Raw genomic sequence first — 286,614 nt, forward strand, 5'->3', positions numbered from 1 at the left:
CTTAATTAACTTAAAACTGAAAATAAATCATTTTTAGAATCAAATTAGAACCACAAATTATTAGGGTTGGGCATTAGAGCCAAAGACCACACTGAGAGAGAGATGCATACCTTTTAAAGAAAGGGAAAAATTTATATAAGGTTGCAATCCTAAAATGTAGAATTAAATATGAACCTCAAAATGTAGAATTAAATATGAATCTCAAAAATCTATTGAAAAAGGTTGTTTTAATGTTGTAAAACCCTCGAATTGATCATCTAGACATTGAGATGTACGAATATCAAAAAATAATATTTTTGAGTCCCATAAATGGCGTGTCTTGCAACACATTATCTAGACCATCCATTTTAAAGATTTGCATATGGTTATTGATCTACTTGATTATAACCATTTTTTAGTTTAAAATTTTATAATTAGATATGAGAATAGATTTTCAGATATTTCTAAGAATTTTTTACACCAAAGTTATATGTTATAATAAAATTTGGAGGTGCGCCTTGATTGGATTGTTTAAGGATGTAACCTTATATAAACCACACCCATTAGAAAAAGGTATGCTCAATGGGCCGAGTTTTATTTGGGCAGGGCCATACATTTTCCCGATTGCAGGGCCAACTTGGCCCGCTAAGCAAAATTCATGCTTTTATGGACTGGCGCAGTTAAAGCCCGACACGATCCAATAAACACCGTTGTCCATACTGGACCGGCCCAGGGCCTGTTAGAGGCCTGGAAACAAGCCCAGCCTAGAGGCCCGAGGTCCAACCTGGTCCATTAACAGCCCTAGTGATGCTTATACTAGTGTTATGGACACGATCTGATTTAGCTATAATTGAATAAACTTTCATTTTGAAATAACATTTTCGAAAAGGCATCATTGGATTATTAAGTTGCTTTTAATTGAATAAGAAATATTAAATATATTTATGTTAACTATTTTTAACAAATACTATTAGTTGATATAAAATATAAGATATAAAATATAAAAGTTTCATTATTTATCACTAAATTTATATATTTATCATTATACGATCAAAATAGAATAAGTAATATTTAATTCAAATACTGATAATTAATTGATAATACTATGTAATTATTTACTTGATGCTTCCCCTGCAAATCACATTAGCAAATAATAGATATATTGTAATAAATCAAACGAAAACCCTTTATTCTTCACTACAATAATTCAAAGCAAAACCCTAAAAATTTTATGCTAAATCTAATACCCTAGTCTATAAGGATCTAAAATTGCTAAAAAGTCTAAATATATAAAAAAAAATTGATTCTCTATTGATTATTAACCATATTTACCCAATTGTTCATGCCGTCCAAAAAATAATGAGCGCCTTTTTCTAAATAAAAGGTCAATGTCACAAATTATTCAAGCCAAACAATATAATATATCAAAGTAAATCTTCTAAATCAGATGTTTAAAATCCCTATTAAAATAATGTATACAAAAGAATTAAAATTCATATAAAAGAATCAAAGGCAACTATAAAAATCTAATTTCTTAAGCAATAATAGAAATCATGCCTTGTATGACAACACATGGCATCGTGAATATCATAGCAATACATGATACCTATTGTGCTGAAGTTGGTCATGGCCCTAAACTTTAGATGGAAAAAATTGCATTTGCACATAAATCTCAACTATTTTTTATATCAATAGAATATGAAACATATCAAACGCGTTCTACTAAAGAAAATTATTCACAACATTATTTTAGTAATCAAAATTTTGGAAGAACTAATCGTAATTAGTTTTAGTTGTAAAATGACAAAGTGCTTCACCTTAATTGAAAGCACAAAGGCCTGAATTTACTTTACTTTCGGGTAAGAAACAAAGTCATCAATGCTGAATAATGTGATAAAATAACATAGGTCAAGCACCAATGCAAGGAAATGAGAGATTTGTCTTCAATAGAGTTTGTTTTTTTTGGATACTATAAACTTAACCTTTTTTGGGGCATGATAGCAAGCCTAGTATACATCCTTTCTATGAATTTATGCCTCTTGAGATCTCCAGGCCTCAAAAGATTACCTACGATTATTACAATTTATTACTTCTCATAGCTCATGAAAATATCGGCTTTTCTTTAAAAGCATATGGAAAAAGAGGAGTTTGTGAGATGCAAATGTAAAAAAGGAAGCAAGTATTTTAGAGAGAGAGGGAGAGAAGGAGATCTTCTAATGATGGTGTATAAAAATATTTTTATCGTTGTTTCTTCTTTCTAACTTAATTTATTTAAAAAAGCTCTCTTAATTACCTATTAGGAACTTATTTAGAGAGGGAGAGATGAGAGAGAGTGAGGGAGAGAGTGGGTGAGATATTTTAAAAAAGAAGGAGTGAGAAAGAAAAACAGTATAGAAGGAGAGAATGGGAGAGATATTTTAAGAAAGTAAAATATACTATCTATTAAGAAACTTATTTAGAAAAGGAAAAAGTGGGAGAGAGGAGATAGATTGAGGGAGAGAGTGGGAGAAAGATTTTAGAGAAGAGGGAGGGAGAGAGAAAGAGAAACCATAGAGAATGAGAGAATGGAAGAGATACTTTAGGAAAGCAAAATATATGGAATGCTCCTATTTCTATTTCTAACACGAATTTCTTGATTTTCTTTATATGATCAAATATATTAGTGTAAATAATATCTTCATTTTCTGTCTCTTTATAAACATCTTCTGGCAATGAACCAAGTTGTTCGAGGTTAATTGCATTACAATTACGTTTTTTATTTTCACAAGATGCAATCATCATCTTCAAGTTCACTTTTATGTAAACCAAGTCGGTTAATATAATTGGTGTTAATTTATTTTATTTTTTTATATGTGTTGCCTCAAAAACACGTCAATTTCTTTCACATATTGATGAGCTACATGATTGGCTTAAAATCCAAATGGCAACCATCCTTTGTATTAGTGAGATGCTTTCTCCATATACTTCCCACCAAACTCCAACATAATGAGAAATTTTTAGCCACATATTCAATATGCATTTAAAAATGAAATAAAATTTATTTTCTTAAAATACTGAAAAATAAATAATACAATAAGATACAAATAACTAACAATACGGGCCTATTTGATAACAGGAAGCTAAACATTCTTTTGAAATTGGAAGTTCTTTGATCGAAAGAAAGAAGATCTCAAAGAAAGTTTTGGATGTCTGTGTTTGATAGCCTGCTGGAATGATAAAGAAGTTCTAGGTACATATGTTTGACAACCTGTTGGAATAGTGTATATATATATATATATATATATATATATATATATATATATATATATATATATATATATATAGCGTAGGTCAGTGGGCATATAGCTAAATATGAGCTCAATCTGAGTCACAATTACATTTTGTATTTGAATTTTAATGTTTTTCTGAAAATGCAAATCACTTGAAATTTTGGCCGTGTTATTTAAAAATAGGAGAATCCAATAAAAATATCAAAAAACTATTTCATGATAAATAAATTGACTAAAATACCCCCAAAATATTTCAAGGGTATTTTGGTCAATTTATATTTATTTTTTAAAATATTTTTATTAGGTGCGCTTTGATGAGAATAATAGACGTATAGAGTTTCACATGATTTAGATTTGTAGAAAAAAATTCAAATTCAAATATAAAATGAGGTCGTGTCCATCAGATAAGCTCAGATTGAATATGGGCCGTTGGGCTCATATGTAGCTATAGGTCCACTGGTCTACGCTAGTATTTTTCATTAAATAAAATATATATAATATAAATAATTTATATATATACTAATAATTTATATATATATATATATATATATATATATATATATATATATATATATATATATATATATATATATATATATATATATATATATGAAAGTATATTATGAGACCATTTACATTTAGTATAAGGTGGTCACAAATAACATTGATCATTGGATGTAAAATTAGGTGGTTGCATTTATTTCATTGACCAAACTCAATATTTAAAAGAAATTTTCTCGAACTTTGTGACACACCCAAGCTATCAGATTTCATATTTGATGGTTATATGTAATAGTAACCTCCATGTTAGCAAAGGTAAATTTTGTCATTGTATACCATCCTTTTATATATATATACATATATATATATATATATATATATATATATATATATATATATATATATATATATATATATATATATATATATATATATATATATATATATATAACATAATAAAATAATGTATTTTATATTTATTTTATCAATATATATTTGTATTATATATAATATATAATATATGATATTTATATATTATATATAATATAATAAATATATATTATATATAATATACATAATATATGATATAATGTAAATATATTGTAAATATCTATTACATAAATAAAATATATTATATACTAAAATATACATTATATATTTATTATTTGAGTGTTGGAATCATTGTTATAAGGTGCTCACCACATCAAGTAGGGATTTGAGATATCTCGATTCGCCTATAGAGGGTAAACGAGATCGCCTCGATTGTTCAACAGATTTGAAGGTTTTTCGGCATAAGAACAACCTTCTCTAGCGGGTTTTTTAGGTGCACTTTACTTGTATACTATAAGGTTAATACCTTATATGAACTTTTTTCATATTTAAAATTCGAGATTAAACATATCCCGTAGAACCCAATCTAATACCATATTCTGCTTCCTAAAATACACATTTGTATTTACTGTAGAGTATTATCAGGGTATTCATACATACGAGTATTCAACATTTTTTTGACACTCATTGCCCGTTCATTTGTAAGGCTGAGTAAGGGCATTTTTTGTTATTAGGGTGTATTAGATAGATATTCTTATATGTCGCTTTACTAGAAGTTAGGAAGTAATAAATGCTAGATATAGTTGATGTCTCACCTCGTGTGGAAGATGTGATCATCTACTATAGTTAATAAAATATATTTTTTTTTATCAAGAATTTCTACTCTACCCTTAATTAATTATCTAAAATACCCTTAGACAATAAAATTACAGCTTATTACATAGTGGGGTTAGGGTATCAAGGGTCAAAAATAGTGAGTACCTTAAAAAAATACTCATACATTTGAGTACCCTGACCCTATCTCTCCTAAAAAATTCCTAAAAAATTCCATTTTCTAAGGTCTTCTCAATATTTTGTAATCACGATCTTCTTCAGTAGGACTGAAATGATGTGTGACAATTTCTAGTGAAAACAAAACGCCCTTTGGCACCCCAAATGGTAGATACTCTTCCTGTCCGACCAAGGGTGTCCTAAAAAGACATTCAATAGGAAAAATAAACTCTATACACATCGCATGCACCAGCATTACCAGCTTACCTGATAAATGGACAGTAGTTACTGCATGGCTTAGAAGTATCTTAATGCAACATAGTTCATCTCTATGAGAACATAAGTTGGATCGCCTCCTAAGCATACCCTAAATTGTATAAGTATGCATGCCCTAAACCACATCTCTGTATAATGTTGAGAAGCGGAGCCTTCCCGTTTATATGCGAATCGGAAGGAACAAAATTAATATTTACAGGAAATTAAAAAGTTAATAAACGCATTAAGATTTACATGAAAAACCAGTCAATGAAGGGAAAAGTCATAGACCACCATATTGTCAAAAAAAAGTCATAGAGCACCACTCATGAAATCTATTAAGCAATCAACGAATTACAATAGTTCTTCTCAAGCTAATTAAGCATAGCTTGATGATTAGGCAATAAAATAAATAAATCAATACAATGCAACCTTTGCAAGAGCAACATACCTATCTTCTTCTCCTTCTCCAAAAGAGTAGAAAACACATTTTTCCTACCTCGTTAGTGTTGGGTTTATGTAGTCTTTAAAGGCCTTATGAGTGCTTGTAAAATGAAATAATATAGTGGAACATGAACTCAATGGGAGTGTGGTCCCTCGTTGACCATACTAAGCAAACGATAGTTTGCTGATACTAATCTGTGCTTAACGATCTAGGCCAGTCGGTTGGAGAAAACCCAAGTTACCTGGGCATGAAGAACAAATCGATGAGGACTTATGGGTTAGCCCTTGAAGAGGTCGGAGAACATGCCTGGATGAGTGAGCCGAAGGACTGTGTGACCCTTGTGTATGAGGGTGGCCAACTGAGAGGGGGCCAAAATCTCATCCATGTTCCATCACACAGCATATTGAAAGATCGTTTGGGAAAACCAGATATCCACCTTTGGGTGAAGCGTATGCATGTGCTAGAGATACTCCTATGCGTCATAGAGCTGCGCTCGCATCAGATCGTGATGACCTTGACTCATCTCTAGGGGACGACCTATAATCCACAGACTAGGATTGTGAGCCCTTGATTCATCGACTGGACTTTGATGACCCGCTAATGAGCCCCTGCTTGGACTGTGGGTCATGGGAAACACTGAGTCGGTTCGATAAAGCTAGTGTGGTCTGTAGTCCACAGTTGAAGGTGGAGTACCCCGTTATTACAGATTGGATTCCTAAAACCATATAGATTATTTTCCCATTATATTAATTTAATTGTGTTTATTTTATTATTGAAATGATTTTAATTTTATTATTCCAATTTTTATTAATCTCTCAATATTTTTTTTGTGATTTTTTAAACTTAAAAAAATATTGTTATTGTTCTTACAAAGCTATAAAAAAAATTCAAATATATATTAAACTGTTAAAATAAATTTTTTTTCATGGGGGCCCATAGTGCACATGGGCCCACCATGTGGCATGTGGGTGGGGGCCCACATGTGCCACAAAAGGGTAGCACGCCACACCCTATTTGGATTCTCTTGTTTGCTTTTAAGATAATGTTAGTTTGATTTGGGGCATGTGGTTAAATCTTGGAAGGGATATATTGACCATGGCTTTATCTATTTTGTAGCAAGTTTGTTCTAAAGAGATATGGTCAATTTGAATTGATATGGATCTTATCTTATTTATATTTGGTTGTATTTATGTACTTGATATTATTTAACATATCCTTGTGGAATATGTGACATCGATGGTGCAATTTTATAGAATGCATGATATTTATTTTATTTAAATATATTGATGGGAAAATAGTTTAGGAAAGGGGGATAATGGTTCATGTATCTTCCATAATATTGATGGCTCATCTATGAAATTGATGGCTCAGATCTCTCACTCCACAAGTCACCCTTGATAGACGGTCTATGTTCAATCTCACAAGAAGAGGCAAGCCGAAGAAAACCCTAAGAAACCCTAATTTTATTCAAAGCATATAAAAAGAGATTGTCTCTACCCAAAAATCTCTACACCTTATCTCTTGTACCTAATTCTCATATTTTTCTCCCATATCCCAAAAAGAGGGCATGCACCTCTCTCTCGTGTTTGATCTCTCTCTCACATTGTGAATGAACCTAAGAGTTTAGGTTATGGATTTCTTCTCTCCTATCTCTCAAATATGGATTTACCGCTAAGGGTTTTAGGGATTACCAAAAAGAGAATCCATCTCACTCAAATTAGGTTGCTAAGAGAATTCACCTAGGGTTTGAGTTTGTGATCAAAGGGGTTCATGTTCCATTGATGTGGCTTGGCCGAAATTTTCTTTCTCCGTTCGAGATTGAAGCTTGACCGTTGATCTCGCGCCATCAAATGGTGGTGACTCGGTGTAAGGTGTAATAAGCCCAATTGAAGTAATCTCCGGCACTGTTCTTTTTTGTTTCGTGCAATCTTGTCTTTTATTCTCAAGCATAGTGCATAGTTGTTTCAATGGCATCAAGTTGTTAAGATATTAATTTTATTGTTATGTTAATTTTATTTTGAAATTTATCTTATTATAATAAAGACCACCTGTAAGTGATCTTTTGCCAAAAGAAATGGGTGAAAAAAAAAAAAAAATGTATTCCCCGGGTAAAAGATCATATAGGTATTTCTTTCATTATTATCAGAGCTATTGATACTTGATGTCATTAGTTATCTTTTCTCTTTATTGAGTTTATATGAAGCTTGGGAATGAGATATAAGAAAGCTAATGACTTTTATGGTCAAGAAATACACCCACGGTTAAGAATTATTGAAATACTCCAACACCAAAAAGCCACTCTGCAGAATAAGTATTCTGGACTATTTTGGAGTAGTGAAAGGAATAAGATAATGAGGTATTTTTCTATTACATACTTCACTGATACTTTGTGTCTTTAAGAGTAGGATCCACCTGAAAAATTTCAGTGGGAGATCCTAAGGGAATATAGAGTTATGGAATCATCAATAAAGGGTGTCAGTTCTGACCCTACAAAATTCAAGAACTGTCCATTGAGTTCCATAATTGTTTTCACCAATCATATGATTTTATTTTTTACTGAAATTTTATGATAAACTCACAAAATTGAGTCTACTTTCAAGCAAAAAATGTTTCATCAAGAAATTCCTTGTGGTTTGAAATAAATGATTAATTTATTGAAGGGTGCTCAAGTGTTGTTTTCTGCAACGAAAACTATTTCCATGACTTGGAAGTCATTATTTTATTTCTATACTTAACAAAATGTTTTATGGTCCACGCTAAATTTTTAGACTTCCATTCTGAGTATATTTTTTTAATAAAATTTATTTGAAAGAGAAATATCTACAGGAAGAGAGGAATAAAAATTTTGGATTAAAGCTAGGTCATCCTGAATTTTCTACAATTTGGTATGTTATTCATTGAAGATATAAATATCTATATTTATCAAGCCTACTTAACAGAGTGATATAAAGCTTGTGAAAATATATGTGTTGTTATTATGTGTCTAATTTCAAACAAAATTAGTTTGAAAGAGAAACTCCATGATGGTAGAGAGAAAAGACAATTTTACTAGATAGTATTTATCCTAAAATTATGCTGTATGATTTATTTTGTGACGTGAATGTCACTTATTTATTTTTCTGAAGAAAGGTATTATTTGGGATTCAAACTATGATGTTATAATTTAGTTTTGAGTCTAGTTTTCAACACGAAAGATTTCAAGAAGAAATTCTTTGAGAATTGAGAGAAACAATTTTTTATTGAGAGGTGCTCAATCTGATTTTCTATTGAGAAATTGCATTGTGACATAAATGTCACTGAAACGAAGACCCACTATATGGTATGATTTAGGAATGAAACTGATCATTATTTATATTTATTAGTCTATTTCAATACTCAAAAGGATTCAGAGATAAACCTTTTATGAGTTGACATATATCATATTTTTATCATGTGATGCTCATATTCTATGCTGCAGTAAATTAAAAGATGTGGCATGTTAAGGTACATCCTTGAATTCCCAATTATGGATACCTTTAAGACCCATTTTAAAAGACTTTATAGTGTGCCATGAGTATGGTTTATTATAGTACAACTTCAGAAAGATGTAATGCAGAGTTAGCAAGATAAGAGACTTTATGTGAAGATTATTCAATCTGAAAATAGCAGAAAGAAGAAGAAATACAATACCTATAAAAACATCTTGGTTTCTTCGAAATGAAGGGGAATATCGAGAGACTTGGTGGTGCCATAGAATCGTTAAAGATCAATGGGAGAATTGAAATTGTGATATTTGAAATAATGGGATGAATAAGATATTTTTTTCATGGTGTAAGACAGGAGAATCCAAGTGCCGAAGACATGGACACTTCGTGACATGTAAAACCAATGACCAGTATATTCTCCATCAGTTGCGTGCACTTCTAATATCACAAAAGCTTGTCAAACAAGTAAAAGCGATGAATCAAAACATCCCAGGTACCACACTACATGGTTTTGAGCTATGAAATCTATCCCACATTGTATGGTAAGGTCATATAGGGAAAGAAGATTCAATAACTTTGTTTAATGTGCTTTGGTTATATTTTGGCTAATTGTTTTATGAATATATATGGAGTGTATGGACATTAAGTGATAAGTGCTAACAAATTTGAAAGTATCGGTTCTGAATACCTTGTGTTTTTGTTCCTACTTGTGCTTAAGTATGAACTACTTAAGGTAGTGATACATATGGAGATGTGATTTGATCAAGAGCTTTGAACCCTAAGGATGAAACACGAGAGATGTATGTGGCTCATTCAAATAAGTAAGCATAAACGGAGTGTTCTAATGGAACTTGGCCTTGATGACCATCCTCTCAATAATGTCTATAATATGATGTGTTGCATGTGATGTTGATCTCTTGATAAATTCTCCATAATTACCAAAAAGGAAGTTTTTTGTCAAAGCTTTAATAGATATTATTTAGTCATGCTTTATTTTGGATAAAATTATAAGATACTATATATGATTTGTTTTTTTGGCCATAAACTTGACTTGGTAGGAAATTAAAGGCGAATGCGGTAAAATGATTTATGAACGCTAAGCATGTATTTTAAAATTAAATTGGATGATTTGAAAAAAGCCTAAGTCTATGAATATGGTTTTGAGAAAACCACATAAGCTTGCAAGATCCATTAAGTCTTTATGAAAATCATTTTAAATTGTCATACTGTTATATAACTATTGTTTGTGGATGTATATATATATATATATATATATATATATATATATATATATATATACCAAGTCCTTTTTTTTTTAATTAAAAAGAAAAACATTATGTCTTGAAAGTATATATAAAAGTGGGAGAAAAACTATCATGTATTTGTTTTTAAATGCCTATATGCTTTGACCCATATTTCTAGTTATTTAGAATCCTCGATTACCTAAGACTTTGAACCATGGGGATTGTTGCAGGAATGCCATCATGATGAGCTTCCCTAACACATATTATGTTGATTAGATAACTTGGTTTGTATGAATTTACTACCAAGATGTCTAGTATGGTTAAACATTTGTGGTTCATGAAGGTTTTGGCATATTGTGAAACCAACGGGTATTAAATTACATATTGCATGAGACTTGATATGCTACCTCATGATATATGCATAAGAATGTTGAGAATGTATATGTTGTATGTACAATAATTGAGTGAGAGCTACTACAATCCCACGTTTTTTTAGCTGCTTGGATATTCAAATATACAGGTGCAAGCTATCTCACAGATCTAGCTGATGCGAAATCTACATCTAGATATATGTTCATGCTTGGAAGGGGTGTAGTTTCTTGAAAATCAAAGAAACAGGATGTGACAAAATTGTCCACCATAAAAGCCGAGTACGTGACGTGTTGTTTGGTGATCGAGAAGGCCGTATGGATTAAGAATTTCTTAATCGACTTGACTTTTACCTCGTGCGTTGTGAGGCAGTAAGAATTTTCTATGACAGCAAGGTGACGATATGCGTATCAAAGGAGTCACGATTCCATAAGAACTCCAAACATATAAAACCAGGTTTTTATCACCTAAAGAATGAGGTGATATTGAGAAAGATCGAGATCTAGATAAATTAAATATGCCAATGGGAGCACCTGCTAGTATTTGACATGTCAAATGGAACAACAGACTATAATGTTGTTCACCCATGGACCAAATGTTTGGTACTGATTTATGGCTACAAAAGGGAGCAGCTTATTTTAAGAACTCTTTTGAGCCTATGAATATACGATTCCATGCGATGAGGGTACGCGATGGTCTTTTGTGACAATAGATCCATGATTCGCGATGCAATGGGAAAGATGAGCTATGACCATTTTTGGGATGAGATCCGAGCAGCAAAGAGAAAAATGTATTGCCTTATAAATCATTTTGTGAAAAGATTGATGGCAAAAGCCATGATTAATGTATTGAGAGAATAAGTAAAAATGTTTGAGAGAGAGTGTAATTGGGAGAGAGAGAAGGGAATGAGAGAAAGAGTGAAAAATAGAGTATAAGGTCTTCAAAGACCAAGTGGGAGATGTTGAGTTTAAGTAGCCGTTAAAGGCCTTATGAGTGCTTGTAAAATGAAATGATATAGTGGAACATGAACTCAGTGGGAGTGTGGTCCCTCGTTGACCATACTAAGCAAACGATGGTTTGCTGATACCAATTAGTGCTTAACGATCTAGGCCAGTCGGTTGGAAAAAACCGATATTACCTGGGTATGAAGAACAAACCGATATTACCTGGGTATGAGGATCTATGGGTTAGCCCTTGATGAGGTCGGAGAATATGCACGGATGAGTGAGCCGAGGGACTGTGTGACCCTTGTGTGTGACGGTGGCCTACTGAGACGGCGGCCAAAATCTCATCCATGTTCCATCACACGGTATGCATATTGATAGATCGTACGGGAAAGTCAGATATCTACCTTTGGGTGAAGTGTATGCATGTGCAAAAGATACCCCTATGCGTCATAGAGTTGTGTCACATCAGGTCGTGGTGACCTTGCCTCGTCTCTAGGGGAGGACCTATAATCCACATACTAGGATTGCGACCCCTTGATTCATCGACCGGACTTTGATGACCTGCTAATGAGGCCCTGCTTGGACTGTGGATCATGAGAAACACTGAGTCGGTTCGATAAAGCTAGTCTGGTCTGTAGTCCACAGTTGAAGGTGGAGTACCCCGTTATTTTAGATTGAATTCCTAAAACTATATAGATCTTTTTTCATCTTTTTTCCTTCATATTAATTTAATTGTGTTTATTTTATTATTGAAATGATTTTAATTTTATTATTCCAATTTTTATGAATCTCTCAATATTTTATTTGTGATTTTTGGACTTATAAAAATACTATTATTGTTCTTACAAAGTTATGAAAAAAATTCAAATATATATTAAATTGTTAAAATAATATTTTTTTCATGGGTGCCCATAGTGCACATGGACCCACCATGTGGCATGTGGGTGGGGGCCCACATGTGCCACAAAAGGGTGGCACGCCACACCCTCTTTGGATTCTCTTGTTTGCTTTTAAGATAACGTTAGTTTGATTTGTGGCATGTGGTTAAATCTTGGAAGGGATATATTGACCATGGCTTTATCTATTTTGTAGCAAGTTTGTTCTAAAGAGATATGGTCAATTTGAATTGATATGGATCTTATCTTATTTATATTTGGTTGTATTTATCTACTTGATATTATTTAACATATCCTTGTGGAATATGTGACATCGGTTGTGCAATTTTATAGAATGCATGATATTTATTTTATTTAAATATATTGATGGGAAAATAGTTTAGGAAAGGGAGATAATGGTTCATGTACCTTCCATAATATTGATGGCTCATCTATGGAATTGATAGCTCAGATCTCTCACTCCACAAGTCACCCTTGATCGACGGTCTATGTTCAATCTCACAAGAAGAGGCAAGCCAAAGAAAACCCTAAGAAACCCTAATTTTATTCAAAGCCTATAAAAAGAGATTGTCTCTACCCAAAAATCTCTCCTTATCTCTTGTACCTAATTCTCATCTTTCTCTCTCATATCCCAAAAAGAGGGCACGCACCTCTCTCTCATGTTTGATCTCTCTCTCACATTGTTTAGGCTATAGAGTTCTTCTCTCCTATCTCTCAAATATGGATTTACCGCTAAGGGTTTTAGGGTTTAGCAAAAAGAGAATCCATATCTCTCAAACTAAGCCGCTAAGAGAATTCACATAGGGTTTGAGTTTGTGATCGAAAGGGTTCATGTTCCATTGGTGCGGCTTGGCCGAAATTTGATTTTTCGGTTCGAGATTGAAACTAGACCGTTGATCCCATGCCATCGGATCGTGGTGATTCGGTGTGAGGTGTAATAAGCCCGGTTGAGGTAATCTCCAGCACTCTTCCTTTTTGTTTCTTGCAATCTTGTCTTTTATTCTCAAGCACAGTGCATAGTTGTTTCAATGGCATCAAGGTGTTAAGATCTTAGTTTTATTGTTATGTTGATTTTATTTTGAAATTTATCTTATTATAATAAAGACCACCTGTAAGTGATCTTTTGCCAAAAGAAAGAGGCGAAAAAAAAAAAAAAGTATTCCCCGATAAAAGATCACATAAGTTTTTCTTTCAGTTAGAATATATGGATCTTCAATCATGTACAAAGAAGCACTAGAATCCCTTAGGGTGTGTTTGTTTTTCTAAAAGAATTCTTTCAGATTTTGAAAAAGTGAGTTTGTTTTACACTTTTCATGAAAAGTTCAGAAACTAATCTTTCAACAAAATTCCAATTCTTTTATTAAAAAGTGAAAGATTAAGTTTCTCGAGGCTAGGAACTTAATATTTTAGAACTTTTTTGTAGATCACTATTCACTATACATAATATATATATATATATATATATATATATATATATATATATATATATATATATATATATATATATATGGTACACTTTGTATAGAGCCTAGGCTCTAAACAATCAAATTAGAGCCTACCTTTAAATAGTATCGAGAAATGTGGTTTCAACACTAGAAATCTTTGTAATAGCCTTAAAATATATTTTCATCTTCATTTATAAATTTGAAGTGTCAAAAATGATGTAGATCGATAGATCTATGAAAATCTTGAAAAATTGATAGTCAAAAAATGTATTACAAAATACGTTATTTCCAAAACTTAAAATCAATTTTTTTCTCATGTCCATTCATCTTGATGTCGAGATGATCAATTTGAGGACTTTTGGGCATCAAAACAATCTCGTCTAGCAAACGTTTTGAGGTAGGCTCTCGAATGTGATTGTTTAGAGCCTCGGCTCTCTCTCTCTCTCTCTCTCTCTCTCTCTCTCTCTCTCTCTCTCTCTCTCTCTCTCTCTCTCTCTCTATATATATATATATATATATATATATATATATATATATATATATATATATATATATATATATATATATATATATATATATATATATATATATATATATATATATATACATATATATATATATGTGTGTGTGTGTGTGTGTGTGTGTGTGTGGAAAAATCTTGGGTAAGCCCACTGGTTCACAGGAAAAAACAAGCCCAACGGCCCATATTGAATATGGGCCGATCTGACGATCACGGATGTTTGGTAGTATTTGAATTTTAATTTTTTTTTATAAATCCAAATCACTTGAAATTTTATGTGTGTGTTCTTCTCATCAAGACGCACTTAATAAAAATAAAAATAAAAATTAATTCTTAAAAAATAAATTTACCAAAATACCCCTGAAACTTTTCAGGGGTATTTTGATCAATTTATTTCATGTAAAATATTTTTTTGATATTTTTAAAATATTCACCTATGTTTATGTATACAAGCTCTAAATTTCAATTGATTTGGATTAGTTGAAAAAAAATTAAAATTCAAACACTGCCGGATATCTGTGATAGTCAGATCGGCTTAGACTCAATTTGAGCCGTTGGGCTCATTTTTTCCTATGAGCTAGTGGGCTCACCCTAGCATCATCCATATATATATATCGAAATGACCTTGTGAGACCCTCCCACACCAATGAGTGTAGGACCCCAAGGGATCAGCATTAAATTTGACACAGATCTTTAGAAAAGTCAAGTCCCACACCCATGTGATAACTTTTCTAGATATCTATGCCAAATTTAATGGTGATCCTTTGGGGTCCTACACACATGAGTGTGGGAGGGTCTCATAAGATCATTACTCATATATATATATATATATATATATATATATATATATATATATATATATATATATATATATATATATATATATATATATATATATATTAATACTATGCATATGATATAATATATTTATTTTATTAATACAATTTATATTATATAGTATATATTGATTATATATTAAATTTATTATATTAAATATAAATTGTACATAATATTTATATTATTATATTATATATTATATAAATATCTTATATTATATTATATTATGTGCTATATATGATACAAATATACATATATAACATAATATAATATATAAAATATATTATATTATATATTATATTTTGTTATATATTTATATTTATATAGTTAGTATATATATGTTATCAAATATAGTACTCATAACTTATTTAAACCTTTTAAAGGATTCAACTTTCTAAAAGATATCTTTCACAAAAAGAAACGTGCCCTTATGGAGGGGTGGTTGAAGAAGAACAATCACCCCATGTAAATTTCAGCCACCTCAAAATACCTTATGATACAAAAGAAAGCCATCTCTCTCTCCTCTCTCTCTCTCTATATATATCCAGGGGTTGGATATAGGCAGTTCTTCACACTAGAAAGCTCTCTAGGTTAGGCCCTAAGATTACTAGATTAAGCTCTCACTCAAGTTCAAAAGGGAGTAAACCCAATGCTTAATTCAAGTCCCCACTCCTCAAATGGTCAAGAGATGGGGTATTTATGGCAAAGGATGAAAGTTTAGGTTTTGCCCTATATTTGAATCTTAAGAGGACAGCCCCTACTTATTTTTTCAAATAGTTTAGAAATTAATTTTTTTGAAGGTGTTAGTGGGATGGTATTAGTGAGAATGAAAACCACAACGTTATCACCAAGGTGTGGGGGTACTACCACCACGACCCCAGCCCCATTCCCATTTTATTGGTGGAATTATAAACTAAGAATTATCCGTTCATCATACTGCAATAAACCCTATTTTTAGCCCACATTGGGCTTGCTGGCAAGGGCTCAATCAATTAATTTTACAATGCATAAGCTGAAACTTGTCTAATGCAACTCTTCTTCAAAATCTAAAGTTAGAATTGTCATATTTCTTATTTTTTTAGGTAACAAGTAATTTTACAATCTAACTTCATTTTAGTATATAAACCCAAATGATTATTAGCTAAACTATCATTTTGTGTAACAATAATTTTTTAGTTTTCCGTTGCCATTATTAAAAATTAATGAATTGCTTTAAAAAGGTTGAAAAAAGATAAATTGTTACTTCTCTTATTCTTTTAAATAAAAAGCCTAAGAAAATCCAAAGTAGAAAGTAGTCATAATCCAATATTAATTTGCCAGGTGACCTCATCGATTAAGAATCCTACCCTCCAGGCACAAACTGATGGAAGAGAAAATCTTATTTATATAACGAAGAACCATGATTGATTGGCACGATAATTTGGGGACATACATCTAAAGAAATTGGGATTGTCATCATTTATCTTTGGCAAAAGTTAATATAAGTATGAGGCTCTAAACAATCAAATTAAGGCGCATCTCAAAATTTCATTAGAAAATGTTGTTTTGATGTTAAAAAACCCTCAATTCGATTATCTCAACCTCAAAATGTATGGACATGAGAAAAAAAAGTTTTCAAGTGTTGAAAATAGTGAATCTTATAATATATTATCCAGACCATTAATTACCACAATTTTCAAGTGTTTATAGATCTGCTTGATCTACACTATTTTTTTAACTTTAAACTTTATTATTAGAGATGAACATAAGTTTTCAGGCCATCATAAAGATTTTTAATATTAAAACAATATATTTCGATACTATTTAAAGGTGCACCCCATTTTGAATGTTTAGAGCATCGGCATTATACAAACCACACCTTTTATCTTTTGTACATGGAGGTCATAATCATTTCTACTCATTAAAATCAATAAATATAAATAAAATAAACTATTTTATCGAGTAAAATTAATTTCCTTTCAAAAAATATCTTATGTTTGTATCAATAAATGATTTCAAATTCATTTTGAAATTTAAGAGACAAGAATGATTGTTACCTCCATGTACAAAAGAAAATTCTCTCTTTACAAACAATCTCAAAGAAATTTATTATAATTAGAATGTAGCATAGGTATTTAAAGGGGTAGTGTGTAGTTATCTTTACAAATCTTATCTTGATCCGCTTAATTAATAAAAAATTGTGAAATAATACTTAAAAATTCATATGTTATTTATCTCTTGTAAAATCAAAAAATAAAAATAAAAAAAACTATTTTATTGAGTAAAACTAATTTCCTTTCAAAAAATATCTTATGTTTGTGTCAATAAATGGTTTCAAACTCTAAAAAAAAAAAGTTATAAAAAAAATCAGAGGACATTGTTCCTTTAAACATAGAAAATTATGTAATACTAAAAACTTAAAATCAAATAAGAAATTAAGAGATCACTATCATTCTTAGTGCCAAATGCGATAAATTATTCTTTTCAAAATTTATTTCTAATTGATGAATCAATTGTTACATAAAATCTTAATTACAAATCAAGTAAAGAAGGAAAGTATCATGTTCCATTTTTATGGAAGATGAACATTTAACAAATGCTAGAAAATGAGAAGTTAATGTTAAACCGTAATATGCGAGAAAATCTTAATAAAGAATAAAATAAATCCAAAAAATAAAGATATTTCTTATCCTAGTCTTATTAATTACTACCCTGCTCAAAACTCAATTCAGTTAAATAAAAATCTATTGTGCGTGGAAGCTCTAAACTCAATGGGTTGATTTTTGACAAATAAAGTACGAGAAATAAAATATGAAACACATACTACAAGAATACAAAGATTTACGTGGTTCACCCCATAAGGGCTACAGGCACGGCGAACAGAAATCCACTATACCAATGAAAGTTACATAAAAAATTTTGGAACAAACATCGATAAAAACCTAGCCGAGAAAATCCTTTTAAACCAGAAGAAGCTACTACTATTCCCATATGGTGACCCAAATAAGACACAAATTTTCTGTGCTTTCATCTAATATATATAATATTAGGAACCATATTAAATAAAAAACTTCCATATTAAAAATATCTCAAAAGATAAGAGATATATCCAAAAATCTTAATCTTATTGGATTTTTATTTCCTTCATGAAACTTATCAATATCAATCTCAACTACATAAAAAATAAGTAATTTTGGATAACACTAAATCCAACAAAACCCCTATCGGGATTAGGAGAAAGAGAGGTAGAAAGACTAGTATTACCTTTTTAGAGAGAAGAGGCCAGAGAGAGCAATAGTTTGCATTTGCAAAGAAGAGAGTTTTGCGGGGAGAGAAAAGATTCAAATGCGTGTGTAAAGAGAGATACTAGTGAGATTAGCTTGAAAGCGCGTTCTTAATAGAGAGAGAGAGAGAGAGGTAGGTTTATAGGTTAGGGGTTAATGAGAGAGAGAGAGTTAAAAGTTTATAGGTTAGGGGAGAGAGAGAGTTAGGCTTATAGATTGGGGGGAGAGAAAGCTAGGCTTATAGGTTAGAGAGAGAGAGCTAATCTCTCTATTAGCTTTTATTTGTGAGATCGATTCAGTTTTGTGTGTACTGGTGTACGTATGAGAGAGATGTATTTATCAATTTTACATGTAACGTGATAGTGTGAGAATTTTAGTTACCATAACTCAAGTTCAAATCTTAGTCACACTTTTTGTTTAAAAAAAATTATACCTTTTTAATACCTTAAAAGAGTTCCAGAGCCTACAAAGTTGGGCCCTGGTGCGGAACTAATAGGGCCAGACCTAGGTCACTTAATCCCGAACAAGGTTGGGCCTTGGCCCAAACCTAGTAGGGCCAGACGTAGGTCATTTAATCACTAGCAGACCAAGTCAGGACCTAGCCTCTAAGTGAGGCTCAGACCGGTCTGAGCTCTGAGCTTGGCCTAGCCCACTATGGTTCCATGCTAGGGCTGGGCCTACCCCAAACTTGCCCATTGCCAAGCTTAGAGAAGGAAAATGTGACTTGGAATTGTTTCATTGGTCCAAGGGTATAAAGCATCCATCTTAAAGATAGATGCAAATAGGTAATCTATCTAAAAATAATTGCAATTAAACGTCCAAATGTTTTTCAATATAATTATCATTTTTTAAAAAAAAAAATTTATTTATTTTTATATTCATGATCTTCATGTTAAATATTATATATTTTTTAAAAATTATGATTAAATTATATTTTAAAATATATTTATTGTCGAGCCTGCATTTGTAAACGTGAGCGCTTAACCGCATGGTAACGGCGTCCTAAACAAATTTGGAACCTACTTGTCCACCCAATGCTGAACACGTGGCTGTAAAGGCCTAAGTTTTTTAACCTAAATTTATAGCAGGCATCCTCGGTCTCAACAAAGAAATCTTGGTCCCAGTAATAAAAAATCCAAAAAATAATTAGTTATAAGAAAGAATACACTATGAATACAAGGTGTTATTTTTGAAAAGTAAAAATAGTATTAAATTGAAGCTTTCTTCGAACCGAATATTTTTAGGGGAAAATGACTTTTATTCCCCTCCCCGAAACTTCCAACCCTATTATTAGGGTCTTTCGTTCAATAAAATCCCTTGTATTCCCTCAATTTAAAATTTGGAACTGTTAACCCCCTAATTGTGTTATTTTTTTATTTTTTTTACGATTTGATTTTTTTATTTTACAAAAATTTTTCTTTCCTTTCTCTTCCGTTGCCTAGAACCAATCTTACGTCCGTGGATCCCACTCTATAAATTTAGACACGAAAAAAAAGAATTGAATTTTTCTTTAACATTATGACCTATTTTACAATTATATAAATATCGTTTGAACTTGAAAAATGATTAATCAATATATTTGTTACTATTTTTAATGGTTTTTATTATCTATTTATTAAAAAACTTTATCAAAATACATATAAGAGATGAACTATTTAATAATTAATATATTATTATCATTGTTATTATTATAATTATTAATTAATTATAACAATTATAAATTATTATCATCAATAAAATTTATATATCAAGTCACAAAAAAAATATGGATGACAAATGTATGGATTTTGCATTTTGTAAAACAAAAAGATCAAATTTGTAAAAAAAACAAAGAAAAATATAATTAAGAAGTTAACGGTCCCAAAGTTTAAAACTTGAAGGGGTGCTAAGGATTTTGGTTAACCCAGGGTCAATAGGAATGGAAATTTCAGCGAGGAGTTAGAGGTCAATTTTTTTTATTTTTTTGTTTTTTTTTTATTTTTTTGTTTTTTTTTTATTTTTTTGTTTTTTTTATTTTTTTTATTTCTTTTTTAAAGAATGATGCAAAAGGACCGTTTAGTTTTGATACAAAGAAATCATAACCACCTTTATCTACCAGATTTAAAATTGAGTATTATGAATGCATTATTGACTAACGTCTCAAAGGAAAATTTCTCGAAATTCATAATATTCCTAAATTGCCTAATCTAAAATCATGTGGCTAGAAGTTTTTGTGACCTCTTGGTAACAAAGACAAATACACAAATTCCCTTTCTAAATTGCCAATATATGTCTAAACAAGATCTGATTATGAGCAGATATTGCAAACTGTACATCTACTCCCGCATAAAACATACTTGAGAGAACTATTTCAATATAAAAAATTTTAGTCCAGCTTAGAATCTCGAGTATTTCATAAAAGGAAAATTGCCTAGATACTTTGATGACCATACAATTTTTTCAAGCACACATACAAAGCCTTTGATTTTTTGTTTTAAAGTTGGTGAAAATTTTGGGGTTCACACAATGTAGTGCTTTACCCAGGGGAGGGAAGGGCACGCCTCCGCAACATCATATACCCCTAGACTTTCCTTTTTGAGCAAATTATGTATGGATATTATTGAGAGGGGTCAATCTGGTTGAGCACTCATTTGTCCAAAATTACAAGTAACCCTGCTCCCCTCTCTTCGAAAGGTTTTTTTTTTTTTTTTTTTCTGAAGTTGTCTTTTTGTCCGACAATGCAAAGTACCAAATATGAAAAAGACTACTTTTTTTTCAAAGTAAAAGAATTATCCAGTGTTTGAATTACCGGACAGCTCTTTGGAGATTTCTTCATATAGAGCAAAACCGAAGAAGCTTTCCATTGGCTAGAAAAATTATCGCAAACAATGGTTGAGATTTGGGGAAAAGAGACTTGCCGGAAAGAAAGGTACCCGCTGGAAAATGGCCCCTCCAAATCGGATGAAGAAGAGAGAGAAAAGATCGCAAGTTGCTATGCTCCTACTGTGAATCTCCATCTCTCCAAAGGAGTCGTAACCAAAGGAGACAGCTTACAAGAAATGTGGAAGATTAATGGCGCTTCTTTCACTCCCAGTCAGCAAAGCCTCTTGCCAAGGTTAGGGGGCATGCCAAGGTTAGGGGCATGGCATAAATCACAAGACATAGCCTTGAAGCCCTGGTTCTCTATTGAGTGCCATTTCCAGAGAGCCCCATTTACCCAAGAGTTACAAGCGCCAAACCTCTTTGGAAAACCAGTCCTAGAATACGATCTGGTGTGCAAACTTCAGAGCTCCACTCTCTAAAGAGAAGCCCTCTCGATCCTCACCTCACCAAATCCCTCTCTCTAAAATACTTATAAGTACCTTATTCAAAATATTATTCTTAAAACCTATTTTGTCGTTTTTTTCCCTTCAAATTTTCAATTGTTAGTGGTCTTGCATAAAGAAAAGAGTTGCATGAAATCAATCCTTAAAAAGTTTTCATCATCAAATAAAAACCCCTTTTTTATCTCTCTAACATTAGATCCATTCATCAATAACCCCTTATCTCTCTAACATTGGATCCATTCATCAATAACCCCTTATCTCTCTAACATTGGATCCATTCATCTCTGTAACATTGGATCCATTCATCAATCGGTTTTTCAATTTTTCCTTTTTTTCGTTTCTTTGCATACCATCGGCCAGAGCACTGAGCCATCCCCTCACCTCCCTAGAAAAGAGCAAGAGAAGCAAATGAAGCAGGAAATAGGGCTAGCAAAAAATGGGACTCACAAGAAATAGGACCCACAGGTTTTGAAAAGTCAAATAGCTATTCGGTTTTTCAAGCATCGGACAACAAATTCACCTAAGTTTAAACGTACGCTCCATATCCGATATTTGCATTGCCGAACAGAGTGGCAAATTGCCACGAGGCAAAAAAAAAAAAAAAAGTGCTGTGCAGGAAAAAGGGGGGAAAAGGGGGAGGGGAGGAAGGGTGTTGATGCTTGTAATTTCGGACAAATGAATGCCCTTATATCCAGGTTTAGTGTATATATTTGAACAATTGTCTACCGTTATCAAAGACATGGCTGATTGTATTGGTGCCCTTATACAAAAATCAGTTTTTGCATGTCCAGGATATGTGCATGAAAAGCTGTTTGGCTCTTTTTTGGGCATCATATCCAGGTTTAGTGTAACCTCAAATGGCCCAAAAGAAGGTTTTGCTCGTTGCTAAAAATAGATGGAATAAGCATATACTAGTTCTCATTTTTTGTCACACGGGCACGCACCACCGAGTTAACCCTCTTACAGTATTTAGGACATGCAAAAGCCATTCCTTTCCCAGCAATTCATCTCTATTACACCTATATACAAAATATATTTTTGCAACAACACAAAATTGCATTTGATTCATATCTATATCAGCAACTCACATATAGTACTGAGTACATGCACAAGCAACAATGTTTTCCAACTATCCAAAATTGGACTCAGAAAGGAAGGATAAGAAACAACCAATGTTCACTCAAGCAGAACTACGTGATCCAAAATGAATCAAAAAGAAAAGCAAGCTCGGCGTTTAGAAAGAATCAAGTAATAATTCAAAAATGAAGTTTTATATATAATATAATAATACCATGTTATTAGTTCAGATGCGGCTAGAGTCCCTTCCGAAAGCGAATCGTTTTGTCCAGTCAAACATGACCAGCACTCTTGTGCGCCAGCTGACTTGTTTGCTTCAAGATCAAAAATTAAGCATGGGTCAGAATATAAAACCCCAACACTTCAATCAAACAAAAAATTTAAAACCATAACTGAATAGAACTAACTGAAAAACTATTGAAAAACTTCATAAAAGCTTTGTATAATTCAGATGCCAGATCACTGCAACTGAACAAACTTGTGAAGAATCTAAAAAGACTCAACTGAATTTCAAGCAAATGCATGAGTTCTGAAAATTTACTTTAGAAGGAAAAAGTTCATGAAAGATGGAACATGACAGAAACTAGGGAGGAAGCATATACAAGGAAGCTTTAGCTGCATATCAGATGCATTATTTTAGAGTGGTCTAGTTCGATGAAAAAAATGGTATTGGCATAATTCACAGTAAAACAAGATATAAACATTTATATACTGCAAGTACAATCCATTTTGAAAAATGTCATCTGTTAATCTATAAGTTGTATAAATAGAGCAGATCCATATTTGTTTAGTTTGCTTGTTAAGAAACTGGGAGGATCAAGCAAAACGCAATGTTTGAAACATCTGACAGGTAGCATCAGTTACCACCTCCAAAAGCCCATAATAAAGCAGATCCATATTTGTTTAGTTTGCTTGTTAAGAAACTGGAGGAACAAGCCAAACGCAATGTTTGAAACATCTTACAGGTAGCATCAGCTATCTCCTCCAAAAGCCCATTCATAATTTTTTGCAAAAGCAACATGGAAGACTCCAATACCAGGGAAAAGTGAAGCACAGGTTACCTTGCTTAGCAGGGAGGAGGAGGAGGAGGAGAAGAAGAAGAAGTAGCACGGATCACCTTGCATATACAGAGTACCAAAGCCATTGACTGCTGCGGCCTATGGAGACCCAATCACCAGGAAGTTGTGCAGCAGCTTGCTCTCCTCCTAGCGGAGCAAATTGCCCAAGATGCTTATACCTGATCCATTCATCAGTATCAGAAGGTTATGAGAGAAGGTGAGGTTTCTAATCTACAATGGTGGGGCCACAAAATTTAAAATACAATATCTAGTAGTATTTTGCACAAATTTTTTGGAACATGAGTCACATGGTATCTCCAGGTTAGGAGCCTTTTGAGCATACTGTTACTCAAATTTACATCAAAATGGCGTGTTACTAATTAAACAAAAAGGCTGGAATATCCTGTGAAATATAAACACCAAGGAAGCCCTCTATCAATGAGATATTACACACAGATCCTCAACTTCTGATTCATAATATCATGCAAGGCCAATGTGCAACTAAAATCCCTCTAGGCAAAACCATCTTACAAAGTAGAAATATTCTACGCATAATGTCAAGGCCATTATAGAAAAAAAGGGATTAAATGCCCCTATAAAAAGTACAAGGTGTAGAGCATCAACAAAGAGATATAAATAAGAAAAAAGTCTCCATAACTAGAATATTGTCCAATCCCAATTAGAATGGGTTGCTACAAATACAACTTACATATCCAACTTAACTCTAGTGAATGTTAATGGGGTAGATTTACTAAACAAGCAGGTCCAAGTAAAGAAACTGGTTTCAAATTGTCTATGGAAATACAAGGACACTAACTTGTCCACTATTAAGCTTCTCCTCCACAATATGTCAAACCAGTCCAAATGTACTCAGAATAGTCTAAACTTACCAAAAGAAAAATTAGAATCCATGAGGACCCAACAAGAAAGAACAAAACACAATAACCAATCAAAACAATTACTAGAAAAAAAATCACATAAACTATGTACTTAATCTTTAAGGAACAACTCATAGAATACAATTGCAAAATTTGTTTTCTATCACCTGGCTGTTTTGTCTTATATATCTTTTTTTAAACAAACAACCTTATGGCATTTTTGTTCATAAGCTAAGGATAGGAAAGCTGGCATGAAAATTCACCATAGGAAAAACATGCTACTATGCCAGCTTCTATTGTATTATCTTTCGTATATTTTTTATCTGCCATGCTCTCATAGTGTTACATTGGGGTGTCATTTAAGTGTTCAATAGACACATTCTATATCACAATACATTGGGATCTCATTTAAGTGTTCAATAGACACATTCTGTATCACAACTTTATAAGGAAAGAAATTCCCTAATCATGGGAGCAAAACAAACTGATCATAAATACAAGGGACAGAAAACTAAGCACAGGTGTGCTCAACTGAAATAGAACTACCATGCAGCTATAAAATGTTAATCTCTTGCATATTCAAAAATTTCATCTCGTAAGTACATATTTTGTCATGTTTTCTTTTTTCAGTACCTATTTGTGAACTTTCAGCACTAAGGATTTTGTGAACATAAGCCATACAGCCAACGGATAGAGCCAGACGACCGGCCGGATCAATACCAAACAACAGAACCAGTTGTTTGCCCAAAAGGTTACACGGCCTTGCTTGGCATTTAGTAGTGCAATAGGATGTCCATCATATAGATCTAAAAAAATATGTCCGGTGTGGGATCGTCCTTCCCCTAAGCTATTTTGATCTGAGCTCAATCCCATAAACGAGGCTGGGGAGCCTGCAAACTACGGCTTTCAAGTCCAGCAATCTCCAGAAGATTCAGCAAGGTCAGTATTGGATGAGAAAGAAATGATTCCCATTGCAGACAGCAATAAAGATATCCAGGCTTTCTGTAAATTGCATCTAACCACCATCCTCCAGAAGCATGTATGCCAACAAATATGCTAAGCCTGTACAAGGGGAACAAGGTCCCTTATACAGGGCAACATTGTGGATTAGCTCACCAGGTGAATATATAGTTCCGCCTAACATTCCTATGTCTTGCAATAGGTTAATGCATATATCCGTTTTGGATTATCCAGAATTGAGCCACTTCAATACCCAAGAAGCAATTCAGTGGAACAGAATATTTAATGAACACCTTACTAGATGTCCTTTTAAGGCCCTGGATACTTATTATCATCTCCAGTAAGCATCTAGTGCATGATTTCCAAAAAGCTAGAAACTTGCCCAGAAGCACAACAAGAACAACCATGAGACATACTTGGATATTAAAAAAACTAACTGAAGTCTTGCAAGCTTTATATAGCACAAAAATTTATAAGACTATTTTTTTGTATTTTCAAGAGCTAAACACTAGCAGCAACATCTCCGACTTTTCGTGGACCATCTTCTGGTCATAAACCCTCATCACCACATTCAATTCGTTGGAATTTATAGAATAAAAAGAAACATACTGGAAGGGGGGGAACCGATGACGACCAGTTCCCCTAATTCGAAGGGGACCTTCAGGCTCTTCCTCACACTTGTGCATACGGTTAAAGCATCTGGCAAGATATGCACCTTGTTGAGCAGCAACCTATAAAACACAGAAACAGAGTGGTGAAACAATATCCCAAAGAAAATCCCTATGAGATGTCTCCAGGATCAATAATTAAAATCTTATCAGAATTTATAGGGCAAAATAGACAAAAATTGACCCTTATAAACTGCATTGGAAAATTAGAACATAGATTCACCTGTGCCGTTGCTGGCAGATTCTTCATTTGTGAATCAACATTTGCGAAAGCTGTCTTGAATTGTTCTATGTCCAATTCCTTAGATTCTCCTTGACCACTTTCTATGAAACCTCGCAACATATCCATAACATCCTCAAGTTTTTCCTTCTTCAGGTAGATTTCCAGTTGAGGATACCTTATACGGATATCATCTATGACATTTTTTATTTCTTGGACTGTTAAAGTGCCAGAGTTGTCCTTATCTGTAATTCTAAAGATATCTGATATATCTTCCTAAAAGAGTAACACTGGTGAAAATTAATTAGTCTGAACATTGGCCTTCGACAAAGTCAATGAAAAAGAATATATCAACATTAAGAAAATTTGATACAAACGAATACATCAAACACCCCATTTCATACTTGAAGTGTATAATTGTCACCCGGAAATTCATAAATTCAAATTCAAGTGGAAAATTCAAATTTATATGTAATTCTCGTCATTTAAATAAGTAGGTATCATATGCCCACACACATGTTGGTATTAAATATATGTCGGAGTATCTAGTATGTGAGGCTAAAAATGTATTTCCTGACTCATCCATACAACCAATATTTTGAATAACATAAGCGTATATATATTATAACATCGTTAACCTTACGCCTAACACATAGCAACATGGCAGTAGAGTTGGCGCCTTCCTTAATTTGCCTTCCTCAAGAGGTCACATGATCAAACACCAACGACCTCCTTTCTTTGTTATCTTTCCATGTTAAATAAAATAAGTTAGGCCTATATTATAAATAATAATGCCTACTTAAATCAGTAACATCAAAGAGGCATCAAAGAGGCCTTTAGGGTAGTACAGTGGTTTCATGTACAAGATGTCCAAGGTTCAATCATGCAGCGGTCAAGTTTTTTTGCATCTTTAGAATATAAAAGCTCAAGAAAATGAGAAAGGATTACATTGCATTTTTCTAATATAAAAGCTCAAAAAGAAATAAAAAGGGTTTCATTGATAGGATTTGAACATGCAACCTGACTGCCTCCAACAGCCACTCTACTGCCAAAACCATGGAGTATATGTGTTAAAAATGCCCGACACTTATATATAATGAGTCGATACATACTCAATTATTCATCACGTCATCAAACACTTATGGTCAAGTGTGGACTACATGTCCGTGGATGTCACGACACATATCTAAGTGTCACTAGGTGTCAACACGACACCAAACAAATTTCAAGTGTCCATGTAACAGTGCAAATAACTATGCATAAATTCATAAGAAACAAGTGTAATATTCACCTCCACATTATTGTTAGTGTAATAACCTATCTGACAAAAGGAAACAGCGCACAAGAACTTTATCTTTACACTATTATTATGTACTTTCCTTAATGGGTGTTTGACATTGTCTTTAGTAAATTGTCAAAAAAAAATTCTACCATGCAATTTTTCTTCAATGATGAGAAACCTGTCTTAGTTTCATGCCCATTTTCAAGAGTGCAGGGATATAAATTCATTAGCACAGTAATCACTCAAAATAGAAACATACCATGATTTTTCGCTGATTTATTGTGGCACAGTCACCAAGTGCATAAACATTATCACATTTTTCAACTCTCAGCCATTCATCGGTGGCCAAGACACGTCTATTAGTCTGCATATAGAACACAAGAAACAACACAAGAAGAAAAATAATAACATTCAATTACTATTGAAAACACAAACTATAAATATTACAATGGTAGTATTTATCCACAATAAGGAATATTTAAAGGAAAAAGTTTATATAAGTGCGAAGCTCTAAACAATCAAATTAGAGTGCACCTCAAAAATTTCACTTGATGAGGTTGTTTTGATGCCCAAATATTCTCAAATTGATCATCTCAACCTCAAGATGCATGGACATGAGAAAAAAAGGATTTCAAAATTTGAAAATAGTGCAACTTTTAATGCATTTTTGGACCGTCAATTTTAAAGTTTTCATAGATGTGCTCGATATACACTATTTTTTAAGCTTTAAATTTTATAATTAGAAATCAAAATATATATTAAGACTATCACAAAGATTTCCAATATTGAAACCACATTTCTCGACCCTATTTGAAGGTGCACTTTACTTTGATTGTTTAGAGCCTCGGCTCTATATAAACCACACCCATATATAAATAGAATAACCACACAATCCAATATGCTGAACAAACTGAAGGAAGCAGGTATAAAGTTATGCAATGAACCTGACCAATTTGTTTCATGAAATCCATAATAACAGGTCGAGTTCCAATCCCAGTAGACCAAACAATCATTCCATATGGTACTGACAATATTTCTCCAGGCGCTTTACCCTTCATGGTAATGCACTTATCTGATACATTCGTTACTTGGTACCTTTTTTTCACGTCAACACCATCTCTTTGGAACTTCTGTTCGGCAAATGAGCTGATTCTACTATCAAACCTACAAAACAATCCTTCATGCATTAGCTTTCACCCTACAAACTCAAGTTAACATTTTGTTGAATAAAAACCCGGAAGCAACAATAAAGATATGATATGGCATGAAATCAAGTTGGAAAATAGCTGTGAAGGGCAAATGGTGTTAGATTGTAAAAAGGATACCTATAATGAAATTAACTATTCTAAACTCCACATACACAAATATTATAATAACGTTCTACTTTACTAAGTGAAAATCATAATTGTAGCAGCTATACCCAGATGCGTTGACATACAATCAATTAAGGAAAAATAAGACCAAGTTTGTGGAAGCATTTGATATTTGATGAATGACAGTTCAATAATGCTTTCCAATTTTATCTTTCTATTCTTGTTTGCAAAAGAAATTCCTCCAAGCATAATAGTAGACAAAGATTTAAAAGATAAAATAGTTAATGTCAAAAGAATAAGTGATAGGCTCCTATTAATTAAACTTGTATTAAGGCAAGAGATAATTAAGATTAGTGCTTATGCACCACAAGTAGGGTTTGATGATAGAATTAAGAGACAATTTTGGGAGGACATAGATGGAATAGTCCAAGATATACCAAATGGAGAGAGGATCTTTTTAGGAAGAGACTTAAATGGCCACGTAGGGAGGACAGTAGAGGATATAAAAGGGTACATGAGGGATATGGGTTGGGGAAAGAAATGAGATGGGTGAGACTATTCTAGATCTTGTTATGCCTATGACCTAGCAATAGCAAACACTTACTTAAAAAACCGAGATGAACATTTAATAATTAATAAAAGTGGATCACATAAAATCCAAATAGACTTCTTCTTGGTTAAGAAGGCAGATCGACCATCGTGTAACGACTGCAAGGTTATCCCAGGAGAGAGGTCGACTACTCAACATAGGCTCGTGATTATGGACATCTGCATAAAGACATGGAAGAGAAAGAGTGAAAGTAATGAGTGTCCATGAACTAGGTAGTGGAATTTAAAAAATGAAAAATAGACTCATTTAAAAATAAATTAGTCGAAAACTTTGAACATGATGTCAATGTAATTTGGAATGGGATGGCTGACTGTATCAAGAAAGTGGCAAAAGAAGTTCTAAGAGAATCTAGAGGAAAAAGAAATTCTGATAAGGAAACTTGGTGGTGGAGTAATGAGGTCCAGAAGGCCATTAGCGAAAAACGATCAAGTCATAAAACTTGGCAGTGTAATAGAAACGATAAAAACTTAGAAGAATATAAAAATGCTAAAAAAACACTAAACAAATAGTAAATAAAATGAAAATTAAGGCATAAGATAAACTTTACAATAAACAAGAACAAGAGAAGGTGAAAAAAATGTCTTCAAATTAGCAAAAATAAGAGAAAAAAATTTAGGGATCTAAACCATATTAAATGCATTAAGAATGGAGATCAAAGGGCCTTGGTGGATGATGACGAGGTCAACGAAAGGTGGAGAGTTTATTTTAAAAAAATATTCAATGACGAACACAATGAGAACATAGCAATAGATGGAACTGTTGTATAAATGAGGGCGAAAGTCATAGATACATTAGTAGGATTAGGATCTTAGAAGTGAAAGAAGCTTTGAAAGGAATGAAGACTAAAAAGGCTTTACAGCTTTAGGACTACATGATATCCCGATAGAGGTTTGGAAGTACATGGGGGAGATTGGTATTGACTGACTGACGAAGTTGTTCAACAAGGTACTGAGAACACAAAAAATGTTAGATGAATGAAGGAAAAGTATTGTACTACTTATTTACAAGAACAAATGAGATATACAGAATTGTGCGAACTATCGAGGGATTAAGCTCATAAGCCATACTATGAAGTTCTAGGAGACAGTGATTGAGCAACAACTAAAGTATGAAATGAGTGTATCTGAAAACCAATTTGGTTACCGAAGCTATTTTCCTACTTAGGCAACTGATTAAGAAGTTTAGGTCGAAGGGAAAAGGCCTCCACATGGTTTTTATTGACCTAGAAAAAGCTTATGATAAGAGTACCTCGAGATTTGATTTGGAGGGTGTTGGAAAAGAAAAGAGTCTCCAGACACTACATCGACTTGGTGAGATACATGCACGATGAGCGTTAATTAGTGTGGCGAACAACTGGTGGAGAGACGAGTGAGTTTTAAGTGACAATAAGTCTACATCAAGCGTCAGCATTGAGACCGTACGTCTTTGTCTTAGTTATGAACAACTTAACTAGGCACCTGCAGGATGAGGTACTATGGTGCATGTTGTTCACAGGCGATATAATTTTCATCAATGAGACCCAAAACGACATCAACACAAAGTTAGAACTTTGGTGGGATGTTCTAGAATCCAAAGCTTTTAAAATTATCCGGATTAAGACAGAGTATATGAAATGCATGTTTAGTAATAATAGGAGTAGAGACGAGGAAGTAGTTAAGATTAACGACCAAGAAGTACAAAACAAACCGCACTTTCGATACCTTGGGTCGATCATCCAAGAAAATGGAGAGATTGAGGAAGATGTTGCGCATAGAATTAGAATTGGGTGGGCGAAATAGAGATGTGCAATTGGAATGTTATGTGAACGATGCATACCAATGAAGCTGAAGGTTTCTACAGGACAACTGTGAGACCACATTTGCTTTATGGGGCAGAATGTTGGGCGGACAAAAAACAATATACTCATAAAATGAGCGTAGCAAAGATGAAGATGTTGAGATGGATAAGCGGCAAGACAAGAAGGGATAGAATTTAAAATGAATCCATTTGGAAAAGTTTAGGTGTGGCACCAATTGGCGATACGATGAGAGAGTAGACTTAGATGGGCTGGCCATATGTGGCGTCGACCTAGTATAACACCTGTTAAAAGGTGCGAGTTAGTTCAAATTGAAGGATTGAGAAGGGAAAAGGGCAAGCCCAAAAGGATGTGGTTGGAAGTAGTCCAAAAAGACATGGCGACTTATGGCCTCACTGAGGGTATGGCCTTAAATAGAACAGAATGGCAGATCAAGATTTGTATAGCCAATCCTAATTAATTGGGAAAAAGCTATGATGATGATGATGATGATGAATCCTTATTGAACACTTCTCTAAATCAAACTCAAATACTCAAAAATAAAAAATAAAATAAAATAAAATAAAAAACCCTTCACTAAAGGGATTGTGAAGTAACTTAAAACTCATCAAGTCTTACTCATACTTGACCAAGTTACTCAGATTTGGCAGCTCACCAAGTCAAGATGGAAAAACCTTGGGAATTGACCAAGCCTTGCCATGTCCCAATTTTTTGTGAATTTATTTAAGACTTGCAGAAGCTCACTAAGACTTAGCTGAGTCTAGTTGCCTGACTTGAGCTTCCAACCCTAGTGAACACAAGGATTAGGTAATCATTGAAAACTCTTGCCACATCAAATATGAGGAGAGTAATTGTCTTAAAAAATTCAAATTGAACACCTGGTAGAGCAAGCCAACACGCCACTGAAGAGCCCAAGGTTGACTTGTGACAAGTCATGTTACCTAAGTGTTATCATCCTTTTTTGAGAAGAACTGAAATGTATCATGCTAGCATTTTATATAAGTAATGTGGCTAACACTTAACATTCTTGCCTTCTCTTCTATATGAAGGTAGTCATGCCTTCGTATATTCATTATTACGGCATTGTGAGCAACAAATGAATAGATATGACCCTGTACTTTCACTCATATCCTCTCTGTTATGAAAGGTAAGTCCCGAGGGTTATAAATGCAATGAAAGGAACCTGGAACCTCCCTCACTACCTTATTGATACCCCATAAGTAGTTGTTGATGAAGATCCCCTCCATGGACTACAAGGCAGACCCATCTCATGCAGACCCTCTAATCAGGGCAACTGTTGCCTCATTTTGCACGTTTTCACATCACACCTCCATTACCACTAAGGCCATCATTAGCATCCAAACCCAAGTGAACATCGAGGACAAACCAACTGTTGATTGTGAATGTCGGTGACACTCACATGTTGCTATAATCCACCTTTCTCCAACTTAGCAAAAAAATAAACAATCTACAATTTAAGGGTCCGAAGCACCTCCTGATCGTGTGACTGTAAACCAGTCCATTATCCACATAGGGAAAAGTATAATTAGTTAAATTAAGCCAAAACCTTCTCTCTAGGTAATGCAAATGCATGTTCCTGAAAGAGAAAACTCAGCACCCATTTATGTTTAGAGAGCTAAGCCTATTTATGTTGACATAGGGGGAAAAGTCAAAAATACCGCCATGAGTGTATAGCAGTGTCAGAAAGTTAGGGCAGTCAACTCGCACTCACCCAAGTCTTTCACATGGGAACCAGCCGCCTTTGACAGGTTCCCATGATTATTTGTTTGCATTTTTGGACAGACACGGCCAAGTCTGTCAGATCAACTTGGACTCGGCACCCTGCAGAGTCCGGAGTTTATGCTTTGTTTTCATTGGAACATCGCATTAAATCCCAGCACTGTTTATATGTCCACTATGCAGCTCACACATCCTCCTTACTACCCAAGTGTATCACTGGAACAATTGCATTAAAGATACATTCAAGGTGGGGCCTGAATCCACTTCAAATAGGAAATAACTTCATATCCCTATCAACAAGCCATCTCCTTCCATGCTTGTGGAAGTACAGACATATCAGCATTGCCTAAAGACATCCCCTTTAATGCCATGGATACCAGTGCCCGCTTACATCTCCTACTGGAGCATGCAGCATCATATGGAAGTACATGTGACTACGTGACAATCGAACAAGAAGAGAATCTTGTAGAAAGAATCCTATGTTATTACATAGATTATCATTCTTTGATGTTCAAAACCCAACAATACTAATTACCCAAAAAAAAACCCAACAATACTCATAGCAAAGTGTTATAGGGGGAGAGTATGTCAGGAAGATTGGATCTTTCAGTTAGTTGCATGACTGGAAGATCTTAATACAACTGCATACAGAATTTATGTTGCCTGATTGCATCCTGTTTACATTGGCCACACAACTAGGCACTAGTTCACCTTCCAAATCAGAAAACTTAACCATGATAATCAACACCGCTCTTGACACAATCATGAACATCGGCAAAATAAGTTAGAAACTTGACCTGTCATGCTTCTCAAAAAAGTATTGGATAGGATTTAATCACCTTAAGAGAAATTCAAGAAAGTCGCATGGTTCTATATAAGTACCAATTAAGAATAAAGGATATAATTAAACCAAAATCTATTTGCTACCTTGTAAATATAGTTACCAGATATGCTTTAAAACAAGAACGTGAGCTCGGACTTGTCAGGGTCCCAAGTCTGAGTCATCCACTGACTGACCAAGTCCGACTTGGCTGAGTCACCGGATAAAATACAAAGGGGGACAAGGACTAAAAGAAACCTGCCAGAGTTTTGGTATTTTTCATCTTGACCCAGCACCCTACTAGTTCCGAGTGACTTGGGCGAGTCCAAGCCCGAGACACCAGTTTCTTAAACATTGGTTAGTCAGTAGAGTTAAAAATAATGATAAAAAGGGACAAATTTCCAACACACTGCCATCAAGGCTAATCAGCCAAAATTACAGTCAGCAAAAATAACAAAGCGTTAGATATCACCCAAAAAGAAAAGGAATAATAAACCACAAGAAGACTGTTTCTTACATGTTCAAAATATGGTCTCCTGCTTCAACAAGTGTAATTTTTACAAGGTTCTGCACAGAAGGATATAACTTGGCTAGATCTTCACAGACAAAATCGTGCAAAGCAGCTGAAAATTCAACACCTGTTGGACCTCCACCTACAACTACAAAATGAAGGATCTTTTCCCTCTCATCTTCACCTAGATTTGGAATGCTTGCTCTCTCAAAGCAATCAATGATGCCCCTACGAATTTTTCTTGCATCCTCTAATTCCTGTATCAAATTTGCATTCATAAGCAATCTGTCATGTTTATGAAGGAAACCAGGGTGCTACTCTTATCCTTAAACCAAATCCTAAACAGTATTTGTAGCATATAGTCCCTCGAGTTAAAAATTGTTATTCCGGCCAGATACATACCTTAAGGAAATGACAGTGTTCCCTCACACCTGGAATATTAAAAGTATTTACTTGGGCTCCTACTGCTATTACCAAGTAGTCATAATCCACTGAAAATTGTTCCTTCCCTTCCACAGTCACGTCATGATTGGATTGACAATGGACTTTCTGGTTTTCAGAATCAATTTTATAAACCTCTGCTTCAAGAAACTGGATATCTCCCTTTTTCTGCAAGCAGTACAGAGTCAAGTTACTATCATTGATAACCATTGGTCAATCGAAACTGCTTGGAGAACCAGTGAGATGTCCAAAACAATTTTGCAATATTCTGTTACTCTAGTGCAATAAATGAGAACCGGATATCACCAACAAGAAAATAAGTCAAGATCATGATATAGAGAAATAAGAAGCTAGAATGCAGAAAATAGGTGAAATAAAACATTAGAGTAAGATATCAATACCAATGTGAACCAATGCAGATAAGACACATTAACAAAAATAAATAAATAAATAGATCAGGACCATTACATAAACAAATAACAACTCAGAAAGCACACAGTAAATACTGCATAGAAGTCATTATACACATATATCAGGACCATCACATATTCAAGCAATAGTTTTCTACCAGCATGGCTAACCCCACAACTCACAATCTACAGAAAAGACAAAAACACTACGAAAACAGAATCAGAAGAGACAAAATCCAGTGGTGCTGCGGAAGAATGCATCTGACCATAAAAAGAAAATATGAATGAATAAAACCACTAATATCATGCAAGTAATGTAACAGAATATAGAAACTGCTAAAATATGTACCTAGCCATCAATTCAAGAACATCACTAAAGACTGCAAAATGTGGGTAAAAAGCCACAACACTCATCATAATCAATGTAAACCCTCACATTCTGGTAATCAAATACAGAAAAGCCTCATAGACACAAGAATAACGAACTAAAAAATCCTCCCACAGGGCGCTGCACAATATGCACATTTTCCATATGAACAATGCCTTCACACTTGAGGAAGATACACACAAGGATGTCAGGGGTCCAAGACAAAAAGCAAGTACAGATTCCATATATGAAATCAAGTAGCAGACTACAACAATCTAATTCAAACCAACCATCCAGACCAAAACCCCGAAATCTTTAATTATATCAAAAAATGTTACCTTCCTACAACTCTTGATTGATCTAGGAATTGGGAAATGACAAAGGCCCATCCTGTGTCCATTGTGCCCAACATTTCCAGGATTGCAGTTTGAAAATGTAGCTCGTCTGTTGCCCATTAATAAACTATGTACGCATGACGCATGATAGTACATGTAATGCAGAACAAAGAGCTGGCATCATAAGGAAAAATTCATCTTTCAAATCAGAAAGCTCCTCAAGTGAGCACAATGATCTTGACACGAACACTATATACATTTCTGACAGCAAGAATCTGACAGATCAGAGTCCTACTTTCTCCATGACAATGATATGGTCTCGACTTCTCCCATAAAGGGCCACATGATGTAAAACTCAACTAAAGTGGATTGCCTGTACATGCAAGGGAATGCATAGTACCATTCCCACATTTGAATTAAACAACGTAAAACAAAAGTGTAATCAACCAGAGACTGGATCAAGCTATTTTGGCAATGCATCTCAGCTCTGCGCTATCAGTAAGACTTGAACAAGCAAAGAAATATGCATTCTTCCTATCAAAGGACAATATATTTCATTTACATGAAGAAAAGGACAAATGATAAGAAGTGCACACTAAGAGGATGTACGACTAACAAAAAAATCAGAATGCTTTTGAAGAATAATAATTGGTGCATCTGAAGGTAGAAGTTTTTACAGATGAACTCCTTACAGTATCAAAGCAACTAAGAAATGTCATACTGTGTCATGCAGTTTTGGTCTAATGGAAATACACAACTGATCCCCATGTACAAATGATTTCAAAATAGACAATCCGAAAATAATATAGACGAAGTGTGACATTAGTACCTCAGTAAAGTTACTGCTGGAAAATGTGAATCATGGAACAGAGTTATATCCTTACTGTTCTGTCAAAATTTGAATAGTCCTTTTCTACTTCAAGAAGGTACTAAATCAAAATTCCAAAAAGAGATTATAATTGTGGATTTCGTCCAAGAAAAATAATATGATGGGTCCATTTCTTTCTAAAAGAAAAGAGAAGGTGTTGGTAATGAAACAAATGCAATTGTCAAGCCCCAACAATAACATTATCTACTTTGCCCCCACAATATCTGCCCTCATGAGAAAATTCAAGACTCCTTTATAGACCTCTTTCCAACCCCAATGTTATAAAACCCCCACCCACTCTACAGAGTCCAAACAACACCGTTGACTTCCCTAGACAGCACCATTACATAAAAAATAACCATACTTAAAAAAAAAAAATTCCTTGGCAAATCCTCCAAAACTCAACCAAAGAAAACATTCCATGAAATCATAACCCATAAGAAATAAAACTATAATATAGTTTAAAGAGACCCTACCAGTATTGAGAATCTGAGATATTAAGTGTGAATCCAGGACACATATAAAGCAAAAAAGGTTCAAATATTACTGTAATCAAAACAGATAGGCCAAATTTATCTAGGTCTAAGCGATAGGTCAATACTTACTCACCTTTTTGACAATGCTACGGACTGGCTCAACAATGCTCCTTGGTTCAACTGTACCACACGTCACACTTGGAAGCAATGGAGTGAATGCAAAATAATTGTGAGCTGACACCACTTGAACATCATACAAGGAACTATCTAAATTCTTCAGGAAACTTGTTCCAGCCCATCCAGATCCAAGAACTACCACTTTCTTTTTCTCCTGAGAAGTTTCTGTGACACCAGAACCACTATTTGGCTTCGTCTCAGCATATACCAGAAGGCCTCCACTACTGTTATAAAATGGATCCTATTTTGTCAACTTCGCTACAAAACCATGCTAAAAAGAATTTGATGGCAAAAAGGGAAAATACTATCACCCACAGATACAATGCATGCAAGATAATGTCAATCTAAAATTAATATAACAAACCACAAATTGCACTTTATTCGCCTTAAGCATTGATGCAGCAACAATCGGAAAAAGCGAGAAAATCTCAAAAGAGGGAGTGCGCAACAACCATTACTCGAGCATCACAACTCTAGAACTCAAAAGTTCCATTAGAATATCAATAACATTTCATACCACCTCCTCAAAATGCACATAATAGTCTATTTATAAGCATATGAAACCCTAAATTAACATGAGATCCAACTAAACGATTAAGACTCTTAAATACCCCTAAACAATATTAAAAGTTGCAGAAATACCCTTATCAACAGTACCCATGAACAAGCTCCTGAACAGTACCCATGAGTAGTAACTCGTGAGTAGTACATAAATAAATAAAATAAAAGTAACGTGCTAGAGAAGTCATCAATAAGACTGCATCAATTCCCCCTGATTAGAAGAAGAACTCGCCCTCGAGTTCTTTATTAGATCTCCATGTAATAATATACTGAATATAGGGTTGAATAGAATCCTTCATGAATAATAGTTGAAATTCATTCGAAAATCCTTCTAAAATAAGGTCCGCTGCTGAACTTAGAAACTTTAATATCTTTAAAATCCTTCTGACAATAAAAAATCAGATTGTCATCATATACCTCTTTGAACACATGTTCTTCATCTAGGTACTTATCATATATAGGCTTACCGGTTACGTCAATTAAGTGGTAATTCACTCTTGCTTCTGAAAAGACACCAGTAAACAGATTCTCTTTAGAAGCTTCTAGAAAATATTCATGAAGTGTCAAGTAGTTGGTGTGAATCTCATGCAGCTCATACTCACCCAACTTGCCTTCAGGGTTGCAGCTTGATGGATCACCAGATCCATCAGTTAATCCAACCTTAAAGTCAAACCCCTCATCGATTGTGCATCCTAGGTCTCGAGGACAGCTACCAAATCTCTAATCTGGTGCAATCAAGCCTTCTCTGATACTACTTAATGGAGCAAGAATTAAAAAAACCAAGAAAATCTCAAAAGAGGAGAGCACAAAAAACAATTATCGAGCGTACAGCTCTAGAACTCAAAAAGTTCCATTAGAATATCAACAAAATTTCACACCACCTCCTTACAATAGACACATAAAGGTCTAGTTATAAGCATATGCAACCCCAAAATTAACTTGAGATCAAAGAAAACAATTTAAGACTCTAAAATACCGCTAAACAAATATTAAAAAATTTCAGAAATACCCCTATAAATAAAATCCCATGAACAGTACTCATGAATAGTAAAAATAAATAAATATAAAAATCATGCACTAGAGATGTCATCAATAGGATTGTGTCTGGCACTAACTATACAAATAGCTACTTTAAATTCTCACTAGGCTCCCATGGTAGTTCCAAGTTAAGCATATGACCTCATAAAAGAAGAAGAATAAGCACTACCCAATAAGCACATTTAAAACTGAGCAATGATCCAACCAAAGGTTGTATCACAGTATAACGCAACGACACTTCTAGAAAATCATGTTTGTGGTATTTGTATGACCTCAAATTTTGCACACACACTCTCTTCATCTCAATAATCAATCCCCCCAAAAAAAAAGTCCAATTTGAACCCAATATATGGCCAAAATGAGTCCCCTTCAAAAACGAATCTAGACCATTCATTTTGTGAATTTCAAGATCTTAACCTTTATAAACTCAAAATCATTATTTTCTTTTTTAACATTGTTCATCTAATGATAATAAAACCATCCAAAAAAATTGGAAATGAAAAAATCCTTCTAAGGCCTAGATCTAAGCATCTCACCAAAATGAACGGTCTATGTTAATTGGGCTAAAAAAGTACTTCCTAGGTTGTGTTTTCAATTTTTTCTTTTTTTGTGATTGTTCATTAGAATGAAAAGAGTGTATATTTCAAATTTGGATCAAACAAATGGCCATAAGATGGTTTTTTAAGGTTGTTGCATCATATTACTATACAACGGTTGCATGAAAACATTGCTCTTTAAAACTCATCTACATTTTTTGCAAAGCCAATCAATGCATGCAACAGATTTATGTATTCCACTATTCCACACTTTAGGAGATGGTTGGAGATGGTTGTGAATTCACTCTACAACTATTTTCATAAAGTATTGTTAAAATCTTAATGACCTAGAGTTCATTTCTCAACTCCTTTAAGTGTCATTTTATCCCCAGCCTTATCCGACAAAGAAAAAGTTAGCCAAGAAAACAAATAAACAAAGCAAGTAATAGGAAAGAATCACTTAACCAGCAAGCCCTTTGGCACAAACACTTCAACACTCATCTGTCTGCATGCCCAGATTCAAATGTTTCAGCCAGACTGAGTCACTCAGTCAAGCTTCTAAATTTCTCATACCATTTTCCAGATGTAACAACGACGTTCGCAGGGTCATTGAACTTGTGACATTAATCTGAGTCTCTAAGTCTACGACGGCTAGTGATTTGACTAGGAGTATGAACCCACATTGGCCAATAAATGTCGCGCAATTGCTACCGAGGTCATTCAGCAAGAAGACAAAAGGACAAGACTTGCAATTATACAATATGTTATTATGAAACAATTTAATGTGAGTACCTAATGAAAAGAATTTTGAATAGAGAAATTAGTGAAAAATTTATGATAAACAAAGGACATGAAAAGGAGAGGAAATATTTATATAATTGAAGATACAATGGAAGCTAAAACACACCTATGCTTTAAAATAAAGGAAGACAAGGTCTGGGTAAAGAGGTGTTGATGATGCGCAAAGTGCATCAAGTGGACAAAGTGACAAGTATCTTCTATGGAAGCAGCAGATTCCTCCTGATTATTGCATATATTTGGAGGATGTGAACCATAGGAGGCCTACCAAGAAGAATAAGCATTGTTTAGGATAATTTTCTAGTTATTTCAGGGCTATTTTCAGTCTTTTTTAATTGCTGGACCATTTGGGACTTTTTACTCATTTTATTTATAGTTAGTGTATGGGTCGTCTTATGATTTGTACGGACAACTACTATCTTTGGAACATTAAAAGGGATATAAAAGTGGTGCATGAGGGGCTGGAGGCTCATTCAAGTGACTCTATTTCAGAAAAATGGAAGGAAAAGCCCAAGGTTTTGAAACCTTAGCTGAATAATGGAAGAATCCCTTGGTTTCGCCTGGTTATTGCTTGAGTCTGGCCTGAATTACAGTTGTTTTTCGGTTCTCTTTTAATTTTGCTACATCGATTTGGTATCCAAGCTCAGGTGTTTTTCAACAACAAAGCCAAGAGGCTACAGCCAAGTTCGGGGTTTTGGGCCAAGTTTTGCAAATAGCCTAGATCTTACTGATTTCGACGAGGTTTTATTTATTCTCTACCTACAGTTTGTGATTTCAACGAACCTATGGTAGCGAGAAGGGGAGGGGGTTTTCGCAAACCCACTTCGTGATCCTAGAGATGAAGAAATTGAGGACTTTAAAAGGCAAGTTCAACAGCTAATGCAGCAGCTCACTATAGCGCCCCGAGAAAGCCGAGAGGTTCGTGACCACCCCAGCGCCTTTTGAACACTCTACAAACTGGTATAAGATAAAAATGGTACTGGAAATGCGATCGCCCCTTGGAAGAGACCAAGGGACTTATGATGATGCTTATGCAAGTCAATAACCTCGCAAGCATTATACAAATCAGAAGTGAGCACGGATTATGGAATTCGCTCAAAACTGCAAGTATTAGACTAACCTTAAGATAAATTCTTAAGGGCCCTAACAGTTGTAGCACCTAAACAGTGATTCTATACTCACTACAATGAGCTCCAAGTTTCCTTTACGAAAATTCTGAATTTTTTACATCAAAAAAAATTGTAAAAATACTTAAGGAATACAAACACAATAATGAAAATTGACCTTTGCACGATGGAGAGAGAGATAAAGATAATTTACATAAAGCAATAATGGGTTACCTTCTATAAGCCCCAAATCAGCAACTCTTTGAAGCTTTTGAAGATGCATAAACTGATCATAAAGCAAGCAAGGAAGCCTTGTAAAATTCTCTCACTTCTCAAAATTTTAGCAAAATTTTAACATAATCTCCAAAAAGGTACTTAAATTTTGTGAGTAGGGCTATTATTAGAGTTTTGAGAATCCTAGAGAAAAGGACACAACTTCAAATAGCACCATGGGGCGCAATTCCGAGTTGCGCCTTGAAGCTAAGCCCATGCAAAAAGTGCACCCCCAAGGCTTCGACAAGCGTGCAAAAGACTTGGAAATGATGCCAAGTGTCCAAATGGCTAGTTGACTGGTCGAGACGCTAATTCAAATTGCACCATCATTTGGCTAAAAATAGGGTGGGATTTGAAGTTGCGCCCTGGTGTGCAACTTCAAGTGGCACCCTATTTTGGACGTGTTGGCTTCCATGTAGAACGTGGGCCCCAAAGTGGCTCCACATGTGTTGCAACCGATGGAAATGAAGACACGAGTCCCAACGATCAATTATTCCAACATGGCGCAATTTGAAGTCACGCCTCATCTGCAATAGAGAGGGGCGTGACTTGAAGTGTGCCTCAAGGTGCTATTCGACCTTGCGCACAAAATTTTGTCATCATCATCAGCATAGCCTTTTCCCATTTAATTGGGGTTGGCTACATGAATCCTGGTCTACCATTCTGCTCTATTTAAGGTCATACCTTCAATGAAGTCATAAGTCCCCATATCTTTTCGACCTACGTCCAACCTCATCCTTTTGGGTCTACCTCTTGCCTTTTTCAACCATTCCACTTGAACTAACTCCCACCTCCTAACAGGTATTGTACTGGGTCAATGCTACACATGGCCAGCCCACCTAAGTCTACTCTCTCTCATCTTATCGCCTATTGGTGCCACACCTAAATTTTCTTGAATGGATTCATTTTGGATTTTATCCCTTCTTGTCTTGCCACTTATCCATCTCAACATCCGTATCTCCACTACACTCATTTTATGGGTATATTGTTTTTGTCCTGTGCACAAAATTGTGTTTATTAAAAATATAAGACATGAGCCCTACATGTGACACACGTATCACGAATGGTATTCGAATGATGCAACGTGCATCAACGGTCGCAAATAAAGCGCAATTTGAAGTTGCACCCTGATCTTTGAAAGCCCGAAAACATAGGGCACAACTTCAAGTGGCGGCCTAAAATGGGGCGCAACTTCAAGTTGTGCCCTAGGTTTTGGAAGCCATAAAAAATAAGGTGCAACTTCAAGTTGTGCCCTGAGTTTTGAAAGCCATAAAAAATAGGGCATAACTTCAAGTCGCGCCTTGAAATGGGGCAAAGCATAAAAAATAAGGCACAACTTCAAAGGCGCCCTGAAGTTGCGCCCTAATCTTTAAAAGCCAAAAAAAATAGGGCGCAACTTTAAGTGGCACCCTGAATTAAAGCACAACTCGCGCCTCGCATTTTCGCAAGCCAGGCAAACTACGGCGCAACTTCAAGTGGCACCCAGAGCTAGAGTGTCATTCAAGTGGCGCCATGCCTCTATAGGGTACAAATACATGTCAATTGAAGATGCAAGTGCGATTCATGTTCTTAACACATATCTTCAAAAGTCAGGTATCTACATATTAGGGGGCAACTTGAAGTTGCGCACCAGCTCAGGACGCCACTTGAAGTTGCACCCTATTTTTTTTTTTTGGTTTTCAAAAACCGGCACGCCACTTGAAGTTGCGCATCAAATCACGGTGCCACTTCAAGTTGCGCTTTATTTGCCTCCTACAGGACCGTTGATGCACGTGGCATCACTCGAATGCCATTCGCGATACGTGTCTCACATGTAGGGCCCACGTCCTATATATTTTGTGCACAAGTTCGAATAGCGCCCTGGGGCGCAACTTCAAGTCGCGCCCTTTTCTCCTGCAGATGAGGTGCGACTTCAAATTGTGCCCTGTTGAAAGAACTGATCGTTGGACACGTGTCTTCGTGTCCATCATTGCAACACACATGGAGCCACTATGGGGCCCACGTCCTGCATGGAAGCCAACACATACAAAATAGGGCACCACTTGAAGTTGCGCACCAGAGCACAACTTCAAATAGCACCCTATTTTTGGCCAAACAATGGTGCAATTTCCGGGTCTTTTTCACACTTGTCGAAGCCCTAGGGGCCACTTTTTGCATGAGCTTAGCTTCAAGGCACAACTTGGAATCGCGCCCAATTTGAAGTTGTGCCCTTTTTCCTAGGATTCTCTTATCACTCAAATTTTCAAGGGCTACCCTTCCAACACTCTATAAATAGCCCTACCCACAAAATTTCAAGTACCTTTTTGGAGATTATATTAAAATTATGCTAAAATTTTGAGAAGAAGGAGAATTCACAAGGCTTGCTTGCTTGCTTGCTTGCTTTATGATCGGTTTATGCATCTTCAAAACCTTCAAAGAGTTGCTAATTTGAGGCATATACAAGGTAGCCCATTCTTTATTTAGCATTTCATGTTGCTTTAAGTAAATCATCTTCATCTCTCTCTCTCCTTCCTTCAAAGGTCAATTTTCATTATTATGTTTACATTCCTTTAGTATTTTTACAATCCTTTTTTTATGTTAAAAATCAGAATTTTCATAAAAGAAACTTGGAACTCATTATTGCGAGTATAGAATCACCGTCTAGGTGCTACAACTATTAAGGCCCTTAAGAATTCATCTCAATGGTGGTCTAATACTTGTAGTTTTGAGCGAATTCCATAATCCCCGCTTCCTTCTAATCCGTATTATGCATATTCAAGGTTATTGACCTGCATAAGCATAATCATAGGTCCCTTTGCCTCTTCCAAGGACGGTGATCGCATTTCCAGTACCATTTTTCTCTTATACCAGCTTGTAGAGTGTTCGAAAGGCGTCGGGGTAGTCACAAACCTCTCGCCTCTCTCTCAAGGCGCTATATTCGCGAGTATCAATTATGGGCAAGACTGTGATTGTTCGGCCCAAGAAGATCTCGTATACAACCCTTTTCTCCATCATGCTCCACACGTGGAGTCGAGAGATGAGGATAATGACAGGAGTCCCAAACGTGGGGTGCATCACTATACAGATGTCTATTTGAAGATGGATATACATGATTTTGACGGTAATTCTCAACCCGAGGAGCTTAGATTGGTTAAATATTGTAGAAAATGTTTTTGAATATAAGAAGGTTTCGGAAAATGAAAAACAAAAATATTGCCATAAAATTGAAAAAAGGTGTCTCAACATGGTAGGAACAACTTAGAGCTAGAAGTGAGAGAATGGAAAAACCCAAAATTAATACATAGGGGAAGATGGAAAAGAAACTAAAAGAAAAATCTTACCTAAAAATTATTTACAATCCCTTATTATAAGGTGAACAATATTCCTCTAGGAGAAAAAAAAGTGTGAATGAGTACATGAATGAATTTCATCACTTGATGGCACAAAGCGATGTGGTTGAAAGAGAAGAATAGTGCCACTACCACGCTATGTGGGTGGGCCGAGAACATCTCTACAAGATATGGTGGTTTTACAGTACTACTAGACCTTAACTGAAGCTTACAACCTCGCAGTTAATGTTGAAGCACAGCAGAGGCGTCCATCATTAAGGTGTGTCAGAGCCCAAGGTCATACAAGCAGGGCCGTGGACGCGATTTGAAAGGAAAAAGTGGGAATTTGGTGGCGAGACAATTACGACCTACTGGTTTGTTCAAATAGTAGGATACTGTGGGTGTTAGGGGCAGTTTTAGCCGCCTGAATCGCTCAAACAGCAACATTATTAAGTGCTTTAAGTGTTCAGGAATTGGACCCATCTCTTTTCAGTGCCCCAAAGGAAATTTATGAACCTTCTTTAGGAAGTTTTTGAAGGGGACAACAAGCTATAATTTGATGGAGACCTTGTTTGTGATGAGTTACTTGGAGAAGATGAGCCTAAAGTGACTTTTTGTAACGATGGGGGTAGCTTTGGAGATCTGACGCATCATGATTACACCCCGAGTAGTAGACGAGGAACTGGAAAGGGACTTTCGTACTTTAATCCTCGATGATCGGTGTGATTCTAAGGGTGATCCAATCTTTTACAAGGAACCTATTGATGGAGATGGTGATCTTGTGTTCGACAGTGATCCCATCTTCCATGAGGGCCCTATCTTTGATGATAATTTGGTGGGTGAATTATTTATGGAGAAGAAGAGGTGAAGGCAAGAGGATTAAAGAGATGATGGTGGTAGCGGGGATGTTGATTCTCTTGATGTCTTTTACGAAATTGGGGTACCATGGAGCACCCCAAGTGTTTGGTGATATTTCCTTGTGAGCTTTTTGCTAGTAAGTTCATTATAGAAGGTGCCCAACTAATGGTTGATTATGTGATTCTAGATGTTGGAGCATCGATTTGTTTTGAGTGGAGAACCCCTATATCTAATCACTATGTACGAGCTAAAGGAAATCACGGGGGTAACGTTGTATTAATCTTGGGCCGCTTCAAAGTTCATGGTTGAGTATCCTCCAATGTGTTTAGGACCAAGTATGTAGTGCTCATGTACCACAAGTTTGGCAGATCCCAATGGGCCCAAAAAGTGGTTGATCCAAAGTCTATAAGGGGTTTAGTAGCATGGCATGCCTTGATCTCATCTTGTAATGTGGGAGATTGGGTGATGGTGTACCTTAAGAAGGAAAGGCATCCAGCAAACAAATACAAGAAGTTAAATGATTGCAATGCAAAACCACTTTAAGATTTTGAAGAAGATGGGCGGCAATGCTCACAATGTCACTTTGCCATCAAATATGTGGACTTTTGATATCTTCAACATTGTTCATTCGTCAGAAGTTTCATGGACCAAAGATGGATGAAGGTTCTACCTCGAGGGTGAGTTCACATCAAACTAGGGAGAATGATGACACACAAAGTGCATCAAATGGACAGAGTAACAAGTATCTTCTATGGGAGCAGCAGATTCCTCCTAATTCTTGTGGATATTACGAGGATTGAACCGAAGAGGGCTAGCAAGAAGAACAAGAAGATTCAAGCATTGTTTGAGATATTTTCTCGTTACTTTGGGGTTATTTTCAATCATTTTAATTACTGGACCAATTGGGACTTTTTAGTTATTTTATTTATAGTTAGTGTCATTTACTTTAAAAGTTAACTTAAGTTAGGACATATGGGCCAATTTATTTCCTGTATAGAAAACTTTTGTCTTTTGAACATTAAAAAGGTTATAAAACTGGTGCATGGTGGACTGGAGGCTCATTAACATGTCTCCATTTCAAAAAATAAATCAAAAAGAAAGGAAAAACCCCAGGCTTTTGAAAGCCCAGCTGGGTTGGGGAAGAAACGCTAGATTTCTTCTCATTATTGCTTGTGTTTGGCTTGAATTACTACTGTTTCTCCAATTTTCCTACATCAGGTGTCTTTCTGCATGTGTGTGCATCAGTATGCATACATGTATGTGTTTGAATTTGTATGAGAGTAACTGTGTTGTGTGTGAGAGAGAGAAAGAGATTGTTGGAAAACATAATTGTGATCTTCCCTTGAACTTGGAGAAATTTTAATATAATAATAAAATGTGAAATCATACTATCAATATATTTATATATATGGGTGTGTATTGTACTGTTAAAAAAGAAAATATATTTGTTACATACCTATAATATGCTTTGACCCATTACAAAGTGGTAACGAAGATTTGAGGTTGAGGCAGGCAGCTCCTGTGCTACATTTATGAAGAGTATGGAGGTAGGATCAGTGAAGCGGTCCAGACAGGGCTATGGTCATGCAGGTACAATGTCCCCGAGAGAGTATCTAGTGTGCAAACTACGTCTCTTGGTGTGATTGAGGGTATTTGGAAGGAAAAATTGCTATCCTTGTTCAGTTATAGTAGACCATAAATCTTCAAACACCAGATTAAGGATGCAATGATTTTTTTAACCATACCCCTGGAGGAATTTGGAGGGCTTATGCTTAGAAACTAACTCACAAGTGACAGTAGCTGGTGCACACTGCACAATTATATGTGGAAATCAAAGTTTAGCATTCATCATATGCACTTATAAGTGAGCTTTTTAAAGCTCATATTTGATAGCAGGTCTCTAGAAACACTAGTCTCCCAGGGTCAAGTAGGGCCTTTTGTGATGGTTCTAGAATAATGAGGGAGGTTATCACTGGACCTGTTTAGTGCGAAGCCAACAAAGAAATAAATTGATCAAATACATAGGGAATCAGTTGAGTGAAGAAATTCTCATGTTGAGGGATTCTATCCATATCCCCATGCTTACATTCACCTCTAACAAATAGTTCCTGGTCATTACTTTTGTGTGCAGCCCCAAGAGAAACTTGAGATTCCTCTTACAATATTTAACAGAATAAATGGTTGCCTACCAAAAAAAGGAGCTGACAGCACTATTGTGTAAAAAATTCCTATAATGCAAGAATTCAAAAAGGAACATCAAGTCATATTCATTTTCAAATATGCAATATTTAATATAAATAATGCCTCGTCTATTGCTTGCCAAAGTAAGTAATATGAAGGTAACATCATTAGTTGGAATGTTATTGTTGACTCTCCTTCATCAAACACATATTGCAACCAAAGGCACCCATTCTCCTAGTTTTCAGAATTTTCGTCCTTGTAAAGCATATTTGGTGCGCTCTTTCCAATTCCAGATGCTTCTCTGCCTACTCTTTAATACTCTGTTCGAAAGTGTTACATGAACGCCCCTTAATGATATATAAGTTTTCTTCATGTGATAGTTTTGCTTGTGAGTGTGATGCTTTATTACCTCAAATACATAAATTTAACTATTGCAATTCTTATTTTAAAGCAATCAAAGTTCAATGATGGATAAACTCAACACATCAAGAAATTGAGTTTACATAAAAGTGACACATGGGAATTCATCCTTCCTCCTCCAATTAAAAAATAGCATAGGTTCAATATCCAGGGTGAAGTTCGAGTCAAATAATTCATTGGAGAGGTCCAATCCTCCCATGGTAGCAAAGGACTACAATCAAGAAGGCATTGACAATGAATACAAATATAGCATAGTAGTCAAGTCAATCACCATTCAAACTATTTAAATTTTTTGTTGCAATGAATTGGTTTCTAGGACAATCACATATAAAGATCTAGCCCTCTTTGGAGACTTGACGAAATGTGCTTTTCAGGTGCAATCAGAAGTTCCAAATATGTCATTGCAACATACTGTGTTGACCAACAGAGGAAAGCAATCTCATTCATCAAAGTAAATATTTTGAAGAAAACCATTTAAGCCTGAAGCAAGGCCCTCTACCTTGATAGGATAGAAAAAACATATTGATAGTATTCACTTTCTACAAGGTGATAGCTACAAGTATTTCCAATTCAGTGAACAAACACTCCACAAGTCTGAACCAAACTCACCCAGGTTACTCAGACTCAGCAGGCTGAGAGTGCAGAATCAAACACATGGGCACCTGCGGAGTCTAGTTGACTCCCAATATTATTTTACTTGGACTCCATTAAGTCTATCAGACCTGATGCAGACTCGGGACCCTAACAAGTCTCGACCAAATCCTTGTGTTTTAGCACTGATTTCCATCAGAGTTGTAGGTGGTAAGCATTATCACCTAAAAACCATCTAGAGATATGTCTCACTGCTAAGATTATCTTATTCATTTCTTTACTATTTAAGCTCCTATGTCAATAAATCAATAAATACTCAGCTCCCTCTTAATGGTTTTGTAACTTTTGTTATTTCTTGAACATTATTGATGTAGGGAGAAAATAATAAACTAAAAAATAAAAAATAAATAAAATAAGGGTTTGAGAGATTATACCCTCTCGCTAGGTCCGTAAGGGAATCCACCCCAAGATACTCCACAAGATCAAACTTTTTACTCAATTACCAATCGCCCTCTTTCCAAAGAAGGGACATCTTCCCTTTAAATACATTTAAAAGAAATAATGAATAACAAAATAAAATAAAAACCCACAAAAAACCTTTCTCTCCCCCTCCCCCTACAACGTTGTCTCTCTACCTTCCTATGGATATCCTCCTTTCACGTTGTAGATAAGGATCTTATCTAAAAGCAAAAACTTCCCATAACATTTTTCAAAAACAAATCTATTCATGTAAAAGGATTATATCTAAATGGACTCTATCTAACTTACCATATCCCTTTCTAAAAAAGGACAAAAACGTAAACCATAAGATTAATTATTTTTTTTCTTTTTCTCTGCATTAATTATGCTCAAGGATATTAATACTTTTCATGTTGCTCAGAAACAGATTTTAGATATCATTGCTTGAACCAATAGATCTGATTCACCACAAGCACAGACTATTTATGCAATATACCTCCTCCCCAGAGGTATTTCTCGCTCACTATTATATATGACCATTTCGTGAATCTTACAGCACTTATAACCCCTGGAGTGAGTTTAAATTGTCAAAAGTAAACAATGCGAATTTCAAATCAGATTCGTGCATTAGTTAATTAATCATCAGATCCCTTTCTAGGTTAATTAAGTCATATGTATAACATGTATCCTCAACATTCTTTCCAGTCCAATAAAATCCGCACTCTCTAAAAATCAGTCCGACACAATTCCAATTCAAGAACTTCAGATTTGTTTATTTGACTAGCATTAGCAATCTCTGAATTATATGTACTAATGAACCCTGCACAATCAATATAAAGGATATTAATGCAATCAGTAAAGCACATAAATTAAGCTAAAACCTAAAAAGGAAATCCAAACAGCCAATTTAATCAGATCAACAGCTATTAGTAACAATCGCTAGCCAATTATAACCAATCGATAACACATCAGTCATACAATTCAACTCAAAAAAATAATAAATAAATAAACCAACAAATTCCTGAAATCAGTAACAATCCAACAAAATTTCTCTGAAAACAAATCATAACAAACTATACGTTCACAAAAAACAGAGTAACTCACACTTACAAAGAATGACGAAAGTACAAAAGCTCGTCATAGATAGATCCAAAAGAGAAATACTTTAAAGAACATGGAAAAGAAAGGATTCTTCATAACATGAAAGAGAGAAAGTAAAGAGAAAGAGAGCGCACCTCACTGCACCAAGAGCAAGAAGCCCAGAAAGAGAAGAGCTCTCCTTGAAAACCCTAGCAAAATTCCTGAAAGCCGTCATGTTGAAACGAGAAACTGAAGAAACGTCTGGCGTTCTTTCTGTTTTTGCTTAATTCATTCACGCATTTGTTTTGGTTTTATACAGATGGTTAGGGTTATATGCATCTGTGACGCCTTTAGAATTGGAAACACGACCTGTTCAAGCATGGTTTCATATAACTCAGCCACGTAGAGAGAGAATGTAGGATCTCCCACCTTTCTTGGACGAAAAGTAAGAACTTTCTCTCTCTTCTTTTCTGAAATCTCTCACTAGAATGAGCCAAAATTTCGATTCACTGGGCTCCACCGACAGAGCAACGAACTTCATGTTCGGTCTGTTCCGCTGTTTTATTAAATGTAAATGTACTTTCCACGTATCCTAATTTCCAGACCTTTTTGGCCCTTTCACATCATATGGTTAGAAGCATAGTTTTAAAAAACGTCGGGTCCAACTCGAAAATCGTAAAAAGTGGATCGTATCGACTAAAAAATCGAAAATCGGATTGTATCGGCTAAAAAATCGAAAATCGTTCGGTTTTAGAGAGAAACGGACGATTCTGCACAGTGACTCGCCGAGTCACTGTGTGAAATCGGCGAGTCAGTGAAGAATACCGTGTTCTTCACGGGATTATTTGAAATTTGTCATTTTTTTATCATTTTTCTTATTTTTTTTGGCATATGATCTAATTTGCAGGCTGTAAACAGCTTTATTCAATTAAATGGTTGAAAATTTTGGTGTTTTTGGATCACGAAACTTGCTTTTTTAGGGTTTCCGCCTTTTCTGAAAGTTTCATGCCAAATAGGGCATGAATCTTTCAAAATTTATAGGCATTTTGATCGTAAAGCTGTGAATCAAAACCTTTTGTTACTAATTTGTGATAATCGTTGAGAAAAACAGAGTTTTTTGGAGATTGAAGGCTTCGGTTCACAAAATCAGGTAAGAAGTTTAGGTTTTTTTTTTTTTCCGCCATTTGATTTATTTCACCGCATATTTTGAACATAATGAGTTCAATAATTAGGGTTTTTAATCTTTATTGTGTCTAGTATGATTTAAAATTTTCAATTTTACGTAATCTGGTCAATTACAGCATGAAATTTGAGATAAACACTGAGATGTCTGCGGAACCAAAATTGCGCTGTTTTTTTTTTTTTTCCGCCTTTTGATTTTGTTTTCATGATATATTAGAAATAATGTGTTAAAAATTTAGGGTTTTGATTCCTTATATTGCTGTTTATCAGAAAATATACTCAGTTGGATGTAATTTATTCACTTAGACGTGGATTTTTTAGTTAAAATCGCTTATGTAAAATGGCTCTGTATAGAACAGAATTTTCCCTTTTTTTTTTATTTTTTTTATTTTTTTTGTAATCCATGATCGAATGTTTTGTAATACTTGATCGATTTTTTGTAATCCATGATCGAATTGTTTTTTTTTTTTTTTTGTAATCCATGATCGAAATTTTTGTTTTTTTTTTTTTTTTGTAACCCATGATAGAATTTTTTGTAATCCATGATCGAATTTTTTGTAATCCATGATCGAAATGTTTGTTTTTTTTTCTTGTAATCCATGATCGAATTTTATTTTTTATTTTTTATTTTTTATTTTTTATTTTTGTAACCCATGATAGAATTTTTTGTAATCCATCATCGAATGTTTTGTAATCCATGATCGAAATGTTTGTTTTTTTTTTTTGTAATCCATGATTGAAATGTTTGTTTTTTTTTTTGTAATCCATGATCGAATTTTTTGTTTTTTGTTTTTTATGCAACCCATGATAGAGTTTTTTGTAATCCATGATTGAATTTTTTGTAATCCATGATCTAATTGTTTTTTTCTTTTTTTGTAATCCACGATCGAATTTTTTGTTTTTTTTTGTTTTTTTTTGTTTTTTTTTTTGTAATCCATGATCGAATTTTATGTAATCCATGATCGAATTTTTTGTAGTCCATGATAGAATTTTCTGTAATCCACGATCGACTTTTTTGTAAACCATGATCGAAATGTTTGTTTTTTTTTCTTGTAATCCATGATCGAATTTTTTGTTTTTTTTTTTTTTTTTGCAACCCATGATTGAATTTTTTGCAATCCATGATCGAATTGTTTTTTTCTGTTCTTGTAATCCACGATCGAATTTTTTGTTTTTTTATGTTTTTTTTTTTTTTGTAATCCATGATCGAATTTTATGTAATCCATGATCGAATTTTATGTAATCCATGATCGAATTTTTTGTAATCCATGATCGAATTTTTTGTATTCCATGATCGAATTTTTTGTAATCCATGATTGAATTTATTGAAAATTTGTGATTTTTTTTTTTAATCCATGATCGAATTTTTTTTTGTAATCCATGATCGAATTTTTTGAAAATTTGTGATTTTTTTTTTTAATCCATGTTCGAACTTTTTGAAAATTTGTTAATTTTTTTTTGTAATCCATGATCGAATTTTTTGAAAATTTACTGTACTTTTTTTTTTATTTCTTTTTATCCATGATCGAATTTTTTGAAAAATGATGATTTTCCAAAAAGATGCGAAAATCGTGATAGAGTTTTGATTATCATGATGTATTAAACCCAATTTTTAATTTTTATTGTTTGAGTTTGCTGTAATTTTTTTTTTTTTTTTCCATGATCCAATTTTTTGAAAAATGATGATTTTCCGAAAAGATCTGAAAATTGTGACAAGGTTTTAATTATCATGAGGTATTAAACCATATTTTAAATTTTTATTGTTAAAGTTTTTGTTGAAAAAATTGTTTGTTGATGGATTATTTATGCAAAAAAATGCATGTTATTATATTTTTAATGCAAAACTGTATTTTTTTTATCTGTTGTTCATGGATTTTTTAGTTGGAATGACTGATGTTAGCTGGCTCTTTGAAGAATTGTTTTTATTATTAATTTTTTAATGCAAAAAATATATGTTCTTGATAATTGAGTTGTAGCCATGTTTGGAGCTTGCATTTTGTATTATATTATTCTGAATGTTTGTAATTGATATGTACGAAAATATTATTGTCAAAAAAGGTATTTTGCAATAACAAATAACAACGAATATGACTACATGAACTACCGCAACATATTATCACTACACATGGTGATTATTTTTCTTTTTGAACTGTCAGGTTAATTTTATACTTTTTACATCTTAAAACAGTTGAATCATGTCAAGATGTGCAGAAGACCATGCATGGCAACATGGGGTCAGACTTGATCCCAACAAGAAAGACAAAATTATTTGTAATTACTGTCAAAAAGTGATAAGTAGTGGGGTACATAGGTTCAAGCAACACTTTGCAGGGGTTAAGGAAGAAGTTTCTGCATGCATTAGTGTCCCTAGTAATGTAAAAAAATAGATGGTGGCAATTCTTAATGCTAACATAGGTAAAAAAATTGCCAAACATAGGATAAATGAGGAGATAGCTAGTTTATATACACCATCAAGCAGGAATGATACAGAAGAGCAATATAATAATGACCTAGAAGAGCAATATAATAATGAGCTGGACATGGCCACAAGATTGAGTTTACATGAACAATATCAGAGGGAACGTGGGTTTAGAATGCCCGGTGGGCCTAGCTCCGATATGCATGGTGGGCCTAGTTCAGATATGCATGGTGGGCCCAGCTCGAGCATGTATGGCAGGGCCAGCTCAAATATGTATGAAGGGGTTGGTGGCAATATGTATCAAGGAGAATCAGTTGTTGAAGAAATTGTTTCTAGGTTACCTAGGAGTGCCAGTATTGCAGGTCATGGTCGTAAAGACCCATTTCTCTCAAAGCCTAAGTCACAACAGATGACCCTAAAAGGCATGGTTAAAGGTACAAGAATCATGTTAAGGAGATATGTTATTAAATGGTTCTACGATAAAGGGATTCCCTTTGATGCAGCCAATAGCCCATATTTTCCACCTATGATTAGTGCAATCCAGAGAGTCGGGCCCGGGGTAAAACCCCGGACGGCATATGAGCTCAGTGGGCCAATATTAGATGAAGAGGTAGAGGAAGTTAAAAAGTGGATTGAAGAATATAAACGGAGTTGACCAAGGATAGGAATTACTCTCATGAGTGATGGTTGGTTGAATAAAGTTAGCAAAAAGGAGTTTTTAAACTTCTTGGCCTATTTCCCAAAAGGTACAGCTTTTTTGTCTAGCAAAGACGTATCAGGGACGAAGAAAGATGCAAACTTCTACGTACGACTATATGATCAGATAGTGGAGGAGGTGGGAGATAAGCATGTAGTCCAGTTTATTACGGACAATGCGCGTGCATGTGTTTCTGCGGGCAGCAAGTTGATGGATAAGAGGAAGCATCTAGTATAGACCCCGTGTGCTGCACACAGCATCGATCTTATGTTAGAGGAGATCGGTGAGATCAAAATTGTGAAGGAGACTCTAGATGAAGCAAGGTTGGTGTCGAGATTTATATACAATCACTCTAAATTTTATGTCTGTTTAGAGAACCCTCTAAGAAAAAAGAGATAATCAGGCCTGCCATAACCCGCTTTGCGACCGATTACTTAGCTATGGACTCCATTCGAGAATCTGAAGGTGCATTAAAGAGATTGTTTACTTGTGAAGAGTGGTTAAATGACAGCCTCCAGTACCGGTATAAAAGTGGACAACATAATCTCAAATAGGCTGTTCTGGTCTCGATGTTCCAGTGTTGTAGAGGCCACTGCCCCTTTGGTCACGGTGTTAAGAATGGTGGATGCTGGCAAGAAAGCTACCATGGGTATCCTTTATGAAGGTATTGAGAGGGCGAAATCAGCTATTAGGGAGAAGTGTAATTTTGCTAGCAAAGTGATCGAGATTATAGAAAAGAGGTGGAACACCAAATTTGGACGTCCAATTCATTATGCTGGTAAATATATATTTATATCATTACAATGTTTCAGTTTAAATCATTTTTTTATGAAATTGTAAATGACATTTTTCTACCTATATATTTTTTAGGTTACTACTTCAACCCAAAATTTTTCTATTTGACACCTGAACAACCCCACAAGATCATGGAAGGGGTTAGATACATTATTGCAAGGTTGGAGAGAAGCCATCGAAACCAAGTAGCAGCAATACAAGAGGTATTATTTAATGTTTGGGTAAGAACTTCATTGAGTTGTTATATTTGTGAGGAATAATGCACTAAAACGTAATATATTTGTTTTAGCTTGCTATGTATAGGGATGCTATAGGATCCTTCGGAATTAGACTTGCCAGAAATTCTCGAACTATGATGGATCCAGGTTATCCCCTCGCTAATATTTTGTTCATTCATATATTTAATCTTATGAATTGTTCTTGCCCTTACAATGTTTTTTACATTTTAATCTAGCTGAATGGTGGGAGATACATGGTACTGATGCACCTCACCTAAAGAGGATAGCAATCAAGGTGCTCTCCCAAACATGTTCTGCTACTGGCTGTGAGCGCAACTAGAGTACGTTCCAATGGTTGCACACTACTAGGAGGAATCGACTCGCTTCTGAGAAGCTTCATAAACTAGTCTACGTTCATTATAATTTAAACCTCAGAGAGCGACAAATAAGAAGGAAGCTTGAAGACTATGGGCCGATAGACTTAAACACAATATTTGTCACAGACACAACAGACCAATGGGTAGTAGAAGAGGAGGAGCCAGTGTTGCACAAGAGAGTATTCCTTGAGGCTATCGGTGATGAAGATATTGAAGAAAGTGATAAGCAGCATGAAAGAGGAAGCAGTCAGCCAATGTATCCACAATATGTCGGTGAGATTGCACTTAATGAGAGAGAGTTGGAAGGGGGTCTAAGAGAAAATGAGAGAGATGATGATTCTGAGGCCACCCTATCCCAGCCATATTATTCACATATCGAGTCCCAATAGCAACAGTGTAGGGATGAGCACGACAGTGCAGGTGAGCATGAAGGATGGACAAGCTTCGGAGATTTTGGATTGGGAACACAACAAAACACTAACACTCAGGGATTTGGGAATAGTCAGACGCCCGCTAATATCGATGATTCGTTTTTAGATCGAATCAATAAATTGTCAAACGAATTCAATCAATGGCACCAGCGTGACCAAGAAGAACAACAACGTCGTATATCATATTATTTTTAGATCGTATGTTACTAATTTTATGCTTTATTGTAGTCCATGTATGTTGATATACTTATTTCATGATAATTCTATGCTTATCCTTTTGTGTGATGTAAATTAAATGCTGAATGGCGATTCATGCAAGGAAAGAACATATCAATATTCGCATATTCATTCAAAAACATGAAAATTCTTAATGGAGTACCCTCATTTCTTATTGAATTCCTAAAAAAAAATATTTATAATGAATTTTAATAATTTTTTCAGATTTTTTTGAAGCTTTATTCTGACCGATTCACCCGATTCCCGATTCGGATCGCCGATTCGTCGATCCATATCGATTTTTGGGGAGCCCGATCCGAGTCACCGATCCGTTTTTTAAACCATTGGTTAGAAGAATATTTCTTCATTTTATTGAGACTTGGGAGGAATAGGCTTATATGAGGGCGCAACCTTATACTATAGAAGTAGGGTTCACCTCAAAAATAATAGAAAAGAGTATTATGAAGTTCATCCAAATATATATGTATATAAAGAAGAAAATAATTAAAATCCTAAAAATAGTGTATCTTGTAAGAATTGATTTGGACCATCTATTTTTAAGATTTATACTTTTTTAAAATTTTGAATTTCATATTTTGAGTTCAACATAAATTTTCAAGTCATTGAGATATTACGATACCAAGATAGCATCTTTTGATAAACTTTAGAGCTGCATTGTACTTGTATAGTATAAAGTGTGCATCTTCTACAAACCTCACCCTATAAGAAATGGGCAAGCTTTCTATGCTTCTTTACAACATAGAACTTATATACTTTTTCCCTTATGCAACCTTCCATTCTGAATTGAGGGTTAAGATTGCCCTAATCACAATGTCACATCTTTACATTATTTTATTTTTAATTTTTTTTCTATAAACTATTTTGATACCAAATTTTGTACGTCCAATCCTCTATTAAGCTCGCACTAGCGAAAAATATATAAAAAAAAAAAATTTCCAATAAAATAAAGAATGACTAAAATACCCCTGAAAGTTTCAAGGTGTATTTTTTGTCATTATATTTTATCGAAAAAAAATTTAATATTTTTATAGGTGCTCTCCAATGAGAAGATAACACATACGAAATTTCATATTCATACAATTTGTATAAAAAAACTTAAAATAAAATATTTTGATATATCAGATCTAAGATAAAAAGGTGAGTGGCTCTTTTGATCAAAATTGGACAGCTTGATGGTAAGGAAAGGATAGATCTTCTATGTTGTAAGAAAAGTATAGAAACGTTTCCTTTAAAAAAAACCTTCTCCAATCTTTTCACACGTGATACACATGATATGCCCATATTGAGGTCACAAGAATTCAATGAACCAGCGGTTATCACATGCCCATTTTTGTTGAATGGAGACGAAAGAAATGGGTCCCATTCTGCATTTGGAAAAAAAAAGTTTATTAAATCAGTGAAACCTCCCTGATTGGGTTTGTTATTTTAAACACCGACGCAATTTTTATAAGGAAATTGCTTTATGCGGACTGGACAACATTTCTATATATGTGGTCCAGAAGTGTAGATCATCCACCTTAAAATTGGATGCAAGTAGGTGGTTCATCTAAAACCAAAGGAAACTAATGATCCAAATGTTTTTTTAATAAAATTATTATTTTTTATTTTTAAAACTTATTTATTTTTTCATATTTATAATCTCCATGTTAGAGATTACATGTCCTTAAAATTTAAGTCCAAAAATCCATCTCAAAAATAGATTTTTAAGAGGCATCACATTTCTATAAGTGCGGGCTTGGCCCGCATGCTAACCACGTCCATGAAAAAAAGTCAAGTTGAAACCTCGTACAGAAAACCATTAAAATTCTTTATTAAAAAATGTCTATAATTCTAAATCAATTTCCACAATTGATTATAAAATTTGAAGCTCTAAAGATGGCAGAGATCTTGCAGCAAATCTTTGACCACTAAATGGGTGAAAATAGATAGTGTAGATATTGCAATATACACTATTTTTAGGGCATAAAATCTTAATTTTTTTAACAAATCAAGGTTGAGATGACCAATTCAACACCAAAACTCCAATTTTCAACAAGTTTTGAGCTGAGGATTTTCTTTTTCCCTTAAAAAAGCACTGGGATTTCATCAATTGACCCCTTTAAGTGCCTTGAGCGAATTAATTTAAATAACCTTGCTTGTGTGTTTTAGGTTTCAATAGAAAAATGGTTGAAATCTATTAAAGTATCACTAAAGGGATCAAAAGATTACTAATTATATTTAAAGGTAGGCTTTTAAATTTCTACATCAATCATATGCATCCTTAAAAAATATTTTCAAATCGCCTACTTGATGTTGGGAAGCTAGAATAATGAGGGATAATTTAATAATTTTTCCCTCAATTATCATTCGGTTGAGGCTTCTTTGGGTGTAAAATTATTAAAATACCGTTAATTATTCAAGCTTCCCATTTTAATAGTGATAATTTGAAAAAATTTAACTATTTTTATTTCAAAAGGACAAGATATAAAAATTGAAAAAATTAGAAAAACCCCTTAGACTCAACTTTCTTTACAACCTCCCCTCAACCAACTGTTTTATCGCAACTTTCACTTCAAAAACAAACTTTTATAGCAAATACCCATAAGAAAATCAAAACATTAAGATTAAGAACTGTTGAAGTTGTCTTATAGGTCATTCCAATTACTTTACTACAAAAATTGTGATTTTTCTTATAAACTATGCTATATGGAAATTTGTCATGGAGGATGCAGTGTTGCGTGGCTGCAGAGAGCGGAAGGATGAGATATTTTTGGTACCATATAATAAGAACTATGCGACTAGCGTAGAAATTTGAGTTCAAGAGAGAGAGATTTGTATTTTGGTGGGTTGTGTTAACGTTTAGTGAGAGAGATAAGTATTTTTTTTTAAAAAAAAAGTTAACTACGAATTTCATTGCCTCAAAAGGAAATGCAAAGAAAAGTTACAGGGAAGCAGAGATCGGTGCACTCCCCTTTTAGCTAACACATAAACTTTAGTGTTACCCTCCCTCTTTATAGCAATGCACAATATCAAAGAAAAAAGAAGCAAAAAATAATGAATTTTGTCGAACAGACCACTAAGTCACCAGGGTGGCTTCAACTCTCCCCTTACCAATGCAATAACATTGGAAGAAACTCCTTCAATCGTCTTATGCCCATCTAATTCCATTAGGATTTTAGACCATCTAAAAGTTCTCTCAATTCAGCCTCATATTCCTATACAGTCTTGAGAAGGTCTTTATAATACGCCCATTGTGATTTCAAATGATTACTCCAAAACCAGCTGGTCCTGGGTTGCCAAAACAACTACCAACAAAATTAAGTTTTCGACCATTCAAAGAGGATGAGGTTTCTAAATAGTTTGAACCACATTGAAATGTTAATATAATTTTACCACCTCCAATGGATTCTGGAAAACCTGACTTTTGGGTATACCACTACAATCCTTATGCACCGCGAGAACCAATCCACTGCCATTGCAAAAGCATTTGATTTAAGAACATTCTAGTCTAGGCACATACCTTCAAAAACTCTCCTATTGTGTTCTATCCATATATTCTACATTATACTAGTCCATAAAGATCGTCATAGTATTCTATCGATCTTCGGAAGACCCGGCTGCATCTATTGTTGAAGGAACATCATTCATTGATTTAGGAATTTGGATATGAAGGTGAATCATTTGTCGGCCCCAATTCCAAAGATTATTGGAAAAAGGGTAACGCAGTAGAAGGTGGTCTATTGTTTATTCATCTTGCAAACATAGTAAGCAGCCATTTGTTGAAATGAATCCCCTCCTCCGAAGATTGTGGGAATCTTCTTTTGGCACGCAATCCACAATAACAATTTAACTTTCAGCGGAATATGACTCTAAATATTTTCAGATTTGGATCTATATCTTGAAACCTATCATCATAAAGTAGACGATAGATTGACTTCACCGAGAAGTCACCATGAGGATTTAGATCTCAAACAAGAGTATCTTCTCTATTTGGAGCATAGAAATTTTTTTGTAAGAGCTCCATCAAGCTTTGAAATTCATCAACAAAAAGCATCATACATCCTTCTGCACATGCATACAATAGACCACGAAAGATTAGAAGCATCGCCCCCTCTCAACTCCTTTACTAAAGCTAGTAGATTTAACACTTTAGAGAAGACCTTAGGAACAAGTATCAAAGGGGAAAGTTTCTCAGCCACTTATCAAACCAAAAGAGAGTTTAATCTCCCTTTCCCACCAACTTTCTATTGTGGCGTAGATAGAGAGATCTATAATAGTCGATCCCTCTCCAAACACTAGAGATCGATATCTCAGGCTTTTAATAATTCCAAAGCTAGCTTCCATTCCATATTTTTCTTTGAGCACATTACCCCACAAAGAGTTCTGCTGCAAATGGAAACGCCACCACCAATTTGTAAGAAGACTTGTATTCATCAACTTTAGTTTTTTTATACTGAACACATCATCTTTAATGGGTGTGCATACTTTATCCCATCTTACCGACTTTAGTTTTTTCTATCTCCCATTTCACCCCGCAAAAAAGTTCGCATAATATCTTCTAAACATTTCACCATTGCCCTAGGCTTGCGAAAGATGGACATAAGGTAGATAGGCAAATTACATAAGGTTGATTTTACCAAAATGGTTCTTCCCCCAAAAGATACTAATTTGGATTTCCAAAGATCCATCTTCTTATCAAATCTTTCAACAATAGGATCTCATATCGATCTAGAAGGATTTCCTGAAATCAAGGGAATCCCAAGATATTTACAAGGTAGTGCACTCACATCACAACCAATTATATTTGCCTACTGTCCCAACCTATTCTCTTCACAACCAATACCAATCAAGGAAAGAGAGAGAGAGAGAGAGAGAGAGAGAGAGAGAGAGATTTGTATTTTGGTGGCATATGACAATAAAGATGACGGATGACGTCAAAACATAAAAGGATAAAATGAAGAGGTTACTAAATGCAAAGAGAACTAACTCACTGAATAATGGATGTATAATACAATAGCATCTATTAAAGTGAATCGATCGATCTCAATTTTCCCCCGAAAGACAATGTTCTGGTGGGAGATGGAGGAGAATTTTCTGCAAGCTCATCGAGCTCCAGACTTATCCCTCAGTGGGACATTGATCTAAATATCCTTGCTTGTTGGTGCTGGGGAGGAGGCTCTTCCTGCAGGGGGCAAAATGCCGAGCTGCCTTGGCATAACGACTTGCGGCAACCAAGACTCAAAGACTGGGAAGCCGAAACCTTTCACGATATCGTTAGGCGGCTCAATTCCTTGAAGAAGCAGCTCTGAAGGAAAAATATCTTGTATCCTATACATGTACATAATTAGGTACTCATATCTAACATCTGCCATCCACACTCTTCTAAGGATGATGGTAGCGGAGTTGTTGACCCTAATTATAATAGGCAGTTCTTTTGACTGATGCACAAGGAAGTATAAATGAGGTGGATGTTAAGTAAAAATATTATACGCGTACTATATTTATATTATGTCCCTAATACAAATGTATAACAATGGTACTTGGACCCAACATCCACCTAACATATCATCCTCACTTTTCATTTTTTTTTGAAATCAGTTACTACGAATTCATTCACTCAAGAACGATTACAAGGAGGTTCAAGAAGAAAAGGATGTAACCACCAATGAATGTTGGTGCACACCACCCTTTGCTAAAGCATCAGCTTCTATATTAGCCTCCCTAAAACATTGAGATAACTCAAAAGAACCACTACTTAAAATGAAAAGAATTCATCGAAAATATTGTTTAAACTCAAAGGTAGCTTCATTTTTCCTTTTGCTCAAGAAATGACATTGCTTGAATCACCTTCAATAATCTTTTGGCTCTCGAGATTCTTTATTATCTTTAAACCCATAGAAAAAGCTCTTATCTCAGCTTCATTCACTGTTGTATGTCAACATGGTCCCAAGTAGGTGAATTTGTAATTAATGGTACCACCATAACCTGCTAGGCCTTAAATTTCTATTCAAACTTCTATCAAAGTTGATTTTTAATCAATTTTCATGAGGAGGCATCCAAATAGCATTCCGCATTTGTCTGTCATTATTAGGCTTAGCAACTTCAGATGGGTTCTAAAAAATCTGCGATTTTGGGATAAACTTACAACGCTTGTTTGGTCGTTGTTGCAAGGGTGTTGGACTTCAAAACTTCAATCTCATATTGTATCCTTTCAAATGTTCTTCTATTTCTCTCTCTCCAAATATTCCAAACAGTGTTCACCCACAAAGTTGTCACGACCCTGCCCCCTGTCTGAAGGGCGTCAGCGTGCGGGATCGCGACCGGAGGTCGCAAACGTCACTCAGGTGGAAGTGGCTCAACGTATGAAAACGCGGAATCAAGAGAAAACCATGAAAGAAAGCTAGTATAAAACCATACATCCAAACATCTAACAATTCAACACTACAACCAACTCATTCATATCAGTGTTAAAAAGTCTTTACAATACCCTCAAGGTACTACTGGCTCAAAATACACAAAATGAGGTACACCACACATTACTGAGACATCCAAAACATACAATGAAAGTCTTCAAATGGCGGCTTTTGAACCTCTCGGCTTCTAGCTTCAAATCCACAATGGTAACCCACCTTAAGCACATTTATCAACACTCTTCACTCTACAGTTATGAAAATAAAATGGAATGAGCTAACAGCCCAGTAAACAAATCTACACTATTGCATTCCAACTAGCATGATAGTGATTAAAAAAATATGCCACACACACATACGTACATATACACATGTATCAAATAAAGTCCCTCAACATGCCCCTCACACTCCAACAAAAATGTGAGAAAGGCAATTCAATATATATATAAGGCCTAAGTCACAATCACCTTTCTCAAAGTAGAGTAATAGAGGCAACAAATCACAATTACAGTTAAAAGCTTTTGCAGAAAGCGTAAATAAGTCAGGCAAACAGATCTATCTACTCCTGAAGTAGAAGCCACATAGGTCAGGCTAAGCCAATCCTGAACTTGGGACTTCTACCCTCACTCAGGTGGGTGGGCCATGACAAGCGGAAGATGCACTTTGTAAGGCCTTCATATATGCACACATCCCCAACACGCTTTGGGGTTTTCGATAGGCAAGGGTATTGCAAGACATTACCCTCTCCTTGCGCCCTTTTTGGCGAGAGGGTGTTACACTATCATTTGGTGACCCAATGTATAGTGCCTACATATATCTGGGGGGCGTGACCCTTCCAACTACTCACATCCTGAGTCTCGTCCTATCATGAGGAGTTAGGGAAAAATCGCAGCTGCCAGCACCATCCTTCACGCAGTAGGTGCCCCTTTCACAAAACGTAAGCATCATGATACCATCATTCACATAGTAGGTATCCATTCACATATAGCATAAGTATTATGATACCATCATTCACACAGTAGGTATCCATTCACACATAGGATAAGCATAATTAAAATCATGCAATTTGTATCGCAATAGGACATTCGTCATAAGCATGCTTCCATGTCATGACAAAGCATAACTTTATTATCATGCACGCGTACGTACCCTCACAATTGGGGTCCTAACTTTTAGACCATTTAGAGTTTGAAGATGATTCCAAAATCAATTTCGTACCAAACACACCCATCCCTCACTTGGGAGTGGTTTAAAGACAACAGGATTCTATTGGCCTCTTAAAAGTTCAAGGAAAATGAGGGTTAACTAACTGCCCCCCCCTGCTGTGTACAACGGACATCAACGTGCCCTGCTTCAATTCATTATAACATTCAAACCATAATGCAACTTGTAACGATTTCAAAATCAAAGTTACGCCAAGACGTATATCTTTCTAACAAACCAAACTTGAAAGTATTTGGATTCTATTTGGTGGTTCGAAAATTCATGGTAAACAAGGCGATAGTTCTGAGTTTTATTGATACTGCCACAATGACATACCTTCATAAAACAAAGCATAACTTTCAATCTAGGAAGCTTTTCAAAATAGTTTCTCATGCAAATTTTAGCCTATTAAAATATCTTTCAAATGGCTATGGTTTGCCAAAAATAAACTTTGTTTGGTTAGCTGAAATCAGTGGCCACAATGGTATTAATGAAAAATTCAGGAAAACAATCAATAATGATATACCTTTCTATTTTGAAATATAACTTCACTTTTGTAAAGAAATTTAACAATGAGTATTCCAATGGGGTGGTTTGAGGTCAATCGGACCCCATTTGACTGTTCAAAAGCCTCGTACAAGAACATGCAAACTTCTGGAATTTCACAGTGGCATACAACATGTCTCAAGGATAGATTCCATGATCTTCATTTCATGGTGAGGCACATGATAACAACCATTCTCTCACAATGTGAACACACACATAATCATGCATAGCATGCATTTCTTGCATAATCTAAGAATCATGCATTCATTCTTGACATTCACCATTATCACAAAACAAGAACCTCAATTTCTACATAAAAAGGCGTAAGGATTTTCTTACATCACATACACTTTCATTCACATTTTACATGCATAAATTTCATACATCCTTACGACTATCATGCAATGGTGATGGATCCACTTACCTAAACAACAATGATGTCTTCTCTACTCCCCTTCTCACAACTCTCACCTACCCAACAATGGCTGCCCACTAAAAGCCACTTCTTCCTACCTTATGTCTTAAAGAGAGATAAATGGGGTAGGAATGAGTGGCACGGGTAAGGAAGGGGGCTTAAATGCTCTTAGGTTGAGGTAGCTTGCCAAGTGTCATCAAAAGACTGTAAAATCTGGACATATGGCACTCAATCAGCATGCATATAACAAGTGACTTACACAACTTATGCAAGTCAGAGACACAGTCGGTGTTGCACACAAATCCACCAGACGTTGGCCTCTTCACCAGGCGCTGGCTCTTCACCTGGCACTGGCCCTTTCAACCGGCGCTGGCCTCTTCTCCAACTCACCCGACGCTAGCTCTTCCAACCAACGCTGGACTCTTCTCCAACTCACCCGGCGCTGGCACTTCCAACTGGCGCTGGCCTCTTCTCCAACTCCCTATCCCGTCATGCCTTAGAATTGGCCGAGAAAAGTTTGGGTCGTCACAAAAGCTCTCCATAGCACGGTGCCAATTTTCGACAAACCAGAGAGGATCAACTCTAGGCTTTGTGGGATCAAAATATTTAGATTCAACAATGTTCTAGTCCAATCCCACATGCTTAGAGTGAAAGGACAATATAAAAGAATATGGTCCATACTTTCGTTATCTTTCAAATAGAGCCTACAAACATTGACAATTATGAAACCTCCCTTACAAAGGTTATCCACAGTAGGTAGGTTTTTTTGAAGTGCTACCCACAAAAATAACTGAACATTCAGCGGCACAAGCAAATTCCATATTATTGCTAAACTATGATCAGTCGCTCTATGAGTCTCCTCATACAGCAGTCGATGGACAAACTTAACTAAAAAATCCTCAGAAGCTGTGAGTTCCCACACCAATCGATGCAGCAGATTCATAAGCAATTGTAACTCATGAAAGAGTTAGTAAAATCAGCTCCTCTGATATCTTTCACTGAGGCCAAAGGATTGTCAACTTTGGAGGCGACCTCGGGAAAATAACCTCGAAAAGCAAAGTCTCTCAACCACTTATCAAATCAGAACAAGGTTTGATCTCCCTTTTATAATGATTGGCACGTATCAACTCCTTTCCAAATACTTGAAAACCAACATTAGATCTGGGAGTTTTAGTGAGGTTAGTCAATTCATCTACTTCATATTTTTCTTTTAACACCTCTCCTTATAAACTATCCTGCTGATTTTGGAAGCGCCACCACCACTTAGTCAATAGGCTAGTGTTCATTAATTTGAGTTTTTTAACTCCTAGACTCCAATCTCTTTCGGAAATGCATACATTTTCCCAATTCATGAGTTTCAATTTTTTTTCTCAGTCCTACATTGCCCTATAAAAAAGATCTCAAAGTTTTCCAAAGTCTTCATCACCTGTTTCGACATTCTGAAAATTGACATAAAATAGATGGGTAAGTTAGACAAAATAGACTTAATAAGAGTAGATCTTCCTCTAAACAACAACACTTTAGACTTCTAAAAATCCAGCTTCTATTCTTTTGGGAGGGATAAGGCAACGGGGCCGACAGTTTTCCTTTAGCATGTCAGTTTCTACTCTTTGGGTTAGATATCGCATAGTTAGTGGATGTTCGATGAGTAATATTACAGCATTGAAAGAACTCACTTTTCCCAAGCCTTGCTACATCCACAACTGTTAAATGTCAATTAGGATATCTACTAAAATCATATTCATGAATGATTGAATTGCTATAAGTATATGATATGCCTGCTAAGAAAAGGGAGTTATTATATAGAGGCCAATTTACTTAAATTACAGTTGGAGGATATGTAGGAGAATTCTACCCTTAGTAGAAACATTAATGACAGGTTCGTAGAAGGATATTACTTACAATGGAATTAAAAGATATACTTTTAGTTTTAAGTAATATATAAACAAAATGGAACAATTCAAATGCAGACCCTTATTCAAATGTAGTACCTCTCCATCTCCAAAAATCTTAGAGATGGATTTTAGATATAAAATATTTATAGAAAAGTTGTAAGACTAGTCATGCTTTATGAGTGAAATGTTGGGTGGTCAAGAAACAATATAATCATAAAATGAATGTAGTTGAGATGAAGAAGTTGAAATGAATAAGTGGCAAGATAAAAAAGGTTAGAAATTGGAATGAATATGTCACATAAAATTTAGGGGTGGTCCCCATAGGCTACAAAATGAAAGTACACCAAGGTAGACGAGCCATATGGGGTATTCACTTAGAACGGCGCATGTGAGGAGGGGTAATTTGGTTCAAGTAAAAGGATAAATGCAAAAAGAAACCCTAAAAAAATATGAATGGAAGTAGTGAGAACTAAAAAGAAGAAACTTATAGCTTGACAAAAGGTATGGCCCTCAATAGAGCAACATGATAGAACAAGATTTACGTAACCAACCCCAATAGTTAAAATAAGGCTCGAATGATGATGATGATGATGATCCATAATTTTACATATCAAAAATATATAGATCTAATAATTTACAAAGAATTAATATGAATGATTCTCAACAAATCAAAACAAACATTTGGAATATATTAAGTTTCAAAATATGTTTTACTTTTTATTTTTTTTAGTTTATGCCTATGAGATTTTAAGTCAAAAATTAACCCTATAATTTATTTATTTTTTTGGAAGGAGACCACATTTCAATAAGTGTGCCCACTAATACACCAAAACCCAATGTAGGAAAATAAGGAAATGCAATAAAAATATTCAAGAAAAAAGAAACAAAAATAACGACCGAGTGTACTCTAATCCCACAAGAGCATACTACATACTCCTTCTGGCAGAAGCCATACTTACACTAGAATTTTGGAAAGCACCTAAGGAATGCTAGATGACTGCTTTCACTTTCAAAAGAAACGGAAATATTTTGAATTTTGAGTTTTCTAATACTTACCCACCAAAAATTAGAGGGTCCTCATTCAATATTGAGAAATTAGTGCAATTTGGAAAAAAACAAAGTTATTAAGATAAGTTAATGCATAGAAAAATTAAAGGGCCGATTCAGTGATGCAGCTTCATGCGGTCTAGATGCATATTCATCGCCCCGATGTGGTCAATAAATATACAAATATTCTAAAAAAAATCAAAAAATAAGTTAACACATAGGAAAAAAATACTTGACATGATTTATGTAATAAGAGGTACTTAATTAATTCATTAGCTCCAAACGTATCAACTATCAGAGATTCTACATCCAGTGTCCACTATGTCTTGATAAATCATAAAAAGACATTAGAGAGTAGAAACTTGAACTTGAAACTAACTTTATAGAAGGCATTAGAAAGAGACCATTTGCCTTTTGTATAAGGAGGTCACAACCATATTTAACAAATCCCCATTTTAAACAAGTTTTTTTCAAAAAAAATCGGCAAAAAAATAAAAACGTTTTAATGTGCACCTCTTTCAAAATATTGTCAAAAAAATGCGTTTTTTCATAAAGAAGTTTAAAATGTGTTTTTTTTAGGCTTTTTAAAATTCAATTTTAAATAACTTTTCCATTAATAACCTCTAAATTTTGATTTTTTGGAAAGTTTAATAACATTTTCTTATTTTCTAAAATTTTCATTTCTATACCTTCTAAAGAACATTTTTTTGGAAAAATATATATCCTCCTACAAAAGAAATTATATTCCCTAAATTTTGGATTTACTCATGTTAGAGTTTATTATCTAGTGCCGGCCTTATCCCCAAGTAGTTAGAGGTATGGGCTTTTATTTTATTTTATTGTATTTTATTTTTACCTTAAAATAGACTCATTGCTGATTTTAATGCTATTATAGAAAGGGAGAAGTTTATATAGAGCCGAGGCTCTAAAGAATCAAATTTGATCCTACCTCAAAATACTAACTAGAAGACGATGTTGTGCTGCCTAAATATCCTCAAATTGATCATCAAGATGCATAGATATGAAAAATAATGGATTTTAAGTTTTGCAAATAGTGTATTTTGTAACACATTTTTGGACCATCAATTTTTAAGACTTTCAAGTTTTCATAGATCTATCGATCTACACTATTTTGAAGCTTTAAACTTTATAAACAAATATGAAAACATATTTTAAGTCTATCACAAAGATTTCTAGTAATGAGACCACATTTCTTGACATTATTTGAAGGTAGGCTCTAATTTGATTGTTTAGAGCCTAGGCTCGCCCTTATAGAAAACCACAACATGAATTTTAGATTTTATAAGCTATGTTGTATTTTTTATTTAAATTGTGTTGAACTGCAGTTTATTTTTAACTTCAAAATTAATTTTTATTTTATTTGTGATTTATTGAGTAGTATTTATGGATTTATTTGTTTATTTTCACAGTTTGCTTGATTGTTTTTCTCTATTTTTTGTAGGAATGGTTAGCTTAGGGCTTTTCTCTGTTGAGAAATTGGCAACAATACAACAAATTCAACTAATAAACTCATTGTAAGCTAAACTTTAATTAAATTTCCCAAATTTAACGACAGCTCAAAGAAAATTAGATTTGGGATAAAACGCACAGATTTGAGTTTTTCCTGAACCTGATTCAACAATACATCGGCTTCAAAAAAATCAGCGTATAACCCAACTGATGTTGGAGTGGAGAACCTATCTAATAGAGAGAAAAAGAGAGAAAAACCATCTGATTTTGATGCATCATAGTCAATCCATTTGATTTTGAGGCAAAGAAACACATCTCATAGAGAGAGAGAACCCATTTGATTTTGAGGCAACAGAGATCCAACGTGGCAGAGAAACCCATCTAAGAGAGAGATAACCCATTTAGAGAGAGAGACCCAATTGGTATAGAGAAAACCAATTGTTTTGAGGTAAAAGAAACTCAATTGGTATAAAAGAGAATCGTGGCCACCCAATAGGAAGAGAGAATCCCAAAATCTGATTTCAAGGCAGCAGATGAAACCCATTTGAGAGAGCGAAAGAGAACCAACCTAAAGAGAGAAAAACCTAACCGGTATCCCATCTGATATAGAGAAAGAGAACCCATCTAAAGAGAGAGATGAACCCAACCGATAAAGTGAAACCCAACTGTTCTGAGCCATCGAAGCCCAACTAACATAGAGAGAGAGAGCGCTATGGCTATCCAATTGTTTTGAGGAAAAGAAAACAGAGAAACCCAACTGCAAGAGAGAGAGCAATGGCCATTAAATCTCATCTATACGTATACATAATAATATATATATATATACACGAACATCCTACAAAATGTCTATGGGCGAAAATGTTTAGTGATTTCGTATAACTTCATCATCCTCCAAACTTCATCGTACGGTCACAGTAGTTCGATAGTGTTTTATTTTTTTTTTTTTTTTTTTTACTAATCGGAACGCTCTGAATTTTGAAACGTGTGTACATCTTAGTGAGACGTTCCTTATAAAAATATGAAAAAAATAATTCGTAAAGTATAAATAAACAAAAAATACCCCCTTAAATTTTTGGGGCTATTTTGTTCCATTTATATTTTGTTAATTATTTTCTTCATATTTTTATTAGGTTCGCCTCACTAAGATGTACACACTCTCTATATTTCAAGTAATTTGGATTTGTAGAAAAAAATAAAAAATGAAACACTACCGAACAACTGTGACCGTACAATGAAGTTTGGATGCGGATGAAGGTAAGTAAAATCACTGTTCATTTTCGCCTATAAGCATTGCGAAGAGTTTTCCATATATATATATATATATATATATATATATATATATATATATATATATATATATATATATATATATATATATATATAAGAAAAACAGGGGTTAGCCCACTAGCTAATGATAATTTAAAGTTCACAACCCTTCAAATTAGAAAAGTTAATGATAAAATGAATTATGATGGTGTATTTACTAACTTTGTGGTTCATTTTTTAAAAAAAAATTAATTTTTATGATATCTTGCTAATTAAGTAAAAGCATTTTTGTAAATATTATTACAAAATAATAGGTACTTTTGTCATCTCTACTAAAGGTAAAATTTAAATTTTTACTAAAAAAAATAGCATTTTACAAATAAAGTTCTTCGACACAAATTTCAAAAATGCCATGGTACTTTTGTAAAAAACTTTCAAATTTGTTCTTGCTTAATAATTAAGTTACCAACTAAAATACTTTTTTAAACAAAAAAAGTAATTATCATTTTTATAAATGCACTCATCACAACCTCTTCTAACATTTACTTTTGTATTTTGAAAGGTCGTTAACTCTAGACAAACCCATATATATATATATATAGAAAGAGAGAGAGAGAAGTTATATTATTAAATTATGAGGTCATTGAAAAAATAAAAATTTAATTTATGTGTAATTTCTTACTTATACAATACGAGTATAGGATAGTTAGCAATTGTGTATGTAGATGATTATATACAATATGTATAAAATATTTTTAATATTGTAAAATAGTTGACTATTCCTAGCATATTTTCTTCCTTTTTGTATTTTTTTATTTTTATTATCAAATTTGGTTATCAATATTTTTTATGTTAAAAAATCATTTTTGGGATTATTATAATGAAAGAAAAAACAAATTGTATTGCAAATTTTATGGTAAAAGCTTTTCGATAGAGATAACAAGATTCAAATATAAATTATCAAGAAAACAAAAAAATTATATAAAAGGGAAAATATCCCTTTACCTCCTATTTTTAACTTGTCTATCTCATCACACCCAAGAATTGAGAATTACTTGTAAGCAAAAGGTCTCCATATTTTTTATCTCATAACCTCCTAGATCCCTTTGACCCTAAAGTTTTTACCCGAAAAAATATTAAAATGTCAACCTATCCCTCTCTGTCATATCACCGTCTCTCTATAAAGTCCATCTCTCACATGACCATTTGGCGTTAACTTGGAGGTTGAATCCATAGATTGCAACTAAGCCCGAGCTATGAGCAGAGACCATGCAGAGAAGGCGGAGAAAAGCGCAGATGGTATCCAATGTCTGACGAGTTTTCAGGTCATGGGTCTCTAGAAAATCAACTGTGGCACCGAAATATGAGACCAGGGAGCCGCTCATGGTGGCTGAATCATTGGCGGTGGCTTTGGTAGTTTCCGGCATCTGGATTGAAAATGAGGAAAAACAAAATATGGAAAAATTGCGCAAATTGACAAAGAGAGAAGGAGCATGATTGTGATCCAGGTACTTCTTCACAACTTTTGGATCAGTGTTGGAACTGGCAATGAATTTCAATAGCAAATCATAAACAATTTGGAGATATGGCCAAGCTGGATCCAAGGCAGGCTCATCTTCTTCAATATCCATTGTTGTTTGAGGTGAAAAAACCGTATTGCTTCGAATGCTAGGAGGCAACACCCTAAAAATATGAGTTGAGACTATGTTACAGAGGGCCTCCATGACTTGTTCATTGAATTTACAGGAACCCAAGTTGACAAAATCAAAATCAAGTTGATGCACTGTATCATTTATCTGCAACTCCACTCTGACTCTCTCTTTCCCTCTCTAAAATTTTCAATAGGAAGGAATATTGAAGAGATGACTTATTTTCGCAATAATCCCATACTTCATCATCTAAACCGTCCTAGCACAATTCAAACTAGGGTTTCCTTCATTGAAACTCCTCCATTACCCTTTCAAGTACTAGCTCTTCCCTGCTAGTACATACCTATGTGATCTCTCTTTCTCTCTATCACACACACACATTCTCAAGGGGAGCAGAACGACGGGGAACCAGAAATTTCAGGCAAGATCTCAGCTCCTTGGCTTCTTTTTTGCTCACTCTTGCTGCCTCCTCCTTGCTCCCGATAATCAAAAGCAGGTCCCCTGCAATCTTGTAGGGACCGGAGTCACCGTCACTAAAAATGCGAAGAAGGCCATTTTTTGTTGGGTGGGAGAGAGGAGGTAAAGAGAAAAAGAGAATAGTATAGAGAAAGTCATTCTTCTACCTCTCAGCTTTCACAGCTGCTTTATTGTTTCTTTATTTCTCCCTCTAGAATGTTGGCTCTCTGTATTCAATGGCAACTGGCAACTTGCTTTCTGGATTAAGAATATGATTCTCCAATGGCAAGTAGCATGGGATAATTTTTTATAATTGTTAGAGGGAGAAAATTGTTAGAGAGAAATTTTAGAGGGAAATTTTCTTTGCATCTTTGGGTTTTAGAGAGAGATATAGAATTTAGAGAGAGAGACGGTGATGTGAGAGAGAGGGATAGGGTGTCATTTTAATATATTTTTTGGGTAAAAAATTTAGGGTCAAAGGGATCCAGGGGGTTATAAAATAGAAAATATGGAGACCTTTTGCTTACAAATAATATTCTCAATTCTTGGGTCTGATGAGATAGACAAGTTAAAAATAAAGAGTAAATAGATATTTTCCCTATATAAAATCATGCCCGCAAATATCTCCAGAGGTACAAGCTTTGACTGTATGTGCAAGACATGAGATATCTTCTAAGGCCCCAAAGAAGAAGAACAAAATCACATAATATGTATCATAAAATTTCAATAATATTTATATTACATCACTTAGTACATCAAATATCAAATATCAATTTGCGTTTACAACAACTATACCATCATTGTTGAACAAGATAGATGAAGACTTTGTTGACAATGAGTTGCATGTACATTCATCATGAATAATATTAAATTTAATGTTATCAATAAAAAATAATTTTTTAATAGGACAATGCATGAAATAATTTTTGTGTTAGTTACACATTATCAAATTATTAATCTCCTTGTAGTAAATTAATAAAAGAACTTAATACAAGAATTCATGAATATGTAACTTCAATAAAAGAATCATGGGTTCAATTACTATGTTCTTTGATATCAGATCACTAGTCGGCTATGAAATAACAATCATTCCTTAATGTTGTTGTTTGTATCCAAAAGAGTCAATTTCTATAAATGTATTTGAGATATCTAAGAATAGAAAAACCTATATTATTTTTTAAAAAATTGCTCCTAATCATTGAGGAGTTAAAGCCATAAAATAATGTTCAACTTAACATACAATAGATTAAATTATATTCTTACTAGTATTCTAATAAAAATCGAAATTCCTAATAATTATAAAACAGTGCTGCTTATGAATTAGATTTGCTTCTAGAAGACAATCGATAATGATTTCACTTCTATAAAAACTATCATTAACGATGCTAAGTTGAGAGTTGATTTTTTGTATCGTCATACCATTATTTTAATGAGAAAACATAAAATGAAAAGAAATTGAAAGGTACTATAAAACTAGATTTGCTACCGACTTTTAATGGTTCAATCTATAGTGCAGAAGAAGAATGTTTGAGATTGGTGGTTGTATCCTCCGAGTGGAGAGCTATGAATCAACAATGGATATTAATATGAAGGAATACAAAAGACAAGAGAAGCATCAAATAATAGTAATGCCAATAAATCTAGATATCTTGATTTGTTTAAAAAAAAAAAATCTAACAATTGAAGATATCTCGATAAATAGTCATTACCATTCTTCTTTAATGTTTCTCTTTGCCATATTGCTTTATATAAATAGCCATAGTCAAATCACTAGCAAACAAACAAAGCCCCTTTAATGTGATAATTGCATCCATCGCAAAATTTTGAGCTTTTAATTATTTCAATGATTATTCATATCCCTCCACAACTATCAATCTCAAACCCTCTTCTACTTACAATATAGATTGAACCAACAAATAATTAATGACAAATCTAATTTTATGACACCTTTTCAAATTCCTACCATTTGTGTAATATCATTATCAAAGTCTTTTAAAAATAAATCTACATCATGTGTAACACACTATATTCTACAAATATAAAGGAATTTATTATATACCAATCACAAAATTGAACAATATTTTATAGCTCTAACTCCTTAATAAATTTTAAGAACATCTTTTTGAACAATATTTTATTCTCAAATAACTCAAATGTATTTGTAAAAACTGCATCCATTGAATAAAAGCAACAACATTATAAGATGATCGATTTTCCATAATTGACATTAAAATGCATCCTAATTAAACCCATGACTCATTTTATTGAAACTAGTTATGTATTCACCTTTTGTCTTAAATTCTTATACTTATTTAACACAAAAAGATAAATAACTGAACAAAATATAACCAATAGCAAAATGAATACATGCACATATTATATTAACCAATGAATGTGCATTGATAATATTAAATACATTATTATTCATAATAAATGTACAAACAATTTCTTTACCAATTAAGTCATTACTTTTCTTGTTCAAGAATGATAATAAAAAAACTTTATTGCAAACAAGAAATGGTAATAAAAATAACAAGTGATGCATTAAAATTACCTAATTTTATCGAACTTTGATCAATATTTTGAACATACGATATAATTTCATTCTTCTTTAGAGGTGTAGAAGATACATCTCAACAAGGGATCAAAAAATATTCACTACAAAATTCACAATACAATTTATTTCTTCTTTCATCACAATAATCTCCCAAAAAAAATCTTTTGATCGAACCATTACTTGTATTTTCCTATTTTTTAGTAAAATAAAAAATATCAATAAACAAATTTGATAATAGAAATAACAAAACAAATAAAAATTTTATAGAAAATATACCAAGAATTGTCAACTACCTAAAAATATTGAAAATATATTACACATTTTGGGTATAGTTATCTACATAGATATATAATTATCTATGTAAACAACAGTCAACTATATTAACCACATATTATTTAAACAATAAATTAAAATTAAGCCAATATATAAACGTCTAAATTTTGTTGAATACATAAATTACTGCATATTGTGCCACAAATCTCTCTATACAAGATGGGTTACTATATTTTTCGTATCACAAAACAGTTGGGCAGCCATCGCTCTTTCTATAACAATACCTCAAAATAATTAGGTTTTTATATACCAGTTGGGTCTCTCTCTCTCTCTCTCTCTCTCTCTCTCTCTCTCTCTCTCTCTCTCATGGATCCGCCTCAAAATTAAATTTTAAGATTATCTATATCAATTCAGTGGCGATGATGCTCTCTCTATTTCAGTTCGTTTCTCTGCATCAAAACAATGGGTTCAAATAATTGCTAAATAAATCACATATAAATTAAACTTAATTCAAAAAAATAAAGATAAGTTGCGGTTCAACACAATCTAAATAAAAAATGCAATAAAGCTTAAAAAATCTGAACTTCATGCAATGATTTTCTACAAATAATAAAATCTACTGCCATTAAAATAAGAATAAAATAAAATAGATGCTCATATTTCTAATGTGCAATTTGGGAACAAACCCAAGTAGGCCCATTATAATAAGGAAAATTGTTTCATCTGAGCTAGATGGCATTTCTATATGCGGTCCAAAAAGTAAAACATCCATCTTAAAAATGGATGCCAGTAGGCATTCCATCTAAAAGCAAGGAAACTAACTATCCAAATATTTTTTTATTAGAATTATTATTTCTAGTTTTTAAAATTTATTTATTTATTTATATTCATGATCTCCAACGTGGAGATTACATGTCCTTTAAAATTAAGTCTTAAAATCCATCTCAAAAATAAATTTCTGAAGAAGCCCACATTTCTAGATATGCGGGCAAGGCCGCATAGAAACCGGGTATTTATAATAAACCCTAGCAAGCAAAATCGAATATTTAAGTATACAAATACTTTTGTAGAAGAATCTATTTGTTTTCAAAAAAAAAAAAAATTTAACATGTATAAACATAGAAATTTTAAATACCAGGGAAAAAATTATTGAACTTTCAAAAAATCAAACTTTAAAAATTATTAATAGAAAAGGTTTTTGCAAAATTACATAAATATCCATTATATTTATTATTATTTCAATATACCTTATAGTTTATGTTATTTCAAATATGTCCATTTTTTCAATTTCATAACGTTTTTTTCAAAAAAAGACCTACCCATTTTTAGATTTTTCAAAAACCAAAATTTTTACTCTTTTCGAATTTTGAAAAATCAAATATTTATAGTGCTACCAAATATTAAGTCCTTTTTCAAAAAGAGAAATAACATTATTTACTTTAATTATTCTAATCCCTCAAATTTGAGTCAAATATGCTAAAATATCTTTTTAGTTAGTATGCCTGCATAAACTTTGGCTTTATGTTTTAAAACGTCATCTTTTTTTAGAACATCACCGATATATAGTTGCGTTTCAAAACAAATTCAATGACCAATACTCAATTATTCTAATCCTACAGACATGGAAGATTCAGTTCTATCCCTAGAATCAAATGGCACACCCAAAACCCAAAGACAGATTACTATTAATCATTTAGAAGTAGAAAGAGGTTTATCTTACGTTCACAAAAATAAATCATACTTTTTTTGGAAAATCCCTCATGCTATTAATTATAAAAAAAGTTTCCCTACATGACCAATAAAAATCACACTAATATCTATCAACCTCCAAAGATCTCAATGGCATAAGTTCATCCTACTATATAGCTACAAGCAAAACAGAATAACGATACAGTGTACATATAGAGGACAAGAGAATAAAAGGCTCAGATATTAATCGGCTTATCAATCAAGAATTTTCTGAAGCAGACTTGGCATTGAGCTAAAATGATCCTCGCAGCCGACTTTATGTCAGCAGTCCAAGAAACTAATATGAAGGAATAACCAAACAACAAACATAGAGTTTTCAACCACATTAAGAACATAACTGAAAAATATAAAATCATCATCTTTTGGTAGAAAAAAAAATTTAAAAAGTTGAAGAAACATTAAATTCAAAAAAGTGCATAAAAAACTATTCAATTTTATGACACTTTGAAGACCGCTGATAAAACGATAATAAGAATCCAAAGAATTAAGTAAGAAAAGAAAAAACTTAATTAATGACTCATATTAAGAAATTCAACCTTTGACTTTTTCGCTTCATGGTTCATAAACTCAGAAGCATAGATAAATTCAAATCATCGCCATCCATTTATATAAAAATTAGCACAGAATTATAAAACCAGAAATAAAAAAATAAAAAAAATAAAAACAAAATAAGGAATTGTAAACCAATAAAGAAAAGCAAGACACAAAAGTCCCCAAAAAGTAATTTAATAACTAGGCCACGAGAAAAATTGAAACAAAACACCTGACAAATTGACATAAGCAATTACATGTTTTTACAATTTAAAAATGCTAGTCAGTATGGCAAAACAATATAAGGAATATAGTTTCCAATGTCAATTATATGACAAAATTTACCAAACAAATGTTGGCATGAGATATCAAGGCCTCAATTACTATCCACCGGTAATGTCACAGTAATGCAAGAGTAATTCCAAGTAGGTTATTGTTGTAATCAAGAACTTGGAACCCTTGCCCTCCAACACGCATATTATCGTCACCAGCCTCACTGAATTTTCCATAAAAATACGACAGAACCACAAGTTACTCATACTTCAAACTTCAAACAATTTGGTATTAAACTTGGTAATCTTGTAAAAATCAAAGCACCATATTCATAGAACACTGTATTTTAAAAAAAAAAATGACAGAATCACAAGTCACTCATACTTCAAAGTTCAAACAATCCGCTATTAAACTTGGCAATCTTGTAAAAGTCAAAGCACTATGTTCAAATAATTTACTTCATCTAATGCACTGTGATAATACAAGAATTAAAACTGCAAACACTTGGTAGTTGATCGGCATGAAAATGCGTCATGGCATCAGATAAAATCCATTAACGTCATAGGAATACAGGGGCAACTCCAAGTAGGTTCTCCTTGTGAATAAAGACTTGAAACCCTGCATCTCCAAGATGGAACAAAATCAAAACATCATCGCCTCTTTTAGCACATCTAATTTTTTGAAAAAAAAAATGAAGGATAAATTTAGCATAAAAGCCATCAGTTAATATCCAATTATGTCCTATAGCAATACATGGGTTACTCCAAGTAGGTTCTCCTTGTAAAACAAGGACTTGAAACCTCAGTATCTCCAACATGAACAAAATCATCATCAGTAATTAACATACCCAATAGATTAATTGGAAACCAGACAAAGAACATTGAATTCACTGATCGAAAACCAAATTAAGTGGACCTAATTCTATAGAAATAGAAACATCACAACAAATATGACATCCAACGTCAAAAAAATACAGAAAACATCATCATCATTTAATTGAAGTCCTACAAGTCTTGAAGTATATGAGGAACCACATATTATATGAAATATCCAAAGGAATGAGATGATCGAATCAAATATAAGGAACTTTCACAAAAATATCATATGTTGGAATGGAAATCCAATAAACATTGAAATCAAACCCTTAAAAAAAACTAAGTATAGGAGAATTGAATAATCTAGAACAACATAAGAAAAATGACAAAAAATCCAAACCAATGTGGCGAAGTTTTTTAGACATTAAACCATTAGAATTAGAATGGGCCCTCATTAAACTCACCATGGTTGGTTTCTACCTCCACGACTGCGCATTTGTGGCACAAAAAATCTCCACAAGCTTGAGGTGATACATCAATGTTATTTACTTTTCATATGATTAATAACCTACTGAGGTGACGAAAGACAATGGTGAAAAGGCATGAAAATTTTAATAGCTAAACAAAGATGTTGTTGTTACTTTGACACACATATAAACTGATAGATCGGCCAACCTGTAATACTCAGTAGTTGGTTCATATTGCATTGGCATTGGGGCTTTCATCTTTATGAAAACATGTAGGATAATCCCGAGGTCTGTATCGTGCGATGACAAAAGTAGCAGAGAAAAACCTTAGGATATAAAACCCTAGATTTTGAGGAACATTAAGGCCTTTGGCAACCATGGGATGTAAAATCCTGGGGTTTTTTGTTCTAACGAGGCCTCTTGTAAGAGGTAAGCCTGAACATATTGCATAGAGAAATCCTTTTACCTACTCGTTTTACAAAGGAAACTCTGAGAATCGAAAGTATGCGTAATCATAATAACTGAAATCTGAGTATGAAGGCTAGGTTTTTCGAGAACGATAAAAAATATGAAGGCAGAGATGAATAGAAACTGCAGCGACAGATGAGAAACTTTGTAAGGGAAGCACAAAAAAACTAGAAATGGTGAAACTGCAGTGATAGATGAGATACTCTGAGTAGAAAAGGAGGAAAAAAAAAGATAGCGATAAGCATCGGCCCCTTTCCAATTTTATTGATGGGAAAAACCCTAACCCTAATTGATGCAAGTAATATTAGAGTTATTTTAATTTTTTATTATTCTTTTGTTTATCTATTCAGATATGCGCATATTCACAGGGATAATTAGGGTGGGTAAGAGTTTATATTGTGTTTATCTTGTTTCAGTTAGGTTAGTTTAGGAAGGTAGATAGATAAGGTTAAATTAGGGGAGTTAGTTAAATCTAAGGGGGTTTTATTAGAAATGTTTTAAATAAAAATGTGGGAAGCATGACTTTGGATAAAATGTGGAAAATCATATCTTTTTTGGTACGTGATGGTTAAAGATAGAAGATATGGATGATCAAGAAACTAGGTTAAGAGAGAGAAAATAGAGAAGAAGAGATAAAATAAGAAAAGTGTAGAGAGTTTTTCTTATTAATGTTTATCTTATTTTTTAGTCTATTTAAAGGGAGGTTTCCCTTCATTATAAAAAAGGTACATAAGTTAATAAAATTTGATCTCGTGAAGAGGTTATTTTGGGGTGAATTCCCTTGCAGACCTCTAAAGGGAGTATATTCTCTCAATTTTGGGGTGAATTCCCTTGCAGATATTGGGAGAGGGTATATTCTCTCAACCTTTTCATTTTATTTTCATGGTGCTATTATTTCTATGCATCAAAGATATATTAATTGGTATCAGAGCTAGTCAGATCCAGAGATAAGTTAAATCTATAGAGACTAAGTTAGATCAAAGCAAGTTAGATCTGCTATGGATGATCTTTGGGAACAAGCTTGGGATCGTTGGAAACGAGCTATAAAAAAGTTTTCTCAAGTCCTAGAGGATGTTCGAACTGAAATACGTGAGAAGAAATATGAGATGCAGCGATTGGAGAACAATCTTCCTTGTGAAGAAAAAATTCGCAAGCTAGATCCGTCATGTTCTATAGAGAAGTCAGATCCACCACGTCCTATAGAACGACCACGAGATTTTGACATTAAAATTGATCTCCCAAAATTTTATGGTCAAACGTGTTCATTGGTTCAACTTGGTGTTTTTTTTGGAGCTGGACCATTCCTGGTTAGGAATAATCAACCCAAGATTGTATTCAACAATTACTCTTGGGACACAATTGCAAACATCAGTCTTGAAGAAATTGAAAAAAACGTACCGAAATTCATGGTGGGACTTCATCACCGACTTTTGAGCTCGAGGTCGAGCTTCTCCCAACCCGAAGAGAATGATGCAAATAATATTAGAGTTATTTTAATTTTTTATTATTCTTTTGTTTATCTCTTCAGATATGCGCATATTCACAGGGATAATTAGGATGGGCAAGAGTTTATATTGTGTTTATCTTGTATCAGTTACATTAGTTTAGAAAGGTAAATAGATATGGTTAAATCAAGGAAGTTAGTTAAATCTAAGGGGGTTTTATTAGAAATGCTTTAAATAAAAACATGGGAAGCATGACTTTGGATAAAATGTGAAAAATATTATCTTTTTTGGTACGTGATGGGTACGTGATGGTTAAAGACAGAAGATATGGATGATCAAGAAACTAGGTTAAGAGAGAGAAAATAGGGAAGAAGAGATAAAATAGGAAAAGTGTAGATAGAGTTTTTCTTGTTAATGTTTATCTTATTTTTTAGTCTATTTAAAGGGAAGTTTCCCTTCATTGTAAACAAGGTAGATGAGTTAATAAAATTTGGTCTCGTAAAGAGATTAGTTTTTGGTGGATTCTCTTGCAAACCTTGAGAGGGGGTATATTCTCGCAACCTTGGGGTGAACTCCCTTACAGACTTTGAGAGAGGGTATATTCTCTCAACATTTTCCTTTTATTTTTGTGGTGTTATTATTTCTATGAATCAACGCTGCATTACTAATCCTGTTAATTCAAGTGAGAGGTCCCCCAAACCCTAAATTAGTATGCTCCCTGTTGGGTCGGGTCCTTGGAATATGAGTGAAATAAAGAGAGTAAGAGGAATGTATAGAACGAGAACATTCATTTTTTTGGAAAAATATATACAAGGAGGTCCCAACCATTTTTGTCTATCAAATTTGAAAACAAATGGTTATAAATGTGCTTGTGACTGAACTCAAAGCCCAACAAAAAATTTCTTCAACTTCGTGGCATACCCCAAGCCATCCAATTAGAGTTCTAATGGTTAGAATTAATTGTGACCTCCTTACACTAAAGATAAATGGTCTCATAATAGATAATGCTCGTTTCTTTTTTTTTTATACAAGGAGGTCCTAATCAGAGGTCCTAATCATTTTTAAGTGTGATTCAAAAAAGTCAAGTCGGCATAGAATTACCTGATCTGACCTTGGAATCGATCATCATATTATGATTCTATATGTATATAGGAAAAACAAGCGAGTCTAGAAGAGAATTGGTAGTTCTCTATAGTAGAACAGTGATTCTCTATAGTAAGATAGCTATTTGGACCGTCGATTGACCGATCCATACCGAATTTTGGTCGATTCATTGTTTTTTCATGTGTTTTTTCACGGGTTCACTGTGTTTACTGCACAATACAACGGTGATCCAAACCACCGATTTACAAATCCAAACCGATTCTTTGGGTACCTAATCCAGGTTACCGATCTATTTTTTAAATCACTGTTTTTTAACTATTGGATGTGAAATCTAATAGATGTGTCACAGCATTCGAGAAATTTTACTATGGACTTTATCCCCTAACAATGACACATCTTCAACCACCCGATTTCAAATGTACCGGGCGATGATGATTGTGAACTTCTAATAGCAAAAGTAAATAGTTTCATTGTATATATTTTCGGAGAGAATCCATGGGTTCTTTTGGATGAAATCTTTATATTAAATGACATTTAAAAATAAATAATCATGCTTATAATATGAACAGTATTTGCTTTGTTATATATTTATGATATTATAATTGTGTTATAATAAGTATAAATCACTATGATAATACTAATGACTATATAAGACAGATTATTATGGCAAATACTATTATAAATATATAGTCTATTGATACAGTACCCATATTAAAATATCCTATTTGGATCACATAATATAGTTGAATTTTTCAAGAATAAGCTATATCAATAATGATATTCCTTTATGTTTGAAATTTCTCTTAATATTATAAGTAATTAGTTTATTTGTCTAATATAATTAAAAATAGAAAAAGTTTCTCCATACACCTTAATTTATTGTATGATTTCCCCATATACCATAAAGTTTGAAAACTTCTTCGCAATATTAACTTTTTTAGTTTTCTATTTTCTAACTGCTTAAAAAGTATTTAACCACACGGTATTTATTTGGAGCTATTTTTTTTTCCTAACCAAAGATGATATGGATGCTCACGTCCATCCAACTCATTTCACTTCTCTTGTTTTTGTGTTATTCTTCATTCGTCTCTCTCTCTCTCTCATACACCCCACTGTCCCTCTCTCTCTCTCTAAATCTAGCAGCATCTCTCTATCACATATTTCTACCTCAAACCCCCTCTCTCTCTCTCTCTCTCTCAATTCAGCAGCCAAAGTGGCAAGAGAAAAAGGAGAAGCAAGTAGAGAATATAATAGAAAAAGAGAAAATGAAACGTTTTTGTTTTTTATGTTTGAAAGTTTTTTTTTCCAAAGTCAATTCTTGATTTATTAAGAGAATACTACCGATCATTGTTGATTCTTGATTGATTTAATGTTTTTGTACAAATTATTAAATTCTATATCTTAGTGCTATGAATCATTGTATTGGTTTTTTGGGAACCTATTAAAGCAAAATCCTTGAAGGTGCTTACTATATTTGTGGTTTCATTTTGTTTGGTGTTTGTATCAAAATTTATAAGTGGCCTTCTTCCCTTTTGCATCTTCTGATTGAGTAATTAATGAAACATCGATACACAAAAAGAACCAAATTCACAAATTAAATGAAAGAATCTATCTATGTGAGTTCTTTAAAAGAATTATGTAAACAACAAATTTGGAGGATGGATTGAGTTTACGAGAGTTAATGAAATTTTTTTTCCCAATATTTTAGTTCTCGCAAATAATTGTCAATATGACTTTCCATTACCCTGGTAATTTATTAAAGGCTATAAAAAAGACATGTAGCTAGTGGCTTATTATCAAAGTCTCTTAGAGGCTACAAACATTGATGGTCGAATGCTCTTATATATATATGGAGGTGAACTTCGCACAACTCTGATGGTAGCATGAAGTATGTTGTGGGTGATTCATGTGCCTCCTCAGTTCATCAACATACGAAATTAGATGAGATAAAGGAATATGTAGCAGAATAATTCTCCATAGAGTCATGTATTGTGTCACTTAAGTACATCTTCCCAAGTAACAAGAGACGCCTTGTTACCTTATTTAGTAATCGTGATTTAGAAAGGATGTTCTTTGCACAAAGGTTGCAATGAGTTAGACATCTATGTTTTCGATGGATATAAACAAAGGCGTGGTGTTTCTGTGGTCAATGGTACCACAAGGTATGTTTATCTATGAATTTTTTCTAATCAGCCTTTGTTTTATATTTAAAATGTTGACAATATATCAATTTGGTCAAATCACACCTTTGTTTTATATTTTATGTTGATAACATATGAATTTTGTCTAATCACACCTTCGTTTTATATTTTATATTGATAACCTATGAATTTAGTATAATCACACATTTGTTTTATATTTTATGATAACCTATAAATTTGGTCTAATCACCTTTTTTTCATCCGATGTAGTAGGGGTAATGAAGTTGTCCGGCTCCAATCCTTTACTTCAAATATTGAGGAAGGCAACAATGAACATAATGTTATGCCTCATTTGTTTTGCACATGGAAAACTATTTCTTAGTAGAAATAAAATCCTTTATGTGCTTAGCAAGTGTGCGATGGTGCATCACTTTGAGTATATTTACATAAAAAATGAAAAATTACTAGGTGAGGGCAAAATGAAAAAGTGATAATTGCCAATGGGAGATTTATTCAATCACATAATATGAAAAGGGAGACATTCTCATATTTCCTATTTTAATATGTGGTTTCTCATAAAATTTATATCAATAATGCATTATTAATATAACCTTTCCGATGATACCTTTGAAGCGAATTCATCTTACCAATATAATATAGCATTCTACTTCTTATATCATATAATGTTCGGAAGGAAACCTAAAGTTTATTGTCAATCAAAAGGTACATTTATTGTGCACCTCTGGCCAATTCAATCAAGGCATATATTGCAACCTTCGATGTTGTTTTGAAATAATTCCTACACAAATTCATTATAATGCTTTTTTTTTCGTTAGTTTAGTTATTATGTATCACTATCTTTTTTTTCGTTAGTTTAGTTCTTATGTATCACTATCTTTTTTTTCGTTATGTATCACTGTCTTTTTTCAATTAAAGATCTAAACTAGATAATCCAATACTTGCAAAAAACTAGGATCAACCTATAAAAATCCTAGATGTGTCTTTGGTAATATTCTACATTTTTTCAGAAGCAAACTTTCGCAAGTTAGTTTCATTTCCTATTTCCATTTTTTTTTTTAGCTCTGGTGTGCCTAAATCAGAAAAACAACTAAATAAAATCAAGGGAAAATATCTCATTATCCCTTATTTTTAACTTTCATATCTCATGAGACCCAAGAATTGAAAATATTACTTGTAAGCAAAATATCGCCATCTTTCTATCTTGCAACCCCCTGGACCCCTTTAACCATAAACTTTTGACCCAAACAAGCACTAAAATGACATCCTATTCAAACTTCATCTTTCTCTCTCTAAAACTCCATCTCTCTCTCTTTACTTCTCGATGAGCTTACCAGCTAAGGGGTTTAGCTTGAGCTCGAACATGAGCACACCATCTTATATGTGTGAAAGAGATGGAGTTTTAGAGAGAGAGAGAGAGAGAGAGAGAGATGGACTTTGGGTTCTAGAGAGAGATGGAGTTTTAGTGAGAGAAAGAGATGGAGTTTGAGTTTTTGGGAGAGAGATGGAGTTTTGAGAAAGAGAGACGATGATATTAGAGAGAGAGAGGGATGGAGTTTTGAGAGAGCGACGATGATATGAGAGAGAGAGATATAGTCATTTCATAAGTTGTTGAGGTCAATAATACATGGTCAAAAGAGTTTAGGGGGTTAGAAGATAAAAAAGATGGAATCATTTAGCTTACAAGTAATATTTTCAATTCTTGGGTCTGATAAGATATAGAAGTTAAAAATAGGGGATAATAGGATATTTATGCTCAATCTTTACTTTTTTATTTAATTTAAGGGAGATCTAGTATTATTTATAGTTATAAGTTAATTATGAATTTAAAACAAAAATAGATTAAGGTGGATTTCAATTTATTGTAAGGGGATAGATTCAAAAGACAGCCATCATATTTCTCATCCGATGGCTACGGGTGTTTGTACCCTTCTTGAACCAATATAAATGGTCTTATAATATAAAAACCGTTATTTAATCAAAATAAGGTGCACTTCTGAATCTTGTTAAAAGATGTAATTCAGATGCAAAAAACCTTACGATGGCCTAAAAATTTATTTTCACCCCCTAATTATGAAATTTAAGGCTTTAAAAATAGTGTAGATCAAGCAGATCTACAAATACTTAGATATTAAAAAACGAACAAGTTTAGATAAGATGTTACGAGATGCATTTTTTTAGGACTTGAAATCCTGTTTTTTTGTCGCATTCATTTATTTTGATATCAAGTTTGTCAACTATAGGATTTTTCGATATCAAAACAAGTCTTTTTGGGTAGATTTTTTATATGCACCTTATTTGTACAATACAAGGTTAACACCTTATAAATTTTCCTTTGTTATTAAGTTTCAGGGTTTTCATTCAAACGGTAGATCATGTGAGAAACTGTATTTATGTTTATTTGGGCTTTAAGCCCCATGGAAGATCTATTTCAGAGCTTATAGAAGATGTGAACGAGAGCCCCAATTTATAGGATTACAAAGTTGTGTACTTCTAAAGAAAGTAACATATGCAACAAACCACATTTCTAATATGGATACATATAAAAAGAAAAAAAATATTGTACCAAAAAATAAGCATAAGTTTCTATAATTTTCACATTCTCCCTCAAACTCAAGACGTGTTAAGAGAGAGCAACTTGAGTTTGGACAATTGAAAGTAGGCCTTAAAAGCAAAGCAGAAATAAAAGAAGCTTGAGCAGCTGCAAATTAGCGATTCTTAGAAACCAACGCCTCAAACAGAGGCATCTCGCATAACAACAAATTAACATGTATCTGGAACAGACATGATAGAGTAATAAAAAAAGTAAAAAAAAAACACGATCATCACACAGGATGGAATAACAAAAAAACTCCATAATCTAAGAGGATTGAGTAACAGAAAATTCAAACATTAAACATGATCGAGTAACAAAAAACTTGATCACAACCAGGATCGAGAAATCCGATCATCAAACATGAGGCACTTGGAAGAGCCAACAGAAATCAGCAGTGGATCAACAAGCACAATTGGACCTTAGATTCGGAGTTGAGAATAGTCAGATCCAAAACAAATCAAAGAGTCGAAACACAACTCGACTGATAGACAGATCAAAGAGTCGAAACACGACTCGATGGCCATTTTGTAGATGGTGCAGATCGGTGGTTTTCAAATGTCATTCTCAAAGGTGGATTTAGAAGAGAGTTTAAGATCCAGCTCACCAACCAGCATCAAAGGGGAGCACGGCAATGGTTTACCTAAGATATTGAGCCATCATCTTTTTCCTCAAGCAAGAAATTCCCAAGATCACTTCACCTCACGTGATCAACTAAGCTTCACATACATCCTTAGAAGATTGAATGCCCTTAAAATCAACATGTTCCATGTCTGCACAAGAAAGGTTCTCATGAACAGAGTAGGGCACAGGCGAAAAGAGAAGCCACTTATGATCTAGTTAAGGTTAAGAAACTGATCTAGAAAATAGCTGAAAGATGAAGACATTGAAACTGATTAAAAAAAAAAAAAACTGATAAAGTCTGATTCTTTCTTAAGATCTTGCTACAAGAGAGAGATTCGAGATGGCCGCAAGAACTGAAAGATGTCAACATGCTGTAGAGATTCAACAACAATAGGATGGTCAATCAAGGAATTGCTCACAAATTCGAACGGACAGCAGGCAGAATCGAGGGCGATAATGAACTTCGCTCTGATACCATGTGAGAAACTCTATTTCTATATATTTGAGTCTTAAGCTCCCACGGAATATGTATTTCAGAGTTTATAGAATATGTGAACAAGAGCCCCAATTTATAGAGTTACAAAGTTGTGTACTACTAAAAAAAATAACATATGCAATGAAGCACTTTCCTAATATGGGTACACATAAAAGGAAGGAAAACATTATATCAAAAAATAAGGGCAAGTTTCGGTAATTTTCACTGATCATGTGGAGTTTGTAGTTTGTGGGAATTGGGTATAGGTTAGACTCTTAGAGAGAGAAGGAGAATATCTCATAGATTTGTGAATCTAGAGAGAAATGGGCAATAGATTGAGTGTAGATTTTTATGGTTGGTTCAAAATCAGCCGATAACAAAAATGAGCTACTTATTTATCTTATATTGGAATTGGGAAAAAAATAATTAGACTTTAATTTTAAAAAAAAAATTAGTTCTCTTGGAGAAGGCAATGGTTCTCTCTCTTAATTTCCTGCTTGTGGTGTGCTTGAATTCGGGTGTTTTTATGGCTGGAAATTTCTTCCCTCTATTTTCTTCTCTTTGTTTTCTCTGAGTCAAAGTGGTACAAGTCGTGGTTTATCGATCTACCATGGGAGCTAGAGAACGTAGTAGAGGAGGAGAAAAGCACAATCAAACCCAAATTGATAAGATCCAAGAATTATGAAGACAAGTGGATTAGATGGTGCAAGAAATTCAAACTTTGCATCGAGAATGACCCAATCAATCCGTTGTGAAACTGGATGTTGAATCAGGAGATGATCTGCAATCCAACGATAATCTTTTCCACAGCAAGGAAGGGGGTTTGATCACCCCTCTCCCCCCCCAGAGGATCTCTTTTATGTCATGGGAGATTTGATTTATGACGAAGAACATGATCTTACAGAAGATCCTATCTATGATGAGGAACAAGATTTTATAGGAATCTCAATCTTTGATGAAAGAAAAAAAGAATATCTTATTATTGGTAAACATTTTGTGAGCCATCAGATATTTGATGATGGAATTTTCAATCTTTGATTAAGAAAAAGAAGAATAAGATTTTGTGAGTGATTGGATATTTGCTGAAGGACATAGTGACGGCAAGGGGAACCGGGAAATCCTAGGGTCTCCATCAATCATGGAAGTCATGGGGGAAAATCTAGGATTTGGTGAAGAGCAAGTTGGAGAACTCCAAGGAGAGGATGTTGTGGGGGCTGAACTAGGTAATTCATGTGGGACTTATATTTGGAACTAAGGCAATAAGTTTGGGAAATGATTTCATGCAACCAATGGTTTAAAAAGTGGATCGGTGACCTTGATCGGGCACCTCAAAAACCAATCCGGATTGGCGAATCGGCGATTCGGATCGAAAAGCGGGTGAATCGGTCAGAATAAAGCTTCAAAAAAATCTGAAAAAATTATTAAAATTCATTATAAATATTGTTTTTTAGGAATTCAATAAGAAATGAAAGTACTCCATTAACAATTTTCATGTTTTTGCATGAATATGCGAATATTGATATGTTCTTTCCCTGCATGAACTACTATTCAGCATTTAATTTACATCACACAAAAGGATAAACATAGAATTATTATGGAATAAGTATTTCAACATACATGGACTACAATAAAGCATACAATTAGTAACATACGATCTAAAAATAAAATGACAGACGACGTTGTTGTTCTTCTTGGTCACGCTGGTGCCATTGATTGACTTCGTTTGACAATTCATTGATTCGATCTAAAAACAAATCATCGATATTACCTTTGTTAGCATTAAGAATTGCCGTCATCTGTTTTTTTACATTACTAAGGACACTAGTGCATACAAAAACATCTCCCTTAACCCCTGCCAAGTGTTGCTTGAATCTATGTACCCCACTACTTATCACTCTTTGACAGGAATTACAAATAATTTTGTCTTTTTTGTTGGGATCAAGTCTGACCCCATGTTGCCATGCAGGGTCTTCTGCAGATCTTGACATGATTCAATTGTTTTAAGATGTAAAAAGTTAAAAATTAACCTGACAGTTCAACAAGAAAAATAATCACCACGTGTAGTGATAATATGTTAGGGTAGTTCATATAGTCATATTTGTTATTATTTGTTATTGCAAAATACCTCTATTGACAATAACATTTTCGTACATATCAATTACAAACATTCAGAATAATATAATACAATATGCAAGCTCCAAACATGGCTACAACTCAATTATCAAGAACATACATTTTTTGCATTAAAAAATTAATAATAAAAGCAATTCTTCACAGAGCCACCTAACATCGGTCATTCCAACTAAAAAATGCATTAACAATAGATTAAAAAAATACAATTTTGCATTAAAAATATAATAACATGCATTTTTTTGTATAAATAATCTATCAACATACAATTGTTTCAACAAAAACTTTAACAATAAAAATTTTATATATGGTTTAATACCTCATAATAATTAAAACATTGTCACGATTTTCACATCTTTTAGGAAAATTATCATTTTTCAAAAAATTTGATCATGGAAAAAAAAAAAAAAAGTACAGCAAACTCAGACAATAAAAATTAAAAATTGGGTTTAATACATCATGATAATCAAAACCTTATCACGATTTTCACATCGTTTCGAAAAATCATCAGTTTTCAAAAATTTCGATTATGGATAAAAAAATTTTAAAAAAAAGTACAGCAAATTTTCAAAAAATTCGATCATGGATTACAAAAAAAAATTCAATCATGGATTAAAAAAAAACTTAACAAATTTTCAAAAAATTTGATCATTGATTACAAAAAAAAATTCGATCATGAATTAAAAACAAACAATCACAAATTTTCAAAAAATTTGATCATGGATTAAAAAAAAAAAAATCACAAATTTTCAAAAAATTCAATCATGGATTACAAAAAATTCGATCATGGATTATAAAAAATTCGATCATGGATTACAAAAAATTCGATCATGGATTATAAAAAATTCGATCATGGATTACAAAAAATTCGATCATGGATTACAAAAAAAACAAAAAACAAACAATTCGATCATGGATTACAAAAAAAGAAAAAAACAATTCGATCATGGATTACAAAAAATTCGATCATGGATTACAAAAAACTCTATCATGGGTTACAAAAAAAACAAAAAATTCGATCATGGATTACAAAAAAAAAAAACAAACATTTCGATCATGGATTACAAAAAATTCTATCATGGGTTACAAAAAAAACAAAAAATTCGATCATGGATTACAAAAAAAAAAAAACAATTCGATCATGGATTATAAAAAATTCGATCATGTACTACAAAAAATTCGATCATAAATTACAAAAATAAAAATAAAAATAAAATAAAAATAAAAAATTTTGTTCTTCACAGAGCCATCTTAGATAAGCCATTTTAACTCAAAAATCCACCTCTAAGCGAATAAATTACATCCAATTAAGTACATTTTCTGATAAACAACAATATAAGGAATCATAACCCTAAATTTTGAACACATTATCATTAATAAATCAAATCAATTGATTAAATTGAGCAAAAAAAAAAACGCAGTTCTTCACAGACAACAGTCATTGAATCTAAAAAATGAAGCTCAAATTGAATAAATCAGATCAAATTGAATACATCTAATTATAAACAACACTATAACGATTAAAAACGCTAGAAATCTAACACATTATTTGTAATATATCATGAACAAAAAATCAAAAGGCGAAAAAAAAAAAAAAAACAGCAGAAATGTTTTTTCACAGACATCACTGTGTTCATCTAAAAAATCATGCTGTAATTGACCAAATTAAATAAAATTGAATATGTTAAATCATAATAGACAAAATAAAGATTAAAACCCCTACAAATTGAACTCATTATCTTCAAAATATGCAGTGAAATTAATCATATGGCGGAAGAAAAAAAAAACCCAAACTTCTTACCTGGTTTTGTGAACCCGAGCCTTCAATCTCCAAATAACTCTGTTTTTCTCAACGATTATCACAAATTCGTAACAGAAGGTTTTAATGAACAACTTTACGATCAAAATGCCTACAAATTTTGACAGATTCATGCCCTATTTGGCATAAAACACAAGGAAAGGTAAAAACCCTAAAAATGCAACTTTCGTGATCCAAAAACACAAAATTTTTCAACCATTTAATCCGTGAAAAAGCTGAATAAAGCTGTTTAAAGCATGCATATTCGATCACATGCCAAAAAAAACAAGAAAAATGATCAAAAAATGACAAATTTTGAAGAATCCCGTGAAGAACACTGTGCAGCCCGTGTTCTTCACTGGACTTGCCGATTCCGTACGGTGAATCGGCGAGTCACTGTATAGAATCGCTCGGTTCTCTCTAGAACCGGGCGATTCCCGATTTTTTGAGCGATTCGAGACGTCTATGGCCGATTCCCGAGTAGAACCGAGCAAGTCCGGTTCGACTCGGCGGTTTTTTAAACACTGCATGCAACAGTTGTATATTAGTATAATGCAACCATCGACCATGTTAAATACATTTGTTTGACACGAATTTTTAAATGTACACTCTTTTCATTATGAAGAACAATCACAAAAATAAATAAATAAATAAATAAAATAAAAAAATGCTTTAAAATGCTTTCATTCTAGCCCAATTAATATAAGCCGTCCATTTAATTGAGATGGTTAGATATAGGCCTCAGAAGGATTTTTTATTCCCAAAATTTTTATATTGCTTTATCATCATTAGATTAATAATGCTAAAAAAGAAAAAAGTGATTTTGAATTTATTAAAGTCTAGATCTTGAAATTCACCAAATGGATGGTCGAGATTCGTTGTAGATGGGTACTAATTTTGACCATATCTAGGCTGTAAATTTATTTTTTTTTCGTAAGAATGATTATGAGGATGAAAGAGAATGTGTGTACAAAATTTAGGGTAATACAAATGCCAAAAATATAGTTTTCTAAAGGTGTGGTTACATTATACTACTATACAACCGTTGCATCATATCATTTCCCAATAAGTTTATGTGACTGTGCTAGGTTGATATATCAAAACTACTTCATTGACATATTATAGCCGTCTCCTCAAGGTGTCCCCAAGTGTTCATGTGCTTGTTAGCTAATTGCAAATCCTCATATTTCATATATAGTATTTGGTTTGAGGAAGATTGTGGGCTTAGTACAATCCTATCCTATTTAAACGAGTTTTCTCTAGCCAAGGTACTTTCAGTTGAAAAGACCAAAAAACTTGCTTCCTGAAAGCTAACTAGTTCTCGCGCGTCTCCTACTCATGATGTGCTTGATTTGGGGTATCTTTGTTGCTGAAAATTCTCTTCTTTCTATTCTCTTATTCTTTTCAGTTTAGGCACCTCACCGAGTAAACAAAATTCCACCAGCGGCTACCTAAAACTACGTCAAAACATGACAAAAATGAAAGGTATATTTATGAGCCTTCCATATTCTCCCAAGACCCGTGGCTTATGGGGAGTGTAGACCCGCGGCGTTTGGGGAGTGTCTTTCCTCTGCTCAAAATCTCAAAATTTGGAGCCGCAAATGGCACACCCCAGCCATCAAATTGTGATTCCTTCCAAAGATGGGATTGAGATTGATCCCATCCTTTGAAGGGATCGGATGGGATGTGTCACACAAATTCTATTTTACAAATTCCAAGTAAAATAGAATTTGTACGGCATGCACACCCAACCAGCCGTCCTAATGCTCTTGACAAGAGCCCTTGATTGATAAATATATATTTAATGGAAAAATTTTATATGTAGGCATATTCCCGCATATGAGCTTAAGCGACCAACCATCCAACTATTGGACAGTAGTGATTGAAAGACTTATCTTTCAATCACCATCGTCCAACCGCATACGCGGATGGTAAACGCATCCACATTCAATTGACTATGAGATGCAAATAACTCAAAAGATTCCATGATCAGCCTACAAATGCCAAGTTGTCTGCTTTCTAAGCAACAGATTGGAGCATGTGATTCCTATTCGACAGCACACTTGACAGTAATTACCCACGGACAAATATATTGGGTAACTGGAGATTATCATTTATCGTGCCTTTAAATATTCCCTCTATATTATTCCAATGGCCATTTTAAGTGTTTCAGCATTTCTTTTCCAACAGATACTACAGCATGGTCACCACCAAAATCAAACTGATAAACATGACCCTCCACTAGATTCCAAAAACCATACAGCTACACCTAGGTTTAAACCTACTAGAGGATCAAAATTTTCCCACTCAAAACCTCAGACATCATGTATATAACACCTTAAACTAAAGAGAAAAAAAAAAAAGGCAAAAAAAAGAAGAAGAAAAGAATCATACATGATCATTTTAATCCTTGATCCTCATGGAGAAAGCATCTCATTCAGGCAATCATCCATGTCAAGTGCCGGTATCGTATCCACTTTGCCCCAACATTAATTCCAATCACCAGTGACAAAACCCAAAGAACGAATGGTGGTTTCCAGCCAAAACTCGATCTAATCTCGCCCCCTCTCTTTTCTTCAGGCATCTTTGAATATTGAATCATGGCAAGAGCCAAATAGGAAGTAATGGCAAGCACCCGAACCCAAGGCTCCCCAACCCCGACCAACACTGAGGCAACAGGCAAAACAGCTGAGACCCCATCTCTCTTCTTCACAAAACGTGAAAAGCAAAAGATGCCCAACGCTAGCAACCAGAAAAATGGCTCAAGTAATAAATCCGTAACAGCCAAAAACCCAATAAAACCAGAAAGTGTGAGAATAAAAGGCTGGTTTTTCACAGAGCCAGGTTCCACTGATTCTGCAATCGCAAAGACTGCTGAAGTTAACATGATGATCACAAGCAGTTCTCCAACAGGAGCTGATGCAACTATGCTTGAATAGATCGATCTTGAGATATAGAGGACGGTCTCAACATTCCTAATTAAACCAGTGATGAAATCCCCAGCAAAATGGTATATGAAGGCCAAAATAAATTTCGAGAGGTACATAAAGAATTGGGCAATGGCAAGCACCGCTTTCTTCCAATTAGAAAGTTCCCATAGAACTGTTTGCCAGCAATAAATCAGGAAAATGGAGACTGCAAGATACACGAGCAACAGATGCATCAGGAGAGAGAAGCCAGATGTTTCATAATGCAATAGAAAAATATGAATAAAGAAAGTCAATGTATATTTCTAATGTAGTTACATTGCTGAAATTCCCGCAGCAACTAGATTCAAATGCTGAGTCTTAAAATAATGAGAACAAGTCACATACCAAAAATAAATAAAGTCATACAACAATAAACTTCACAAACATTAATAACAATGTGAACTCTCTCCAAACTCGACAGATACTGGCTATCACCCGAATGGGACTCTTCCCTTCCTAGATACCAACAAACACCCCACCCCCCCGCTTGGGGGCCCCAGACCTTTTAGATTCGAAATTTCCTGGTTTGAGGAACCCTCTTTCAAATCTCTTTTCCACTCGAGGCTTTTCATGGATGGGCAGGCTTCTGCATCAAGAAAAAACTTCTACTACTTAAGCCCCTCCTCAAAGACTGGGCTCGCCACCATCTAGGGAACTACAAGGAGCAGACAGAAGCCCTTCTTGAGTCTATCCGCTCCTAGTATTCTTTGAAAGAATCTCGTCCCCTTAACCTAGTGAAACCTCTCTCAGAGAACAAGCCAAGCTCGACTACCAGACTACTCTTTGCAAGGAAGAGATTTTTTGGTACCAGCACTCTAGAGTCAAATTGCTCAAGTTTGGGGATTCTAACACGGCTCTCTTTCACAAGATCGCCAATAGTCATAGGAGGGACAACTTCATCTCCCAAATTAAGGTTGGAGATTAGTTATTCGACCAACCTTCACAGGTCAAGGAGGCAATTAGCAATTACTTCAAGACTCTCTTCTAGCCCGCTTAGGGCCCTACAACTTACATGGTCAGCCTATCCTTCAATCACATTCCCCCCCAACCAAGCCTCTTGGCTTGAAAGAGCCTTTTCTGAAGAGGAGATCCTCTCCGCTATCAAAGACCTTGGCCAGGACCACGCCCCAGGGGCGGATGGGTACCCAATAACAATTTTCAACCAATTTTGGGAGATCATGTGCCCTGATATTGTGGCCATGTTTAATGAATTCCATGAGAGAAGGATCATTAACAAAGCCATGAATGCCACATTCATCGCCCTCATCCCCTAAGGAAGAAGGGTTTGAGGAACTCAAAGATTTCAGGCCCATAAGATCCTGTCCAAGGTCCTGACCACCAGACTAAGATGGGGTGGGTCATCTGCTCTACACAAGAAGCCTTATGTAAAAGATTGTCAGATCCTTAACGGCGCCCTAGAGATGCATGAGTGCATTCACTCCCGTCATCTGGCTGTAACCCCAAGGGTGATCATCAAACTGCACTATAGAATGCATACAACCATGTCGACAAGGACATCCTAGACACTACACTTTCTAAAATGGGGTTCAGTCTTCGCTGGCAATCTTGGATCAGAGCTCGCATCTCCAATCCTTCCTTTTCGGTGTTACTCAATGGATCACTGAAGGGCTTCTTCCATTCCTCTAGGGGGCTCAAGCAAGGAGACCCCATTGTGCCACTTCCTCTTCACCATTGTCACAGAAGTTTTTCGCAAGTCGATCTCAGGGATGTACGGTAGTGGCCTCACAAAATTTAGGTTGGCAGAACTGGACCGGAAATTTCCCATCTCCAACATGCCGATGATAAATTCATTTTTTGTGATGCCAACACTACCCAAATTTGATTAGTTGAGGGTTTTCCTCAAAAAGTTCGAGATGCGTATGGGTAATATGGCAAAACTAAGATGATGGGTGTTGACTGGTCGCCCAAATCAGTCTCCTCCCTTGCTGGTAGATTGGGACACCTATTTAGGCCATCCTCTGTGTATTGGAAAACCCAAAACCTACCAATGGAGCCACATTTTAGATAGAGTTGAGCGTAGACTTGTGGGATGAAAGGGAAGATACCTCTCTTCGGCGGGTCGCCTCACCCTCATCAAGGCTACCCTCTCCAACATCCCCGTCTTTTAGATGTCTCTGTTTCTCATGCCTGCATCAGTAGCCGACCGGTCATGAAGAAATTATGAGGAATTTTCTCTAGGCAGGAGAGGGGGGGTGGGAATACCACTTGATCTCTAGGGCCAGAGTTTGCTCTGAATCCTCAAGGGGGCTTGGGTATTTGAAATCTCAAAGACAACTTAGCCCTGCTCGGCAAATAGTGGTGGCACTTCGCCATGCAGGAGAACCATCTCTGGTGGAGGTAGTGTGAATCAAATATCACTGGGAAAAAGACGCATGATAGCATTGGCCCCAACTACTCGGGAATATGGAGGTCCCTCATTCCCTGTCTATCCCCCTCACCTCTCACTTCCGTTTCTGCCCTCATGCTGGCCATCGTGTCCTATTTTGGTCTCACGTGTGGCATGGCCAAACTCCTCTCAAAGAAAGATTCCTCCTTTTCCTCATTAAAAGAAACCCACTAGCCAACTGATAGCTTCCAGTTGATGGGCCAAAGCCGAGTGTGGCACCTGAGGTTCAGAAGCCCCTCCAATTTCTGACCTCTCGAGGGGAACCAAGTTGATTTGGGTTCCTGCCACCTCTGGCATCGTTTTTGCATCCTCTTACCATACATCCCATCACAACCCCACCCCACCCACCCACCCCATACGTCCCTTTGTGCCTAAAGTTTGGTGTTCCCTTGTTCCACCTAAGATCCAACTGTTCAATTGGATCACCTTCTCCGAAAGAGCTTTGACAGTGATCAGCTTCAGCTTAGAGGAAGAGGAGACTAAACCCCACTTATTCATACAATGCCCTATTGCTAGTTCCCTGCAGGAATACCTGATAGTGGATACAAAGACTAGAGCAAATTTTCAAGCCGAAAAACAAGGCAAAATGGATACCTTCAACAAGCCACTTGCTTAAAAACAAGCAAAGTGAATAAGTCACAATCCTTTAAATAACAATTACAACCGTTTCTAGCCTTGTAAAACAACTGTAAATAAACTCAAATACCAACCCCTTATGGGACAATTACATATAAAGCAAGATTAGCTTAAGAATTACACTTTCATAGCACAAATTACATAAACTATGTCCTAAAGCTTAAATACAACATACAACTGATCTAAACAAAATTCTAAAGAATAAAATCAACTAAACAGAGAATTAGAATGCCAAATTAAAATCGAAAAGCCATGGTTCGAACCCCTTGTGTGACTTAATTTTGTCCCTTCAGATTGTATAAAAGTGGTTCAATCTCACAAGAGTGTCTGATCCAAATGGAAAGCAATTACACACCTTAAAATCACTTCTTAAGATCTCAACACACTGGCATTATCATCCACTCTTGTTCTTTATCCAATTCGATTCAAACCTTTTGCATTCTGTTTTGGATGATAAAGCTAGTGTGTTGAGATCTTAAGAAGTGATTTTACGGTGTGTAATTGCTTCCCATTTGGATTAGACACTCTTGTGAGATTGAATCACTTTCATAAAATCCGAAGAGACAAATTAAGTCCTTATAGGACCCAATGGCATGGCCCCGGCACAAGGGGTACGAACCATGGCTTCCCGATTTTAATTTGGCATTCTAATTCCCTGTTTAGTTGATTTTATTCATTAGAATTTTGTTTAGATCAGTTATATATTGTATTTAAGCTTTGGGACATAGTTTATGTAATTTGTGCTATGAAAGTGTAATTCATAAGCTAATCTTGCTTTATATGTAATTGCCCCATAAGGGGTTGGTATTTGAGTTTATTTACAGTGGTTTTACAAGGCTAGAAACGGTTGTAATTGTTATTTAAAGGATTGTAACTTATTCACTTCGCTTGGTTTTAAGCAAGTGGCTTGTTGAAGGTGTCTATTTTGCCTTGTTTTTCGGCTTGGAAATTTGCTCTAGTCTTTGTATCCACTATCAATTGGTATCAGAGCTAGGCGCATTTTCAGCATCTTTTAGGGTCTTTCGAGGGATTATAGAGTGCCAAATAGGAACCAATGGCAGCCATTATTGACTTCTAGAACACCTAATCCACCTGTAATCAATGCTCCTCAAGTTGTTAAGGATGCATATGAGACATTATTTTTGCAACCATGAGTGATTCCTTTGTTAAGGAGTATGAGAATTTCGTATGTCAAAGATATTATGGAGAGTATGAAAAAGAAATACGACACACAGAATGAAGCTCAAAGGAACATTAGAATGAGGAATCTCATGCGTTGCAAAATGGATGATCACACCAACGTGGAGAGTTGTCTAAGAGAGAGTGAGAGAGCCAGTCACTCATATGATGAGGTGACACAAAAGACGATGTTTGTGCTTTCGGTCTCACCCTCATGGGAGACCTTTGTGGCCAATTTGATGGCCAAAAACACACCTACAACAGTGGAGGAGATTGCATTTTTCATGGAAGGGGGAGAGCAAAGAAGGATGGCAATGAATGGACCATCTTCCATGGTCCATATGATAAAATCTCACCAACCCTCTTCTTTTTCTACTCCCTTACTCATTACTCCTATCACTTGTTCTCTTCCTAACTCTTCTATGGTGAATACACGTAATGCGGGAGTGAGTGGGAGTGATAATGCCAAGAACAAGAAAAGAAAGGGAAATGGCAAATGGAAAGGGAAGGGGAAGCAAAAGGGAAAATCCTACTCCCCTTATCCATTTAGCCCTTAACGTCCTAAAACCCATGCCTACCCACCAAACCATGTTGGCCCCATGCCTTTTATGCCTACACCACCACCCACACCCATGATAGTAGGTGGGAGGTCAGTTGGCCCTCAAGCCAAGACTATTCGAAGGTGCAATGCTATAGATGCAAGAAATACGGGCATACCCAAGAGTTTTGTAAGTATCCTCCTCCTCCACAAAACCCTCATTTTACTCCTAAGCCCAATACCGGTAAACCTCAAGCTAATACCGGCGGAGGACCAAGGAAAGAGAGTTTGTGTGGTCCATGAGACTTTGATTGCCAATAAGGAGGTGGATGTGTGGGTTCTTGACTCGGGGGCTACTATCCATGTGGCAAATTCTATGAAGGGCTTTAGAAGGTTTTGTGATGTCAAACCTGGCACCCATAATCTTCATACGAGTAGAAATCAAATGGAAAGGGTCTTAGGAAAAAGGGACTATGTGTTGGAGCTCACTAATAGTGAGACTCTCATGCTTAAGGGCACTCTCCATGCACCCGGGATGAGGAAGAATCTCATCTCGGTTTCCAAGATGAGTAAAGCCGGGTTTGTGCTCTTGTTCAAAGAGAATAAAGTCTATGTGCATAATGGCTCTATTAATGGAGACCTTGTTTTTGTAGCCCACTTGGTTCAAGGGCTTTATGAAATTAAAATTAAAAAGTAGTTTGCTTACTTGGGTGATGATTTACAAAATTTTACTTTATGGCATTTAAGGTTAGGTCACATTAAACTATTTAGAATGCATATTATGATTAAAGAAGGATTGCTTGACAAAATGAATATCGATTTTCATAATAGATGTGAAGTTTGCCTTAAAGGAAAGATGGTAAAGAAGTCCCACCAAAAGGTCGAAAGGGTCTCTAGTCTTTTAGAACTAATCCACTCGGATGTGTGTGGACCTATGAGTGTGCCTACCATGGGGCACATGAGGTACTTCATAACATTCATTGATGACCACTCCCGTTTTGGTCACACCTATCTCATAAAAACAAAAGTGAGGCCATAACCAAATTCCAACAATATAAGGCAGAAGTTGAAAACCAACTAGATCGAACCATCAAAAACCTTAGATCGGATAGAGGTGGGAAATACACCTCCCAAGCCTTTCAAGATCTTTGTGTCCAATATGGGATTGTCCACCAAACCACCATGCCTTACTCACCCAAACAAAATGGGGTTGCCGAGAGAAGGAATAGGACCCTAGTTGAGATGGGGCGAAGTATGATGAGTACCGCTAATCTTGGATTAGAGTTTTGGGGGGAGACGATTCTAATCGCCACATATGTCCTTAATCGGACTCCCACCAAAGCAATTCAATCAACTCCTTACCAACTCTTCATGGGCCGACCTCCCTCAATAAAGCACCTCAAGGTTTGGGGATGTTCAGCCCATGTTCTTATACCGTCCTAAAATAGGTCCAAACTTGATCCAAAACCATAAAATGTGTTTTCATAAGATACCCAAGTCATGGGAAGGGATTTAGCTTTTATAACCTCTTGAATCATAATGTGATTGAAAGCCTTGATGCCCATTTCCTTGAAGATAAATTCCTTGAGAGAGAATCAACGCAAAAGAGAGTAGACTTCCATGAGCTTCAGCCTAACAAAAAAATTGAAACCATCCCACTTAGGCGAAGTGAGAGAATAAGGAGACCACCTACCTTTGTCACTTACCTTGGGGAGGACTATGAGAGGATTAGTAAGGAACCCGATGATGAACCTTATTCTTACCTACATGCTATGTCTTGTCCGGATGATAAGTTATAAAACGAAGCCATACAAGATGAGATAAATTCAACCATAAAGAACCATGTATGGGAGTTAGTCCGCTTACCACCTAACCTTAGATCCATTAGATGTAAGTCGATATTCAAAAAGAAACTTAACTCTGAATGGCGTATTGAAAAATACAAGGCAAGACTTGTAGCAAAAGGGTTTACTCAAAATGAATGTGTAGATTATTTTGACACCTATTCACCTGTTGCCAAAATGCCTTCAATTAGGATGATCATATCCATAACAGCCTACCTTGACCTAGAATTGCATCAAATGGATGTGAAAACCACCTTCATAAATGGTGACCTAGAAGAGTTATATACATGAATCAACCCGAGGGTTTTGTTGTGAAAGGAAAGGAAAAGCTCGCGTACAAACTTAACAAATCACTTTATGGTCTCAAACAAGCATCAAGAAGATGGTTCCTCAAATTCCACCAAACCCTGATTAGATATGGATTCAAACCAAATGAGGATGACCATTTTGTATACCATAAGACCAGTAGGACTGGCATTACTTTCATGACTTTATATGTGAATTACATTTAATAGCTAGTAGCACCCTAGACCATATAAGAGACACAAAGGCAATGCCATCAAGTAACTTTGATATGAAGGATATGGGAAAGGCTTCGTATGTGTTAGGGATTCATATTATAAGAGATAAAGCAGCCCGCACTATTCAATTATCTCAATTTACATATTGCAAGAAAGTTCTTGAGAGATTTGATATGAGTGAATCCAAGCCTAAAGATGCACCTGTGGAAAGGAGAGGAAAATTAAATGTTCATATGAAACCAAACAATGATCTTGAGAGAAATGAGATGGAAAGGTTCCCATATCGGAGTGCCGTAGGATCACTAATGTATTTAACAGTGAGAACTAGACCCGATCTAGCTTTTGCTCAAAGCTTGATTGGTCGATTTCAACGGATTAGAACATTGGAAAGCCGTGAAAAGAATCATGAGGTATTTGAAAAGAACATTTGATTATGGATTAACTTATGGCAATGTGAGTGAGCTTAAAGTTTTGGGATACACAGACTCCGACTATCAAGGAGACCCGGATGACTAGAGATCCACTTCGGATTATCTATTTCTTTATGGGGGTAGTACCATATCTTGGCGCACTAAGAAGCAAGATACTGCAGCCCTATCTACCATGGAAGCCGAGTATATGGCTTTAAGTTTCGCATCTTTAGAAGGCACTTGGATTAAGAAGTTCTTGAATCATCTTAACTTCAACCCTCTAAAACATGGAACTATTAGAATCATGTGTGACAATCAAGCTGCAATAGCAGTGGCAGTTGAACCAAGGTTCAATAGCAAGTTAAGGCACATTAAAGCTCAATATCATAGAGTAAGAGAAGAGATAGCAGATGGTGAAGTAGAAATTGGTTACATTCCATCTGAGGCGATGCATGCTGATCCATTAACCAAAGGCTTGGGGGCAAGTGATTTTGTGAGGCATGTGCATGGGATGGGTTCAAGCAGGTGGACATAGTTGTTATTACTTTGTCTATTGCTTGTGAATGATAAATCCATGGATGAGTATGAATGCTTTGATTTATTGTGAACGATAATGAGAGAGATACGAATTCAGACCTAAAAAGGCCAAGTGGGAGAATGTTGGAAATATGGCCTATCACAGATTAAATTTCAGTAGTCTCTCATTCAATAGAAGCGATTGAGAGATTAAAATCTTGGCGCCTTGCGAAATGGAGCCCAGATTCTTTTACCTCGAGTACACATGAGGCATCAAGAGTTCACGTGTTGAGAAAAAAATTTCTTAAGGAGGTGTGAGGGTCACCTCCTAGTCAGGATTTTATAGGTTAGCCTCATGTTTAACTGCGAACGGCCAAGGCTTGAAGAATCCAAACGAGAAAAATATAACCCAAGTAATTATTGAGTATTCGCCTTATATGGAATGGTCAAGACTTATGGGACAGAAGTCCGTATCCTAACACGCGACCATTACATGGCATGTGCATTTTCATTTCATACAGGCCACACTTCCAAATGTATTATCTGAGTTTTGAAGAGCCAGTGCACATATGCTTTGAGAGAACCCCTTATAATTGAGTTAGATCATGTCCCACAGGGGTACACCTGTAATCTATTAAGAGCCGGATGATCGGAAGTTCTGGCTCAACGGCTTTGATATTGCCAATTATGTGTCATTGCTCTAGACTGTGGAACATAGGTCTATTGGATCGATCAGAGACTCGACGGAACATCATTTGGGACTAGCCCAATGAAGTACTACAATACCTACAGTTATTAGCCTAAGAGCTCACTATACCTTTTGTCCGGTTTTATAATGATGAGAAAAACCTCATAATTGCTCAAAAATACTTTAAATATTTATTATGAATTTTAGAGAATTTTTCAGAATTTTTATTTGCTAAAAACGAAAATGAGGTTTTTCGAATTGTTTGATTCAAATTCCACTTTAGTCCTGAAATGGTAGGGCCATGCGGCGTCTGAGTGGCCATAGGGCTGCCACATGGCACCCCACTCTAAGATCACCACCCAGTTGGGCACTGATCCCTAGGGAGGGGAGCCCAAATTGGCATTTGGTTGCTTGTTTTATAAGGGATTGTGTTATGGTGTCTTGTTATATAGTGTTATAACTTAAGACCCCCTTTTTATCACATGTCTTAATTAACTCACACATGGGCCATGCATGGCATGTGTGAAGTTTAATTAATTTATTTATTTGATATTAAAGAGAAAATGGATTTTCAAATTTGAGTTGAAAAATATCTTCACACACGTGTGAAGAGGACATTATCTTTAAATTGATTGGTTTGAAAATTTAGCTCTACAAAGTGATTGGCTTTGATAAAATAGAATATCTTCACATGTGTGAGCTTTGCCAATTACTTCTTTGCCCTTTACCCTTGGTGGTTATATATTCTAATACATTATTAGAAAACTAAGGGTGTTTTTGTAAGGGCATATTGGATACAATTGGAAAAAAACATGGGTCAAGGACAAAATGGTAAAGTGGCATAACTTAAGGTGAAGGTGAATGATAATGGTATGAAATCTCATCCCTTCATCCTAGTAGTTGGATGGGGATGGGTGGCTACGTACATTAGCCTCTCATGTGCCTTTGGATGAATGCATCAAGGGTGTTGATTGAGTCTAAGGTTACACACATGTTATAAAAGCACATCATGAGATCTCAAACCCTAACTATCTCAACTCTTGACCCATTTTGAAAAATTTGTGCCCCCCCCCCCCCCCGTATTTAGAGCTTTGTGAGAGAAAATTGAAGAGAGAAAGACCCCACATTTTTTTTTCACAAAAGGCTTTTAGAGTTCCATTGATGGTGATCTTGATGATGGTCCTTCTTTCTTATGCTTAAGTCCATAGTGTGCATATATCAAGGTAAACTACATTGAATTTTTTTTTCTCATAAGTTAATATTCTCGACATCCATAGTTGCTAAAGTTTTGAATTTACAAAAGTTTCATTGAACTTGAAATCCCCATTTGATCATCTTTTTCATCATGTTTATTCATAGTGTGGTCCTGCACGAGTCATAGCCTATATGCATGAGAATCCATGATCATGCATAGTATCCATTGATTACTTTGCTGCAAATCAATCAAATACTTTAGTCTCAGTGTGTCACTGAATTTTCAAAAGTTTTTCATCACGTTTTTACCTATGGGGTTCATAATCTTTTCACACAAGAATGTTTTGGTGGTCCGAGGGACCACCATGTGTAGTTTGGCCATAACTCTCTTGTTCTTTATCCGATTCGATTCAAACATTTTGCATTATATTTTGGATGATAATGCCAGTGTGTTGAAATTTTAAGAAGTGATTTTATGGTGTGTAATTGCTTCCCATTTGGATCAAACACTCTTGTGAGATTAAACCATTTTTATATAATATGAAGGGACAAAATTAAGTCCTTATAAGGCCCGATTGCGTGGCCCCAACACAAGGGTTCGAAACATGGCCTCCCGATTTTAATTTGGCATTCTAATTCCCTGTTTAGTTTATTTTATTCCTTAGAATTTTGTTTAGATCAGTTGTATGTTGTATTTAAGCTTTGGGACATAGTTTATGTAATTTGTGTTATGAAAGTACAATTCATAAGCTAGTCATGTTTTATTTGTAATTGCCTCATGGTATTTGAGTTTATTTACAGTGGTTTTACAAGGCTAGAAACGGTTGTAATTGTTATTTAAAGAATTGTAACTTATTCACTTAGCTTGGTTTTAAGTAAGTGGCTTGTTGAAGGTATCCATTTTGCATTGTTTTTCGACTTGAAAATTTGCTCTAATCTTGGTATCCACTATCAAAATGCACCTAGCCACCCATCCCCATCCAACCACTAGGATGAAGGGATGGGATTTCATATCATTATCACTCACCCTCACCCCAAATTATGCCACTTTACCATTTTGTCCTTGACCCATGTTTTTATTCCAATTGTATCCAATATGCACTTACAAAAACACCCTTAGTTTTTTATAATGTACTAGAATAGATAACCACCAAGTGTAAAGGGCAAAGAAGTAATTGGCAAAGCTCACACATGTAAAGATATTCTACTTTATCAAAGCCAATCACTTTGTAGATCTAAAATTTCAAACCAATCAATTTAAAGATAATGTCCCCTTCACACATGTGTGTGAAGATATTTTTCAACTCAAATTTGAATATCCATTTTCTCTTTAATATCAAATAAATAAATTAATTAAACTTCACACATGTCATGCATGGCCCATGTGTGAGTTAATTAAGACGTGATAAAAAAGGGAGTCTTAAGTTATAACACTATATAACAATATATAACAAGACGCCATAACACAACCCCTTAGAAAACAAGCAACCAAATGCCAATCTGATCCCCCCCCAACCTAAGGATCAACGCCCAACTGGACGGTGATCCTAAGTGAGGCGTGGGGTGCCACAGGGCAGCCCTATGGCCATTAGACGCCACATGGCACTACCATGGACTAAAGTAGAATTTGAATCAAACAATTCGAAAAACCTCATTTTCATTTTTAGCAAATAAAAATTCCGAAAAATTCTCTAAAATTCACAATAAATATTTAAAGTGTTTTTGAGCAATAATTGGGTTTTTTTCATCATTATAAAACCAGACAAAAGGTATAGTGAGATCTCAGGCTAATAACTGTAGGTATTATAGTACTTCATTGGGCTAGTCCCGAATGATGTTCTGCCGAGTCTCTGATCGACCCAATAGACCTATGTTCCACAGTCTAAAGCAGTGACACATAATTAACACTATCAAAGCCGCTGAGCCAGAACTTCCGATCATCAAGTGCTTAATGGATTACAATTGTACCCGTGGGACATGATCTAACCCAATTACAGGGGTCCTCTCAAAGCACATGTGCACTGGCACTTCAAAACTCGGATAATGCATTTGAAAAAGTGGCTTCCCATATGAAATGAAAATACACATGTCATGTAATGGTCTCATGTCAGGATACAGACTTATGTCCCATAAGTCTTGACCATTCCATACAAAACGAATACTCAATAAATACTCGAGTTCTATTTTTCTCGTTTGGATTCTCCAAGCCTCGGCCTATCGCAGCTAAACATGAGGCTAACCTATAAAATCCTGACTAAGAGGTGACCCTCACACCTCCTTGAGAAATTTTTTTCTCAATACGTGAACTCTCGATGCCTCATGCCTACTCAGGGTAAAAGAATCTGGGCTCCATTTCGCAAGGCTCCAAGATTTTCATCTCTCAATCGCTCCCATTGAATGAGAGACGACTGGAATTTAGGCCTTGATAGGCCATATTTCCAACAATACCAAATCAAGCTCTTTAGTTGGGAACAGGTGACTCCATCCTCCATTCGTCAACTCATCGAGGCTTTCTTCTCCCCCTCCTTGGCCTAGACTGGGGAGTTTCCTATGGCGCGTAGCTGCTGCTGCCATCCTGTGGGTTATTGGGTTGGCGCGTAACAATCGTACATTTCGAGGAGAAAAGACTCACTTAATGGCCGTATTTGATAAAACCAAATCTCTAGTCATCTTTTGGGCCAAGAACCACAGGCTTTTCAAGCACAGCTCACTCTCAGACTTCCAAGTTAATTGGAGGAACTTACTCTCCCTCAGAATTGTTTGTCTCTCGATCCTCTCTTTGGAGACCCCCAGTATAGGGCCAGGTCAAATTTAACTTTGATGGTTGCTCTCTTGGCAACCCAGGCCCCACTGGTATTGGGGGCATCTTCAGAGATTCTGAGGGCACCATGCTTCTTTCCTTCACCCGTTTTGTCATCCCCATTGACTCCATGGTGGTCGAAGCCTTGGACTTTGTTCTTTCAACCTCGCATGGGGTGCAACACTGGTAGTCCAAGGGGATTCCAAGAATGTCATAGCTTGGGCATTGAGATCTCCCCCTGCCCTTAGAGATTGGAGCGCATCTTTGATGAGATTTTCCATCTTTGCACGGCTATGCAAGTGGTTTGGAAGCAATACCAGGAGGGAGTCTATCGCGTCACATACGTGATATGGCCCACAATTTCAAAAAAAAAAAAAAAAATGCCAGGAGGGAGACTTGTGCCGCGGCAGACACCCTCGTTAAGGAAGGCGCCTCGTAGCAGAACACAGAGGAGACATTCGAGCATCTTTTTGAGTCCTAGATAGCTCTTGTTTTATTTTACACATTGGACCTTGTAAAGCGAGAGCCTTTAAAGAGAAAATGAATCATGTTCTAACTACATCAAAACAATTACAGATGGATAAGAAACCAGATCAGGCCAAACTTCTCTATACGTGGATAGTATTACCTGTCCGTCCAAGCTTGTCTACGTCATGCTTTTCTCATAACTTCTTTTCCTAGTGTTCATTTCTCAGGTATTTTTTCCCCACACATTTCAACATACTTTAGAATACCCATAGTTACTTTCAAATAAATTGAACACCATATAGTAACTACCATAATATCAATGGTTATTCCAATTGGAATGAATCACATGATATTACTCCAAAATTACCTCAAGTACCAGGAAATTGAAGATACGTCAAATTACTTGGATTTACCTCACTTGATGAATAATTTGGTCTAATTTGTTATACCTTTGCATCCATAGAAATTATACCCTTCCAAATTAATCTCAATTAAACATTTGATTTTGGCTTGTTTTAAAAAAAGAAACATCTTTGGCTTATGATATGCTATTCTTATCATATTGGCATTTTTGTCCTTCGATATTTAAGCCATGTTATTATTTCAAACTAAATTACACTATCAAAGGTCTACAACTTCTGAAGGAAAAAAAAAAAAAAACTAAATTACAATATCAAGAGAAAAATGATTATGCTTCAAGAGGAACTTGTGTAGAACTTGCGTGCTAGCAGAGAAATTCACAAATGAAGTTCATTAAGCTTCGCAGTGCCAAAACATGTAGCATTACTCAGGAGACTATTAATGTAAATAGAAAAGTAAAGAACACAAGTATTATCCCCAAAGCACACCACTCACATTTAAGCATACATATATCCTATTCAAATCACAATAAAAGAGATGTTGTAAAATACTGGAAATATGTCATTACCCTGACAGGCAATTACACAACTCAAAAGCATAAAAGAAACAAATAGTGCAAAGCACCCAATATGAGACTTTAGGATTCGTTTCTTCCCCATTGGAAGAATATGGTTCCACATTAGAGCAAATATTCAGCAGATCTCAAGTAGGTGCAGGCGAGAAATTGAGCATCAAATCTGAATCCCTTTACTGAAATGTACATGCGATGAGTCCCAAGTATCAACTATCAAAGCGCTTGACTAGAGCCCAGTGCACCAAATATAACTGAAAGAAACTGCAAGACGTTTATAGGGAAGGCAGTCAAGGTAAATTTGTTCTTAGTATGAGAAAGAAATTAATAAGAGATACAATACTTTATCACAGGCAAACAACAACCTGAGTTGCGACAAACAAATGCAAACCATGTAAAATATTTACATAAGGTCATAGATAAAGAATAATAAATTTTGTGGCACCTCCCATGTCCCATTGCACCTTGTATACTGTATCGCACTTTCAGATGGAATCACTTTAAAATTAAATAAACAAATAAATAACAAAATATAATTGTGAATGCCTTTCCACTTATGGTAGTCACTTCCAGATCACAATTATGGGGAACAAAAGCGAGATCAGATCCAAGATCAGGATCAAGACCAGGATCGGGACAACAGGATCGAGAGATGCAAGAACATCAATGGGATAGGGATCGAGATCCGTACATCGGGAGAAAGGGATCGTGACCCCACTATGAAGGGCGCAGGATCCAAATTTTGTCCAGAATCAAATGATAAAATATATGGGATTGAGGTCTCTCCAGCTTAGAATTGAGGCTCCCCAACTCTAGCTCGGGCATTGAACGATACGATTAATGTTTTTTTTCTGAATTCAAAAAACAAAGTATCATTAAATACAAAGAATCCTGTTTTTAAAATAATTTTAATTTTTTGTTATCCAATAGAGTATGTTTCATAAGTGAGAAGCAAACTGAAAACCCCAAATGAGGATTCAAGTTTCAATCCTCAGGCATGATAGAAGTTAGTGTTTTGATGAAAATGCTCATGATCCAGAAACAACAACTAAGATATGGTAGTGATCGACACCTCCATTATAAATGAATCTCAAAATGCGTTGCTGATCTTCAGTACAAATATAAAAGAAACTAGATTTCACGTTGGTGGAGGCTCGATTCCACTTACTCATGGCTCCATGATTCGAGTCAGAGCGATCTGGTTCCCATTAACCAGGGATCTAGATCGCCAATTTTGCAGATAAGGATCCCTAAATTTAGAAAACATCTGGATTCGAGATCCCATGTCCCGGAGCACAAGATCAAGCTTCTGGGGCTGGAGCAACCACCTTCTTAGGCGGTCTTGGTAACTATGTTCCAAATCAGCCTGTAACAAATTACTGCCACCACCAACTCCTTCAATGTCTTCAAAGTGTATGTCTCTCGTGAACCTAAATCTTGAGACTGAAGCCATAATTTACCGATCAGAAGTGTGACAATGATTTCACAAAGATAAGGACGTGGGTTTTCTAGTCCTTCACTCCACAAATGAGAACTTCGCCACTTCTAATGATCACATATATTGGAGGATCTACCAGTTCCCCTAATTTAACACATGGTTATTGCTTGTAAACTCTTATTGTCAGCAGATATGTAAATGCCTGTACAGTACTAAGGAGAGCATGTACCGTAGTACTAAGGAGAACCCGTATAATACTTGCCCTAGCACAGATGAAAAAAAAAAAATGGGGGGGCCAGGAATCCACCTCCTCGTTCCATCTTTCATTGTCAAGGGGCACTTGGACAGGTTGAGCCAAGGCTGAAAGCCAACAGCAAAAGCTTACCTCCAAACAATGTGCTTTTGATGCTGGAGGGAGCAGGGATACTGTGAATGCGTCAATCAGCCTTCAATGAAGGCACTACTTATGCTGCTAAATTGACTCATCCATGGCTGTTCACGACACCAACATTTGTGCAGCCACCAGTCTTTTTGGCGTGGATGTCTTTGGTTGTCACCTTCTTCGGCAAGCACTTGGTGATTGGAGCTGTTCGGTAGATGATCACAGGCCTAGTTAGCATTACCCCAGGGGCAGCTCTCTCTCTCTCTCTCTCTCTCTCTCTCTTAGAATTACCCCAGGGGCAGCTCTCTCTCTCTCTCTCTCTCTCTCTCTCTCTCTCTTAGCATTACCCCAGGGGCAGCTCTCTCTCTCTCTCTCTTAGCATTACCCCAGGGGCAGCTCTCTCTCTCTCTCTCTCTCTCTCTCTCTCTCTCTCTCTCTCCCCATTCCCAAATGCTATTTCCCTTTTTTCTATCTTCTCTGATTTTCATCAATTCTTTTGCTTTTTTTTAAGGTTCTTTTTGAGTTTGGGCAAGACTTGGGAGAGTCAACCTCGCCTGAGGAACTCGGCAAGGACAAGTGCAGAGTCCTTAACCGAAACCAAGTTCCAGAACATTGGATATAACCAAAAAGCCACGAAAATGACACTTCAAACATAAACCTAACAATATTGGGGGTGGAGATCGGTCTGATAAGTCTCATGAAATTAGGGTGTCAAGATTTAGTTACTCGAGTGCACATCCCCTTCTGGGGATTCAAAAGAGAGGTGTGGGAGGGTGTGCTACCAAGTCCCAAGTGCAAGGAACAAGGCCAACTGGCATGGGTGGGTGCAAAGACCTAATAATGTCACATATTCAACTTAATCACAACAGGGCCTCAACAAATATGGCAGACGGGAGAACATATCAGCTGCAGCAATCTCAAGTTCTCATAAAGAAGGAACAAATATCTTGAGACCCATTTGAAGCCGTGATAACCTAACCGCTGAGACTGCTGCGATCAGAGTGAAATATTGCAAGCACCACTTGCAAGGCCTTCAAAATGAGACATACAGGGTGAAGCGATTGGATGGGGGACTCTACCTGTGAAACATTTCATGCCCTTGAGGCAAATCCGGTAGTTTTTTAATTTGAAAAAATAAGGTTCTTTGAGTGGGAAGGGAACTCGAAATCAAAGATGTTTCTGGTTTGGTTAGTCTTCCTACAACCAATTAAATTTGGATTGCTCAGACAACCAATGAAGTGAAAGGTGAGTTTAGATCAAAGAGAACCAATAAGATATAAATATGAATATAGATTAGTAGGGAAAATAATGCCGTTAATGGGGATTGATATTCAAAGGACAACAAAAAGTGCAGAAGTTTGACTGCAAAAAGAGATGTTCTGTTATGTAATATATCATGCTTTCATGGGCACCAAGGACCCCCTTTTCCAATCAAGAAGGTTTCGAGGGAGATGGTCCTAGCCAAATGGTCCCCTAGCCATATGGTCATGTTTCTCCAACATATAATATCCGCCATAGCTTTAAACCACTAGAGGTTCTCAGTTTATGAATGAATCTTGTTTGAAATGGCAAAAGGAATGACAAACTGAACCATCAATAACCTACAGATTTCCCATAAATCCTTGAGAATCTTCAAGGGTAGATTGCAGTAGTAGGAGGGCCTGGTCATAGGACAATCTTAGAAACCTTGAGCTCATGGAAAGAGTAGAAACTTAGAGTGACAGATAGACAATGATAGTAGACCTTTCTTCTCCAAGATGAAAATTGCGGTGCGAAGTGCTAACTTTTAACCATGGCAGGAAGATCAATTTCGAAGCAAGGGCGCATGCTCAGGTTGGTAGCGGCATCAGCAATGGGAGAGAAGCTCTTGTAGGGCACAATCAACAGAGATTTGCATCGACCTGATGTGGTACTTAAATCTGCGGATGTACTGGATGTATCAGACGGCCCGTTCTGCTTCTAAGGAGTAACGGCGGGGCGTGCACTAAATGGAATCAACTTACGAGAGAAAGACAGGGATCGATGCTTTAAAAGCTCAGTGCTTGATGATAGGAGGAGAGCTGCAGAGTTGGTAAGCCCAAAAGGACTCCTTTCTCTACAGCTCACTGTTCAAGGACCTCTCTCCCTAGATCCTATGGATGCGTCCCCAGATGACTGCAAGTACTGCCTTGGAAATGTTTTATTGCGTCCTGATCATCAACATGAATCACCATGGCAAAAAGGAAGCACATTTCATGAAGGGCACTTTCCTGGACAGCAGCAACCATGCCTCTCCTTGCCTCACACAGAAGGATGCAACATGGCTACCATTTAGAGAAGCAGAAGGGAGTGCCTCATCATGTGCAGTTGGACATCCAAATGTCAGGCCCATGAGATCCATTCCATGGTTGATGAAGCTGAATTACTCTCTGATGACTCTAAAGCAGGAGATCATAGAGAAGTAAACAACAAGTCGATATAAAGCAAGGCGGCAGACTTTAGGTTGACTTCAGAGAAGAAAAATAAATTACCAAAGCCAAGCCTGATTGACAGGACGCTACCTATTAGCACAGCAAAGGAGAAAAAGGAGACAACATGAAGCAGGGGCAGGAACAACAAGGCCAGCGAAGAAAAGGACAGGAACAATTAAGAGTTGAAGAATTTGAATTTAAATATCAAGAATACTAGAAGCAAAACCACTTCAGAGCAACAGCCTGAAGGAAGGGGTCTACTCACATGCCAAGACTTCAAATCCCATCCCGACCAATGACGATCTTTCATGGAACATATGGGGATGGGAAATCCAATGAAGAAATGGATCGCGTCGTGTTTTATAAAGAAGTGTGTGCTGGAGGCACTTATTTCACAGGAAGCTAAATTGTGTGAAATAGATCTAACGATGGTTCGATCAGTTTGGGGCTGTGGCCCAATATAATGGTTTGCTCTACCCACTTGTGGTGCATCCAAAGGAATCTGGGTCACATGGGATCCCTTAACACTACAACAAGGTGATCTCTAGACAAGGAAACTAGGTCACATGGGATCCCTTAACACATTGGATAGAACTAGACAAGGTGATCTCTAATATAATGGCTCAAGGGTGTAGGTGGCGACTTTAATGTATCAAGATGGACACGGGAGAAAAAAATAGAATAGGTAGGAGGATGACTTGCATGGAGCTGTCTGAGAAAACTATATATATATAAGTGTGGCACCAATAGGCGATAAGATGAGAGAAAGTAGACTTAGGCGGGCCGCAATGTGCTGCGCATACCCAGTACAACACCTGTTAGGAGGTGCAAGTTAGTTCAAGTGGAAAGCCTAAAAACGAGTAAGGGGTGGGCCCAAAAGGATATGGTTGGAAGTAGTGAGAAAAGATATGGGAACTTATGGCCTCACTGAGGGTATAGCCTTAATAGAGCAGATTGGCGGACCTATTAGTTGGGAAAAGGGAAAAGGCTCCAACGATGATGATGATGGAGTAACTACAGTTTGGCGAAAATTGAACTCGGTCCAACGATAGCAAGGACAATCACTTTGTTAGCAAGTTCGATGAATTCTTAGATTCTCATAGGTGGGAGACTATCTTCTCAGAATCCAATGCATGAGCAAGTATATTTGATGTATATGGCCTGTCAAGGATTTTGTGACACCATATACTCATACTCATTATGGTGGTTTTTGGCTCAAGTGGGAGAGAGGCACCCCTAAAGGACTCTAGTGACTCGCCCGGCTTTGACAGTCTTGAGCTCGGGAATGGTGTCTAATAGAGTCACAAAAGCCCCAGTCCACCACAGCATGGGGCATCTAGCCTAGTGGTTGCCGTGAGGGTTAAGGATTATCCCTCGGTCGAGGTCAGCGATGGCTTAGTGGATGTGTGTAGCTAGGGCATGTGTTATTGGTACTTCAGCATTGTGTTTGTGGTACTTCGGTACATTTGTTAGCCAGTGCGAGTAGATTTCTCTAGAGCCAAAACCTTGACATTTGCCAACCCACAACATATGAAGTAGTCGACTGGGCTAGATATCAAAAACATGGATGCCGATCCTAGGGAGGGCACCAACTGTAGACGAGAATTAAAGTATCCATACATGCAAAAGCGCAATAATTCTTCTATATGATTGAGAAGGAATAAATCATGATTTGGGTGCTTGGTAGCAAAGGAGACTTCCACGTGCAGTCAATGTATAAGTAGTCACTTGATGCCCTGACCAGAACATAGTTCCCACACGATTTCACTGGTCCCAGCCCAATGACCCAGGTTTTCACATGGCTAGCAACGACCAACAAGGTGTTAATGGTGGATCATCTCATCAAAAGAAGCATGATTGTACTCAAAAATGGCCTGTTGTAAAAGGACTCTGAATGCACGCCTTGGAGTAGTTAGAAACGATCAAGGAAACGTCCTTCTCACTAAGGGCCTTTGCGTCAATGTAATTCCATTGAGTGGAGATCAGGGCCCATACCATTCGTCTGTGAACCTAGACCCATGCTGGAGCACGGTCATTGTTGAAGGAGACTCGGCCATCATAACTGTCTCACAAAAACAAGAAATGTTCTTCATATTTATGCAGCTTATTCTATGAGGGTTTTTATCACACTGGAGAAACATAGAATTTCAAAACATATGCAGTGAATTGAACAAATTTGGCAGACTCATTAGCCAAAGAAGGCAATCAGAATTGTTCTATTTCAGTAACTAGTCTTTGTGGCACGAACAAGTCACATTGGAAGTACAGTGACACACTCGTAGAATATGGAGATGAGTTTTGTTTCTTTTCTTTTTGTTTATATAGACTCCATTTTTTGGTTGTCACTTGTGTGTACAGGCTGCATTTTGTAAAGCATGCATGCAGGCACATGCACATTTTCTAATGAATGAAGAACGATTAAAATTCAAAAGAAAAGAAAAAAATCCTAATTTTAACGAATTGCAAAATAGAACTTCCGGTTCCAAACATCTCATATTTTGAGGGAAACCCAAGGAGGTAACCACCCAAACACTTTGTAACCGTTTATGTTTATGAAAGGTCAGCAGTGCCTTGAGATGTCGGATCTTGTGAGGGGCCTGACCTTTGGACAGCATCAAAGCAATTTTGTCTTTGGGTGGTAGTGGAAATACAAATGACGGTCGGATAGTGCTTGGGAATTTGCTTCTCCGACTTTGATCTGGCATTATGAGAAAGGATCTTCAAAATAATAGGAACCCCAAGAATGTCAAATGGTGTGTTAACCAACAAAGGAAGTTTTAGAATTGATTCCTCAAGAAAGTAGTCACCTAGAAATTAGATATATTGCATTTTTCATCTCTCTTCATATTGCAGGATTAGTCAAGCTTATGAGCTCCCGTGAAGATGAAGACATAAGAAAGACCTCACATCCTGAGTCAATTCAGGGGAAAGTTAAAAGCAAGGAATTAGGATTGTTTCACAGTTCAAGAACTTCTAGGTATAAATTACGGTCGACCATGTAACCATCTAAGGGAAGGTGTAGCTAAGGATTTGCATGAAAGCCCAAAAGCAGTAGTTAACAAGTTACACATGCTAAAAAAGAAAGGCTCGATAACTAGCCACATGGCATTCCAACTCATTGATAAATGGCATAAAACACTTGGTACTTCACCCAATCTTATCAATGAAGATATATATATATATATATATATATATATATATATATATATATATATATATATATATATATATACATATGTGTGTGTGTGTGTGTGTGTGTGTGTGTGTGTGTAAACAAGCTTTACTGCATTACACGAGAAGTAAATGACCCAAAAGGCACCAAGGAATCTCACAACAAACCTCCCAAGTACCATACAGTCTCCCAAAGTTCATTTAAGAGGAGCATCCAAGTTGACCCAGGACAGAGAGAATTATCCGCATTTTATGAATCAAAAAGATGAATATGGGTCCATATCCTTTGTCCATTTTAGAAAAGTATTCTAGATATTTTAATATTGGAGATTTCATGGTTAGACTTTTTTTATTCCTTCTATACAAAACTTAACCAATAAATCTAAGGTCATTATTATTAAAGTGAAGAAATCGAAAAGCTTTGGAAGCATATCCACGTTTAAAAGTTGCATATCATGGTGTGTTTGAGGACAGTACTTCTTGAGATATTTTGTCAAACAGAAGGGGGCATGCAATATCTAAGAGGATTTGCAAATGCTTTATGGTTTCAAATATAGTGAAAGGGTGTCTTAGCTGCGACACAAATTCAATCTGACACCTAATGGAGTGCTCACGAGCGGATATCCTACATGAATGCTATGACATGCTTACCAAATAAATAAGACTTTTCATATCGTATAAATTTTAAAATGAAAAACTCATTAAAAATAGCTCAAAATTTTCAAAAATGAGTTTTAAGGAAAACAGAAAAAGGGAGCCCATACTGAGGGAATAAATGAAAGCACATTTTTTAAGAAAAGCTATGCCCAATCAGACGGCCTGTCTCTCAAATGCTCTCCTAGACATGTCTCCTCCCTAAAGCTTTCCTAATGATCATCCTATCTTGTAACATCAGGGGTTTGGGACATCCTGATAAGTGCAAGGCAGTGCGCGAGCATTCTCCCTCTCCTTGCCCTCACTGAAACTAAGTTACTTTCCCCCTCTCTTTTGCTCGTTCGACAGGTCTGAGGTCGGAGACCGTGCCTATGGGAAGCTCTGCCAACCTCTAGGGCCTCATGAGGCATTTAAGCCATCTGGGACCCTACCCTCTGCGCCTTAGTTTCGGCCCACATTGCTCTTTCTCAGTCATTGTGGTCTTGTCTAGAATTTTTGATGGCTTACCTTGGATATTTTCAGCTGTTTGGAGAGTTCTAGGGACCTCCTATGGGCTGAAGTTGACGCTGTGGCCTCACTTCCTCACCCCTCTTGGTGTCTAGGTGACTTTAACATAACACGCTGGTCTTTTGAATGTAACTCCAACTCCAGGATGCTCAAATTCTCTGGTTTTATCTCCAGGAACAAGATAAGATGTTCCACTCCACGGCGCCCTCTTCACATGGTCTAATCATTCCACTTCTCCATCCCTCTCCAAATTGGATCGATTTCTCTTTAACCCTCAGTGGCATAGTGTTTTCCCTGGATCTCACGACTCAGCTCTCCCCGAGCCAGCCTCTGACCACTGCCCCATCATGCTCAACACTCTCACAACAACCAAGGATATTAAACCCTTTAGATTCGAGATGTCCTGGATTATGGAAGCTCAATTCTTATCCCTCCCAGGTGGGAGTCTTTCTCTACCTCAACCTCGACCTCCAAATGGGTAGGATTCAAGCTCCAATGCAAACTACGCTTGCTGAAAGAATCTTTGAGAAACTGGAGCCCTCAACTTCCTGTAAACTTCCAATTCCAAAAAACTCACATTCTTCAGTCCATTCAGGCCTAAGATAATTTGGAAGAACATAGGGGGCCCTATACACCATCGAAAGCCATCAAAGGGCTCAACTCAAGCTCGACTACCATTTTATCCGCAAAAAAGAAGAAATGTTGTGGCACCAAATGTCTAGAATGATCTGACTCAAATCTAGGGACATTAATACGGTGTTCCTCCATAGGATCGCTAACTGTAGAAGACGCGACAACACTATCACCCACATCAAGGTCCAAGAATACAGCAATCCTTCAAGTACTTGGAGGTCCTTCCAGACCTCCCTTACCCTGTTCAAAGTCAATATTTGCTTGCGCCCTCAAGAGGGTCGAAAGGTTTGCTTCTGGTCGGACCGTTGGATTGGTCACACTCCTCTCCAAGACCTTTTCCCACCTCTTTTCTTCCTTGCCCTCGATTGCCTAGCAAATGTGGCAGACTACTTCACCATCTCAAGTCCCTTCAGAGAATGGAATCCACCTTTAGGAGACCTGCCTCAGATCTGGAATTTGTTGACTTCATTGATCTCTCTTCCCTCCTTCACTCCACTTTTATTCCACCTTCTGGGATTGACCAGATCATATGGTGTCCCTCCCCTTTAGGGATCTTCTCGGTTTCCTTATTTTACCTTAAGCTCACTTAACCCCCCACCTTCCCTCACTCTCCAAATTCCATCATTGCCCAAGCGTGGTCCTCCATAGCACCTCCCAATATCCAAATTTTCAATTGGACTGCTCTCTCAGAAAGAGCTCTCACGCTTAACCACCGCAAAGAAGAGGACTGTCCATCCCCAGTAGATGCAATCTGTGCTGTAACAACAAGGAGAGCAACACTCACCTCTTCATTCATTGCCCTATGGCCTGGAAACTTTGAGGCTCCCTTTCAATTGCCAATGGATCACCCCCAAATGGATCCCTCTCTATTTCAGCTCCCTCCACCCATTCCCTTGGCCCAAACTCGATATCATTTTCTGGAAGGCCTCTGTAGCAGCCACCATATGGGTCATCTAGACCAAGAGGAACAGTCAAATTTTCCATGGCCAGAGTACCTACTTGGAGAAAATGCTTGAAAAGATCCAAACCCAAGTTACCTTTTGGGCTACCAATCACAATCAAAAGTACCTCAAAGGAGTCCCATACTCTGCTGTCCTCCTCAATTGGCCGGCCCTGCTGACTTCACGGAAGCCCTGCATTTCTCGAGCCACATGTTGGAGGCCACTTGAACAAGGACAATCCAAATTGACCTTTATGGTTGCTCTCTCGGCAACCCTGGCCCCTCAGGTATAGGGGGTCTCTTCAGGAATCACAAAGGCCAGATTGTGAAGTCTTACTCCATACACATCGGACATGTTGACTCCCAATCTGCTGAGGCCCTAGCACTCCTCAAAGGGCTCAAACGCTTCAATCCCTCTTGAAGCCCAACTCTCTTAGTAGAAGGAGACTCTAAGAATGTTATTGCTTGAGCCCCAGTTCTATACCATGGTCTTGGATTCTCACATATATCTTTGATGAAATACATCACATTTGCAGGTATATGGTCATCTCATGGAAGCATAATTGAAGAGCAACGCCGAGGCCGACACGATAGCTAAAGAAGAAGTAGCCAATAGCATGGCCTAGGCACATCTTGGGAGTTAGCACCACAACATCGATCTCTCTTGATCCATGCGGGCACTGTCCATCTTTGTTGCGGTCCTGGGGATGCTTATTTTTTGTATAGAGCCCCCAAGTTTAGGGGTACCCATTTTGTATAGAATTCCTAGCTAGTGGGAAGCCCATTTTTTGGCTTGCACTTTTTGTCTTACCTAATACAAAGTTAACAGGTTCAAAAAATATATATAATTTCATCATTCACTCTTCATACTTATCTGATGTATTGCTCATGATGAGCAACGTTGAAGAATAAATTTTGAAACAACTTTCATTAACAACACATAGCATGAAGAGCAACTACATGAGAATAGAAGTCCAAATTCAAGTTTGAAAATGGACAAACTACAGCGGCACGCTTCTACAGTAGTACTTTCATAGATCACAAAAAACAAAGATCTATAAAGTTACAAGGGCTTGTGGGTACTCAAAACTGCTAAACATATAAGGATTGGATTGTGGGTCTATTTAGTGTGCACTCACAGCCAATGTTCGCAAAATCGAAACGGAACAGTTAACTGGACGTGGGCCAGGAAGCAGTTTAACCGGCCGAACCGGTAAACCGGCTGATTCAACCGCTCTAACCGGGAAAGTCCCAAGCGGTCAAAAAAGTGTTGAAAAAAAAAGGTACAAAAAAAAAAAAAAATTCTGCTAAAATATGAAAAGCATATATAGAATGATTAAAACAAAACACATTCAAATGTAGTTGAAAATTAATAAAAAAAATGGATTTTAACAAATCGATTTGCCTAGGGATATTTTTAAAATTTTCTAAAAAAGATGGGAAAATATAAAAGTGAGTATTAATCATCAAACAAATTTTTAATCTTTACCATAATGAAAATAATATTAAAAAATGCATTACAAATCAAATTCCTTATTTTTGGGAATTTATATACATTTGTTTGATTTTTTTTTTTTAAAATACCGGTTGATCACCAAAACTGCCAAAAACTGAAACCGGGCAATTAGCAGTTAGTGGGCGGTTCCAATCTAACAGGGCGGTTAGCGGTTAGATCACCCGGTTTTGCAAACATTGCTCATAGCACATGTTGCATTCGAGCAGTTTTGCAGACACTGCTCATAGCACATGTTGCATTCGAGCAGTTTTGCAAACACTGCTCATAGCACATGTTGCATTCGAGCAGTGGGTTATTTGATGGAAGGTCCCAGCAGCACAAAAATATGAAGGGAATGAAATTGGCAATAGTAAAATTGAAAAATAAAAGAAACTGTGATGCCCTCAATGTTTTAACATTACAATACAAAGAAATATCTAGTTTTTAAATCTAAGTGGATCACACACACACACACACAACGTAATGAATGCAAGAATGAGTATCAAAATAAAGAACGCACATTTCAAAATTTTGGCAAAGTAGAACTCCAGGATTTTATTTTTTTTTAAGTTCCCTTACTTGTAAAATATAAGCTACAGAAAATCTTACAGCACAATGTAAATAATATACAAGCAACACAACTCAGGCTAATAATTCAACCAAATAATAAAAAACAAATACAGATATAACACCAAACTCAATATAACATCCATTCAGAATAACCCAGATGAAGGAATATTAAAATAATCTAAAAAATAAAATGTTACAAATAAACCCATGCTAACAATTAATCCTCATTTGCAAATAAGAAAATGGAAGCCAAGCATAATGCAGCAGATTCAGTAGATAAAACCTCATACACAAAGTGATAGATACGGAGAGAGATGGATAGAAAGAGAGAGTAACATACCTAGCAGCCATGACCACCTTACTGGAAGATCTGGAGCTTCCTTAGTCAAGTATCTAAACCTTGAAGGCAGCGTGCTCTTACCCCGAGCTTCTTCAGCTTCGTCAATAACCGTCTTTTGGTCGTCTTCTCCATTCTCAGAACGCACCTCAAAAGCAACCTTTCCAGGCACCGAAAAGCCCTTGAAAAGCCCTGAATTTGCATAAAACCCAAGGGACTTGCATAACTGATGACCCATTTGAAGTCTCAGAGAACAATCCCTGCTATCGAAGTTGAGAAAACGATTTGCACGGAGTTGAACCGTAGAATGGCGAGTGCAAGGGGAGCCATGCTTAGGGTTTGGGTGAGCAGCGAGGGAGCAAGAGATTGACATTTTTGGTAGTTAGAGAGGTGAAGAAACAGAGTGAAGTGAGCTTCCCACTTTTATTTTATTTTTCTTGGAAAAATTGCTTAAAACCCAACATGGACTTTCCAGCCCCTTATCCCCCGCCCCAATTTTTTCTAACATATTTTCTCCCAAAAACAACTCTTCTCAGCAAATACCCTGATACAAAAGTTTTACTTTACTTTTTTTCCCCTTTTTTTTACGAAAAAGTTTTTTCCACCCCTTTAACCGAGCCCAATTTTTTCTAGCGTATTTTTTCTTAAAACCAACTTTTCTAGCAAATACCCTAATACAAAAGAAATTTTTTTTTTTTTTTTTTATAAAAGTACTTTCTTTTATATGACAAATTATGTTAGTTGAACAGGGCGGTCTGGTGTTTAAAAGAGGTCGTTCAGTGTTTAGAAGAGGTGGTTCAATGTTTAGAAGAGGCGGTCCGACGTTTAGAAGAGGCGGTATGCCGATTATTTTGCTCAAACGGGCAGTTCGACGTTTGATTGTGACGGTTCGAAGATTGGAAAGATGGGCAGTTTGGTATTTTGAAATAGCGGTCCAACATCTTGAAAAGGCAATTCAGCATTTTAAAGTAGCAGAATGTTATCTTAAAAGGGCAATCCAACATTTTGAAGTTAACAGTCCGGTATTGTACAAGGAGGTCCAGCGTTTTTTTTTATTGGGATCTGAAAATGATTTATTATGTCCGAAAAGGGTCTTTTTGTCAAAAAATAGATAAACATTTTGTGTTACGGGTATTAGCTAAAAAAATTAGTTTTAGGAAAAAATATGCTAAAAAAGTTAGGCTGGGTGAATGGGCAAGCTCTCTATGCTTCCCCTACAGAAGTTTTATCCTCTTTTTATCCAACCGTCCAGTTTGAATAGAGGGTTAAGATTGCTTCAATTACAATGTCTCTTTCCATTATTTTATTTTTAATTTTTTTCCTATAAATTATTTTGACACCAAATTTTGAACGTACATTCCTCTATTAAACTCGCACTAGCGAAAAATATAAAAAAAATATTTTCAATAAAATAAAATGACCAAAATAACCATGAAACTTTAAGGGGTATTTTGGTTATTATATCTTATCAAAAATTTGTTTTTAATATTTTTTAAAGGTGCGTCCCAATGAGAAGATGGCACGTACCAAATTTTATATTCATACAATTTGTATAAAAAAAAGTAAAAATAAAATATTTTAAGATGTCATATCTAAAATCAAACGATAAGTGGCTCTCTTCATCAAAACTGGACGAATGGATGATGGGGGGAAAAAACTTTCATGCCGTAGGGGAAGCATAGAAACCTTTCCGAAGGTAAATTGTTTATATTCGGGGTTTTTAAGCAATTTTCCCCTCTTTTTTCTTTTTTTTTTTGTCTCAAAAACCTACTCTACTTGTTACTTGGCCTAGCTCCCAAAACTTTGGCCTAGCTCCTAACATGTTGGACACCGGCATGGAGAAATAATATCAAGAGGGGTCAACCCTATCTGCCATTTTTCTAGCCATTGAAAAAGCTAGAAAAACTAATTCACCAGATCTCTTGCCACAGAGTTTATGGGCAGAGAGCTATTCAAAAAATTAATCACCATCTTAAATTATTTTGTGAAAAAAAATAGAAAACATAACAAATTATGAAAAATGTAGAATACAACTAATATACATGTGATTGAAAATTCTTTGATCTTGCGTTTTATTGCAATTTATATCTCTTTTTTTTTTTTTTTTTTACAGATTCTCACCTTTATTTTTTGTTGTTGTAGGCTCATATACTCTTACATTCAAACATCATTTTATGTAGTGTGATGAAATTTATAAATTTTAAAAAGTACGAGGTACTCTTACTCAACATCCACAAGCATCCATGAACCTAAACAAGTTGCTTTTTGCATGTAAAGTCACCTTTATTTAATAGGGACTAATCTCCCTTCAACAAGGATAGTGCCAACTACTATATTTACACGTAGTATATTTAAGGGAAAATTATAGATACCCCCAAAATGAACTTCGCAAACATCCTACCTCCAATACATTTTGTATCACACCCAAGGCCCATTACTATTCTTTCTTGTATTTATCAAGTCAAAAAAGTTTAAGAATAAAATTCCATTTTCCTCTATTCTTTTAGGTTTTGTAGTCATATACCATCTCCTCTCTCCATCTATGCCCGAACTCTCTCTTTTTTGCCCAACCTTTCCCTCTACAACCCCAATACTGATTTTTCTTATATATACCCCAGTCAAAAAGTTTAAAATTAAAATGCCCTTTTTTCTCTATCTTCCCCTATGTTTTGTAGTCACATGTCATCTCCCCTCTTTCTCTCTGCCCAAACTCTCTCTCTATGAAACAACCAATTTCATTCTCTCTATTCCCAAAACTCTCTCTCTACTAAAACTCACTTTCCCTCTCTCTTTCTCCTTGCCACTCTCTCACTTTCTATCTCTACCTGCCCTCTTTCTCATTATAAACTTAGAAGAGGGATAAAAAGGGGAGATGGAAAAGGTATAAAAAGGGGAGATGGAGAAGAGCTGAGGTAATGGGGTGAGGAAAATGAGCATAAAAAGATATGAGAGAGAAAAAAAAAAAAATAGGGATGGGTAGATAAATTTTTAAATAAAAGTGAGGCAGGGAATAGATGAGACAGGGTGAGAGATGGGAGTACGTCTTGAGAATGTTTTAGATTTCTAACGATATTAATAAAATTTAGAGATATCAGCAGGAAAGTATGAAGTTTATAAATTATGGAATATTTGAATATTTTTATTTCATTATTGTTTTCTAAAAAAATTAAATTGGTTAGTTGAATCTCTCCTCTAAAAGCACAAGCAAATGGTTTCCTCAGTTTTCACTTAATAAGGAGAGAGAGAGCAAAAGAAGGAGAGAGAGGTAGGTAGAGAGAGAAAGAGGGTAGAGAGAGAAAAGGGGGGAGAGAGATGGTGGGTAGAGAGATGGCAGGTAGAGAGAAAGAAAAAAGGTAGGTAAAGAGAGGGAGGAGAGAGAGTAAAAATCCAGCCATATAGAGCGAGAAAAATAGAGAGTGGGTAAAGGGAGAGGAGATCAGGGCATTTTAGTCCCAATATTGTTGATTTTTTGACTGGGGGTAAATACAAAAAAAATAGTGTTTGGGTTGATATAAAAAGTATTAGGAATAAGATGTCTACAAAGTTGATTTGGGGTATCTATAGTGTTCCTTATATTTTAACAACATAGTGTTGTTTTGTAGCTTCCCAAATAATATGGAGAGCTCCATATGCAAGCAATTGTTACTGTGGCAAAATTTAGACAATTATTCAAAGTTCAAACAAGAGGAAATCACTCATAAAACAACAAATTGGATGGCTGTAAATGGGCTTGGGATGGCCATGGGGCTCCAAGGTAGCATTAAAAAATGCTGATTTGGAGAAGCCGCGGGTTCTATATGCCATTGTTTGACTTGCCCGAGTTGGTGGAAGATGTGGCTTCCACTAATCAAACGTGCCCAATATCTATCGGATCAGTTTCAATTAACACACTTAAGTTTCTAGCATCGCTTAAATGCACTTGATTTCAACCAAGGTTTTAAAAAAACTGATTGGTGACTTGAATCGGTCACACCTATACCCGTGTCAGATCAGGGGAATCGGTGGATCAGATCGGAAGAATCGGCGAAATCGGTATTTTTTTTTAAATAATTCAAAAAAAAATGTTTATCTTAATTTTTTTCACTTTACTCGGTGAGGAATTGGTCGGCATCGGTGAAGAATCGGTCGAACTCGGTGAAGAATTGGCGGAATCGGGCTGTTCCGTGAAAAAATTGGCGAGTTTACTATTCTGAATCGACATAATCCCGGTTTCCTATCTGATTCGGGACGGTCATGGCGATTCTCGATCCTGATTCCAGGTCGGGTTGGGTCACCGATTTTTTAAACATTGATTTTAACAAGGGACAGGAGTGCGGGCCACTCCCTATTTGTTGTCATGTTTGAGTGAAGTTAAAGCCATACACATAAGTTCAACATGTGCAATTTTCGTAGAAGTCTATGTTTTATTACTCAAATGCTAGAAGAGAGGAAGAAATCTTGATCATATCTTGCTTAGTGCAGTGCAATTCACAAAGGACTCTTCATATCATGTCAGATGCAAGGAAAGATGCCCAGGATTGGTTGTTACTCCACTACAAAACCCCTCAAAAGTTTTTCGAGAACTTGAACTGTGAGTCGCCCATGATTGTCATCCAAACGTTGAAAGTGATGTAAAGTTTCACCACTAAAACTTCATTTCTGCTCGTTGTATGCACACCCACGCTATTTTTACAGTGTACAATAGAATAACTGCATAAGTATATCAACAAGACTGAACTTTGTGATGAACCAGTGAAGGGGCATGTCCAATATGGTCTAACGGTCTAGATTAGTTGGTCCAATTCATCGAAACTACTCGAAGTCTGTCCAGTTATAGAAATCATTAACCTATTGTTTACTTTAAATCATGAACCAAGTTTTTTTTTCTTGTAGATCTGTTTTCTAGATCATGCCTTGCGGCATTTTCTAAAGAAATGGTATCCCCAAATGAAGTGGAACAAACCCCTGCAATGGGGTTGCATAACATATATGTTAAGAAAACATTTTTAATCATTTTTCGTGGCATCTCAAGCATGCAATCGCATTTGTTGAAAGTTTTCTTCCACTAGGCTACCGCTTCCCTGCGTTTACTTACAAGAATTGGTGGTTGCTATAGCAGTTGGAAAAGTGTTTTCCTAGCTTTTGGTCAATTTTGTGCCCACATCTATTTAGCTAGAAGAGATTTGCAAGGCTGATAAAGAATCTCTTTCAGCTTTCTCAAGGCCCAGGAAAGTGCTTACGCGGGAGACAAATGTGTTGATGATTGATACCTTGTATTATGAGGAAATATATCTGCCAAGGTTCGGATATATCCGTACATAAGATTCAATCTATCTGAAACTTGATATATATATATCCGTACAAAAGTATTTAGGTAATTTGTACCATCTATTTGGGACTCGATATATATCGTTACGATTGGGGGTTCATCCAAAAGTTAAGGGTTAGGGGAAAAACGGAGATCTCTTTGTAATTAGATAAAGATAAAAACAGAGAGGTGTGAGGAAGAGGGTGAATTGTAATCCTATTCTCCTTTGCCAATAAAGAAGCTCTAATCTCCCATGGACGTAGGCACGTTGCCGAATCACGTATATCTTTGCGTTGTGGTTAAATGTCTTTTTTTTTTGTGTTTGTTTATTCTTTCTTGTTTTTCGTGGATTATTTTTCATTTCCACAAATTGGTATTAGAGCCTACAAGGTTATTCTGCGTTATGGGGTTTGCTACCATGATGATAGGAAAGGGCTCAAGCGTCAAGTATGACATTAAGAGGTTCAATAGAAAGAACAATTTGACCATTTGGCGACGAAAGATGAATGATATTTGATACAGCAAGGTCTGCCTAAGGCTTTGCTAGAGAAATCGAAGAAACCAACAAAGATGGACAATGAAGAGTGGCAAGAGATGGAGGAAAAAAACGGTAAGTGCGATTCGTCTGGATCTCTCAGATGATGCCTTGCGTTATGTGGTGGATCTCGAAACTGCACCGGAGGTTTTGACAAAACTCGATAGTATCTACATGACGAAATCTTTGACGAACAAGTTGTTCTTGAAGAAGCAATTGTATTCTCTTTAGATGGAAGAAGGCACAGATCTGCTTGAACATCTCAGCGAGTTCAACCAGATCATAAGCTAGTTAGTAAGCTTTGAGGTTGGAATCGAGGATGAAGACAATGTCGTACTTCTATTAGCTTCGCTTTCAATATCATACGATCACCTGGTTACGACTCTATTGTACGAGAAGGAGACTCTTGAGACGGACGAAGTCACTGCTACTCTTATGTCAAATAAGACAAGGAAGAAGAGTAGCAGTATTAAATCTTAAGGAGAGGGTTTCTTTTGAAACACAAAGAGAGTCATGAAAGGGGCAGATTAAATCAAAGGAGGTCTAGAAGCAGAAGTCGGTCAAAATCGAAGGGGAAGAGCAAGTATATTTACTATGATTGCAAAAAGGAAGGTCATATGAAGAGAGACTGCGAAAAAGAAAGAAAGATATCAAGAGGATAGAAATAGGAAAAACATCTGATGAAGCTAGCATGGCCGATAGCTCTGACGGAGATGATGTAGATCTTCTCTCTATATCTTAGGTAAGAATCAATTTACTGATTCTTGGATTTTAAATTCTGGTTGTTCTTTTCATATGTGTCCAAATAAAAACTGGTTCGAAACCTACAAATCATATAGCGGTGGGTCTGTTCTAATGGGGAACGATGCAATATGCAAAACTATTAGAATAAGAACTATCAAAATCAAGATGTTTAATGGGATAGTATTAATCTTATTAGATGTGAGGCATGTCCCACAATTAAAGAAAAACTTAATATCTTTGGGAGCTCTTGAGTTGAATGGTTGCAAGTATACAACAACATGTGGAGTCATCAAAGTTAGTAGGGGGTCTATGGTTGTCATGAAAAGTTAAATGACAGGGAACGTATACAGGTTGATAGGGAATACAGTTACAGAAGGAGCTTTTGTAACCACAGATGTTGAGTCCAATATAGATGACACAAATTTGTGGCACATGCGGTTAGGGCATATGAGTGAACGACGGATGATAAAACTTCATAAAAGAAAATTATTGAAGGGTGTCAAAGCCTGCAAACTGGATTTCTGTAAACACTGTGTTTTTGGTAAACAGTGCAAGATTAAATTCAAAACTGCAATTCATAAGAGCAAAGATATAGTAGACTATGTACACACTGATGTATGAGGGCCTTCACCAATCAAATCCAAGGGTGGGGCATAATACTTCATTACATTAATTGACGATTACTCAATAAAGGTCTGGGTCTACTTCATGAAACATAAAAGTGAAGCATTCACGAAGTTTAAACAATGGAAAGCAGAGGTAGAAATGAAGACAATAAAAAAACTGAAATGCTTGAGATCAAATAATGGAGGGAAGTACAAGTCTAAAGAATTTCAAGAATTCTGTAAAGAATAGGGGATTGTATGTCACTTTACCATACCAAAAACTCCTCAGCAAAATGGTGTGGCTGAGAGGATGAACATGACTCTTTTAAAAAGAGCTCGTAGTATGAGATTGAATGCAGATTCGAAGACAAGTTAACATGACCTGTTTCATTGTTAATAGGTCACCATCTACAACGATTGATTGTAAAATTCTAAAGGAGATGTGGACATGAAAGCCGGTAGATTACTTTATGATGAGGATCTTCGGATGTCCAGCCTATATCCATGTGCAAAGTGAAAAATGTTTTAAATTAGACACTAAGTCTAAACGATGCATCTTTCTCAGTTTTAAGAAGGAAGAGAAAGGATTCAAGCTTTGGGATCCTATTTCACATAAGGTTGTGCTTATCAGGGATGTTGTGTTTGACGAATCTCACATGGTGAAGTCAATCAACATGCAAGATGACAAAGTGCAAGTAAATGAAAGTGATGAAGAAAGATCGATAGTCCAGGTGGAGCTAGAAGAGTCTGAAACACCAGAAACGGAAAAATCATCTAGCAACATATCAGAACAACAACAATCACATGGTGAACCCTACAGTTTGGCAAAAGGCAGAAAGAAGCGTGTTCACAAAGCCCTTGTGAGATATGGCTTTGATGACATGGTAGCATTCGCTCTAACTGTCGGTACTAGGGTAATCGACTCCTTCGAAGATGCTCTAAGTGCTGTATATGGTGATAAATGGATGATAACCATGATGGAGGAGATGGAGTCTCTGAAAAACAATATGACTTAAGAGCTTGTTAAGAGGCTCAATGGAAGGAAAGTGATTGAGTGCAAGTGGATCTTTTGGAAGAAAGAGGTAACAACAGAAAAGGAATATGAGAGATTCAAGGCTAGGCTGGTAGCAAAGGGCTACGCTCAGAAGGAAGGAGTGGACTACAATGAAATATTATCTCCGGTTGTCAAGCATACTTCAATAAGGCTATTGCTTGCTTTAGTAGCCATGTTTGATTTGTAGCTAGAACAACTTGCCGTGAAAACAACGTTTCTTCATGGTGATTTGGAGGAACAAATCTTTATGGAACAACCTAAAGGCTTCAAGGTGCATGGAAAGGAAGATAAAGTTTGCTTGCTTAAGAAATCGTTGTATGGTCTTAAGTAATCTCCTAGGCAGTGGTACAAGCGTTTCGACTCTTTCATGGTACGAATTCGCCATTCAATAAATGAATATGATTGTTGTGTTTATTTTAAAGTTCTTGATAATAATTATCTTATTCTCTTAATGCTTTATATTGATGACATGCTCATCGTTGCGAATAATACATGTGACATAACTTTTCTCAAGTCTATATTAAGTTCTGAGTTTGATATAAAGAACCTAGGGGCTGCTAATAGGATCTTTGGTATGGAGATTCATAGAGATAAAAGTGTAAGTAAACTCTGGGTAACTCAGAAAAGGTATGTTGAAAAGGTGCTAAAGCGTTTCAACATGACAAAAACCAAGTCAGTTCGCACTCCATTAGCGAGTCACTTCAAGTTATTTGAACGGTAATGTCTCACTACAGATGAGAAGATAGAGCAAATGTCTTTAGTGCCCTATGTTAGCGCAGTCGGAAGCCTCATCTATGTTATGGTTTGACAGGTCAGATTTATCTTATGTTGTCAGTATTGTCAGTCGATACATGAGTAATCCTGGAAGGGACATTGTAATGCTATTAAGTGGATTTTCAGATATACGAGCGAGATGTCAGATTTCGAAATTATGTTCAGCAGGAAAATAAGCTCTACAGAACTGGTGGGATACCTACTATAGGATATGCCTTCACACTAGCAGGTGAATCTATTTCATGGAAGGCAATGCTTCAACCCACGATTGCCTTGTCTATGATAGAGGCAGAGTACATGCGAGGCTGCAAAAGAAGCGATCTGGTCGACTGGTTTGACTTGTGAGTTGGGGGTGGAGTAAGAAGGTACTATGTTGCATTGTGATAGTCAGAGTGCCATAAATTTTATAACGAATCAAGTGCTTCATACAAGGACAAAACACATTGATATGAGATATCACAAGATTATGGAGCTTGTGTCAGAAAGAATATTTCACTTGAAAAAAATTCATACGAATGACAACCCTGTAGATATGCTTATAAAGCCGGTCACCACGGAGAAGTTCAAGCTTTGCTTGGACTTGTTTAATGTCTCTCATTGTTGAGAGTGAGGGAAGCACCCCATAGCAGGTGGGGGTGCAGGAGCGTACCTTTATGGAGGTACGGGGATGAAGACATCTTCAGGGTGGCTCGACAAAATTCAAGCAAAAGTGGAGATTGTTGATGATTGATGTCTTATATTATGAGGAAATATATATACCAAGGTTCAGATATATCCGTACATGAGATTCGATATATATATCCGTATAAAGGTATTTAGGTAATTTGTATCATCTATCTGGGACTCGATATATATCGTTGCGTTTGGGGGTTCATCCAAAAGTTAAGGGTTAAGGGCAAAACACATATCTCTTTGTAATTAGATTAAGATAAAAAAAGAGAGCTATGAGAACGAGAGCGAATTGTAACCCTAGTCGTCATTACCAGTAAAGAAGCTCTAATCTCCCGCGGACGTAGGCGTGTTGCCGAACAATGTATATCTTTACGTTGTGGTTGATTGTCTCTTTCTTTTGTGTTTGTTTCTTCTTTCTTGTTTTTCGTGGATTGTTTTTCGTTTCCACAAAATGTGCCCTCAAGTGCAATTGTGAATCCATAAATGGTGCACAAGCTGAAAATTTCACAGGTTTGTAAAATAGTGTTAAACTTTTTTGGGTGCAGTTGGCATATGGATGCATCCGTAGCTGTAGAGGTAAGGTGCACCTTCAAATTTGATCATGGTATATAATTTTGATGTAAAATTGTCATAGGATTATCTTATAAAATTTTTATATATATTATAAAATTTTAAATTTAAAAAATGGTTAAAATCAAGTAAATCTATAAAAATATGAAAATCTCGAAAATGGACGATGTAGATAATATGCTGTAAAATGCACTATTTTTGAGACTTAAAATCTTTTTATTTTTCATAACGTACATCTCGATGTCGAGATGATCAATCAAAGGGTTTTTCACTATTAAAACTACCTTTTCTGTAGTTCTACATTAAAAGGTTGCATCCGTATATAAACTTTTACCATTTTTATGAGCAAAAAGGTACCCCTAAGTTTTGTTTGAAACAGGAAGATTTGTCTCCGTCTCCAACGTGCCCCACCTACTCAGGGACTTATTGGCACATTCAAACAGGACGTAGATTGAGGTAGTTTCTTTACTATTTAATTAGCAAGGCGCATTTTAGTCATCTTCGGAACGATCTCTCTCATCCGGGCATTCATATTTCCCGCGGCAAGCACGAAAAACCCGAAAACCCCCGAGCTAGTGTTCTCTCTCCTTCATCACTAGTCTTCGAGCTCCCTTTCGCGCTTCTATGTACACTTAATGGTGCTCTCTCTCTTGCGTGACTGATCTTTGAGCTGGCCTTCGCGCCTTCTTTGTAAACTTAACACTACTCTCCCTCTCTTACTCTCTTCTCCAAGTATAGGTCTCTCTCAACCTATAGATTCTTGTGTGCTCAGATTCTTTTTCTTCTTCTCCATCACTAATTGAATCATTTTTGTTCCTTTTCCTCAAATAATTTATCGAAATCCCAAATAATTGGATATTTCCTAGGTTTCCTTTTGCTTTCGCAAAGCTAGTCCAGGACTAAAGGTTGGGGGTTTTCCTTCTAGCGATCTTCTGGAATTCGATATGTGATCCTGCATAACCCGCATACAGAATCATATATAATTTTTTGCATTTTTCTTGAGGTGTCAGGGATTATTTATTTATTTAGTTCTTTGAGCTAGCCTTGTGTATTTCTCTGCTTTAAACTGTGAAACCTAAGTTTTGCTCAATTTAGTTCTGTGAAACCTAAGTTTTGCTCAATTTAGTTCATTTACAGCGGTTATGCATTAATAATTGTTCTTTTCAGTTTTTGTCTGAATTGTATCATCAATTAAGCTGTTCCTTGTTTGCTAGGTATATCACTATGACGGAAGATTCATCAAGGTACTGATTCTTGTTGTTAAGCATGCACTCTTTGGTTGTTATTTTATGAAACAATAATATTTAGTTTACTGAGCTAAACGACTCTATTCTGGTTCATGTGCAATCATGTCATGGCCAGATATTCTTGAGGTTTCCAGTGCACATGTAGCATCACATCTTTATCTGAAAATAACTTGTTTATTTATGTTATTTATTTGGCTGGATATTGGGCGGGAGGAAGAAAGGATAAATGTCTAACTTGGAAAACTGATCATCATCATTGTCAGAGCCTTTTCTCAATTAATTGGGGTCTGCTACACGAATCCTAGCCTACCATGCACCATTAAGGGCCATACCTTTTGTGACCATATGGGGAATTTTTTCTCAATACTTCTAACCGTGTCTTTTTGGGCCCACCTTTTGCTCTTTTTGAGCCTTCCACGTGAACTAACTCGTACCTTCTAATGATATTGTACTAGGTCTGCTCAGTATATGGCCAACCCACTTAAGTCTACTATTTTTTTTCGTCTTATTGCCAATTAGTGCCACACCTAAATTCTCCCAAATATATTCATTTTGAATACTACTTCTTTCTGTCTTGCCACTTATCCATCTCAATATCCTCATCTCAGCTACACTCATTCTATGGGTTGCTGTTTCTTGACCGCCCAACATTCTGCCCCATAAAGCAAAGCTGGTCACACAACTGTCTTATAAAACTTGCCTTTCAACTTCATTGGCATGTGGCGATCACATAAAACTCCGGTTGCATATCTCCACTGTGCCCACCCTACTCAATTCTACGTTCGACATCTTCTTCAATTTATTCATTTTTCTGGATTATTGACCCAAGATATCGAAAGTTTACTCCCTTTGGTATTTATTGGTCGTCAATCTTCACTACTTCCTCGTCTCTACTCCTATTATTACTAAACTTGCACTCCATATATTCTGTCTTAATAAGGCTAGTTCTAAAACTTTTAGATTCTAGAGCATCAATCTAAAGTTCTAATTTTGTGTTGACGCCATTTCGGAACTTGGGAAACAAACCTCTTGGTCAAATAAAACATGGAGCTTGTTAACAGAAAGAACAAATGGAAAATGTTTTTGTAGATGAATCTATGCAGAAGTCTGTGGAGTATTATGATGTGCACAAGTTACATCTCCTCATCTTGTTTGAACCTTTTAAGCCATTTTAATGACCACAAATCTAAATCTTTGTCTAAACATCAAATATTATTCAATAGGGAAAGAAATGTCCATTGTAATGTACAAGGAAGTTGATTAGCTGACTTCCCCAATTAGGGGCAGTTTTCACGTACTCAACCTCGGCCTATGGTCAAGGCGAGTTGTGGTGAACAACTCACCAAGTTAAAGAAGTAAAAAGAAAACACTATAGTATGATCAAGAAACACATTTTTGTTGTGATTTTTATGGTTTTTATAATGATTTGGGAAATTTTCTCATTGCATGGTCTATTTTATCTATTTTCCCTTTTTTGATTTTTTGGAATATTTCAAGGGTCTAAATGAAAATTTTCTAAAATCTATCTTTTATGTACTTCTGTTATCTTTTATAGCCTTTTAATAGTTTCTACTATTTATTTGAGAAAATTACGCATAAACACTATTTCCACCCCTTTGTTACCAAATGAGAACTCTTTTTTGCAAAATTATGATGAGCACCCTCTCCCTCGGCAGCCCTTTTTTTCTTCACAACTACGCACCTGTGTGGTGATGAGAACACCGGATAGGAGGGATATAACACATGTTTTCAAAGTTTTTTTATAGAGTGCGTACAACGTACTTCTGCAAGAGCAATACTGTGCATTACTCCATCGGCCAAAACACCTAGCTACTTTGATTTGTTTTGTCTAAAATATTGGGAACTATATAACAATTATACGATTTTTTTAAAAGAAAATTTTGAATTTTGAGCTTTGTAACACAGATTTAGCCATTCAAAATTTGGACGGTCTCTATTCAATCTTGAGGCATTACTTTTTTCTAGTACATAGATATTTTATTTCGAAAAATTTATTTGCTAAGATTATTCTATGGCTTATAGAGATTATATCCCCAAACTTTGAGATCTAAAATGTATCCATGGCATGTATTTTGCCTGATGGACAAAAATAGATAGTGTACTCCTACGGGTGTAAATAGTTATTCTCTCTCTTCTCTAGTTTTCTTGGCTCCTCTCCCTCCTTTCTAATGTTGACATTGCCGGACAGGTGGGCAATTGCGTACAACAAAAAAAAAAAGAGGAAGGGGGGGGGGGGGGGTGGGGTTGCTCATCTAATTTTAATCTTTGCTGATTTTTAGTTATTTGAACAATTTCTTTTTGAGCTTATGAGCATCTTTTGCTCTTGTGCAGGACTCGGCTTGGCCGAGTCCACTTGGACTTAAGGGAGTTACTCAGCTCGAGTCAGGGCCAAGTATGAGACCCGAGCCGATATCATAACTCTGTTTTGGGGGATTGGATATTGAAGGTGACATTTATGAGAATTAGCTCCTGGTCTTTCAACTTTAGGGGTTGTTAGTATAATTGCCTAGGAATATTTGTTCATGATCGTGCCTTTGTCATTATTCTTTAATGGTTCCTGGCACAATTTTCAGCACTGCAAAGTTTTATAATCTTCTTTCCCTTTTTGTTAATTGATGAAAAGGTCTGAAAAGGAAATATTTTTCAATTATCTTGTATTTTTCATAAAATTTGTTCAAAGAGATTTCATATTTTTGCTGATTGAGTTCCTTTACTTTTTCATGATAAATGCTGACTGTTGCTTTTGGATCAAACTGCTAGAAGTAAGATTACATGGTAAGGTCACCTATAAGTTACACCTAAAATTGTGAGAGGTATAATCTTAATTTAAAATGCGCAAATTCTCAAATATTTTTCAGCTCACCAATTAATTCAATCTGGCTTATACCACAGCTTTCCATGTTGAGCTATATGAACCAGAATGTTGTTGAGGAAAGCCCTGTTTAATCAAACCTGGAATGTTGTGGGTAGTGTATTTTTAGGTTACCATGTGCGACATGCACATCCTCCCTTTTATTTTGTTCTGACCAAAGAATATTGGCTACCTTATGCATGTCTCTCCTGTAATTCCTTGTATCTTAGGATTTGTAAATTATGCCAGGCCAGGTAAGGTATCTCTTGAGATGCAATATGTTCTTCCCTGGTCTCAGAGCTATGATAATCCCCTTGTAGTTTTTTCAAATGCTCTGGTAAGATCCTTGGAATTGTTTATCCTTTTTCTTGCCTTCTATACAACTCTATGAAGCTTTTCATTACGGATCTAGTACTTGTTGAGGACTGGATAAGAAATGATTTAGCTGTTATTCTCCATGTCACCGATTTTGTGTCTTTACTGACTCTCCAAAACATTGCAGAGAGGATTTCAGCAATACACTTCGAATTCTTGTTGCAACAGACTGCCACCTTGGTTATATGGAAAAGGATGAAATACGTCGACTTGATTCCTTTCAGGCCTTTGAGGAGATATGCTCAATAGCGGAGCAGAAACAAGTAAGAGTGAACTTCATTGTATTGGTTAAATTATATGAATTTCTCATATATTTTTATGTCTTATATTAGTCTGTTGTACCTGAAGAAACTCAGCATTCATGCAAAGGTCATAGGTTATGATAATAGGTTATAAAGACAGTTTCTCATATTGCATCTGTTGTGAAACAATCTGTTAAATTTTGTATGATGATAAGATGTACTCATCTGGGTGATGATTTTCTATAATACATCTAAATTTTGCTTCTTCTTAAACTAGAAGTGACATTATTTGCTTAGATTTTCTGTGTAAATGTCGTTGTTGTCGTCTGAAATGAAACATCTCCCAGAACATGTGGGACTAGTTTAGCTTTGGAACAATAAAAACTGTTAAAAGTTAGATTGACTGGCTTATCTTTTGTGATCTCAGTAAATATCTGTTGACAAACCTTTTTAGTGGGACAAGATGCTCAATGCAGCTTCCTTCATTATATTTATGCTATATACACTTCTCAATACTGAGCAATTAGATGTACAAGAGTCAAAATAAATAAGACGAACTGCTTAACTCTCTCATTGGGCTTGAGTGGGCACGTCTTGTTACAGTAGCTCTTCTTTATAAGGTCACTACTGGCAGTTTGGGACTTTGGGTACTGTTCATGTATGGCCTTTGTACTTAAGCCTACTAACAAGATGAGAATCATAGATAAAACATGTTTACTTGGTAAAATGAAGTTTAGCTTCAGTTTGTCGCATATGGAATCGAGGACCTTCTTGTGGTTTTATATTCTTTGCATAATCTATTCTATTGCGATTTATAGTTTTATATATACCTGAAACTCTTGACTGTACGTGTATTTATTTTGGGTTATTTTACTATTATTATTTTAGCAATTGTTAGGGCATGGTGGCATCTTAATCTAGCATTACAAGCTCTCTGAAGTCATTTGTGGAGCTGATCAAATGCATCCATTTGCTAGCATCACAAAAAAGGAAAAAACCTCCATTCTTAATGACAACATCTAGGTTATTTTACTTATAAATGGTGGAGAAGAAAGAATTAACAAAATGGTGCATGTAAGTTATTTTTTATTTCATTTTATGAATTAGTGTTGGATAGTTAAAATGTTCTGGGAACTTTATTTATTGGAACTATACAATCTTGTGATTATGGATGAATAAATTATTTGTATTGGGGGGAAATGTAACCTGCCTTTTGTGAATACAGATGCATACAAAATTTGTCATCTTCGTGTTTGGTTTACATTTGCACAAAAACTAATGATTTAATCATTTAAATTTAATGGAGAACGAACAATTCATGTACAGTTGTTCAATATTTTAGTTGACACACAACATGTATACTGTCATCAAAAAAGGCCATCTAGTTTTTACCCTTTATGTATCCCCTGCACCCTTTATGTATCCCTTGTACTTTGCTCATGTTTGTCCCATGTTTATCCGTAATTTTCCATGCATGTGCCATATGTTTCACTTGATTGTTTTTGAATCTGTATGTTTTGCCTATTTGTTAACTGTATTGTTTTTTTAATGTTGCATGTTCCTGCACCCATTTCCTGATTGTTTACTGAACTTGTTTGGTTCTTTCAATGGCTATGATGATATCATGCTTGTGTACACACATGCACATATTCGTTATTAAGATGATCTTTATATGCATTGATTCTTGCCTTCTTGTTTATGTAATTTTTGCTAGTAACTTCAAAGTAGTAACTATTAAACTCACCATCTGAAGTTTTTCATTTTTCCTGTATGGATATCAGGGTATGATGTTTGGTTATGTGTTGCAGGTAGACTACTTACTCCTTGGGGGTGATCTTTTTCATGAAAACAAGCCTTCAAGAACCACTCTCGTGAGAGCTATTGAGATCCTGCGTCGCTATTGCCTCAATGACCGACCTGTGCAGTTCCAAGTTGTTAGTGATCAGACAGTAAACTTCTTAAACACGTACACTCCCGTAACTTTTTAGTCAATCCAATCTGCAATAGATTTCATTAGTCTAATGTTGTTCTTCAAACGGATATATTCTGTGTATGTAATTTGTGATCCTGTCTCAACATTTGTTACTTGTGAATTGTTTGTTTTATTTATTCCTAGGTTTCTTTCTAAATATATTTAGTTCTATTCAATGGAATAGATATCTGTCCTTGGAGTTATGAGTTCTTATCAATGTAGACAATTATGATTAATCATTTATTTGTTGAAGATCAAGTGTGATGCTCTTATATTTGATTATATTTTTTATGTTAAAAATCTATGTTTTGTCTTATATCTTCAGATTTGGTCATGTAAACTATGAGGATCCTCATTATAATGTTGGCCTCCCAGTATTCAGTATTCATGGCAACCATGACGACCCATTAGGAGTGGTATGGTAGATGTTTTGTTATTTCAAGCTAATTTTGTTCTAATGCCTCTTTCATTATTTCTCAAAATTTCAGTTCAGGAAATTTGTTAGATCATATGCAGTTCATTGTTTCATATCCATATTGTGCTATTGTTTACTGATTGCCTGTAAACTAACCTCTCATGGTATGTAGTGCAATTGCCATAAAATGGAAGAAACGTTGGTTAACTTATGATATAGGTGTTGAAAATGTATTTTTTGGGATTTTATTTGATTACGGAGTTGCTTTTGAATGGTGATACAGTTGGTAGGGCTGCCAACGGGCAGGGCCTGGCCTGAAGCCCGGACTCGATTTTGTCATGCGCTGTGAGGCCCTGTCCAGAGTTATGCCCGGTAAGGCTTGCCCATTAAAGGCCCGGAAGCCCAGAATGACCCGTTAAGGCCCGGAACTTTACTGAAAGATCGGCCCACCCCATTAGGCTTATTGAGCCTCGCCGGGCCCTGCCCATTTTTTTTTACAAAAAACGTGTCTTCTACTTTTCTTGTAGGGAAAACAAATTTTGCAAATTATTTTTCGCCAGCCCATCACAGAAAAGCCCATTAGGCTTATTGGGCATGGCCCTGCCTTATTGGGCCCGATCCGGCCCATCCCATTAGGCTTATTGGGTCTGACCCGGCCCATTAGACTTATTGGGCATGGCCCGGCCCATTAGGCTTATTGGGCCTGGCCCGGTCCATTATTAAAAAAGTAATTTTTTTTGCAATTTTTTTTTAAAAAATTAAAATTTAAAAAGGATCCAAGAATTAACCAACAAATAACAAGAAGAGATAGCCTCCATGAAAACACTTTTACTGACCGACTTAAGATTTGAGAGAAAAGCTCACAAAATCTCTCTAAAGGGAGAACCTCACCCAAAAGGCCCTCTAGAGAGAGAAGCACCAAAAAGCCCCTCTAGAGAGAGGAAATCCCCTTGTTAAGGGCAGAGAAAACCCCTTCGCAGAGCATAGAACCACCATAAGGGCCCAAAATATTCTCTAGAAAACCACCAGAAAACCCACACAAAATCATTTGAGAACTACCATAAAACCTATACAAAATCACCCGAAAATCACTATTAAAACCACCACATTAATCCTTGAGAAACCCACCGACAAAGCCCCTTGCAAATCCTCAAAAACCACTATCAAAGCCTCCTCTGAAACCATAGAGAGAGCAAGCTCTGTACCTGCCTTATTGAAAAAGATGGGGGAAGTATTTTCTCTCTCTACTTAGGATGATCTCTTCAGCAAATAAAGAACCAGCTCCAAAGCCTCATCTCTCTACTTAAGAAGCCTGAGAAGAAGCACAGGATGGTGCCTGCAATCTAATGAGGAAGCCTGAGAAGAAGCACATGATGGTGCCTGCAATCTGATGAGGAAGCGTGAGAAGAAACACAGGATGGTGCCTGCAATCTGATGAGGAAGCCTGAGAAGAAGCACAATGGGCAGGGTCTTACCCTTCTATCTGTTACACCAGAGGGCTTCTTCTTTTGTAGCCTTTGAATCAATGGGTTTTCACATTGAGATAGAGAGAGAGAATCAATGGTTTTTCTCATTGAGAGAGAGAGAGAGAGAAGAGTGAGGAAGAGAGCCAGGTGAGAGAGGAGAGAGAGGGGGTTTAGAGAGAGAGCAGAGTGGCAAGAGGGAGTTAGAGAGGCGTGAGAGCAGAGAGAGAAATGGAAGTTAGGGTTGAGAGAGGGGAGGGGGGGGGGGGGGGGGTTACCTTAAGTACTTAAGGTATTTTCCAGGCTGGCCCGCCCAAAAATCTGTTTACATTCCCTCTGGCCTGTCCAGCCCGGCCTGGAGCCCGATAGTGGCATGAAACTAGGCCCAACAGTGGCCCGAAACCAGGCCAGGCCCAGAGGCCCGAAGCCCGGCACTGTCCATTGGCAGCCTTAACAGATGGGACCGGGAGTTCATTGCAGCCCCATGACATTGTGCTGTCTAATTCTAAATTTTAAGCTGACTTGCCTAATCCTATACTGAAATTATCAAAAAATAAAGGTGGTCGCGGACCTGGCATGAAATGATACTTGTTGCTTTTATGCTGCATTGTGATGCTTGCATAATTTGAGCATATTGGTCATTCCGCTTGATTTACTTGAAAATTCTGCTGAACCCTGAGAAACTATGGATATCTAGTAAAACTGTAAAAGCAGTTTAAAAGATGAGAGCTGATTGCCAAATATATCTCTAATGAACTTTAAGATAATATCCTCCCCAAATTGCTATGCGGGACTCTGATTGTCAATTTGATGTTGCTCTGGGGAAACATGAGGTTATCTTGCTTCTGTTTTTTGATGCTTTGTGTGCCGAAAAAGCTCAACATTCTGAGAAGTCTTTATCAAAATTTTTCCTTCTAATTTCTAATGAATGTTCAAGAAGTCGTAGGCGACCGCCTAGGCTGTTTGGGGGTCTCGTTGGCGGGCACACAGGAACAAGGACGCAAGAAACACTCTCCCCCCCAACTCGGCAATTTTCAGAGCTGCAAAGCCCTTGGAGACAAAAATAAAAAATTATAGAGACAGTGAGATTGTAAGACACGAATATCGTCATTCATCAAATTGCATCAATACTCAAATGTCATTTTAGAAACAAGTGAACTATCAAAAATCAAATCCGCAAAAACAAGTTTGTTATGCATCAGTCATCACTCATCACCACTCCAAAACTTAAAATGTCAACTGAACTCTATGTCATCTCTCATCACTCATCAGTCATCGGTCATCACTACTCAGGGTGTTCAAGTTGTCCATCTTGAGAAGAATCTGATAATGATGATGCCATGCCATCATTATCAGAGTCATCGCTCTCCTCAACACACTAAGCATCAGGCCTCGTCTCTTCTGAATCTGCTTCATCCTCCTCTCTCAATACCATCGACCTCTTCCCCTTCTCCTTTGCCTTCCCCTTCCCCTTCCCTCTCTCAATACCGGCGACCTCTTGCCCTTCTCCTTTTCCCGAAATCGGAACCGGCAACTAGGTCATTCACTCTCTTTTGCTCAAGTTTGTTCCTTTTCTTTGTATGCACCTATTAGATAAAATTTGAATGAACAATTAAAATTTAGAAAACATAATATAGGTTAAGTGGTTAACCTAATAAACTAACTAACTACCAATGTTAGAAAAACCGGGCGATCAAACTGGTACCGCCTGGTTAGATGGGAACCGACCCCTTGCCGGTTTTGTTTTCGGGCGGTTTTGGTGATCGATAGGTATTTAAAAACAAAAAAAATTCAAAAAAATGTATATAAAATCCCAAAAATAAGGAATTTGGTTTGTAATACACTTTTTAATATTCTTTACATTATGGTAAATATTAAAAATTGTTTTGGTCATTAACACTCGCTTTTATATTTTCCCATTTTTTTGGAAAATTTTAAAAATACCCTAAGCATAAATCAATTCTTTAAAATCCATGGTTTTCATTAATTTTCAACTTCATTTAAATGTGTTTTGTTCTAATCATTCTTTATATGCTTTTCATATTTTAGTAGATTTTTTTTGTAATTTTTTTTAATTTTTTCAACAATTTTTTGACCGCTCGGGACTTGCCCAGTTAGAACGGTTGAATCAGTCGGTTTATCGGTTAGGTCGGTTAAACCGCTTCTGGCCCCATGTCCGGTTATCCGTTCAGGTTCGATTTTGCGAACATTGTTAACTACTATGTAAGTATTAAGTAATATTACCATTTCAAACGAGCTGAAATTTATTTTAAAAAAAAAAAGTGCTGAAGTTGCACACAGATCCTGATGAGCTACAAGTTAGATTGAGTATACACATGGCCATCTGTCACAAATTTGGGGTGCTTCCCCCATGGCTCATCCACTATACAACTATTGAATGTAAATACATTAAATGAGGTTTCTGTGTAATTGAAATTTATGCTCAAGTCATGAAATCAAAATGAAGAAGTTCTAAAGTCACCAGGAGAGATCTCGGTCCTCTGCCTTATTGCTAACTCCTTACCAAGAGACCCATTGGAGAGCATATACTTTTCTAACTCCATCATTAACTTGTCCTAGACTTCGGGATCAGAGTTGAGTTTCATATTGCATTGGTTGAATGCTTCCATGAATTTAGTCTTGCTATGGACCTCATGATCACTATAAAAGTGAGTAGGGTTAAGGTAGTACCCTATTGAGTGTAGGAGCCTCTTAAGTTGGTAGTTTCATTTATTCTCAATGATGTTCAAATATTCCCCATGCTTTTTGTCATCATTCCCAAAAATCTCTTGAATTTTTCCTTTGCGTCCACCATAGCTTTATTATATGACCCATAGCTGGTTCCTTCTGAGCATCAACCATCTTGAGTACTTTTCCTAATGGGTGAACAACATATAGGGCAATACTGAACCCTATTCCAAATTCGTGAGTCCATGACAATCTCCAATGCTACTTTTCGATTTGATTCCTTGGCCCACTTGGACTTGGTCCAATCCTTAGATACAAACATTAACCTCAGTTTTTCCTTTTAATCATATAAAGATTTCAAGGACAAGTAGGAGGTGGCAAATTAAAATCACCCTAGGCCTCACCAAGTCTATACCTTCAGTGAACTACCTCATCATGGCTAAGACCTGATTAACATAAAATTTCCTAAATTACAAACTTACAATGACATCACATAACATGTATGTATTCTAAAGAATCAAAATGGGTAACAAGAAAGCATAGACAATATAAAATTCTTGTTCTTACTTGAATGTGATTGTATAAATAGATTGTGACAGTCTTTGATTTTTTGATGGTTGTTCTTATTGATTTCCTCTTACCAATCGCCTCAAGCAAGAGGTCTACGCAGTGTGTTGCACATGGCGACCAGAAAATACATGGCCTTCTCTCCATCAACAACCTAGTGACCACCATATTGGCTTAGTACATATCGGTCACTACTTGGATCACTTTATCCTCCCTATCTCCTCTGTGCACTTGTCCACTAAAATACAAAGGAAGGCACCTCATGGGCCTTGTTAGAAGCATCAATAGACCTTAAGAACATTATCCTTAATGGACAATTCACTATCAGATTCATAATACTTCTATTTCTCTTATCACGCCATAATAATGCAATTGTATGTCGCCCATGTGTCCTTGTGTGTCTTCAAGAAGTTATTAGTCAGCTCAACTTCTTTTATAAGCATTGGCCCTTTAAGCTCATAAGCAGTTGGCGCACTAAACCCTAGCCCAAATTGACCAACTACTTCCAACATAGTTTTAAAGCTATTCAAGTTAGCAACATTGAAAGAAATGCTTGCTTGGTAGAACCATCTAGCCGCATATTGTGCTATCTTATCTCTATCCTCTTTTTTTGACTGCCTTTTTAAACTTGTTTGACCCCTTTCACGTGGTAAAATCTCAAAATTGCGGGCGGGGGGGAGGGGGAGAGAATCTATAGGCCTTCTTCTTTGGGGCCTCTTATGCATGGACGCATTGGCCTGCTAGAAGATCCGGCCTTAGCATATAATTCCTCTTCCTCTTCTCGAACTCCAAAAATATCTGAACTGCTGACAAGCTCTTCATGGTTTTTCCTCAGCTCCTCTTCTTATTTTTAACCCCCGCCAAGTACTCTAACATCTCTCCCCTAGCTTCAGCTGGCACTTGAGTGCATGGGGCCACATCCCCTCTCATACTGGCTAAATGGTTTTGTAATATGTTAATCCCAACATTATATGATTTCTTGCAAACCTTACACTCCTCCCTATTCTTTGTCAAGCGGTTCTGGACAAGATTTGTATTTTCAACCTAGATTAATTTACTTACTTGATCCACTTGAAGACATTGTTAATACTCACGGCTTACGTCACAACTCACGTAATTCATGTTGTATCACTTAATCAACAAACCTGAAAAATACACACTACGAAAGTGTTACGAAAAAAATAATTTCTAAAACTAAAATATAAGTAAACAAAACGCACTTGAAAGGACCACTAAAAGTATGTTGAAACTTGAAAGAATCTATAAACCAATTGAGAAATGAACTTCATAATATGTGAAAACCAAATGCAACATAAAAAATCATATACTATTTGGTTTTCCAAATTCCAATATTTTCAATCTAATAAAAATCAAATAATAATGTTATCGATCTAAACACAACTAATTACATAATATTTGGTTTTTCAATCTAACAAAAATCACATAATATGTTATCAATTTAAAAAAAATATTCACATAATATCCCATGACATAATATCCATAAGACTTAGTCTAAATATTCAGAAAATATCAAATTTAATTCGAAGTTTCAAACAACCAAATTATGAGCCCAAACCGATATATTAACAAAATATTCCATCTACAAACATGTAAAAAAAATAAAGAAAGACAAAAAAAACATTGCATTAAGCTTTTTAAATTAATTCAATATAGGTCCGAAGTCCAAACCAGGGAATATTCACAAAATATTTTAAGTTATCAACTACAAACATGCAAAAATATCACAAATAAAAAGACAATAGTAAAAGAATATCAAATGATTCAAGTCATAACACATTATACCAACCAACAAAAAAAATCGAAGCGTAATTCTATATTGTAATGCACTTACCTTTCCAAAATGAAACCTATATCGGCCTAAACTGATGATATTTGGTCGCCAAAAGTCGTCCTATACAACCAATCCAAGCTCCACACAATATCACAAAGTATTTCTTTTGATTTCGTAAGAAATAAAAAAAGTTGAAATTTTTTTTTATCTCTAAAAAAATGGCAAATCGTTGTTGTTTTGAGATTTTCTCTCTCTAAATCACACAAGAGAGGTTTCGGGGAGCAAGAATGCTCCTCAAAACCCTCCCCTGCCCCCCTTTTAGAAGGGGGAATCCCAAAATTGCTCTTGGCCCAAGGCATTTTTCCACCCCCGGCCAATGTGTGTCGAGGCGCCCGCTTTGGGTCGAGTGCCTAGGCGACGCCCTTGCCGCGTAAGTGGGCGCCTAGACACATGGCGCCTAAGAGGCCTGCCTAGGCAGTGGTTTGGTGTTTCGGCCTTTTGGCTGCCTAAGAGGCTGGGTGGGCAAATTTTTGAACATTGCGTCTAACTTGGCCCTTTGAGTTGATTGAGATTCTTGTGTTCCTTTTCTTATTTAAGTTTTTGTCTTGAAGATGCTATTATCAAATATTGGTGGAGGTCCATGTCTTAATAGTCACTTATGCCAATATTGGCAGATGATGTCCTTTACATTGTAATACCGTGAGAAGGGACTTCTTTTTCTATGGACCTATTTTGTTTGCTTATTGAATTTCGCCCTTTGCCTTTGTAAAGGTTTTTGGTGCTTTGGGCTGGATTATTCTTGAGTACAAGGAGAGTAATTTATGTTTGGGAAAACTTTATGTAGAGCCGAGGCTCTAAACAATCAAATTCGAGGCGACCTCAAAAATTTTACTAGAAGAGGTTGTTTTGGTGCCCAGATATCATCAAATTCATCATCTCGACATCAAGATGCATGGACATGAGAAAAAAATGGATTTCAAGTTTTGGAAATAGCGTATTTTGTAATGCGTTTTTGGACCGTCAATTTTCAAGATTTTGAAGTTTTCATATATCTTTCGATTTACACTATTTTTTAAGCTTTAAACTTTATAAATAAAGATGAAAATATACTTCAAGGCTATCAAAAAGATTTTCAATATTGAAACCATTTTTCTTGACACTATTTGAAGGTAGGCTCTAATTTGATTGTTTAGAGCCTAGGCTCTATACAAACCGCACCTTTTATGTTTTAGTAGCTGCATGCAGCCTATCAATCATATCTTCCAAAACCAGATGTCTATATATAATTGGCATCATGATTCAATTTGAGCATCATAGGATAGTGAGATCATTTGATTTTTACATTTGTTTTTTTGTAGGAAATTTGAAGAAGAACAAAAAATCATCAATAATTTAGACCAAGCACATGCAACAAATAGAGAAAACTAGGGTTTCTTCCTTAAACCCCTATCTCAGCTTTGAACAGCGTGGAGCTTTCTTTCTCTTTTCTAAAAAAAAAAAAGAATATGAATGCTTAAATAATGATATTCATTGTTCAAGGAAATTAGCAGCAGATAACGTAGATTCAAGATTCATGAAAAGTTTAGACAAAGTTTACGTTGGCTGCGTACCTAACACAACCCACCTTGGACCAAGCTTGGAACATTCTAAGGGAAGGGAAGGGAAAGTTTACCTGGACTTGGAACAGGCTAAGGGAAAGTTTAAGGTCCTCACCCTTCTTGGACCAAATATTTAAGGACATTAAATATCTATAGATGTCCGTACAATAAATAAATGATCCAAAAGTTCTAACTGAAGTGACTTTTAAAATAAATGACCTTGACATTAATAAAAAGCCTAAAAGTCCCTAACCAGTCCAGAAAATGAAAGCAAATTGAAAATAACCCTAAATAGCTAGAGAATCATCCCAAGCAGTGCTTGATCTTCTTGATAGTCGTCCTAGGGTTCATATCCTCCAAATATACATGAGAATTAGAGGAAGCTGCTGCTCCCATAGAAGATACTTGTCATTCTGTTCACTTGGTACACTTTGCGCATCATCATTCTACCCAGCTTGAGGAGCTCGCCCTCAACTTAGAACCTTCATATTCATCTCTCTGCGGCCAACGATGCTTGGACAAATTAGCAATGTCAATGATAGTCCCCATATGTTGGGCAAAGTGACATTGTAAATGTTGTTGCCCATCTTCTTCAAAATCTTGAATGGTCAAAGTTTGCGGTCATTTGACTTGGTATATTTGCATGTTGGGTACTTTTTGTATGCATCACCCAATCTCGTGCATTAACGAGACTTGAGATCAAGGCATGCAATGTTACTGCACCCCAATGGACATTAGATCAACCATGCTTTGGGCCCATATGGAATTGCCATACTTCCATTGCACAATTACGACATACTTCGTCCTGAACACGTCAGAGCAACCCTACTGCGACTTTGAAGCAGCTTAAGATTAATGTTGTGTTACCCCCATGATTACCTTCAGCTCGCACATAGTGATTAGTCTCAAAACAAAACAATGGCTGGAGTTGAACTCCAAAATCAAGAATCACATAATCAACCATTCGATGTGCACCTTCTATATTGAACTCACTAGCAAAAAGCTCATAGGAAAATATCTCCAAACCCTCAAGGCGCATTTAACATGATATCCTATATTTGGGCAAGACATTAGGAGAAACAACATCCTTTGTCATCTCCTTTGATCCTCCTTGCTTTCACCTTGCTATTCTTGATATCAGCCACCAAACTATCATCAAAGATGGGATCACTATCAAAGACAGGAGCACCATCTCCATCTATAGGTTCCTCATCAAAGATTAGATCATCCATGAAATGACTTCGATCATCAAGGATTTGGGAAGAAAGTCCCTTCTCAATTCATTGTATATTCTTCGGGGTGTAATCATGGTGCACTGGATCACCAAGGCTTTCCCATGGTCACTAAACGTCACTTCAGACTCCTCTTCTTCAGGTATCCTATCATAAACAGGGTCTCCATCAAATGATAGCTTGTTGTCCTCTTCGAAAACTTTCCCAGAAAGGTTCACAAATTTTCTATTCAGGCATTAAGAAGAGATGTGTCCGATTCCCAAACACTTAAAGCACTTGATTAAGTTGCTATTTGGGCAACTAGAAATACCACCAACACTTACAGTATCCTTCTATTTGGATGAACCAGCAGGCCGTGCGGTCTGTCCAGCCACCAAATTCCCGCTTTTTTGTCTAAAATTGCTTCCATGGCCACTATACCACCCTGGGCAGCATCCCACCTTGATGATGGATGCCTCTGTTGAGCTTCAACCTTAATTGTAAGGTTGTCTGACTCGTCTAAAGTCTAGTACTGCTGTAGCACCACCCCATCTTTTATAGAAGTTCTCAGCCCACTTACATAGCGTACTAGGGTCTGTTCCTCTCTTTCAACTACGTCACCTGGAGCCATCAACTGATAAGATTCATCAGTTTACTTTTCTCCTTGACGAATGTATTCATACTATGATAAATGGAGTGCAACTCCTTTTCAGGTAGGCATTTCTCATTTATTTTTTTTTTCATTTTCTTCCCGTGAAATTTTGGGCTTTCCGATTCTCTCCCTTCTAGCCCTAAGTTGTTCCAACCATTCTGAGGCACTTTCTACAATTTCATGATAATAATTTGTACTTTTTTATTTTCAGGACCCTCTTTATAATAAAAAACTCTTTCTACATTATTTAACCAGTCTATAAACTCCTGGGGTTGAGTCTTATATTGAAGTTAGGAATATCAATGTTCTGGTCGAAAACTCCACGGGTTGGCATCTCAAGGCCCCACACGCTTGTTAAAGAACGTTATTTAATGCTTAAGGACATTATCTCCATACAATAAATAAAAATGATTGAAAATTCCTAACTTAAGTGACTTTTAAAATAAATGAGCATGTCATTCAATATAGTGCCTAGATAGTCCCCATCTTTTCCATAAAATAAAAGCAATTAAAAATAACTGGAAATAACCCTAAGTCCCTAACATAACTAGAAAATCATCCCAAGGAATGCTTACTATTCTTGTTCTTCTTGGCAGTGCTTCTAGGGTTCACATCCTCCAAATACACAAAAATTAGGAGGAATCTGCTTCTCCCATAAGAGATACTCGTCTTTCTGTCCACTTGATGCATTTTGCGCACATCATTTTTCTAAAGCCCAATTTCTTTGAATGCTGCAACATGCTAATTAAAGAGCATGAAATTTCATATGCATTGGGAAAACTTTAACTTTCATCATATCTCTACTCTCCATGGTTCGAGCATATTCGGAAAGCGCTGAATTATAGGGCCCCTGCCTGGTGTTTAGCTACTGTGGAAACAATTTCCTTAGCTCTCTTCTGAAAGAAATAATGGGTTGTTTGGGATCTGGTATTTGCAAAACCTGGGTATGCATCAAAATCTTTAGTATGCAGATTCTAGAATTTCTAAAACCAGGTTTTAGGCTGAATGTCTCCTGAACTGTGATACGTACAAGTAAAATACTCTGGGTATGGGGGCATGCATATTTGGACATGATACTTTTATAAGATTTGATTGTTGAAAACTTCACTTCAAGTTTCCATCGTGATTCTTGTAGTAACTGCTATCAACAACCCACATTTACTTAGTGATAATGCCAAGTTCCTTATAGAGTTCCGATAATCAGATTGATCTGCAAGTTAGAGATGATTATATGAATTGTACACATGTGGATCTCCTTGACTGGTGTTTTGCATTTGTCTGATTCCACATGTCTGCCACCTTTTTAAGGACCTTACTTTTAGACTTCTGGTGTAATGTTATGTGACAGGATAACCTATCTGCAATGGATATCCTTGCTGCATGCAATCTTGTAAATTATTTTGGTAAAATGGCTCTTGGAGGTTCTGGTGTTGGGCAGATTACACTTTATCCCATACTCATCAGAAAGGTCTGTCATTGTAACTTATCCATGACTAGTTCAGATGATGGGTTTACTGCCTTTTGAAATTTTCTTTTCCATAACCTCTAGGGTTCAACGTCAGTCGCCCTATATGGACTTGGTAATATTCGGGATGAACGGCTGAACCGAATGTTTCAGGTAATTTCTGGTCTCATGGCTGAGTTGATTTCTTCATTAGTTTTTGTGAGTTATATGCAGACTTTACTGTCAATGTACTTAGTGGATTTGATGCCCCAGACCCCCCATGCTGTGCAATGGATGCGACCTGAAGCGCGAGAAGGTTGTTCCTTGTCAGACTGGTTCAACATTTTTGTCCTTCATCAAAACAGGTGGACATTCTTTCTTGAAAGTACACCTGCAAAATTCTGTTATTAGTCTGGGCATGTCAATGAGTGGGACTTTCCAAGTTTGTCTTAATCAATTTGGCTTCAGAAATTTATGATCTTATTTTATTGTGCTTGTAGGATCAAGTCAAATCCAAAAAATGCAATAAATGAGCACTTCCTTCCTAGATTCTTGGACTTTGTCATATGGGGGCATGAGCATGAATGCCTTATTGACCCACAGGTTCGTATGAAAATGATACTTTATGTTAGTCTTAAGAGTTCTTTATGTGCTCTATTTAATGTAGTTTTTGACTTCCTTAGGAAGTTCCAGGAATGGGTTTTCATGTAACACAACCAGGATCTTCTGTGGCAACATCTCTCATTGAAGGGGAAGCTAAAGCTAAGCACGTGCTTCTTTTGGAAATTAAGGTTGTGCTGATGATGTTTTTTGTTATTACTTTTGGGAGAAGGAATCTGATCATCTAGGATTTTTGAAATTTTGCGCTTCTGTTATGCATTTGTAACTCTGGTTTTTTGGATATGGACATCTTTGTATTTTTTACTAAATTTCTTCCCCAACTCCTGTTGATTGTTCCATTGATTGACCACAATGTGCTATGTTTCAGGGAAGTCAATACCGTCCAACTAGAATACCTTTGAAGTCAGTTAGACCTTTTGAATATGCTGAGGTAGAAATACTGTTTCATTTTACTTCTGTGTTGCATATAGTTTTACCATGCTAAGTGTATAGAATGTAGGTTGTACTGAAGGAGCAGACTGACATTGATCCGAATGATCCAAATGCTGTTCTTGAGCATCTTGACAAAGTTGTAAGAGCCTCTCTCCTCTTTTCCTGAAGATTAACCCACCTATTAACCTTGCTTTGTTTCACAATGGTTGCAAACTGTTGCTCCTCCCTTCATTCAATTCTAATCTGTTGTTGCATGTTTCAGGTGAGAAATCTTATTGAAAGTAGTCGCCGAAAAAGTGCTGGACAAGCTGAAACAAAGCTACCATTAGTTCGAATAAAGGTAAATTTGATTTTTTTTTTTAGTTCCTATTTAAATTGTGATAGGGAGAAACTTAATCGCTGGGTATGAATTGGAAACTTTAAACATTTATGTAGTCGTTATGGCTGTCTTCTGGTATTGAAGAATCATTACTTTTGCTACTTGTCTTGTGGCAACTTGGGTGTGGAAAATAAAATTGCAACTATGTATCCTAGCCTGATAGATGTTTAACTCTGTACTGATATTCTAGTTGCTGAATATGCTGTCAGAATGCTAAAATAAAATTGCAACTATGTATCCTAGCCTGATAGATGTTTAACTCTGTACTGATATTATTGTTGCTGAATATGCTGTCAGAATGCTCATGTTATATATCTTCTCATTTGGTCTTGTCTTTATTAAATTGCAGGTAACTTTTTATTCGTTAGGCTGAAGAATCACACTGTGGCTTAGGGTGAACTTTTTAAGTCTTGCAGTCTTCATTTTTAGCTACCATACCTAAATTAACCTTCCACATTCATGTGTACAGTTTCCCAGGTTGTTAATATGATTACCATGTTTTAGGATTACAAGACACTGTATGTGTTTACCTGTGTTGTATGACATCCAAGATATTGAATATGTTTCACATATATAGTATGGTGTGGTACATATTATGGAAATAACTGTTCTGTATGGTTTCGGTAGGTAGATTATACTGGGTTCATGACAATAAACCCTCAAAGATTTGGTCAAAAGTTTGTGGGAAAGGTACCATTATTCTATCTGCAATTTGTATTTTGGATGCCTATTCAGTGTTTTCTTTCAAGAGTGCCATTATGGACAGTTATCTTCTTTCTATCCATTCTTGTAGGTAGCAAATCCACAGGACATTCTTATATTCTCAAAGGCTGCAAAAAAACGTCAATCTCTGGAAGGTAGCTTTCTCTACTTGAGCACTTCTGGAGTCACTCTTTTGTCTTAATATTATCATTTGCATGGTTACTGTTTTGGCCATGAACAGCTACATTGCTTGATATGATTATATATCTTAACTTCTATCAACCTAAATGGCATAATATTTTCAAGCCTTTTATATTTGATGTCCTCATGATTCTACATAATTGTGCATCTCTCTCTGTAGTGTAAGGAGCTGTGTATCTGGGATGTGGGAACTTGTCACTATGGGGATTACTTATCAATATATCATGCGTTGATCTGGGTGTCTTTAACTTTGGATGTGAACGTAGGCGTTCACAAAAAATGAGAAGTCAGATTCTGCAGTTGTTTTAGATTCTATACAATCATGTGATGTTAGCATGACGATTTCCATTTTCTTTTTACAAAGAGGGAGAGGACTACTGAGAATATGCTCAAAAATTTTCCAATGGCAGGGAAACTTGAAAATTCAAAGGAACCAATGGGGGAGAAGCACTATGAGGTACATGTGGCAATGCAGTTTCTGTTTCCAAAAGGATGGTGTGTCAAATAGTTGAGTGGGTTTTGGGGGCTATGGCAGATGTCATGCTGTATGCTTGCCTTGGATATGCGACGCCGGACAGGCAAGTAATTATGTGTAGAGGATATGAATGATCACGTACATCTGTCACCACTATCTCTTTCTAAATTAACTTTTTGGGTGATAATTATGGTTGTGATAGCCGAAATTATCTTTATAAAGTTCTCGCTATGGCAGTTGTTGGGGATACTCATTCATTCTCAAAAAACATTTGGGATCATTGTAGTAGGGAATTATTGTGAACAAGTTTCTCAATATGATTATTTATGTCCTGCTTCGGATTGGTCTAATCTGTTGCTGGAGTTATCATAGGGAGGGATGTGGAGGAGGGAAAATGATGAACATCTTTCCAATAATGCTGGGAAGCCATCTGCTGTGAGGGTGAGGATGGAATTTATGAAGGGTGGAGGGAATGGTTTATTGGGAAAAACGTAGAGGGGTGGGACTCGAGGGTAAGTGGGGACGATGATGGGGCTGCTTCCAATGCTATTGGGAGCCCACCTAGTAAGAGGGGCAAGGATGAAATTTATGAAGAGAAGGGGGTTCTTTATTGAGAGAAATTATGGTAAAGCAGACAAGAGCATAAATGATGGTCTGGGGAGCTTATGGGGAACTTTTGGAAGGGAGTTGGAGGTCTACAAGGAGATGCCATACTGTTCACGATGCCCAATCAGTGAGGCTTACTGAGTCTTCAGAGTCCAGTATGATACATAGAGCGCAGTGAGGAAGAGGATAATGATGCTGGGGTTAAACTGTTGCATTTTATCCACTGTTACCTCAACATGTCATTCCCCTTCTGGTGTCTCTTGTCGACATGCGTTGACACTTCGACAAGAGTTGATGCCTCAAGGCATCCTTTGCATAAAAATTTATTTGGTTGAAGTCCAGGGATGGAACTCATGACTTCTTGGAGCGGTATAGTTAAGTCTACCACCAGTGAAGTCAAGCGCTTAGTGACTATACCTGCAAGTGTCTTATCATATAATATGCGCTCTGCTATTATGAAAATCACAATATTATGCATAAATCATCAAAGTGTAATTACATGAACAATGATCTTTTAATATGAAATACTGTTTGTTGGGATGCATTGGCTTTTTTGGACACAAACAATTTAGACACTTTTTGATACTTCTGTTGTATCCATGTAACACTGGTTTGATCCCTTGGTAGGAGGTACCGAATGGTATTTCATAGTGTTAAAAAATGTCCTCTTGGGTGCCTAGGCGAGTGAGGGCCCTAGATGCATTGCCTAGGGCAAGGTGGGTATGGGGCAGGGTCTTTAGGCTCCCTGCCTAGGCAGCCACCGTGTGGCCTAGGCGGGTGCCTAGCACCTTGGCTAAGGCAGACGCTTTAGCCTCTTATTGTTGTTCCTGTGTATATATGGGAAAAAGATGCATGCCCCCCATTTAAATTAACAATCCCGTATACACCCCCGGGTCCATGGAGATCCCATGGACCCCTCCCCCGCCCCACACCCCACCATAGGAAAAAGTTTATAAAAAAGGAACCCCTTAATCCTTATTTTGCCTTTTTCTTTTCCAAAAATGTCCTTTTCTTTCTCACCTATTTCCCATGATCCAAATCACTTTCCCTTCTCCTTTTAGCCCCATCAACTCTCGCTCCTGCGAACCTTCCCCCTTTCTCTCTCTACCTATCACCCTCCCCCTTTCTCTCTCTACCCATAACCTTCCGCTCTCTACCTTGTTGCCCTTCTCCCTTTCTCTCTACCTCATTACCCTTCCCCCCCCCCCCCCCTTCTTTTTCGACCCTTCCCCTTTCTCTCTCTAACCCATGAACCTCTCTGTTTTTCTCTCTACACTATTATTTTTCCATTATTTGTAAAAGTATATAATAGATAATCTCCTTCTCACCTTCCATGGAAGTGAGAGTTGATTAAAAGGAGAAGGGAAAGTTTTTGGACCCTGGGGAATAAGTGAAAAAGTAATGGCACTTTCGAAAAGAAAAAGGCAAAATAGGTTCTTCGGCCCTTTTTATACACTTTGGGGGTTCTATGGGCTTCGCATAGATCCAGGGGGGGTGCGGTCTACGATCCCTATTTTTATTTTTTGGGGGCGATCCTTAGTTTTTTTTGTTTTTTGTTTGGATGGGGTTGGGAGTTTTTTTTTGGGGGGGGGGGGAGTATACATTATTTCCCTATAGTAAACAACCCATACGCCCCAACACCTAAAAAAAAAAACAAAAAATTTTGGGCCCCCTCGGTCATGAGTTGCCTTTGTTCGCCTCCACATATTTATTGCTAGTAATTCAGTTGATGAGTGGTATGGCCAGTATGTACATGACTCAAGGGAGTCATCATCTTCTTTTGATTTGTTAGGAGATTGGGTATTAGAGGAGGAGAAGTGACATGAAGAAATGCCAAACCTTAAGAAAGAAAGGAGATTTTGCTCAGCCCATTGTTCTTTCTTATGAAGGCGATACAAAGAGTATTGTAATTTTATGACACTAAAGAGAAAAGTGGAAGCAAGGGTGGAAAGGGAAAAGGTCGAGGAACTAGAGAACTGAAGAGTCTTGTCTCTAATATAAATTATGATTTAGATCTACTGGGACAAAGAGTTTGGAAGGGAGAGGTATGCGAGTAGGAAGGAGCACAAAGAAAGGATGTTTCACAGGGAGGTATTATCTTGGAACATGTGGGGCTTGGGGGACCCGGAGAAAAAAAGGAATGTGATGACATTCATTCAAAGGCATTAGTTTGAGGTGGCTAAGAATCAAAGTTGGAGGCTGTGGATAGGGTGTTGGTGAGGCCATTTGGGGGTTCATTAGAAGTGAAATGTGATTTGGTCCATTTGGGGGTTCATTAGAAGTGAAAGGGATTTGGTCCCCACTGGGGGCTGCTGGTGGTACCTTGATGTTATGGAATTCACAAGTTTTAACTAAGGTGGATGTTATTCATGGTAAATTCTCTTTATCTATCAAATTGTTTGACAAATGGTCTAATATGGGTTCTCTTGTTGGTGAGGGCATTCTAGGGTTCACTAGATGTGAAATGGGATTTGGTCCCCTCTGAGGGCTGGTGGTGGTATCTTGACGTTATGGAATTCACGAGTTTTAATTAAGGTGGATGTTATTCACAGTAAATTCTCTTTATCTAGGAAAAGGGCTGGGGTCATGGTGGTAGCATCTCCACACCTAGTTACCACATCGTGGTATCCATTCCCTACCGTTGACACCCCCAATTAACACCTTCAAAATGTAACTCCCTAATTTATTAAAACAACGGGTAGGGACCTGTCTTTCCCACTGAATTAGCCAAAAAAAAATCTCTTTATCTATCAAATTATTTAACAAATGGTTTAATATGGGTTCTCACATCTGTATATGTGTTGGAATTATGTCCTTTCAATGCCTTAAATTTCGACATTTTAATGGCTCTTAACTTCATTGGGAGTAAAAGAACTTCATTGGGAGTAAAAGAACGACATGACTCTAGGATCTTGTCGCATTGAGACCAAGAGTCATGGAACCCCGCTTAAGTCATGAGGAGGATTTATATGCATGGGAGGTATCGAGAGGGTTGAGGGTTGTCTCTTTAGGATCGGTTTTTATGTTTGTGCCTCATGACTGAGTGATGGGCCAGGGCGATGTGATTTGTGTATTTATATGAGCTTGATGACAAAATAGCCCTGTACGAGAAGGTTAGGGCCAATAAAGGACATTAGCTTAAATCCTTGATTCTTAGAACCTTCTTGTAGCGTGTGTATATATAGTTGCAATGAATGGGAAGCCGCTCTTCCAGGGATCCCCTGGATAGAGGTATGCACATGTGCTAAAAGAGGATCCCTGCACCATGTGAGTGCATGTCCTCTAGGGGGTGCATTTGAAATCCACTTATACCCATTATATTGACTTTGATAGGCTGAGATCATGAGCCCCCGATTATACACTATGGGTCATACATAGAAGGTGGCTTTGGATTCCGGATCTAGCCGAGTGGAGTGCTCAGATTCATAATTCAACTCCAAGGATCCCAATTTCCCTTGTAAATGTTTTTAAACAATGCTAAAATGATTTGTTTTGGTAGAAAATCATTAAAATGATTTTTTTGGATTTTTGAGAATTTTTTTGGATTTTTTGGGTTAGAATTGTTTGAAAGAAATGACAAACAAGGACAGTACCTTGGGACCCACATGGGACACCAAATCGCCAATGCGTGCCCAGGTGGTGGCTTGGGGGGTCCTATGCCACTCCATGTGGAGGATGACATGGGGGTGACATCAAACCCCCTCATGGGACCCCCATGTCATATTGTTGTTTGTTGTTTTAAGTTAAGGGCATTGTTTTATGGTGTTTTGTGAAATATTGAGATTTTGAAAAAATCTTTTTAGCACATGTTTAATGCTTAAAGCAATGGGTTTGTGCACATGTGTGGAGGATTCTATAAGGGGTATAGGGTTTGTAATTACAAGCTTAACCCTAAGGGTATATGGTAAATATGCAATTAACCACCTAGCTTATGTGGCATGATTTCATTAGTCCCATATGCTCTTATAAAATAGAGGGAACTTTTGAGCTTTGATTTTTGTTGGAATTTTGTCAAATTACCATAAGAGTATACCCTCCATCTTGGTTTTAGTTTTATTAAATATAAAGAGTATGAGTATTTAATAACAAGGAAAATTGGAGGATAAAGGTATTTTAAATCCATAACACACATCTTGATGGCATGATGGTGGATGGTGGTCTAGGATCAAGCCTATCTTTATAGCCATTGAAAGATGACATGGAGGGCCGAGAGTCATCAATCTAGAAGTATCTCCTCACTGAAGGGTTAGAAGCCCCCCTTGGGCCTTCATTTCACACATGAGTTCACCAACACTCTCTCTCTAAATGTGTGACACGCCCTTGTCTCTCTCTTTCTCTCTCACGCCCAAAGCAAATTTCCTCTTCTTTTCTTTCTTTAAATAGCTGCCTTCAAGTTAAGGTGAGAGAGAGCTTCATTGAAGGTCTTACACTACTTTATTAATGGTGATCCAAAGCTCAAATTTAAGCCACAGATGATCTAGTCTTCAGGCCTTCAATAATTGAGTAAGATCTCTTCCATTTTCATTGATTCCTTTAGTTTCTCCTTGCCGTAAATTCTCAATTATAACAAAATTTCTCCATCCTTTGATGATTAAATCTTTGATCCTTTGAATCATCATTGATCTTTCTTTATCCATATAGTTGAAGACTTCATCCATGCATATTTTGATCTAGTTTTCATAAGCTTTCCCTCTTGATTTTTGGAGCAATTTTGACTGATATTTTGTTGAGATTTTTATGATAATATCACTGATTTAGATCTTTTTAATCTCTTGAATTGTGGTTTTTATAAGGGGAGATTATGCTGAAATTTTGTGCCCCAGATTGTGAACTCTATTAATTAAACCGGTTTTCTATTTTAAGAGCCCGGTTTTCTCCCACGATTTTCCCACTTGATTTGATCTTTAGATCTCTGCAAATCCTTCCATGTTTTAAGTATGTATCAGTAGATGTTTTGCTTCTCACTTGATAGATGATGAATTGGGTATGCTATCGCATGTCACCCAATGACATATAGCTGAGACTGAAGGCTGTAAACTGGGCCGATTGGCTTTCCATGGTCATGATGCATTGCACACTTGAGCATTTGTATGTTGATGTAATGGAAATCATGTTGTGATGAGTTTTTATGAGTTCATTGATGTATAATTTTGCTTTGTAAATTTGAGTGGTGCATAATTTTCAAATGCACGCTATACATGTGTGGTTGGATGATCTCCTTTTATGGCTTGTTTTTTTCATGCGTAAGGGACCCTAATTGAGTTGTATCTTCTCATTCGAGTGTATTTTGAAGTCAATAGCTCACTGTAGTTACAGTGACCTTGCTGTAATTTGATTTTGCAAGTTTTATTTTCCAAGTGTATTGGAAAATTATCTTAAAAAAAAAAGTGTATTGGAAAATTCTGTGGAGTATTGTCTTGTATTTTGTCTACATTGTAGTCCAAGTCAAGAGAATTGGTTTCTATACACTCACAATATGGGCCTAATGATCTAGGCAAGGGAGAGCATTTTTGGATGGAGTTGGTTGGATTGGGGCTAAGGTGGGATGAGCCACAATTGCTTGGTGGTGACTTCCATGTCGTTCACTTACTCATTGGAAGGGTTGTTGTTGAATCACGACTGGTACGAGGCACTTTCTAGATTTGGTGTCACCATGAGTTGGGACAGGGGAGTGGATCCAGCCATCTTTAGATTGGATTGTGTATACTGTCAATTGAGTGGGAAGCAAGCTTTTGTCGAACTGTGTAGCTCTCCCTAAAACTGTTTCCCATTTTGCTTGATACTCGGACCTTGCCTTTTAACCCTTAAACATTTCAGGTTTGAGAATGTGGCTGGAAGCATATGGTGGTTTCATGAGCTGGTGACTTCTTGGTGGAGATCGTGTTATGAGGTTGGATGGGCTCGTCTTGACTATCTAATATGTCCAAGGGGTTGAAAAGGATACTGGAGGAGTGATTTGTTTATTGGAAAATACAAAGAATACACTGTGCAAGAGTTACAAGTCCTAAACCAAAAGGAAGCGGTTCAAGGGGGGCTTTCTTTTTCTTTTCTTTTGGTGCGTGAACTGTAAGAGGTCCAAGGGATTTTTGGGGAGTAAATTGTGGATAGGGCTCGTATTTTGTACAGTATCAGATGGCTGAAGGACGGAGATAAAAAATACACCCTTTTCCCTCCGTTGCACATCTGCTAGGAGGCTGTCTAAGTGTATTTCCTCCTTTGAGTTGTATGTGAAAGTGTTTCAAGAGCAAGATGGGGTGGAACATGCTATTGTGGGAATCGTTCAGAAACTTTTGTCAGTTGGTGGTCTTCTCTAGACCAAGGGTTGATGGCTTGGAGACTGAGGATTTACTGGAAGGGGTGGCAGATGGTTTGATGACTCTTTCACTGAGGATGAGATAAAGACGGTAATATTTGCTATGGGGCATGATAGGGCGCAAGTTCCTGATGAATACTATGGCCTTTTTTAGGCTCTCCGGGAGTTGTTGAAAGATGTGTTGGTTATGAAGTTCAATCAGTTCCATGAGAGAGCCACTATTCATTGGGAATAAGAGCCAATTTCATAACTTTGATTCCTAAGGTAGCAGAACCAGTGGATATCAGGGATTATCAGCCCATTAGTTTAGTGGGAAGCTTTTGCAAGATTTTAGCAGAGGTGTTGGTATCTAGGTTGAGGTTGGTTTGTGGTCATGTTATCTCTCTAGAACTAGGAGATTTTGTCAAGGGTTAGGCAGATTTTGGATAGTGCTGTCATTGCTCGTGAGTGTATTGACTCAAGACACAAGGGGCTCTCGAGATTGCATATAACATTGACATGGAGAAAGCCTATGATCATGTTGATTGTGGCTGTTTAGATTATGTGATGAGGAGGATGGGCTTTGGGGAGAGAGATAGAGGAGGTGGATTTCAGCATATGTGAACCATCCTTTTCACTGATGGGGAATGGGTCCCCATGAGGATTTAAGCATCTAGAGATCTTAGGCAAGGTGCCATTATCACCTTTTTTCTTTATGATGGTTCCCAAGGTTTCTGGTCGATTGCCTTCAAGCTTTGGATTGTGGAGCGAGGTTTTCTGGTTTTTGTGTTTTATGTGGTGCTTTGGGCATATCACACTTACAATTTGCTGATGATACACTTATATTTTGTGATGCATCTATAGATCAGTTAGATAAGTGGTGGTTTATATTTTGATATTATGAGATGATGAGTGTTCTTGATATAAATTTGCACAAGAGTTCACTCATGGGGGTTGGTTTAAGGAACGGATGTTATCCATAGTAGATAGACTTGGGTATCAAGTTTCGTCTCTTCCTGATAAGTATTTGGCCCTTCAACTTCACAGTGCACAACTGAAGAAGAGTTTATGGGATCCTATGGTGGAGAGGGTGGAGAGAAGATTGGCAATGTGGAAAGATGTGTTGTTATCCTTGGTGGGGAGGCTCACACTTATTAGAGCTACGTTCTTAAATCGGCCAGTATATTATCTCTCTTTTCCATATGCCGGCCTTTGTGGTTGCTAGGCTGAAGAGATTGCAACAAAATTTCTTTTGGAGGAGATGAACTGAGGGGGATACGTTTCACTTTGTTTATTGGGAAGAGGTATGTCGACCAATGTGATACAGGGGATGGGGCATTTGGAAGATTTGGGAGAGAAATTCGACTACTTTGGCCTTACTCTGGAAGAGAGAAGGGTTATGGAGGGTGGTTATTCGGCTAAAAAATTGATGATATTTAGTGAGATCTTTGACATTTGTGTCATTAAGACTGACTTTTGTGCACATTCTTAAGGGAGCTAACCAAGAGACTGATACCCTTGACAATGAAGGGGCTCTTCAAGTATCGCTATATGTTGATGCAACTTTATTGTTGGAATCCTGAGATGTTATTTTGACGTCTGTTGGCCTTTGTTTAATTTTTTTGATTTTTGTTTAATTTTATTTTAGTAATACAATTTTCCTTAATGATAAAAAAATTATTCTTGTGGATAAGATTAATTCGTGTCTATATTTTTATATGGTGTCGGATATTGGCACCTAAACAAGTCATATGTATGTCTGTTCTTTATTTAATGGAAATTCCCAAGTGTTGTAGGTTGTGACAATTATTCGTTAATGACTATAAGACTGAATATTAAGAATGATTGCATGTAATGCCTTTTAGGTACTTGTTAATTGAACTAACAGCAGCCTGGTAGGGTGTTCTAGATGACACAATATTCAGTTTATTTGCTGCCTAATACCTCGATCCAGTTGTAAATAGAGATGATTCACACACTAGATGATTTTGCAGTATATGTGGTTGCAATATATGTGGTGCATGGGTGGTGAGACCATGGTTTATCTATTTTGCATTCTATATTACTGTATTGTCATTATTATCTGGTTGCTTCTGTGGTATTAAGACCAAGTTCATTTGCATGTTTACAAATATATTTCATAATCCCATGGCAAAGCTGAAACCTCTCTCTCTCTCTCTCTCTCTCTCTCTCTCTCTCTCTGTTTACCCATTTATGTTGGTGGCGAGCTAGATATTATTGCAAAATCACAGCCAGAGGATAATATTAGGGCCAGTGTGATGGACCACTTGATGTAAGTCTGCCACTCTGCCTCTTATACTTGAAAGTGTCAAATGCAGGGTGTGGTCCAGTGATCCACTCCCACTTACTTGGAGTGAGTCCCTCCCTTGCCCCATTACATGAGCATGGCCTCTAATCTAAAGTAAATTCAAAATACAAAAGCCTCTTTTTTTCTTATCTGAAGTAAACAAGACTGGTGGACTTACATCAAATGTTCCATCCAGAGTGGCCCTTGTATGTCCTGAGGACTTACCTAGAAGTGACTCTTTTCTATTTTGATTTTCCTGTGAAATGCTGGATGTATTTTATCTTCAATTGTTTCTTTAATGTTGCATTTGTGTAATGAAGTTATGTGATGTGGTTTTAATTTCTAACTGGAACTGTTATAATTATGATTTTGTGAGCTAAACTAAATGCTCTGTGCTAAAGATGGCTTACATCATACAACAAAATATCACATCGTGAAATGGCATTGCATCTTTCGCGATTGTTGATTATTATGACATTTCTTCATTTGGTTCATCTTGACAATAGGGCATAGCTGCTAATATTTTGGTTGTCCTACCACAGGAAAAATTGAGGATTCTGAAAGACTTCGTCCGGAGGAGTTAAATCAACAAAATATAGAGGCTCTAGTCGCCGAAAGTAACTTGGTACTCTACGAGCTGTTACCTTTCCTTCTAGTTGCTGGTGATGGTCACTTGTATACTTCATTTTGTTAGAGCAAGTTCTCTATAATATTGTAATGGGATTCTTGTAGAGGGTTATAACTTCTACTTGGACAGAGATTAGATATGCATCTCTTAATGCCTATGGTTGTATTTTCATTACTGTTACCATGGTGTGGTTTGCTTATGGAGTATTAGGATCCAAATGTTAATACAGGTATTTGAATGATGCTATGTTATGTAGATCCACTTTGATCAAACATTGATAATGAAAAATAGCTTTTCTTATGGTCGACTATTCTGTCATGTCTAAGTTGTGCTGGAGACATTAATGTACATTTCATGAAAACTGCCTGGAAAAAAGTTTAGCTAATTTCTTACTTAGATCTGAAGGAACTCTCAGTCATGTCTAAGTTGTGTTGAAGCTATTCCTGGAATTCTGCATCGCAAAGTTCGGGATTAGTAATTCCTCGCTGTCAAGGCTGATTGGAAGCTTGGTTATGTGCTGTTTGACAAGTTCCCTTGTGTTCTTCTGGTCCTCTAGGTTGTAAAAAATTACTTAAGTTATCGCTCCTTCTTGGGGACACTTGGTATTCTTTGCCACTTTGATGGATGCTTTCTATTCCATATCTGGGCTGGTTTCCATGGATTTCGTGGGTATGCCCTTAGTTTATATCTTGTGAGATTACATTTAATGTATGAAGCCATGGGTTTGATTGAGAGGATTTCTTGTCCATGATTTCACCTTTGGAAATTTGATGATCTTTATGGTCTGTTGGTATCTTCTTGTTGACTATTTGCAGAACCATTGAGCTATTGGAAGAGGTTTTTGTTGGCTGGGCATTTGTTGGAGGGTGTCAGCTTGGCTTCCTTAGGTGATGGTGATCATGATCATGGGAGTGTCGCATGTGTGAGATCCCTAACAACTTGGGTGTATACTTAGGAGGTTGGTGGAGGTGAAAGGGTATTGGGTTGCTGGTTTGATGTGGTTACGGTGTTGAAACTGCTAACATCATCCCTGATTCAAATTGCGCTTGTATATACCTAGAAAAGAGGGTGGTAAGGTTGCTAGGGGAGGTAAAGCATAGAAAAGGTTCTTTCAACTGGAATTTGAAGAAACACAAAAAGTTTGAAAAACAGAAAAATAGAGAAGGGAAAAAGTAGTTATGCTACGTTTGCACGAAATAACAAAAAAAATCCTGTAACTCCCTGCAGTGCTATTGCGACCGTGCAATAAGAAAGGGATCCGGATCCTTCTTCAAAAATAATGTAAAACACTGCTGTTTTAGTGATGTTTTACATGTTACTGTGATTTGGGTTGGTGGCTGAAATGCCTAGCATTGGGTGCCTTAAAACATATGATGTAACCCCCAAAACTCAAACACACAATTAATCATTGAGTCTAGAATCAAAGTTTTACTACCACAATCTTCATGTACTTTCATAAAATGGTGATCCAAAAATTTGATCATTTAGTTTCTCATAACTCATGCAGAACAATCTTGGGAGAATACTTTCTTGATAGAGCTATTGAACCAGTCAAGCCAGGAAGTGTGCCTCTAGATTGTAAGGATATAGGAAAAATGACTGGTTGTTTCATAAAAGATTGGAAGTACCATTGAAGAAATCGATTAAGCCAAAAGATATTCTACTCCTGCGGGACTAGAATGTTCGTTTACTCCCTCAAGTAGAACCCCACCTAGAATTAATTTTAAGACCCCAAATTTTGGGGATGTAACCTTTTCACCCAATAGATTAACCTGAATAATTTTTTTTTCCTGTTCTACCCTCTATGCACTTGAAAAAAATAACGTCTTGAGATTGAATAGAGAACATCCAATTTTTAGATGGTGAGATCTAAGTGCTAGAAAACTCAAGTTTCAAATTTTTTTATGAGAATAATCACCTAGTAATTCTTAGTCCCAAAATTTCAGATTAAAAAAAATCCTCCCAAGTAGGTCTTTTGACTCAGGGAATAAAAGTAAACTATGCTCCCAAGAGAGCATAGTGTAAGTGTTTATCAATTAATTTAAGATTGAGTTCAAGTAAATGCAAGCTTCGGCAAAACTTTAACTTTGAAGAGCAGAGTGATTCATATTTTTGAAGGTACTATCAATGTGCAGTACAGATAAATGTTGCCTCCCTCTTGATGGTGATTCTAGTGCTATATTTAAAGTACATTGTAACTTAAAGGGCAAGGCAACATTTATGAAAACGCCTTTCAACACTGTTGGACGGCATTTTTGCGACGACAAATTTGTGGTTCATGGGATCCTTTGAATGCCCATTTAGGTGTGGGTGCACTCAACAAACGCTGTCCTTTTGTAATTGAGATGGAAACTGAAAAACTGAGTTCTATTCAGACTTGCAAAACACTACATTATGTTGAAATGCTAAACTCATGTTGACTAGAATGTGTGCTGCAGCCAAACTAGCTATAAAATGGTTTCTTTGGTCTTACTTTAGATGTGTTTCCTTACACATGCTGTATAAAGTCATTTATCTTGCTCAATCTAATTTCCTATTGTCCAGTGGCATAAAAGATTTGTTTCATGGCAGTTTTCTTTCATATTTGACATCATTGTACATTGTAAAGTTGCTAAAGGATTGTATTCTATTTTGCAATTGGAAAAAGTTTATCTATTCTGCTGCAACGATGATTTATAAGTTCGTGTCTTGATGCTGTACCAAAACTAATTTAAATTCTTTTATTGTTTGCAGAAAATGGATGTTCTTCCAGTGAATGACTTGGATGTTGCATTACATGATTTTGTGAACAAGGATGACAAAATGGCCTTCTATTCTTGTGTCCAATACAATCTAGAGGAGATACGTGTACGAGTTGCTCATTCTCTGATATACTCGTGTGGAAACTATTAGCTCTGTTCTGTTTTTTAAAACTGCTACTGGCAGAATTGAAACTGTTGTCATGGTCATATTTGCAGAATAAACTTACCAAGGAAGCAGATCCTCTGCAACTGAAAGAGGAGGAAGATTTGATCCTCAAAGTGGGTCACTGTATGCAGGCAAGATGAGCATCTGTTGATGGTTGAATTCGTGTTGTGGCTCTAATGCTAATCTTGTTATATTTCAAAAGGCTTTACTGACCATTATTTCCTGCAGCAACGTGAAAACGAGAGATCCTTAAGGGCCAAGGAAGGTGGCCAATCCGCATCTAGTTCCCAAATGTGGCAGGTGGTTTAACTTTATCCTTTGTCTTGGAGTCGTGTTTATAAAGGACATAAATAGCCAGAGAAAAGGTTTTTGGACCTTCTGATTTGCAGAGGATTGTTAGCATATTTATTGAGTCAACTTTTTTTATGCGAATTTTTATAGGATAGTCGAGGGAAGCGTGCAGTGGGTGTTGGGAGTTCACATACCTTCAGTGATGATGAGGATGGTGATCAGATGGCATCAAGCTTGAATGCTTCAAACACCAACAATTATTCTAAACAAAAACGTGACAGTTCTGTAGCTTCTCGAGGAGGAACTGGTAAGAGAGGCAGAGGCAGAGGCAGAGGTGGAGGTTCTAGTGGTTTGAAGCAAACGACTTTGGAAGCAACCATGAGAAGCCGCCATTCACAGAGGTTAGTGCCTAAACTGAAGCATTACTAATAAATTCTATCTTGAGGGCATTACTTGAGAATTTACATTATCCTTTCTTATAGCATTGAGTTGTATACTATTATAAAGACTTCTTGCAGATTTATGAATTTTCTTCCAGATATGTATAACTTTTGGAGAGGGATTCTCTGTTACAGTTCTGAATACCCTGCTTTTTTAGCATCTCCCAAATTCTTTGGCACCTGACACTAATTTTTCAGGAATGGGTGAATTGGCTCATGAATTGGTGAATTGTTTTGATCATGCAAGGGAATGATTTGGAATATAAAACATATGGAGAATAAAACATAGAAAATAAAAAAGTTGAAAATTAATGAATAAAAGAAGTGTTGTTACTCACTCCCACCAGCCTCTTAGGTATTGATTCCATTGAAGGGATACCTGAGGGTTCATGAAGCAACAACAATATCCTCCCTTTCCCCTCCCCCGCCCCCCTTCCCACCCCTCCCCCTCCCAAAAAAAAAAGCCAAAAAAAGAAGAAGAGAGAGAGAGGAGTTCTTAGGATAGGGATTTGGGCCCCTTGGGAGTTCTTAGGGCAGTTTTAGAGACATAAAGCTCCTGAAAATGAAAAAATAGATAGTTACAGATTACAGAGACATCATCAAATTGCAACAAAACTCAGTGTCATATTAGTACATTAACATAACCATCAAAAGTCACAGACAAATCTATGTCATCACTCATAAACACCCCGAATAACTTAAAATGACAATTCTTTGTCACCCCGAGAAGAATTGATGATGATGACATGCCATCATCATTAGAGTCATCCCCCTCCTCAACATATTGAGCATCATCCCTTGTCTAATCTAAATCTGCTTCATCCTCGTCTCTCAATCCCACCAACCTCTTCCCTTTCTCCTTTCCTTCTCCCTCCCTTCCTTTGGCTTTAAGATTGAGATCAAGTGGTCCGCAGGGCTCAATGGTGTCCCAGCAGCCTCACGAACGTGGCCCTAGGTCAAGTCCTCTCTAGGGATTACCTCATCTTCCTGGCATCAATTATCCACTCGCAAGTGTCATCCATATCATCAACTTCAATACCCTCCCCTTCATTGTGCTTTAGCTGTTGATGGCACTCCTGCACCTTTTGGTGATACAAAACAAAGACTAGGTCGTGCAATTGCTTTTGCTCCTCTTCTTTGTATGGACCTATTAGATAAATTTTGAATTTGTATTAAAATTTAGAAAAACAGGTTAATAAACTAACTAGCTAACTAACTGACTGACTACTATAGTACCATGTAAGTAATATTACCATTTCAAACGTGCTGAAGTTGCACTCGCATCCAGATGAGCTACAAGTTAGATTCAATATACGCATTGGCATTTGCCGCAAATGTGGGGTGCTTCCCCAATGGTACTCCACCAAAGCTATTTTACATAAATGTAAATGTAGTACATAAGGTATCTATATAATTGAAAATTAATACTCAAATCATGAAATCAAAATGAAGAAATTCTAAACTCACTAGGAGAGATCTTGGTCCTCTGCCTTATTGCCAACTCCTTTCCAAGAGACCCAATAGAGTGCTTATCCTTGTCTCACTCCGTTGTGACCTTGTCTTATACTTCAGGACCAGGTTGAGTTTGATATTGCATAGGTTGAAAGCTTCCATGAAATCAGTCTTGCTATGTACCTCATTTGATATTGCATTGGTTGAAAGCTTCCATGAAATCAGTCTTGCAATGTACCTCATGATCAATATAATAATGAGCAGGGTTAATGAAGTAACTTGCTAAGTGTAGGGGCCTCTCAAGCTAGTAGTTTCAATTATCTTCTATAATCGTCAAGTATTCTTCATACTTAGCTTCATCATTCCCAAAACATTTCTTGATTTTTCCTTAGCATCCTCCATCGCTTCATAAATGTGACCTATCGCTGGTTTCTTCTAAGTTTCAACCATCTTGATTACCTTTATTAATGTCCGAAAAACATATACGGCATACTAAACTCTATTCTAAAATCGTTACTCCATGACAATCTCCATAACTACTATATCCCATTTGATTTCTTGGCCCACTTGGACTTCGTCCAGTACTCAAATACAAACATTAACATCAGGTTTTCCTTTTTGTCCTACAAAGATTGCAAGGACAAGTGGGGGGTGGCAAATCTAGTCTCTCCAGGTCTCACCAAGTCTCTACCCTACCCAACATACTTTTCCCCAAGCAAACTTACAATGACAGCACATAATGACATAACATGTATGTATTCAAAACAAATGAAAGAAGTAATGACAAAGCATAGACATAGTATAAAAGTCATGTTCTTAGCTGAGTGTGATTGTATTATATAGACTGTGATGGTCTTCGCTTTTTTTATGTTTGTCTTCAGCGACTTCGTCTTACCAATCGCCTCAAGCATGAGGTCTATGCAATGTGTTGTGCAAGGCGAGCAAAAAATACACGGTCTCTTCTCCATTTATAACTAAGCTCCAAAAACCATCTCGAAGTATTTCTTTTGTTTCTGCAAGAAATTGAAAAAGTTGAAAATTTTTTTATCTTGCAAAAAATCTCAAATCGTAAGTTTTTTGAGAGTTTTCCTCTCTAATATGCACAAGAAGGGTTTTGGGGATTAGAATGTCCCTGCAACAACACCCCACCGCCCCCCTTTTTTTTTGTTTGAAGGAGGGGGAGACGGGGGGATGCCAAAAATGCCCCTAGCAGAGGGCATTTTTTTCCTCGGCCTCCTTGTCTCGGGGCATTGCCTAGACGCCCGCCTTAGGGCCCGTGCCTAGGCGGGTGCCTAGACACACGACAACTAAGTCCTACCTAGCGTTTTGGCCTACTAGCCATCTAGGCGGCCGAGCTACTAAATTTATAAACTTTGTAGGAGGTTACCCCCACTCAGTGTTTTAATGCGGGATGTGGACCCTATGTGGTCAGGGGTTTAATGCGGCGATGTGGTCCTGATGCGGGCACATCACCTCAAGTGCAGTCAATAAATTTTAAAAAATATAAAAATATTATAATGTATAAAGAAAATATAGATGTGATTTATGTGATTATAGGTATTTTAATTTATTCATTATTTCTAATATATTAGTTGTATGAGAGTCTTAGTCTCCTAATAGCCTTATAAAGAGTAATAGAGTTCATTGTTCTAAATTCTATAGCTTCTAATCTTTAATAGTTTAAATGTCTAATAAGAATCGGGCTTGGTCAAAATGGTAGAGGCTGAGTTATCATAGCACAACATCTCAAGTTCCATTCCTATGTAAGCTTGTCAAAAAAAAAAAAATGAAGAATAAAAAATAAATGTTTAATACAAATAACATGTAAAACAAAGCGATCTATTCCATCTCATATAACATAACCGAACTTTCAAACCTCACCGAGACATCCAAAATTCCAAACTTTAAATTTAAACTCCAAAAAGGCAACAAGCAAAAATTTATGATCATATAAAAAACAACAAAAGATAATAATCAACTCTCAAGATAAGCCCAAAATATCTTCAAAATAATGCCCAAAAATATCTCAAGGGTTAATCAAAAGAATCCTTTACCCTTTTTCAAAAACTTTGCGCTCAAGAAAAAAATCTAAATACGCTTTTGTTTTTGTTTTTAATTCTCTAAGAACCACCAAAAATGGTTCTAATGGGTTTTTGGGGCGCCGCATATGCGGGTGCATTACAAAATAACGCATATGCAGCCTGATATGATGTGCTTCAGGCTGCATAATGCGGGATTCAGCCCCATTTAAAAACAATGCATCCTATTTAATATATGTTGAGGTGATTTAAAACATTCAACTTTCAGCAGTTGTATCTTTGGCATCACAAAAATCCTCCATTTCCTTTCCACACCACTTATTTGTCCAATATGCTCTTGCTTGCAATTCCAGCTCTAAATGTAATGCTTTCTTTTCCGTTATGCTCAAGCAAGGCTTATAGGCCATTCCAAGGTGTGTTTACCATCCCGGTGTTTAACATCCCTTTCAAGTGTCATAGCCACATAAACTCTTCTCAACAATATAGTCACATCCATATTGAAGGGTGAGCATCATTCAGGCATTCATAGATCTTGGATCTCACATGCCAAGTAAAATCTGAGAAAATGTTCTTCTGCTTTTAAATGAGGAAATTGTCCATCTCTTTTTAGACATGATGACTGTACAGACCTTGCATGTAAATAAATAAAGTACTAATTTCTGAGAATTGGCAAAATATGCATAAAAATGATAAAAATATCCAAATCATTAAATCTGGATCTAATGTGCTGTGGTAATTTTTGTAAAGGCATATAGAAATGCACATTCTTTAACTTTTATGTATCATGTTTTACATATACTAGTTGTACTTGTACCAAACATTGTAAAAGTTGCCCATGTCCTGATTTTATTTTATTTTTACTCGCATAACTGCAGTTGCAGTCACCCACATGCATTTTCATGTAATTTATGTTTATTGATTACACTGCACATTCATTTTTATCAAACATGGTGGTTTTTGTTGTTGCAGATCTGCATCAATTGCTGCTTCTACTGCAGCTCGGAGCATTGCAGTTGATGAAGAAGATAGCGTTGATTCAGGCTCAAGTGGTGAACCAAGAAAGGAAGAACTGGATAAAGCTGTTGATAGCTCAGTACGTGCTGCTTACTTCTTAGGTTCATTTAGATAATTTTGTATTACTACTTGAGCAGTATATTGTGACTTTCCCTTGGTTGATTGGCCTTGTAGTTTTTCCATCTAGTGGATTTTCATAACCTGATAGTTTCTTTTTCTCTTGTTTGAGTTGGAAAATGTTTAGGAGGTTTTGTTGAGTTGATTAGTAATCTACATAACTTTTGTCTCACCTCCCGAAAGCTTGTGCCATGCAAGTGTGCTTTCATGGTAAAATTCAAGCTGAGACAATTATGTATGATGCTTCCAATTAGCTTGCCATCAAAAGGGTTACAGTGAGAAGCGAGAATTTGGCTGGATTTCGGTACTTACGAAAATAAATGTTTCCTATGCTTTACAAGTTCGCTTAATTTGGTGATTATGTTTGAGATGATTATTGAATGCTCCATGATTCCCTTTTTTGTCATTTGAAAATAGAATATGAAGTGATGTACTCTTGTAGTTGTCTTTAAATAGTTGAAGACAATAGTTCGTATTTTTCCATTAGTAGAAATGATTTTCGATATTGTGATGGTTATCCAATGTGGCAGCTGTCCGCACTTTCGATATGTTGGGTCAATAATCCCATAAAATGAAGAGATCGAGGAAGATGTCGCACACAGAATTAGAGCTGGTTGGGCGAAGTGGAGATGTGCAACAAGAATTTTATGTGATCGCTGCATGCCAATGAGGTTGACGGGCAAGTTCTATAGGACAACAGTGAGACCAGCTTTGCCCTATGGGGCGAAATGTTGGGCAGACAAAAAACAATATACCTAGAGAATGAGTGTAGCGGAGATGATGATGTTGAGATGGATGAGTAGCAAGACAAGAAGGGATAGAATTCGCAATGAATCTATTCAAGAGAATTTAGGCATGGCACCAATAGGCAATAAAATGAGAGAGAGTACACTTGGGTGGGCTGGCCATGTGTGGCACTGACCAAGTATAACACCTATTAGGAAGTACAAATTAGTTCAAGTGGAATGATTGAAAAAGGCAAGGGGTAGGCCCAAAATGACGTGGTTGGAAGTAGTCCAAAAAAATATAGGGACCTATGGCCTCATTGAGGATATGGCTTTTAATAGAGCAGAATGGAGAACCAAGATTCATGTAGCCGACCCCAATTAATTGGAAAGAGACTAAAACGAAGATGATGATCCAATGTAGCAGCTGTGTGACATTCCTTAATTAAATTTTTGTTTCCCCTTTTGTTTTCTTTAGGATTTAGGGTTCATTGAGTAATGCTTCTCACTTGTGTTAAAAAATAACCATGCCCCCAAATCTTTCTAGAACACAGTGGCTTATTGATTGTTACAATTTTGTTAGGGGATTGTTCTTTTCTCCTCATTTATGTAAAGGTCACTATTTGATCTTCCCAAGTTTTCCATTAAGATTAGAAGTTCATGCTCTCCTATTTTCAGAAAGATCCAAAATGCCATGTAATATCACCATATTGTAATCTTTTGTAAATTTGGTTCCAATGTCACCACTTGTGTTCTTTGGGAAATAACTACATATTGTAATCATTCAAAATTGAGATTCATTATTCATAAGATGAATGCGAAACCAGTTAACAGGCATTCAAAACTGAAATACTACCATACTCACACAAAATCTCATCCAATATTTTTTCAATTTCCCATTTATCCTTCATTATAAAAAAAAAAAAATTCCCATTTATCCTTCTGATATATTGGGCATTCAAAGCATAGTTATTGAGATTGTGAGTGGGAACAAGAGGGATTGTGAAAGACTAGAAGATCCCCATGGTTAGGAGCGTGATCCGCACAATGCATATGTTAGGGATCTAGGTCCCCAAATTTTAGGGATCTCGATTCTAACATTGTGGGAATCTTTCTCATGCAGATAGCTAGCTATATATTTATCAATGCTCTCTCACCTACACATGTATATCTAATTGCATTCTTTTATTTATTGATTCTTTTTTGACGATATTTTAACTTCGCTATGCCTTTCCAAGATTCCATTTGTGAGCTAGAAATTTATTTCTTTTTACTTCTTTTTCACTAAAGAGTTCTTTGATTGTAATCTTGCTCAGAGCCTATTGTACATATTTTTGCTATTTTTGGCATTTCTCTTATATGGAGAGGATCTAATGAAGACATGTTTGCATTGATGCAGGAGCCTGAAAACATTCCCCAGCCAAGTAAAGGGCGCAAAAGAGCAGCTCCTAGGGGCAGGGGAAGGGGTTCTTCCTTAACCCCAAAAAGAGGAAGGAAATCAGACAACTCTGTTATCCAGAAAATGTTTATGAATGATGACGACGACGATGAGGATGAATCATCCAACAGATTAAAGAAAACCCAACCTCAGGTAATCAATTAAGTTTCTCTCCTTTTCCTTTGCCTTTAGCCTGCCAAAGTCTTCAACTTCACTTGGTTCAAATAAATTTTTCATAAAATAACCATTTGTATATATTGCTACACTTTCTGGCCAATATTTTGTTTGGAGTCCCAACCCACAATGGTATTCAGACTCCTCAGGGGTAATGCTTGCCTCCCATTATTTATTTAATGAACTGTTTTAATAAATGCCAAGGATAGTTGCGCTTCTCAATCTTTAATGATTGCTAGAGCACCCAGATTGATACGAGATATGCAGTTTACATGAAATTCTGCAAAAGGCAACTGACATTTTTATTTATTTTACCATAATGGAGTGAAACTGAAATGCTCTTGTTTATCTTTGGACTTCCATTACTTTGCCAATCTTTCTCGTGAAGCTTGTGCTGGCATCCACGTTTTAAAGTGCGTGCTGTTCTGGTGATCATGTAAGATGAATTATGTAGTCAAACTGGTTTTTCGTGAAGTGAGGATATCTTTCATAAAGAATGGCGAAAATACACTAAATTACTGAACAAATTCCATAGTGAATAGTCTGTCTTATACAATGGTTCTGGACAATCATATGTCATTTAGTGGTCATACTTGCTCATGGCATAAAAATATCAGATGACGTAAAAACCAAATTAATAATGATTTGAAAGATCTTCGCATTTATTACTCTGTTTTGTTTGCAAAGTATGCAACTACTTTGTTTCTGGAATCTGAAATAATAGGGCTCCTGATACTCTTAAGTGATAATGCATACTTTTTCCTCTGTTGTACAAAAATTGTAGCCTGAGCGCTATGGCATGTTATTGTTTGTAGCTTGGTTGTTTCTAAAATGTTAGGTCTTGGCTTTCACAGGTAACTCGGAATTATGGTGCTTTGAGGAGGGGAGGAAGGAATTAGAGATTGTTACAACTTTGGTTTTACATAACTTCTGTAACTGACTAGACCGGTTTACCAAGAGGTGCTACAGGTGAGATCCATATATTTATATGTTCTTCTTTTTATCATCATTCTTTTTAACAACTTTATTTCTTTCAGTGCCAATGTTTGGTTAAAGCCATGTCTCTGCAGATTTTCTCTAAAGCTTTGTTGTAATATGTTTCTTTGTATCTTTTGTAATAAGCTGTTCCGAGTTGCATTGATGCTTTTGCGATGCTCGCTGCTCCGATGGATAACGAAATCAAACTTGTGGCTCGCTTTGTGGAATCTGGGAGATACTTTTTGTGATTCTAAGCTTTTGCGTGTCTTTCAGTGTGAGCCACAAGAAGCAAACCTGATGAGTCCAAAGCTGCGGTTGAAATAGATATAATACTTCGTTATCAGCAAATATGTGCTTTTTCATATTTGAAAAACGTTGGTGATGATACTAGGGATTGTTTGCTTCTCTTAAAAGCTTGAATCATTTTAGAATTGAGGTGGTTATTAGTACCTGAAATAGTTGAGAGAGAGAGAGAGAGGCCCTTTTCATTCATGATGGAAAGCAAAGTAATAATCGGAAAGTTTTGGAAATATTGTGGACATGTTTTTTAAAACCTAGCAATTTCTGATTTGGATCTCAAATTTAGATGGAAATAACTTGAGACCGAATCAGTTCTCGGATGGTATGGGTTCCAGCCGTTTTCCCTTTGAAACTTCTTATATATTAATTCTTCTTTTCATTTCTTAGTATTATTTTTTAATTTTTTTAGATCACTAATTTGGACAATTTTCAGCCCCGATTTGGATTGCCTATCCATTGATTTGACATAGTAAGAGACCTTGCACTAGTAATCGGTAGATATGGAAACCATTATCATCCTCCGCATCATTAGAGTTTTTTCCCAACTATTTGGGGTTGGTTGTATGTTCTTGGCCTGTCATTGTTCTATCGAGGGTTATGCTTTTAATGAGCTTGTAAATCTTCATATTTGTCTCACTAGTTTCAATCATGTCTTTTTAGGCTCACTTTTTACCTTTTTTTAGTCTATAAGTTATTAACTCGACTTCCAAATATTTGTTATATCAGATTTGTATTGTACCTGGCAAGCCTATTTAAAGTCTACTCTCTCTCATTTTATCGTCTATTGATGTCACACTTAAGTTCTTTCTAATGTATTCATTTTGAATTATATCGTCTCGTCTTGTCATTCATCCATCTCAACATTCTTATCTTAGCTATATATATTCTATGAGTATGTTGTTTTTTGATTGCTCAACATTTCGCCCCACAATGCAAAGTTGATCTCACAGTCGTTCTATAAAACCTGCCATTTAGCTTTATTGGTATGCAACAATTACATAAAACTCTATTTGCACATCTCTACTTCGTCTGCCCAGCTCTATTTTTATGTTCGATATTTTCATTAATCTCTTTATTTTTTTAGATTATCGACTCAAGATATTGGAAGTGTATTTTTTTTGGTATTTTTTGGCTGTCAATTGTAATTATTTTTTTGTTTCTAGTCTCTACTCTTATCATTTCTAAACTTGCATTCTATGTATTATAACTTAGTCTGCTTAATTTTAAAACCTTTAGGCTCTAGAGTTTTCTTTCAAAATTCTAACTTATGTGGACACCGTTTCGGGTCTAATCGGTAGATATGCTAATAATCCAGGCAATCCCTAGTAATTTGAAAACCAACAAGTTGGCTCTAAATCCCTCAGGCCAGCTTCGAACCAATGGGTGGCAGTCTTGGTCTAAATTCTCCTTGGACTCACCTAGTTCCGAACTCTTCATTTTTTTATTATTTTGGTTTCACTATCAAAGTTTCCCCTGAAAAGTGGGCTGTTCCGAATTGAATTTGGATCAGAATTGGCGGGGGCCAGTCCTCTTTTTGAAATCACGGACCGTATGAGGAAAGGGATGTTTTGGCAATTATTGCGGACTTTTTGCAAAAATGTCCACAGGCCACTTAGCATAACACAATCCCATGGTCCCCTCCTTGCTCCGATCAAGCGTTAGGAATCAAAGTACGAGTCTCGCCCTAATGTTTGTTGGGCTTTTGCCATCAGCACCTTGTCGCACTTGCGAATGTGAGTCAATTTCACAACGATGAAAATTAGATATGCATTATTCTCTCTCTCTCGTCCCCCACTTCTCTCCTCTCTCCCCCAAAAAAAATCCAAAAAAACATAGACATGGGGACAGATTTTAAATTGTTAAATAGTTCACCTCTCCAAGGGCCGAGATGCACTTTGACAAGTTTCCCAAGCCACAAAAATGTGTGAAATAATAACAGAAAAAAATCAATTTCATTACAAATGCCAGTACTTCCGAAGAAACCTACCATTGAGAGAGAGTCAAATGTCCCTTCACATTCAAATGAACAACATAATTCTGAAAAATGGATAAAAACAATGTTGTCTAATTGGCATCGTACTCTTCTTCGATTTGATGAGAAAAATGACGCAATTTGGTGTTTCGGCCGATCTCGAAAAAAGACTTTGGTTTTTTTTATTATTTTAATATCAATAAATTAGATATATATTTCCCAAGCCATATAAATATGTGAAATAATAACAGAAAAAGATCAATTTCATTATAAATAAACCAGTACTTCTGAGAGAGAGTCAAATGTCCCTTCACATTCAAATAAACAATAGAATTCTGAAAAATGGATACAAACAATGTCGTCTGATTCGCTTCGGACGCTTCTTTGGTTTGGTGAAAAAATAAAGCAATTTGGTACTTCGGCCGATTTGTGGGAAGACTTCGATCTTTTTATTATTATTATAATATATATATATATATATATATTAATGATCCTATGAGACCCTCCCACACTTATGTGTGTAGGACCTCAAAGGATCACCATTAAATTTGGCATAGATCTCTAGAAAAGTCAAGTCTCACACCCATGTGATAACTTTTCTAGAGATCTCTGCCAAATTTAATGGTGATCCTTTGAAGCCCTATACATGGGTGTGGGAGGGTCTCATAGAATCATTACTCATATATATAATATATACAACTAGTAGAAAAATAAATAAATAAATAAAACATTTATATAGCTATTTCTTTGCTACCCGAAGCAATCCGAATCTGACCGAAGCAACCCGAATCTGACTGAAGTGGTAGCACCAAGCTTCAATTCTCTTCGATTTATGCCTAAAATCCGAAGGCTTCGGTCTCTTTGGCCGAAGCGAAGCACATTTGATAAAAGCGCCCGTTGCTTTTGAAAAGGATTGATCTTTAACTCACTGAATATTCCTATATAACAATTTGCATAGTTGATGACCTGTGTTACACAGTGAAATGGGAAGATTAGAATTCCAACAGAACTTTGATGCATATGCTACAACCTGTATTCATTGTTGGCAATCACATACGTTTACAAGCATGTGTGCAACATGTCGCATGCGATTGCAAAAGGCTGAAGAGCATGTATGAAGGGCAACCTGTTTATTCTACTGCTTTGCCATATTTATTCTTAAGCATGTGCGCAGCATGTTACATGAGACTGCAGACTAGCGGTTGATACAGAAGCATCTGGTTTAATGCCAAACCTTGGCAACAATTCATATGAAAACTCACCGTATTTTTCTTCTTATTATGTACAAAAAAGTTAGAATCCTCTCCACTGCTAGCCCTAACGGAAATATACATTTCGAGCTCCATTCACAGTTCTTCCTTCTGTAGTTTCAGTATTCCTAGAGCCTTTTCCCTGTTGAGAATATGATAGCATTCAAAATAGTTAGAACGGAAATCCAAGAGAATGTGAGCTGATCTGAGAAAAAAAAGCACTTCCACAATTTGAACAAAAGGAGAATTTCATGATGACAAATAAGAATGGGGAAGTATATCATAGTTCAATTATCCAATGCAGTATGGTAAGCAGTACTCCAAGGGGCGGGCATCCACTATCTATTCTAGTCTTCTAGATGACAGGTGGAGATTAACTATACCTGTGTTTAGGTCCAGGGTCCCCAATTGCTGTTCATCAGTTAGCAGCAACAATGGTAGATTCCCTTTGGAGAATGGTATATCATGCTCCATTAGGTTATTACGAATAAGAATATTATAAGATGACGATTATCCACAATCATATAAAAACAAAGAATCACATATTGATTGCACTTTCAACATCATGGGTATCAAGACCTACCGGGCAATCTCATTGTCAATGGTGCCTTGGCCCATCTAGTCAAAAGCAAAAGCTGGGATTAGTCCAAATCAATCAAAACCAGTGTTTGACTAGTTTCGACTGGTAGGGCCAGCCAGTTTTGACCGGTTAGACCAACTAAACAAAGTTAGGCGACATTTTTTATGATATAGTTCATAATTTTATTCTTTTTATTATTAGTCAAACCGATTTTCACAAAAGCCCCTCCTCACCCGATTCAATAGCCGATTTGACTCTAATAACACTAGTGAACATCGAAACAACACAGACAAAGCACTGCATTGGAAAATGGAACTTCCAGGTGATGGAATGGGCATAAAAGAATAATCAATTTGATATTTCATGTCTATGTGTAGCATGCATAATTTCCAGAAGCAGTAACAATGACATAGTTGCAAATTGTGCTGAAATGTTGACTAGTAATTCAACTCACTATAATAAGGCCAAGATGTTAGAATTAGGGGTTTACAATACCATAGATCATAGGACAAGTTATCATGTACTGACAAATATTGGTGCATTAGCTACCAAACGTGCTGTTTTTTATTTTGTTTTCCTTCTCTGGTGAATAAAAGAAATGCTTAGGTTGCAATGAATTCTAATTTAGTTGTTCAAAAAGAGTACTAAGGAAAAATAAGATAAGAAAAATCTACACTGTATTCACTTGCACAGATTTGACAGAATCTACATGGCATGACATGCATAGATCTGCACCCTCATACGAAGCTTGATAAAGTCTGTGAAGACTTGGTAAGGTAGAGGTCCAAGGACAATAATATATTTCAAATGAACATCATTATCTTTCTTGAATATGCAGGACTGCTGAAACCCAAGCATTAACTTTAAACCTTCACCAAAAAGTAAACATAAATAGATGCCACTTTTCGCAAAGGTCCCAATCACTGAAGGACCCCACCGTTTAGGTGACTCGGCCAACTCACTTGTTTACCAGCATCCCCCCTCCAAAATCCATTTTAGAGATGGATTTCAAAATTTAGGGGATGATTATCTCGACCATGGTGATCATGAATCTAAAATGCACAAATAATTAACATTTTAAAATGGTTTTTTTTTTTTTTTGAAAAATGTTTTGCACCCATTTATTTTGACCTTTTTATGAAACCATTTTTGTTGCAATTGGGCTTCAATGGAAGCTTGATATTGGAAGATGCAGTCGAAAAACTGCATCCCCTGTCGCATTAAATACTTTTCCAACACTAAAGAGATGCAACCACCTCGAGGTATATCTCTTTCTCCTTGAAATACTCATAATGTTCGATATGTTTCAAATTCCCCAAAAAGCTCTCTCTCGAGAAAGTATATTTGAGATGTGCTATGGGAGAATAAACTCACTCAAAGGTCCCGTAATGCTATATGTCAGCCAAAAGCATATAATTAGTCCAGACTAATCTGACAATACCACAAATCAGTCACTACACATTTTCAGCACAAACTATACCAGTCCACAAAACAGAAGTGGGAAAGAGGTGCAATAAATGAATGGGACAGGTTGGCGCAAGGCAAATTCTCTATAAAGGTTTCAAACAAGTGGTAATCATATGTAAAACCAGATGCATACAAAAACAGGCACCCTAGTAACGGCATGGGAAGAATATAGAAGAACATTGACTTTCAAGTCTCTCCAGTAATTCACATGACTACTTGATGTCAAGCTGAATTATCCCAAAAAGTAAATAGTAATCCAACTCATTACCCCAGGTCCACCCAATTCACCAAGGACCCTAACATGGTCAATGACCAAATTTCCATCAACATAAATCCATATTACCCCAATGGAGCCAGATGAAATGGTGCGACTACTGACCCTTCCAAAAGAATACTTGTAGAAACTTAGCAAGCGTCTCTTGCCTGTTTGATAGGTGACAGAATGAGTACTATACTGGATGCGCCAGTTCTGGCACTCAAAAACAATGAGCACATTGAGGTTGATAGCCACTTGATCAAGGAGTACCCCATAAAATCATCATGAAACAAGATCTATTTGTGACCTCCTACGTGCTGATTTCCAAATACAATGCACATAACTCCAGAAAGGCACCGATTTATATTGGCAAAGATCATAGATTTGAATCGCTAAAGGGCGTTGTGCAACAATGTCAGCTTAAGGGAAAAACTTGCTAGACAAAAGGGCATTTCTTGTACAGGAGTGATTTGGCCATTTCTTCTCTTTTCTTGCAGTAAGAGTTTAATCAATAAGTTTACCCAAGTGAAATGTTGCATGTGTATTATTTTTCAGAGTAAACTTGTTGGATCATAAGTTTTCGTTGTCATTAGTTCAAAAGTCTAGGTCTTCTTTGAATAGAGGGTTGCCAGATAGCAAATACAGAAGGTTGCTGCTTGGTAGTCTGAATTGTGTTTTTGAAGGTTTGGGTTTGCTATTGGTGTTGATAGGTTGCAACTCTGATAAGGTGCAACTGTGGTACAAACTTTGCTAGACTGCCATTTGAGCAATCTGAGACTAAGCTTATGATTCCCATTTTTTCAGGGAGTCCTGTAAAGACAAGTCACATCGAATGTGCACAAAGTCACAATGTAAAAATATATAGACATAGGGCACAAGTTTCGTGTGCATATCCTGTTTATATACAGAAAACAACACAATGACACCCATTAGGGCACAAGCACAATGTGTGTGTGTGTAAACAACACAATGACACCCATAAAGGCACATGCACAATATGTGTGTGTGTGTGTGTGTGTGTGTCAGATGATATTCATAGTGTATACGCAGAGCAATTTGAATAGATGCATTTATTCTTGTTTATACAATACAGTATTAGCATATGTGACAAATGTTTGCTGAGAATAGGTCCAAAAATTTGTTCAAAAGGACTAGCATCTATCTGACTATCACGAATTTGGAAAGTTTGGGGGAGGGATGCTAGAAGGTGTGACTGAAACAGTACACTAAGGTACCCGCATAGACAAGTGTTATCCATGACAACATAGATAAAGCAAATTTTAAAAAAATATGGCAGGAGGACATTACATGTTTCATAATTAAGAAAAGTAAATATAAAATTTTAGTTAATGAATGATGATGACATTGTGGCCTTCCCTTGTACTAGTTTTTAATATTTTTTGGCTCTTTTGAGGAGAAAAATGTGACTTTAAGAATGCTGTCATGGTTCTATTTTTTATTTTGTATTTGTGGTAGAAAGTAAAAAAATAGCCTACATGGTCTTTGAACTTTTGTTAATTAAAAATAGGTCTATTTGGTATTTTTTTAAGTCAAGTTGTTGAGGTGCATCCAGCCCCTTGATGTTTATTTTTTATAATTTTGGGGCGTGGGATTTTTCTGTTTTTGCAGGCAGGGGCCGGGGTGCAAAACTAGAAAGGGCATCTAGAATTCTCAAATTGAAGGCTATAGAGAAGGCTTACTACCACTTCACAAGGTCTCCCCCCCTTGTGGGTAGGGTGACAATCCCGCTTCAGAACCTCGATCCCACGATTCCTATAAGGGATCTTGTAGGGACCCCGGTTTTTCAATTTTGGGATCTCGCTCTAAAAAAAAAACGGACCACGTTCCATCCATCAATGGAATCCAGTTCCATTTCGAAATAGATCCCCACTCCCATCAACCAGGGTCCAAGGTTTTGGTACATTAAAATCTTGAGTTTCATGTTTATGGGATCTACTTTCATTAACGTATGATAGCAAGTTAAAGATTGTCATTGTCCCAAGTTCACATTATTTAAAAATCATAAGTTCCATGACGGTAAAATCCAGTTCCTTTTTTGTATAGTATGAAGTTCTATTATTTTAGATTCTTAATTTAAACTCGACATAGTCTAGAGTGACCCATTGTTTTATTACATGCTATTATGTAAGCCATCCCTCTTAGTTGTGAGAATATATATATATATATATATATATATATATATATATATATATCATTTAAAATCTTATATTTATGATGTCCTATTGTTTTAAATTCTTAAATCACAATGATGAATCCTCTTAGTTGTGATATGAGAATATATGCTTTCATTTCAAGCTTTAAAAAACTTCTTTTACATCTACGAGAGAGAGTAGTTCATCTTGTCCTCTTGCCCCTTTGGAGAGCCAGCCTTTGAGAAACAATGGAAGCAGAGGAAACTACATTTTGAATGGTAGGATTCTGGGTTGCTGGGGACTTTGAGGGAATGGTGCATGCCAAACTTGTGTCATGGCCTGAAGAAGTAGTGGGAGGGACATGCCTTGGCATCATCAGCATCATGGTGGTCGCCTAATGCTTCTAATGCTCTAACATCATCTTCGAGGTGGTCATCATCAGGATGAAAATCCCATCCTTTGTACTTCTCTGCATAGTCTGATCGCAATCTACTTAATAACTTGTTATTGTGGTGAACATAAACCAATGACTCGGAGCGTTGAACATTTAACCTGTTTTGCTTAATTCTATGAATATAATTTATACGTACTCCAGCACCTCTCAGCACCTGACGAGTTGACATTCTGAGACAATACCTTAACAACTAGTGAATATAATTCCGGAACCCCACCATCATATAGATACCACCACGAAACAGCTGACATTGTTCCTCTGTTGGAAATGGATGCCGAGAGTAAGAAGACTCCTTTATTACATACAAAATCACTGATGTGTTGTCGTATTCTGCCCCTCTCATTGTCGTTTGGGTACAATCTCTCAAGCGCAGCAAGATACGACGTTAATACTTCTTTATCGTGGTGCGGCTTTAGCCTCTTCTCCCCACCAGGAAGTGGTATAGTTAACCATTCCCAAGAGTGATACTTAAGACTTAAAGCATATGTTAAATATAGTTAAGAATCTTGACATTAGAACAAGAGGAACCCCGTTATATGACATACTTAAACATCAATTCCTTAACCAAGGGAACTTGTACTAGCTTTACTTGACAACCTCATTTTTATGTATAGTGGAGTTTAGATTCCTGCTAGCCAAAACATCAAACCCATTGACATGGGATCTCGCTCCCATAAACCTAAGGATCTTGTTCCTTGTCTCGATCATCGTATAGACGCCGATCGTACTAGGGAGCTTCCACTATAGGGCAATTCGGAAATCTCGAACCGGTCCCACTCTCGATCCCGCTCCCATCTCCAACAACTATGGTTCTTCTTCTTCAATCCCCTCCAATTCTTAAATGAGTAGCGAACCATAAGTTACATCAATTTGGTACTAAAGCAAGTTCTATTTTAGAGCAAAGGCATTAGGGTACTTCAATCCCCTCAAATTCTTAAATGAGTAGCGAACCATAAGTTACATCAATTTGGTACTAAAGCAAGTTCAATTTTAGAGCAAAGGCATTAGGACCCCTCGAGTACGGGATTAAGGTTGATGAGGCCTATTGTGGATGCTTGGATGCCAATGAGTTCCTCAAGTGGTAGAGTGTGAACTCACTTCAGAAATGAATTTTAAAGGCTCTTCACTAATGAAAGAGACAATGTCAAGAAAATACATACATTCCAATTACCGGATGACCCTTTACTAGATAGTACTCATTTTGAGGTACGTCACGCGATTTGTGAAATAATACACGAAAGAATTTTTCACTTACTAGCTGTGCGTAATGGCCTCCAAGATGATAATGAGCAAGTGATGCCTTGACATGTAGCTAGTGTATGTTATCAAATCCAGGATCAAGCTTACCTTCAAAACTTGTTTAGTGTTGATACCTATCGACTTTCTCTGAAAGATGCACCTCCAATGTCCTACGACTAGAAAGGAGAATCCTGACCGAGGATCATCAAGTTCATCTGGAACGACTCAAGCAGCTTGACATGCTAAAGCTACCACACCATACGTAGTAGCACCCCCATCTAGGACCTGGTAGCAAGTGCCGAAATAGGACAAGGCATTCTAAGCCATAAGCGACAAAATGGCACCTTTAAATGCTTCAAATATGGAGAAGCTAGCAATCAATCAGACGAACGCCCTCATAGGTCCTACAACCCTCAAAATAACTAGGTGGATCACGTAGAAGATAAAGGAAATGTAGAGGATGAATATGACTTTGAGGATAGAGTCATGATACTGATCCAATCATCGTCAGAGATACCCGAGGGGATACAACTGTCATTGCAGGATTATGATGTCTCCTTAGTTACCTAGAGTTGATAGGTGGTAGTATTCATAATATTCTCCACACCGCTTGCACAACAGGAGGGAAGTTGTGCATAATTGTTATTGATAGTGACAATGAGAATTTGGTTTCTCAAGAAATGCTCGATAAGCTTTGCTTGAACACTGAGAAGTAAGAAAGGTCATGTAACATCATATGTTTCAAAGGATAGAAATGGGAATTGTAATTAGATCGTTGTGTCTATGTGAGCTTCTCGATAGGTCATACAACTCACAAAAATGTTTTGTGGTGTGATGTCACATATTACGGTGTCACATTTGCTTAGCCATCCCTAGCAATTCATTTGAAAGGCACACCATGTTGGTGAGAAGAACACCTGCTTCTTCAATAAGTATAATAAAAAACTCCTTCCACAAAAGAAAATGTCACAACCCAAAAGCGAGAGTAAAACATCCATTTCCACAAAAGGAGGTGAAGAAGGTGCTAATTACTTTTTAATAAAGTGCAATTCGAGGTGGTCGATGCCATGAGAAGGCAGTTGTTCCTCCGCCCAACATTGTCTCACACAGTCGGGGGTTTTGAGTCCGCTAAGGAATATCCAGTTCCCTAGAAGGAGATAAGGAAGGTGAATACACTTTTAGTGAAGCACAATTTCAGGTAGTGGATGCCATGAGACATCAATTTCAGACAATGGATGCCAAGGGTCTTTTTTGGACCCACTTGAACTTCACCCGACCTACGTTTGGTCAAGGTCCGGGTCTAGCTTGGACTTGTAGGTTCACATTGGTCAGCCAAAGACAACCCGACTAACCAGGCATACCTAAGTACAAGATATATAAAATTAAATATTAACTATATATTATAAAATATATAAAAGAAATTTTTATATTTATTATTTCTAAACCCGACCCGACCTGATCCGGTGAGTTAGGTTTGGGTCCAATTGACCTGGACCCAGCAAGGTCCAAGTGCGGGTACGACTTAGACGTAGTTGGGTTAGGTCTAGGTAGGGATTAAACTAGACCCAACTTGACCCATTTATAGTCCTACTCCTTGGGAGGATGCCAATATGGGCTTCATGTTAGGTTTGCATAGAACCATTGGAAGTTATGGCTTTGTATTTGTAGTAGTGGACCATTTTTTAAAATACCATATTTCATTCCTTGTCAAAAGACATCTAATGTATCTTATTGTGCATTTTTAAAAAAAAAACGTCTATCTTCATGGAATACCAAAGTCAACGACATATGATCAAGATATTACATTCCTGCATCATTTTTGGAGAACCATGGTCAAAACTTTGTGCAACTCTACAATAGAAAAATCAAACTAATGGTAAACTGGGGTGGTCAACCATAATTTGAACAAATTTATTTAAGTGTCTCGCAAGCGAGAAAACGAGCTAGTGGCATTTGAGTCTTCTTAGGTAGAATTTGCTTATAATTAGCTCGGTTAATCAATCAACCAGGAAGTATCCTATGAAAAATAGTGTATCGACAATGCATTCCACATGTGGTAGACCATGTTCCATCACCTTATATAGGAAGGTGAAGTGCTAAAGTTGATGAATATGCCAAAATATCAAGGAAGTACAATAGGAAGTCCCTAACAAGTTAATAGCCAACTACACTAAGAATAAGGAGTCCGCAAATGAGCATCAAAGCGACCAATAATTTTTTGTATGGGACTCTATCATGGTATATCTGAGGAGTGATAGGCTCCCAATTACTCACATGAAGTTATATTAGCGAAGGTCTAGACCATATGGGATCTCAAGAAACTAGGTATGTTCCAACTCCTAGACCTTCTTGAATACCTTCATATCTCATCAATCATTAATAATGTTGATCTCTACAAATTTCAAGGAGATACCACCAGTACACTTGAATGCTGAGGAGACTGAGGAGTTACTGAGAAGTATTGAGGACGAGATAAAGGATGGGAGTTTAAACTCTTGATACACGTCATGGTTCATACATAAGGTAATTAGTTCATTGGAAGGATCACATATTGACTGATTGCTCGAGATACATGTCATGGTTCATACATAAGATAATTAGTTCGTTGGAAGGATCACATATTGACTGATTGCTCGAGAATTGATGATCATGAGTTACAAAGGGAGAGGGAGGACTTTTATCAACTTCGCATGGGACTTGATGGGGTTGAGTTCTTCCCCACATGAGGAAATTGATGAAATGCCTTCCCTTGGACTAGTTTAATTTTGTTTTAATTCACTCATTTGAAGGAAAACATGAGACTTATTAAGATGGGGTTAGGGTTTTACTTTTCTATTTTACGTGTGGAAGAGCGATACTGCGTTATTTGGCAGCTTAATATATCTTAGTTACATAAACGTATCTGTGTCTTTTAGAGCCATAGGGAATACAAGGGCAGTTTTAGTGCTTTAATTATTTTACTTTAATTACGGGTATTTAGGTCAATTTTGTTTAAGTCAAGTGGTATAAAAGAGGAGAGAGGGATGTCAAGCCCCTTGGTGCTTTATTTTTAAGAAACTTTGAGAATGAAACAAACCTAAGAAAGGGCTTCGTGAGTTCTTTCATAGAGAAGGCCTAGTAACACCTCCCAAGATCCCTCCCTTCCAAGGCAATTCTTCATTTTCTCTTCTCATGTTTCCCCTCTACTTTCCTTCTCTCCATTTTTACTTTCTTTAAATTCTCGTCTTGTACCTTCTTATTCCTTTCATCCATTCTCTCTCCCAAATTCTTTTTTTCATAAATTCTTTCACCATGTTCTTTAATCATCTCTTTTTCCTTCCTTATTCCCTTATCTTTCCCTAAATTCTTTTGTTTGTCCTCTTCTGCCCAACTTTTTCTTTTTTTCCTTTCTCGTTTTTTCCCTTATTATTTTCTTCTTCTTTTCCACTTTTCATCCTTCTTTTCTCATTGGAAGAATCCATCAAAAACCTAAAAACTAACTCACAAGTCCTTAGATTTAACCAAGACAAAACATTATGAGACCCTCAAACCTAATATCCTCTCTAAAGTCAAAACCTTAATTTCTATATTAACTTCAAAATCTTAGATTTCGTTGTTTCGGATTTAAAGTTGTTCGACACCCTCATCTTCTCTCTAGGCTGCAGGGTAGCTTTAAATTTCAGGGGAATCAATCTCATTCAGCTGATTTAGTTTAAATTCAAATTTCAACCCATCACTGCATTGAAATCTCACCTCTCAGGAATTGAAAAAAATTCCTAATTGCAAGTTGATTTACTTAAGTATGTTTATATATTTTTGTGGATGATTACCTACAGATATTCTAGATATTCAACATTATTTGAATTTTGGGTGTTCTCCAAATGTGTGTTAGGGCCTTGTAATGGGAAGACTAGTATAGCAAGTGGCAGATCTTAGGTTACATCAATTCATCAAATTAAAACAATTAAGAATATTCAAATTGGGGTCAACCACTACAGCTTACTAATTTGGAACTCTTGGCTCACAATGCAAATGACAGATTCCAACCTGGGCTTACCAATAGAAAGAAAGATTCATTAATTTTATAATCCTAAATATTATGATAATCTAGTTCTCCATACTCTTAATCTTTTTTCTTTTAACTTTCCAAGCCCAGTATTCAAGTAAGGAAGTTAAATGCATTGTTGGATACCTAGAAACTGCAAGGGCACCTAGAAAATGACTAGAAGTGTCCAAGTAACATATGATCACCACCAAGTAACAATGCAAACTAAAAGGTTACCTTTTTATCATGCAATGTGTTGCCAGTCTTCACTTGTAAGCCACATTTAGATGTCTTCTGATTCTGATGAATGCTACAGGCAGCAATTTCTTTTCCACCAACACAAGCCCTCTGGGATTTGCTGACATTTGTAATTCTTTTGGGGTTCACTTCTCCTTTCCCATTCACAGAGTTTTCTTTTCCATCTACAAAAGCCCTCTGGGATTTGCCAATATTTGTGACCTTTTTGGGGTGCATTTCAACTTTTGTAATCCTTTTTGGAACCACTTCAACTTTATAATTCTGAGTTTCTGTTGTGGTAATTGTCCTCAAAGGCTTCCTAAAAGTAGTTGCCCGGTGACCATATGTAAGCCTTCCAGCAGAAAGTGCACTTTGTCCCTGAAAAGTGGAAAATATAATCAAATTTTATCATTCTTTTGACTCATTGAAACTTCACCAGAAAATCACATCATTACCCAACAAATATTTTGTAAAAGATCTTAATATTTATAGTATCTTACCATTGAAATCGGTTCATGGTCACCCGTTTTAGCAGTTTTTACCTTCGAAATAGGTTCATGGTCATCCCTTTTAGCAGAGACAACCTTCCCTCTTTTGATAGTCGAACTTCCTTGTGGATGATGAGCATTAAAGTTCTTCCCTGTATTTAGAGTCTTATCGTTAGTATGCATATCTTTCATACATGCTTTCCTCACCATTTGAGAATTATCTTCCTTCAGCTTTGACCTGGCATTGCTGTGCCTAGCTCTTCTTTGGAGATCGAGTGAGGACCCAATACTGGACATGTTGGATGATTCCTTACTATCTTTCGATAACCTTGAAGGTTTAACCTCTACTCTCATTGCATGCCTTGTTGTGAAACTTTTCCTTAGGCTTAGTCTGACAGCCAACAAAAAACTACTGGATACCTCTGGAACTATTGGTTCCTGATGCATTTCAGTGGTAGTGCCTGATTGTGTCCTCGAAGAAAGGATACTTTGTGCATTTTCTGAACTATCGGACCTGAGCTTAGACTTAGATGAAGATGACGATGATGATGATTTTGTTTGTAAAGTGCTTGATCGTGTGCTTGAGTTAAGGGTACTTTCTGGGTTATCTAAACCATTAGACCCACACTTAGATGTAGACGAAGATGAGAATGTTATTCCTCGTAAAGTCCTGACACAAGAAGAGAGAAAATATCAGAAAAGAAAACCCAACTGAGACTACAAGTTTACAAAAGGGTCTGGAATTTACTTGGTGGGTTGTTGATCCACTTCTCTCCATGAAGACAGTTGATGAACTTGAGAGATGAAATTCTTTCCCTCTGCACCTTTTCTTGACCGAAAATGCTTGCTCCTAGATGACACGGAGCCTGGGAGCTTGGGGGACATTATCACTGATTTGCGAAAATTGCCTTTGTTTTCATTGTAACGTGATGGACGTGCATGGACCCTGAAAATAAGGCATATCACACCACAAAGAACATACTTCAAATTAAGGCACATGGCATGCGAAAGAACAAGGACATCATCCAAGTTTCTCTCCTAGATAAACAATGAAATCACATGAAAACCATGACCAGTTTTTAAGACTGATAACTTATATCAATATTCTTGTAAGTTGAGAGAGAGAGAGCGAGAGAGAGAGAGAGAGAGAGAGAGGAAGGGAGGGAGGGAGAGAGGAGGGAGGGAGGGAGGCTCACGGGTGAGACGTATGGAACCAGGCATCATCCCTGTGAACCACAATTGAGAAGTATGACAAATAAGTAGAAATAAGAAAGCTAAATCAATATAATATACAATGATTCCTCAGAGACTGACTCACCTAGCTTGGACCATGGACTGAGCTTCTAATTCCAAGTCCACCCACATTGGTGCTTCAATTTCTTCCTACAAATGTTCAACAAAAACATTTTTATACAATTCCACCACCTTGTAGCCACTCCCCCCCCCAACCCCCACGACATTAAAAAATAATAATAATAATAATAAAATAAATAAATAATAAAAAAAAAAATAAATAAAAATAATAATAATAATAATAAAAAAAAAATATATATATATATATATATAGATATATATATATATATCTATGGAAAAGTCTTCCCAAACATCTATAGGCGAAAATGAATAGTGATTTCGCTTACCCTCATCACCGTCCAAAGTTCATCGCACGGTCACCATTGTCCGGTAGTGTTTCATTTTTCATTATTTCTTCTACAAATCAGAATGATCTGAAATTTGGAGCATGTCTACATTTTAGTGAGGTGCACCTAATAAAAATATAAAAAAAAATTGTAAATTTTTTTTGACCAAAATACCCCGAAACGTTTTGGGGGTATTTTGGTCATTTTTTTTCATGTAATAGTTTTTAATTTTGTTTTCATAGATTTGCCTATTTTTGATGAATACATGCTCCAAATTTAACGTCATTCCGACTTGCAGAAAAAAAAATAAAAAATGAAATACTATCGGACAATCGTGACCGTGCGATGAACTTTGGACGGTGATGAGGGTAAACAAAATCACTGTTCATTTTCGCCTATAGGCATTTGGTAGTATCTTGCATATATATATATATATATATATATATATATATATATATATATATATATATATATATATATATATCTATATATGGGAAAAGTTTATATAAAGCTATGGCTTGAAACAATCAAATTAGAGCCTACCTCAAAAATTTCACTAGATGAGGTTATTTCGATACTCAAATATATTCAAATTAAGATGCCTGGACATGAGAGAAAAACAGATTTCAGGTTTTTGAAATAGTGTATTTTGTAATGTTTTTTGGACCGTCAATTTTACAGATTTTCAAGTTTTCATAGATCGGTCGATCTACAGTATTTTTTCAGCTTTTAAAGTTTATAAATTAAATTTAAAATATATGTTAAGGCTATCACAAAGATTTTCAGTATTAAAACCATATTTTTGGATACTATTTGAAGGTAGGCTCTAATTTGATTGTTTAGAGCCTAGGCTCTATACAAACCGCACCCTATATATATATATATATATATATATATATATATATGGAGATGATAAAAATACTGTAGTAATATTTACAAATTTGCCCCACAAAAGTAACTTTTTTAAAAAAAATAGAAAACAAAATTAATAAATCCACCTTTCACAACTCTCTCTATCTTGAAACTTTGTATCTTGAAGGGTTGTGAAGTTTAGAATATCCCATATATATATATATATATATATATATATATATATATATATATATATATATATATATATATATATATATATATATATATATATATATATAACACACTCACACACAAATGCAACAATGCAACTCTGGAATCCCTAGAATTACCTCTGAAGAACATTTAGATTTCTACCAACTAAAATGCATCATCAAATTGAGTGTTTCCATTGAAAAACAAAACCCCTCCAAAAGAAAAAGAAACGAAAAATCAAAACCATAAATAATTTCTTTTAGAAGAAAGAACAGCCACATAACTATAAAGGAGAAAAATCTAAAACCAGAAGACGCCATAATGGAACCGTAACATAGGACTATCTCTTGTAAAGCTCAGCAACAGAAACATCACAGAACATATGAATCACCGTGTAATAAACCCTATGAATATCCAGAACCCAAAACCTTGCAAATTCTAGTCCAAATATCAGTAAATTCCAAGAAAACTACAGAACCCTAAAAATGCCAAAAACCAGGGATCTACATTTCATTAAAGAGGGGTCAACATTTCATTAGAGGGTCAAGAGTGAGAAAAAAAAAAAGGAATTTCTTACCAGCCACAGATCAGTGGGTTCAAGACTGGTCCTCTGAAGCCCTCCATTACTGGTCCTTCGGAACCCTGCATTAGTTTCAGATGAACCGGATTCTCCTCGCACTAACACCATTTTTCTCAGAGTTTAACTTTTTTGAACGAAGTATTTCTGAAGAATCGCCATGTGAAGTGGTGACTGAAAATTTAGAGAGAGAAAACCCTCTGATAAAAAACTGATAAGCTCATTGCCATAGAAGCTTTTTAGTGAGAAAATCGGCATTTATATGTTTTCCGGAAAATTTGGGACGTCCCGACCGTTAGAGAAGCATTTGAGTTTGGCACGTGTACTTAGCTCCCAGGGGAGCATAGTTCTACACCTTGGGTTTAGATATTTGGGAGGGTTTTGCGATCTAAAATTTTAAAAATTACCAAATCTGTAAAAGAATTTTCAAATTTACGTTTTCTAATGCTTATAACTTACCCTCTAGGACCATCTCTATATCAATCCTGAGACTTTTTAGAGAGTGTAATTAGGAAATTTATTTCATTTCTTTTATTAAAGTTAATCTATGTGTTAAAGAGGATTGAAGTTAATCTATTTTTATTAAAGTTAATCTAATTTATTTCAAAAGATTCATTTTTTTCAAAATTTATTTCATTCTTTTATTAAACTTATTTCATTTTTTTTCAAAAGATTATGTGTTATACCTTTAAATTTAGGGTAATTATCGCTAATCTACCTATATTTTAATAAAATAGGAAAAAAAGTAAACTTTTCAAAACCTCGCCGACACTTTTTTTTCCCAATTTTCAGTTTTTTTGGATGAAAATACCCTTCATGATAGTCTTTTTACCGTAATTTAAATACCATAATGTGTAGAAAAAGTAATTTTTAGGATATTTTATACGGTATTTTAATTACCGTAATTTATAAATATATTATTCACATCATTTTTACAGTAATACTTCGAAAAGCTTCAAATCGAAGTTAATATCAGAGCTACCTTTCTCCTCCTGCACTCTGTGAACTTTCTCTGTCTCTCTCTCTAAAACCTACATTTCTCAAAACTATTATCGGATAAAAACATTTGTCCTGAGCTTTGACTTATAAAATTTTGATTGGAAAGGCTTGCAACGGGAGTGGCATTGATAACGCTATGGATATTCTCCATTTGGTGTTAGCAGAAGGTCACGTCCCTTATCATTTTATTTATAATTTTATCATTGAAAGGTTGTGCAAAGAGGAGAGGTTTGAGAAAGCAGGCCAATTCCTCAATAACAAGCCTGAAGTAGATTCTTATAGTTACTGTATTTTGCTTGGTAGTTATTGTGATCTTCAAAGATGTATTTTGCTTGGTAGTTATTGTGATCTTCAAAGATGGGTAGATGCATCAGGGGCTATATTGGAGATGACCCAATATGGGCTTGATCTCGACTCTCTCACCTGCAACACCATGATCAAATTATTTTGTAATGTTGGACTTTTGAGCCATTCTATTTTGGTTTTGGAAGAGATGATTGCTAGGGACATTCCTACCAATAGAGAGACCTATAACCTGTTGATAAAGGCATTGTATATAGAAGGCAGGATCGATATGGCCTTGGAATTACTGGATTGCTTGTTTTCTAACTATATCATTTTCATTATTGGATAAAGAAGGGTAGGTTTTAGAGAGAGAGACAGAGAACTGGAGGAGAGGGATAGCCTTAATATTAGCTTCGGTTTGAAGCTTTTCAACCATTACGGTAATAAGAATAGCATGAAGAATATATTTATATATTATAGTAATTAAAGTACCATAATGTTTTTTACGATAGTTAAATTATTGTATAAAATATCATAAGAATTACGGTATATAAATTACCGTAAGAACTTTTCTACACATTATGGTATTTAAATTACCGTAATGTTTTTTATAGTAAATACAGTATTTAAATTACCATAATGTTTTTTATGGTAAAAAAGACTACCGTGAAGGGTATATTCGTCCAAAAAAAAGCGAAAATTGAGAAAAAAGGTGTAGGCGACGTTTTGAAAAGTTGGGGGCTTTTTTTTTATTTTATTAAAATATAGGTACATTAACAATAATTACCCTTAAATTTAGGGTCTTAAAATTAATCCTTGATTTTTATGTGAGGGAGTAGGATATTTTTTGGCTTGAGAGTTTAATTACTCAAGTGTGCTGGGCTTGCTTCTATGCTTAGAACTGATAGTATATTATGTTCCGTATGATCATAGAAAATATATGGTCATTGGTGCCATCACCATCCAACCAAAGGACTAAGGGATGGAGACAAAGATGGGTTTATCACTAGCTAATGAAAATTATAGAAAGAGATCATTTATCTTTGACATAAAGAGGTTACAATTACTCTTATCCGTTAAATTTCAAATCACATGGTTGTGAGAGTATTAAAATTCAAAAAAATATTTTTTGAATTTCGCAATGCACCCTAAACAATCTAATCTGACATCTAATGGCTAAGAATAATCATGACTTCCTTGTAACAAAAATTAATGGTCTTATAATATACAATCCCCTAGTTTAATATCATGTTATGTTGCGCCCCAACTCTTCCTACTGTAACTCAAATACTCCTCTCTCCCCCTTATACCAACTTTTTCATAGTGCCTATCCAACTGAAAACACTGAAACCAGTCCTGCAGAAGCTAGTCCGACAATGGTTTGTGTCCGACTGATATTATAAAATCAATGTGTCGAACCAGTTAGACACAATTTTTGTGTCAAACTGTACCCACTTTAGGTATGGCAGAAAAAAAAAAACACGTGGCATAAATGCATAAACATGAGGCAAATGGGGGTACTTTGGTCCAAACAATACCCTTTTGACTCGGGGTAGTCGCAAAAGAAAACAATATTGCGGTCCATAGAGTGGTAATCCTAAGAACATTTTACATCAAAATTATGTACCATGCTAAAATTTGAAGGTGCACTTTACCTCTAGACCTACGGATGTGTCTGTATCCAAAATGCACCCAGTAAAGAATATTACAAAATGCATTACAAACCAAATTCTTTATTTTTGAGAATTTATATATTTTTCTTAAAAAAAATTAAATACCAGTCGATCACCAAAACTACCGAAAATCGAAACCGATCAGCAGTCGGTTCCGATCTAACCGAACGATTAGCAGTTAGATCGCCCGATTTTCTACCGATACTTGTCATGCCCCATCAGTTTTTCCTGCCCTTTCTCTCTCTTCTTGGACCTGGGCAAGTACATTAGGCCAGTTTACACCTCTCTCTCTCTTGGGCAAGGGCAATCTCCTCTCTCCTCTCTCACACCATAGGCAAAAGATAGTGACCAACTCTCTCTCCCTCTCTCTATCACCCCCGCCCTGCTTCTCGTTGGCTCTTTCTCTCTCTAACATAAAGAAAAGTAAAAGATATATACAATACTCTTCACCCAAAATTAATGAATCCAAAGCAAAAATTAAAAATCTTAAAGAAAAACTAAAAGCCTTAGAAGAAAATTCTATTCCCTCTATTTCTAAATAAGAAGAAGTAAGAGCAGACCCAAGTTTTCATATTTAACTTATAGTACAAAAATAGTTTGTAGAAATAACCATAGGAATAAAAGATTTTACTTTTGAAAGTTAGACATTTTGTGATCTAGTTGGAGTATATATATATATATATATATATTCTTCACGGCTTAGATCATTAACAAGTAGTCATTTTATAATAAATCAACTTCAAAAGAAATAAAATAAATAAATTAGGATCTTAAAACTTGATGCCACTCAAAACATTTCTTTTAGTAATCAAATAAAAACACAAACTATGTTTGAGAATAATAAAAGACACAAGAAGTAAATATGACAATAAACAATAGGAAAATTATCGTTAATATATCTATATTTTAATAAAATCGAAAAAAAAAAAAAAAAAAAAAACCAATTTTTCAAAACCTCGCCTACACCACTTTTTCCAATTTTTGGTTTTTTTGGACGAAAATACTATTTACGGTAGTTTTTTTTACCATAATGAACATTACGGTAGTTTTTTTACCATAATAAAAATTACGGTAATTTAAATACCGTAATAAGTTGAAGGAGTATTACAGTAATTAAAATACCGTAATATCTTAAAGTATTATTACGGTAATTTTATTACCGTAATAACATTACATTAATTTAAATACAGTAATACTCATTGTGGTAAATAAAATACCATAATACCTTAAAGTAGTATTAGGGTAATTTAATTACCGTAATATTGCCCAAGCCTCATAACAAAGGATTTTCTACTCTCTCGAGTCTACTATATGTTTACTCCCTCGACAAAAATCCATGTTAGCTGTATTTCTCAAATCTCAAATGTTTAGGATATAATATCTACTTAATTTTTATATGGTTATCAAAATTTTAGAACAAAAGCACTCTTAAATAGGTGCTTTTGAGCGAGGGAGTAGATCTACATCGCGCTTCTATGGAAACATAGATTTTTTAAAAATAGAGAGGGGTAGCTCTGATATTAGCTTCGATTTGAAGCTTTTTAACCAATAGAAGAGTGGAAGTGACTGGGAAAGTATTACGGTAATAAGAATACCTTAAAGACTTCCCACACATTATGGTAATTAAAGTACCGTAATAGTTCAAATTATGGTAAACACTTTCCACCCTCCTATTGGTTGAAAAGCTTCAAACCGAAGCTAATAGTAGGGCTACCCCTCTCTCTTTTCAAAAAATCCATGTTCTCATGGGAGTACGATGTGGATCTACTCCCTCGCTAAAAAACACTCTTAAATGAGTGTTTTTGTTTTAAAATTTTAAAAACCATATAAAAATTAAATAGAGATTATATCTTAAAATTTGATATTTGAAAAATACAGCTAGCATGGATTTTTGTCGAGGGAGTAAATAGATAGTAGACTCGAGAGAGTAGAAAATCCTTTGTTATGAAGCTTGGGCAATTTACGGTAATTAAATTACCGTAATACTACTTTAAGGTATTATGGTATTTTAATTACCGTAATACTCCTTCAACTTATTATGGTATTTAAATTATTGTAATGTTCATTATAGTAAAAAAACTACCGTAAAGGGTATTTTTGTTCAAAAGAAGCTGAAAATTGGGAAAAATGGTGTAGGTGAGGTTTTGAAAAGTTGGATTTTTTTTTCGATTTAATTAAAATATAGGTATATTAGCCATAATTTTCCTAAACAATAAAGAGAGTGACGGATATTATCTCAATCGTGCTTCTTACACCCCAGACCAAGTCACCACCTTCTGATGGCGTGTGATCAATGGTCAACCTTTAATCTCAAGCGTGGAAAAACAATTTAGGCCAAACCCTCCAATGGAACATGAACTGCTTTCAAAACTTGTATCTCAACTAAAGCTTAACCCCTTGATAACCTAGTGAGATACATCTCTTTACTAAACCCTTACCCTTTAGACTACGAGAGATGGGAGATGAAAGAGAGTCTTTCTTATGTGGGGCATGCCCTTTACTTGGTCAAGAGAGAGAGAGAGAGAAACTCAAGAGATGGGGCGTGCCCTGCATTTTACAAACTAGAGAGAGAGAGAGAGAGAGAGAGCAACTCTTGCTAGGGGCATGCCCTTTTATTTTTTATGGGAAAGAGAAGAGAGAGATTTTAGGTGTAGAGAATGTGGGTAGGGGTCATCCATTTTTCTAGTGCTTCAATATGTTCTAGGGCTTTTTAGGGTTTTTCATAATTTCCCTATTTCTTGTGATATTGAATATACATTGTTAATCTTGGGTAATTTGTGGGATAAGAGATATGAGCCCTCTATTTCATAGACAAGTCATTAAGATCATATAGAATGTGCTAAAATCTTAATTCCATACTCAATATTTTGCTTTCCATACTCATGCACAAGCCTCTTCACACATTCTTTATTATTTCAAAACTTCCTCCAAATCCAATCTTTTCAAAACACTTAATATCTTTCTAAATCACTTGATTACAATAAGGTGGAAAGATCTAAGAGGTGGGGCGTATCACCAATGATGACATTTCATGAGCCCCACCAACTTGCCATGGTTGACCCATTTGCACAAATGAGCCATCATGTAATTTTAAAATCAAATAAATATTTTTTAGAGTTTATTCAAATATTTAAATCAATATCTCAGTTTTTATAAATTCAAATTTTATAAATAAAATACCCAAAAATCCAGAAAAATTCAAATAACAATTATAAAAATAATATAACATCAAAATAAACATAATTAAATACTTTTGATGGGAAAAAGATCCATATAGTCAAGAATAAATAAATAAACACTGTGACACTCCACCTTTTAATTGACTCAGTGTTGCCAATGACCCACAGTCCATACAGGGGGTCATTAATGAGTCACCAAAGTTTAGCCAATTGGCAATGAGGCGTAATCCCAGTCTGTGGATTTTAGGTTCTTACCTAGAGACATAACAAAGTTACCTAAACCTGATGCAATCCACAACTCTATGGTACATAAGGGTAATCTATCACACATACACAAACTTCACCCAGAAAGGTGATTCGCTTTCCTTAAAACGGCTATGATATGTGCATGTCGTGTGATGACACGCGGATGAGGCTTTGGCCCCTGTATCTGAAGGCCTTCGTCACACACAAGGGGCACACAGTCCTTCGGTTCACTATTTGGGTAATCTCCGAGCTCATCAAGGGATGACCCATTATAATCTTTATCAATTTAATCTTTATGCCTAGGAAACATGGAGTTTTTCCAACCGACTGGCCTGGATTGTTAAACTCAGTATGGTATTAGCAAACATCATTTATTTAGTATAGTCTACACATGACCACACTCCCACTGAGTTCATGTTCCATTCTATTAAAAGCTCAATTACAAGCACTTTTGATTCAATCCACAACTATATGGTGCATAGGGGTAATATCTCGCACATACACAAGTTTCACCCTGAAAAGTGGTTCGCTTTCTCGAAAACACGTATCATATATGTATGCCGTATGATGGTACACGGATGAAGCTTTGGGCCCTGTATCTGAAGGCCTCCATCACACATAAATCTTTTGGGCAATCTCCGACCTCATCAAGGGATGACCCATTATAATCCTTATCAGTGTAATATCTATGCACATGTAACATGAGCTTTTTCCAACCTACTAGTCAAGCTCAGTCCAATATCAGCAAATATCATTTGTTTAGTATGGTCTAACATGACCACATTCCCACTGAGTTCATATTCTATTATATCAAAAGATTAATTACAAGCACTCGTGAGCCCTTTAATGGCACAGACACCCAACAACTTTAACTCAAATAGCTTTAATAAGCTCAGGTGACGATTTAAATTGTATAAAAGAAGAATTAGTTCATCTAAATATTTTGAAAAAAAATAATTAGAAATTTTATACCGCAAATCTTAACAAGTTAAAAATTATATATAAAGATTCTAATATTCATGTTTGTAAAAACGACTTATGTCTACAAAGTTCTTATTAGTAAAATACTTAAGACAAAAGGTAATTTTAGTTAGACCTTTTTTCGAATTCGAATTCAGATATGAATATTCAAGATATGATCGAATCTAGATCTAGAGCCAAATTTAATATCATACATACTATTCGAATCTAAATCCAAATTTAAGTAGATAAGGAGCCAGTCCAAGAAATTCTCACCCCTCGTAAAATCCAGCCATTTTGAAGGGAGGAAGAATCCAGCCTACCCCTGTATTTTATCTAAAGACTATTACGCCCACAACTTGAGACGGACCAAAATGTCCTTGTTAGGGAAGTAAAGTCCAAATTGCCGATTACACTTTGCAATGGATCATGGTAGGACGGTCTTTGAATGAAAGGTTACGGCAATTTGGACTTTCCTTCGTAAGACGAGGCCCTCGCCGCAAGGTGTAAAAACATGGCAATTAAGGGCTAAAAGTCGTTTATGAAGAAATGGGTGGGTTGGTGCTAGTGTTTCCAAAATAAAATCGGAACGGTTAATCAAATACGGGTTTAAAAGCGGGTTATATGGCGTAATCGCTAAATCGGTCGATTCAATCGTTTTAATCCGGACAGTAAAAAAACTATTGAAAAACTAAAAACAATGCAATTTTTTTTTATTATAATATGAAAAGTATATAAAGAACTATTAAAACAAAATACGTTCAAATGTAGTTGAAAATTAATTTTAACAAATTGGTTTTTGAATTAAAGTGTGTATTAATGACAAAAATAATTTTTACCTTTTATCATAATATAAAAAATATTAAAAAATAAATTACAAACTAAATTCTTTATTTTTGAGAACATATATATATATATATTTTTATTCTTTATTTTTGAGAACATATACATATATTTTTATTCAAAAAAAATTAAAATACCACTCAAACACCAAAACCGCCTAGAACCAGAACCCCGGTTAGACAGCCCGATTTTTCTAAGGTCCTCTAAGTTAAGGTTAGGGTTATTTTCGTAATTATTAGGCACAGATTGGGATCCCTGTCATTGTGCAATACTTCAGGGGAAGTAAATTCCTTTGATCATATAACATGTCGCTCACGAAGAGCGCTTGGAGCTGTTTCGTTAACAGGTATCTTTCCCATTTGTTCTCTGTTTTTTACATTTTTATTTGCTTTCATCTAAAAGAATCGAAGATAATCTCTTTTGTTAACTCTCTCTTGTTTTGACGGCGTAAATCGTGTTCTATGCATGGTATTCTGTCAATTTCTGGTTTTTCCATTGTTTTTGGGGGCATGTATTTTCATCTCTTGCGATTTTGCTGGTTCTTAATCTGGGGTTTCCTCTACCATGTTTTCAGCATATTGTTCCTAGGGGCTTTAGGGTTTTTGGGTCCTTTTATTTTTTGGAGACTTTGGGAACCTGTTTCACTGCCGCAAACTCCATTAATGGAATTTTAAATGGAGCTTTACATGGTTTCTGCAATTTTAATGAGTCTTCTGAGCTCCCTGAATGGGCTAAAAACCCAAAGGTGGAGCCTATTGTTGATTACATGAACAACGATTTCATGCTTTCTGAGAATGATGGAAAGAAACTTGATTGGATCAATAAATTGGAGAAATTTGACAGTAAAACTATTAATTATTTCTAGGTTTTCACACTCTGAGGATACTGATAAAATTGGTTCATTGCTGGAGAATCTGCACGATTCCCCTGAAGATCTTTGGAGGGCCTTAGACAATTGTGGTGTCAAAGATTCAGAGAGTTTAGTGAACACAATACTCTGGAGATATAATGACGATTGGATTTCAGCTTTGAATTTCTTTAGATGAGCTCATAAACAGGTGGGTTTTGTGAATTCAACTGAAACATATGATATAATGGTTGATATTCTTCAGAAAATGAAGCAATTTGATAAGATGTGGGATATAGTGGAGCAGATGAGCAAAATAGGAGGGTTGATTTCTCTATGTACAGTGAGTAAGATGATGAGGAGATTATCGGGTGCTGGTAAATGGAAGGATGCTTTAGATGTGTTCTATGAAATTGATAGTTTAGGTTTAAGGAAAGCTACCTCTTCTATGAATGTAGTTCTAGATACTCTTTGTAAGGAACACAATATGGAGCGTGCTAGAGATCTATTTTCGGTCCTTGGGAGAGAGATACATTCAATGTACTGATTCATGGATGGTGTAAAATTTAGTGCCTGGAAGAGGTTGAGTGGACCATGATGGAAATGAAGGGATATGGATTCGATCCTAGTATAATTTCATACACTAGTTTGGTCGAAGCTTATTGCTCTTTGCATATTTTCAGAGTGTTGGGGCCCTTCTTAATGAGATGGAGGTGAAGGGATGCCCCCCATTTGTGGTCGGTCACTTATATGGTAGATTTACTCAGGTCAACCAGTTGACACATTAAAATTGAGAATTAAGGTGTACTACTATGATCACATTGATAAGGTTGTTTTGAAAAAACATTGAATTGATCATCTCGACATTGAAATGTATGGATAGGGAGAGAAGGAGATTTCAAGTCCAAAAAATAGTACATACCGTAACATTTTCAAAAAAAAAATAGTACATATTGTAACATGTTATTTGGTTTGTACATGTTCAAGATTTTAATGCGTTTATAAATTTGATTGATTTGAACCAATTTTGAAGTTTAAAATTTTATAATTAGAAATGAAATAGATTCTTGCACCATCGTACAAATTTTTAACACAGAAAATTATATCTCATAACAAAGTTTGGGGGCACAACTTATTTTTGATTGTTTATGGCTACAGCCTTTTAGATTAAAGAAGCTAAAATCCCCAAAATTTGGGGTCCCAAAAAGATTACCATTGGTTGACCTGAGTAGATCTGCAGTATACTCCCACGGGATTACGAGGTCCTTGGGCTCTCTCTCAGGCATATATCTTTCTCTTTCCCACCGTCATTGTTTTGACAGAAATAGAGAGCTCCCATACGCTCTCTATACGTGTTTCGTCCCCATAGAACCTTCATCCTTGGGGTAAAACCTAACTCCGCCATGTGCTTTGGCATCATTTGACCATCATCTTTGATATAGAAAATCAATTTGCCAGATTTGTTAGTATCATTTTTCACTCCATTTTCTGCCATTGTTTTGGGGAAAAGAGCACCCACGGCCATCTTCTTCAATCTATTGCAGGAATCATCCGGCAGCGTTTGTTCTTGGCATCGAGATCGTCTGACGTCTCTTATCTGAGAGTTTTCAGCTGAAAATAGGTACTTTTTTTTGTTGTGGTTTTTCATTATTCTGATATATTTTGGGGCTTTTGGTTTGAGATTTCTCATTCATCAATAAACCATTTCTGATGCTCGTATTATTTGATTCTTCTCTCCTAATAGCTTGAACTCTGTAATTTTTTGTTTCTATTCTGATTCTGGTTCCTCAATGATAAACAAATTTAACCCCAAGCTATTTGGTGAATAATTTTCTCTGATCATTTTTTTTTGTTCCTTCTCAAAACATTTTCATAGCATTTTTCTGATTTTTAACCCTAATTTATTTGCTATTTTTTTGTTGAAGAATTGTTTTTGCTATTTTTTGATGGAGCATTTTTTTGTTGGTTCTTAAATCGGTTTCATGCCTTTTTTTTTTTTCTTCTGATTTTAACCCCAAGTTATTTGCTGATTTTTTTGGTGATAAACATTGTTTTGCTTTTTTTTTTTTTTTGGTGAAGCATTTCTTTGGTGTTTTTTTGCTGGTTCCTTCTCAAGCCATTTTCATACCATTTTTTTGGCTGATTTTAACTTCTATTTCCTTATTCTTTATTGTAAAAAGAAAATACATTTAATTATCGACTTATCGTATGACTTCGAACCCTCATATGATGATAAGTCTCAATAATCCAATAACTGTGAGGCTTTCACTAAATTTTATTGGTCATCTTGCTAACTGCATATTCTCGATTATATTGATTTTCATTTTCTAACCAAAATAAAGTCTTCTTTATATACCTAATTATATTAAATCAGTGGGGCTTTGTAAGTTGCGTATGAGAATGGACAACTAACTGGCCCAATTTTTCGGGGAAATACTCATCTTGTGATTTTTTAAGAGAATCCCAAAATTTTTTAAAACTGGAAAGTATAGATAATATATTATAAGATGTACTATTTTTATGACTTGAAATCCTTTGTCTTTTGTATCAATATATCTTGAGGTTGAGATAATCAATTTGAGGGTTTTCTAGCATCAGAACAACCTTCTTACGCAAATAATATTATCAAACGGTGGGTATTGTTTATCTTCAATCAAGGCAATGTTCTTTGTCTTTGCATATGAAAAACAAAAAAAATTCTGAGCTATAATATAAGGTATGACAACACATGTATTACATGAGCATATCACCATTAGCTCTGATGTCTTTTCCAGATGATGTTACGGTATTGTTAGATTTGCTAAAATAAAGGCTGTCTTTTACTAACGAGAATTTTTTCATATGGTATATGTTGTATACAGTATGGAGATCCTAATGTGAGCTGACCTCCAAGGTCATGTGTTATATACGATATGAATCCCTAATCATTTTTCATATATTTTGGGTTTTTGATTCTCTATTCTAAAACATATCACTTGTAAGGAATCTCCTTTTCTAGCAAAAACTCTATAAATATATCAGACAGGTAAATAATAGACAAAGTAACTAAAATTCCTTGCAACCTATCCGTTATTGTGTTCATCTTCTTTAGAGAATTCTAACTATTATATTGTTCAGAAGATAATTGAAAATCGGTATTAACTATTTTCACAAGACATAGCTATAGAGCTGAAGCAACTATTCAAGTAGGCCATTCTAATTCTACTACTTTGAGCAAAGTTTCGTCAAGTAAATATAAATCTGGGTAATGTTTTTCCTCAGTTCCTCGATGTGTATGGAAAAGCAAAGAAAACCAACTACCTTAATAAATATAACTTGGCCTTGCCTCACAAACGATGTGAGGTTGCACATTCTGCTGCACCAAGTTTATTATGGGTATTTTTTGGGATTTTAGGATAGTTTTGAGGAATAAAGATCGATGTTAAAATATATATTAAGGGCATTGATTGAATAAATATAATTATAATTCAAAAATAAATGTCTTTTAGTTAATAGTGTATATGTTATGCTCTTATTGTTGCTATACTATACACCTACTCCATCAGTCAGAAGGCCTACTTGGGAGAATATTTTTGAATTTCAAATAAAAGTTTGGAAACCACCTAAGAATCAATATATGGATATTTCAAGGAAACCACCTAATACTTAGATCTCACCCTCAAAAAACTGGACGGTCTTCTATTGAATCTTGAAACATTAATTTTCTTTCAAGTATAACAACAAATTAGAAATCCTTACTACCCTTGGAGTATATGTGGTATTCCTTTTGTTCATTTCATCAAGTTTCCTTCCAGATACTAACATCGAAGAGTGAATCTTTATCTTATAGATTCTCTCTCTCTCTCTCTCTCTCTCTATATATATATATATATATATTGTGGGGCCGTGGTGGAGGGAATTTTATGTTGTTAAAATTGCTGAACACCAGTAGATCCTTCCAATCGAACTTCTTGATCATTTTGATGTTTCTTGAATTCTCAGGTTCTCATAAGAAGAAGTTTGAACTCTTGCTTCCAATCGTGCACATATAGTAGCTCCTCCATCCATCATTTGCTCACACTAATTGTCAAAAATGAGAGCTGGTGGTCTGAGGATCTGTGAAACCATTATTTAACTTTTACCTATTTCCAATAATAAATCAAATATGCATGCAACTCCAAAAAGCCGGAAAGAAATGCAAGGTGTGAATCAAATTAATGCAAAACATTATAAACAACCAAAACTTTGGGTGCCCTAGGTTACTTATGTAATGATAAGGATTCTTAGACTAACTACAATACTACACCATCTTATTGAATGAAAATCAAGCCTGCATCAAGTCTTACTTGAGAACCACAACTCCATCGAGATTAGGTTTGTTGAGGTTGGTGACTCCAAAATCATCATTCCACAATAGAAATTATAAAATCCTATCTATAAGTAGGGTTTGTTGGTTTCATGTCTTCTGGGTGGAAGTTATGTGGGTGATTTCTATTTTAAATGCAATACTATCTGTCTGAATAGCAAGTATTGTGGGTTAAGTGCATCTCATTGTCCAAGAAAATTGATGATATGTTCCTGCACTACGTGTATTTCTAGATTTTATATTATAAATCAAAAAATAGTTTGTTTTTAATATATAGAGAGGAAAAACATTACTCATATTGAAGACAAACAATCCTCATCGATTCAGCAATGTTATATGCATACAAAGGTTGTTTTGATATTAGAAAACCTTCAAATTGATCATCTCGACCACGAGATGTATTGATATACAGAAAACAGGATTCCAAGTCATAAAAATGGTACATGTTGTAATATATTAGTTGGATCGTCATTTTAAAAAATTTTGAGCTCCAATTTAAAAACCAACAAATGAGTATTTCCTAGAAAAAGTGGGCAGGGAAAGATGTAAATTTTCATGCACAATTTACGAAGCCTGAATTGTACTACCATGGTGATTCTTATACCCAGTAGTTGGAGACTTGACGTTGATTGGTACTTTGGTTACATGATGATGTGACGTGATTCTCACTGGTTTGTGAAGGTGAAAGTAAGCAATGCATAAACAGAAGAGAGAGGGTACACTCTTTGTCAAGGTGACTATGAAAACTCAATCCCATTTGTCGAAATATAACATTAATCATTTTAATGGTAAAAGGATAACAGATCATTTTTTTTCTTCAAGAATGCTTGGTACATTACAGTAGAGCCCAGGCACAAAAGTCTATCTAATATAAGAACCTTTGGTGACTTGTTTAGAGAGAAGTGGGCCAGATATTATAGATTGGGATTTATGCACACAATAGCAAAACATAAGTCGTAAAATTATTACGACTTTCACCAAAAGCCTTAATATTTAGGAGCATAAATTCCACTTCCTACTTTAGGTGAAAAAGCTCAAATCGCTACTTAAGACGATTTTCTTGGTCTGTACATTTCATGCACAATTTACCAAGCCTGAATTTATACTACCATAGTGATTCTTGTGCCTAGTAGTCGGAATCTTGACTTTGTTTGGTACTTTGGTTACATGATGTGAAGTGATTCTCACCGGTTTGTGAAGGTTAAAGTAAGCAAGGCATAAACACAGGAGAGAGGGTACAACACTCTTTGTAAAGGTGACTATGAAAACTCAATCCCATTTGTCGAAATATAACATTAATCATTTTAATGGTAAAAGGATAACTGATCATTTTTTTTACTTCAAGAATGCTTAGTACATTACAGTCGAGCCCAGGCATAAAAGTCTATCCAATATGAGAACCTTTGCTGACTTGTTTAGAGAGAAATGGGCCAAATATTATAGGTTGGAATTTATGCACACAATAGCAAAACTTAAGTTGGTAAAATTATTATAACTTTCACACCAAACGTCTTAATATTTAGGAGCATAAATTCCACTTCCTATTTTAGGTGCGTAGTGAGATATAACACTATGTGAAGGTGGACATTACCAGTAGTAGGAGAATGGACAGAGGACTCGTTCCAATCGGTGTAGATCATGAGCGAATTCCAAGACCGGAATACGTAATTATTAAAGATGATTCGGCTTATGACATGGTTAGAGCCTATGTATTACCAGAAGACATGCAAGATATTGATGAATGGGCTAGATCGTTCTATACCTTAGGACACCTTGAATGAATTCTTGAGTATGATAAACCATTACTACCCGAGCTGACCAATCCACTTTCGATTGAAGCGAAAGCTATGGTTGCCAGGGAGTTCAACTCATTCCCACGGGTGACTAGTCTGTCATTTGAAACTGGTATTGACACAATACCATACGAGTCATCATCAGCAGCAGGCTACGGTTATTTTGGGCGTAAAGGAGAAGGTGAGAACTTGAAACGTGCCAAGACAAATTGCAAACGCATTAGTTTGATAGTTTGACGAAGATATCACGGCACACGGATTAGCAGCAGCTCGAAAGAGAATTGTAGATAACGGCATGCCAGATATTGGATTTATGAGGACACAACTAGCAAGACTAACGTTGATTAAAGTTAGGAATGTTTTTGGTGAGGCATTTCATTATGGCTTAATTGAAGGACTGTCAGCATACCCAGTTCTTCCGGTCTTTAAGAACTTAGACACTTTTTACCTGATAGGAAAAGACCCAACTTTTGGGGTTCCAGCTATCTTGGATGAGATTAGCCACGACTGTCGATGGTTTATGGTTCTTGATTGGAGCAGATTCGATGCATTAGTGCAACATTGGGAGATCGATGTCACATTCAGTTGTATAGAATCAATGGTCGAGTTTCCAACCCACTTAACGCGAGTTGCATTTGAATATGCTTGGACGCTGTTCAAGAAACACAAATTGATTGTTCCAGACGGAATGCTATGGATGAGAGATTCAGAAATTCCATCTGAAAGTTACTTCACAAACCTTGTTGGTAGTAGCATAATTAATTATGTGAAGCTAAGATATCTGTGTTTGCGAAGTAATCTACCAACAATCAGAATACGAGTGCAGGGAGCCGACTCCTTGACAGGTATTGGCGAAGCATCGCCACCAGACATTCGATTCTTTGCGGAAATCGGAGAACCGTTAGGTTGGACGGTGAAGCCCTGGAAGTGCACAATATTTTTGCACCCGAATGAGATTCAGTTCTTAGGAAGGAGTGCTTGTGTGCGATACAATACGAGATATCGATTGAAGGCTCTTCGACTACTCTGTTTCCTAGAGTTTAAGGTCTACAATCCTTAGATTTCAACCGCTACAGTACAAGCAATAATGAGAGATATAGGTCTTAGTGATCCTATCTTTCGTCGATTATACTGCGCGATGTACCAAACGTATGGTGAAGTTGACTATCTACCAGCTCATTTAGTACCCAATTTTGAGAAGGAATATCTCATACTAGACAAACCATTGTAAATAATTTAATCTACTAAATTAAGGTACGAAGGAATGGTCATGGTGGTTGTACATCCGAGGCGAGGCCACGGCAACCATTCATAACACTTCGGAATGCTTTCCAGAATTTAAAAAAAGAGAGAAATTTTTGTTGATAATTTTTTTTTGGGATCAACTAAAAATCATCGGATGAGTATTTCCAAGGAAAAATGGGCAGTCAGATCTAATTGTTTAGAAACTCAAAATTCATCTTTCTCAAAAAATACTCATGCAATTACCTTTTAAATGATATTTTATAACAGGAAATGAAAGTTGGTCCATGTGATAAAACACGGTGTATATAAATTTAATTTTTTTTCTCTTCTTACACCAACAAGATTACTTACAATGTCCAATACTCCAACTACAAATAAAATCACTCTTGAAATAAATAAACAAATAAAAACGGTTCTCATTTTCTACCACTTAAATACAACTCTTTTATTCAATAAATAAAAACTTCATACATTGTTTTATGGGAATGGAAAACACTAATAAAGCAAATAAAAGGTTGCTAGAGATTATCTCAACCAGGCTTATTACACCCCACATCGAGTCTCTTCCTTCTAATGGTGCTCTGATCAATGATCGGTTTCTTGATTCTACCAAGTATGATAAAACCTTCTCAAAAGCACATAGATCTCGTTTTAAAACCAAAGTGTTAAAGCCTCAATGCGTTAACCTACTTTAGACCTTTTTGGTCTAACCTTAGAGAGATGAGAGAGATGAATCTTCGGCTTAACCTTAGAGAGATAGGAGAGAGATGAATCCTCTAGGTGGGGGGGGGGGGGGTGGGTTGTCCCCTTGTTTTGCCTTATTATGAGAGAAAGAAGAAGAGGTGTAGAGAATTATGAGAGGGAGAACCTCTATTTATAGATTTTCTATGTCTTAGGATTTGCCATCTTTAGTGAGATCAAATCTAAATCATTGATTTAAAGAGACTCGTAGGATGAGAGATGTGAGTCATCTATTATTTAGATCCACCATCAAGATACAAATGAAGGTGCTAGAACTTTATTTTTAATTTAATAAATTTATTCCTATCAAATATTTAAATAAAAAAGTATTCATATCTTCTCTTTTTATGTATATTTATTTTTTATTCATACAATCAAAATATATTGATTCACAAGGCATACTAAATTTATTATAATCATTCTTAAGTTAATGATGCTTTATACAAAAATAGAAAGCCAACTAGCATGGATGCTTCTCACAACATTTAGTATGTAAGCTCCGATGGGTGAGGCGTGCCACCCTAGGTGGCCCCTCATGGGCCTCACCCAATTCTATCATGTGATTAAATCGGTCCCCATCCATATGATAGGTCCCTCAATTTTTTAATAAATATCTTAACTTGATTTTTAGAATAAAATAGAATTTATTTCTCTTTGGTTATTTAAAACATTGAAATCTTAATTTATAAATCCAAATGATAAAAATAAAATATCAAGAGAATCACAATAATTCAAATAATCATTCTAAAAATCTTATAATATAAAATTAATTAAAAATAATTAATTTTGATGGGAATCAAATCCGTATAGGTTTAAGAATTATGAATATACTGGACCACTTCACTTGCTATTGTAGACCACAACACTAGCTTTATCAAACTAACCTAGTGTTCCCATGACCCACAATCCACTGCAGGGGTTCATGATTGGGCCACCAAAGTCAGCTAATAAGCGAGGGGACGTAATCCCAGTCTATGGATTACAGGTTCTCGCTTGGAGACAAATCTATGGTTCCCTAGACCATGATACAACCACGACTCCATGGAGCATAGGGAGATCTTGTGCATATGTACACGCTTCACCCTCAATAGTGGATTGTTATCTTGATATAGTTATCTATGTACATGTTGTGTGATGGTACATGGATGAGGCTTTGGCCCAATCTCTAAAGGCTTCATCACACACAAGAGCTACACAGTCCCTCAGCTCAACCATTGGAGCTTACTTATTAAATGTTGTGAGAAGCCTCCATACTAGTTGATTTTTTGTTTTTGTATGAAGCCTCTTTAACTTATGAATATTGAATTTAATATGTCTTTTGAATCAAGATATTTATTGAATGAATAAGAAATAAATATCCATAAAAACAGAATGTATGAGTTTTTTTTTTTTTTTAATTTAAGTATTTGATGGGAATAGGTTTAGAAAATGGAGGATAAGGTTTTGACACATTCATTTGAATCTTGATGATGGATCTAAGGAATAGATGACTCACATCTCTCACCCCACACGTTTCTTTAGATCAATGGTTTAGATTTGATCTCACTAAAGATGACAAATCTTAAGGCATAGAAAATTTATAAATAGAGGCTCTCTCTCGTATAATTCTCTATACTGCTCTTTTCTCTCTCTCTCTCTCTCTCTCTCTCTCCCTCTCTCTTTTAGAAATTTAGAACAAGGGGGGCACTCCACCACCTAGAAGATTCATCACTCTCTCATTTCTGTAAGGTTAAGCTAATGGGGCTTAAGGTAGGTTAAGGTATTGAGTTCTTAGCATTTTAAGTTTCAGATCAAGATCCATATGTTTTTGAGAGGGTTTTGCCATATTTAGTAGAATTAGGAAATCATTGATCCTGAGCACCATTGGAAGAAGGAAACTTGGTGTGGGGTGTAATAAGCCCGGTTGAGGTATTACCAGCAACCTTTTATTTGCTTTATTTTATTTTAATGTTATGCTCTTCTATTCCTATAAAGCAATGTGTAAATTTTTTATTTATTGAATAAATGAGTTGTATTTAAGTGATAGCAAGTGATAACCGTTTTTATTTGTTTATTTATTTCAAGATTGATTTTATTTGTACTTGGGCATTGTGAGTGATTTTGCTGGTGTAGGAAAAGAAAAAATTTTAAATTTACATACACCGTGTTTTATGACATAGTTCAACTTTTATTGGTATCAGAGCAAGGCTTCTTTCTACCATATCTCTTTTGTTTCGCTGTTTTTGGTGAGCTAAAATTAGAGATTTGAATGACAATGGCTTTGTGGCCGTATGGGAATACCTTCGATAAGACAGTGACATGACTCCTACATCGAAAAGGCACTCTGCAGAATCGGGTATTCTTTGCTGTTTTGGAGCACTGGTATGAACAAGATAATAGGTATTTCTTTGATGCATACTTCAATGATATTATGTGTTTTTGAGAGCAGGATCTACTTGTAAAATTTCAGTGGAAGATTTTGGGGGAATTGGGAGTGATGGACTCATCATTGAGGGGTGTTAGTCCTGCAAAATCTAGGAACTATGCAATGAGTTCCATAAATTTTTCCACTAATCGAGTGATTTTATTTTTGGATAAAATTTGACTGTGACACATCAAATTGAGTCTGCTTTCAAACAAAAATAATTTCATGAAGAAAACTTTTTTTTATAACAAAAACAATTTTATTGAAGGGTGCATAAGTGTTGTTTTTTGCAATGAATACTGTTTCAATGGCTTGAAAGTCATGATTTTATTTTCATTCTTAACAGAATGTTTTAGGGCCCACACTAAGTTTCTAGACTGCCATTTGAGTCTAGTTTTTAATAAAAATTATTTGAGAGAGAAATATCCATGGGAAATAAGGAATAAAATTTTTTGAAACGGAAACTCCTTTGCGAGCCTGATATCATTTTGAGAGAGAGAGAGAGAGAGAGAGAGAGAGAGAGAGAGAGGTTTAGAGAATTATGAGAGGAAGAACTTTTATTTATAGATTTTCTATGCTTTAAGGTTTGCCATCTTGAGTGAGATCAAATCTAAACTATTGATCTAAGGAGACTTGTGGGGTGAGAGATGTGAGCCATCCATTTTTTAGATGCACCATCAAGATTCAAAAGAAGGTGCTAGAACCTTATCCTCCATTTTCTAAACTTATTCTTATCAAATATATATTTTTAAAAAATACTCATACATTCTCTTTTTATAGCTATTTAATCTTTATTCATTTAATCAAAATATCTTGATTCACAAGATATGATAAATTCATATCAATTTTTAAGCTAAAGAAGTTTCATATGAAAGCCAATTAGCATGAAGATTTCTCACAACATTTAGTAAGTAAGCTCTTATGGGCTGGGCGTGCCACCCTAAGTGACCCTTCATAAGCCCCACCCAATTCTACCATATGATTAAATGGGCCCATATATCATATGGTGGGTCCCTCAAAATTTTAATAAATATGTTTAATGGATTTTTAGAATAAAACAAAATTTATTTCTCTTTGATTTTTTTTAGGAAGTTAACCCGTTGTATTGCTATAAGAGAAGGGTATACATCAGTAAAAGTCGAGAGTACCCACATGTTGGGTCTCTCAACCAAAAAACAGGCTACTTAATTGTGGTCCTGTGCGAAAAATAAGGGGCTTATAGGATTCACCCGATTACAAGAGATATACAGTGCAAAAGAAAATGAAAATGCATTTGCAGAGGTCTGGAGCAAAAAAGTAGATGGACCAGCAACAGAACAATAGTCTAAGCAGCTCATCAAAATGTCGTGGCTATGTGGGGGCTTCAACTTGGGCCCGAGCATCGTCCTTAGCCAGACGATATGTGAGGTTGTTCGACGTCCTCCAAATATGCATCCAGGAGACATATATATCATTGCAAATATATGCAATTTCGTCAAAAATTGAGATGAGGTACCATGGAGGAGTGGCATTTCTAGAGGCCCAAAAAATAATGTTTTTGGCGTCCCCCTCGACGAACAATTGAGATCCCAAGAGAGGTCAAACTTCTTTGGACCCAATAAGAGTGCCATAGCTTCTGCAAACTGGGAGTCTGCGTGGCCTTAGTGCTCTGAGAAAGATGCCAAAATATTGCCATTGTGGTCACGGAAGACCTATTTAGCTCCAATTGCGCTTGGGTTGCAGAGGGAGCATCCGTTGAAATTCAGCTTGATGATGCCATTCGGGGGAGGCAACTAGTTCTTGGCTCTTGAGACTTGAGGGGGTTCAAGGTGTAGGATATTCTACCAATCATGTAGGAAAGTAGCCATTGAGACATCGGCAAAAGCCCTTTGGTTAGAGGTCCAAAAGATTACCAGCGAAGTAATCTTGTCAAAAAGAGTTGGAACTTCGCATTTAATTCCTTGGAAAATCCTAGAATTTCTTTCGAGCCGAAGTACCCAGATGGTTGCTACATTGGAAACTCTCTAGAGGATTCTGCCTTCCTTCAAGCAGTGAGATTCAAGGGAAGAAGTTGTGAGAGCCGGGAGGGAGTGGGGTAACCCATAAGAGACCAAAAAGCTGGATAATATGGCTCTAGATGTCAAGAGCGAGGTGGCAGTGAATGAAGAGACGAGAGTTTATTTCTTCCTCACATAGACACATGACACACCTATTGGGGATATGAATCCCTTTCCTTTGGAAGTGGTCTATAGTGAGTGCTCTCTCAGAGCAGGCAATCCAATTGAAGGCCTGCAATTTTGGAGGTGCAATGGTGGGCTAGACCTTGGACAGAATGGAAGTTAGGTTGAAAGGGAAGGTAGGTGGTTGTAGGAGTCTTTTATAAAAGGTGGCCATCGAAAATGAGTCAGAGGGGGAAGGAGTCCATACTAGGGTATCTGTCCATGAGAGGTCAAGGAAGGTAGAGTGGAGGGAGACCGATAAGGAAATGAAAATCCAAAGTTTCCTCCTCATAGAGAGTGCACTTGAAGGTTGGGTTCTAGACCCGATGGTTTCAAGAGAACCATTTCATCAGCCACTAAAGAGGATTTCTTAGAGGCCAGTTTATTGATTTTTTCTTATTTTATAAATCCAAATGATAATAATAAAATATCAAGTGAATCACAAAAATTCAAATAATCCTTCTAAAAATCATATAAAATTAATTAAAACTATTTAATTTTGATGGGAATCATATCCGTATAGGTAGGAATTATGAATATACTGGAGCACTCCACCTGCAACTGTGAACCACGATCCACATTAGCTTTCGCAAACTAACTCAGCAGTTTCCATGACCCACAGTTCTCTGCAGAGGTTCATGATTGGGCCACCAAAGTCAACCAATATGCTAGGGGACGTAATCTTAGTCTATAGATTATAGTTTCTCCCCGAAAGACAAATCCATGTTCCTCCTGACCATGATGCAACTACTGCTCCATAGTGTATAAGGGTAATCTCTCGCACATGTACATGCTTCACCCTCAATTGTGGATTGCTATGTCGATACGATTGTCTATGTGCATGCCGTATGATGGTACATGGATGAGGCTTTAGCCCAATCTCTAAAGGCTAATCATTACATGCAAGGGCTACACAGTCTCTTGGCTCACTAATCTGGGCAACTTCTGACATCATCGAGGGATGACCTATTGAACTCTTATCGGTTTATCTCTATGCCCTAATACCTTGGGTTTTCCAACTCGACTAACGTAGTACGTCGAGCCAAGTTTGAATATTGGCAAATAACATTCGCCTAGTATGGTCCACAAGAAGATCACACTTCCACTGAGTTTATGTTTCACTATATAAAATGTTTAATATTTGCTTAATATAGTCTTCAAGAGGACCACATTGCCACTGAATTTATGTTCCACTATCTAAAATGTTTACAAGCTTTATAAGGCCTTTAATGGTAATACGAAATTTATTTAGTTTTCTTAAAAGAAAGATTTCTTCCAAAATAAATGGTTTAAACTTTAGAGAGCCTAAAACATTGTACACAAATATAATTTAGTTGCCGGAAGGTACTATGTTCCTCCACATCACTTATTGCTATAACCTAAAAGTAGATGTTTGAAATACAATTAGAAGTTTGAAATACAACTCAAGGAAGATACAAAGTCAATCAGTCGTCCTACCCTGATAAACTCTTTTTTTTTTTTTGGTTTGAAAAAGATTAAAAGTAAGCTATACCTATATCGCAAAATTGGAAAGGTCTATGTATACAATATTATTGCGGTAACATCATAATTCAAATTCTTTAACTGAATGTCCGAAGACTTATTTATTAACATATACTGTTAGATAAAAAAAAAGAAACAGATAGAAACTTTGATATCCTTAATTATACATAATAGAAGATTCTACTTGATCATGTATTTTTTTAAGCGTGATTTCACTTGATCATGTTATTAAAAGGGAAAGTATATACCATCGTTCTTGGTTTCTAATGATATAATTCCGTAGTTGTAATTTCTTTCTATCAATAATGATTTTAACATTGGTCAATGAAAAAAGAGGGAAAGTATAGGACAAGACGATTTGCTTTTGGTATGAGTAGATCATAGTCGCTATCGGCCGTTGGATGTCAAATCGCGTGCGTTTCATTGACTGGGTTCAAAGTTTAAAAGAAATTTTTTTGAGATTCATGATTACTACAATCCATAAAATTTCATATTCGATAGGTAGGTTTGATTATGGCCTGTGTACTAAAGTATGTCTCACATTATATAATCCCTACTAAAAAATGTAAGATATGGTTTACATTGAATAAACTTTGGTAAAATTTATGAATTAACAATAGAAATTACTAAAGCTTTTCATTTACTGTGGTATATATGAATGCATTACGTAATATCTTAAGCATGAAAAATAGAAATATTTAAATCATATAATTCAAAACACGTGTTCCGCACGTGTCCCTCACTAGTATTTATAGAGAGAGCAAGATAGGTCTTACTTGTTTCACCCGTATAACCAAATCTAAACAATCTAGCCTCACCTTAATTCTCAGCTACCTTAATGTTTTGTTGTAACTAAGTACTCTCTTCATCTTTGTAATGGTGCATTTGATCGAGAGAAAATAATATTTTTTTTGGAATAATATTTTTTTTGGTTTACTCTTCTCCTACATCTCCATTTTTTTTTTTAAAATACAAATTTTTGGAAGAATTACTTTTTGGAAATACGAATTTGTGGAAGAAAGTTTTTTCCTAAAATACATTGATTGGTATTATACTGATTTTTGATATTTTTGTTTGGAATATGTTAGTGAAAATTTGAAAGAAAGACCTCTTGATCTTTTACTGGGGAATACAATTTTTTTTTTTTTCATCTTTTTCTTTTGGCAAAAGATCACTCACATGTAGTCTTTATTATAATAAGATAAATTTCCAAATAAAATCAACATAACAATAAAACCATGATCTTAACAACTTGATGTCATCGAAACAACTATGCACTAGGCTTGAGAATAAAATATAAGATTGCAATAAACAAAAAGGAAGAGTACCAGAGATTACATCAATCGGGCATAGTACACCTTACACTGAGTCACCATCATTCGATGGCGCTAGATAAACGGTCTAGCTTCAATCTCGAATTGGGAAAGCAAATTTCGGTGAAGCCACACCAATGGAACATGAATCCTTTTGATCACAAATTCAAACCCTAAATGAATTCTATTAGCAACTTAGTTTGAGAGAGATGGATTCTTTTTTTGTTAAACCCTAAAACCGTTAGTCATAAATCTATATTTGAGAGATAGGAGAGAAGAACTCTATAACTTAAACCCCTAGGTTTTTTCACAATGTGGGAGAGGGAGATCAAACAAGAGAGAAACTTTTTTAAGAGAGAGAAAGATAAGGTGTAGAGATTTTTTGGTAGAGACAATCCCTTTTTATAGGTTTTGAATAAGATTAGGGTTTCTTAGAGTTTTCTTTGGCTTGCCTCTTCTTGTGAGATTGAACATAGACAATCAAGGGTGACTTGTGGGGTGAGAGATCTGAACCATCCATTCTATAAATGGATCATCAACATTATGAAAGGTGCATGAACCATTATCATTCTTTCTTAAACTATTTTCTCATCAATAGAAATTAAATAAATTTAATTTAATCAAAATATTGTGCATACCATCAAATAGCACAAGTTTACTTAATCTTTTCACAAAATCTTTCAACGATATTTCAAGTCAATATTTAGTTAATATCTTCCAACCATATGGCCACATGCCATATCACCAAAAAATAGGAAAGAGAATAAAGGTGGGGTGTGCCACCTAAGGGAGGCACTCATGGGCCTCACCTTCTAAAAATATGGCGGGCCTATGTGCACAATGGGCCCTCATGATAGTTTTATATATTTAAAATTAATAAAAGGATTTAAAATATTATTTAAATATTTAAACAATTGTAAAATCAATATATTTAATTTTATATATCCAAACATTATAAATAAAATATCCAGGGGTTCATAAAAATTCAAATAATAATCTTAAAATAATTTTCATCAAAAACAAACATAATTATATTAATTTGATGTGAAAAAGATCCATATGGTTTAGAAATCAACAATCATGGGACGCTCCACCTTTAACTGTAGATTACAGACCACACTTGCTTATCAGACCGACCCAGTGTTCTCATGATCCACAGTCCAAACAGGGGCTCATTAGCGGGTTGACAATGTCCGGCCGATGAGCCAAAGGATCACAATCCCAGTATGTGGATTTCAGGTCTTCCCTTAGAGACGAGTTAAAGTCACCTAGACTTGATGGTGCATAGCGGTATCTCTTGCACATGGATATGCTTCACTCTAAAAGGTGGATTTTTGGCTTTTTTCGAACGATTTATCGATATGAATTTCGTGTGATGGCACATGGATGAGGTTTTGGCCCCCGTATCTGTAGGTTACCATCACACACATGGGTCACACAGTCCCTCGGCTCATTCATCCGGGCATATTTTCCGACCTCATCAAGGGCTAACCCATTAGAACCCTTCTCAATTTTTTCTTTATGCTCAGGTAATATGGGTTTTTTTCAGCCGTGTGGCCTAGATCGTCAAGCACAGTCCACTATATGCAAACATTGTTTTCTTAATATGGCACACGAGGAACCACACTTCCACTGAGTTCATGTTCCACTCTATCATTTCTTTTTACAAGCACTCATAAGGCCTTTTAAGCTTACATGAACCGAACAAAATTTTCAAAAAATTCATTATTGAATGAAGATTCTTGATTTCATCCTACCTTTAGTGATCTTACAAAATCGAAACTTAAAGACTTCAAAATAAATGAAGCAAATGGAAGTTTTAAAAATTTAAAAAGTGAGGATATTAAAACAAGGAAAATAATTTTTTTTTTTTTTTGGAAATGGTTTTCTTAAACAAGATAAAATGCACATTTATATTGATTTCTAGACGGAATTTTTGAAAATCCTTTGAAAATTGGAAGTTTTCTATGAATTTAAAAAGCTGGAGCTTTTTTTTTTTAAATAAAAATCGTGTTTTGGCCTAGGATTAGCTAATAAAATTTGGAGAGCTAGACTGCTAGATTCCATTTCCTTCTTCAATTAGCTTGATGTATCTTGTCCAGGACATTCCAGGTCGTAAATGTTTCTCATTAATAGAAAATTCACCGGTTCGACTCGAAATTTCCCAAGTCAGAACAACGTCAATAAGTGGGCCCTTTTAAAAAGAGGAACATTGGAATAGCCCAAATTTTCCTATTTTTAAAACAATTATTAATTTTTCACTATGACCTAAAATTGACTTGGGAATCTAATAAATCAAATTTGGTGAATCTGAATTGCAACCCTGAAAATTTAGGGCCCGTTTGCTGGTTTTAGACCTGTGTCCAAAACTTCAATGAGATACTAAATAAGGGACATTTTCTCCTCATACTCCCGCCAAAAGAAAAAGAAAAAGAAAAAAACTCTTAAAATTAAAATATCTCGAAGGTTGTGATACATTTGAATTTCACAATCAATAGTTAAAAATAATTATGATCTCTTTGTGCCAAAAACATCTATATTGAGTATAATTATGTTGAGTATAATCATATCAAATACATGTGCATTCCATCGTTTTTAACCTATGCAAGCGGAACGAGGATGGATGTGCATTACAATTAGGAGGTTCATCTCTATTTTAGTTCATTTTTATTTTGGGTTGACTCATATTCTACATTGTTTGTGATTCAATAACCTACATGTTATTGAATTACACCTCGCCTGAAACATTTATTGTTTGAATTATTTAATATTATAGCCCGAAATTCTTCTAAGGAAATAATATAGTTTGTTAAAAACCTTTTGATTTATTTTAAAATAAACAAAGAAAACCTATATTGAGTACAACTTGGTCAATGTGGCGGACCACTTGGTCTATGTGCCGGACTGTTTGTTCAAAAAGTGCCAGACTACCACCATAAAGTGCTAGACCATCTTTAGTGAGTGAGTGTGGCAAGGATGTGACAACTTCATATACGGACAAGGGTATTTTTGTCCTCCAAAGTATGAGTCTTTGACTTGGTGATCTTTGCCACAAAAGTTAGTTTTGGGATAAAAGTTGCGAGAAAAAAGTAGGTGGGGGAGAATTAAAAAAAAGTTGACTTATGGGGTTTTTTGTAATTTTCCTTAACATATATCTACTCTCTTGTATTTGAAAAATATTATAATGTTAGCTGATCTATAAGCACCAGGAGTTTGTAGGTCAAGCTCACATTAAAATCGGTCACAATCAGTTGTTGCAAAAGCGAATCGGAATGGTTAACCAGACATGGGCCTGGAAGCAGTTTAACCGGCTGGCCGATTCAACCGTTCTAATCGGGTAAGTCCCGGGCAATGAAAAAAGTGTTGAAAAAATAAAAAAGATAGAAAAAGGAAAACTACTAAAATATGAAAGTCATATAAAGAATGATTAAAACAAAACACATTCAAATGAAGTTGAAAATTAATAACGAATCAATTTTTGAATTAAAGTGAGTATTAATGACAAAATCAAATTTTAATTTTTACCATAATGTAAAAAATATTAAAAAATGCATTAGAAACCAAATTCCTTATTTTGGGGAATTTATATACATTATTTTGAATTTTTTTTTTTTTAAATACTGATTGATCACCAAAATCGGAACCGGCAACTGGCTGATTCCGCTCTAACCAGGTGGTTAGTAGTTAGATCGTCTTGTTTTTCTAATAATGATCACAATAGAAAAGTCTAACCGGTTAGATTTGATCAAACACTCATTATGACTTGTTAAATTTTTTTTTTAGACCTGACAAAGTTAGTATTCGGTTATTGGACTGGTGCTTCGGTCAGATAATTGTCTAGACAATTATGATTTATAGATTACCATCAATGATTTACCATAATAACAAAAGTTTAAAACTTCAAAAAACCACATATTTTCTCTCCTTGTCAAAATGGGGTCCGTTTATATCTACTCTCTTATATTTGAAAAATAATCTAATGTGAGTTGATCCATAAACCCTTGAAGTTTTAGGTCATACTCACATTAAAATCGGTCATAATAGAACAGTATTAACTGGCTAGAATTGATTAAATACCGATAATGACTGGTTAAATTTTTGGTTTAGACCTGACCAAACCATCAATCGGTTATAGGCTCTTGACGATTATGATTAGATTGGCATCAATGATTTACCATAGTGCTCCTATAAAATTTAAAACTACAAAAAACCATATATTTTCTCTCCTTATCAAAAGGGGCTCTGTTCTAGCGCATTCTAATCTGAATTGATGATTTGGAAAAAATATTAAAAACAAAAAAATTAAAAAATAGGAATTTATGAAGGCGGATGTAAGGGGCTTAATAAAATATTAAATAAACTTAAAAAAATCATATAAAAATATAAATATGGGGTTTTAGAGAGGACCAGCCAATATGAGGACATTCCAGATTTTATTAAATAAACTTAAAAAATCATATAAAAATAGGAATATGGGGTTTTATGGAGGACCAGCCAATACCAGTACATTCCAGACATTGTGACCCAAACTAAAGTAGGATAAATCCCTGTCAGGATCCCAAGTTCTAAAACATTGTGACCCAAACTAAAGTGTAATAAAATTTTGAAAAGTATATGATGAGACAATTTATTTTTGTTACAATGTAGTCACTATAAACTTTGATCATTGGATGTGAAATTGGGTGGCTGTATTTATTTCATTGATCAAATTCAAAGCTCAAAAGAATCTTCGTGACATATCATGCTACGAGATAGATTTCACATTGGATGATTGTAAGTAATGACATATCAAGCTACGAGATAGATTTCACATTGGATGATTATAAGTAATTGTGACCTCTCCGTTTCAAAGGTAAGGTAATTAGTCTCGTTGTATACAATCCCCTAAAATTTTCATGTTCGTAGAATGAAGGAACAAAAGAAGCATGCTGCTTGCATTAATCGAACTTTCAAAAAAAATAAAAAAGAGTACAACAATATTATTCGAGGTCTCAACCTTTTACTCGAGCCTCTGACATAACCACTGTAGTTGCTTGTAGTCTCTCTCTCTCTCAAATGTAGTTGTTTGGAGACCGACTCTCATACACACTTCTCTCTCTCTCTTCTCTCTAAGATAGATTTATTGAGGTGGATTCTGGTGTCAGAGGTTGGAGAAGGTCATTGTTGCTATACTTCAGAGCTAATCGGTAGAGGGAGTGAGATAGATACAGGAAGTATCAGAGAAGAAGAGATGAGCGGGAGATGGGGAAAGAGGGTTATACACTTTGCAAACCTGCCCATCAAACTTTTGATGCCTTCCTCTCTTCAAAACATCAAAGAGATTGGCATCAAAACCATCCCTTCTGCTTCAAAGGTACTCTTTACACATTTACAACTCTCACTCTCTAATAATTTTCCCCAAAATTCGCAAACTGGATGTCATTTTCAGTCTGGAAATCCTTGATTTTAATGTTCTTTCTCTCCCTATCAAGTGGATATCATACGTTCTATTAAGTTTTCCACCTTTGGCATACCCTCTTTTTTTTGTTTTGGAACATTCTTCACCCTCTACTTGTACTTCTCATCTGAAACATGGGTTTAATCTTGATATGCTTCTTCTGCATAAAGTTTGGTTTGGTGCTTAAACACTTTCTTGTAATCGATGAACAAAAAATTGGCCGCCTTGCTGCCTAGGCGGCCTGGTCGAGAAACCACCTAGGCTCTGCCTAAGCCGTGGGGTCTGGGCGGGCATTGCCCAAAGCGGGCGCCTAGCTGGGAAGGCGGGCAGGCAACCTTTCCATAAAAAAGAAGTCTCTATCTCTCTTGGGTCCGTGTGCTCTCTATGAGAAGAATAAGAAGAATGTGGACTCCATGTGTTTGATGCACGGCCTCTCTCACACACACATGCACACACAAAGACACACATGCACACACAAAGACACACTTCAAAGTAAGGAGAAGATGGCCTCGAAGTGTTCGATGCAAGTCCCTATCTCTCACAGACACTCTGTCTCTTGACATATCCTCAAAGCGTTCGAGACCTCTCTGTCACAAATATAGATACCAAAAAAAAAAAAAAATCAAGGATGATTTTAAGAATTTCATGCAAGACCTCACACACATGCGTGCACATGCATGCACACACGCACACTAAATACACACACACATTCACAAAACATATGCACACAAAACATATGGCCCCCACCCCAACCCCTTTATTTAGTTACATAAGCTGCCCGCCTCTGTGTCGCCTCTGCCTTTTTGAACCTTTCTTGTAATGTATAAAATGCTGACATCATACTATTGGAGAGTTTTTTTAATCAAGTGGAGTCCTTTTTTCATTTTATTTGGTAGATTGAGATTAAGAGGGTTTTGGAAGGACTATATGGCTTTGAAGTTTCCAAGGTTACAACCATTAACATGGAAGGCAAGAAAAGGCAAAGGGGTGGAGTAGTGTATGCTAAGCCTGATTACAAGAAGGCCTATGTGACCCTCAAGAACCCTTTATCATTGAGTTCGGATCTTTATCCTATTCGTCTTCTTGAAGATGATAAGAAAAGCACCGCTAAGCAACCGAAATCTGCCATTGTTAGTGAGCAGGAGCAAAAAACACATTGGCTTGACAACAATTCTGAGATAGTGCTTGAACCTAAGAAGCAAAATGATTGGAAAGAAGTTCGTGACAACGAAAAGAGTAAATTTCCATGGAGTGGCATGCGCAATTGGAAGTAGATTTGATACATTTTTTCTCTTATTTTGGATGCATAAGTCAATTGGACTTAAAATGTCTCCTTCAAGAGGAACTTCTTGTCTCCAAATTCAAGTATGCAAACTAACTGATGTTGTACTCTTGATATCTGTTTTGTTACTGAAATTTGGGAAAGGTAGGAAGGATTAGCTATGGAAAAATTTTAAGTGGTTGTTTTTAATATAGTTGAGATGGTTTTTGTCTTGTGCTTCTGTTGCTCATAATTAGTTTCTTGAGAACCTAATCTTGTTGGGTACTTATGAATTGCAAAGAATTGGATCTGTTGCTTTTAAGTTCTCATAATTGGGAACATGTCATATATTCATTCATTATCTAGATTTGTTGATGAGATGGGAGAAGATGAATTAAAACTGTGTTGCCCCCTTTCTTATCTTCTTGATTTTTACTCTTGCTTCTCTCTTCATGCAATTCTCTCCCCCTCTTTACCTCCAACTCCCCACCATAATTACTGAACAATTATCCAATAACCGTGATGGCGTTAAATAATCCAAACAAATGTATTTTATTTTTTCTCAATAATTTTTCTTTTCACAAACGTCCACTTTTAAGATGAACCTTGATAACTAAAGATTCGTATCCAATGGATAGAAAAAAGTTTAAAAGAAAATATTTTTAGATTTATTTTATTTTTCATATTCATGATCATCATAGTGTAGATCATGGATCTTTACAAATTTGCATCGAAGATCTCTATAAGAAATGGGTATTGGAGGGAGCCTGCACATGAGTCATGGGGCTCATAAAAACCGGGTCCATTTAAGCAGGTGGTTCATTTTATGTGAAGACAGAAGAGAGAAAAGGAAGCCCCACATTTCCACATTTAGAAGTGCAGTGAAGACAGGAGAGAAAAGGAAGCCCAACATTTCCACATTTAGAAGTGCATAGATATTGTGATTTTGAAAAGGATTGATGTTTACTGACGTTCCCAAGGAACGGACATGTGAGTTCACTTGAGATACTCATCCGTTCAAACAGCATTGCAATAGCAATTCATGAGAGGTAAAGGAGTTGCTGGTATGTATGTCCTTCCATGATGTGATTCAATCATCTTTGAAATTACCACCTAAAAGTTTTGTAGTTGGTTTTTGGAAACATTTACACGTATATACTTTGAAATTTTTATTATTTAAAATTTCCCCCAAAATTTTAGTTTTTAAACTTAGTGAGGGACTCATGCTCTGCATGTGTACGAGTATACGATTTAAATGTTGTATAGATACAAGGCTCAAAACAATCAAAGTAAAGCACACCTTCAAATAGTATTGAGAAATGTTGTTTAATATTGGAAATCTTTGTGATAGCCTTAATATATATTTTTATATTTAATTATAAAATTTAAAGCTTAAAAACTAGTGCAGATCGAGCAGATCTATGAAAACTTAAAAATTGTGATAAAAAGATGGTCCAAAAATGCATTACAAGATGCATTATTTTCAAAACTTGAAATCTATTTTTTTCTCATGTCCATGCATCTTGATGTCAGGATGATCAATTTGAGGATGTTTGGGCTTCAAAACAACTTCTTCTAATGAAAGTTTTGGAGTGTGCTCTAATTTGATTGTTGAGAGCCTTAGCTCAATATAAACTTTTTCCTTCTATTTTTCCATGGTTAAGATATTATCTGTGATGCATTTTTAGATACCATAATAAATGAGAAAAGTTTTAGTAATTTTTGTTGTTAATTCATGAATCTTAACTAAGTTTATTTGGGCTTGGTAAGTTGTGCACGAACATGGACAAATTAATGGCCCAATTTTTCTAAGAAATACTCATCTTGTGATTTTTTTTAAGTGGATCCCAAAATTCTTTAAAATTGGAAAGTGTAGATAATATATTATAATATGTGTATTATTTTTATGACTTGAAATCTTTTTTATTTTATATTGATATATCTCAAGGCCGAGATTATCAATTTGAGGGTTTTCTAGCATTGGAACAACCTTCATGCGTACTGTTTCAAAAAGCGGATCGCTTAACACCTAGGCGGCCGTCGAGGCGGTCCTAGGGGCCTGGGTGCATCACCCAAGCCTAGGAGCCAGAAATAGGCTGAAATCCTTGGGCGCTCAAGAACCTGCCTAGGCAACCGCCCAACACTTAGACCTGGGAGGCCGCCCAGGGACTCCGCCCCGCTTAGAGGTGGAAAACAGTTTCATTATTGGCATTTTTTGTCCTTTTTTTTATACTAAAGAGCTAAATTTCTTGTTTTTAGGTTTATTGTAACGTAAAAGATATTAGAGACCATTTTAGAGAGAAAAACAACAAAAAAAATCAAGTTTTGGCAATTTCTTTAGAATTGAAGGGTTTTTCAAAGTTGCAAGAAATTGATCAAAACATCACTCATTGATATTAGATTTAATTTGTGATGTTTTATAAATCTATTGCATGGTTTTTTAGAAGATTTTGAGTTTTTAGAAACATATTTGAGGTGGAAGTTTGGAGATTGAGCAATCAAAGTAAGTGATTTTTTTTTTATTCTCGTATAAGTTGTATTATTTCGAGATGTCTTCTTTGAGATAAGATATGAGTAGTGATCTCGGTTAGAAATATAGTCACAACTTAGATCCTAATGATAAAAATTACGTACGATGCAAGTTTTGTGAGAATGATACAAAAATGGGCATAAACCAGTTCAAAAAACATCTTGTCGATATCAGGAGGGATGTTGCCCCATGTAAAAAGACTCCTGATGTTGTTAAAGAGGAAATTACCAAATTTTTTAGTATGGTAAAAATGAAAAAAGAAATTTACCTCCACAGTAGAGATTAAGTATGGGGTTTGGGTTAGTTATGACGATAATGATAGTGATGAGGATGGGGAGGGATGTCAAGAGGTAGAACAATCCATTATTATAGGGAAGGGTAAGGGAGTTGTAATTTCTTCTGGTTTTGGGAGTAAGAAGCCTTGGGTTAGAGGCCCTATGGATAGTTTTTTGCACCGGCTTAACCATGAGGTTGCAGGAGAGAAAATAAGGAAGCAAACCACTACTGAAAATAAAATGAAAAAGGAAGAGAGAGATATAGCTATATTTTTTTTAATTGCTACATGGTTTTATGAGGCAATCATTCCTTTCAATGCGGCTCGCCTAAGCAGCTTCTATGCTTTGGTAGAGGCAATTGGCCAATTTGGGTCTGGGATGAAACCCCCAACCTCATATGAACTTTCAGAGCCTCTTTTAAAAAAAACAGTGTGTGTCACAAAGGATGCTGTAGAAGTTAAAAAGGATGCATGGGCTCAATATGGAGTTTCTATTATGACTGACGCTTGGAGTAATAGGAAGAGAAGAAGTAAGATGAATTTGCATGTGAATCATCCTTTAGAGAATTTTTTTTGAGGTCTATTGATGCATCTGATTATACCCATGATGCCCATTACATACTCCAAGTTATAGAGAAGGAAATCAAAGAGGTGGGGATTATCTTGTTGTACAGATTGTCACAGACAATGCTGCTCCTAATGTTGCTGCTACTAATTTGTTCCGCATAGCTTATCCTAGAATCTTTTGGACGCCATGTGCAACACATTATATAGACTTCATGCTCGAGGCTCTTGGTAGTTTAACCGAGATATCAGGTGTAGTGAAGAAGGCAAAGTCAATTACAAATTTCATTTATAGCTACCATCTCACCCTCATCATGATGCATAGATTTACAAAGAAGAAAGAGATTGCGAGGTTTGGGGTTACGAGATTTGCGACTTGGTACTTATGCCTAGATAACATACATTCGAGGAGAGTGCAATTGATACAGATGTTTACCTCGGATGACTGGAGAGCATGCAAGTGGTCCAATGATCAGGCTTTTTGACATTATTCTTTCTAAGGCTCTTAAGGTATTTTTTCTTTTTGTCAAAGTCCTTTGCATGGTTGATATTAACAATGCTTTTATGGACTACGTATATGAGGCTATGGATAAATGCAAGAGAAAGATATCCCAAAATTTTGATGTTGATGAGAACCGCTATAAGCCTGTTTGGGAGATTATTGATGAGATGTGGGATAGACTGCTACATCGATCATGGCATGCAACTGGTTATTATTTTATCCCAACTTTTTTTATATTGACAAGGATATACACACAAATAACATAATTATGACTGGAATTAATAAGTGTGTAGATGTGCTAGTCCCTGATCTGGATATCCAGGATATTATATGTGCTGATGAGCTGATAAATTACAAGTGCTCATTAAAGTCTTTTGGGAATCCAATGGCAATGAGGAAAATGATTGAAATTGATCCAGGTAATAATAATATTCTTAAGACCATCAAGTTCAAGACTTCAAGTAATCAATTTTCATTTTTATAATTATTTATGATTTTATTCTATATCTTTGCAGCTAATTGGTGAAGCCAACATGAGTGTAGTTCTCCAAATTTACAAAAGTTTGTTATTCAGATATTAAACCTAACCACTTCCTCATCCAATTGTTAGCACAATTGGAGTGCTTTTGAAGGGGTAAGAGTAATTTGTATAATTTATTAGTAATTTAATACTTTAGTAGATAGTTAATTAGTTATTAGTTTTGATTGTTTTGTAGTATTACTATTATATATTTAATAAATTTAATTATTGAATATTTATATTAATTAGTTTTATTAGGTTTTATTAGATTCATACAAAGAAAATGAACATGTTTGAATCAAAGAGGCTTAATGACCTAGTCTATGTCAAGTATAATCAATTCTTGAAGTACAGATTTGCTAAGACAGACCCTTTAGATAAAAAAATATGGACATTGCTATGAAGTGGTTGGTTGATGATGATGAGGTCGAGGGGCATGAAGGATTGACATGGGACATGATCATGGATGCTTCAGGGACATCAGCCGACCATCCTAGAGTCACTAGATCTTTTACACAGAGGACGAGGGGAGATGAAGAAGAGGTAGATTCAGAAGAGATGGAGGAGGAGGACCAATATGGCGAGGAGGGTGACGACTTCGATGCATATTATGCAAATGCAGCTGACCCTACTTTTTCTGATGATGAATGATGAATGATTAAATTTTGAACATTGATTGAAGATTCTTTTGAGTCTTCAAGTATTAATTTCATTTTTGTTTTCTTCCTCTTGGTTGTCTTGTAGATGGTGGATTTGTAGTGTCACTGGTTTGGTACTTGGTAACTTTGGTTTGGAAACTTGGTTGCTAAATTTTAAGTTTTAATTGGATATGGTTGCTAAATTTTAAGTTTTAATTGGATATGGAGTGTGTATTCATATGTAGAGTATACTTTTGAATTTTGATAGGCTCTAAATACCTAATTATTGTATTTTATACCATATATATACTGTTAGAGTCTTTTTGTGTTTCAACTAGGCCGCCTATGTTCTGGGTGCCCGTCTAGACACTAGACGGCCTAAACCCCCCAAGCCGCTTGGGACCTACCTAGCACTTTTTGAAACACTGTTTGTGCTCAAATAGTATTATTAAAACAGTAGGGATACAGTCTTCAATCTTTGTTTTGAGCTATAATATTAGTTATGACAACAAATGCATGCACCATTAGCTCTAGTGGCTTTTTCTAGATGATGTATGATATTGTTAGGTTTGCTAAAATAAAGGCTATATTTTACTAATGAGAATTTTTTTCGTACGGTATATGTTTTATGGTATGGAGTTCCTAATGTGAGCTGACCTCCAAGGTCGTGTTATATACGATATGAGTCCCTAATCAGTTTTCTTATATTTTGCTTTTTTGATTCTCTATTCTATTAAACATACACACATATCACTTGTAAAGAACCTCCTTTTCCGGCAAAAAATGATAGACAAAGTTACTAAGATTCCTTGCAACCTATTCGTTATCATGTTCATCTTCTTTAGACAATTCTAACTATTATATTGTTCAAAATATCATTGAAAATCAGTATTAAGTATTTTCACAAGACGTAGCTACTGAGCTGAAGTAATTATTCAAGTAGGCCCTATTCTAATTATACTACTTTAATCAATTTTATCTCAAGTAAATATGAATCTGGGTATTGTTCTTCCTCAGTTCATCGTTGTGTATAGAAATGAAGTAAAATTAGACAACTATAATAAATATAGCTTGGCCTAGCCTCACAAACCATCTGAGGTTGCACATGCTGCTGCACCAAGTTTATTCTGTGTGTTTTTTGAGGTTTAGGATAGTTTTGAGGAATAAAGATTGATGAAAAAATATATATTAAGGAAATTGATTGAATAAATACAATTATAATTTTTTTTGTTTTTTGCTTTGTCTAGTTAAGGAAAAAGTTTATATCAAAATTTTTACGAGAGGAGGTTATTTTGATGCTCAAATATCCTAAAAATGATCATCTCGACTTCAAGATGCATGGACATGAGAAAAATGGATTTCAAGGTTTGTAAATAGTGCATCTTGTAACACATTTTTGGACCGTCAATTTTCAAGATTTTTAAGTTTTCATAGATTTGCTCGATCAGCTATTTTTGAAGCTTTATAATTTATAATTAAATACGAAAACATATTTCAAGGCTATCACAAAGATTTCCAGTATTGAAACCCTATTTCTCGACACTATTTGAATGTGCGCTTTACTTTGATTGTTTAGAGCCTCGGCTCTCCACAAACCTCACCTATTAGTTAATGGGAAAAGTTTATATAGAGCCTTGGCTCTAAACAATCAAATTAGTGCCTTACCTAAAAAATTTAAAAAAATACACTACAAGAGGTTGTTTTGATGCCCAAATATACAAACCGTACCGATAGTTAATAGCGCATATATTATGCTATTATAGGAGCAATACTATACTCCTACTCTCTCAGTCAAAAGACCTACTTGTAAGAATCTTTTTGAATAGGGTGCAGTTGGATACAGATGCATCAGTAGTTGTAAAGGTAAGGTGCACCTTCAAATTTTATCATGGTATAGAATTTTGATGTAAAATGTTTTTAGGATTATCTCAAAATCTATTTTTATGTCTAATTATAAAATTTTAAAGTAAAAAATGGTTAAAACCAAGTAGATCTATGAACATATGAAAATCTTGAAAATGGATGGTGTAGATAATATGTTGTAAAATGCACTACTTCTGAGACTTAAAATATTTTTATTTTTTATGGTCATACATCTTGATGTCGAGATGATCAATCAAAGGGTTTTCAACATTAAAACTACCTTTTTCGATGAATTTTTGAGGTGCGTCCGTAGTTCTACATTATAAAGTTACATCCTTCTATTAACTTTTTCCTTTTGAATACGAAATCAATTTTTGGAAACCACCTAAGAATCAATATATGGATATTTTCAAAAAAATTAATTTGGAATTTTCTAACACTTAGATCTCACCCTAAAAAAACTGGATGGTCTCTATTCAATCTTGAAACATTATTATTTTTGAAGCACACAAAAAATATCATTTGAAAATTGTATTTATATAAATCCATCTATGGGTTGAAGAGGTTATATCACAAAAATTTGGGGTTTTAAAAGTACTCTTATGTTGGCTTTTACCCGAGGGAGTAAATAAACATTATGCTCCTATGGGAGTATGAAATCTTTAAGCATTCAGTTAAATCTTTTAATTACTTGGATTAAGTAACATGGCATATGATGCTTATTGTATGAAACGTTTTGCTAAATATTTTTGATCAATTAACTAGAAATCAATACAAAATATCAATAATTTCTTTTTTAATTACAAAATATCAATATCAATAGAATTTGTATATCTAAAAGGGAATTGTTGATATTTGTATTCATTTCTAATTAATTGATTAAAAATAGGAATTGTATATAATGAGACCAAGTACAAGGAGGTCACAGTTATTTATAATCATCCAATGTGAAATATGATAGCATGTATGTGTCCCAAAATTTTTGAGAAAATTTCTTTCGAAATAAATGAAACCACCCATTTTCACATCAAATGGTCAAGATTAATTGTGACCAACTTGTGCCAAAGCCAAATGGTCTCCTTATATACTTACCCTTAAAATATGACACTATTAACAACCATACATTTTGAAATTTAAAGGACAAAAATGATTGTGACTTCCATGTAAAAAAACAAACGATATCTTTCTAGACAATCCTAAAAAATATTTAGCAAATTTTTTGTATTGGGATAAATGATGTTATTCATTGGGCAATTGACGTGGGTGTCGGCTATGCAAACTGCCAAACAGTGGAAAGAAAGAAATGCATTCGTTGCCATTAAGATTTACGATGTTTTGATCCCCATGCTTGACTGAAAGCTTCCTAAGTCCAATAGTGATGATGATGTTTAGAATATCATTGACAATTACGTTAATGTTTTTCTTTTTGACGGGGTTAAAAACTTGAGATGTTATGCTATGAAAACCAGCCTCTACCGTCTCGACCCATGCCCGATTCTTAACAACTAGGTTAATATTCACAATGTCTAACAGCCTAATACATGAAAGGCGCAAAAAACATACTATTTATTGTAAGCCAATTGAATCATACATATTGCATAAAATCCTCAGTCTGAATTAGGTATACAAAAACCTTTTATAAAAAGGGAAAGGCCTTATTTCTATGGAATAGGTATAGTGACAAATAATATATTTATAAAGAAAAATTCTTCCCAACGTCTATAGGTGAAAATGAATAATGATTTTATCTACCCTCATCTTTATCCAAACTTCATCGTACGGTCACAATTGTCCGTTAGTGTTTCATTTTTCATTTGTTTTCTACCAATCCAAATTACTTGAAATTTGAAACGTTTCTTAGTGAGGCGTACCTGATAAAATTATGAAAAAAATGATTCGCAAAATATAAATTGACCAAAATACTATTATAAATTTATGAGGGTATTTTGGTCAATTTATATTTTACGAATTATTTTTTTCATATTTTTATTAGGTGCGCCTCACTAAGATGTACACACGCACCAAATTTCAGATCATTCCGATTAGTAAAAAACAAAAATGAAAAAAATGAAACACTACCGAACAACTGTAACCGTACGATGAAGTTTGGATGGTAATGAGTATAGACGAAATCACTATTCATTTTCGCTTATAGGCGTTTTGAAGTATCTTCCATTTTTAAACATTTCACATTTGACGTATAGTACAATCTCATTATAAGAGACATCAATGACAGTTCCACATATGTATTTTCTATAGCTATCACCTTTACTAGCAACAGACATTATCAATCTGACCGTATCCTCACTATGTCTATGAGCATTGGATGGTCAAGTTACCAACCATATGATACTATGCTCATGCAAAACATAAAAGCTTTCAAGAGGTATGCCTATGGAAAAGCATAAAAGCTTTCAATAGCTAGCCATTATTGTTATTGGGAAAATATCATATCTGGGACAGATCGACAGACAATGAGGGGCATGTTCTTACTTAGCCTTATGTCCGATAGCTATGGAATAGCTATTGAGATGACAAAATCATAAATAATGGAAATATATTTGTTAATTTGTGAATCAATATATTGGTTACTAACCGTAGCTAGGCCTGCCAGTGGTCCAGGCTGGACGGGAAATTCGGGCCATTTTCAGGTTTGCTTCTGGCCAAATGTGGTTTTCAGGCCATGTCGAGGCCCGGACCAAGAAAGGAAAGCCTTTTCCGGGTGGGTCAGGCTTTTAAACGGGTTAGCCCGGAAATTTGGGAACCCTCCTAATCGTCCCCTGCTTTTCTCGCACTCCCCATGCGAGAGGCCCTTTCCCCTCTATCTCTCGGAAACTAAGAGAAGTGGGTCTCTCTCGCACATCCTCTCTCCTGCATATCTCTCTAAAACAAGAGACAAGAGAATAGGGTCTTTTCTTATTCTCTCTCTTTGTGGGAACAATAGAGAAGGTGGTGAGATCCTTAGTTTTAATAAAAGTAATAATATTTGTTAAAAATAAAAAATAAAAAAAATAAAAAATAAAAAAAAATAAAATAAGAGAAGGTGGTAAGAGAGATGATAGACAAAAGGAGAGAAACGAAAAGAGGTAGTAGGGAGGAGTCGTAAAATGTTAAGTATTTATAACCAATAGAGTACTTCATTTGTCATTAATAAGTATTTGTGAAGGAAGTGGCAATTACTTATAATATGATAAACTTGCGAACCTTTGAAATTTTACTCATGTGATGTGTGGTTCGTAAAAGCAAGCACTTCTTCGTAGGAAATCATGGAAAAAGTTTTTATACTTCTCCTACAGCATAGAAGATCTATGCTTCCTCTACCATCTAGCCATCCAATTTTGATCGAGTGAGCCACACACATTGTTTGATCCTAGATCTGATGTCTCAAAATATTTTATTTTTAATTTTTTAATACAAATTTTATGAATATAAAATTTGGTACGTACCATCTTTTCATTGGGGAACACCTATAAAAAATATTTTAAAAATAATTTTTTGTTAAAATATAATGATCAAAATACCTCTTAAAACTTTCAAGAGTATTTTGGTCATTTTATTTTATTGGGAATATTTTCTTACATGTTTTACAAGTAGGAGTTTAATAGAGGATTGGACATCCAAAATTTGGTGTCAAAATATTTTATAAAAAACAATTAAAAATAAAATAGTGTAGAGAAGTGACATTGTGATTGGGGCAATCTTAGCCCTCCATACAGAATGGGCGGTTGGATAAAGGGAAGCATATAAGTTTTATGTTGTTGGGAGCATAGAATGCTTGCCCGGAAATCATATTGTTATGTCATAGATATGGTTTTGCAATGCTGTTTTCTAAATGTTGCTTTTATTATCGTGGTTATTTATATATTCACATTCATGCTAAGATATGCTATTACGTGCATGTGTAATTCTTCCTAACTAGAATTTGTCAAGACATATTCCTTTTTAAATATTTTTCTAAAAGGTGTGATTTGTATAGAGTCGAGGCTCTAAACAATCAAAGTAGAGTGCACCTTCAAATAGTATCGAGAAGTGTGGTTTCAATACTAAAAATCTTTGTGATAGCCTTAAAATATATTTTCAATATAGAAATTTAAAGTAGGTTAGATCGGGGAGATACATAAAAACTTGAAAATCTTGAAATTGACACTACAAAAATGCATAACATGCACTATTTTCAAAACTTGAAATCCATATCTTTTCTCATGTAACATGCATCTTGATGTCGAGATGATCAATTTGAGGATATTTGGAAATCAAAACAAATCTAGTGAAAGTTCTGAGATGCACTCTAATTTGATTGTTTAGAGCCTCGGCTCTACATAAACTTTTTCCTTTTCAAAATATGGCTGCACATATTCCTTTGAATAATCTGTTTATTAAGAAGACTCCATTAAACCTGGTTTATGTATCCAAGGAATCAGGTTCACCCTCTTTATGGAGGGGATAGACTTGTTTAGGAGGAGGTTACAGTCTCATGCACCATCTGTTGTAACAAATCCGATTGAGTAAAAACCAGATTAGAAGCATTTAGTCTATGGTGTTGAAGAGCTTGGTTGCTGAAAATTTTGCTTCTCTTGCATTGTTGGACTATTTTTCCAATACGGTCAATGTTGGACATTTTTTTCCAACATGGTCAATCGCCTGACACATGTATTCGAGAGGTTTGAAAGTCCATCCATTGAAACAACTATTACACAAAAAAAGACTAAAAAAGAAGAAGAAGGGTTTAATCGCTTCTAAAGTCCATCTTTTGAACCGTACAATTACACCCCATTTTTTGTCTTTAGTAGCTTGAAAGTAGGATTTTGGAACTACACTAATACATGTTTCTAGTGGTTCGAAAATCCGACTTTAAAACCACCCAAATACATCATTTTCTTGTAGTTTGGGCGGTTCCAAATAAGACTTTCTTACTAGAGAGGTAAAATATGAACAAAAATAAAAATAAAAAATAAGACTTCATGGTAATATTGCCCAAAATGTAGAGAACTTGCTAATAAAATATCTTTTTCTCGATCCCAACGTAAAATTCCTTAAAAGATCGAACCTAAACTAAAATTTTGGACCATCCATTTGTCAAATGTTAAGATTTAGAAGAGCGCAAATCCAACTCTTTCCTTCTATATTTTGAGAATTGCACGTAAGATAAATCAAGAGCAAAATCCGAACGACCTAAAAACAAGGTTTTGGGGTCATAGTCAACGTAGTGGAAATTGACCACGTCGTCATTTAATAAATTTATCCTTCTTATCCATCTACAAGATAAATCGGTGCATATTTCATTGGTGGAAGAGGGGGATATCACAAATCATGGAATTGTCACTGTGAAAGGTGGGGCTTCCATATGGGCATGTAACGTGATTTTGGAAACTGCATCTTCCAATATTGTAGCACCTAACTATGCGATAACGACCGATCACTATATTATCATGGATATTTTGATATCCATTTAAGTATGTTTTGGTTTGAAAAATACTTGTATGTATTTCAAAATAACAATATGATTTTGTGGTTTTTTTTAAGCTGTATTTTGTAAAAAGAAAAAATTGTGGATTTTTTGTCTCACATTGAAAGAAAAATAGTTATATGAGTAGTATTTACAAACGTGAAAGAGATGGTGTATTGTGTAGCCACCTTGTAGCTCCATATAATGGGGCCTCTCTCCCATTTGAAATTGATACAACCAATCTTCAATTTTCAAAATTTGTACTCTCTTTTTGCCCCTTTTTTCTCCCACCAAATTTCCAACGATCCACTTACTTTATACTTCATATTAGAAAGTGGATACTGTAAGTTCTATAGGTGATCATGGAACTTGCGATAAAACTGCATCTTCCAAAAAACAAATGTGCCCTAAAAGAACATCAAAAGATGTTGTTTATTCCAAAAAAACAAATGTGCCCTAAAAGAACATCAAAAGATGTTGTTTCTTCCCTAAAGCAAACGTGCCCTAAAAGAACATTAAAAGATGTTGTTTTAAGCCCGCCGGAAGCCGCAAAAATATGGATTATTAGTGTTAATGAGTTATCCCAAAAAGAAAATTTTGATTTTGAGTTCGTAAATGCCTAAATCTTAAAAATCCACCAATTAGATTATCTAGATTCATTGTTAGAGAATGACTCATTTTGACCATACTATAGCATAAATCGAATTTCATTTTTTTGAGATTGATTATTTTTTTTTGAGCAAAGAAGTAAATCAGTGGAGATTTAGGCCCCTATCATTTGGTGAGAATGGAGTAAAAAACATTACCATGGGGCTCAGCAATGCTACCGTCAAGACCCCAAGCCATTCGTAGAGAGTGAGATGAAGAGAGTGCCTATGCAAAATTTGGAGTCATACAAATGGCATAAATATGGTTGTTCATTACAAATACCTTCCTTGGTCTTGGTAGCGTACTTCAAATTTTATTGACCATCTTTTATCTTATCTATATTTATAATTTATAGTCCATCAAGTTGGTTCCATTGCTGTTCATATTAAAATGAACCGAGATTGATGAGGAGTCGGTCAATGATGTTCGAGTATGTACTTCTCTTAAGAAGTCCCTTTCCTTTATTTTGTAAGTGCAATAAATATATTGTGAATGTTTGGGTATATATTGTCTATGTATGTTCGTTTGTACATAAACTGTATTTATTACAAGAACAACACTTATGGTACCAAGATAATTTATACTCGGATCTAATAGATATGAAATTTGTCCCAATTTGACCAATTGAGATGTCTAGGAATGACAGTTCGTTCTCTCTCTAATTCGGAAAAGAGGGACAGATTCTAGAATTCTCATTCTTTCTAGTTCTTTGGCCAAGACAAGCAAGGACTAAACAAATATGAGATCCAATATCTAAATGAAAAAGAAATATTTTGCAAAATACTTATTTTTCATTTAGAAATTACTACAAGTTTCAATTGACTCAGCAATTGGGCCATTGGATTGTGTTATTAGTCTAGGATTTACCCTTTTAACTTTAGGTATTCTTTCAAAGGCTATATGGACCAATGAAGCGTGGAAATCCTATTGGAATTAGGACCCCAAAGAAACTTAGGTTCCGGTTATTGTTCTTGTATGGTTCAAACTTATGGTTAGGGGGTATAGGGATCAATATTTGGATATTTGTAGATGAAGAATGAAAGGTACTTTTTATTTTGCATGTAGGGATAAGAACAAAAGAAACATCTTCTTGTTTCTTCAACAATTTCTATCCCTAGTAGACCTCGCAATAGCTTTTGACCCAGATGAGGAGGAAAAGCAATGCTTTGACTCATTGGATTTCCAAGGAACTCTTGATTTCTTCCAAAACCATATGATTATTTATTTGCTTCTCATGTTATGTGAGGAGCCCGGACATTGAGAAATATCTAATTTTGATTTAGTAAATTAATCAATTGAATATTTATTATTTTTCATTGAATTTAGATATTTGGTTTGATTTAAAAAGATTTTGGATTTAGTCATGATCAAAATATAAAGCTTTATACGAGTTCAGATGTCGATGTAGTTTCGCCGCTTCTATGAACATAGTGTATCTTTGTCTCGTTAAGCCTAGAATTTTTCTAGAAAATAATATAAAAACAAATTTAAGGAAATAATATTAGAATATGGGATAAGGAAAAATAATATATGGCTACCCTTTTGGGATATCTTGTAAAGTACGTCGATTTCCTCTCTACTTTTAAATTTCTCTTGCTTTATCTAGATATCACTATCTACCCCTAAACTCCTTTTTTAGGGCACCTACCTTATGTTATTTATGAGATACAATCATCTTTATTCTTGCGATACATGTCCAAACCTGTTAATAATGTAGTACATGTATGACTTTTTTTATTAAAAAACCCTATAATTAATCACCAATATTTTGTGTCCGACCTTGTTAATAATGTAGTACATATATGACTTTTTTTATTAAAAAACCCTATAATTAATCACCAATATTTTGTGATCTCGTATACCATCATTGTCTTCGAAATTTTTTTTCAATTAATTGAGGTCAGCTCTGCCCTCTCGTATACCATATACAAATATATTAAAAAAAGACGGTATGCGGAAGGGGACCCACTGCTACAATAGCATCCCTTGACGCATGTGGATGTTAGAAAATAATGGCCTTCAAAAAAAGTAATACAGATTATGTATAAATAATTTCATTTTTATTTTTTAAAATTTATTGTTCTAGGGTTCCCACTCGTCATCATGGTTGAGATTTTGATTCTTGAAAATTTTGAATCCAAAATCCATATCTAAAATAGATTAGGGAGAGAGGACTAATTTAAAAGGAGAGAGGACTCATTTAAATATATGAGTGGGCCGATTCATAGAAACCTTCTCCCATTAATATGCTTTCCCTCCCCTTTCTTTTGTGACATAGATCTACATTAGTGGTGAATGATACACTTCACTTTAACAAACAAATTAAGAAACATTTGCCCTTTTCAAAGGTAAAGAACAAGGAATTTCACATTAAATCCAATCAAATAAAAAACTCTTCTCAACAAATCCAAGCTAGCTCAATTAGCCTCATGATTATACAGTGCCATCCATTTAAATCCATTTTCTATGTGATCTTTTACACAACCAACAGCCTAATGCTCTTTTCTAACTTCATTATTACATATTTATATCAGTCAAAACAAGAGCTTCTCATATAACTCTTGTTTAAGCACACTAATACTGGCCGGAATCTTCTTTTTCCCGGCGACTTCTTGATCGGAAAGATCAATCTCTATGAGATTCTCATCGTCTCCCAAGGCTATAGCCATAGCTTGAAATCTTTCAGTTGCAGGGGAAACATCGGTTTTAGAGAGAGAAATCTCGATGAGATTGTCTCCTTCTCTCTCTTCCTCCCACCAAAAACACCCATTTTCCGGCTCCATATCGTCTTCTGATGAGCTTCCTGAATCTGAATCAGGGAGATACGAACCCAATGGGAAAATATCATCCGAAACCCAAGAGAAAGCCCCTTTGGTTGCCGGAAAAGAATTTTCCGGCAACTTTTGGGGACTTTTTGGAAGGATATTATTAGGATCTTCTTCTTCTTCACCTTCGTATTCTTCGTATATGACCTCTAAGGGGGCTCTATGGTTCCACTCCCCAAAGACGCTGGAAAATGATACTCTTTGCCGGAAATCAACCTCCACTTGCCCCTCGACCCCCATGCTTGAAGATCCATGTCTTTGATTTCCCAATTCTTCAATTAAATATACATTTTCTCTCTCTTCTCTACTTTCTCTCTCTGCTTGGGAAAGTGACGCACTCTGCCTGAAATCAAGTTCTGGTTGCCCCTTCACCCCAACGCTTGGAGACCCACTTCTTTGATTGCTCAACCCTTCATCGACAGTTTCCCTTTCTTCTTGCTCTCCTTCTCTCTCTTCTGCAATGTCTCTCTCTTCTTGCTCTCCTTCTCTCTCTTCTGCAATTTCTCTCTCTTCTTTCGGGAGTGAGAGTCTCTGCCCGAAATCAATCTCCAGCTCACCCTCAACCCCAATGCCAAAAACCCCACTTCTCTGATCGCCCAATTCCTCAACGAATTCCACAGTTTCTCTCTCTTCTCTCTCTCTCCTCCCCATTTCAACCTCCACCTCCCCCTCCCCCTCGACCCCAATGCTCAAGCCAAATCTTCTTTGATCCGACTCTTCGACAAAATTCACAGTTTCCCTCTCTTCTCCAACAAATTCCACAGTTTCTCTCTCTACAAGTTCGCTGTTTCCGCAGCTCGATTTCACGCATTTCTCTCTGTTTTCCGGCCATTCAATTGCCTGATGAATGGTGATCTCTTTCCGGTTCTGCACTCTTTGAACCCCTCCAAGGTGGAGAAGGGACGCAAGCAGAACTCCTGTAAAAATCGTCACCGGAGAGAGAAAAAGCTGAAAAATATGGACTGGAAAATACAGAAAGATGACCGTGTACCATGCAACCAAAAAAGAGAACAGAGGATCAGAGTTGAGTGGTGGAAACCATGAAAATGATCGCAATAAGAAGCCCATGGTATAGACTAGAGCATTCTCAAAGATTTCATGACCCATATTTAACTCGTATTCATGAACATTTAACTCGTATTCATGAACATCTGTTAGAGAGAGAAACTTGAGGAAAAGGAGGGAGGAAGTGAAGGAAGCGTGCTTAATTTAGAGAGAGAAAGAGAGAGGAAAGCATAAAGGTTCGAAAATTTGAGGGCATGTGGATGGGGGGTGTGGCACCTGGTCCCTCGACATGTGTATGTGTGAGAGGGAAGGTTGGAATAAAGGAGGGAAATTTGGGATTTTAATTTTGAGATATGGCTCTATTTTTATGAGAAAATGCACAAATGCCCAGTTGATAAGGGTCTTGGAAAACTAATTTGTAAAATTTCAATATTATCATCAATATCACGTATGATTATCTTAATTATTTGGGATCGGCTACATGAATTGTATTTTTTTAATCTTTTTTATTAAAGGCCAAACATAGGCTCAGGATTTATGACGAGAGGTAGCAAAATTTTATGCCTACATGATGCAACCCACCTCCTTTACCCTCGTTTGGGATGGATTAGGGAAGAATTTAAGGTCCACACTCTTACCTCCTTTACTCGAGTTTGAGATAGGATAAGAAATTTTTTTGTATAGAACCCTAATTCCTCGTATTATTTCATAGTAGTTCATGTTTCCATTTTTCTTTCAAGCGGCATAGGAAAACATCTAAAGATTTCATCATACCCCTCATCTCTTATCATCTATTTTATTGACTTTTGATCACAAAAATTAGCCCCAACAAATTTTTTTATACCATTTCAACCCAAAAAACATTTTTAATGGGGGAAAGGGAAAAAGAGAGTTATACAAGTTATTGGGATGAAATTGTATAAAAAGATTTGTTGGGGTAATTTTTATGGTAAAAAGTAAATAAAAGAGGAAAATAAGAGATGAGGGGCTACAGTGAAATCGTTAGAGGTTTCCTTATGCCGCTTGAAGGAAAAACGGAAAAAGGGTATACCATGAAATAATATGAGGACTTAGGGTTCTATGCGAAATTTTTCCAAAAATTTAAAGCCTGCATACACCATCGTCAAATTTGAAGATTAATTTGTAAAATTATTAGTTATTATTAAGTAAAGCCTCACCTCATAACTCATCAAAAAATTACAATTCAAGCATTGAAAAACTTTTAAATTGATCATCTCGGCTTGAACATTATGGTTGTAAAAAGAAATTATGATTTTATGCTCTAAAAATAGATATATTTTAACAAATTATCTAGACGTTCTATTTCACCTTAAAAATAAGTGTTCATAGATCAGCAAGATCTATACCATTATTTGAGTTTCAAATTTTATTGTCGTTGTTGAAAGTGATTCTAGATCCATCATGGAGATTTCCCGTTGTTGCAGAAGGTGCTTTCCAGATGAGGATTTGAAGTGAGGTTTTATTTTATTTTCATATAGGCTGGGCCTTATAAAATCTTCATCCTTAATTATTTTATTCTAATTAAGCATAATATACCGAGTTTTCCCCTGCTTCCTCCTATAATATGAAAAAGGAAAATATTAAAATATTGAGATGAAGTATTTAATATTATGCTTTCGAAGAAAAAAAGTATTTAATATTATGCTTTTGAAGAAAAAAAGTATTTAATATTGTAGCCATATTATTTGATTTAATTTCTAAATATCTATAAAAAGATACATAATCAAGAGTTGGAAGTGTCAAAATATAAATTGCTAAATAGTACATCTCTATTTTGATAAACTGCCAATTATAAAAATAATAGTAATGCCAGTCAACACTAGGAACAGATTGGAAAGTGTTTGTAATGTGTATTTAAAGTTTTTTTTATCATTTTGATAAAAATTGGAAAGTGTTTTGGTTATGGGTATTTATTTTTATATTTTTTCATCTTTTTTTTGAAAATTTCAAAAATAACCCTAAACACATATCAATTTTTTAAAATCTATTTTTTGATTACTTTTCAACTTCGTTTAAATGTGTCTTGTTTAATTATGCTTTGAGGTTTTTTTTAGGGGCTTTTGTATTTTTTTAAGTTTTAAACATTTTTTGGAATGGTCGGGACCTGCCCGATTAGAGCAAATGAACTGCCCAGTCTACTAGTTATTCGGACCCAGCCCTTGGCTAGTTTGCACGTCTGGTTCGATTTTGTCAAACGCCCCTGAATACCAGTAGATAGGGTTTCCCGGGTGGATGAATGACGGGCATAATCCTGCGGGAGCACTTAATCTTTTTGACATTTAAAAATCTCCTCACCAGATTCGTTATTTTTGTGTCGTGGAAAACTAGGGACCAGAATAACCATCAGGGGAAGATAGGAGGATAACACAGAAATCTTTTCCATAAAGTCAAGGGTATTTCCGTACTTATCGAACTTTATTGTTTTGTCAAGAAAGGTCCAGGGAGCCATGATAGGAGGATCGGTAGCTTTAAAATGCGGGCACTCCTTTACGGATTTCCCCGCCGCTTTTCCCACTAAACGTTTTTGAAACGGATAAGATTTATGCTACCCCGAGTGCAAATTGTACATTTGCTCGCTTGTGAGAAACCGTAACGAGTACCTTTAGGGATGTGTGCTGACCAACTTAGCAAACAAAGTATAAATGAAAAAGGAAATTTTAAGTGAGCACTTTAGATTAGAATGGATAAAAAAATCGCATATTAATACTGCGCATAGACTGTTTACCTTTCAGACATAGTGCTTAGGGATTTAACTTACTTTTTTAGACTAATCATCTCATAATTATAAAGAAAAACCTAAAACTTACGATGAAGAAATATTTCTTAGTATGTTATTTTCTTGAGGGAGTACATGGATATTTTGTTTTGAAGGGAGCATATTTCTTTAATTTTTTCTTTCAATTTTTTGCTTCTTAATTGTTAGGAGTCCGGATCATCAATCTACCGAACCGGATCGGAAATCTAAAGGGGTGATCCAGGTTTTTGTTTTCAATTTTTTTATTTTTAATTTTTAATTATCGGAGTCCGGATCATCAATCCACCGAACCGGATCGAAAATCTGGAAGGATGATCCAGATCATCAATCCGTTTTTTAAAACCTTAATTTCATTGGATATGACTTAAGTACCATATTTTTGGTATAGCATCACATATGCACAAGGCATCCACCAACCATTCTTTTTTTGAAAGGGCTAACGGTGGGAATGGAGCTTAGGACATCATGTTGAGACTCTTGCCCCCCAAACCACCGATGCCCCAACCCCCTTCCCCTCTTTTCTATTCATGAATTCCAAGTGTCAATAGCTATAGTTCATCTCATTCTTTTACTTTGAAAGATGGATGATCGATGTAGAGTATACTTTCCATATACTTAAAAGGAAACCATGTGTATGGTCTATGATGCACGATGCATCTGTCAGTTAACCACCATCCATTTGGAGATGAATGGTGATGGGCTCTCGATGAATGGTGTATTTAACAGAATGAAGGTTAGTAATTTCGTAAATAGGAAGGTTATTACCAGGCGTTTAACTCAAATGTCGGGCACTTTCGTGATTCCCTCCAATTCTATGGAGCGGGTGGTTTTGGATAGCCCACCCATAGTACCAATCTGGATTGGCCAAATCAAAGACCAAGAATGTCTGAATAGTTGAAAAATTGGTAAAAAGAATTAAATAAAAAATATGTTAGGTGATTCTAGGAGTCTCATATCTCCCACCTATAGAATTATGATCGAAATTCGTGAATTCTGATCTAAAATTCCTGAGTTGTAGAAGTGGTTTCTGATCTAAGATTGTCGAGCTTTAAAACCGGACATTTTGGTCACACCAAAAAAGTATAAATAGCCACATGACTAAGGAGTGGGCAATCCCTATGCACATTACATTTCTCAACACTATTTAAATGTGTGTTTTATTTTGATTGTTTGGTACCTCAGGTTTATACAACCCTCACCCAATAAGAAAAAAGTTGATATAAGTACAAGGTCAGTAACCAATAAATTTAGGACTAACCTCAAAATTTTTGCTAGAAGAGATAGTTTTGGTGCTCAAATTGATCATCTCGACATCAAGATGCATGGACATGAGAAAAAAAATGGATTTCAAAATTTGGAAATAATGCATATTGTAATATATTTTTAGACTGACAATTTTCAAGATTTTCAAGTTTTCATATATCTGCTCGATCTACACTATTATTGAAGCTTTAAATTGATAATTAGAGATAAAAATATATTTTAAGCCTATCACAAAGATTTCCAGTATTGAAACCACATTTCTCTATACTATTTGAAAGTGAGCTTTACTTTGATTGTTTAGTGTATTGGCTTTATACAAATTGCACCCATAAAATAAAAGGAAAGGAAAATTATGGACACTACTTACTAGTGCTTTTTTAATACCATTATTAACCTTAATACTGCTTTTTCTTGCAACCATTACTCAAGTACAATAGTTGACTTTTTTTAATCAAGATATCTTGTTTTTTGCCATGTTTCATGATTTCTCTCTAACTCGGCCGAGCACAAAATGTGCTAGACCAACACAACTTTAATATAGAGACGGTCTAACACACTTTTTAAGTTGGACCAACCTATTTTTGTGCCAATTTGTCCATTTTTGTGCCGGTCCAATACATTTTTTTTTGTCGGACAGACATATTTTTTTGCCAAAAGTTAGTTCGATACAAATTATGTTCGACCGGGTTAAGAGACTCGTGCATGTGACAACGGGTGATGGAAACATGACGGAAATGTGTAAAAAAAGGGTATTTTCACCCTTAGAAATATAACTTTTTGATTTAAGGGTTAGTAAAAAAAAAAAAAAAGGTTTAAGGACGTAATTTAAGAAGTGTTAAAAAGGGATGATGTTTAGAAAGTAGAGTCAAGAAGGGTTTCAACAATTTTCCCTAGAATAAATGATTATTTTAAGACTCCAATGTAAAAAAAAGGCCCACACCTACTTCCCACGATGTGGTTTCAATGACGGTGACACCACCCAATGACACTTAAAAAAAGCCAACTTCCCAATTTATGTGATAAAACAAGTAGGCGCTTGTCTTGCCGTTGAATTAGTTAATGAAAAAAAAAAAAAAAAAGGAACCGACGAGGCCGTGATTGACGGGTAAATTTGGATATTTTATTAACTTATGCAAAAGATTAGGTCATCCTGCACGACTAAATTGTTAAATTAAGAAGGGAACCCAAGACATTGTTTTGTGGCATGTTGCCGGCCAGACCACCTAGGTACTCTCAAATTTCTATCATGAATGCCCTGAAGATATATTATTCCTAAATTTTTTGCTAGGGCAATAAAGGTAATCTTTATACCCTCCAGAAATGAAGTTTGAATTTTAGTGAGATTATCTTACCCATGATTCTCACTTACTATCTAAAACAGGATCTAAAACTACCTCTAATACATCATAATAAGAGCAATACAAACAAAGTCTATTTTTAAGAGAAAAAAAAAAATTGAAGATTATTTTAAAAAGAATTTGATTTAAATCTCAAATTTTATGTTAAATCAAATGGAAAAGTTTAGATAGCGCAAAAGTTCTAGACAATCAAATTAGAGCCCGCCTAAAAAATATTACTAGAAGAGGTTGTTTTGATACCCAAACATCCTCAAATTGATCATCTTGACATTAAGATGTATGGGCATGAAAAAAAAATGGATTTCAAGTTTTAGAAATAGTGCATTTTGTAACGTATTTTGTACCGTCAATTTTCAAGATTTTCAAGTTTTCATAAATCAGCTCGATCTACATAATTTTTGAAGCTTTAAGTTTTATAATTAAAAATAAAAATATATTTTAAGGCTAACACCAAGATTTTTAATACTGAAACCACATTTTTCGACACTATTTGAAAGTAGGCTCTAATTTGAGTGTTAAGACCCTAAGCTCTATACAAAAATCAGAATCCTCTCCAACACGATAGCATGACTAACCTAACATTTTGCTAATTTTATATTAAAACAGAAGCTGAGACAGTAAATTGATGTGTGGATATAGGGGAGAGATATGTAATAGTGTATCCATTGGTGCGAGAGGAAGACATGCACCATCGTATCTAAGAAAAAAATTTATATAACGTTGACACTTTAAAATGCAGAACTAAGTTGCACCTCTGAAATCTTTCAAAAAAAAAGGTCATCTTAGTGTTAAAAAAGATCTAATTGATCATCTCAACATCTAGATGTACAGATATGGAAAAAAAAAGATTACAAGTCTTAAAAATAGTATATCTTGCAACACATTATTTAGACCCTTGATTATCAAGATTTTCACGCTTGATTTGAACCATGTTGGGGTTTAAAATTTTGTAGTTAGAGATAAAAATATATTCTCACACCATCTTAAAAAATTTCGATACTAAAATTGCATCTTATGATAAAGTTTAGAGATTTTATGTAAACTACAACCGAGAAGATATGGCAAAAAGATAGAGACAGTGGGTGGTAACTTTGGGGCTTTAATGCTTTCCATTTTATGCACTTCCTCTCTCTCCAAAGCCTCACTCCTAAAATTTCTCCTAAATTTCATTCCTCCAAGATGCCTTTTACTTGGTAAACATGAAGGGGCATTTTGGTACAAGCTTTGGATAAGATCTTATATTGAATAACTACCTACAAACCACACCATTCTCATTGGATTTGTAATTTATTTACTAATATGAGAAACCATTCCTAAATTACACCGATAGCCTTCTAATAATAGAAAAGATGGCAAATACTTCTAATAATAAAAAAGTGTGGCATGCATAAAGTTACAACTGAAACAATCGAAAGTGCTCCTCCAAGATTTGTCATCAAGGATAGCATTAAGTTTGTACCTCTTTGTTTTAGTTATGAATGATTTAACTAGACACCTACAGGATGAGGTATGGTTCCATAGTACATATTGTTTGCAGATAATATAGTTTTGATCGATGAGACTTGAAACGGCTTCAACACAAAGTTCGAACTTTGGATGGATGTTCTAAAATCCAAATGTTTTAAAACTAGTCGGACTAAGACATATGGAATGCACGTTTAGTAATAATATGAGTAGTGACAAGGAAGCAATTAATATTGACAACCAAGATGTACAAAAAAGGCCGTACTTTCGATATCTTGGGTTGATAATCCAAGAAAATAGAGAGATTGAAAAAGATGTCACACATAGAATTAGAGGTGGGTGGGCGAAGGGGAGATGTGCAATTCAAATTTTATGTGATCGTTGCATATCAATGAAGCTGAATGGCAAGTACTATAGGACAACTGTGAAACCAGCTTTGCTCTATAGGGTGGACTGATGGGCGGACAAAAAGCAATATGACCATAGAATGAGTGTAGCAAAAATGAAGATGTTGAGGTATGGATGAGTGGCAGAACAAGAAGGGATAGAATTCAAAATGAATATATTCGGGAGAATTTAGGTGTAGCACCAATAGACAGTAAGATGAGATGGAGTAGACTTAGGTGGGCTGGCCGTGTGTGGCGTGTTAAGAAATGTGTTAATTCAAGCAAAATGACTGAAAAGGACAAGGGATAGGGCCAAAAAGATGTGATTGGAAGTAGTCTGAAAGGATATAGGGACTTATGACCTCACTGAGAATGGTGGACAATGATTCGTATAGCCGACACCAATTAATTGAGAAAAGGCTATGGTGACGATGATGATAAAAATTTAGTTTTCTATCTAATTACAAAATTTTCATGGGAAAATGACCTCTACCCCACTCCCCAAAATTTCCATCTCTATTAGCCATTTGGGTTTATCAAAATCCCTTGCACCCCCTCAAGTTTAAAACTTTGGGACTGTTAAGCCCCAATTGTGTTTTTCTTTGTTCTTATTACAAGTTTGATTTTTTGTTTTACAAAATACCAAACCCATACATTAGTCATATATATATATATATATATTTGTGACTTGATATACAAATTTTATTGATGATGATGATGACAATGATAATAATGATAATGATGGTGATGATGATGATGATGATGATAATAATAATAATAGTAATAACAACAACAACAACAATATATTAATTGTTAAATAATTAACAATACTAATAAAATTTTGATTAATCATATTGCAAGTTCAAAAGTTATTGATGCAATTGTAAAATAGGTTATAATATTAAAAAAATATCATGTTCTTTTCAAGTCTAAATATGTAGAGTGTGTCCATAGAGGTAAGATTGGTTTTGGGCAACGGAAAAGAAATGGGAGGGAGTTGACTAATATTGGGTTGGGCATTTTGTAAAACAAAAAAAACAAATTTATAAAAAAAACAAAGAAAAAGTATAATTGGGGGCTTAGGATCTCAAAGTTTTAAACTTGAAGGGTACAAGTGATTATGGTAAAACCCAAAAGGGTAATAGGGGTGAAAATTTCGGGGAGGGGGTTAGAGGTCATTTTCTCAATTGTAACAAGCAAATTTATAAATACAAGAAAATATAAAAAACGGAAAGCGTAGATAATATGTTACAAGATGTACTATTTTTAAGATTTAAAATCTCTTTTTTCCTTCATATCTTTATATGTCATGTTGAGATGATCAACTTTTTTCTTCATATATCTATCTCTCGATGTTGAGATGATCAACTAGATGCTTTTCCAACATCAAAACAACAATTTTTGAAGGATAAACTTTTTCCATAATAGAACCATATTTTTTTCTTTTTCTTGAATATTTCCTCAAGACACGCTCAATTACTAAGAATAGTGCATATCCGGCATTAGACATCCCACTTAGTTAATTGGCTTTTTATTCCCTCTTTTAAGAAAGTCGTAGTGGCCATAGATTTCTTTATAAAGCCTTTCAAAATTTATGGAATACTAAATGGATGCGGTTTGTAGAAGGTCGTAACCTTGTTTTTAGAAATAAGGCTTTGATACCCTAGACCGTTTATTTTCTTTGGACAATGTAGATTTGATACAGGTTGTAAGATAGTGTCAATATATTGGTACGTTTTTTAAGATATTGTTAAATCGACACAGTCCAAATAAAATGGACGTTGCAAATTAGAACTACATTATCTCTACAACTAAGGTTGCAACTTTAGATAAACGTTTTCTATACTAAATAGTCCTAGACGTGACAATTTAAGGTTTCTTTTTCAGGAAAAAGTGAAGCTCTTAGGGTGTGTTTGTTTTTCTGAAAATATTCTTTCATAAAGTATTCTTTAAGATTTTGAAAAAGTTCCGCGTTTGCTTCACACTTTTAATGAAAAGTACAGAAACTAATCTTTCAACAAAAGTTCCTATTCATTTGTTAAAAAATGAAAGATTAAGTTCTTGGGGGGTGAGGGGTGGGGTAGGAGCTTAATCTTTCGAAACTGTTTTGTTGATCACTAGTCACTATACATAATATAAATACATAATATTATATAATATAATATTATAATTTATAATATTACATTATATTATATTATATTATATATTTATATTTATTTTATTAATATAATTTATATTACATAGTATATATTGATTGTATATTATATGTAATATATAATATTACTATAAATATATATATTATATTATATTATATTATATATTATATTATATATAATATATAGTTTACATTATATATAATATATAATAATATAGTTAAATATATATTAATCTTTAATATAATATTTTATATTATTCTAAATATTATATATAATATATATTTATGATATTATATAATATATTATATATAATATAATAAATAATAATATTATTATTATATACATAATATAAAAATATCTTATATTCTAATATAATACAAATATACATTAATAAAACATATAAAATATATTATATTATGTTATATATGTTATATATTTATATTTACATGGTTAATATGTACATATTATCATACACAGTACTCAAAACTTTCTTATCAAACACAGTACCTATAACTTATTTAAACCTTTCAGAACAAAACATTCAACTTTCCATAAGATATCTTTCAGAAAAACAGAATGCACTTTTATATGGGATAAATCACGCTTATAATTTGTACTAGCTGATGGGCGTGCCTCAAACTTATGAAAAATTATGGTAGTTTTTTTTAAAAATTTTATTTTTAGTTAATTTATGCCATGATAAAATAATTAGATTTTCAAGAATTCTTGGAAACTATTCTTTTATGACATCTGTGATAAATTATCAATATTCAAAATAATAAATATATCTTATTTTGTTTTAGCTAATTTATGCCATGCTTAAAGAATTGAATATTTCAACAATTATTAGTATTTTCCTATTCATAACATCAGATAATAAATTCAATATTTATAAATATGAATATTCTTCGCCTTTAAAATAAAATAAGATGCTTGGAATATTACAAAATCAGATGAGATGTGATTTCTTCTTTCTTTACACTTTGGGAACTAGAGACTATAAGAAAGGGAGTGCTTTGTATTGAACCCCACCTACCTATAAATTGTATGTGATTCAATAATGTTTGACTTTTAGTTTTTTTCTACAAAGCTTTTATGAGTAAAATTTGGGGCGTCCCATCTTCTTGTTGGGTGCACCTAGCAAAAATGAAAAAAAACAAAGTTCTCATGAAAATAAATACCAAAATGCTCTTAAAAGTTTCAAGGGTATTTTGATAATTTTATAGCCAGAAATAATTTTTAGTATTTTTATCATTTTTGCCCCGCTAGATATATGCATGCTCCAAATTTTGCTATAAAATAATTTATAGAACAAATTTAAAAATAAAACACTCTAAGCTAGATGTATGCATGCTCCAAATTTTTTTATGAAATAATTTATAGAACAATTTTAAAAATAAAACACTCTAAGCCGTTGGATCAAGATTTGATGCTCAAGAGCCAACTTATGACATTAACTCAAGTCATTCCAACTATCTACTCAGATTAGACTGCTAAGAGCAATGGTCTCATGTATTTTATATGTGGCTGGAATTAAAGATAAAGATAATTTTATTGAAGGGAAAGGTTTCCATTATTCCCCTAAAGCATAGAAAATCTATGCTTCCCCTACCATCCAGCCATCCAATTTTGATCAAGAAAAGTCACCATTTAATCTTAGATCAGACGTCTCAAATTATTTTAGTTTTAGTGTTTTTTATACAAATTGTATGAATATGAAATTTGGTACGTATCATATTCTCATTAGGGGGCACCCATAAAAATTATTAAAAATAATTTTTTGATGAAATATAATGACCAAAATACCCCTTAAATTTTTATGGGTATTTGATCATTTTATTTTATTGAAAATATTTTTTTTTATATGTTTTGTTAGTGCGAGTTTAATAGGGGATTGAACTTCTAAAATTTTGTGTCGAAATAGTTTATAGAAAAAAAATTAAAAATAAAATAGTGTAAAGACGTGACATTGTGATTGGAGAAATCTTAGCCCTCCATTCAAAATGGACAGTTGGATAAGGGGAAGTATATAAGTTTTATGCTGAAGGGGAAGCATAGAAAGCTTGCCCTTTATTGAATGCGCTTAAACATAGATATTGTAAATGGGTGCAGTTTGCATACGGATGCATCCGTTTAGAGGTAAGGTGCACCTTCAAATTTTATCATGTTATATAATTTTGATGTATAATGTTCTTAGGATTATCTCAAAATATATTTTTATATCTAATTATAAAATTTTAAATTTCAAAAATGGTTAAAATCAAGTAGATCTATAAACATATGAAAATCTTGAAAATGTATGGTGTAGATAATATGTTGTAAAATGCACTATTTCTGAGACTTAAAATCTTTTTATTTTTCATAGTCATATATCTCGATGTCGAGATGATCAATCAAAGGGTTTTTCAACATTAAAACTACCTTTTTTGATGAATTTTTGAATGGCATCCGTAGTTCTACATTATAAGATAGCATCTTTATATAAACTTTTTCCATTGTAAATTTGAATATAAGAATAAAGTTATATCTGATAATTCCGAATTCACTTGTCCTGTCAAAGAGATTCTAAGAAAACTGAAGGCATTATAAAGAAAATAAAGGGACTAAAAAAAAGAACAAAAAAACCAGGCATCATGGGAAAAACTCAAAAAATCGTACTCATGTTTATAGTCTGGTGGTAGAATTATCCCATGAATATGAACATAGTGCACTTGTTCTTGATAAAAATGTGAGCATAACTAGTTGCATACCAACGTTGAGTTCCAAGCCCAGACATACGAGTCAGGATGAAGCAGTGTTTTAAAACCTTTTGAATCCGGATCGTCAAATTGAATAGGAATTGGTCGGGATTAAACTGATTCTACGAAAATATGGTATTCAGACGTGACTGAACTAATTCTATCAAAGTTTTAAAAATCTAATTGTGGATTTGGATCGCCTATCCAAATTTTCTATGTGGTTCGGCGATCCTGATAAGCGAACGGTATTTAAAAAGTAAAAAAAAAGAGAGCAAATTTTAAAAAAGAAGGGTCAATTCTGACCAGTTCTCTAAAAGAATCGGTTCCTAATATTTAGCGCAAATTGGTTTTGTCATGATAATTCGTGATCCATATCGAATGATTCCAATCCAGATTGGCCTTTTGTTTTTTGAGGCCTTTTGTTTTTTGAACCTTGGATTATGTGATGATATGGGTTGGATTATGTGATGGTATGGGTTGGATTATATGATGCTATGGGTCGGGTCTGGTTAACCCCAAAAATCATCTTAGTATATTTTTCCGATTTTTTAAAGATTATTTAATATTTTTTATGTTCCTCAGAATCCCTAACTCATAAACTTTAATTTTAATTTTAATTTTATTTCATTTTTTTTTATATTTTTTGGATAACTCATTCTCTCCAAGCTAGACCTTACATGAATCATCGAACAATCCAAAATAATATTAATAATAATAGTAGTAGTTGTAGTAGTAGAGGCCGTTATTTGTGTTATTCATGAACATGTATGGGACCCTAACTCCCAACTACAGTGACATGTTTGGCCTTGTGGAATTTTAAGGTATTCTTATTTAAGAGGTGTTTTATACCAAACCATGGAATTTTTTATTTTATTTTTGTCATTAAAAAAAGGAAAAAGTTTATATAGAACCGATGCTCTAAACAATCAAATTAGAGCCCACCTCAAAAAATTTACTAGAAGAGGTTATTTTTATGCTCAAATTTCTTCAAATTGATATCTCGACATCAAGATGCATGGAAATGAGAAAAAATTGGATTTCCAATATTGAAAAAAGTGCATATTGTAATGAATTTTTGGACAGTCAATTTTCAGGTTTTTCAAGTTTTCATATGTCTGCTTGATCTACACTATTTTTCAAGCTTTAAATTTTATAATTAAAAACAAAATTATATTTTAAAGTGATCACAAAGATTTTCAGTATTGAAACCGCATTTCTTGCTACTATTTGAAGGTAGGCTCTACTTTGATCGTTTAGAGCCTCGGCTCTATACAAACTGCACCCTTAAAAAAAGGTCTCAAAATTGTATATTTTACAATGAGGTTTTGTTTTTTTTGATTGACAAAATTACTCCGGGCTTGACTCGAAGCATTAAACTACTATATGACTACAAGATTTTGAAGTTATAGGTTTCAAGAAGTAATTTGATCCTACAACAGTTGAAGTACAGTAATTTTTTTAAAAAAACTTACCAATGTATACAAACTGCACCTAAAAAAAATGGTCTCAAAATTGTGTATTTTACAATGAGGTTTTTTTTTCTAATTGACAAAATTGCTCCGGCCTTGAGTCCAAGCATTAAACTACTATATATGACTACAAGATTTTGAAGATATACGTTTCAAGAAGTAGTTTGACCCTACAACAGTCGAAGTACAATATTTTTTTTTAAAAACTTACCATTGTAGTTTGACCCTTAGAGGGTGTCCAATTACTTCTTGAGACCCAAGATTTAGAAATCATGAAGTTATAGGGTCAAATTAGGGGCAATTTTGTCAATAAAAGAGTTGAAAAAAGAGACCCCATTATGAAATAGGACAATTTTGGAAATATTTTTTAGTACTGAAAAAAAGGATCCCTATGATAGTTTCTTTATTTTAAAATAAATTATATACAATAAGGCAATATATTTTTTACCCTTAAATATGAAATAAGGTAGTAAGGGATATATTATTGTTTGGATAGAAAGCCCAAAATAAAATTTTTCAAATATCATAATACACTTGAATATAAAAGATTACATGTTCAATAGCTAAAAAAAATTGTGGCTTCCTTATACAAAACATAAATGATAATATAATACACAATTCCTTTATAAATTGGTAAGAAATGGTTCTTCCCTACAACTAATTTTGTACCAGCATCCGCACATAGGCCTTCCTTTTTTTTGTTTTCCTTTTTTTAAAGAACTTACGTTGGATGCAATAGGAAAATATATTGTTTTTTAAAAGTGACTTGTCTCTAGTTTTCAAGGAATTTAGGACTAGAAATCAACTTTATTTCTTATAAAATTTTAGATCCAAAATTCATCTCTGAAACAATTTTTTAAAAAAGGCAGAGTTACTTTAATTGATGCAGTTCATATAAGGCATAGGCTTTAAGAAAATAAAGTAAAGCCTCATGTGAAATTTTTATTTGGAAAGCACTTTCGGCATTAGAGATCTTCATGATGGCTCTAAAATCAATTTACAATGCTAACTATGACATTTGAAACTAAAAAAATAGTACAAGTTACTTAGGTGCCAGTAGGAAATGTCTCACCGCAACCGTCGTTTGTTGACCTTGGACTGCTGGGGAGGTGCTAGAGAGTTATAGTGAAACTAAGTGCTTATATTGTAAACATTCGCTTCAGTCTGGAATTTTTTATCTTTATGTTTATATTTATATATCTTTTATGTCTTGAATTTTTAAAATTTTATGTAGATTTCTTTTTTTGTATATAATGAAACTATATATTTTTGGTACAAAGTAGTCACAATTAATCTTGACCATTAAATGTGAAATTGGGTGGCTATATTTATTATATTGACTATGTTCAAAGTTTAAAAAAAATATTCTCAAACTTTACCATATTCAAGCTATCAAATTTCACAACGGATAGTTCTAAATAATTGTGACGGACAATCCCCAAAAGTAGTTCAATACTATGAGTACGGAACATATTTTGCAAGAGAAAACAGAAAACTAGTTCTATAGTGCCAGTATTGAACAAGTGTCAATTTATTGTTTTTTTAAAAAAGAACTAGTTTGGTACTTGGGGGTACCGAACAAAAAATTCAGCTAAAAAATATTCGTTACTCTCAATATCGAATATTATTTTTGTAAGTACAAAGCTATAACCTTACAAAGCTATAACCTTAGTGGGCACTTATTTAAAGGCATTTTAGACAAAAATGAATTTGAATAAAAAAAGACATATGCATAAAACTAAAAGGACTCGGTTTCTATGCGGCAACCTCGCATATGTAAAAATGCGGGCCTCTTAATAAATCTATTTTTTAGGTAGATTTTAGTACTTAATTTTTAAGGACATGCAATCTCTAACATAGAGATCATGAATATGAAAAATAACTAAATTTTATGAACTATAATTAATAATTATAATAAGAAAACATTTGGACCGTTAGTTTCTATTGTTTTTAGATGGAACACCTACTTGAATTCATCTTTAAGGTGGATTCCTTACACTTCCTAGACTGCATATGTAGAAATGCACTCAAGCACGCATGAAACAATTTTCCAAACTAAAAAGTTTGAGGATATTTTTTAGGGTGTGGTTTGCATAAGGTTGCAACCTTAAACTATCCAATTAAGGAGCACATCTAAATTTTATCAAAATTGTAATTGTAAAATAAAAAATTCTTAAGATGGCTTGAGAATCTATTTTTATATTTAATTATAAAATTTTAAACTCTAAAAATGGTTCAAATCAAATAGATCTATAAACACATGAAAATCCTGAAAATACACGATCCAGATAATGTGTTGCAAGATACACTTTCCACGGACTCAAAATCTTTTTTTCTTTTCATATTCATACATTTCGATGTTGAGATGATGAATTAGAGGGTTTTCCAAAATCCAAACAACCTTTTATGATGGATTTTGAGGTGCATCTTTAATTCTACATTTTAAGGTTGCAACCTTATATAAACTTTTTCTTAAAAAAATGGGAAAAATTCTATATAAGGTAGCGACCTTAAAATGTAGAATTAAAGATGCACCTAAAAAATATTTCAGAAAAAAATTATTTCAATGTTTAAAAATTTTTCTAATTGATCATCTCGACATCGAGATGTATGAACATGAGAAAAAAAAAAGATTTTAGTCCTAGAACTATTGCATCTTGCAACACATTGTATAGACAGTTTATTTTCAAGATTTTCGTATATTATAGATCTACTTGACTTTAATCATTTTTAGAGTTTAAAATTTTATAATTTGTTATGAAAATAGATTTTCAGATAATCCTAAGTGTTCTTACACAAAATTACATAAAATTTGGTGGTGCGCCTTAATTAGATTGTTTAAGTTTGCAACCTTATAGAAACCACACCCAATACTAAAATGTTCGAGGATAATTTTGAAGGGAAATGTTTCTATACTTTCCCTTTAGCTTAGAAGTTCTATGCTTCCTCGACCATCCAGCCATCCAATTCTGATCAAGAGAGACACTCACCGTTTGATTTTAGATCCGATGTCTCAAAGTATTTAATTTCTAGTTTTTTTTATACAAATTGCATGAATATGAAATTTGGTACATTCTATCTTCTCATTGGGGCGTACCTATTAAAAATATTAAAAATAATTTTTTGATAAAATATAATAACCAAAATACCCTTTGAAAATTTCAAGGGTGTTTTGATCATTTTATTTTATTGAAATTTTTTTTTTTATATTTTTCACTAGTCCGAGTTTAATAGAGGATTGGACATCCAAATTTTGGTGTCAAAATACCTCATAGAAAAAAAAAAAAAAAACTGTAGAGATGTGACATTGTGATTGGGGCCATCTTAGCCCTCCATTCAAAATGGATGGTTGGATAAGGGGAAGTATATAAGTTTTATGCTATACAGGAAGCATAGAAAGCTTACCCATTTTTTAAAAGACACGGTTTCTAGGCGGCTAGCCCGCATATTGTAGAAATATGGGCTTGACAATAAATATATTTTTAAAATATAATTTGATCTTAATATTTAAATAATATATAATCTTTAACATGGAGATCATGAATATGAAAACAAAATAAAATAAAATTTTAAAAACTAAAAATAATAATTATATTAAGAAAATATTTTGACCGTATGCTTATTTTTTAATGGATCTGGACGGCTAAAAATGCTTTATGTCTTTATACCTCTAAAAATAAAGATAAATATGCTATAATTACCCAATAATGTAAATCAACTCGGTCTTGGTCAACAATGGGCACCACGCAAGATGCTGATGTGGACAAGTCAGGCAAAAGTAGGAGAAGTCTGATGGATCGCACATGCACTTCCCTTTACCACACAACGCTTCTCATGTCCGCCAGTAAAATGACTCTTTTGACCTTACCCGGACTCCTTGTTGGAGAAGCACCGTCCTTTGTCCAATATCTTCTTGGAAAGGAGGTCCAATTAGTTGCCCCTTTTTCATCACCCTTTTTGCTTTTACCCTTTAACACTCAAGGAAGAAGAATTGAAATTTCGGTAACTTGCGGCTGAAATTCAATTAAATTTTGCACAAATTGGGTCCCCAATCCAGCTGCAATTGAGTGTTGTTCCCACTTACTCTTTTATTTATTTATTAATTAATTAATTAATTAATTATTATTATTATTATTATTATTATTATTATTATTATTATTATTACTATTATTATTATTATTTGCCACTTTTTGAATTGTTGGTACCATTTTCCTTGGTTAACTTTTTTTTTTTTTTTTTTTGTATGATTTTAGTTTGGATTTAATTCTGTTTGGGGTCGAAGAGCAAGAGTTTTGTTATACAAATAAAATAGAAAAAACAAAACCCAAGAGAAGAGACAAGTGTTGAAAACAAGTTTAAAAATAGCCCAATATCTTACTTTCCTGCTCAATCAACAAATTGGACGGAAAACTAGAGAGTCCATGATATACAAACTCCAAATTATATACTTTGGAAAAAGTTTATATAAGGTTGCAACCTTAAAATGTCGAATTCCATATGCATGTAAAAATCTTTAAAAAAAAGATTATTTTAATGTTGAAAAAAACCACTAATTGAGCATCTCCATATTAAGATGTATGAATATCAAGAAAAAAAAAAAAAAAAAAAAAAAAAAAAAAAAAAAAATATATATATATATATATATATATATATATATATATATATATATATATATATATATATATATATATATATATATATATATATATATTTTGAGTCCCCAAAATAGTGCATCTTGTAATCTATTATCTAGATTGTTCATTTTCAAGATTTTCATAAGTTTATAGATCTGCTGGATTTTAACCATTTTTTGGAGTTTAAAATTTTATAATTGATATGAAAATAGATTTTGAGATGATCCGATTTTTTTCACCAAAATTACATGTTATGATAAAATTTGGAGGTGCACCTTAATTGGATTGTTTAAAGTTGCAACCTTATAGAAACCACACCCCTTATGTAATGAATTTCATTTTCTAAAAACTTGGAAAAGAAGCAAATTATGAATAGTTTCAATTAAATGGACATGTTCATTAAATTGCAAGATCCCACCTCCCTTTTATATATACTAGTGATATGCACGCACGTTACATGTGAAATTAATTATTAATTGTCAATCGTGTATGTCTTTCTTTGTAAAAAAGTAAAATTAATTATTAATTATAAAAATATTTTTTTATTTTAAAAAAATATTTTAAAAAGACTTTCGAGCTTCTAATAGATCCATCTTCACATAATTATAGAGAGAAGATAGAGCTACTTTGCGGGTCTTAGATAAAAATAATTGAGAAACAATACAATGAATACAAAAATATGATTATTTTTCTCTTATTCTAATTTAATCCATTATGCATATTTATGGGTCAAATCAAAGCCCAAAAACTTCGTCATTATGTTTTTTTTGTTTTTAAATTAGTTTTACTTATATTAATATATATTATTTATTTATAAGTTCGTATTATTTTGATCAATTAACAAAACTAAAGGAGCAAAAAAGAAAAACAATAAACTTATAGAAAAACATTTAAGTTTTACTATATCATTAACTTATATAAGTTGTATGGTTATTAATTATTTCTTGTTTTTTTATATTTTCGGTTACCTTATTTTTAATATCATTAATTTTATTTTTAATTACAAAAATACATATATATTAGTCACTTATAAGGAAAATTTATTAAAAAAAATATAGAGAATATGATATCACAAAAATATGTCACATGATACATATAATAAAATTATAATAAACATGTATCTATTGCAATCAAAACTAATCATAGTGTTGGTATTATTTACTTTTCGTCCTTCTATGATAGTAGGATTCATTTTTTTTTTTTTGAATTTTGAAATTTATATAAAAAATACAGATAGAAAATGAAAGAAATAGAAGAAGAAAAACATAAATGAATAAAGAAAATCGGAAGAGTTTTTTACCTTTTCTTTTTCTTTTTTACAATTACTAATCATAGTGATTCCATAATTTTAAATTTTTTTATTCACTGATGTGGCTTGATTTTGAGGTAGTCATTTCTACAAAATAATTTCAATCATATTAATACCTATCTAATTTTTATTTATGATTAATTATAGTTATTTTTTTCCCTATTTTTTGTATTTAAAATTATATTATTTATTAATATAAATTAAATAATTTTTACATAAAATATCAAAAAATTCTTTAAAATTGAAAACAAATAACATTAATATGACAGAAATTTACATGAGATAGAAAGCTACATTTTATATCATACATTCAACCACTCACTAAATATAATTTTTTATTGAAATATAAAAGAACATAAAGTAGAATATGTGTAAATCATTGTTCACAAAATCGCCCGATCTAACCGCTAACCGTCCGGTTAGAAATGGCCGGTTCCAGTTTTGGGCTGTTAGGGTGATCAACCGGTATTTTAAAAAATAAAATAAAAAAATATGTATAAATTCTAAAAAATAAGGAATTTGATTTGTAATGCATTTTTAAATATTATTTACACTATGGTAAAGATTAAATTTTTTTTGGTCATTAATACTCACTTTTATATGTTTTGTTTTTTTAGAAAATTGTAAAAATAGCACTTGAAAATATAAAATGGGTTAAAATCCATTTTTTTCATTAATTTTAAACTTCATTTGAATGTGTTTTGTTTTAATCATTCTTTATCTGCTTTTCACATTTTAGTAGAATTTTTTGTATGTTTTTTATTTTTCTCAACACTTTTTTGATAGCCTCGGACTTGCCCAGTTAGAGTGGTTAAATGGGCTGGTTTACCAGTTAGGCCCGTTAAATCGCTTCCATGCCCATGTCCAATTAACCCTTCCCGTTCGATTTTGCTAACACTGGTGTAAATGGAAGTTATGACATAGAGAAATTTTGAAATGTAGGGGAGAGAGGTAGAGAAATTTTAGGAAAGTTGATTTATTAGGAAAGATAAAAAGTGGATGTATGTGAGAATATTGGTGAGGAGAGATAAGAGAAAGAAAATAGTACGGGAAGGAAATTTATTAGGAGAGATAAAATATGAGACAAATTTTAGAAAAGTTGATTTATTAGAAGAGAGAGTAGGTACAAAAGAATATTGGTGAAGAGATAGAATAGAGAGAAAAACATGGAACAATTCTAGTATTATATTAGTATATATTTTATAATAATTCAATAATTATTATTGAAAATTATAATAAAACTAATTTATTTTTGTTATTATAACTAAATAGTTACAATTGTAGTTTTAAATATATTTATTACTAGGAGATTATTATTTTTTTAAAAATACATTATACTTGTATGATTCATATATCAAAAACATAAATTGATGCAATTAAACAATGAGAATCGCATAAAAAATGAAAAATCGCTTAGTGCAAAGATGATGATATAACATTAACTCATCTTCATGAAATGTTGCATGGGTCCAAGCATGACAACTAATACAATGTATTAGGGTGTATTTTATTATCTATGAGCATAACTTCATTCCCTATATAGAAGTATAACCGATAACCAATTAAAATTATTTAGTTCTTATATTAAACACTACACACACTTCTAAAGTAATACCGAACAACTCTAATATGCAATGAGCATCCAAATGAAGGCTCATCTAGGTTCTCTCAAAGCAACCAAGGCTGTTATATATATATATATATATATATATATATATATATATATATATATATATGTTGCTTATTCTATGGCTGGCTTCATCTATGGGTTCTTAAAAAAAAAAAAAACATAAATCTAGACAATATACAATATCAAAAGAAAATAGAAATGAACATACTTATGTAGAGAAAAAATATATGATTGCCTTGCATAACTTCATTGAACACATAGAAGTACAATCGATAAACAATTAAAATTATTGAGTTGTTCTATTAAATACTACACACACTTCTAAGAAAATGTAATGCCGAAGAACTCTAATATCGAATGAGCAGCCCAATGAAGATTCATCTACGTTCTCTCAAAGTAGCCAAGGTTGCTGCTATATTCATCTTTCTTGCTTCTTTCATGGCATGTAAACGAGCTTTATCTATGGATTACTGGAAAAGAAGAACCAAAAAAAAAAGAAAAGAAGAAGAAACATAAATCCAGACAATTATCAAAAGAAAATAGAAATCAACATACCTATGTAGAAGAAAAAAAATATGCTTGCCTTGGAGAGTATTAGAATAGTCACATTTTTTGTATGTGAAGCACAAGTTAAAAGTTGAGAGAGAGTGTTGTGGAATGCATGAGAGAGGGAGAAGAGAGAGAGAGTTGTGGCGTGCATGTGTGTGTGTGAGAGTAATGTGGGAGAATTGTGAGAGGGGGAGAGAAAAAGTTGGAAGGAGAAAGATGGGAGAGAGATATGTGGGAGAGAGGTATGTAGGAGGGGAGGAGAAATATAAGAGAGATACATATGGGAGGGAGTGAGAATAAATCATGGAGAGAGAGATGAATTTATTTAAATTGGGGAGACAAAAGAATTTACTTAAATTCGGGAAAGAGGGAAGATAAGGTTCACCACATTAAAAAAAAAGGAGTTACCTAGAAAATGAGGTGTCATCATACTAAAAAAGGAGTTATCTATTTTTATACATTTGCATGCATGTAGGGAGAGAATAAGAATGAGAATATAGAAACATGAGAGGTAGGAAAATATGAGTAAATTAAGTTTACTTTAATTGGGAGAGAGAAGATGATGTGTCATCACACAACCAAAGGAGTTACTTATTTGTATATATTTTCATGCATGTAGGATGGAGATAATATAGAAACGTGAGAGATAGAGCGAGGATGACGTGCTATCACACACCTAAAGGAGTTACCTATTTTTATGTATTTACGTGCATGTAGGATGGAGAAAGAGAGATAATGGAAAAACGTATGAGAGTTAGAAAGGAAAAGTAAATTAAGAGAAATAAAAGAGAGAGAGAATGTAGAAATATGAGAAGGAGAGAGGGATAATAATTGAATGAAAAAAAACACGTGGTGTGATAATAAGAAGGGTGTTGCTCTCGCTTAATATATAATAGATAGATAGATATATGAAAAAAAGTTTATATAAGGTACAACCTTAAGATGTAGAATGTTGAAGGTTTCCAAGAGGTGGATCCCTATTGGCAAGTTCTCGGAGTCATCGGCTGGTCTTACGCCGTTTGTCGTACTGGTTACAGTCCGTAGTGAACGGAAAAGTCTATCTTTGCCTGATCATGTTGATATGTTTACTCCTGTGGGTTCACCAACTCAAATGCTCACTATGCCTCTTTTCTGCTCTGAGAAGTCGGATGTGGTGAGTTCCGAGAAAAGCGTGATGATGCGTGTCAGTGATTTGATTTACCTATCAAAAGGTGCACCATGTTTCGAGAAGGCGGTTGTACCAGCATCGATATCCCATCTTTGGACGGAGATTGGGACAAAAAGCAACCTGCTGCAGATTCTTTCGGCAGTGATCTTTCTTTTGGGTTGATTGGCACTTAGTAAGCTTGCAGCGCTGCTGCATTACCAGAATTTTATCTGGTTATTGGTGCTTGCCCTTTGCTCTCTGAAGATGTACCCTCTTCCTTATCGTGCTGAGGCCACCATAGGTAAAAAAAATCTAAGGGTTAAATTTGATCCTCTCCTCATTGAATGGTAGATGCGGAAGATGATCATGGGTCCGATGCGATTGGTGTGGATTATGAAGCTTACATGCCTCAGGATGATTCGAATGCACTCACTGTGATGGAGGAACTTCCGCTTGATGTCCTCCCTCAAGTCAAAGCTTTGCCTCTGCCACAGGTTAGTGAAGAGGTGATGGTCTTGTCTTTGGTGCAGGGATCGCCATCTGATGCACCAATCTTAGAGGATGACCCTCAAATTGTTGAGCTCTTGGATTTAATGGGGATGCATGAGGTTCCCATTAGTGTGGTCTTCGATGAAATAAAAGAGTGTCGTAGGAAGAGGTTTGAGATTTCGCCTGCATACACATCGAATGTGATAGCCAAGGATTTGGCTATGAAGATTCTGGCTACAGAGGAGACTGCTTTGAAGACACCGGCAAAAGACACGGTGTCAGAAAAGAAGAAGAAGATGGCCATAGTGGGGACGAGGTCTTCGACTCATTTGGAGGCTCACGGAATTATCAAGAAGGGTCCGCCAGGAGGAATTCCCTTTCGTGCACCGGTGCTGGTAGATGTTGGATCTTCCTCTTCCCCGAGTTTTCCTCCAATGGTGATGACGATGACACCCTCAATGAAGATCTCCTTTTGGAGGACCTTTACTTCGGCTCTGGTTGCTTCTTCCTCTAACCATTTATGAATTTCCTTTCTTGGAATGTGTGGGGTCTGGGGGATTCCCGCAGGAAAAATGATGTTTTGTTTATGGTGTCTAAGTTTAAACCTGTTATTTTGCTTTTACAAGAAACCAAACTTCCCAGACCCACTGTGTCTGGGGCTAAGGAAGTCAGAGGTTCAGGGGCTGCTTCTTTTTGTGGTATTGATGTGGTTGGTGCATCTAGGGGTTTGTGGGTTCTATGGGACCCTTTGGGCCTACAAAATTTTGATATTGTTGTAAAAAGCATTTGCTTATTTTTGGGTTTTCATGGCCTTGGACCTAGTTTTTCTTGGGGGCTTATGAATGTCTACGGACCCTCCATTCCTACTCTTAAGGAAGTTTTTATTGCTGAGATGAATTTTGTTATTCACTCGTTTCATTTTCCGGTGGTTATTGGGGGGATTTCAATTTGATTCGATGGCCTGAGCAATGTCTAGCTGCCACTCCAATTAATTCTTTTATGAGACTTTTAATTAATTCGTTGAAAGTAATGCTTTCATGGATCCTCCTACTATTGGTTCCAAGTTTACTTGGTCCAATAATAGTTTGTTTAGACCAGCTATGTCTAAGATAGATCGTTTCCTAATTTCAATGGAATGGCTTGAGGAATTCCCACTCTCGACTGTTAAGACTGTGCCTAGACTAAGCTTTAATTTCCAGCCCATTCTTTTAAATACATCCTGGGTACGTGGGGGTCCAAAGCCTTTTAGATTAAATTTGGAATGGTTGGAGATGGATGGGGTTACTGATCTGATCATAGGGGCATGGACGAATTGTGTGTTTGAAGGTACTTTGGATTTTCAATTGCACAATCGACTCTTGATAATCAAGCGTAAGTTGATTGACTGAAAGAAGGATAATAACGTTGATATCAAAGGAAAACTAGAAAAGTTGTTACCTGATATTGAAAGTCTGGACCAGAAAATTCAAAAAGATGGTTATTTCATTTTTTTTTTATAGAAGTGAAAAGATGAAAGAGTTGACTGATATCAAAAGAGCGGAAGAAATTTACTGGAGGCAAAGGTTGAGATCTAAATGGTTTAAAAAAGGAGACCTTAACACCAAATTCTTTCATGCGAATGCTAGTGCCAGGGGAAAGCATAATGACATCTCTGGCCTGATTTTCCCTGTAATTGATTCGAAAAATGATTAGGCCATGGAGTTAGCAATGATTAATCATTTCAGAAATATTTTCTCAAAGGAGGTTTTACTCCAAAATTTTAGAGAATTCCTTTTAAAGTGCTTCCTCATAATTTGTAAATTTTTTTGGAGAGAGATGTCACTTTAAAAGAGGTGAAGGATGCGGTTTTGCATTACTTGGTGATAAAGCTCCTGGACCAGATGGTTTCCCATTAGCCTTCTTCTATAAATTCTGGGATTTGGTTAAAGGCGAGCTGTTAGAAATAGAAAAGGGTTTCATGATCACATGGAAAGTGATTCGTGGGGTAAATTCAACCTTTTTAGCATTGATCCTCAAGAAATCAGTTATTTTAGATATTTCGGATGTGTGACCGATCAGCCCACTCACTAGTTTGTATAAAATTATTACAAAAGTCTTGACTGGAAGACTTAAAGGCATCCTACCTTTCTTGATTTCCAACACGCAGTCGATTTTGTAGAAAAGCGCCATATCACTGATAGAGTATTGTTCACACATGAATGCATTCACTCAAGGGTGGTTGATAAAAAGCCAGGGGTTATGCTTAAACAAGATATGGAGAAGGCCTACGACAGAGTGGAATGGGGGGCTCTTTTAGAAATTATGAAAATGATGGGTTTTAGAAATAGATAGCTAAGTTGGATTTGGGAATGCATATCTTCCACTTATTTCTCTGTGCTCTGTAAAGGAACCCCTATTGGTTTCTTTAATGCATCAAGAGGTCTGCGTCAAGGAGACTCGCTCTCTCCTTTCTTATTCATTATCTATGCTGAATGTTTCAGCCTGATGCTCTCTAAAGTGGAACATGCTGGATATTTTTCGGGCTTTAAAATTGCAAACTCCTCAATAATAATTTCTCATTTGCAATATGCTGACGATACCTTAATTTTCTGCGATGCTGATATTTTGCAAGTAAGGACTGTGGTGAGATGCTTGGAATGTTGTGAAGTGACTCTGGACATTAAAATGAACTTCAATAAATCTTCTTTGGTTGAAGTCAATTGTTCTCTTTCCTATGTTGAGGTTTTGGCTAACACAATGGGTTGCAAAGCTGGGTCTTTCCCTGTTATCTTGGTACACCTCTTTTAGACTCTAAGCTTTCTCTTTCGGTTTGGGATAAGGTGTTGGAAAGAGTACAACTAAAACTTGATATTTGGAAACCGAAATATTTATCAATAGGAGGAAGAGTAACTTGTTGCACTCATGTTTGGCCAATTTACTGGTTTATCAGATGTTCTTAAACTCTATTCCAACCTCGGTGGCAAAAAAAATTGAAAAAATGATGAGGGACTTTTTGTGAGGTACTTACGGTGAGAACCGAAAATACCACTTGTTAAGGTGGGATAGAGTTTGTCCTCTTAAAAGAGAAGGGGGTTTGGGGATCTGAAAGATCAAAACCTTCAACCCAGCTTTGCCATGCAAATGGTGGTGGCGTAACATTCATTTGAAAGATCATTTTTGGTACCAAGTCTTATGTGCAAAATATGGCTTTGATAGATCACAATTATGGCTTGGGGGTAGAAGGGGTAAGAAATTATCCCTGCTATGGAAATCTATTTTGAGCTGTAGGCCAATGATCTCATGGTATTTTTGGTGGACTATTGGCAATGGGGAACAAGTATCTTTTTGACACCATAAGTGGTTGGGAGATTATCTTTTGAAATCAACATTCCCAGAGTTTTTCAATCAGGTGACCAGTCGCAATTTGAAAGTAAGTGAGGCTATAGAGAGGCAAGGTCAAAATGTCTCATGGGACATTCATTTAGCATATAGCCTATTGAATAATGTGCTTTTAGCTCAATGGTGTCGACTTATGGAATTGCTAGACAAGGTTTATATCTCCACTGCTGCAGATAATGAATTAATTTGGGAAATAGAGTGATGGCGTTTTTTCAGTAAAATCATGTTATAACTTATTTTTTCATGATAGATGGAGATGGTCTTGTACATACATTGCTTAAATATGGAAATAACCGATTCCACACAAGGTACAAATTTTCATTTGGTTAGCAGCGCAGGATAAAATTCTGACGATTGATAATCTGATTAAAAGAGGGAAAGTTCTTCCAAATGTATGTCTATTTTACAAAGAGGATGGTGAGACTAGAACACATATGTTTCTTCATTGCTCTTTTATGGTGATGTTGTGGTATTGGCTCGGTTAGCATCCTAATGCCACTTCCACGAACTGTTGGGGAGATTGTGCCTTCACTAAAAGTCCCTTTTCTACCGAAGACAGGATGGATTGTTTGAAAAATTGCAATAGGAGCTATTCTTTGGGAAGTTTGGAAATAAAGAAATCGAAGGACTTTTGATAGAGTAGCTTGCCCTCTTGAAAGGCTCATCCATACTTGCAAATCCACAATCTAGTCTTAGTTGTCCGTAAATAGAGAAGGTTGGGGTATTTGTAAGGTGGATGTCATGGCCAATTTGCACAATTTGTTCTCTCTTGGTTCTTGTAATTCGAGACCAAGATGTGTTTGGATGGCTCCATGTCCTGGTAACTTTAAGCTCAACTTTGATGGAAGCTCATTGGGTAACCTGGGGCCGGCTGGAATTGATGGAATTTTGCAAGATTGATGTGGAAATGTTTTCTTTTCCTATGCTGGACCAATTGGAAATGCTACAGCTAATTTCACGGAGTTAAGTGTCTATTGTGTGGCCTAAAGATCTTCATTGAGAAAGATTTGGGAGCTAACTGCACAATAGATGGTGACTCTTTAAATGTCATTAGATGGTATAGAATGGAACAAAAAGTCCCTTGAGAACTTCGACCCTTATGGCTGCAAGTGATGGATTTGGCTTCAAGTGATGGATTTGGCTACAATTGGGGTGGTGTCTTTCACACATGTTTATAGGGAGGCTAATGGGGTAGCCAACTTGCTTGCCAAGGAGGGTATTGCTTTTTCTTTAGTTCATGTTTTTGACGATATAATATCTTTTGAATAACTTCTAATAATATCAACGATCTTGGTCAAAAAAAAAATTAAAATGCACCTAGAAAATCATCATAAAAAGTTGTTTTGTAGTTGGAAAACCCTCAAATTGATCATATATGAATATAAAGAGAAAAAAAGTTCGAGTCCTAAAATTGGTGCATCTTACAACACATTACGTGGACAATCCATTTTCAAGAATTTCGTGTTTTATAGATTTACTTGATTTAAATCATTTTTTGGGGTTTACAATTTTATAAACAGAGATAAAAATAGATTCTTAGGTCATCTTAAGAACTTTTGGTATCAAAATTATATCTTATGATAAAATTTAACAGTGCACCTTATTTTGATTATTTAAGGTTGCAACCACAACCTTAAACAATCCAATTAAGGTACACCTCCAAATTTTATCATAACATTTAATTTTGGTGAAAACAATTCTTAGGATTATCTTAAAATCTATTTTTACATATAATTATAAAATTTTAAACTCCAAAAATAGTAAAAAACAAGTAGATCTATAAACATATGAAAATCTTGAAAATGGATGGTCTAGATAATGTATTGCAAGATGCACTATTTCTGAGACTCAAAATCTCTTTTTTTTTTTATATTCATATATTTCAGTGTCTAGATGATGAATTATAGGTTTTTTCAACACTAAAACAACCTTTTCTGGTGGATTTTTGAAGTGCATATGTAATTCTACATTTTAAGGAACTTTATATAAACTTTAATTCTACATTTTAAGGAACTTTATATAAACTTTTCCTATATATATATATATATATATATATATATATATATATATATAGAGAGAGAGAGAGAGAGAGAGAGAAAGAGAGAGAGAGAGAGAGAGAGAGGGGGGGGGGAAAGACATATATAGACACACACACTAAGGTTAGCTCAATTACTAATAGAACAATATTAGTCCAACGACCCATTTTCAATTTTAACAGTTTTGAAGACTAGGGTACATGGATACTGTTTGTTTTTATTTTTTTCAGCTCTATTTGGCTTGAGATTTCGGAGGTATGTACGCATCACCAACGTAAGTAAAAATGAAAGAAAGAAGAATACAAATTTTGATATAACCAAAATATATCGGTCTTTATTTACTGATAATTCAGGAGTATTTTGGTTATTTTAATTTTTAATATTTTTGTTGTATATTCTATTTGATTCATCTTGGTAATGCACACAAATTATCAAAACTTCAAGTAGATCATATTTGTAAAACATGATTAAAAATCAAATACTAAGCCTCTAAGCCGGCCTTGTATCAACGATAAATAGTTTCATGGTATACGTTTCCTTTCTGAAGAAATAATTTTCAGATCTATCTTTTTACTCTATGTCTAGTTAGGATTGACCACCAAGCAGTTTTTTATTTTTATCTTGTTACACTCGTATCGGGATACTATCCTAAGTTCTTTTTGTTTGCAGCTTTGGGGACCTGACGAAAATGCCACCAAATAATACTAATTTGATAGTAAATGAAGGAAAAATATTCTTTTTTCTATTACTCTAGGGAAATTTATCCAAACACTTTGATAAATTTCCCTTATTCTATAGGAAATATATACTAAGAGACCATTTATTTTTGGAAAAAGTTTATATAAGGACGCTACCTTATAATGTAGAACTACGGATGCCCCTCAAAAATCCATCAGAAAAGGTAGTTTTAATGCTGAAAAACCCTTTGATTGATCATCTCGACATCAAGATGTATGACTATGAAAAAGAGACTATGAAAAATAAAAAGATTTTAAGTCTCAGAAATAGTATATTTTACAACATATTATCTACACCGTCCATTTTAAAGATTTTCATATGTTTATAGATCTACTTGATTTTAACCATTTTTTAAATTTAAAATTTTATAATTAGATATAAAAATAGATTTTGAGATAATCCTAAGAACATTTTACATCAAAATTATATACCATGATAAATTTTGAAGGTACACCTTACCTCTACACCTACGGATACATCGGTATGCCAACTGCACCCTTTAGTTTTATTCAAGAAGGTCATAATCATCCCCAGCTATTAGATTTGAAATCAATATACTAAGAATGAGCTACAAGGTCCAAGAAAATTTTCATTGAGCATTTTGCACTATTAACTGCACACTCTTAGCCATTTGATTTCATAGTTGATGACCGGGGATGTGTGTGACCTCCTTGTGTCAAAAAATAAATCGTCTTATCCTAGGGTGTAGTTTGAAAAGAGCCGAGGCTCTAAACAATCAAAGTAGAGCGCATCTTCTAGTAGTGTCGTGAAATGTGGTTTCAATATTTGAAATATTTGTAATAGCCTTAAAATATATTTTCATCTTTAATTATAAAATTTAAAGCTTCAAAAGTAGTGTCGATCAAGCAGATCTATAAAAACTTGAAAATCTTGAAAATTGACGGTCCAAAAATGAGTTACAAGATACACTATTTCCAAAACTTGAAATCAATTTTTTACTCATGTCCATGCGTCTTGATGCCGAGATGATGAATTTCAAGGTATTTGGGCATCAAAATAAAATTCTCTAGTGAAAATTTTGAGGTGGGCTCTAATTTGATTGTTAAGAGCCTCAGCTCTATATAAACATTTGCCTTTATTATCCTATAATAAGTGAAAGGAAAATACCCTTGAGGACTTAAAACTCTTTGGATGAGAATTTGCTCTTCCCGGCCTTTTCAGAAAAGGGATCAAGATATTAGAGAAAAAATTAAAAAAAATTACTCTAAAAAATTGGGATGTATAAAAAAAAAAGAAAAAAAAGTTGTAGGACAACACTTCACCACTCTTAGTTTAAAAAATAGTTGCTCTAAAAAATTGTGAGACCTAATGCTTTAAAAAATGCTAATCCTTATTAAAATCTGCCAATCAGGATTGGGAATCAATTTGATTCCGAACTCTAGGAACTAGATGGTTCCCACAATCTTTTGATTTTTTTATTTGTATTTTTTCTTTTATTGGTCGATTCTCTCCGTCGAATTGTCGATCTAGATTGGCGATACGGCAATCCAAACTGGTTTCCCAGATGGCCGGCCCACCTGGCAGATCTCCAGATTTTGAAAGAATTTCCATTCTCGCTCTCTTAGAAGCAAAACGCGCTCCAAAAAATTATGATTAAAAAAGAGATGTGGTTTCTATAAGGTTGCAACCTTAACAATCCAATTAAGACGTACCTCCAAATTTTATTATAACATGCAATTTCGATGTAAAAATTATTAGGAATATCATAAAATTTATTTTTATATGTAATTATAAAATTTTAATCTCCAAAAATGGTTAAAATCCAGTAGATCTATAAACATATGGAAATCTTGAAAGTAGACAGTCTAGATACTATGTTGCAAGATGGACTATTTTTGGGACTCAAAATCTTTTTTTTTTTTTTTTAATGTTCATACATCTCAATGTCAAGATAATCTATTAGAGGATTTTTTAACATTCAAACAATATTCTCCAATAGATTTTTTTTGGTGTATACTTTTTCCTTCAAAAAGTTAACAAGTTTTCTCTGAGTTAACCACTTCACCTATTTAAATGAGTCTTCTGTCTAAAATCTATTTTAGAAATGAATTTTGGATTCAAAATTTTAAGGAATGAAAATCTAACTATGTTAATAAGGACATAATTTCTTAAAATAAAAATAATTTTTTTATATGATATTAATACTGTTGATTTTAATTTTTTGAAATCACTGATGTTGCCTCTTCTTCATCTTCTTTGAATGACGCTGAAGCGGAGTCTTTGGAGGATGCCATGCTGCTTGAAGACTTTTACTTTGGGGCCCAAGGAAGATGGCTCAGGTTCTTCCCACCCTTAATTTTAATGCTCTTACTATATTGGAATATCAAGGGTCTTGGTGATCCCAAGAGGAAAAAAGATGTTTTGTTTTTTGTTAGTAAGTATCGACCTACTGCTCTTATTTTGCAAGAAACCAAACTCCTGAACCCTACTCTGTCTGAGGTTAGGAAGATGTGGGGTCATGGCGCAATAGACTTTATGGGAATTGATGTTGTGAGTCAGTATGGGGGTTTAAAAAAGACTTTTTTTTACTTGTGGGTTTTGTGGGTCCTCTAGCTGATTTCCAATGGGGTCTTATGAATGTCTATGGGCCACAAAACTCGACTAAAAAATTGTGCTTAATTTCTGTTATGTCAGAAGTTATCTCCAAGTTTCAGTTGCCTATTTGTTTTGGGGGGATTTTTAATTTTACTAAATGGCTGGAAGAAAGCTTTGCTGGGGGTATAATTTCGTCTTTGATGCGTCTATTCAATAGATTCATTGAATTAAATGCACTCATTAACTTGCCAATAGCAAGGGCAAAATACACCTGGACCAATGGAACCTCTTCTGTGCTCTCTATGTCTAAGATTGATACGTTCTTGGTGTCCCCTAAGTGGTCGGAACTTTCCCCACTGGCTTCTGTGAGAGCTCTCCTTAGACTCTCTTCATACCATACTCCGATTTTGTTAACCTATAAGGTCTGTTTTGGAGGTATTAGACCTTTTCGTTTTGAAATTACTTGGTTAAAGGAGAAGGAAGTCTCAGATATTATCAAAAGTACGTGGAAAAATTATGTTACCAGTGGATCACTTGATTTCTAACTCCATAAGAAGTTGTTAAGTATTAAACATAAACTTATGGAGGGGAAAAAGGAGAAGCATTTTTCTGTCAAGAGAAAGATTGATGAGCTGCTGCTCTCTATTAAGGACATTGACCAGGTTATGCAACAAACTGGTTCATGGTCTGAGGAGATAGCTGGGGAGAGCAGTGCCAAACTCAATGAGTTGTTGGAGCTAAAGAGGGTGGAAGAGGTGTATTGGAGACAGACGAAAGTGGCTTAAGGAAAGGGATATGAATACGAAATTTTTCCATTGCTAGAAGACGTTAAAATGATATTTCTGGATTCAGCGTGCCTTTTCATCGGAAGTGCTTCACACACCTAGATTAAGCCGGGTGGGATTTAGAGTTATTCTCCCACATCTTATTTTGGCTTTGGATATTGATGTTTCGTTGGAAGAATTAAAAAAGGCGGTTTTCGCTTTACCCAACGATAAGGCACCTGAGCCTGATGGATTCCCTCTAATCTTTTTTCATAAGTTCTAGAGTTTGATTAGTTCGGAAGTTTTGGAAATGATCAGGGGATTCTTAAGGAGAGGGCAGTTATTCAAGGGTGCGATTTTTACGTTAATTGCTCTAATCCCAAAGAAATTTGTGATTGCTACCTTGGGGGATATTAGACCTATTAGCCTTCTTACGAGTCTTTACAAAATTGTAGCCAAGGTCTTAGCTGAGAGACTTAAGGAGATCTTACCTGTAGTCATTTCTGGCCCCCAATCGGCTTTTATTAAGGACAGATTGATCTTTGACAGTGTCTTGGTAGCACAATAATGCATTCACTCTAATATACTTGAAGGTACTCCTGGAGTGGTTATTAAACTAGATATGAAGAAGGCTTATGATAGAGTTAAGTGACATGTTTTATTAGAAATAATGAGAAATATAGGATTCAGTGATAAATGGAGACAGTGGATTATGGTTGCCTGTCTTCGGCCCACTTCTTAGTACTGTATAAAGCGAGTTCTTAGGGTTTTTTAAGGCTACTCGTGGATTGCGTCAAGGATATCCTCTTTCCCCCCTTCCTTTTTACAATAATGGAGGTGTTGAAAGGAAAAATAGACATCATTTGGAAGCTATAAGGTCTTTGATGTTTCAAATGCATGTTTCAAAAATTTATTAGTTTGCTATCTGATTAATAGACTTCCAAATAAAATTTTTAGGAATAAATCTCCCCTTGAAATTTTGAAAAATAGGAAAATTGATTTGTCTCATTTACGAGTATTTGGATGCGTGACTTATGTTCATGTCGCTGGGAACAACCGGGATAAACTTGATAAACGTTCCAGTAGATGTATCATTCTTGGATACTCCTCTACTAAAAAAGGATACAAATGTTATGATTCCACAACTAGAAAAATGTATATTTCTAAAGATGTTCAATTTGTTGAAACAAAGTCCTATTTCCATGACACATTGGAGAGTGATTTGGAAAATAGGACTTAGAGGGAGTGTTTAAGAGGTCGTTTGCCCTTGCCTAATATTAATACCAGTAACGTGTCGAACACATGATGATCAAGTCGAAGCTGAAGATACCGCTGAAACTCACCAAACTGGTTTAGAAGAAGAAGACTCTGCCGTGGCCATGGTCCCACTTGATCCCCCCTTGTGCAAGTCCTCTCGTAGATCTCAACCTTCATCTAAACTTCAAGATTTTTATACTTACCATACAGTTTCTTATCCTGTTCAAAATCATATTTCTTATGAAAATATGTCTCGTGATTATTTTGCTTTTTTGAGTTCTATTTCTAATAATTCTGAGTCAACTAATTTTCAAAATGCTATTTATCAATCTGTGTGGAGGAAGGTCATGAAAGAGGAACTTCAAACATTTGATAAAAACCATACTTGGGACATTGTCAAACTACCTAAAGGGAAGAAAGCAGTTGGATGTAGATGTGTTTCTAAAATCAAATATAATAGTGATAAGTCTGTTAAGAGACATAAGGTCAGGTTGGTGGTCAAAGGATTTACCAAAAAGTTAAAGAGTTACAAAAGCAATAATACCGAGCAAGAATGAACACATTGAATGTTTGCACTACCAATTGACAGTAATAGATAGCAAGGAACGACCTGAGATAACTTAAAGTGTCTTGCAGCTTTTAGTGCATCCAAGGAAGTAGCTGAGTTCCCAAAAATATTAGGCAAGGTTGGTAAATTTTTCAATATCTTCAGGTTTCGCTTAAAAATTCCTTAACAGACAAGGAACATTTGAAAACCTTGAATTTAACTAATTATAAAATTTAAATTTCAAAAATAGTGTAGATCGAGTATATCAATGAACACTTAAAAATCTTGAAAATAGACGGTCCAAATAACTTGTTATAAAATGCATTATTTATAGGACTTGATATTTTTCTTGTTTTTATATCCATACATCAAAAGGTCGAGATGATCAATTGGAAGATTTTTCAACTTTCGAACACTCTCTTTATTGAACTTTTGGGGTGCAACTTACTCCTACATTTTAAAATGAGCTACAAGGTTCGAGAAATTTTTTTATTAAGCATTGTGCACAATTAATTGCATACTATTAGCCATTTGATTTCACATTTAATTGCTGGGGACGTGTGTGACCTCCTTATGTAAAACTAAATGGACTTGTTTTACAATAGTTGAAGGAAAAATATCCTTGACTTAAACTCTTAGGATGAGAATTTGCTCTTTTTTGGAATCAATGGATTTTTTAAAAAAGGGATCCAGATATTAGAGGAAAAATTAACAGAAAAAAAACAAACCACTCTAGAAAATTAGGATGTGAAAAGGAAAAAGAAAAATTGGTTGGAGGAAAGCTCTGAACCACTCTTAATTTGAAAACTAGTTGCTCTAAAAACTTGTGACGTGTGATGTTTGAAAAAATGCTTATCCTTATTAAAATCGGCCAATCAGGATTGGGAATCGATTTGATTCCCATAATTGGTAACGGATGGTTCTCACAATCTTTTGATTTTTTTTATTTTTTTATTTTTTATATTCATGATCATCTAGGCCTAAATCATGAATTCCTAAATATTTAGTTGAAAAATTCAAGAAGTGGATGCATGTATACATATGAATGAGCTGACAATTTGAAATCCCATCCTTCAAAAGAGAGCTACTTTATATGCACCCACTTTTTTTAGCGACAGCACAACGCAAACGACAGATACGGAGAGAGTTGCATGTTGGAGTGGAAAGGGACTTAAGTGGACCCCTTTCTTCCAAATTTTAAACGGATGCGTCGAGATTAGTTCCCAACAGGCCTATACTATATCGTTCCCTAAAAAAATTAAAAATTAAAAAAAATAATAATAATAATAATATTAATAAAAGTGAAGACAAAATTTATAAGTAAAATTATGTATATACTTGTTGTATTTATCGTTATTATGAAAATACTTTCAAGTTTATGTTATTACATATATATATATACATTTTTTTTTTTTTTTTACCGTCCTAATGCTTTTTTTAAAAAAATACAGAATTGCCCCTTTGAAGCTTTTCTTTCCCTGAAAGCAATCTTCGCACCATTGTAAACTAGAGAAGACTCAGAAGCCCTACTTTCTCTCCCTTCTATTTTATTCCCCTTCTTATTCTTCTGTCTGTTAAATCCATCTTCAAAATCCTCAAATCATTGGCCATTGATCCCATCCTTTTTCTGCAAATTTTTCAACTCATCAACTGAAACGCCGATTCTCTCAAATATTTCATCATGGATATCTACTTGCTAGTCGTATGAATCATCACGATCATTATGCAACATCAAAGTCCTATTCGACATATGCTTTGAAGTACCGGTATCTTTCATGAGAGACTCGGATTTTTGGGATATCTCACTAACTGATTTCTTGAATTCCTTGAAGTTAATTGTAGAAATGGAAATCTTCATCGCATGGAAAAGGCTTCACAGAAGCTGAAAGCTTTTTAATAGACGAATTCATAGGCCTGAAACCAGGTTTGGAGGAGTTTGGCCCTCTCTTCGATGGACTGGTTGGAACCAAAGGCCATTTCTCCCTTGAAAATTGAGAGCTAGGCTTTCAGTCCTTTGATTAAAGATGATGCAAGTAGTGTGTGTGAGAGAGAGAACAAGCGGTGCCTATCAAATTAGAGAATGAGAGAGAAAGATGGGAGTAGTAGGGGTGTTTGAGAGAAACAGAAATTCGGTTTTTCAAAAATCTAATTCAGTCTCACTTCTATTTTTGAAAAACCGAAAATGGGTAGTTCCATCTTTCTTTAAAAAAACCGTTAGGATAGTGTAAAATAGATAAATGGGTAATAACATAAACTTGAAGGTAGTTTTATCATAATGGTAAATACAACAAATATACAAATAATTTTCTCAAATTTATATAAGGTTCCAACCTTAAGATGTAAAATGAAAGATGTACATCAAAAATTCATCAGAAAACGTTGTTTTAATGCTGGAAAACCTCTAACTGATCATCTCGACATCGAGATGTATGAATATGAAAAAATAAAATAAAAATTGAGTCCTATAAATAGTGCATCTTACAACACATTATCTAGACCATCCATATTCAAGATTTTCATATATATATATATATATATATATATATATATATATATATATATATATATATATATATATATATGTATATTTATATTTACTTGATTTTAACCATTTTTGGAGTTTAAATTTTTATAATTAAAGATAAAAATAGATTTTTCATATAATCCTAAGAATGTTTTACTCCAAAATCCTATGATAAAATTTGGAGGTGCGCCCTAATTGGATTGTTTAAGGTTGCAACCTTATACAAATCACACATAAAAGTAAATATGGTATGAAATTAGGTGAAAAGTTAGGGGTGGGTAATGGGTGGTCAACCTGCCAACTCGATGGGTCGACCTGAGTTGGGTCCGACTCTGGATCCTATGTTTGGACCCTACGGGTCAGGTCCGGGTCTATGTTGACTTGAACAGACTCGAATATTTTAGACGTACTATTTATACATCACGATGTTACGATGATCAATTAAAGCGTTTTTCAACATTTAAAAAACCTTTTTTGATGGAGTTTTTAGGTGCATCTGTAATTCTACATTTTAAAGTTGTAACCTTCTATAAACTTTTTCATTATATAATATCTTACGTCTAGAAGCTTAAGGGGATTATCAAGGAGATGGTTTCTTTTTTTAGCTTCGACTATTTTCTTGGTTATTTAGAGTTAGAGAAATAAACTTTTTTTAGCTTCGACTATTTTCTTGGTTATTTAGAGTTAGAGGCATAAATGTGTGTGAGAGAGAGAGATAGATACAAAAGATAAGTAATGCTTGACTGGATTGGGTCCGGGTCCGGATCCAACATGGATATAATTGGCTTGGGTCGGGTCTAAGTCAAGGCCAACCCAACTGGAATATATTAATATAAATTATACATAACAAAACTACATACAATCGGGTTGTAGACCCAGATCCAATTCGACCCATTCCTAGCCCTGTAAAAAGTAAATATGTCATAAAATTATGCCAAATTGTCATTTAAAAGGGTTGAAACCACTTACAAGATTATTCAAGGAGTCAAATTATATCAATTAACAATGAGAAAAGTTTATATAAGGTTGCAACCTTAAAATGTAGAATTACATATGTACCTCAAAAATCTATCAGAAAGGTTGTTTTAATGTTGAAAAAACCCTCTATTTGATCATCTCGACATTGAGATGTATGAATATATATATAAAAAAAAATTGAGTCTCATAAACAGTGCATCTTGTAACACATTATCTAGGCCGTCCATTTTCAAGATTTTCATATGTTTATAAATCTCCTTGATTTTAATTATTTTTGGAGTTTAAAATTTTCTAATTAGGTATGAAAATAGATATTAAGATAATCTTGAGAATTTTTTACAACAAAATTACATGTTATGATAAAATTTTGAGGTGCGCCTTAATTGGATTGTTTAAGGTTGCAACCTTATGGAAACCGCATTAACAATTGAAGGGTTACTTTTTTTTTTCATTTCATGTAGGTACTTCCTCATAAAATTAGAAAATTTTTAATTATCCTTAAGAAAAGAGAAACAAACATAGGTATTTTAATAATTTGACTCCCAAGAAATCTCAACTGAATAACAAAAACACGCTAGTTCTTTCACATTACATATATGGAACACATTGTCTAGGATTAGTAATGACGAACAAGTAGAGGTATTTTTTTGTGGGGCACCCAAATGCCTTGCATGTATCAAATGACAAAAATATTCCTAGTTATTATCTATTTACTAATCCTGAACAATGTCTATTGAAATGAACAATGTCTATTGAAATGCCTCTTATTGTTCATCTTCCCAACCTTGAATAATAGTAATTTGAAAATTTTTATTTTGAGAAAATACTTAAGTCAAATGAAAAAGAAAAAGTAACCTCTCAAATATTAAATGAGATCATTTGAATCCTTTAATGTATTTGTAAGGGACTTCAATCCCTTAAATGATACATGAAAGGACAAATATATCAATATTATTAGGATAGTATAGCAATTAAGCCGATCCGATTGAATGTCTAGTCTAATCAAAACCGATTTAACCACTAATTGGATCAACTTGACCAATCGACACTCAAACTGGTCAGACCCACAACTGGTCAGACCCACTTCAGCATGGTCTCCTTAACTGGGATGGAAATGCCATTCTTATCATCCGAAACAATGTGTCAGTATCTCTATCTATGTAACCCATCCATTTGTCAACTACTACTGGTCAAGTCACAATGCCAAATGTTTATGATTGTAATTTGTAGGTGTAAGAAGGCATTAAAGGAGGCATAAACAATCAACCAGGGGACTGTGGAAAGACCTCCAACTTGGCTTTTAGCAGTGTTAGTGATCAGCATCATCCACCACTTTCCTACAATTTTTAGACCAGGATAGCATTTGGAAGTCTTTCTCTAAGTGCAAAACAAGGATGAGTCTCCATCTCTCTCTCATCAACCTTTGCAAGCCTCTCTCTCTCTCTCATCAACCTTTGTAAGCAACTTTGGCATGATGCGCACATGAAGGGAACATTGAGAGGGACTACCAATTCTATCCATTCATACCTCAAGTCCATGCGTGTGTACCCACACCCACATGACCATCTTGGCAAGTAACTGTCCCATTACTGCTGTTCAATAAAGCAAACCTCTAGATAGAGAGATAGAGATTGGCAATAGCAATGCATACAAAAGACATATAGAGGGTGACTATAAAATCCATAATGATGAAATGTACATGAGTAGGTAGTTGTCAGTGACGTAAGAAAGCTCGGCCGAGACAACTTGGACTTGCCCAGTTGGTGACCTTTTTTTAGTAGGGTGGTCCAACCCCTAGGGGGTTGAAACCCCTACCATAGCTGCCCCTACTCGGGCGGTTAGTGCACTCCTCGGTCGAGTAGTTCATAAGTTGACAGAGTTGACCATGATAGCGAGACATAATAGTACCTTGAGCCTATCGGCACCCTTCTAACTACTAGTCAGTAGAGTTCTCTTTTGTAATTATTTCCATTGAATTAATTTATGTAAAATTCCAAATTGTGTAGTATATCTCCCTAGTCATTATAAATGAATTTCCATAAAATTTCATTTGAATAATCAATTTTCATTCATTTTTTTAAGTTAATCGAAGGTAAAAATAAATATGAACAATAACCAATACTTTACATATTTTCAAGAATTTTTTTCAACTCTATTTGGGAGCTTTTCTCTCCATTTTTTGACCTTCACCAGGACCTGCCCAACTTGGGCCGAGTAACTCGGACTCAGCCTGGGCAAGGGCGAGTCCCGTCCCCTAGTCGTGGGTTTGTACATTGGTTGTCACCGAATTTTGATCTTGAATGAGCAAAACTTGCTACGATAACTTTGTGTAGCTTGAAATAATTGGAGGTATAAATAACTGATGATGTGAGGAAACTAAGCAATTGTTCTTCTTAATGCCCATAATCTTATCCTAAACAATATTAACGTGCCGCATGAACAAGATGCCCGTACATAATGCATAAATAACAAATGTATCATTGGTCTAAGAAGTGTGAGGACTTTAAACTTTTTCTTTTCTCTTAACCCGTTCGGTGCTTGAGTAAAAGAGTTGAGTTGTGTAAGGTAGGTAAGCAACGTAAAACTTTGTCAAACTTATGATAAATTCAACTGAATCGAATTAGTTGGGAAAAAACTTTGACAATGATGATAACTCTCCAAAAAATACAAACTTGAAAGGTGGGGGAAAATATCATGAGGGCTACTGATTTGATCAACTTTCACAACAGTCTTGAGATCTAAAAATATATAGAATGCACTAATAAATAGCCATAAAAAATATGTAGAAAAAGGATTTGTATACAATGAGTGAAGTTTCCAACGGTTCTTCCACATCGTCCCAGCCGTTTCATTGTAAAAAAGCCAAGGCTGGAGTGTGTTTATCTAAAGTATCGGAATGCAATCTATAAATATCCAGTGCTCGCATCAAAACTTCCCGAGCGGAAATTAAATATAATAGAGAATTTAAAAATTTTGTCATTTAAACTTAGTGGTAGACTTTATCGGTATGGGCGAAGGAGGTCAACCATACGAACCTTTAGAATTCAAAGGACTTGAAGTTAATTTGCATTTCTAAGGTAAGGGGTGTACGGCCAGTTTTATGTGAAAAATGATAAATTGAAAATTGGAAAGCCAAGAAATAGTATGTCCATATTGGACAAATTGCTATATTAGTTCATCCACAATTTTTTTTTCTTTTTTTCTTCTTTTTGTCCTTGCTTTTTTTTAAAAAGTGTATGAAACTGTAGAGTTATAAATTGATAATGCCAAAATATGTTGACCTTACTCTTTCTCCAAATAATATACTAACGAGAAATGAAATATTCATGATTGGCCAAGAAATAACTAAAAAAAGTACACTTTTGATATCTTGGGTCAATAATCCAGGAAAACGGTGAGATTGAAGAAGATGTCGTATATAGAATTAAAGTAGGGTGGGCGAAGTTGATACGTGCAACAAGAATTTTATGTAATCACTGCAAACCAATAAAGTCGAAGGGCAAGTTATATAGGACAACTGTGAGACCAGCTTTGCTTTATGAGCTGAATATTGAGCGGTCAAGAAACAACATATCCCATAGAATGAGGGTAGCTGAGTTGAGGATGCTAAGATGAATGAGTTGCAAAACAATAAGGGATAGAATTCGAGACGAATACATTCTGGAGAATTTAGGTGTAGCACTAATAGGCGATAAGATGAGAGAAGTTAGACTTAGGTGGGTTGGCCATGTGTGGACCAGGCCTAGTGCAATACCTGTTAGTAAGTGGGAGTTAATTCAAGTGGAAGGCTAAAAAAAGTGAGGGTTATGCCCAAAAAGACGTAGTTGGAAGTAATGAGAAAATATATGGGGACTTATAGCCTCGTTGAGAATATGACCATTAAAAAAGCATAATGACGGACTAGAATTCATGTAGCCGACCCAAATTAGTTGGAAAAAGAATTTGATGATGATGCTGAATTGGAATATCCAAGATGGTCGAAGTCTCCAAAATAGAAAGGATGTGGTTTGTATGAGGTTGCAACCTTAAACAATCAAAGTAAGGTGCATCTCCAAACTTTATTATGAGATGAAAATTCTTAAGATGGTACAAAAATTTATTTTTATCTCTAATAACCAATTTTCAAAGTCCAAAAATGGTTTATATAGAATATATATATAAACGCATGAAAATCTTGAAAATGAACATCCCAAATAATATGTTGCAGTATGTGCTATTTTTTGGACTTGGAATATCTTTTTTCTCCATACTTATACCTCTCAATGTCGAGATGATGAATTAGATGTTTTTCCAGCATCAAAACTACCTTATTTATTTTTTGAATGATTTTAAAGGTGCGCCATAATTTTACATTTTAAAGTGTCAACCTTATCTAAACCTTCTCCAAAGATAATACTAAAGCTAGTTAATTAAATATAATGATTTTTGTAATCAAATTTATTGTCATTGCTAATCTTAGAGTTACTTGGAATCATTGCCTTTTATATTGAGGGTGGAGAATTATGATTTTCTAAACCAGGTTGAAATTATTCCTCTTTGTACTCTACATAAAAAAAGAGAAAATTACGTACAGACCATATTGGGGGTTCAATTACAATATAGGAACATATTGTTCTCAAATTACGGGCGGCACCCCCCTCTCCCAGCATTTTTTTCCCATTGTCCAATAAACTGAACATCGGACAAATGAGTTTTTTGTGTTTAAAGGAAAAGAAATATTTTTTTTCCCCAAGTTACCTCCCGTTTCGTAAACTGAACATCGGACAAATGAGTTTTTTGTGTTCATACGAAAAGAAGCTTCCTGGTAAACTGAACATCGGACAAATGAGTTTTTTTATATTTAAACGAAAAGAAGCTGTCCGGTGTCCGAAATACCGGACAGGTAGCTTTGCTCTTTAAGTTATATAGTCCGTCCATTCAAGAGTAGAAAAATGAACGGTGGTGATGTAAAAAAAAGCTCGAGTTTGTTTGGCAAGGTATTCTCTCCATTCTTCGTCTCCCTCTCTTAATCTCTCGTTTTCCCTTCGTCTGCTGCCCTACCCCTCTCAATCTCGCTTCCATAATAACAATCTCTTTATGCCCTGTCTCTCTCAATGCTGCCCTCACTCTTTGCCACTGCCTGACTCTCTCTTGTTACCTCCCACTTTGGTGATTCTCTAGCTGCTGCCTCTCTCTTTTGGTGTTTCTCTCACTGCCGCCTCCTCTCACTCTCTTGTTGCCACCTTCTTTAGTAGTACCTACTTGCCGTGGGAGTTGTGGAGAGGAGGGAGAGGGTAAGATAAGGTATGCGTATGTGTTGAGAGAGGGTTTCAGTACACAGAGGGGCATTAGAGAGGGAAAGAGGGCAGCAGAGAGAGAAAAAGATATTGACAAAGACATGAGGGATTAGAAGGATATTGCCTAGAGATTGAGAGAGGGAACCAGAGAGGGGCAAGGGAGAGAAGAGAGAGACGGGCTCTCTCTCCTTGTGTGCAAAATAATAACTCATGTATTCGATTTACCGGACAAGGGGGATAACTTAGAGAGGAAAAAATAAAACATTGTAGGATGGGAGGAGTGCCGCCGGTAATTTGGGAACAATGTGTTTCCTTGACCATATTCTCTATTATGGTCTGTAGGTAATTTTCTCTAAAAAAAACAAAAATTATAGAGATCGATTTTGTATATAGAAGTTACAATTATCAGTAGCCGTTAGATTTATGATTAACAATTTAGGATATGTCATCGACCAAGCTCTAAGTTCAAAAGAAAATTTATCGATCCTTATAACAAATCTTAAGCTTTAGAATTTGAAGTATGATAGATTAGAGTATTTGTTACGTCATTACATAAAAGGAAAATGATCGATACCATATCAAAAGGAAAATCTCTACGAGAAGCTGCATGAAGTGTAGCTGCACCAATCTATACCTTCCTACGGTGTAGAGTACAAACTCTTTCCTTATCCAAAGAAATTGACTCTTTCGGGCCCATTCAATAAGAACAAGAATTGGGAGTTTTGAGGTAGATAAATACAGGAATAACTCCCTCATGTGACCTCCTAACTTTCTATGTGATGCATTATCTTCGCTTTTGCCTCTAATTAGTGAAAGCTGAAAAATACCTCAAAAAATATAATTGCTTAATGGAATAATGAATTTCAGAAATTCTTATATATATATATATATATAGAAGATGCTAAGGTGAGCCCACTAACTCACATAATAATATAAATCTAATGGTTCAGATTGAATTTGAACCAATCTGACGGCCAAGAGTATTTGAATTTTATTTATTTTTCTACAAATTCAAATCACTTGAAATATTAGGTGAATATTCTTTTCATCAAGCCGTACCTAATAAAAATATAAAAAAATAATAATCTGTAAAATTAAAAATGACCAAAATACCTCCAAAAATTTACAGGGGTATTTTGATCTTTTTTTTTTATGTAAAATAATTTTTTTAGTATTTTTCAAATATTCACCTATTTTTTATCAACATACGTCTAAAATTTCAAGTGATTTGGAATTATAGAAAAACATCAGACATCCGTGATCGTTAGATCGACCTAGATTCAATCTAGACCATTGGGTT

The 286,614-nt window shown here is 35.2% G+C and overlaps 7 protein-coding genes and 2 non-coding genes across 62 annotated transcripts; 3 read left to right on the plus strand and 6 right to left on the minus strand.

Moving 5' to 3' along the window:
- Positions 1 to 23,094: 23,094 nt before the first annotated feature.
- On the minus strand, positions 23,095 to 51,631 carry LOC18431645 (external alternative NAD(P)H-ubiquinone oxidoreductase B3, mitochondrial). 8 transcript variants are annotated; one of them, XR_016050651.1, is made up of 10 exons: positions 51,430 to 51,631; positions 38,022 to 38,289; positions 35,394 to 35,600; positions 34,998 to 35,248; positions 29,152 to 29,366; positions 28,462 to 28,566; positions 26,924 to 27,196; positions 26,642 to 26,763; positions 24,254 to 24,373; positions 23,095 to 23,450 (listed from the first exon to the last, which is right to left on the minus strand). XR_016050651.1 is itself a non-coding variant. In XM_020665619.2 (10 exons), exons 1-10 carry the CDS (start codon positions 51,507 to 51,509, stop codon positions 23,363 to 23,365), a joined length of 1,734 nt encoding a protein of 577 aa, XP_020521278.1. In that variant the 5' UTR covers positions 51,510 to 51,631; the 3' UTR covers positions 23,095 to 23,362. The 8 variants fall into 8 exon arrangements, 1 of the variants encoding a protein (XP_020521278.1); XR_016050652.1 differs by having other exon boundaries at positions 24,198 to 24,373; XR_016050653.1 differs by having other exon boundaries at positions 26,924 to 27,210.
- A 27,083-nt stretch (positions 51,632 to 78,714) lies between these two features.
- Positions 78,715 to 78,801, minus strand: LOC148783265 (small nucleolar RNA Z223). The gene has a single exon (XR_016050782.1). It is a non-coding gene; the product is annotated as a small nucleolar RNA Z223 (small nucleolar RNA).
- Positions 78,802 to 79,058: 257 nt separating this feature from the next.
- Positions 79,059 to 79,144, minus strand: LOC148783266 (small nucleolar RNA U36a). Its single transcript, XR_016050758.1, has one exon. It is a non-coding gene; the product is annotated as a small nucleolar RNA U36a (small nucleolar RNA).
- A 16,396-nt stretch (positions 79,145 to 95,540) lies between these two features.
- EMB1923 (embryo defective 1923) lies at positions 95,541 to 123,505 on the minus strand. The gene is made up of 2 exons (XM_011624042.3): positions 123,109 to 123,505; positions 95,541 to 96,562 (listed from the first exon to the last, which is right to left on the minus strand). Exons 1-2 carry the CDS (start codon positions 123,476 to 123,478, stop codon positions 95,865 to 95,867), a joined length of 1,068 nt encoding a protein of 355 aa, XP_011622344.1. The 5' UTR covers positions 123,479 to 123,505; the 3' UTR covers positions 95,541 to 95,864.
- Positions 123,506 to 133,841: 10,336 nt separating this feature from the next.
- Positions 133,842 to 176,534, plus strand: MRE11 (DNA repair and meiosis protein (Mre11)). 13 transcript variants are annotated; one of them, XM_088858391.1, is made up of 26 exons: positions 133,842 to 133,984; positions 134,561 to 134,590; positions 137,968 to 138,103; positions 139,891 to 140,048; positions 140,380 to 140,470; positions 151,789 to 151,908; positions 151,990 to 152,058; positions 152,158 to 152,249; positions 152,385 to 152,487; positions 152,568 to 152,675; positions 152,873 to 152,935; positions 153,005 to 153,076; positions 153,200 to 153,277; positions 153,944 to 154,006; positions 154,110 to 154,173; positions 154,630 to 154,676; positions 154,755 to 154,797; positions 164,443 to 164,562; positions 167,262 to 167,375; positions 167,486 to 167,566; positions 167,664 to 167,735; positions 167,877 to 168,127; positions 172,627 to 172,750; positions 174,913 to 175,104; positions 175,980 to 176,094; positions 176,248 to 176,534. In XM_088858391.1, the coding sequence occupies exons 2-19, from the start codon at positions 134,571 to 134,573 to the stop codon at positions 167,285 to 167,287; spliced, it is 1,473 nt and encodes a 490-aa protein (XP_088714517.1). In that variant the 5' UTR covers positions 133,842 to 133,984; positions 134,561 to 134,570; the 3' UTR covers positions 167,288 to 167,375; positions 167,486 to 167,566; positions 167,664 to 167,735; positions 167,877 to 168,127; positions 172,627 to 172,750; positions 174,913 to 175,104; positions 175,980 to 176,094; positions 176,248 to 176,534. The 13 variants fall into 13 exon arrangements, with proteins under 13 accessions (XP_088714517.1, XP_020521206.2, XP_088714518.1 ...); XM_020665547.2 differs by having other exon boundaries at positions 164,443 to 164,525; XM_088858383.1 differs by having other exon boundaries at positions 133,847 to 134,036; positions 164,443 to 164,525.
- A 2,954-nt stretch (positions 176,535 to 179,488) lies between these two features.
- Positions 179,489 to 194,145, minus strand: LOC18431637 (uncharacterized). 4 transcript variants are annotated; one of them, XM_088858396.1, is made up of 7 exons: positions 193,806 to 194,145; positions 191,842 to 191,906; positions 191,720 to 191,749; positions 191,272 to 191,469; positions 190,578 to 191,193; positions 190,036 to 190,413; positions 179,489 to 179,767 (listed from the first exon to the last, which is right to left on the minus strand). In XM_088858396.1, exons 1-7 carry the CDS (start codon positions 193,914 to 193,916, stop codon positions 179,693 to 179,695), a joined length of 1,473 nt encoding a protein of 490 aa, XP_088714522.1. In that variant the 5' UTR covers positions 193,917 to 194,145; the 3' UTR covers positions 179,489 to 179,692. The 4 variants fall into 4 exon arrangements, with proteins under 4 accessions (XP_088714522.1, XP_088714520.1, XP_088714523.1 ...); XM_088858394.1 differs by having other exon boundaries at positions 190,536 to 191,193; XM_088858397.1 differs by lacking the exon at positions 191,720 to 191,749.
- An 8,015-nt stretch (positions 194,146 to 202,160) lies between these two features.
- On the plus strand, positions 202,161 to 225,310 carry LOC18431635 (Ribosomal protein L23/L15e family protein). Of its 32 annotated transcripts, none has more exons than XM_088858399.1 (5): positions 202,163 to 202,336; positions 204,382 to 204,458; positions 207,864 to 207,915; positions 223,493 to 223,732; positions 224,713 to 225,310. In XM_088858399.1, the coding sequence occupies exons 3-5, from the start codon at positions 207,877 to 207,879 to the stop codon at positions 225,088 to 225,090; spliced, it is 657 nt and encodes a 218-aa protein (XP_088714525.1). In that variant the 5' UTR covers positions 202,163 to 202,336; positions 204,382 to 204,458; positions 207,864 to 207,876; the 3' UTR covers positions 225,091 to 225,310. The 32 variants fall into 32 exon arrangements, with proteins under 32 accessions (XP_011622339.1, XP_088714525.1, XP_020521134.1 ...); XM_020665475.2 differs by having other exon boundaries at positions 223,497 to 223,732; XM_020665471.2 differs by having other exon boundaries at positions 223,526 to 223,732.
- On the plus strand, positions 208,897 to 210,600 carry LOC148783267 (uncharacterized). The gene is given in 2 exon segments (XM_088858398.1): positions 208,897 to 209,185; positions 209,187 to 210,600. Coding segments are annotated over 2 exon segments (1,005 nt in total). The 5' UTR covers positions 208,897 to 209,029; the 3' UTR covers positions 210,036 to 210,600.
- A 15,091-nt stretch (positions 225,311 to 240,401) lies between the features above and the next one.
- Positions 240,402 to 242,773, minus strand: LOC18431633 (uncharacterized). Its single transcript, XM_006841750.4, has one exon. It carries the CDS (start codon positions 241,992 to 241,994, stop codon positions 240,597 to 240,599), a length of 1,398 nt encoding a protein of 465 aa, XP_006841813.3. The 5' UTR covers positions 241,995 to 242,773; the 3' UTR covers positions 240,402 to 240,596.
- Between the last annotated feature and the right edge of the window lie 43,841 nt (positions 242,774 to 286,614).

This window comes from Amborella trichopoda, chromosome 2, assembly GCF_054954075.1.
Source record: "Amborella trichopoda isolate Santa Cruz 75 chromosome 2, AtrichopodaSantaCruz75HAP2 v2.0, whole genome shotgun sequence".
Classification (NCBI taxonomy): Eukaryota; Viridiplantae; Streptophyta; class Magnoliopsida; order Amborellales; family Amborellaceae; genus Amborella; species Amborella trichopoda.

Coding starts and splice junctions, on each gene's coding strand:
- LOC18431635 (XM_088858399.1), top strand. CDS start 207,877: ATGCATAAACAGAAGAGAGAGGGTACACTCTTTGTCAAG. Junction 207,916..223,492: donor AGGGTACACTCTTTGTCAAG/GTGACTATGAAA, acceptor CTTCTCTCTAAG/ATAGATTTATTGAGGTGGAT. Junction 223,733..224,712: donor CCATCCCTTCTGCTTCAAAG/GTACTCTTTACA, acceptor TTTATTTGGTAG/ATTGAGATTAAGAGGGTTTT.
- LOC18431633 (XM_006841750.4), bottom strand. CDS start 241,994: ATGGGTCATGAAATCTTTGAGAATGCTCTAGTCTATACCATGGGCTTC.
- MRE11 (XM_020665547.2), top strand. CDS start 134,571: ATGACGGAAGATTCATCAAG. Junction 151,909..151,989: donor ATCCCATACTCATCAGAAAG/GTCTGTCATTGT, acceptor CATAACCTCTAG/GGTTCAACGTCAGTCGCCCT. Junction 154,007..154,109: donor GTCAAAAGTTTGTGGGAAAG/GTACCATTATTC, acceptor CCATTCTTGTAG/GTAGCAAATCCACAGGACAT.
- EMB1923 (XM_011624042.3), bottom strand. CDS start 123,478: ATGTCAATCTCTTGCTCCCTCGCTGCTCACCCAAACCCTAAGCATGGC. Junction 96,563..123,108: donor AAGGTGGTCATGGCTGCTAG/GTATGTTACTCT, acceptor TGTATCTTGCAG/TCTCCATTTTCCTGATTTAT.
- LOC18431645 (XM_020665619.2), bottom strand. CDS start 51,509: ATGACGGCTTTCAGGAATTTTGCTAGGGTTTTCAAGGAGAGCTCTTCT. Junction 27,197..28,461: donor TAAATCAGCGAAAAATCATG/GTATGTTTCTAT, acceptor TTACTCTTTTAG/GAAGATATATCAGATATCTT. Junction 26,764..26,923: donor ATCTGCCAGCAACGGCACAG/GTGAATCTATGT, acceptor TGTGTTTTATAG/GTTGCTGCTCAACAAGGTGC.
- LOC18431637 (XM_088858394.1), bottom strand. CDS start 193,916: ATGGTGTTAGTGCGAGGAGAATCCGGTTCATCTGAAACTAATGCAGGG. Junction 191,907..193,805: donor AACCCACTGATCTGTGGCTG/GTAAGAAATTCC, acceptor GAACATTTGTAG/GAAGAAATTGAAGCACCAAT. Junction 191,194..191,271: donor GTGGATCAACAACCCACCAA/GTAAATTCCAGA, acceptor TTCTTGTGTCAG/GACTTTACGAGGAATAACAT.